The sequence below is a fragment of the Ixodes scapularis genome, unplaced genomic scaffold (assembly GCF_016920785.2).
Source record: "Ixodes scapularis isolate PalLabHiFi unplaced genomic scaffold, ASM1692078v2 PGA_scaffold0__279_contigs__length_252992795, whole genome shotgun sequence".
In the NCBI taxonomy this organism is placed as follows: domain Eukaryota; kingdom Metazoa; phylum Arthropoda; class Arachnida; order Ixodida; family Ixodidae; genus Ixodes; species Ixodes scapularis.
Genome location: NW_024609835.1, coordinates 153,261,834 through 153,550,191, shown reverse-complemented (window position 1 = coordinate 153,550,191; position 288,358 = coordinate 153,261,834). Strand labels below are relative to the sequence as shown.

At 44.3% G+C, this 288,358-nt stretch overlaps 1 protein-coding gene across 1 annotated transcript; it reads left to right on the top strand.

Annotated features, from left to right (window-relative positions):
- The first annotated feature begins 58,485 nt into the window (after positions 1–58,485).
- LOC115333015 (neural cell adhesion molecule 2) lies at positions 58,486–278,554 on the top strand. Its single transcript, XM_040221069.3, has 14 exons — positions 58,486–58,596; positions 151,312–151,656; positions 159,191–159,307; positions 169,349–169,552; positions 182,996–183,271; positions 201,857–202,147; positions 214,060–214,347; positions 249,900–250,205; positions 260,640–260,768; positions 266,658–266,685; positions 268,885–268,967; positions 269,109–269,230; positions 270,805–270,939; positions 275,253–278,554. The coding sequence occupies exons 1-14, from the start codon at positions 58,569–58,571 to the stop codon at positions 275,286–275,288; spliced, it is 2,388 nt and encodes a 795-aa protein (XP_040077003.2). The 5' UTR covers positions 58,486–58,568; the 3' UTR covers positions 275,289–278,554.
- Positions 278,555–288,358: the final 9,804 nt, after the last annotated feature.

Here is a 288,358-nt window from a genome sequence, read left to right as displayed (position 1 = left end):
ACGAATTGTCCTCAAGAACACTATGCAGCGCGGTACGTTTTGGAATGATGCTACGGATATTTGTGAAAAAGACAGATAATGTTTGATTTTTATCGCGCGTTACGGTATGAGGGGAAGATGACAAAGCTTTGTTTTTTTTACGTGTACCTAGTTATTCGAGCTCAACTACAGACTGAGACTCTACGTTAAAGACGAAACGTTTGTTATTGATGTGCAGTCTGTTAAAACGAACTTTAAACGGCACATTTAGACTCTTTCCATACTCATAAAGCTTACTGCGGGCAAAGCGTACGGCCTCAGAAAAATCCTCACGGACGGCAAAATGTGTGTCTTTCAGTTTGAATCCGGCAGCCAAAATGCTCTCTTTGTCTTTAAACCGGGAAAACTTGACGATGATTGGCCTATGTTTATCAGGTTGAAATTTCCCCAGACGGTGCGATCTCTCTAGATTAGAGGGATCCAGTTGTACGCCTAGATTGTTAGCGCAGAAATCGATACTTTTTCTTTCCGATTGGCTCCATGTTTCCGCCTGGTCATCTGGGCAGCCAAAAAATAAAAGATTCGATCTTCGCAGCCTGTTTTCGTTATCGTCACACTGTTTCTGGATGTTGATTAGCTCGACGGACATGTTAAGAACGGGTGAAATCCCAGGTGTGGCGCTCGTCGCAACAAGACTAGTTTCCACAGCAGATAACCTGGTAGATAGTTGCTGGACGGTGGCGTCTGTTGCCTTCAGTCCGCTATCTAAGGACGCAACTTTTGCGAAAATCTCCGACTGTGAGGCCTCAATTCTCTGAACTGTTGCAAGAATGCTTTCTAGTTGCTCACTGACCGTCAGTGGGCCCGGGTTAGATTCCACGTCACCCGACAAAGCTAAGAGTAGTCGGGAGACTAAAGATATGTATGAGTAATGAAAACAGCAGTAACAAAGATACTTCCATGAAGTGCACACATTGTCGTAGGGGCTCGACACTAAAAAAAGGCACAAATCATTACTGCGGAAACATTTGGCATTCCTAAGGTAACTAACCTGAATAAACAAGTGCGGTTTCGTCATGGCGTCAGCAGCGATGTCGAGCCCCAACTGGCCAGACCGTTGAAGCGGCTTTAGTAGACCCTCCCCAGGCTCCGCAGTCGTTGCTCCTCGTTGCCAGCCGAAGTTGGTAAAACTGGCTGAGCATAGCAGAGTGGGCGTGTGCGGCATTTGTACGGTGTCATCCTCCTTGAACAGATGATGTGCGTCGTCGGTGGAACCACGGGTCACGGTCGGGCAATCCACGGCAAGCTTCGATGGGACGATAGCAGACAGGAGCAGCACCTGAATAAACAAGTGCGGTTTCGTCATGGCGTCAGCAGCGATGTCGAGCCCGAGAAATGAAGTTGTAATGTCAAAAACTATTATAGTTTAACGAATATCAATAACCCAATTGTCACTGTGCCAATCATGTTCTGTGTACGTTAAGGATAGCCGAAGCCGTTCGCAATGAAGAAAGAAAACTGTTCCTCCGTGTGTAGATACAAACTAACTTAAAACCAAACATCGTTAATTTGACACAGACTGGTGGTACTTGCTGTATATATTATACAGCATTCTACCTTTGCTTCTCATGGAGCCATTTGGGGCACCAAATATTGTTTATTGTGCAGTATTCTCAACAATTTCTACAGTCTAAAAAATTACAAGCAAATACTAACCCGCAAAAACAAAAATGAATGATAGAGGATTTTGTTACAACATACAGAGAGAGCTCGGCGAATGGCACGACTATAAATAGGTTTTCAACCTAAAGAATAAACCACCTGCAGTGTGACGCTGAGCATGATGTTTCACGTGCTTTCATAATCACCAATCTCGCACCAAAACAAAAAAAAAAAAACTGCGATTTTTGTTTTTTGAAACATATTGTCAACCTCGTCATTCCCCGAGCTCACTTTGTAGTGTGCAGAGATTGGCCCTTTCGAGTGCTTTGCAGGGAAGTAAACGCTCCAGATAAAGTGTAAGGGTTAGAAAGTATAATTTGTTGTGAACTCAGCGTTTCTGTCAACTACGACTGCCAGCAGCGAATGGCTTATGTCTGTGGTAAGCGGATGAATACTTTTAGGTAAACAGAACAACGGCAAGAAGTTTGTGTTAAAAATCCTATAGAAGCTCGTGGATCTATTGTAAATTATATTCATTATAACATGAACGTACTGTAATACCTCTTAAATACATATAATTGGACTTTCGTGCAAATCGGAGGGAGGTATATTTGTTTATAGCATGTTGATATTTGTGTGTTGTTGTTGTTTTTTTGTTGTTTTTTTTCGTTTGGAACTAGAATACTTTTTATGTTCTAACAAGTATTTGATGGAAAAAAAAAATTTTTCTCCGAAGTTCGGTTGTGTCAACATGCGTGAAGGCTTTCTCGGTCTTGTTGTTTTTGCTGTTTTTTTTTTTTTTTGTTTTTTTACAAGGAAAGTGATATTACAAATGACCTTTGACTGCCGTCGGGTGAGGATGTAGGAATAAAATAAACTATTTCTGCGTCAGGTTCGGTTCGAGGTACGAACGCGGTAGTTTCAGGGTCACCGACAGACGGTACAGCAAAACACACAACTATAATTGGACCACCCTCCCGCGCATTCGAGCATTTCGCGAAGGACACCTGAAATATATAAATAGTGCTGTTTTCACAAAATAAAGTTATTTTATTTCGCACCTTATTTGTGTAGACGTATAGGCGTAAAATTAATAGGTAACTAAGCGTATAATACCGTCCCGTCTATAGCGGTTTCCTAAATAAATTGATAATCGGCTTAATTTGTGTAAACCGCGAGATACTCAAAAATTCCCATTTTGAGGCAATTTAACTACACGGGAACGCTCATTGTTATGGTTATGTATTTCCCAGTGGGGCTAATTAGACTGGCGTTGAAACCTTCGTGCACGGTGACAGATTATCGAAGAAATTACGCGATTTCCTGATAATCAGGACATCCCATACTAAGTAACTGCAGTTTGAAATCTTTTTGCATGCAGCAGGACAATATATGTATATAATTAGCAGCTTGGCAAATTAATATGCCGCATTTAAGAGGAAACAATTTGTTGAGAAGGATTTCGCAATCTAATATTTCGAGGGCGCACTAAAATAATACAATGTATATATATTACAAATAGCTCGATTCATCGTATTCTACTGCTTTCTCTTCATTCACAAAAACATCCGGAAAAGCACCGCATAATACAACGGAAGTTACGAGCTATTAACCTGTTTCAAGCCGGGTTTTCCGAGTCGTCGGAAAATAATGATTACGTTCTGCGAACTAGTTGACCGGCAAGGCATAAAATTCTTTCTTTGCAAATGCTTGAGAAACGAAAAAAGTTTCATTTACCATTTTAAAAAAAATGTCTTTGTAAAACGTTGGTTAAGTTTGTTTTGTTTTTATATTTTGCATCACGAGAAATCCAACGTTTTGAATTGTCCTACACCGATGGAATCGATTTGATCAGGTTAATGACACTTGTACGATGTTCTAATTTGACAACTTGGTCAGTTCAATACGGTTGGTAACCAGCGCTCTTTAAAGTGCGCCACATGCTTTTCAACAGGGTTTCAACTTCCGATCTACCGCAAAGTACGCCACGAGCCACCTGAGCCAATCCGTAGAGCTCGAAGCGTGACACATTAGTTGCCTTCACGTTGGGCGGAGGGGCGACGCACCGAGCGTGCAGTCACGTGGTAAGTGTCGAACGCTGGATTAGTTGGACACCAGGCGCGCGATGGTCCCATCAGCGTGATGTTCAGAGCTCATCCGAAGCATGGCGAGGCATTAAAAAAAATATGGTTCGACTAGAAAACACGTTTCCCGCCAGGACGAGAAGAAGGGGAAACATCACATGCATCATTCCCTCACAGACTAGCCGGATCGGTGGCTCGGAGACAAAGCAGCGGCTATACGTATAACAGCACCAACATTATGCCACGCCCGTGCGCTAGAATTTTGACGTCATCGCAGTGAGATGGAGCGAAGACAGAGATTGGAGACGAATGCTGCGTCAGTGCTCGGCTGGGCCTCGTGTTCAATCAACGCGTCGACGGACGCTCGGCCTTGACCTCGGTTCCTGTTGCCGAGATGGCGGCCTCCGAGTGTGATGACGTCGCATGGAGGAAGAGTAAGATGTTCGCGGGTTTTGACTATTCTAGGCGGTGTTGCAACGAACCCGCAGTTGGTGGGGATCGAATCTCGCTTGAGGTGCGCACAATATGACGTAGGCTTATTGCGGACAAGGAGCAGTGTAATCGAAACTCCGGCTGCGGGCCAAAAGATTCCAAGATGGAGGAAATTAATCCTCAGTCCTTAACTGGGGCGTGCAAGAAGCCCTTGGCGGATTTGGCACGTAAAACGGCCAAATTCTACGGCTCCTCACACACTGCACCTTCTAACAAAGCCTCAAGTTCCTAAACACCCTTAGTGTCCTTTGCAAATATTTTTTTTTTCGCGCCGTCTGCGAGACGGCGCAACTTCTAGAAAGCGAGCGGCAGGGCATAGTAGCAGAAATAACTGCGGGACACCACTTTGAGTTCGCGAAAAAGGGCTTCGTCATTATTGGGTGCTGTTTCTCCTTGTAAAATAAAATATCGAGGGACTTTAACCAAACCTCCCTTTTAATCCTGGTCACTAGCTTTCTAGACTGCACGCGTCTGGGATTACACGACCGCACGCTGCAGTATCTTACTCGCCCCTCTGGAAACCGGCACTGCTGGGAATCGGACCTTCCTCATATTTTTTTTTTCATTTTCATTATTGTGGGACTATTTATTCTTCTATGTTTGTGTGTTCTATAATCTTCTTAGCCACGGGTCTCTAAACCCCGGCCCGCGGAGGTCTTCCGACCGGGCCGTGGCTGGCCGCGGTCATTTTAACGAAGCCCGGCTAGCGGCCCGCTTACAGCAAGCCCGGTGATATAAAAAAAAGCACGCATAAAAAAAAGTTACGATTTAAACAAAAATCAAAAAAGGAAGAAGAGAAAAGTGTCTATTGTAAGGCGTGTCCTGTCGTCATAGTATTCATTGGACGTTGTCATCACCATTTTTATTCCCCTGTTTCCTATCTGTGTAACTACGCATGTCAAAATTCCTCGGCGTTCCCATGTTTATTGTGCTTAGAGTCCTTCGTCGTATCTATTGCATATTGTCATAATCAGTCCTATTAATCACACTAGTATTCTGCCCTGTGTGAACATGTCAAAGTTCCTATACACTTTGATGTATGCTTGGTAGGTTTTCCGAGTCCCAATTTTTTGTGTCCTAATTATCTAAATATTGAATTTGAAAAGGGAGATCGGTGGCCGAGTGGCTTAGCGCACACCAACTCGGAGTACGTGCATGGAGCGGAAGCTCGCACTGCAGAACTTACGGATCGCTGGTTCAATTTCCACCTCTGCCAGTTTCGCTCTGGATGAGCATCGTTCCGGCGTGCGGTCGTGTATCACTACCGCGTGATGCACGTCAAATACCCCACGCTAGCAGTCGTACTGCACTGGCTAAATTTCGCATCTACAGTTGAGACACCACATGCCCACTAAGGCTGACCAATTTCCGGATGTATAAACATACACAAGATATTATTATTTAAATAAAAAAAAGTTTATACGTATTCATCCCCCCTTCACTTTTATTTTTTACCGTATTCTCTAACTTCCAGTTTTCTGTTTATACGCTCATCTAGGATCATTCATTTCGTTTTCCATCGTTTATAATTACTTATTTATTCCTCTCGAGGCGGCGACAGATCCCCGATCCGGCCCCTTAACCAAAACAACATTTTTGGACATCCTTGTGAATCTAAGCAAAGGAATCGTTCCACTTGATTCTTCAAGGACCCACGAAAGTATTTTTAACGCAATTATTGCTGTTCTACGCTGCATAAGACAAAGTCTTCTCTCAGTGTGCCGCTTGCGAGCAAAGACGAGTAAATACTCGCCGTTGTGCCCTTCCGAAAGGACAAAAAGCAATAAGAAAAGTCAGTCTCAACTCTTTTTTACTTAAAATTTCGATCGCAGCCGACGCTTCGCTCCGATAGAGCCTATCGGGCGAGCGGCAAAAGGGCATAATCACGGAGCTCTTCACCCTCGTGCCTTTGCTCATTACCGACTAAACGAATCATGTACAGCCAGTGCGCCTAAATCCTGCGCTTTTGATGTGCGTCATTGGTTTAACCAAGGGCTGAAAACTCACGAAAGATAACGAGCACCTTAATGATGCAATTTTGGCTCTGCCGGATTGGCTCCGTCAATTTGTGGCATCGCGCGCGATCGGGCTTAGGATGAAACGGAGTATAATCTCTTTCGACACGCAGAACAGAATAATTTTCAATCAAGCGCTAACAACAATGAAGCAGACTAAACACTTTTCCCGATGCAGCAACGGGATGCTGAATACCGCTGCGTAGCGGTCCGTCTTACACAAATATCGTTCCCGAAACGCCACGCTATTTTTGTTCCGAAATGGGATTGGTAGGAAATGAGGTTACACTCGCAAGCACAAATAATGATATTGTCTCGTTAGAGACTCGTATCTTTCTGTTGTTAACGTTGCGAGAGAAATGCAACGAAACGCCACTGATGCTGCCCCGCATCAAGACTGACGAGACAGAAAAGCCCAAGGCGCGGGGGTTTTACCAACCAGCCATGCGAATGTAAAACTTCCTTCTCGCTTCGTGTTTTTTTTTTTTTTTTAATTTCATATTTTAGTAGCTCGTAATGAGTTTTTACTTGTTTTAGTTCGAATTTGTTTTTTCGTGCTCACGGCTATAAATAGAATACTTGTTTCAGTGCACTGCTTCTCCAATTGGATTCAGGGGCACAGAAATGGAAACGTGCGAAGCATACTATAAATATATATCTAAACGTTCGTCGACACTTATTTCTCCTTTTTGACCGTGAGTTGGTTTTGCTTGCACAATATATAAAGAGACTGCTGCTTCTTGAAAAATACGTGCCAACAAACATCCAGCCCGCGAGAACTATTCTCTACGCGCTAACGGCATTTTTGCTTCCTATCTGCTTTTAGTTTTTTTACCTACAATCCCCGGTACATTGCGGAAGTGGCTACATCCGACGCACGACGCTTATGAATCATTTGGATTGATTTAATGCGCAACGATAATGAGAGTGCGTTCTTTGCGTTCTCAATAAAGAAAAGTAAAAAAAGCACGGATTGTTCAACTCACTCAACTCAAAGTTCTTTGCAGCGTTCGTTCTTATCTGGTTAAATAAACTTAGTACCACATTTCTTTTTACCGCTGGCAAAATATTTGTTACTGTTCGTTCGAGTTGGGTCTTTTCGAATTATATGCTATACTTACTTATGTCAAATGTGACAGCCCTTATGGCACGTTTCGAATAAGAGCCAGCAAATATTCACTGCCAGAAAGCCCTTGTGTTTACAAGATAAGGCTAGAACGATTTACCTCCCTACGTAAATTCTTGAGAGTTGAAATGAGGAGAGCAAAAATAAACGACACACCGCATGCGTATTTGTCTTGGATTGTGACTTGTGCGACAGTTCATTTCTGCCTAGAAGGCGGTACTCTCCCTTCACATAGCTCTTGTTATTGATGAAAAGATACGCTGGCTAACTGAGGTGGAGGAAAAAGCGAGCTTTGTTCTGTGTAATAAACCTGAAGATGGGCGGAATACAGAACGTCCCGTCTGCCATTGGGGGAAAGATGCGAAACTGTCGCATTAAATAGCTGAAAATTCTTCAGTTAGGACAACAAACAGGGAAAGAATCCCAATGGAAATGGACGAACGCTTAAGTTTATATTTTAGTTTTTTGCGTCAGGTCCCTTTGTGTTCCAAACAAAATGATACTGCATTATTCGCACTGTGTTGTATTTTCGAATGCTTCAAAGTATACAAGAACAAAAAAATAATGGCGCCGAAACTCACCAGGTTCCTCTTTAAAGAGGTAAGGCCAATTTGTTTCTCACTGGGATCCCTTGTCTTTCTATTCCAGCTGAAAACCAACAACAAATCCCGCAATCTCTTTGCACCATATAAAGTTGGTAAAATCTAAGTTACGGCATAAACGTCGGGAATACCCCCCCCCCCCTCCTTTTTTAGAAAGAAAAAGTTTTTTTTAAAGCAGATATTTTCACCGCGTGATTTTACTAACCGCATTTATGTTGCATCGACGGCCAGTTGGTACGCCGAGACCCGTCGTACGAGCTACGTCATGGTTTTATTACCACTTCTTATTTGTCCCTATGGGTTAATAGCACATCGCTTCAACATAATTGATAACCCGAGGATGGAGGGAGCAGCCTTAAAATGACGCCGTGAAAAGCTCCATTGTCTCAAAACGCTTCGCCAGAATGAACAAAGATGCGATCTAGGAAAATGGTTATTTAATAAGATGTTTGGATCCACTTCTAAGAGATCAGTTTATTTCTCTTCTTTATTTTTTGTTCTTAACGTGAAATATGATTTACTAGTTGTCTTTTTAATGAGAGCTAATTGTGCCATATTTTTACAAGAAATTGGAGTAGAGCCATTTGATCTATGCCCTAAAGTTTTATTCGTGTTTTTGTTTCACTTTAGCACAAGAGTTAGATACATGTATACTGACAAAAAGACACCTTCTTATAACACAAAACAAAACAAAACAAAATTTGGTGGACAATGCGGTCGCCGAAAATGTAATCACGGCAGGGAGGAGCTTTCGTTGTCCCGCATCCCCCGCTAGCTTCCTACTCTCGGCAATGCTTCGGCACCTCGAGCCCCTCGAGTGTGCGCGCGCAGCGGAAGCACGGCGGAAGACATGGAGTGCCTTCTGGAGGCCGTGTGTTTGAAAGAGACGCCCTCCTGTTCTCATTCTCTCAGCGAGTCACTTGGACGATACGTCTCCGTCTTCTTCCGATTTGAGCGGAGTGCGTAGTTACCACTTAATGTGTTGTTCTTGTTCTAATTATAGATACAACAACCTGCGTTTTCACTCTCCTTTGTATCTACTACATGAACCAGGCTTTGTTTTAATTGGGGAGCCAAACCGCCTCTCGTAAGAACGATCATATGTACTTCAAGCAAACTACCTTGAATCGTGATAGCCTCACTCCAGCTGACGGTATAAATCATCCGTGTCGTAATGCATGCAAGAACTTCATTCCGACACGCGAAATCTGATCATTGTCGCGGAGAGAATATCTATAATTAATTCATGATTGCTAACCCCCCCGATTTTCCAATTGGTGCAGATCCCGGCCACTTTCTAAACAGCCAAATTGATCCCACGATTGAAGCTACGTAAGGAATGACAGCAAAAACCTTCCCAGGCGTCATTTGTTTTTCTCTCTTTTTTCTTTTTTAATGTGCGCGTGCAGTGATGCTGTTTAGGGAGGAATGCCGCCACTAAACTGTTCGAAATTTCATTTCGTCGCAGTAAACGGCCGGGCACGCTCACAGAAACCGCGTGACACGAACACACACACACAAGAAAAAGGAAATGACACGCAAAGAAAGGGGCGTTGTTCGTGAGTCCCAAGTTCCGAACTTTTTCCTAGCGACGCGTGGCCTGACGAGCACGCCAAACTCGAGAGCGTGGCCCTCCTGAATGCGCGCATGCAAACCTCACCCAGTCTTCTAGACAGTCAACGAACCTACAGAAAATAAGGACGTGGAGAGAGGAAACGCTGAATGTGGCCAAAATGAGATATAGCCGCTCGGATCCTCCTCCTCCTCCTCTTGCTGCCTGCTCGCGAGCGCTTCGTCTCAGCGCTCTTCCCTCGAGAAACAGATTTCTGTGAAATGTGATCGATGGGCGCGCAGTTCTTCTTCCTTTCTGTTTTTCTTTCTATCCTCTTTTTTTTTTATTTGCATCGTTTTTTGTTTGTTTTTTTGCGTACAGATTTTTTTTTTTTTGTCTTTTGGACTTAGTTTTTATGTCGGAAACAGGAGTATTCATTTCTGGTTTCTTATCAATTTTGAATATGAGCTACCTAGAAGCTCTCTGGCTTCAATGCGTAAAGCCAGTTAGCCGTGAAAATAAGCAGCGCCAAAAAACCAAGGACAAAGACGGTGTACACACATAGCGCTTTTGTGTGTCTCAAAAAGAAATTAACAGCACTTCGTGTGTATGAGCAAAAAAGAAATACAAAAGGAGCGCTTCGTGCACGCAATATTTCGTCACCGCGCTTCGTGTGTGTACTTTCTCTTCCTGTCCTTCGTTTTTTTGGCGCTGTTTATTTTTACCGTTAACATCTACCCCCAACTCTGCCAACTTTCCACCGTATATTACAATGTCAAACCCAGCCACACTGCGTCTTCTCTTTTCGAACCGCTTATCTATTCCTTACTCGTTGTCGAAGCAATCTTTCTGCTCAGCGGCTTTTTTAATTGTATTTGTACACTGCATGCGATGATACATTATGCAAAATTAGTATATTTTGGTTGCGACGTAGCCCCCTAGGCATCGCCACTCAAAGAGAATATTTTACGAGGTTTAAACCTGAGCTCCTCGCAATCGGAGTTAAACAAAAAGTATATCAGGCAGTTGTGTTTAGACAACGAAAGGGCGGTCTGGTCTTGAGGTGTGGTGATGCTGGTTTACGCCATAGATGAAAAATTTTGTCTGTGCAGAACGACTGCTATCCTGGAGTTTTTAACGTGCATCCCACAGCAGTGAGGCACGGCTGCACGCCGGTACGACCCTCCTGCCCATTCAAATCGAAACGAGCAGGAATGGGGACTGAACCACGTTCTGAGTTTAACAACGTGTCCACCACTCGTGCTTCTTTTTGTTTTTTTTTGTTTTTTTTTAACGTGAGTATTTTAAAAGCCATCGCTAAATTATTTGAAAATGCTTCGCTCTGCTATACGCCAATTTTCCAGTTGATGTACAGTGTACTCCCTTCACGAACCCGACGAAGCCACAAATATTGGCATGCTACGTAATGTAGTACGTTCGGAAAACCACTAAACTTACATTCAACCATAATGTAAAAACTGCAGAGGAGGCCCCACTTCCCCATTCTCGAAAAAGAAAGATAAAGTCACTTTGCAACATCTCCAAGAAATCAAAGAAAGCCGTAGTGCTAGATTTATGACATCGCCTAGAAAAAGTCTAACGAGGGGGCACGGATTGGACAAGAGTGCTGCGTTATCGTTCGGCTGAGACTCGTGTCCAATCAGGAAGAACACGAGCTCAAGCCTAACTATAACGCAACAGTCGCGTTCAATCTGCGCTCGGCTCATTGGTATCCGAGAATCATACCTCGTTTCACTTTAAGTTTGAACGCTGCCGACGCTTAGAACCGACGGGACCAATCGAACCCTAGGGAGTTTTAGGGAACCGTTTTTGCGCATGCAATACGGGACGATGGGCCCTCCGGTGCGAACTGCGCATGCGCTACCGCAGAAGTCTCGCGTATGCGCACTTCGGACCGGAGGGCCCATCGTATCGTATCGGACGTGCAAACACGGTTCCCTAAGACTATCACTGAGCCTTCCCTGTACCTGATTGGTTCTGCGGTAATAGAACACGTAAAGGGCCATGACGATCGCCACGTTGGTGCGCTTCTGACATTGCAAGATTAGTTCTAGCTGCTTGTAGCGTCGGTTGCAGCCATACTTGAGGTAAAACGAAGTATAGTAATATAATATTAATTTAATAGCTTTATTTACTGGTGGAAGTTGAGGAAAAAAGCTGTCTAAGCAGCTTGGCTGGTCCTCGTCCCCTCACAGGTACACAGCGGTTGCAAAAGCATACACAAGAAATTATATAAAGGAAAAAAAACAGTAGAGGCAAAGAGCAAACAGAAAACACCTACGAGGGAATCATAATTACTTTGATAGAAAAATAGCCCCTAATGTCAAAGCAAAGAGCGAGCAAAAAAGAAAAACACCTACGAGGGAGTCAGTGTAATCACATATTTACTTTGATCGAAAATGTCTCCTAATATCACACATGCTACAGGATTCTATATCGAAATTAGACCGGATCATTTTGTTCAAAAACGTTGGATGTGTTTTTTAAATCATCTGTAGACCATAGTCAGTACGAGACGCACCTACTACCCAGAAATCGGAATGGCGAGTGCAATATGTTATAGGCTTTTTTTCGGAGGGATGCTAAGCGTATCAAAAAGCTGTTTATATCTCAATATTCCTTTTTATATTTTACGCACAGTCTAAAATCATAGTATTGAAATACATTCAGAACACCCAGCCCAACAAAAATTTTGTTAGTATGAAAATTATATGGCACGTTGCATATGACCCTTAGCACTCTTTTCTGCAGTAAAAATTGTTTTGGCAGATTACTTTTTGTGGTAGCACCCCATACTAGATGACAGTAGTTCAGGTGAGATAAAAATAATGAGTTATATAAAATCAGCTTAACTCCAATAGGAAGAATATGCGAGGTCTATGTGACACACCAGTTATTCTGGCAAGTTTAGAAATTAAATAGTCCACATGTTCGGTCCATGACATGTGCTTTGAGAAAATTACCCCCAAAATTTTAAACGTGTTTACTATTTCGATTGGACACAAATCTAAGAAAATGTCGATTGTGAGGATGACATTCCATTTCTAGGGCTGAAAAAGGTCGCCTTAGTTTTTTTCTTATTTATGATAAGATTATTCAAATTAGCCCAGGTTTCTAGACTTTTTTATGGTTTTATTAGCAACACAAGAAATGTCATTGCAATTTATAGCTGAAAAAAGAGGCTGGTGTCATAGCGTAAATGATAAACTTTGTTTGCTGCTATGTTAACGATATCATTGGTGCATATATTGAACAGTAGTGGCCCCAGTATACTGCTTTGTGGTACGCCAAATTTGATTGATTTTGTATCGGATAAGTGGCCGCTAATGTTAACGAACTGTTGGCGACTTTCTATGTAGTATTTAATGAGGAGTGCTGCATGCCCTCTGATACCATAAATCTCAAGTTTTCGAATGAGGAGCTTATGGTTAATATAATCAAATGCTTTTGTAAAGTCTATGAAAATGCCTAGGACTAGATTCCCATCTTCTATGTTGCGTAAAATATATTCTTTCTGGACCAGTAAAGCTATTTCTGTAGAAACGTAGAGCCTTTTTGTTTTAATTTTCCGGTCTTCCCTTCCCTGAATAAAAAAAATAACTTATACACTGTCATGTGCACCTATTTAGCTCTGTTTCGCGTATATTCCACAAACTATATACAACCGAAAGGATTGTGCTTTCTCTAATACTCAAACTCAACACGTGAATATTTCACGTATAATAAACGTCTATCCGGCTCATATATGTTTTTGTTTTCTGCCACACAGTAAATTCATTTAAAAACCTGTTGCGAACAGCTGAAATTAGAAAATCAAAAACGGCAAATAGTGGGAGATATTGCAAATTACGGCAGTGTGCACCAGATGTTGATTTTCAAAGCCGGCGCGTGCAGTTACCCGCAGAGCACGCGGAAAGCGAATTACTGCCAAGTGCAGAGCAGAAACGGCTTATCCCGCGACAAAGCGCCAACAACAATCCACCTTCAAGAACGTTCCCTTGTACCTGCATCTGGATGCCCACCTCATCAGTATCTAATGTAAAAGACGCTTTAGAATTGAAAAGTTAGTGGTGCATAGTTGCTTCCTTTTTTTGTTTCTTCCACAGCGACAGCTCGACCTTTTTTCATGCGAATTTCCGTGGATTTGATCGAAATGGCGCTCAGATTAGTTGAGTGTTTGGTAGATTGCGCTAAGCCTGCGGTTCACCCAGACCATGTTAAATTGCGCAAAAGAAGGACCTTGGTATGTCTCAAACTTCGTTGTTCCCGCAGCACTGCAGTGTCCCGTAGTAAACCGAGCTCAGAAGAACAACCTAAACTCGGATACCCCAAACCACCTGAAAGGTAAGGAACGACTTGTGTTTGTAAACACTAAACGGATCAAAAGTAGGGTTAAATTTACCGAATTTTGCCGATTATCCTTAAAGCGTAGCTGTCTACTTACAAGTTTTCAAGTAGTGCCTTTGCTTTCCGCCAATCGATCCTGTTCGACTGCACGGTCCACCTTTGCGGATTTATCGGAGCACCTGGGATCCCCGTAAACACCATAAGCCTCAACAACACCAAGAAAAAAAAAGGAGTCAAAGACGAACTTGAAAAAGAAAAGAAAAGAGAAATGTAAAAATATTAAGTGTCCTTGTTTTTTTTTTCTTGTTTTTTTTCCTGTGTGTGTGTGTGTCTTTTCTAGAGTATACTGATCTGTCTAAATAACCCAACGAAAGCTAAAAAATAAATCGTAAATATCTAGAGAGTGTCGCTCTTAGGTTTTCAAGACGTTAGTTTTATATTTGTCGTTCGCCGCGCGTCCATCCCACCCCTGATCCTAGATCCCTCGGCGTCTTCCTGATCCCTCTTTCGATCTCTACTTGCTGCTCTAGAATCAGGAACTTTCTTTCCTCTTACTTTTTTTTTCTACAAGTTCTTGGGCGGACGGTGAGATGCTCGTTAAAAGTATAGGACGCATGGTCTTTAAACTCGGCAACTTTTAGGTGTACTTCGGAAGAGATGACGGTGAAGTGGTGAGAAATCCTTCTTATGTCTCTGGAGCGCGGTTCGGGATTTCCGTTATTCGAGACGTGACATCGGCTCATCGCAGTGAGGAGTTCTTCATTTTTATTGACGCTTCCTACTCTCCCGATGGCTCACGGTGGGATGGCGCGCGGAAATAAACGACCGAAACCGTTATATCGATTAAGTCCAGTCATGCATCAATCTGTCTTCTCTTTTTCTTTACTTCTTTTTATATTCGGCGGCCGCGCACTCGCGCTAACTCACTCGCTCTCTATCTTTTTCTGAGTTGAGCACGACGGCCACGTTTTGTATGAGTTTTAACCTGCGGCGTTGTTCACGGGCATTATTTGCAATGTATATGGAGGGTTTTCATAAACCTCAAGTAGTAACGACGTAGTTAAGCGTAGCGATGAGCGTGCCTGTTCCATTACGCAACTAAATATTGCTGAAAAGCACTTAACTTAGTTTCTTTATGTCTCTTAGGTAAAACTTACTTGTGAGGTATTCAGAACTGTAGCGCTCACTAGATTTATACGGGTCACACCAACTGTGTCATATGTAATGGGAGCGCAATCCTCGCGGAAACCTAAGAACTACTGTATGATTTAGTTCTCATTGAACAGTTCGATCGCACAAGAGCGTAATCTCGGCTAGGTCGTGGTCAACGCGTCAGTGTTGCTTGCTGAGGGGTACGCACTGTCCCACCCCCCACCCCCACCCTGTTTCCCCGAAGTATACGGTGCATGGGTGACTGCCAAGATCGCGTTATTGAATGGCTTATTTATTAGAAATGCAAATGCCTACCGATCGGGGCATTTAAACACTGACCATTTAATTGTTTACTAGGGGTGCGCGAATAATGGTTTTGAATGGAATAGCGCAGTTTTATTGCTAACTTAGATACTGTAATGAGAGCCGGTATGCATTAGCTCTCCTTTCCACTGCAAGGGTTAGGGATCTTGCAGCGCTATTGTATTCTAACCGCTATTCGCACACCTCTAGCGTTTACCTAGTACGTCCATTCGTGTGGTGAGACGGCGATAAGTGCATACCTTCCGGCGAAATTGCTCCGATGTCCACGGTCCAGCAGCGATTCCGGCCGTGAGCGAGCGACCGCCCTTGCTTGGGCTGTTCCGATGAGTGCTACGTCGCGATACTGCCGTTCGACCCCCCCAAGGATAGTGAAACCACGAGATAAGACACCGTTCGCCTGTTCCATATAAACTACGTGAGCACTTTGCTTTGGCTCCAGAGAAAGCACGGTACGCCGCCTTGCTTCGCCCACGAGAGAAGCAATAGCGCCGTGGGAAACTGCTATTTTTGTTTCCTATTAATGCGCATCATGAGATAGGGATTATAGAAGCGCGAACCGCTACAGCAGTCTAGTAACTGCCAGGGTAAGAACGGCAGGGAGGTCCTTCAGTTGTCCCCATTTCCAGCGCGTGCTTAATAGCTCTGACAACGCCTCGATCTCTCGCCAAGCTCGATCAGGCGCAGCCCAAATACGGCGATGGACAGGGAGCATGTTCCGGAGGCCGGCCGTTCTAAAGAGGTGCCCTGTCCTTCTCACTCCGTTAGTGATTATGGCCTTAATTATGTCGGGATACAACTTCAATTTTGAGACAGCAGCATATGCAACATTTCGCGTACTTCAAGTACCGACGTGATTATTCGTAACCTACACTCGTTATGATAAAGAAAAGTAGTGGCGAAACCACAAAACGATGTCTACTCCCAGAATTGCTCGTACAATTCATTGACAATCTAGTACGCTACGTTCTAGAATTTCGCTTTAGAAGAAGTTTTATAGCATTCCTTGCAAACGCCGTATATTGTGTAAAGTACTAAGGGAAGCGCAGTTTATCAAATATTAATAAACTCCCACTAGTGTCTCATTTACTGCAGCGTTTAACGATGGTTAAGTGCAGGCTGGACGACTCTTATATTTACTTTTTTTTTCGTTATTCGTATTTTAAAGTTGAGCTCCGGGGAATGTCTATACATACGGAAAATTCCTCAACGTCCACCGGACGACACGTAATTTTTCTCCTCTACATGTAGCGCTGTTGCCTTTTCTTTTTTGCCCGTTTAACGAAGCGAGAAATGTCAAGATGGAGGAGGAAGTCAGATTAAAGGATTAAGTGGGATCAATAAACGGCCACCCGAGCGAACAAGTTCACGTCGAGCCCCGTTTCGTTCACTGAATAATTTGCATAGTTTCATACATGAACTCTAGGGATCAGTAAGCTTTAACGTTTTTGTTGTTTTATGTGTAAGCTTTAATTTTTACGAAGTTCGCGCTCCGGGATCGAATGCCGCAGGATTTAAATTTTGGCATGCATTATTATCAGATAATTTTAATAAATGTGAAATGAGCCTACAACAACCTCCGTACATATTTTACTGCGAAGCAAATTTCATTGTAGATTGGAAATAAGATCTTTACTGTAACATTGTTCAGTGACCGCGCTTTTGTTTCTTCGTACAACACGTAAAGTTTCACAGATCTGTTAAGGTTTTTACAGCATCACTTCCAAATTACACAGACCCAGGCTATATAAAAAAATATAGTCTACTGCTCGATAATTTATAAAATTACGCAAAAGAGCCGTGCTTACTTTGAGCCCCCGTCATTACCAATGAACATAATTCCATTGAAGAATTCATTCTTCGATAATACCAAGTCATTTTGTTTTTTTGTTTACACCGTGTGTGTCTCTTGCTGTCCGTGTTGGCCAATGTCTTAGTGTGAATGGAACTTATTTTGTGCTTTCGTGTGAATTGAACATATTTTCTGCTCATGTATAGTGCTGACTTCTTTTTATACCACAACTGGTTCTCGTTACCACACACTATCCAAGTGTGTCAGTATCTCCTGGATACAAATATAAATTTGCCATCCCTTGAATTCGACCCTTTCTAGATTTGATATCACATCAAATTGACAATGGTAAAGTGTCTGCTCAAGAAAACAAGCCATGTAGACTGTGGAGCTGCTAAGAGTATTAAAATGCATCGTTTTGACACCTTCCTTTCGCAACCAAAATGCGATTTAGATATTAGGTGTCATATCTCTTTGGTGTCAGTGTTTGATCTCACGCAACACTGAACTAGAATGTTTGTGTATGTGTGTGCGTGTTTGTGTGTGCGGGGGGGGGGGGAGGATACATTGTCTCTGATTGTTGTGTACGACTACCAGCGATAATGATTTCTGACTTTTTAAGAGACAGTCCAGCAGAGTCTTGAAACGGAGTCAGCGCAAAGAATGAAGCGCGCAAGCAGAAGCTTCTTGTTTTCACAACTCAAATAGCACAGTTCTTGGCTCCACATTTTGCTTTTTGTTCGTGAATGTTGGCCCTTAAAAAGCCCGAACAAGCCAAAGATAGAGCCAAGCTTGACCTTCTTTGGCCAGAGTCTTGGTGTCTTGGCCCTAATTCGCCCAAAGAAGTGCCGAAGTTAGGCTTCACTGTGGGTAGTTTGGATGTCATCTGCAGCATCTGTGGGCCCAAGTGGCCAAACAAGTGCGAGAGTTGGGCTTCACTTCTGGTTCTTCGATTTTCATCTGGCAACTTTGAGCCTAAATGGCCAAACAAGTACAATATTTATATGCTTCATTGCTGGTAGTTTGGCTCTCTTCTGACATTCTTTGTTCCAAGTCTGGCGTTTTGTCAATTAAGTGGCGAGCCAGAGACAGCTCCATAGAAACACCAGAGAAAAGTATTCTGGCACTAACTAGCGTCTTGGAGCAACACCGTATTGTGCCCAAGTTAGGCCCTTGGATCGCTAAGCTTGCGGTAAGTTGGGCGTTTCTCTGGCGTTCTACACCTGGGAAAATGTTCTTTTACAGCGGAGTTGTTAAAGGGGTTATGACATGAAAATTAAACGGATAGATTATTCTTGGAATGGAATGCTCATAGGCTACTTTGTATATCCTCCAAGTTACGCGATTTTTAGAGCTCTGGTAATTGCAATATTTAATTTACGAATTTTTATCATTTTCATCTGGCGACCAGGCAACACTGCCCAAGTTAGTCACACCATGGTGTCTATTAACCAGGTGACCATGAACACTCTCTCATTCTAGGCGCCCCCATGATCGCCCAACCTCTCCTCGTCGCGGTACGCTCAAAACCGCTCACACAACTCGATAACCCTAACGATATTCTCGCTCTCGCCCCTGCCCCTTGACCTTCCACCCTGCATGTGTCTGCGAGATATCCCCGGACAACGGCGACCACGGCGAGTTCGTCCGTAACTCGTCGTCGCTGAAGCTGGTCGCGAGCGGGTCGCAGTCAAAAGGAACAGCTTCCGACATCTCTTGATAGCAATCACTCTCATCGCTGTAGCGATCAATGTTGAACATTTCGACAAGGCGAGCGATGCCGTAGACATAATCGTCAGGCCGCTTGCTCGAAACGTGGAAGGTAAACGAGGAAGCTGAGGCTCGTACGCCAAGAGACTCAGGTCTGTGAGTGCGTGCAAGGAGACACCGCGCTGGAGGCTGGCTACGTAGCCGACCTCCAGCTCCGCCCGGATCTGCCCCTCCGAGGGGCCCGCATAAAAATCGATTTATCCACGAAACTATCGCGCCATTTTCAAAACAAATTTAGCAGGATTATAGGAACGCACAATGGGTCCTAGCGGTATAGTTATCTGATATTTTATTTTTGGCTTGTCATAACCCCTTTTAGGGCTAGTTTCCCCAGGACCGTGTTTGTCAGCAAAAAAATGTCGACACAACACTCCGGACAGCTACCGCCATCTATGAACGACGGCAGCAACCAGACAACCGGCTTGCCGGTTGTCTGGCTACTGACGTCGCTTATAGATGGCGGCAACCTTTCCAGCCTTTTCACTCTGGCTTGCCGACTTGCAGCCGGCCATTACTTCATGCCCACCACAGTCCAGCTTCGCTGGTCTTCCTTCTTCACCAAAACGGAAAAGCTGAAAGTTTTTTTTTTTTTTTTTTTTTTTGAGGATAGAACATGACAACATATTTGCCTAGTAGATTTTGATGTTACCAAGGGTTTTGATTCTTATAGCGGTTTACTCTGTGGGAACCACGTGTTTCCTGCATCCCTATCTAGGCCTAGCTCAGGCAGGCCGCGGTGCGTCGCTAAGTCGGAGCGCGTCCCGGATGCGAGGCGAGGATGTATTCTTTTGTGGACGGTTCTCCCTGGCCCTGTTCGGGTAATTTTCTGAAGGCACACCCTTCGGGATCTTGGTACTTGGACGATTCAGCCCCTCCGGGGAGCCAACCTACTTCCGACCGCCCCGGGCGCGTCCATTCCCGAAGGATATATAAGACGGCCAAATCCAACGGCCAGGGGCCACCCTCGCTGGAGGCGACTCTCTTTAGGGGAGGCTCTTCTCGACGGAGCCTTCCTTTCTTTTACTGACTCTCCCCCTTCCGTGATACTGCATATAGCGGCAGCGCGGACTCCGACTGGTGATGCCGTGAAAGAGACAGCGCCGTTATCTCGGACTTTGTTGGCCCACTGGCAAACATGTGCCGTAATCGTCATAAACACGTCAACATCCGGACCCAATGAACCTTCTTTTTTTTAAGTGGTACACCCAAAGGGGAATCCCACAACTTGCAGAGAACTATCCGCTTCGCGTTACTTGGCCTTGGGCTAGAGAAGTTTTTTTGAATAATAGTCATAATGTGTTTTGAGCACATGGTTGTTGTTTTTTCGTTTGCAAGCTTCGGAGTAACTAATAAACTATAGGCAATTCTACTTACCCCTGATTCTTTGTTGGGCAAAAAGGTTCTGTGATCACTCCTCCACACTTGTCACCATACTTCGTTCCACCCTAAGTCAAGACGCAGCCGACGCTGCGAGCCCATGGGACCAATCAAGCTGCGTCAAAAGCTCAACGTCATGATGAGTGTTAGGTGTCTACACATGTTCTATCATCCCTGAACCAATCATGTACAAAGAAGATTCAATGACTTGCGCTTTTTCCTTGCTGTTTGATTGGTCCCATCAACTCTCAGCGTCGACTTTTTGGACTTAAATTGAAACAAAGTACAGCCACATAAAGGGGGGAACATAGGAGCACTGTGGTAATGAATATTACAAAACCCCCAAATAAAGAGCCCTTCATACTGGTATTGAGGACCCCCTTTGGGATTTAATATAATCAGACGTATTTTTCCAGGTACATTGAAACGCCTCAGGAAATAACGATTATCAGAAGACACTTGGCTTCTCTAGATTCCGGCGTATTCTATGGCACATGGCAACCCTTTTCCGAAAAACACCCCTTCGGGTTCCAAGGGCCGTCATAAAAATACACCTTTTATCATACACGGTTATGTCTGTCCCACTCGTGAAAGTTTGGGTACAACAAATGATATTCAATCATGTCGAAGAATAATGAAAATATTCATAATATGCACGTCTGCGCCACAATCTGCGACGCCCCCCCCCCCTCCCCCAATGCTTTAAAAACAAAACAAAAAAAAAACACAAAAAAAAACGATAACGGATAAATAATCATGGGTACATGAGCAAGAGAGATGGAAAATAATAGAGAGGACGTGCGTCTCCATTTTTAATCGCTTTTCGTTACAGCTGTTCGGTGCCCGCTGTATTTGAAGCAGTTGATTATGTCTCGGGAACGCCCATTCAGTTCGAGCACGTATAAAAAATTTCAAGCATTTTTTTTTTTTTTTTTTTTGCGAACGTATTTTTTTTTATTTTTTTTTTAGGCACTGAGTTTGACGGGAGAAGAGCGAGAACTCCGATATATGACTCGTGAGCCATTGTGAAAAGAAGAACGCAGACGTACAAACAGGGACAGCCCTTCCTTCGCCATTCTGAGCATGCGTGCCTTATGTAAGGCGCATGTATTGTCCCGAACGGAAAGAGGATATGCAAGCATGAGATGTATGCGAAGGAGGGATGCAACGACCCTGTAATACTTTTCTTTTTCTTTTTATCTTCGGTTGTTGTGGCAGTCTCCGTGTTTGTTTGTTGCTTTGGGGCTTGGAGGAACGCCTCAGGCATCTTGCTAATGCGCTTTTGTTTTGCCTGCATTTCCCCCCCCCCCCCCCCCCCCCCTCCTTTTCTTATTGAAGGCAGCCTCCGATCCATGAATCTTCGTCGTTTTGTGTCTGGATTACTTGGCGGTTGTTATGCCGTTTCCAGGCTTATCACGTCGTTGTTTTGAAGTGCACGTCTTCTTCGAAACACGCAGTTGCTATTTTAATAGTTTGATTTACACTTTATCTTTTTTATCGGAACGGTAGACGAAGGAGCTCGGAGTGTGACTCGACTTCTTCCGGGGCGGAGAGCATAAACAGAGATGACGGGCGTCGCGTACTCTGACGACTAAAATTATTGTAAACGCTGTTGTCCGATTTTCGGCTAAACGAATTAGATTGAAATACTAGTTGGGCTCCTCACCTGATTCTTTATTTATTTTTTTACTAAAAACGATTTTTATAATTTCGTTTTTGTATTTGACTGCGCAAGGTTATTTGGAAGTTTAACATCGCATGGCTTTAGGTATTCGAAATCACCTTAGAGCAAGCGCAAATGCACCATGTGCTTTCGCATCAACAACATGAACACGATTTAAATCCAAGTTTCACTGATATAGGTATATACTGCCCGCTCCGGTCTCAAGGTCCGTAAAATTCTAACATAAAAGGCAATCCTGAATGTTTACAGGTATATTTTACCTTTAAGGTACTGGTTGAAAATACGCCAGCATATATAAAGTTTCCTGTCTACGTGTCATTCCGCACTCGGCACAGACAGCTTATGGTTGCAGCCTATAAATTATTCTGTTTCATCGTACATTGGACTGCCTCAGACTCCATGAGCCATCATAACCAATCCAGCGCTGCGAACCTATTACGCAGACTTGAAAAGTAATCTTTTACTTTTTCAAGTAATTTAGAAATTGCCACGTTAATCATTTCCGGTCGCCGTAAGCTACCGATATGGCGGGTGTGGTTGTAGCTTTCGCTGCCTTGGCAGCTTACAGGTGAACGGAGTGCACCTACACTCTTTCTCTCAAATTCAATATCTTATTTCTACAAGGACTACCGTAATGTGGGCGTATCAGAAATTGTAAGTAGTGTTGCAGAACATTTTTGAGAACATCAAAATTATTTCTATTGTATTCTTGATAAGTATACGGGAAAAGTAGCGTGAACATAATTTGTAACGTAACGAGTAAAGTAATCCGTTACTTTTCAGCGAAAGTTATTTGTAACGGTAATTCATTACAATTGAGTCTCGGTAATTTCTAATTGTGATCGATTACATCATTTTAAGTAACGGGCACAAGTCTTCAATCACGTGACTCCGCGTCCCGCGCGTCAATGCGCGCCTTCGGTGGGTCACGTGACACTTGCACAGCATTGGTCTGGTTACGATGACTCGTGGCGTCCACTGCCCACCGCCGTAAGGTAGAAAGTATGCGGAGCGCACGTTTGTCTGCTACTTGCTCAGTGGTTGCAGTGACATTCGGAACACCGAGCTGTCATTGACTCTGATTCGAAAGAGAGTGGGTAGACCTGAAGGATAATCAGCCTCGAGGTCTTCACACTATTCTTCCAATCGGAGCCAATCAGAGCTTGGCGTTCGGACGTCACCGTAACGCCTGCTCAAGAAGCAGACAAACTTGCGCTCCGCATAGTTAGGAAAGCATAGGTTATTGAATGCTGACTCCCATGCTTTACGTGCTCGATACACACGGGTCTAAGGTCGAAATGTGAACTGCTGCCGTTTAGAATTGTAGCCTAAATAACGGTAACTTGCACTCTGTACTGCGAAAAAAGAAGTATATATATACATATATTTATTCGTATTTTAGGAATATGAAACACGAAATAAATCAAGCTGGGGACTAAAATATAAAAGAAGATAGTAGCTCTCAGCATTTTGATTTCAGAAACTCTAATTCCCTTTCCGGGAGTGACATGTTTTTTGCTTGTTAAGATTAACATTCGCATTCTGGTAGTCACCAAATCCTTTAGAAACTGTCGGGCATGTTTGTTTTTTATTTCATTGTAAGTAGTTTTTGTTTTGTTTTTTTTTAGCATAAAGACGCCATCTTTCGATATTTCTCTTATTTTATAAAACGACTTCCAAGATATATATTTTTTTTTTTTTTTAGTTTGGAAATATTTAAGCATTGGTGGATTCTACTTTGCCATTAGGCGGGATCGGAATATAAAACCGAGAATTCAGCAACGTTAATCCTGAAAAGAATCACAGAGTATTTTCCTATGTAATCCCTCATGAAAAGTAGAACACACAGTAGCATGGAGAAATATTGTATTAGTATTCGTTTCTCATGCTCTTATTCTATAGATAAATATAGATAATAAACTGGAGTGTAACCACCTGAGCACGCGCAAAAGGCCCCTGATAACTAGTAAAAACAAACATAAAAATAACGAATGTCTATCTGTATGACGATCAATAATGTGCTTTTTAGCGAATTAAACTGGGTTCTCTTCAGTGTGTCCTACGCAAAACTAGATAAATCAAATGTAGCACTAATTCGTTTGTCTCGTAAGGAATAAAAAGGAAAACAAGAAACACTGAGTAAAACGCGTTATTCGGAAACGCCGGGAAGAGTGGGAACACAGATGGCTAAATTTCGTTTTTACCCTCGTTGTCTGAGTCTGAAGAAAGAGGTATTAAATGAAAGCGACACGCCCCCATCCTTCCGTTTCTCGGTCCTATCGTGTTCGCTTTCGGCAGACACGGGCTGTTGCCTATGGCGGAAACCGCTATAGGCAACGCGATTCCCCGGAGGATCCAGTACGAAGGTGGGCATGGCCGGCGAAGACTTCTTTCGAAGGGCTCGGAGTTGCTTGCTACATGCCTGTATGAAGCACGGGAAGGGCCTTTCGTGTACGCCAGGGAGGCACTGGGAGCTGACCGAGGAAGGCGGCATCGGTCCGAAGTTCCGCTTCCATGTCCTAGTCTGAGGTGGAGAGAACATAAGAGCTACGACCGAGAACCTTGTACCCGTCCAACTATTGTGCGCCGAAACTAGCAGCAGTTAGGGTTAGAAAGAATGGAAAGGACAAGTTGAAACAAATCTATACTGTGATTCATTCCTAAATTCTGTATACATTTATTATGTTCCTATTTTCTTCCTCTGCGTTTCGTATAGCGAAACTTCGGCTGACATTCCTGACTCTACGGCGACCAAATTTTGTATTTTGATTTAGTAAATATTAATGACGTTCTGTCAGCTGAAAAAAAGAAAGGGAAAAAAATTCAATTTTCGTAAAAAAAAAAAAATCAGTTTAGTGGTTACAAATCACTCTTTTTTTAATTGGAGAACGCTTTACGTGTTGCAAAAGCTACTTTGATGCATAATTAGTACAGCTTACATTTATGTCGTCCATTGCATCTTATGCGTACTAACACTGCCTTGAAAATCGAGAGCCAAATATGCGGTACATACGGGTACACGTGCTTAACAATTTAATTGTTCTGTAGCTAATAAGAATAATTTGACAAACTTGGGACGTTCTTGAGGTATAGCAGCTTCGTGGATTTACGCAAGTATTTCTTATATTTTGGTACACAAGTGTACCAAAGGCTCAGCAGCGTACGCAGAATTTGTTTTCGGGAAAACAAGGAATTGGGGGGGACGGGGCGGGACGCCCGTTGCCGTCGTTTGGTCTGTCGCTTGCCAAATCGCTTACATATGGTTCAGAGCCTTTACGGTCGGTGACAGGTTGAGAGTAAATTGGAAGCTCCTCCCACCTCTTTCCACTTTAGCATGGCGAAGGCTTAAGAGGTGATCGCCTCCTCTCCAGCGTTCGCCCTGCTAAAGAGGAAAAAGGCGGGAGAAGCTTGCACTTTACTGTGAACCTGTCACCGACTATTCTAGTAATATTTCTTGTGGATGAAAGTAATAGTTATGACTTACAACGAAAGGATCTATATCTTAATAGAAAATAAGTAGGTATCATTTTCAAAACGCTTTATTCCGACAGGTTTAGAGCTGCAGCATGCTTCTTAATGTACCTTGTTCGATTTTTAGAGACTGCAGTTTAACACTACAGCGGTGTGTGCCTCCTTTCAAACTAAATTTCGGTAACTGGTAATTTTGTATCACCAAGATACTTTTTTTTTATTTTTGAATACTCGCATAATACCGCGTTGCGAGACGCATGATTCATTGCATGGGTTAAACGTCTTGCATATTTTTTTTTTCTTCTGGGTAGCCGTTCTAAATGTGGTTAGAATAAAGAACTCTACTGTAGAAATACGGTGAGACTGATATCTATTGGAGTAGGCTGGATGGCGAATCGGGAGCCCTACGGTGGCACTACCGGCGGTCATTGCTTGACACCAAGCAATACATGCAAGCCTATGGAAGGAACGAATAAAAATGAGCTATTTGGAGATTGTGTAAAATGTCTTATAAGGAAACTTTTATGATATTTCGCAGCAATAGTCAGACTGAGTTTACAGTCGTCAGTAACTGGCGAGAGGTTCTTAAATTGCACAAACAGCGAGCCAAAATCTGTCGTCTGCTATCATCGATGGATTTTAGCGAAGCTCCACTGGCTTCTAGCGATCTTTTCTCAAGATTAATGACCTGAACTAAAAGAAAAAGCGATAGAAACAAAAACAATCACAATTAAGCTGGCATGTTCACCGTGAAAAGTTCTATCTAACCACACAGGCACACAATGTGTTGCTGACGCCGTTCCTCACACTTAAAAACACAGAAGCAAACATTTCTTGCTGCCTGCATAACGGCGTGGCCCCCACTGGCTGCTCGTGGGGCTCGTGGGGCCCGTGGAGGAAGTCAACGGAGGATAGAAAAGTATTTTTCCCCTAAAACTTCAGTGTGGAAGTATTGTCATCACAACACAAACATTTCTCACCATTCCAAAAAACTTCGTCATAATTTGGTCGTCCTAAGTACCATATAAATGAGAGAAATCTCACTTTTTCCATTTTTCCCATAGGGCTCAATGCATTTGCTGGTGTCAAGCAATGGCCACCGGCGGTGCCACTTAGCCCCAGCAAAACAAGAATCGATCCGCGATGCAGCCTACTGCAAAAGACGTCAATGTACGGTGATACGCGTGGCAACGTTCCATCGCAAATTAAACGCAGATAAACGGGAATTTCCGTAGATTGTTTTCCCTCCTCCGCTACGTTCTCCAGAACAAGACCTCACTACTGGGCATGCGCGGCACTAGCCTTCCCTGATCTCGTAGCGGGATCCAGAGAATGTTGCGGGACCAGCGGAAATTATCTACGAAAACTCCAAGATCTACCATGCCGCGCTTGCAACAGAAACAATTCACCAGACATTACCGTTTGCCAAGTATTATCCCCCTTGGAAAGTTCCAATTCCGGCAGATCTGGCTGCACTTTGTTGAGGCTTATTGCGTTATTCGCCTCGAGATCAAACTAAATGTGGCGCTACTGTCGCGCTATCATCATCAGCAATGTGTGGATAGGAAGATGGCTGCCCCGTCGGCTATCTGCGGTCGCGGCCAAGAACCTGCAGAATATCGCGTTTATTGCCTCGTACAGTATCATTGTGAAAGAAATTTTAACAGAAAATGATCCGATACTGTTCACAATTGCCTTAGTGCAATACCATTGCACCGAATTAGGAGTCAGTTTTCACCGAAATACAGCGGTCGGCGCGCTGAAGAGACAGTGGCACTCGAAGTTGAGATCTGATTCACGCGATGGTTTGCTTTAAACATTTCACCGCCGAAGACTTCAAACTATCGATGCATGACAACCGAGGTAAGTGGAATAATAAAACGTTTTACATAAGAGTCAAGAGTGGCCCAAGTTAGAGTGTACGTAAAGCGTGCGCGCTGATACTCGCTCGCTGCTGGGCAGTGTGATCGCCCTTAGTGTGGGTTTTCCCACTGCGGTGTTTTTGGAGAGGATACGAATCCGACTTTTGAAATGTTGTAAAATTGTAACTCCTACAAGCCCCCATACACTATGGCACACTAAAAGAGGCATCCACTGTAGCAAATGTGACTTGCTTAGTGCCCGCGTGTGCGTCGGACTCACCTGATTAATTTTCTTGAAGTTCGGTCGGAAGTACACGGTAAATAGTGCTGATGACAACTGGTCAGTCTATCAGAAGAGCAACAGGGACTATCGAGCCTAATCACTTGCTTGTTTACACTCTATGAATCTGGCTTACCCTCCGCGTGAAGAAGGTTCCGTGCCACTTCACTTGAAAAACGAAGTTTCAACGGCAAAACACGCTACATGAAAACGGCATGATTACACCTAAAGTTAACAGGTCACTAAATGCCATGGCTGCCACGTACGAAGATTGAGCTATTCTTTTTTCGAAGTGACTGCACCGCCTACTGCAAAACCCTTCGCGAGTCACATATTTTTGAGAATTACAAAATTAGCGAAAAATGAAGGCCTCTCTTGTTTCGAGGCCAGAATTCAAGTCTCAAGAATCTGCGAAAGTTAGGGGCCGCGAATAGATTCCTTTGCCTAATTTGCGAATAATTAGGATCGCAAAGATAAAGCGTTTTACGTATGCAGCGTTTAAAACAATCGGGAGGACAAATTGCGCGATTCTCTCAAAGACGATTCCGGTGGTTGGAGTTACAGAAAATAGTTATCCGGAAGGGCAAGTGCACGAAAGTTTATCAATCGTGGCATCGTTCGTGAGTTTCATGTTCACAGTGTGGGTATCCTTGCTGGGGGCCTACGACTGCAGCACGTAACTCCGCACGTGTATGCTCGTGGACGTCTTCGTTGGGGCCACGACGCTGCGCTGAATAATGCGCCCGGCATTCCCAGTTGTTCGCCTTCGACTAAGCACCGTTTTCCGTCGGCAATGTACTACTCAATGATAGTATGCAATGGCACTGAAGCTGAAACTACGAACCGCATCGCAACACAGTCGAGTCTATCATCGCATCACAACATCATTGTCGAAGTCTATCAAGGCCAGGTGTTTTGAATTGGAACAATTTCTTGACGTCATGGGCCACGTGATGTAACAAGGTGTGTCAATATTTCATCGCATGTAACCAGTCTTGAAAAAGGTCTGTCTCTGGCCGAAAAGTCCACTGACTTTACGAATATGTTATAAAATTCGAAACAAGCGTCGAAAGTACGTTTTTTTGCCGTTTATACTCTTCGGCATCCTGCGCTACGGTTCATCTCTCTCTCTCTCTATATATATATATATATATATATATATATATATATATATATACATATATATATATAATTTTTTTTTACGTATTGCGTTTGTGTTTCGTTCATATGTTTGCCGCAACCTCTCTGTCATTTCTTTTCCAAATGCCTCGTTTTGTGGAGCCCAGTCCCAGCTATGCTGGTCTTTTTCCCGTAATGAGAGGTATTATTTACCCACTGTCACTGCCCCTCTTCGCATCTGATCATTACTACAAGTCGTCAAACAACAAGGCCGACCATTAACCTGGTTTGTTACTCAGCTATTATGAGCGCTCGAAATACATGCGACGAATATAGAAAGGAGGTCAATGACATTATATAAGAGTAATTTGTCTAAATGGGCAAAAGTAATTTCAGTATGACAAGAGCCATCTCTGGCATTTCTTGTTTTCCTTTAATTGATTTCTTGCCCGCTGTTAGTGCTCTGATCAGTAGTTTCTCTCACTCGAAAAAAGCGTCGCTAAAACGTTCCGCTTTGTACAATGTTCTTTTTTTGATGAATGGTAGGGGACGCTACGTGCCATTCTATTCAATCGGATGTCGCGTGAGTGCCACATGTCCGTCGGGAGGGGCGCGGCGACAAACGGGGAGTGTAGTCAAGCGATGCGCTCACACTGCTTCATTGGCTGGGATGGCTCGTGCCGTTGGCCGCGATCCCTCGTAAAGTAGAGAGAGGTGTACAGCATATCTTTATTGTGCCCCCAAGCGAGGGAAATAAATGGACGTTCAAAGTCAGTCTTGGTTTTAAATAGACACATTTAATTCGGCGCACTGTTTGCAGTCACCCTTAACAAAAAAAAAGTAGCAGTTTTTTTGTTTTTTTTTTATTTCTGCTTAATTTTACAAAATTTTATAGAGAACAAATTTATTTAGATTTTTCTAATGCTGATATTGTGAAAGGGTAACTGCAAAAAAAAAAAAAAAGGTGTTTTCTTAAACAGCCTAATTGGGACAAGCATGTCACAAAACAAATGTTCCGTGAAAAAATAATTTTTTAGCAATATTTACCCCGCAGGGCCTAATTTAGTCGGAGTCAGAACCTCTCCACATTTGAAACTCCCGCTCTTTCGACCCCCGCGGAGGAGAAGTATGCCCCGCCCCTCACCCTTGGATTTGCTCTTGGGTTGACTTGGCCGTGGAGTTCAATGACGCAGCGTCTCGACTTTTGGTAAGATCTGGCAACAACGCACGTTAAACGTGGCGCCGGTATTGTTTTGGTTTGATGGGACACGAAAAGCTGCGTGGTTTGCGAGCACATAGCGAAGACATGACCTGAGAAGTGCCCCTGTGGTGTTCCCCGACGACGGAAAGAATCATTCGTAACCGTCGTGTGTGCTTTGAAAGCGAAGGGAGTCACAGTGTCCACGAGTGCGAAATCACAAGCCAACGTGCACGACAGCGCTGCGTTGACTTCAGTGATCTCGTTCTGTTTGGTGCAACACGGCGATATGACAAAGAACTGAAACGTTCTTGGTGCCTGTGGTGCGGTGCTTGAAAGTAGACACCCACACTAACACAGAGCGCAAATTGGTTGTTGTGGGGTTGAGCTTCAACGGGTTCAGTCCCGTCGTCGTCAGCTGATCCAGTCAAAATGGCCCTGACTCCGGGAGGACGCAGCGAGCGTTTTTAAAAGTAACGTTTCCTTCGTTACGTTTCAAAATGTCGAAGATTCCCGACGCATACCGTGAACAAAAAGCTGCGGGCGTTTTCAACAAAATTACGTCGTTTTAATTGAACAACGGACTTCGAATTGTCCTAAATCTGCCGTTCTTATGCTTCGCGTTGTTGAACTGCGCTTGCACAGCGACGTGTTGCGTTCATCGTACAGTGTGAATAAATTTGGGCAAGATTTCCTACCGGCCTACAGATGTACGTAGTGAACGTAGTGAACATAGTGTGTTTTTTTTTATTTGGAAGAGGCGTTGAGCATTTATGGCGGTACAATCACTTGAGAGTTCAGAAATTGGGAAGGACGAGCAAGCTTTCCGAACTTTGTCTCTTTGCTCGCTGGCACTGCCCCTAGTTTCAAGTCGTAGTTTCAGTAGATATGCCTACTAGCAGCCAGCAGGTACAAACTGATCTAGAGCAGGTAAAGGACTGTTAAGTGGGGACGGTGCGAAATCCGTGTTTCGCGCTTTTCGCAAGGTGACTGGGGAAGTGCTTTTGCTAGGTACGCGGAATATGCAACCGATTTTGTTATGCCCGTCCTTTGCGTATCTCCACCAAAACGAATAAGCTAATCTACAAAGCCGCAATCGCAAGCCAAGATTTACGACAACAGTACACATTCATTCAAACAACTTTACCCAAGATGGTTCGGAAGCCGAGAAAAATATCTGTCGGCTAACGCAGAATTCGGACGTCCGAAGGCTTCTGCGGACAACTATTACGTTGTGCCAGGTTTTTTACGTAACAGCTGTGTCTAGTCGCGGACGTCTAGTCGACGGCCTCCGGAGTGATATGACGAAAACGTAACTGGACACGCTTGTCGCTACGCGAACTCCCTATTGCCTCCAGCCAAACAGCATTCCTTTAGAGGCGACATAGCTGCTGGAAGGCTCGCTGTCGGGATCACTCATGTGACATCTCCAAAAAGTCAGCATTTGCACGCGCAAGCAAAAAAATAAATAGATAAATAAAGTACGCTAAGCAAGCAAAGAAGAAAACGAACGAACCGCGCTATGAAAGCCAAAACTCCGTGCCGCTTCCTATCAGTAACACCTGCGACAGCTGCTAAAAACGCACTACTTCACTTCAAGAAGTCTCACTTAAGCACTTGGGTCAGCACGAAACACTGATCACTTTGGCGAAACGACTAGTCGAGGTAGGCGAGGAAGGCGGGAGCAGAGACATCGGCGGCCATGAAAGAATGGCGAAGCTTTTGTTTGTTAGGGTATGAATCCAAACGGAAGTGCCCGTTTTGTAAACCTTTTTGACAGAATAATAACTCATCACGTGGGTTATTCTTTAAACGTAAAAATAAGACGGTAAAAAGGAAATTGCAATATATAACAAAGGTTTAACAACCAAGATCTGAGCTGTCAATCAATCTCTTAGCCAATGAGAAGTAAAGCAGCCAATCGGGGCCAAACGTCACAGAACACCAATTTTGTGGCGCGCGATTTAAAACGGACGAAATAGCCGCAAACTAAAATCAGTCTCACGCAATAAATATTGCTGTAATCCTTTTTCCTGGCCGAAAAATTTTTTTTTGTCATGGTTGTCCAAATTAGGCTGTTTAAAAAAAAAACTTTTTTTTTCTTTGCAGTTACCCTTTAACGAAATGATTATGTGTCTGAATAACAAACGCGGGCTGGCCGAATAAATTCACACTCAACTCCACTGCACAGAATTTTTTCCTATGATCTGTTGCGGATGTGTTGATCGATGATTCGGTGTGTGCTGTTTAGGAGTATGTAAGTCCGGGGACAATATTAAAGTTCTTGTGGCATTTTTTTTTATAGTCGATAAAGGGTCCTAATTTTAAGGGAGTGAGAAAAGACATGCACGAAGGACTATGAAGATGAAACCACTGGACCAGAAATGCCATTCGCGTTTTCTTCAGAAATATTTAAGAACAACCCCCATACTGATTTGCGTGAAGGCCTTTTATCTGGCGCTTTTATTAGCACGCAGTATCGATATGCCTTCGTTGTCGGTTCACTCCGTGGCGATGAAAAAAAAACAATATGCAGACATTTACCGTTTTCTGGTCAAGATAATGCAAAAGATAATGCATCTTTCGACGCACATCATTGTAGCTGTGAAGAGTAAGCTCAAGCTCCCCAATTATCAGCTTACCTCAAAGTCGCCTTTCGTAAATTTTGTCATTGGCGGGTATGAGACTTGCACTATAATGTCAACAAGATTTATTGAGAATAACGTTTTCAGGGCGCCAAATATTCACCTGAGCCTGTTGAATATATGCTTCGACGCCTGATTTGCAACTCCCGCTGACAGAACTAAGGTACTCGCTAGACTCGTTAGTTAGCTCAAGGCTCTTGATAAAGTGCAGCGTCCTTTGCAAATAGCGAAAACTAACATGCAAAATCTCCACTTCCTGAAAGAAAATAACATGTTTCGTCTTTTGTTTTTGGTATACCCTGCATTGTTGCTAAAACCGAAACCATTAGACTAGGCCGCATTGTAGAGTATTTCGCTACTCATAGTTATAGAAAGTACATATATCTTTTTTTATGGACTTGATACAAATTTGGCAGATGAGCATTGGGATACTTCCCTACGCATGTATGCATTGAGTGCTTGTGTAATAGTTGTGGTATATAGTGAATTTAGATAAATTTATTGTTTTTAACATAACACTAGCCCGTGAACATCAAAAGTTTTTTTTTATTTTACGAAACTATGCCCCTATATCGCGATTATAGCTAATTTGTACTTGAAGTGTTTGAAGAGTTTTAATTATTAGTTCGACAACTTTGTTGTTTTCATATTTTATTGTCTTGCGATCGGACTGGTTCTTTAGCATGTACTAAAAGGTGTAATGTTTAATTTACTAAATCAAGCAACTATTATGCTTAATTAATTAAAGAAAAACTCATCTTGTTAGTAAGCAACGAGTTCGCTTTCCAAAGTGGCCTTCCTGTATTCGGAGCATCGTGCGGTTTATTTTGATAAAAACAAATCTCTACAAAATTTCCTGTTGAAAGAAGCATGTCAACAAATTTTTCGTCCACGAATGCGTATGTCTGTCAGGAAAAGTGAAACATGTAAAAGTTCGTAAAGATTCTTTGGATGCGTAGAACGCCAAGCGCGTTTGGATTATGGCGCTTTGCGTTTGAAAGCATAAACGGTAGGAACACGTTAAGATTTTGATTTGGTGGTATGAAGTGTTGTCTGGTAGATAATTAGCACCAAATAATTAGCAAAATGAGCGCATACTTGCGATATACTGTGCACTATTTGAGAATATGTCTGAATGTTAGCGCTATACGCAGATGTAAAGCGGTAAGTAAAAACACTTCGATACTTGGCCGTGGCAATGTTTGGTCGCTTTAAAAAAGAAATTCAACCAGCAAACATAACTCATTTTGTCGCCAATGCTTTATTTACTTTCACGTTCTGTTGAATATGGGAGTCAACACCTTATTTTTAATATAAGATTTCCCTTTTTACGTTGCTGTAACCGGGTATGCTAAAATAAATTACTACACAGTGTATCTAAGCTGCCGTCTCATAGACTTTTTGTGAAAAAAAAAATGTGCTTAAGATACGCATATAAATACCTATTACAAAATTCATCTAGATAAAAAATCTCGTCCTATGTTCTTGTTTTTTTTCCATGGGTAGTTTATGTTTAGGTTTAACAAAGAAGCAACAACTGATATGATAAAACGTCTGGGCTGCCAAGTAAAAATTTAAGAGCGAAGAATTAGAAAAATAACCGAGAAATGTTCCTGATATTTACTCTTTTAAGAAATATATTTAGACATGCCTGTACCATATTAAGCTCTTAATTCATGTAGGGAATTAAATACACCTATCTCTATATATGATAAAAAACTCGTAATCTAAAGGAAACTTTTTTCTCAATTGCCTTACTGAGCAGGGCTCAGCCTCTCTGGTGAGTTGGCTCACATCATCCTAAGATGATTTTTATAATAACGCTTTGTTCTAAATATTTTGTAATATGACCACTTAAGTTATTATTGCTTATGTCTCTTAGATGATTGATTAGTTTAGAAAATACCTTGACCGTAGTGTCATGGCGGTGTAGCTACTATTACAGCTACAAGAATGTGGATGCAGCAGAGTAACATGTTCTTGTTACAAGTGATAAAAAAATAACTACGGTATATTTGTAGTTACGAAGAAATACAAATACATGCCAACATTATAAAATTCCATAACAAAACGAAGTTACTTCCGTATTTACTCGAGTAATAGCCGCACTGTTTATGAAGAAAAACTGAGGGTCCGCTTTTCCACGGAGCACGCGGATTGCCCATCACCGCGATCGACAGCATGACTCCAGTGGTTTACAGGACAAAGATAACGTCTTCGCGCCAAGATACCATCTGTGAACATTGCAATTGTATGGGGAACCGCGTTCTCGATCTAATTATTCGCTATGTTATTTATGCGCAACGCGATAATTGGCTGTATATGCGCTTTGTGGGAAAGTAAACATAAGGTCCTTGTTCATAAATAGTGGGGTTATTACTCGAGGAAATACGGGAATATCAAGTAGTTTGTAAGAACGTGTTTTACGACCTGGCCAGTCAGCTAAGCTCAAAATGCCTTAACCAATAATTAATATATATTACCCAAGTTCTCCAAATATTACAAGACTATGGATTCCCGTTCAGAACTCTTGCACAATTCAGGAAGCACGACGTGACTGAAATAATGCAATCAAACATATACCTTCGCCTAGACGTTGCGTTCAACGAACAATTCAAGTTTTTAAGGCAAGCATTGGGTCCCCATGCGGTGTTTCACAACGCAATATTGAAATTATTTTTACAAACATGATATATTCGTGTCTCGCTTAATTTCATCATTTTAACCTTTTAAACTCCTGTTGTGCTATCAGTTTTTTTTTTTCTTCTATTTTTTCATTGTTGAAGCAGCCACCGTTCCAGTACCATCTCAAAAATTCCGGTTGAAAATATACTGCTATGTTATTTTTTTTATACACACTCCCAGTTACTGCTTGTTTCACACGTTTTCTAAATTTCTTCATTTAGTTGTGCATTTCTGCGTCCCCCATTCTTTGTAATAAAAAAGTAAAATTATCTTTTTGGTTTAGTTAATGTTTAACTCATGGCCATCACCTTCTAAATGCCGTTCATTCGCATTTATGGTTTTGAATAAGTACACAAGGAAAGCTACGATCTGAGTGGAATTAAAAACCTGAACTGAAAAACGCACAAAATATTTTAAAGTATCGATTTATGTGTCCTCACGATTGTTTCAATACTATTTTTGTTTCTGTTATGTTTCCATTACATTTCTAAACTTTTTTTTAAATATAGCCTTTCAAACCAAAGTGCTCTCCCGAGCTATTCAGGGAAAATGCGATTCTTCAAGGAGATCGGAAGAGGTCGGTAATGAAGCACTTTGACAGCCATTCAGAAAACTTCGTACGTTGACATTGTTAGTTTGCAAAGAAGAGTGAAATGGAGGATGTTAGAAGTTAACACTATAGTATTTTTCACATGATTTTCACGATGAGCGCCCTGCGAAGCTACAGCCCTCATAATTTAGTCTCACTACATCTCGAGTAGATAATACGAAGTAACATGTAAATACAAAGAAAATTCCTATAATACACTGAACATACATTCACGCAACCGGCCGACTGTTCTCCGTGCTCGCGCGCTCGCCTTATAGTTCACTAGACAAAAATCGTTGAAAGGTAAGTATTCAAAGGCAAAGAGGGAACGAATAGAAACCAAAACATTGCAAGAATATTCACTTATCTATTCTAAACGTTAATATTGAACTGTTTAGTGTAATATTCATTGTATTTTTATATCTTTTCAAAAACAAACACCCTCGCTCTGTTTGGCGATACAATTAAAAGTGAGATAGAAAAAATGAAACATAAAGAAACAAAAAATAATACCTCTATTCTTTTTTCAGTTACGAATCTGTGTTTATATTTGAAGACCCTAATTCAAGCGACTTCAGACCTCGGTGCTGTGGACTACGGGGTCGAAAAGAACTTGTGCATCGACCGGGAAATACCCAGAAAGACGTCAATGTCTGTTTTATGGTTCCCGGTCTCTTATTTTCCTCGTGATTAATTATCTAGCTCTACTCAACATTTGAAAATATTTAGTTCTCGACTGCTTCTTACTCGGGCATGATGGAGCGAAGCGGTGCGCCAAATAAAAAGGTACTCTTTTATGCATCATTATTTTTGCTTTTAAGCTTTACCAGCGGAACTCAATACTTTTGGATTTGACGATGGCTTGTTCTTTTAACTCTTACGTTTAAGAATATAGTTTGAAAACTATGTTATCATTTTTTTATGACACAGGAAGAATACTCGACTGAAAAAGATTTCAACGGTTAACTTTTTAAACATTTCTGGTGCTGCATCGAATGCCATCAAAATACTATATTTCAGTCCTAAGACCTAGACTGATTTGCTAATATATTGTAAAATATTCGGAATCAAAGCATAGAAAGAGGTCTATGCGGAAACTATGCAGACTTAGGCTAAGATTTGGCGCTTGCAGGCTTCAAGACCGCTCCCCCAAAAATAAAGAGCTCGAAAATAGGACAATGCGTTTCCAAAAGAGAAATGTTCGCGCGTTGTCTTGACCGAATACGCCAGGAACAAAAAAAAAAAAAAAATAAGCGATATTAGACAGAATCTTAGATCAACTACCATCCCACAGTGCGCAATAAAAAAATACTGCCTCTACATTGCGCATTAAAATGACGCGTATACAACAGCACTTATCACCACCAAAGCCCAAGAGGTAGCCAGGCACTGTTCACATCTAGACGGATTGTGATGTCTCCCGTGTGGCGGTTAGAACTTCCTCGCTGCGTGGCCGTACTTCAATCTAAGAATCTCCCTCATTGCCTTCCAGCAAACACCGTTAAACAGTCCGTCCGGTAATAGTGGGTGAGGAAGAGCCAATCTCTAGGCGGCATCTAAATGACGAATTCCTGACGGAATAAGGGAGAGGACCGGAATCGACTTTCTTGTCCGCCCATCCTACGCTCGCGGCGAGGAAGCCGCAATGGCGGCAACCCTAGCTGCGTGGCATATGCATATTTGTGCAGGACAATTACTACAAGCATTATAATTAAAACTCTATCAATAGACCAATGTCAGTAAGCGAACTCCGCATGCGCGAGCATTCCAGAAGTGGTGCCGCCGTCATGTACTTGTAATCATCGCTTTAGGCTTCCCGGCTGCATAGTGCTGTTGTGCGAGTACATAATCGTACATCATCGTTGGGGATGCCCCGGTATCAACTTGGGTTCTCCTGCATATCTGCACTTACTACTTAATAAGATTAGGTTGTTTCTGATGCCTTGGCTTGTCAGCAGGCGCAGCAAAGCAGTTCCACTCGTCTTATCGCTATAGAATCGCTTTGTCTCCTGCTTCGTCGACGTCTGCTTCTTCGTTTTCGTGAACGCGTAAACCCACTGCGTTTACGCGGTGATCCCACTGCGGCCGCGGGAAAAACAACGACGCCACTACTCGAGCACTCCGACTGCTCAGGCGTATCAGTGAACTGGGAAACAAGTGTACTACGTCTAGTTAAATGGCAAAAAACACGATCATTCGAGGGACCATCGGCTCGGTGTATTACGGCAAACAGCATGAAAAGCGTAGGTTGATAACTGAGCTTGGTAGTTCTCAGGTTTGTTCATAACGTTTAATAGACAATGAAGTAAAAAGAGCTAAATAAACTTCCTCGGGAAGCGATATAGTTTTCTAAAAGTCGTTTCATTCTGATTTACATCCTGTACGACAGGGCACAGATGAACAGCGGGGAAGGAGAAGCCTGCAAACAAAGAAAAAATCGAAAGAAAGTCCATGCCTGACGCGCCGTAACGACTCACATCTTTCAAAAAGAAGCAACCATGCCAGATACCTGAAACCTTTGAAGTGGAGATGAGTTTTCGTGTAGGGTTTTATTCAGTTTTATTTTGTTTGAGTAAGCTCAAAATGCTTAGAGTCCCCCGACGGTGGGAGCTTTTTTCTGTGGTCTCCCTTGGTGTTAATGTAGAAAGGATCGCCAACAAAATCAAGCTGTGGCATAATAGATCACCACTATGTGGGAGAGGTTCGTTTGATACCTTCATCGTGGTAAGTCTTGCACTTCTAATTTGAATTAAATGGTGTTTTTACGTTTTGTTAGAAAAAAAAAGGAAGGCTGCTTTCGGAAAAGTTTTATTTCAAGTTATACATATCGGGAATCGCTGCTCTTTTTTAGTGATTGTCCTAGTTCCTGGAAACATAGTTGTGCTTGAAACATGTAGCACTAGCAGCTTTAACTAGCAAAATACATCGAGCAAAAAGTGTATTAAAAACGGCCGCCGCAAACCATAACGGAATCCCCGATTGAGATGAACAGACAGATAGACGGCTACGGAGCTAGTGCTCAGGGAGATGCAGTCGTACAGAACACTTCGTTGCGCCCTACTATGTTTCGTGCCCTGCAATCTCTCTTTTAAGTAACGTGTTAACTGTATTAATGAACAAGTCTTCAGCAAGAAAGTCGTAAACGTAGAAAAATGTTTGAACAGCAGTAGAGGCTTTAATACACGACGTTTCGGGAAGAGACTTCCCTTCTTCAAGTGTGCAGAAAATACAGTTGCAAAGCGCTTTTTTGGAGAGACCAAAGGAGAGGAGGAGCATTAGAAAAAGCGAAAGAAAAAAGTCATGTATAATAGTACAAGTAAAAACACTCGAGCATGAAAAAAATACATTCCAGCAAAACACATAAAAAAAAAAAGAGATGTGGTAGTTTTAAGGGTAACATCGTCGCGGCACTCGTTAGCGAAACCAAGAAAATACATGAAAATACATCACAGGCAACGGCCTCCGTCACGTTAGAGTTAGAGCTCCAGATCCAGAAAAATAACAGCATACAGGGGTCAAGTCGAGTGAGCCCAAGCCAGTATAACGCCGAAGAAAACGAAGGTCATAAATAAGCCCGAAGTGTGTGTAAACGGACACCAGAAATGTCACACGCGGGTGGCACCGCTCAACAGAATACCGAGAAATACTCCTTAACACGCCTCCCAACTCAATCTCCCACCTCCTCGCAAAAAAAAAAAAAAAAGAAACAAACGGAAAGAGGAGGGAAGTTAGCGGGCGACGTCCCCACATCCCAATGTTTCTAGCTCTCCCCTCAAAGAGCTTTAGCTCTCCCCCGCTCTCCTCCGCGATGGGGGAGGTGGTTAGCCTGTAGTATACTAAAAACCAAAAACCTACAACAGCCTATATAAGTTTCCTTTTGAAATGTTCATACCAAGCGGGGTTAGTGTTTTAAATTTAGATATATAAAAGGACTCTTTATTTTTGCGTGTAACATCATTTTTGAAACTGCTTTCCACGATGATAATTTTTAGGTGCGCATGAATGTCGTGGTCGTCGGAGTTAAAGTGTTTAGCTAATGGTGTTTGTCCTTTATTTACAATATCAGACTTATGGCCATAAAATCGCTCTTTCATAGAATTTTTAGTTTCTCCTACGTATTGCTTCTTACACAGCGTGCAGTTAATAATATATATCACGTCAGGGGTTTTGCAGTCGATATGCTGTTTAATATTTACGTAGAAATCTGATGCGTAGCTCGAAATTTTATCAGCGGTCGAAACGAACGGGCAAAGTTGGCAAGGAGTGTTGAGGCAAGGACCACAACCACCGCATGAATTGGGTTTTTTTATATACGAGGGACATAACATCCTCCCAAGATTCCGATGCTTACGAAATGTGACAAACGGTGATTCGGGAAATATTTTTTTAAGTTTATCGTCGGCATGTAGGATGTTTAAATGGCGCTTCAATATGGAATTCAGGCTTGATAGGTTCGAATAGTAGTTTATAACCAACGGAACCCTTGTTTCGTTGGAGTGAAGCTGTCGTGTGGATTCAAGGAGTGTGCTACGTTCCAGAGCGGATGCCTTTCTTGTGGCGTCGTCGAGAATAGAAGCAGGATATTTTCTTTTGAATAGTGTATTCTTCAAGGACGTTACGTTTTCCTTAAAGTTCGATTCTTCAGAACAGATTCGACGCAACCGGAGGAATTGGCTGTAAGGTATATTATTTTTTTGACATTTCGGGTGGTAGCTATCATAGCGTAGAACCTGACGTTTGTCTGTGGGCTTTCTGTACAACTCCGTTATCAAATGGCTTCCCATCTTTTTAACGTTAACGTCGAGAAAGTTCATAGAGTCTGATGAGTAATTACAGGTAAATTTAATTGTACGGTGGCAACCGTTGAGGTAACTTAGAAAAGAGAGGAGTGCATCTTCAGTGTCGTTCCAAATGATAAATATATCGTCAATATACCGAAGATATATCGCGGGAATCTTGGCGTAAGTCCACACAAAGGTCTCCTCAAACTTGCCCATAAAAATATTAGCGTAATTTGGGGACATTCTCGACCCCATGGCCGCGCCTTGAATTTGCAAATAATGATCATCATCAAACATAAAGTTATTGCAGTCTAAAATTAATTCCAATAATCGCAGAATACAGCTACTGTCTGCGAGAGACGAAGGGTGGAGGAAAAGGAATTCCTCCACGGCTGCCAGTCCCTCATTATGTGGGATGTTAGTGTACAAAGAGCTCACATCGATAGTGACCAGAATGCTCTCCTGTGATATTAAGCCGGATCCGTTCATATGGTCGATACGATTAAGAAAGTGCGTGGTGTCCTTTACGTAGGATTGTAGGAGGGGGGGTATATGTTTAATAGCGTGGTCTACAAATTCTGAAATTCGTTCGGTCGGTTTGCCTATGCCTGATATAATGGGCCTCCCTGGATTGTTGGGCTTGTGAACCTTGATGAGCATATAGAAGACACCTGGATGAGCGTTTTTTGACTGAAGGTAATTATATTGATCGCCGTTAATTTTATTGGAATTACGCAGATCTTCAAGTGTTTTGTTAATTATAATACTAAACCGCTGGGTAGGATCGTCAGGTAGACGTAGATAAAAATTTGGGTTTTCAAGCTGGGTCAATGCCTCCCGCATGTAGTCGGCCCTGTTCATAATTACAACACCGCCACCCTTATCCGCAGGACGAATAATGACGTCCTCCCTAGACTTCAAATTATTAAGGACCTGTTGCTCACGTCTAGACAAATTACCCCTCTGTGGGGTAGTTTTAGCAAGCGAATCAAAAATATCATTCCGTATAGCTTGTACATAATTATCTATGTACACACTGGTCTTGCTTGAGTCCGGGGTCCAGTGTGACTTCAACTTGAAATTTGGTGTTGTGCTATCAAGACCCCTAGTTTCATTGCATCCCTCTTTTCCATTAAAATACGTTTGAAGGTGTAACCGCCGGGAGAACTGCTGTAGATCATCTAAAAGTTCAAATTCTTTTGCTGCCTGTGGGGTGGGTACGAAACTTAAGCCTCTAGATAAAACTGAACACTCCGTAGAGGTCAGGGGAGTGTCAGATAGGTTAATTACTGCACAGTCGCTTGTTTCATTAGAACTACCAGCCACATCTGACACACTGTTTAGGGAAGGCAATATATTATCGTTGTTAACCTTTGACAGGGAAAGGCCATCACGGTGCGCTTTTTTTGCCTTATCAATTTTCAACTCATCAAGCTTTTTATCTGCAAATACGTTAAGGTCACTAATCTCCTCCTCGGTTAGTTCGGCAACGACAGTTTTTAGTTCAAGATCAAGATGTTTGATCACAGTTAGGCTCTCCTTAATTAGAATCTTTAAAAGTTGCATGGAAGTGGCCTCGAGAGTGTTGTCCCAGTTCTTGGTATTATCTGAATTTCTAAAATTGAACGACGGTTGTATAGAGAGGGCGAGTCCCTTTGGTATCACATTCTGATCAATGCAGTCCCTGTAGAAAGAATAATGCGAAACATACCTTAATTTCTTGTCTATAAGTTTCCGCACACGTAGAAACAAAGGGGTAAAAGTCTGGCCACCATATTGTCATCGTGCGAACTTGTGCGACTTGTTCTGCCGAATTCGGTGAGATCGGCGGGGGCCGTTGTGTCGAGGTGGTGGGTCCCGTGAGGTACTCGGCTTCGGAGGCACAGGGGGAAGGTCAGTGGGCGTTGTGTTGGATTGAAGTAGTGTATCCGGTGCGACGTCTGGCTTTGGAGGCACAGGTGGGTGGTCCGAAGAAACCGTGGCAAGTTGATGCGGAGAATTAGGTGAGGCGGTTGGCTTCGGCGGTACAGGTGGGCGGTCGGTGGGCGCTGCCTTGCGCTGGGGTGGTAGTCCTGCTGATACGCATGGCTTGGGAGGCACAGGAGGCCGGTCAGTGGATCCAGGACGAGTCAGCCCCAGCCACGCCCGATCGTCCACAACGGGCTGGACGGTGTATGCCCCGAGGAGAGATGGCGACGAAGCGTTCATCGCGGTCGTCCGGTAACGCGTCAGGTTTTCCGTTGTCGTCGAATACCGCGCGATGGTGTCCGAATCAGACCCTCCATTATGGCGAGCCGGCACGACCGGAGAAGGAGGCACTTGACCCGCCCCCGTGGTCGGCCCAGGGGCCAGGGTCCCAGCCGAAGCTGGCAAGGAGGCCGCGACCGAGGCGAACGTCTTCACGCGAGTCTGAGCGATAACATGGCGTTCCTGTGGGGTAGCCCCAAGTAGCTGGGGTAACTCTCCGGTCGCCAGAACCCCAAGACGGAAGTAGATAACATGCCTCAGGGTCTCTGCCATCCGCCTGAGTCCAAATCGGCTGGGGTGCAGCCCGTCACTCGCCAGCAACTCCTCGGGCCACCACTCCATCTCACGGTGGGCGACAAATCCCACATCTTTGTTGATAATAGACAAATACCACAAATGGTGGTTCAGCGCGCGGACACGTACGTTAATTTCGCCCAGTGCTTGAGGATCGAAGTATCGTTGGTAAAGGTCTGGAAGTCTTGGGGGAATGCTCAAGAAGACAGCCACGGCACCAGGTCTCGACGAACGCAGATGGCCAAGAAGCAAATGTACTTGCTCGATGCATGCATGAATGCCGACTCCCGCAACACTTTGCGTTCCGATGACGAAGATGAAGATTTTTACGGATGGTGGCACATTGTCCAGAACTTCGAGGTAGTTTTCAAACTTACATTCAGGTGTAGACCGATGGAAGATAAATTCCTCTGGGAGAGAGTTCGGAAGATGCCTCGTGAAGGAGTCTCCAATGATTGCAACCGTAGGTAAGCCCCCACTGCTGTTCATGCTTGATGAAGATAAAAATTATTAACTGTATTAATGAACAAGTCTTCAGCAAGAAAGTCGTAAACGTAGAAAAATGTTTGAACAGCAGTAGAGGCTTTAATACACGACGTTTCGGGAAGAGACTTCCCTTCTTCAAGTGTGCAGAAAATACAGTTGCAAAGCGCTTTTTTGGAGAGACCAAAGGAGAGGAGGAGCATTAGAAAAAGCGAAAGAAAAAAGTCATGTATAATAGTACAAGTAAAAACACTCGAGCATGAAAAAAATACATTCCAACAAAACACATAAAAAAAAAAAGAGATGTGGTAGTTTTAAGGGTAACATCGTCGCGGCACTCGTTAGCGAAACCAAGAAAATACATGAAAATACATCACAGGCAACGGCCTCCGTCACGTTAGAGTTAGAGCTCCAGATCCAGAAAAATAACAGCATACAGGGGTCAAGTCGAGTGAGCCCAAGCCAGTATAACGCCGAAGAAAACGAAGGTCATAAATAAGCCCGAAGTGTGTGTAAACGGACACCAGAAATGTCACACGCGGGTGGCACCGCTCAACAGAATACCGAGAACATTGGGGTGAATATAAATTATGAAGCAAATCGCGAAACAAATCTAAAACGCTCTTTTTTTCTGCCGCTCGATCCACGTCGGTTTACCTTTCTCAGTCACTCCTTTCGGGGGTTGCCTTCTTTCGGCAAGACTTAAACTCCAATGCAGTTTTGCCTGGTGCTATTATAGACCCTTTCCGGAATTCAGTCTGGCCGCTTTGATCCCTATCATCATCTGAAAAAATAATATATGTTCGATACTAATGGCGGCCTTCTGTTTACTGATCAACGAAGACGTTGAAGATGTTCCTAAGCAGATGATTCGAGGCCTAGACATGTTAGCGCGACGTGAATCCGGAATTGGATGCAAGAACTGCGTAAGCGTTCATTTCTAACTCGGGCCCAGTCAATCTGTTAGTAGCAGACACTCGGCTTTAAAGCTCCTTGAGGTATAGAATTTTATCGCTGCGCCTATGTGGGCTCGCGCTTTGTTCTGATTGGTTGCATCTTTTTCGTCATCAACATTGAGATTGAAAAAGAACTGTACAGTGAAGCACGCATTCTCATTTACCGTTGACATGCGAAAGTGACGGTGCCCCATCAAATACTCCAGACCACAGGTTCATTGCCGCCATTGGTATAGTACAAGTTAAACAGCCATTTGAGTCACCAGATGGCACTGAATTCCTTAAAGGGTCTATTGTAGCACCCTGGCACAAAACAGGTAACGCCAATTATTGAAAGACGTCAGTAAACACTAGATTAAAAAGTATCGTGCCAACCCGACAATTTCCAAACGCTGGACGCGTAACGCGCATTGACGCGGCAGGGAAACTGGGGAGAACTACAGGTACCAGAAATCACCGCTGTAGAGGTGGCGTGTCCCAACTCGTGTTGAGGTCGATCTATTGCTTCGCTTCTTCGGTCGACCTTTGGAGTTTGAGAATTGACATCTTTGTTTAGCTGACCTAAAAAAAAAAAAAAAGAGCACCTGTGTATTCCTTTAGAAGAAAGATCAACAGGATTTTTTTTTTTAAATAATGTATAATGTGCCAATTGTAAGTTCGTACATTTATGTTATTTTATGTTAGACTAATGAACAAATAGTTGTCTTCTAATCTAACAACTTTTTTTTTATCGGGACGAAGCAACATTTGTTAATCACCAGAAGGTCATTTTGTTCCTACATTCATTGGAATGAAATTTTTTTTCCGAAAAGGCCTTTCGTACGATGCAGGATCTAGGGCATTGCTTTTTCTTATCTTCTTTTTGTGTGAAAAACGTTGTTAAAGAATATAAAACAGACAAAGAACAATGTTGTGTCTAAAAAAACACGAACGTGTCACGAGCGCTGTTGTAAATTACAATTTATAGCACTCACTTTTAAAGCATGAAAAGCTTTTTAACGCTGCCCCCAATCCCAAAATGTTGTCCCTCCGTTCGTCCATCCTTACATTTCCCGGCAATTTAGCGGAGAAATTGATGTCACGTGACATGACGTCACAATACCTTCAGACCAATTCATTCCCCGCTAAATTTAGATGGAAAATGGACGTCACTTGACATATATACCAATTGAATTTCCCCTCTAAATTTGGCCGAAAAATTTGTCGCGTGACTTCAGGTCACGTGACCTATTCAGCAACTTTGTTTTCCCGCTAAATATGGTGGGAAATTAATGTCACGTGACCTAAGGTCACGTGAAAAATATACCAATTTAGTTTCTTCGTCAAATTTAGCGGTGAAATTGACGTCATGGGACCTAAACACCAATCCAGTTTCCCCGTTAAATTTGGCCAGAAAATCAATGTCAAGTGACCTGACGTCACGTGACCCAGGCACCAATGCAGTTTCCTCGCTCTATTTGCGGGACAATTTATGTCGCGTGACTTGTACACCAATTCACTTTCCTTACTAAATTCGGCGGGGAGATTAATATAGCGGGAAATTACGTCACGTTAATTGTACACTAATATAGCTTTCCCACTAAATTTAGCGGTAAATTGACATAACGTGCACCGAAGTCACCTGACTTATATATACGAGGTATTCCACGTATACAGAGCCAAGGTTTAAAATATTTTGGTGCATTTCAAGAAGCCGAAAACAAACGAATGAGTTTGTTCATTGTTTAGAGCAAATCAGGCTATTTTTTTTTTTTGCATTTCGCCCAATGAATTAATTAATGAAAATTAATTATTTAACTTTTGAAATATTCAGTTTAGAGCAAAAGTTATAATGTAAAGTTGTAGAGCGTCCTCATAAGCATCCAATTCAGTGGTTTTGATTAAAAACACCTGTAACATGGTTCGTTTTTCCGGGCTTAAAAAAAAATGCCCGGATTATAAAAAAAAAGGAAAACAAACGCGAATTTTTCAAAAGCGCTCAGTCAACAGTGCTCTATTCAGCATGCAGGCCTAGTTTATTCAACCTACGGCTAGGAGCGCTGCAATACAAGGTGCAGATGCATAAAATGAAACGTTTTTTGCATAGTTCCCCGAGGCCCATAAAAAGAAAGGTGTTAAGTTTTGTTGATAAAACCCATTCGATTAGATCTTCCTGAGGACGCTCTACAACTTTGTCATTGGAACGTTCGCTCTACATTTAATATTTCAAAAGTTAATTAATTCTTCCTAACTAATTATTTATGGAGAAAAATACAAAAATAGCCTGACTTGCTCCAAACAATGAACAAACTTATTCGTTAAGTTTCGTCTTCCTAAAGTGCACCGAAATATTTTTAAACCTTGGCTCAAAATACTTGTAATACCCTTTATACATATATACTGGGTGTTCCATTTTAATTCAGACAGATTTATTAGAAAACATTCGTAATAGAAGCACGAATACGATTTGTACAGGTGAGTTATACGGTCAGGGGGACATTATAGGGGTGGATAATCTTTGCGGTAAGTCGGATAATTGACTAAACTTCCTTATTTACCATTTTAGTTGGTAAAAATAATTATATTGTTCCAATAAGAAACATGCAGAGCATACCCGAAAACCACTTTATCAGTCAATTTTAGAACCACCTGCAGCTCTTGGGAAACTCGGGGGCGCGCCAAAATTACCCCTCGTGCAGCAGGCGCAAAGCTAGCAGGGGCAAAACGCGGATGACTAGATCATCATCGCGTTCCGCCAGTGCTAGCTTTGCGCCTGCTGCACCAGTAGTAATTTTGGTGCGGCCCCGAGTTTCCCAAGAGCTTCAAGTCGTTCTAAAATTGCCTGATACAGTGGTTTTCGGTTATGCTCAGCATGTTTCTTATTGGAACCATATAATTATTCTTACTAACTGAAAGCGAATTAAGAAAGTTTAGTTAATTATCCGACTTATCACGAAGATTACCCACCGACATAATGTCCCTGGCCGTATAACACACCTGTTCAAACCGTATAGAACTTTTGCTAAATCCCCCAAGCGCCCCGGCCCGCGCGCGAGGAATTGTGGGAACGACTGTCCCTCGCTTGGCCGCTCTGCCTTGGGATCGCATTGCCTTGTCGCTGGCCTCCTCTTAACCCTCTGTTTTTTGATTCCATTACCTATTTTTATCTATTCCAGTGTATTTTTATTGCTTCTAAGTGTTTCTATTCTCCTCTGTGCGCGATATTTCTTGTATTTATATAGTATTTGTGTCTTTATTTCGCCCTTTTCGACGGGAGTGCCGACGGTCAACACGCCGCTTCGCGCGTCGTTCCCCGGATGAGTACTATCGTTGCTACCGATTCTTATCGCGCCGTTAACTGTTCATTTTGGTTCATTTGACCCGCGTGCAATAGAGAGTAGCCGTTTATTAGCACCCTTGCACATGTCATAGGGGTGGGCAGAGCTCTGAATCAACAATTGCGACGCAAGAGCCGAGTGCGCTGTGATTTGGCCGCCCGCGCTCGCTCCGTTGACTCGCACTGTAGCGTGTGCCTTCGAGTTCCGCTTGTTTGACCAAGATACAGCACGCCGTTTTGTCGCCGCGAACAATCTGCCCGAATGTTTGCGAAGCTGAGGCATATGCAACGCTTTGGCGCCTGACAACTGCGCACTGCGGCGCGATCCCTTCACAAACGCCGACGGCTCAATGTCGCGGCTTGAATGCGCCTATGGCATGCCTTCTTAATCTGTCTGCTAAGCTGTTGTCAGTTGCAAACACCCTTTTTCAAGTGCAGAGATGTCCTGTCACCCAGGCAGGCACCTTGAAACTCGTAGTTCCTTCGCTAATTTTATTTCTCGAGTCAAGATGTCAGCTGATACTCGAGTCAAGATGTCAGCAACTGACAACCGCCGAGGAGGTTGATCATGAATGCATGCCAAAGGCGCATACAAGCCGCGACGTTGAACCGCCGGCTCTTGCTAAGGGCTCGCGCCGCTGCGTGCAGTTGTCAGGCGCCGCAGCGTTGGATACGCCGAACGGTGTTACGGTTTCGCAGGCATTCGGACAAATGATTCGCGACGGCAAAGCGGCGTGCTGTATCTTGGTCAAGTTAAGCGGCACTCGAAGGCATACGCTACAATGCGAGTCAATAGAGCGAGCGCGGGTGGCCAAATCATAGCGCATTCGGCTCTTGCGTCGCGATTGTTGATTCAGAGCTCTGCCTACCCCTATGACATGTGCGCGGATGTTCATAAACGGCTCCTCTCAACTGCAAGCGGGTCAAATAAACAAAAATGAACACCTAACGGCGCGATAGGAATCGGTAGCAACGGTAGTACTCACCCGGGGAACGACGCGCGAAGCGGCGTGTTGTCCGTCGGCACTCCCGTCGAAAAAGGCGAAATAATGACACAAATACTATATATATACAAGAAATATCGCGCGCAGAAAACAATAGGAACACTTAGAAGCAATAAAAAATACACTGGAATAGATGAAATAGGTAATGGAATAAAAAACAAACAGAGGATTAAGAGGAGGCAATGCGATCTCAAGGCAGAGCGGCCAGGCGAGGGACAGTCTCTCTCACAATTCCTCGCGCGAGGGCCGGGGCGCTTGGGAAAATTGCAAATCGTGTTGCAAATCGTGTATTAGAGCATCCTTTGGGAATGTTTTGTAATAAATGTGTTCGAATTAAAATGGAACACCCGGTATATGTCGCTGCCACGTGGCCTATATTGTGCAAGACTGCATACAGTCTTCTAAGCAAATTAAAACGATCGCTTCTTAAATACAGCATTTCATGCATTATACAAGTCTGTAGGAAAAAGTCGCTGCCAATATCTATAGCTCTTTTCTCTGTTCTGTTTCAATTCGAAGGACTCAGAAGTGTTGTACACGTTCCTCAGAACGCCAAAGCCCGTTCATGTTTCACTGTCACAATTCAAACGCGTTTCCGGTACACTTCTAAGTCTCGAACGTTTCGTCAGATTCACGTTACATTTGCTATATATATATATATATATATATAACGTCCCGTGCTGCATAATTTCTCGATACAATATAACTGTCAATCAGAAACCTTGGGATCATACACTATTACAAAAAAAAAATTAAATTATTGATGTAAGGATAATAAGTGCCGTGAATGGAGGAGGGCGAAGTTGTATATAGTAGAATGGCCACCAAAAAACAAATATCCGCGTTTTACGTTTATAATGGGTGTAGCTATTAATTCGGACCAACAAAGAATACTATTAAAATGAACCTTCCGCAAAATTCAGTTTAATATTAAAAAAAGTATTGTTACTATTTTACAGTATATTAAGAAGTTCAGAACATCTGAACTACTATTTCTTACAACTCGTAAAATACACGCGGGAAGAAATAATGAGAATAAATGAACGTCATACAAAATAGCATCAAAGATTAGGAGTAAATTTCCGTGTTTTCTATTTAATATTGTCACGTGGCGAAGTCACTTGGACAACTTGAAGGAACATAAACGAAGGTTTTATTGGGCGAACTTGTGCCCTTCGAAAAGAAAGACCGGCGGGAGGCGAGTGTGGGCGGTAGCCGGCGAAGAGAATAATAATAGAAGCGGTCGGCCGGCTGCTATCTTTTTACCCGCTCATCGAACTTTCTAGAATCTTCGGATAACAACGTGCTGTTTCGAGAGCAGCCTCTCGATAAGCGTATGAACGAAAAGCGCGCACTCATGGCGCGCGCGTGAAGGAGGATAGATAACATTACGCAGCTCGCGGCTTGACCCAGCACGACGCGTGGCAATATCTTCTTTCATTTTTTTATTTCTTTAAAACAAAAGAAGCTAAAATCGTAATTTTTTTAGGTTGGCGGGAGGGGGGGTGTTTAACGGTGCAATTTATAGCCGGCTACTGCAAACTGTGTATTTGAAGAAAAAAAGTAAAATTCGTAGGCTTAGGCACAATTCTATCGAAATTGGTGTTTGGGTAACTTTTTCATAAACAACCAATAAACTTCGAAAATCTCATAGTCTTAGAATGAATTTCAACCAACTACACTAGCCTATCAATATACCTATTTGGTAAGTTCTTCGTCAAGAATAGAAATATAAACAGAAGAAGATGCTGCTTGGTACAACACTCCTGATTGTTCATTAGCTTGATACGCCTGAAATCTTAACCAATTATTATTTTATAGTGCCTGGTTTTATCTGGAGTTGCAGTGAATTTTTCTCAATATCAAAATCAATATGCAGATCTTTTTTAAGAACTTGTCGTTTGAAATACGTGGGTAACTGTTGGTAACTGTAGCCCGACGAAACGAAACGTTAATACGTTTGATTGAGAAAGTTGGCAGTTCATGAAGTGTCCTGATGACTGTGGTCTGGATATAATGGATTTCACTGGTTCACTGGTGACGATGTAGCTTGCTTGAGATTCATGACGATATGTATATATATACATATATATATATATATAGAGAGAGAGAGAGAGAGAAAGAGAGAGAGAAGTTTAAGATATAATTTTCTCCATTTTGAACTCCTCTAGGTTTATATTTGCGTCAGCTGTCCCTTGCTTTAGAAGAGCGAGAGGTTCGACAACACCTCTATCTTGAGGCGTCGTCATTTTTTAGTATAGTTTACAAAGTAAGTACAGAAACCGCTAACGTTTGACGATGATATTGATTGTGTGTTATAGCGCACAATATTCCGTATTTTTTGCGATCACCTCAGCACCTGTGCGCAGGTACCTATGGCCGCTTTCGACCAAATGGGCTGTAAAGCCTGAGCACCCTGTCGTGCTACAACGCACCGATACAGAATACAAAGAAAACTTTATGGTTTTGAAACGAACGCAACGACCGACAGGGAGATGGGTTGCCCGTTATGTCAGCCCAAGCGGGTCGTGAGATATGAAAGTAAATATTATCTATCCTTGGTCGCACTTGTAATGGCGGATTCACACGGCGGATTGATCACGTGACGACCGCGCCCGCGGTTCTCCCGTCTTCCAAGCGCATTCACACGAAGGAGACGACGAGCAGACGACAGCGAGGACGAACCGAACCTCTTCGCGACCCCACAGTGCCGCGAAACTCCAACATCGCACGATCGCACAGCGGCACCGTTGTCCAAGAGCGAAATCGCTGTTTGCTACCGCGAAAAAGAATGGTGCGCCACAGTTATGTGCAGAGCAAGACGGAACGTAGTGAAAGGCTTAGCGCAAAGCGCCACTAGCTTTACTAACCCCAGGCACGACTGTGACAAAAGCATGCATCCTGTTCGAAGAGGCTTCGGCGTAGAAGCGACGAAGTCCTGGGCTCGTGAATGGCGTTTGGAGATGCATTTACGCACTCTGCGCTCACGCACAACACTTCAGTACACCACAGCCACAAGAAAGGTCTTGCTGATTGAAAGGTTCATTGGACGTGCCAAAAAGTGAATGGCGCGCTAGGCGAGTTCTGACAGAAGCTCCTTTGCACGAACCCGAAGGAGTACCGGGACCTGCGTAACGTCAGGAGGGCAAAGTTTCTGCAGCTTCTTCCAAGCCTGGAACCAATATTCGCGCTACAATATGAACCAAGCGAAAGTACAAAACACCATAATGCGCCATCAATGTTTTTGGTCATCTAAAAGCAAAAAGAGAAGAAAAACGATGCACCGTTGCCAGACTAAACGTTTTTCAAGCCAATCACTCGCCAAAAGCCGCAAGTGAAAACACGTTCGGCCATTTCACTCCGCGCCTCCGCGGACCACGCGCGGATTGCAGGAATCAGTGATGTGACGGTTACGTGGTACACGGTACGCGGCCGAAAATCGAAATTCAGTCCGTCGTATAAGTCGGCCGCAAGTGGCTGACGTTCGAAAATTTATGTGAGCATCTTGAAACCCCGTTTGCCTTAGGCTCTTCCGCTAGAATCAATGTCATCTGTGCGTGTACCTGTTCGTGGGTACATGCACTAGGTACTCAAAAGAAGAAATCCTAAATCTAACAAGTTCGGTCGAGCGGCCTTTCCCACGAATTTGACCGAGCCCCTTAGACGCTGTTAAACATTTAGTGCTTTCTTCATGGTTTGATATGAGCACCGCGGCAAGGATAACTTCAGATGCATTCGCCCATGAATCGAAATTCATACGCCAACGTTCGATCCAGCTTCAAACGTAAAGCGAGCGAAAACAGGATCGTCTATAAATAAGCGCACCTGTAAACCTTATCGCGAATGCGTTGCGAAAGCCCGCTGCGAGGTGATGGCCACATATCCTCATCGCAGCTGAGATCCGAGTCGACATTTGTTTCCTGGCCGTCCGGGCGAGAGCGAGCACGCCACGGCTGCAGTTGCCATTTATCATCAAATGCCGCTCTCCGTGTCACGCGAGGTAACTATACATCCCTCCTGCATAATGAATCCTGTCGCCGCCTTCCGACAGCCACCCGCCTCGGTAACACTGACGCGTGTTCCCCGTGGAATTCTCCGAGATGGCACAATCATAGGGATTGGGCGCAGCGGTCCTTTCCCCGGAAGGAGTCACGGGGGTTCGGTGAACGCGCGGAAGCGCCGAACTTATATGGTTACTTGGCATAGGGTGGTGTGAAGCTGAAGCGAGAGGCGATGCGTTTCCTTTGGCTGTCAGTCGGGCCATTGCATCTCTATATTTTTTAATTGTTTTCACCTTCGATCGTCGGCCTGCGACTACATCCGAGTGCTGCCTGCACGCGATAGTGACTGACAGCTTAAGAAACCTTAAGGCGTGGCCTATGCGGAGCACAAGTTCGTCTGCTTCTTGTACAGGCGTTACGATGATGTCAGAACTCCAAGCTCATATTGGGTGATTGAACAAATATAGTGGGTAGACCTCGAGGCACCTAGCATTTAGGTCTACCCCCTATCCTTCCAATCAAAGCCAATGAGAGCTCTGCGTCGTTCTCACGTTACCGTATCCGTTGCGCGAGAAGCAGGCGACTTGCTCTCCGCATAGGACAGGGAAACAAGGGCTGTTCTGCTTCGACCACGGTGACCAGGACCAAGGGTTGAGTGAGGGAACAATGTTCGCCTCGATTGTTTTCAGGGGAACATGGCCCTCATGGGAACGTCGAATCAAATTATGTACTCTGCAACAAAGCACCAAAGAACCAGATGTTTCTTTTTTTACATATATTTTGTTTTTGTCTTACTTGCCGAGTTTTCTCCGTTGATTGCAGCAATTGGTATATTTATGCGGGAAAGTAGACGCTCCAAATTTCTTAGAGTGTAGAGTCAAGGAAAAAAATAAATAAGAACAACCGAACGGCGACCGAATGTAACCGAACGATGCCTAGGGTACCTCAAATCGGCTGATGCGTTCAGTGTTTAAAGCAACTGACATACTCATCTTTTTCATTTTTTTTTTCAACGCTGGATTTCTTTATTTTACAGCGAAGCCGTACATGACTCAAAGGTCAGATTCCTGGAATTTTACTTATTGTCGTCGTACTTACGAAAAAAAAAAAAAAAATCTTCCTCGATTGAAGCGAAAAGTGCATGTCACGCATACGACATACACCTCATAATTCGTTTCCATAAAGAAGAAGCACAAAACAAGCATCCCAACCAGGTAATTCATTATAATAAGGCGCTCCTGATAACAATGCGAAGCGCGCTTACCGCGTACGTTTCAAGGGAAAGATTACTGTTGCACAAGCTGCCAAGGCGACGGCAGCTTGCGACGTGGGGAGTTACGTTACTAGCCTTTCATATTGTAAGACGATTTTGCTGTTTACAAACATATAAACTGCCGCTTGCGCCCCAAGCGACTTCCGGCCGTTCCGTCTTTGCAAGCCTGTCGAGCTTGCTTATGTCACCAGTGCTAGAAAGAATACATGCTACACGGACAACAACATGGGAGATTTAGAAAGGGCCTTCGGCTGTACGTACAGTTTAATGCTTTGGAGTATTCAAGTTAATTTACAAGAATATTCGAAAACGTTTAATAGATCTCGCGCTTCTTCCTTCCCTTGGCGTTCACCTGGAGAACTGGTAACGTGTCATCGCGATTTCAAGCAGCGTTGTTGATGTGGGCTTTGTCCATTACTTTTATGAATTTACAGTGCATTTACTTTTCTTTTGTCAATCACTGGTATAGTGCAGTGGGAAATCGTTGCAGGTGATACCACACCTTCGCTAGGAAACCACCTTTACAGCGCGGACTGGCGCCCGGATTTTTTAAATCACGCTGGCAGGGGCACATTCTATACCCCGTTTCACGATAACTTGGCGAACTATGGAGGCCAGGGCCCCACGACCAACAAGAGCGTCGGAGCGAGGCACGTGACCCGACATCACGGGAGCACTTGTGTCACTACGCCAAATGTGATCCGTGAGGTCCGGAGGAACGGCTGTCGTCTGCTAGGCAAGAGTCGTCTGCTCCAAAACCAACCAACTTCGGATGAACGTCCACCGCAGCAACACATCCGTCCGCTAGAATAGCGAGCACATCCGGAATAGTTCATGAGACAACCATACGCTCCATTTAGCCGCGAATCTGTGGCGAGTGCTAATGCCAGGGCACTGTGCGATGTTTTGAGCGGAAACGACCAATTACACAGCTGCGATCGCCGGCGATTGCCAACGGGGGCCCAGCGCTACAAGGCGAAAGAATTTGAGCGGATACGGATGTGGCGTCACTTTTTTTGGTTTAATTATAATTGAAACTCATATATTTGTGATCATTTATTCTTTGTTCATCATATCTTTTGGTAATAAATGGAATCGCGAGAGTTCAAATGCCGTAAAAAGAAAAAGAAGCCTAGAACTACTTTTTGTCGCGGAGGGCTCTGTTGCTCTGGAGACCCTGGAGTGTTATCACGTGCCTTGCTCCGGTGCCTTTATTGGGTCGCGGGGGCCGCAGCTTCCACTGTTCGCCAAGTTATCGTGAAAGGGAGTATAGTCATTGTGGCGACCGAAAGTGGAGCCGGCGGAGCTGCGTATTTTATTGGAAGACTCCGCTGAGTCATTCGATTACAGCCATTTGAATTTTGTTTATAAGAGGCGTCGTTCTTCAAGAATCCAAAGGGGCTGCACTCTAAAAAATGTTTGTGCGTTTACTTTCACGCACAACACTCGAAGAGCCATTCGCCGCAACTTATGGAGGGAGCTCAGCGAATGACACTGCCGAAACATAGGTTTAGACCAAAAAACGCAGTCTGAGTTGTGACATTAAGCAATGCAAAACGTCACGCTTGCATTGCTTAATGTCACAACTCAGACTGCGTTTTTAGAGCGCAGCTCTTAGGGGCCCGTTCCCGGCTTGAGCGGCGTCGCCGTCGGCGTCGGCGTCGCCGTCGCCGTCGCCGTCGCCGTCGGCGTAACCAAGGTCATCCCAAGGTCACGTGACCCCCAAGGTCACGTGACCCCTCCCAAGGTCATCTCAAGGTCACGTGACCCCCTGAAGGTCACGTGACCCCTCGAGGTCACGTGACCCCTTCCAAGGTCATCTCAAGGTCACGTGACCCCAAGATGACCCCACGTGACCCTTTGAAGGTCACGTGACCCCCAAGTCACGTGACCCCTGAGGTCACGTGACCCCCGAGGTCACGTGGTCGCCTCCCCAAGGTCACGTGACCCCCGAGGTCACGTGACCCCCAAGGTCACGTGGCCCCTTCCAAGGTCATCTCAAGGTCACGTGACCCCACGTGACCCCCAGGTCACGTGACCCCTCTGAGGTCACGTGACCCCCCCAGGTGACGTGACCCCAAGGTCACGTGGGGATCACCTTTGGGGTCACGTGGCCTTGAGGTCACCCCCAGGTCACGCCTCCCCGAGGTCACGTGACCCCCTCCCCGAAGTCACGTGACACCCCCCCCCGGAGCATATTAAAGAATGAGGGGAGGAGGAGGAGAAGGGGGAGGGGTCTACCCTCCCCTCAGTACCCTTCACTCCTCCTCCTCAAGAGCTGCGCTCCAATTCGTCGTTACAGGGATTTGTAAACGGCTTTTTTTTTTTGGTCTAAACCTATGTTTCGGCATCGTCATTCGCTGAGCTGCCTCCGTAAGTTGCGGTGATTGGCTCTCCGAGTGTTGTGCGGAAAAGCAGACGCACGGGCTTTTTTTAGAGTGTGTGGCTAATGCGCTATCAATGCGATCAATAAGTTGCAATAAAAGACGTCCTTGGTTGACTGAACCAAAACACTCACAGCGAGATCACTCACCACTACAAAGGACAACGCTGAATTTTGTGTGCTCTTGTTACTAGGCGATCACTGGCGCCACTTTGTTTAGGATGTGCAGCAATTCAAGTGTGCGCCTATCATTAAAACGGCGAGTGCCACGGAACGAGTAGCGTAGCTAAAAATGAAGATAATGCCACGGTGGTAAACACCGAATAAAATCTCGTCGGAGAAGTTCCCCCAAGTTCCGCTGCAAAATTCTGAATGGTCACGACGATACGCGCTCCGCTGTTTGTATCTTCTTATTTTAAAATTGCGGCTTGTCTTTTGGCGAATGACCAATAGAAAGAATTCTTTGAAAGTAACCTAGCTGGGAATGTCTCTTAAACTTATGCAGCTGGTTCAGACCGAAGTTTTAATTAAGCCCCCGGTGTTCAAAAGAACAAGCCACGACGTCGTTGCGTTTTATATTTTACTGGCACCGAAATAACTAATTACAGCATCATTTCCCGAAATCTTGTTATTCTTCTTTTTTTTTAATTTCCGAACTTTGCAATAATTATCAGCTGCGGTCGTGCACCGTTAACTAATTTTACCTCGTTTAATTCTGTGGTCAGTATAGAAATGTGTAAGCCGACTTAATCTGACACTTTAGGAAACCATTAAGAATTAACGAATAAAAAAGTAAAGTATGTTATATTTTAAGGGCAGGGCCTTGTACTCAAGACGACACTGTTTTTAAACCGGGTTCGTTTGCTTTGAGCGTCTTGTTTTTACTTTTATTCGTCAATTTCTACCACCTATAATAAACACCATTTCTGCAGGCCCCCTAATTATTTTTTTTTGATCGAGTGAAGAGATCATTTATTTTAAAAAAAGGTAAACCTATAGGATTGCCTTTAAGAAGCATAGTGTAACCAGGTCACGCTAATAGCAATGAGTCCAATCAAAACGTTCCCCCAATAAGCTTGTAGACCTCCAGTCTACATTGCCCACATTTTCGTAATGTTCTCGCAAACTTGCAGAGGCATAAATATATTCATATTTCAAAGTTTTAAGAAATCCCGGTAGAGAAATTGAGGATATTCATAGCCAATAAGTTACCGCGCAAAAAAAAAAAAATAAGCGTGCGTTTTTAAGAATAAAAAAAAATAGATAACACGGGTAAAGCACCGTGCCATACGAGAAACGTGTAGCATCTACAGTTGTTTACGTCATATTGCACCGAATCTTCCCAGCTCATTACGCCAACGCTGTGAAAGTAGAATGTAGCAACGTACGATTTTTTTAATTCGTCTCCATTCCCTCTTTCTTACAAGGCGTGTGCAACTCTACCTAAGGTAAGAGGGCGTGAGCAGGTAGATCTGGAAATATATATATATTTTTTTAGGAGAGCACTCGACCAAGTACAACAATTTTTGTAAGCACGAGCTCGCTTCTGTGCCATTAACATTATCTACAAAGAACACGCAAAATGATGTGATGGAGTAAAAATAATTAATACTTCAAACAAGGTCAGTAAAAGATGAAACACTCGTGTTTTAATTATAATCGTTTATTGCCACCCGGTCTGCGCACGAGATGACTAATATACATCACCGTAAGCACGAAGTCCTGCCGGGCACTCCATCCGGGCAAACACGTGTAACATGCATCCGAAGGTGTAGTTCATCACGTGCTCAATCTGAGATATGAAAGGATCAGAACTCTCCACATAAAAGTTCGTCCAACTGGCCGAACTGCGCATGCAAAATCCACATTAAGAAAGCGTCGTTCTTATACTAACGTGTTTTTTTTTCTGTGTGTCTTTGCAGGTAAGTTGTCCTCTTTCGGACCAGCTGGGCTGTAGAGCTACCGTGTTCGTCTCCAGTTTGTTTTCCTTTCTCACTTCGAAGTGATGTTTTCCACTTGTCTTCATCCACAAGGTGAGATCCTGTCCTACATTGTCAATTTCTGCGCTGTATACTTCTGACGAAGGACGCAAAGTGTGTCGAAATCCTGTCTCATTAATATCGACACCCCCCTCCCTAAAATAATAAAGATATCAAAATTCGTCTATAGAGTAAGTTTTTCAAATAGGCTTGTATTTAGCCACTTCGCCCCGAAAATTGTGTCCATATAGCCCCGTACGGAAATCTTATATCTGGGCCATATCTGGCCATATCAAACATTATATGATTGTATACGGCCTATATACAGTCTTATCTGGCGTATATACAGACTTATCTGGCGTATATACAGCCTGATATGGTGTATATACAGACTTATATGGCATATTTACAGTCTTATCTGGCATATACACAGCCTGATATGGCGTATATACAGACTTATCTGGTGTATATACAGACTCATCTGGCGGCCGGTTTTCAATATATTAAAAAGTTAAAACAAGTAAAAAAATTCTTTGTTAGAAAACTCTGAATGACTTATTGTTCGCGACCTAAATGTTAGCACAAATAATTCCAAACTTCAGCTTCGACAAGCTTAAGTTTAAGTTTATTTGTGCTACTTTTCGCTAGGATTTCAATGTAGCTTAAATATTTCAAAGTGTTAACATTACGCCCGAATAGACAATTTGCTAAATCCCGTAAGTGCCTCGGCCCGTACTCGAGGAATCATGGGGACGGTGTTTCTTCAGCTGCCTAGTGATCGAAAATTTTGAGCAATTCTATGGTTACACAGATTTGAGTGTAATTTGGAGTCGCCCTGAACATGTGCTGCACAGAACCCAAATACCTGCCATACCACTTTTAAAATGTCCCGCCAGTGTCAGTACTGTGCACTCCGTCCAACCTTCAACCTGGGTGAGCCGCAGACATATCTCTTACATTATTATCATTCTCGTACAACTTCAAAGACGCTGATATTAAGTTAGAAACGCTAAAAATGTCATAAACAGCTCCGCAGAATCCGAGCTAAATCCCGGTTTTGGTTCTTGTGATTTCTCAGCTTTTAAGTAATTCCTGCTAAAACAACAATCACGAGAACGATAATATGGTAAGAGATTTCGGCGGCTCAGCCTGGTTGAAGTTTGGACAGAATGCACAATATCCTGAACGCTGCCATTGACGAAAAACTTAAAAGTGATATGATAGGTACTTGAGCCCTATGGGAGGCTTGTTCACGGTGACTATGAATTACACTCGAGACTGTGTAATCATGGAATTGGTCAAAAGTAGCGACCACTAAGGAGCTGAAGGACCACCGTTTCCATAACTCCTCGAGTGCGGGCCGGGGCACTTGGGAGAATTGTAGACAATAAAAAGATGTAAAGTGCTGATTGCAGGCTTTTGTACTATTGAAATGCCTGGCCAGATCTGGAATCTCCTTACTTAGCCAGATCTGGGATTTCCATATCTGGCCAGGGGTATCAGGCTATATCTGGCAGATATACCATATCAGGTTATATGTGGCCAATTTTTGATATGGCCATATCTGAAATCTTCAGATCTGGCAAGATATAAATTTTCTGTAAGAAGCGGGTTATCTTTAATCATGATGAGCCCCGGCTTCTAGAACATTTTTTATGTATATTATTGGAGTTCATATTAACGAGACATGAATGTAGATATCGTAATCATAATCCCTTGACGTTGTAGCACCTCTTCTGCGCTCACCCGCGTGCGTGCTTTGCTCTCGGCGTGTGAGCTATTTTTAAATACTAATGAGTAATTCACGGATCGATATTGGCTCCATACGCCCGCTTCGCCGTTGGACGCAGGTAAACACATTTCAGGGCACTCTTCTTTTCTTTTTGCTCGACGTTACGCGGTTATTAATGTTACCGCTGCTTTTGCGCACCGTCTGTCCTACGCTAGGCAGAGTCTCTACAGTTCATTAGGCACACGTATACATTTCAGGAATGAATGCCACTCCAGGTGTATAGACTTCGAATGGCATTAAGTATTTGTTATAAATAATAATTTTGCACGAATAAGAGGAACAGTTGTAAACTGCGAGGATTTTTACGTCGTGGGGCTTCTCCAAGTGCACAGCGGGAAGTGTGTGAATGGGTTGAGTTAATACTGAACAGAACGTAAGGGCGCAAGTAAGCTGGCGTATATCAACCATTTTGGTGAAAGAACCCGAGACTGGTGTATTGACAGACGATGACAAGGAAGAGAAGGCGAACGTCTCAAACACAGCTAGATTTTTATTGAGGACAGAACCCTTTATATTGAGTTGAAAAAAGAAGGAAGGAAAGAGAACCCTTCTTCACATCATCTCTCTCAACAAAAAATACGACACCTGACCTCTAACAATGGGGTCAAACCAACAAACCATCTGACGGCACCAAGAATCCACACATCATTCACAAAAAAGAAAAAGAAACAAGGGAAAATTACAAGTTGCGTTGGACCCTTCACTGAGGGTGTGAGCTATAAGACTACACGAAGGGAGCAAAACGGGTTGTAACATAAACTAGGTAAAAAAAGAAAACACCTTTTAAGTTAAAAAATGCCATGCATTAGAGATTTAGAAACTGGTTCGATTCCGCTTCTACAGGCAAAGAAGGCTTGTTCACTGCACTCCCATGCTTGGTTATCGCGATTGATTCTTTCAGCAGGCGCTTGTGGTCGTTTCTTTCTGTTACAATTGTGGTTGTCGAGTTCCACAATGGCACGCAATTCTTACATTCCTGAATGTGCTTGGATACCACGGAATATAGATCTTTGTTTTTGACACATCGTTTATGTTCGCTTAGTCAATCATTAAGACAACGCTTGTTTTGACCTATATAGCACAAACCAGAATCAAAGGGGATATTGTAGACTACACCTGAAACACACGTAACACAAGTTTACCTGTGTTTTTTTAAGCAACCAACCTTTCTGGGCGGAAACGAAAGTAGTCAACTGTTTCAAACTACTATATGTGCTAAACGCATGCGTAAGCCAAACTTATCACCGATTGATTTTAGGTTGTGTGAAATCTTATGGAAGAACGGTATGACTGCAAACTTTTTGTGCTCGAGCATTTTCCTGTTTTATTTTTTTTTTGTCTTTTGCAAAAATGTACGAAAGCTGCTTGAAAATGAATTCTTCAGGATATTTTGCATCATTACGCCGGGAAAACACAACCTGAATTGATGTCATAATGGAGTGCCAACATGACCTTTGAACCGCGTTGTTAATCATGTCATGAGCCAACCCTGCCTTGACATGCTTTGAATGGCACTCCATTATGACGTCCAGTCATGATGCGTTTTCTCTGCTTAATAAATTGCACAACTAACATCAGGAATCCCACAGGGGTCGGTTTTAGGAACTTTATTATTTTTTTAATTTATGTGAATGATATTATGGAGTCCGTCACTTCATGCATCAGAATGTTCGCAGACGATTGCATATTATACAGATATGTAACATGGGATAGTGACCATTTCATCATTCAATAAGATCTAGATACTATAAACAAATTGTGCGAAAAATGGCGGATGTAGTTTATCCTAAATAAAACCGTGTGCATGACTTTTTCTAGAAAACAGACAACCACCAGTTCTTGTTACGATATCAAAAACACTCTTTTAAAAACGTTTTCAGATTACAAGTATTAAGGCATTTACCTTGCATCCTCGTTGAGCTGGCATCGGCATAGAGATCATACCGCAGCAAAAGCATCCAAATCTTTGGGATTCTCGCGCCGGAACACCGTAACTTTCAACAGGTTACGCGGGAACTATTATATAGAACAAACGTGATAGCTTTATTAGAATATGCCTGCAGTGGGTGGGACCCCCAACTAGTCTAGATAAAAATAAATTAGAAAATGTTCAAAACCTAGCGGCTAGGTTTGTTTTAGAAAAATCTGAAAAAGATCGAGAGTTCAGTGCAACGCGCTCATGACAAATGTTGAAATGGAATACACTGGAAAGCCGCAAAGCAAAACTTCGAGTAAAGTTTTTTTTTTTTTTTTTTAACTGTATATTTCACTCTTAGACTGGCATTCCACTTGAAATTTACCGGTCGCTCCCATGTTACCTATTCGCGCCTGTGGATTATATTCACAACGTACGTGAATATAGGTGCTAGACAGCGCTATTTAAGAATTATTTTTTTTTTTCGAAAAACAGTGTGATAGTGGAACAAATTACCCTCTGCTGTCGTTTCAGTTTTATCAAACGATGCCTTTTATACTGCTTTAGGCTCATTTGATTGATATGATTCCGTAAGCGATAAAAAAATCCGAGGCAGAAGTTAACACAGCAGATTATAATTTCTGAGAAGTCTAGGGTTTCGTGTATTGTTTATTTGTTTTCAATGCTTCGAAGTGTGATGGAGTGCGTTAATTGAGTGACGCAAAATCTGAAGGGAGCTTTGGATGTCGCGAGATGTGTCGGAATACTTTTGATATCGTGAGGTTTTAAAATGTTGTTGAAGGTTATTACCTGTTAATGTGTTTTTCTTTTTCTTTTTTTTAGGGGGGGGGGTAAGTATCCCCCCCCTCCCACCTTTGCTATTATACCGAAAGGCGCTGCTGGTACTGAATAATGAATATATGAAATTAAAAATCGTTATTTCTCTTTGCATGCAATGATGGGAGTTGAGAACAAAAAAAGCCGCGCTAGACGGCGGTTTGATGACTTTCAACCCCAGTACATTCTGCAGCAGTTAGGAATAAAAACAGTTATTGAAAGACACAAAATTAATCCCAGCACAGACAGAAGCAAGGCGAACATTAAAATAGTCATTTAGCATCAATTCATGAATAATATATGTACAACAAAATCAAACAATCAAATCTCTGGAGGTAAGTTATACTAAATTGCAAGTAATTCCTTGGAAGCTCATTTGTCAATAAAGATATTCAGATAATACAACAAATTTAGAAGTCTTGAGATTCGGTAGGCAAAAGTTTATTTTCCCGTGTTTAATCGACTTGTCGGTGCATGCCAGTAATCAAGATTGCAGATTTTATGTTATGACTTGGTGCTGTAGGCTGGACAATTCCATCAATTACGAAGTGTAATACCGAAATTATGTTCTAGGTCTTCTCGATAGCCTCTAACTTTAGAGGTTATAAATACTGAGTATGATGTTTTTTTTTTTTTTTTTTTTTTGTGTGTGAATCAGGTGCACTTTCTCTACGTTCTTCGCCGGGGTAGTACCCCAAACCAAGGAACAACACCGCGTAAAACAAAGAGATCGGCGACGGTTTAAAGGGACCGTATAGATAAAAAAGATAAGTATTGCATTATTAACATGTCGCGCTAGGATGAACTACAAAGGTACCCGAAGGTGGTTAAAGCTATCGCTAAAATTGTGGCAAGATTGGCTCACCAGAGTAAATCACGAAAAATCAAAAACTATGTGTTCCCTATACTTTGCATGTACAATTAAAAATATTTGTCAAACACTGGTGCTTACTTTGTCAAAATAAAGTGAAAAATACGTAAGCAAATGATATTTTATCTCCATTGCACCATTTTTGCAGTCGTAGTAAATGCCAGAATAGCCCAGGACAATTTTCTGATCTTGAGAACAGAAAAGCTTAGCGATAAATTGTCTATAAAAAGAGTAAGCTTCTATTTTCTCTTTTTTAACTGCGGAAGTTTCATGTGTTCATACATTCAAATAATGAATGCACCACCTTGGAGCACCTCTGTATTAAATTACAGCGCGATATGTTAAGAAACCCATTTGTACGGTCCCTTCAAACCGCCATCTATCAGTTTTACTCACGCAGTAGTTTAAATGGTAATAAAATAACGATTTTAATAACAAAATTTTAACAGGTTTTAGAAGTATACAGCGAAGGCGACATGCCGTTATTACGGATTTTGACTTTTGTTATTTAAACGTGTAACATGATGTTCCCAAGACACATTATAAGAAAACATCTCCAAGTGTCCTGAAATTGTGAACCAATTCAATATTAACTGAGTTTAAAATGATCCTATTTAAAGAAGGGGCAATTTCCTGTTTAGGTCTAAATTTTATGGCATTAGTTTTGCTTGCATTTATTTTTAATGCGTTCATGTTAGTCCACAAGCATATTTGATCCAACACTAAATTAACTTTTGACACTAGTTCTTCACCATCATAAGCAGCATGCAGGAGTGTTGAATCATGCTCATATATTATAAATTTAGTGTTTTAGTTCACGTTTATTATATCGTTACATTAAAAAGAAAAGGACCGAAAACAGTTCCTTATTCTGGTTAAATATGATGAAATAGAGCCTCAGTAAACATGGACATATAACAAGAAACGAATACGAAAGGACGGCGACGACAGGAATACGACAGGCGGTCGTCGTCTTTTCTTGTTCGTTCTTCGTCCGTGTTTACTGGGGTTGTATTTCATCATGTTTAACTGTTACCAGCTGGTCCAATTTACAACCGTAGCTCCTGGTGGTGTTTAGGGCGGTTATTTAATCTCAGCATCGCCAGTTTTTGAGAAAAAATAATATAATTATTTTTACGACCAACCTATAAAACACCAGCTGCAGAAACAACGGCCTAGATAATCTCATGGTTTAGGCACTGGGTTGATCCGGACTTTTAGTTTTCGCCTGTATGACGTCAAACCTCCTCATTTTATCCTGGCTGTAATTAATTGAGTCTACCCTAGTTGTTGTCCTGAACAAAATCGTTATTTATAAAAGAATCATATTAGCCAAAACTAGTTAATTTTATATTTGATTTCTCTGCCCTCTCCTTAATTTCTGGGAATATTAATGGGCTAGACTTCCTCTGGTTTTTGTTTGTGTTTTTGTTTGTTTTACCTGCAGTTTGATGTATTTTCCGAAATAGGTCGTTTCTGTCACCAAGTAGTGAGGAACTGAAATCTTGACAGCCTGTGTGCAACATCAAACTTTCAGTTGCCGAACAAAAAATTGGTCGAGAATGCCGCTCACTAATAAAAAAGCACCACTGCGGACCAACGTTTTTGCTATAAAAAGGTATGTTTGCACTGGCACTCTGCGTGTGAGAGGTCGTCCCAGTGTCGCAACATACTTCATTTCATCCCTTCACAAAAAAATAATAATATGTTGTGCCAGAAATTATATTTGTTCTACGGTCATCAGATCGCAGGGAATCGAGTTCCATAGAGCCCCGAACAAGATCGACATTTTGTTTCGTACATTACTGATGTAACACTCCGTTCCGACTTGAAAACAAAAACAAAACAGAGTCAAAAATAGAGTCAATTTTGACGAGTACTTCTCAAACCGCCCTCCATATTTTTCTTTTCTTCTGCGTTTCCTACGGACACATATTTCGCTACATCCATTATACAGCGGGTCCCAGAAACTGAGATAGTTTTCGACGAACCAATAAAAAAAGAGAGAAAAAAAAGGAGTCCCAAACGTACAGGGTGCAGGCAGGAAAGGAAAGTGACCAACCGCTTCCTTCTATCTGGCTCAACTCCGGATTCGTTGCCCGGCTCGGTGCTGCAGAAGTTGCAAGCAGCCACGTCGGCGGGCCTCGCGAATCACCCTGGCGTGTCGTTTCCGAAAAGATCTCTCAAACGACGCCGTCCGGACGTAGGCGACCGACCGCCCTAGTCAATGGGCTCTATCCCTCTGATCGCTTCCCCCGGAGCCATCAGGGCCTCCTTGCCGAGCGATGTTCTCGCTCCCGCATTGGGAAACCCGGCCGCTGGTTCCAATTACGCCCTTCCCGACCGCCGCTGATCGGCCAGCGACGCGCCGGCGCGGCGGCCTTTTCGATTGACGCGGACGAATTGGGTGCAGCGGGGGTTGCAGGAGGAGAGAACGAATGTTCCTTTGCCAGTTTCTTGGGAAAGCTTCGCTGGACAATTAAAAAAAGGCTGTCGTAGTAGGAAGAAGAGAGAGCTGTCTGAGCGGCGCCGACTCGCCATGGAGCTAGTGTGGCGAAGGCTCGCTCGAATTTCTGGCAAACGCCGTGAGATCGCGCGACATGATTGGGTCCATATAGCTTCCCATAAAGTACTTTTCGAAGTCAATCGGTGCAATTTACTGAGGAAGTTCGGCAAACTTCCAAACAAAAATTATGCACAAAAAAAAAAATCTGCGTTTAAACGATGGGACATGACGTTTTAGCATGTTCAATGACACGGCGCAAACCATTTTTTTTTTCCTTGTTTTCGTTTTATGTCAGCATATTTTACTCTTGTCATTCGGCTTACTTCTTCCGTAGGTTGCAGCGATTGGCTGTTCGAAGGGCTTTGCTGGAAAGTAGACGATTTAGATTGCTTATAGTGAGTGGCCAGCTTCGGATAACGTCATTTCCTCAAATTGTAGTCCGTCGACGTCTCTGCGCTCGTGGAGCGTCGATCCAAAAAGAAAACACTTCAGAAGAAAACTTAATTGGCACATACGTGGATTGCAATGACTACTCCTCAAGCCGGGTAAAAATGAATGATGCATGGACCTTCATCTACATAATCAGCGATCGCTATATCCGAGCACATACGTAAATAAAAACCACTGTGTTTAAAAAAAAGGCTGCTAGGACAACGTGTCGAAAATGGAGGTGGGGCAGATATGTTTAAACGTGATCTCTCATACTAAGTGCAGAAAACGGCAAACTTAGCGTGACTAAGCCAGTTTTTTTTTCTCCTACTGTTTATTACAATGGGACAACTGCCATAAACGCAATTAGGGTAGTGGAAAATCCCCACTATCCTAATCACTAACCAATAAACCGTCTAAACAAAGTGAGAAAAAAAGCGAAGACGTCCAGTGAGACGGGCTAATGTGCATATGCAAGACGCGAGACTTAAACGACGCAAAGGCTGTATGAATAGTTAACTTTTTTGTACATCCGAAGCCTTTATAATGCCAAAGTCCAAGAAACTGGAGAAAAACGAGGAGGAAAAGGAGGATGATGGAGCACATTGTTAAACTGCAAGCTGGTCATTAGTAAAATCGTGATATATATATGTATATATATATATATATATATATATAAACGACGTTTGTACCTATGTTTCTGCGTGCTGTGTGATTTTTACACTGGGACTTCAGAGAGCAAGAGAGAGAAAGGGAGAGAGGAAATAATTGCGATTTTATGATGCTTCGGAACGTTAATCATCATGGTAGCCTATTTTTGTATATTTTTGCATAGATAACCTAGATTTGAATTACAAGATACTGTTGCGAAGTGAGTCGGCATTGTCACGGCGGCTGCTAGGTAGCTGCGAAAAAGCAGTGGTAAATGGAATTTATTTTTTAGTCCGCAGTCGACTGCTGAGCTTGCACCATCCTCTAAGTGCAATACCTGCAACTTCAACTCCCAACCCTCGGAAGTTACCGTATTGACGCTAATTCACGGCTTTCTCCTTCCTTCCATATTCTTAATAAGCCTGGTCTCTTTTTTGGGCAAAAGAAAAATAGAAGAATAAAAAAACGTTTTTTTCTTGCAAGTTTTTATTGAATACCTTTCTTAAATCCCTTCGTAAGAAAAAGTACTTAAAGCTAAAATCATGGGGCCTTAAATTTCGCTAACCCAGGCAAATTTCCGACATCATCGCGAAGCACGGGAAAATAAAGGGTAACTACTATAGGCTCCGCGTGCTCCGATGAAAAGGCTGCGCACTCGGGCCACTCAAGCCTACGTAAGAGGCGGAGAAGGGGTGACCCTATACGCGCAAGCAAACCTGAAATCAATGTGGCCGCATGGAGGACGAGATTAGGGCCGCGCTGCGGACCCGGAGCAAAGCCGACTAGTACCACCCGAGCTCGCAATGGTAGCGCCGCAGAAGCGCGGCGACTTCCCCACAACCTCCCTTATAGTTTCTTTGTGTGCGTGTGTATGGGTGCGCCGTGCGCGCGCGTGTGTGGGCCGCGCGCGTGTGTGTGCGCGTAGGTGTGTATATGTGTGCGAGCGCGTATGTGTACGCATGTATGTGTGTGTGTGTTTGGGTATGCTCGCGCGTATGTGTGTGCGTGCGTGTGTATCATCGCTATCAGCGCTCTAGGGCCCGGTGATAGCGATCGATGCGCACCGTTCGGAGGCCCCGGCGCTCCTTGGATGGAAGCAGGCCGCCTCCGAAAAAGGCGAGTGCCGAAAGGCTATAAAATGCACCTCGGCTTTCGCCCCACGGCTCTCCGCACCTTCTTTTCGTTTCTTTCCGTCTTTTTAACTGCCTCCTCTCTGTTCGTCGGAGGAGCAAAGCGAGGAAATACACAAAGGGGGGCGGCTCTAAAAGCGCCGTGAGCCCCACGCTTTGCGGAGAAGTGGAGCGGCTGAAGGAACCAAAGGGCGGCTCGACGAGAGGTCGAGAGCGGGCCGTGTGTTCCCGCAAGCGCACGGTCAAACGAGCTCTTCGAAAGAGAAAACGGTTCGAAAGGAATTGGAATCCCGTTGGTGCCGCCGCCGCCACCGTGGCTTGCTCCTATTGCCACTGCCGCCGCCCGTTGCTGCCCGGTGCCGCTTTCGCTTTGCAGAATCAGCGATGGCGCCCCGGCTCTTCACAGTTCTTACACCGGGGGGGTTTCCTCCGCCGCACCGAGTCGCAGGCTTCGCCCGCGATGCTGAATGTCTTCTTTGCAGTCATTTTTGCTTTTATTTTTTTCTCCTTGGTTTCTTTTGTAAACGTGCTTTAACAGGGGGAAAAGGGGGGGGGGGGGGGGGGGGGGGGGGGGGCGTACAGTGTTGGCTATTCGAGGCGCCAAGGCTTCAACTTGTGTTTTATTTGTTTCGTTGTTTCCCTTTTTTATTATTATTAATCATACATTTCTTTATTTCCCACGACGCGTTCGTTTCAAAATCTCTGATTAGATGGCTTCGACAACGAAGGAAATTGCGAACGAGTCGGCAAAAAAAAAAAAAAAAAACAAACCACACACACAGAAAAAAAAAATTAAAAGCGAATTATTGCGCAGTTCTGCCCAGTCTCATTTTTTTTTTCTTTTTTGGCTTGATTTTGCTGATTTTTGGCATGTGCTCGACATTTTGTTTTGTTATGCTTGCTCGAATCACAGTTTCGTTCAAAACGTATTTATTCTGAGAGCTTTTCCATCTAGGTTCTACTCGCCCTATTACTTTTTTTTTTTTTCAGCGACAGCGTTTTTTTGCTTTCCTGTAGCCTTACACACGACTAGAAACCTTTTAGCTTCGTACCAACGACTTTGATTTTACAGGAGATTGAAGGCAGCGATTACAGAAAGCGCTTTCCTTTCTGTCAATTTTTCCCCCGCGTTTTCTCAGATAGATCTTTATTTTACCCCTTCGTTCTTTTCTTCCATTTGTCGTTCTTTCTCTGCGATCTACGAAAAGAAAAAAGACGCGTTTTTGTCAAAGAAGCTCTTTCATCTGGGTCCCGTTCCATTCTCCCGCGAAAAGTATCTATTTTGATCTGGTTGTCTCGGTGTATCCCCCTTTTCTTAGTTCAGCGGACGAAGCATTGAAAACGGGTAGTGATTGATGGCAGCTGGATGAAAGGCTGTCGTATGCCATGATTACAATATATAGGGGCCAAGATATTACAGCTCTCATTTTGACTAAATTATTTATGCATTACGTGACATCACGAAATAATCATTCGCGCGCGAGCGCTCACAATAAGGCTCTGACGTTTCGGATAATTTGGGTTTAATTCCGCCTCTGAACAGTCGGACTTGCTTGTTCACCGAGAATATTGAAAGCCAACGACTCCACTTAGATACTAAAGATGGTCAATAGAAGGGCACGAAAGCCGACCCGGCCCATCTTACTCTCTTAAAACTCTAAGGCATTTATACTTTCCTGCCAACCACTTGAGAGACAGGATTTAAGAAAGAATAGACATCTAAGACAGGGACAACACAACCACATCTTTTAGCTAGCAACGAACATATATACTATAGGAATTCCATACACGAGCATGTTTATTCTTTATTTAATCCTGACCCACACCAACACGCTCCTCCTTCACCAACATTTATATTAGTCAATCACTGCAAACTTCAGAGGGAGCTGGGTGAACCACGAGACTAACAATATGTTAACAAAACAAAAAAAAACAGCATGCGTTGTGACACTGAGAAAGTTGGTTCACCATGCGCAGTATCAGTAAGCAGACTCTTTTTAGTGTCTAAGCATATCATTTTCCTCGTCATGGATCTCGACAGATTGCAGCAATTGGCTCTCCCAATTGCTGTGCGTGAAAGCAGACGCTCCAGATTTCTTAGTCTACTTTGGCAGTAAGAGACTGCGTTTCATCTTCCCCCAAGCTGAATCCACAGATTGTGGGCGCCAATGTTGGGGTGCTTCGCTGAATATCCTTGAAGACATGCTCAAAACCAAGCTTGAAAATTGTCTGCATTATATTCTATGTCGCCCCCCCCCCCCCCCCCAAAAAAAAAAAAGCAACAAAAAAACCGGGTAGGTTGTTTACGACACGGTCCCAAGTTTAGGCGTGAAACCGAGTCTAGTGAAATGAAGCCCATTTCGTTTCATCTATTTTTCTCTCGGGGCCCGATGGCATTGCAGAGAGGAGGAGGCACTGTAACATGAACATAAAAAGAAAAAAAAACAAAACAATAAAAGGCAAAAAATACAAAATTTGTACGAAACACTATTAAACAAATTATAGTAACTGCAATTAAAAATCACCAGTTATTAATTGAAACTATGACTGAGGGAAGGCGATTCCAATCAGTTCAGGTGTGGCGTAACAAGGAGTCATTAATAGTAATATGCTGCAATCGGGAATGCATGGAATGTCACATTTTTCCATGTAACAGGATTCATAAAGTTAAACACACAAGTATAAAATGGAACGCATTTATTTGCTCGTCCACGAATCAATGGACCTTTTCCACATACCGACGGCACCAGGCGGTGGCTGCACGAACTAAAATCAAGGAAGTAATCTACCTGCGCTACCAATCGATAATGGGAGCGACACTACCAGTTTCTTCGCTCTCTGAGCAGCGTCGCGTGCCCAACGCGACTTTAAAGAGGGAAATCCGTAGCGTCCACCCAAACGTCGTGTTTTTCTTTCCGTCCACTTTCTTTTTTTGTGTAACACAATTGTATATATGCTGCAGTTACGTGTTCTACTCGCTGATATACAGCCTCCTTCCGAATTTCCTCGATTTTTCGTTCCGACTTCGTTTCGTTCCTTGGCATCGGGCGCTCGCGCGTGCGCAGAACGCTTCTCGGAAAAGGTCCATTGAACGAAGCAAATATTGAAATGTGAGGTATACTTGTACTACCGAACGTTGCACAAGAAACCGAATTATTCCATCAGAAGTCGCACAGGCAATCGAAACAAGTATAGATCGAAACGCGAGTTTCATTTGGTCTTCGGGGACGAAACGCGATTGATTACAGGACGGCGATAGTTGTAATACGAAATATATCGTAGCGTTCCAGCGGTGATGCGGCCTCGCACCTCCCCGAGCGTCGACTTACAGGTATTGCGCTGCCTCCGGAATCGGCTATACAGTTCACGACTTTGCGACGGAAGGCCGCCTCCCCGGACGCCGACCGTAGAGTTCATATAATAATATAGAGGGAAAGGTCCCATGCATTCGGTTCGCTTCAGAACTGCGGGGAACAGACACGGGCATTGGTGGTCTCAGTTGGTGGTCCCGATGGGCCCATATCATTGGCTATGCCTTACTATGCAGAAAGAACCAGCAAAACATCGCCTGTAGGGTTTGTACCCGGTTCTTTCTTTTGAGTTTATTTCGCGAGAAAACACCGGAATCGCGCGATGTGTAGAAATAAAATTGTAGGCATGTACAAATTCCTAAAAAAAGAGAAGCGAAGTTAAGTTACTCATTATAGACCTCAAAAGTAATTTGGGTGGAGTAGACGCTACTTAAATGGAAAGTAATGGAAAAAAAATACAAATTACTCTGAAAAAACAGCGAATTACATTTGTAGTTACTTTTATGTGTTTTTTATGGTAACAAGAAAGTGCTTAGGTTTTGATCCGTTAGCGAAATTGTGCTAGCCAATTATGAATCTGCTTATTTTTTCACAGAAATGCTTTAATAGCTGGTTCTGCTCCTGCGTGCCTAATTGTTTTGTACTTTTTTTTTTTTTGGTCAATAATCTACTGGGAATGCATCATTCCTTTTTTGAGGTTTAGCGCTGCCTGAGCTTGTTTTTTAGACAGTGGTTGCTTGTTTACAGTGTAGGGTAAAGTACATCTAAGAAGTACTTAAAGTAAAGAACTAAGTAAATTAGAGGTTATGTACTTCAAGTAAGGTAAGGTACAAGTAAGTAAGGTACATCGGGTCGAATGTACTTGAAGTAACATACTATGAATACAATATATTTCAAGGTAAAGTACAAATACTTTTAACACAACCTTTCATGATGGTATTTCATTCCCTATACAGTTCTTTTTTTAACTGGTATGCACTGCACCAGGGAAAATCGGAGGTGCATCAGTTTTTTACGGAAAGGGCAGCAAATATTGTATAATGTCAAGTCGCCACAGAGTAGTGTTTTTACTCTCGTTGGCGAGCTATTTGACACAATCAACTTATAATGCGCTTATTTATAGCCGCCATTACTTTACTCGGAGAAATGACCAGATGATGTCTCGCAAGAGCTCGTTTTCGCAAAACAATACACCATTTTTTTTTTTTTTTTTTTTGTGTTCGAATTCGGGTAATGGATACAATCAAGTTGGAAGCTTTACTTTTCTAGGAAGTTACCAGAAAAAATACTTTAGTAATGTACAAGTACGTGCTCAGAGAATGTGCTTCAACTTAAGTACACGTTTTCTAAACCGTATAGTACTTTAAGTGTCCTAAACTTATACCTCTGTCACACGGGCACTTAAAAGGACCTTTACTCCAAAGGCCTTTAGGATTTTCAAATGACCTTTAAGTTCTGCCGTGCCAGACAGCGCAAGTAAATGTAATTTAGACGATGTTTACAGCGATTGAAGTCTCGTAAATCGTTCAAACGCATAAATCCCGTTCACGCCAGAAAAAATATTATTTTGGCGACATAAATAATTTTTAAAGTGTTTCTTAAGCAAACAAAATATTAGAAAAGACTAAATGATGAGTTCAGTCGAGTAATTACAACAAAGTTCATTTTAAACCCCAAAAAAGTATGTGTTTTTTTTTTTTGTTTTTTTTTTTTTTTTGGGGGGGGGGGGGGGGTGGGGGGGAATTAGCGGCAACCCTGAGCGTTCCCCGCTCATTCAGTTCCATTCCGTTGCTCGGAGCTCCCGCTCCTTTCCGTGCTTCTGCTACGCTTTTGCACTGTACGGTTCGGCATCGTGCTCGCGCTTGAGTTTCATCGCACGCGTCGGAGGTCCTCCAGCCGATCCTCCCGAAGTCGTATCAGCGCTTAGGTCGCCTCAACGCTCTAATGGAAGCGCGGCGACCCCTTCCCCACTCGTGGACGCTCTTCCGCCGTTCGGCATGTCGCACGACGCGAGAGTGAGATACAGAAATATATATGTGCAAAAAACAGTTATCAATGCACTATTACATGATGAAAAAATATGAAGTAGAGAAATAAAAGCTAGATAACTATGGTTGTAAGGATAATCGAGAGGAGGAAAACCGAAGTGCCGGAGCGGACGGTGCGAGCAGGCAAGCTGCGGGACGACGAGGCCTACTAGATAGCTGAGGCGGTGAGTACAAAAAACTATTAGTAGAGCGAGGTCTGTACAGAATATACGTGAAACACGCGTTTTTTAATAATAAACGTAAAAAAAACACATTGATTTTAGGCAGAAGTACGATCTTTCATTTCAAATCGCTTCTCTAATGTAGACCGCTGTTGACGAGAGTACGCCTTTAGCATGCCGTAAAGTAGTTGCGTGAGCTCAGGTTCACGAAAACGACCTTTACCCTAAATGCCATTTGAGTTGCCGTGTGGCACTGCTTAAATGACATTTACACTAAATATCCTTTGGCGTAAAGGTCCTTTCAGGTGCCCGTCTGGCAGAGGAATTAGAGTACTTCCCAACACTGCTTGTTTATTATTTTTTTCATATAAAAACGTTGGGCGAATTACTAAGGTTTCTCGAACGACCTTCGAATTTTCGAAGACCTGCATATTGTAAGTTTTGCAAGGAAAAGCAACGGGAAAAGGTCACCTTTGCGTTGCCCTTTAGCACGCGATTCTTCGAGGACAGCACAAACCATGGGAGCACCAGATGAGCCCCAGAGAGGGCCTCCTTAGCGTGAGGATGCAGTGCGTACACCTCCTGTAGTGTGCGAGAGTTCCTACGTTGGTGAGAAGCGAGGACCAGCTCTTTCTTGAAATGGGTCTAGTCTTCCTGAGCTTCGGGACACAAAGAAATGCCAGTCTTCGGCGCTAATCCCACAGTCATTCGGCCACTCTCGAGTCGTGTTTGCAGTGGGGAACTGGCGAAAATTTTGAGGGGTTTCGGACTCTCCAAACCACTTTCTTCGCCCCCCTACCCTTGCTTCGCCACGTGCTTCCCCATCCTTGCAAATATCAGCTGATCTTCCAGCATCCTATCTTTTTTTGTGCAGGAATGTTTGTTGATAGGCAAAGTGGCCACTAAAAATCGAAAGTTATTTGTAATTTGAGTAGAAGTTACATGAAAAAAGTAATTAAAGTAAACTACTAATTACCTAAATAAAAATGTAATTGAAAGCTACTAAACTACTCAGGAAAGTGGTTAAACCAGAGTAACTTGAGTAGAGTATTTGAACTACGTGCAAGTGTGTAAAACGTTGACAAGCGCTCGAGCAACTTCAACTCTTTGCGGCAAAACAAACACACCCGTCTTTTCGTCGGCTTTTTTTTTTTTTTTTTAATCTGTTTTTTTGTTGCTTTCTTTCTCGTTTTTTCTCGTTCTTTCTCTCGAGACAAACGATGTCAGCGCTAAGAATTTGCGGAGTTCTGCTCCCGTCCTCAGCACCTTGCATCGACCGACAGGTGTTGCACTCCCTCCGGGATCGACAATATACGGCACGCAAGTTCGTCTGCTCTTTGCGCACCTCGTGCGTTTGTTTACCGCCGATGCGCCTATGTGATTTCCCTCCCTCCCTTGGCCTGAGCCAATGATGGTGCGCTCTTCAGTGCTCGTCATCGGCGCATCCCCTTCGTGTTCTTTATGTTGCGACCCGCTTGGTGCGCCCCCTGATTACGTTCCGATGCGCCAAAGAGGCATTTCGGAACACTTGCCCGCCGTGTATTTCACAACTGCGACGGAAGACATTTCACTAAAAAAGAAAAATTATTGAAAATGATAAGATTTTGAGGATCTTTGCAGGTAAAGACTTTCGAGTGGTTCATTGAGTGTAGATACCCAAAGACGCTTACATTGACAAGGATTACATTGCATTGACGCATCATTGTGATGGTGCGTCACCGCGATCTACAGGTGGCTCATTCAGGGGAGGTACGAAATTCCGAGTCGGAAGTGCGTCATGTGGATCGTGCCGCCCTATAGTGAGGTGTATATCTGGTGCATATGTCTTCGTAAATGAATACCTTCGGGTAAGACCCTGTCAGGTAAGAATATTTCCTCTATCTAATTGTTTTAGTTATCAAATTGTTTTAAACAGCACAGTCGCGCTAGCCGCCGAATTACTATAGGGTGATCACCTCAGGAAAATTATCTCGTTAAACGCATGAAACATATTTATATTTTGAATGCGGCGATCCTCTTTAGTATTGCAAGGACGGGGTTTGCATATTCCACGCTAGCGACAATGTTAATCGCCGCCAAAAACAAAACCAGCCCTTCCTTTGATCGGTGATTTTGGCATTCTGACTTCTATAGTGTGATGTGTATGTGTCATTATAGTTTTGGTGACACGCGCGGTTTTTTATATTTTATGTAATCGGGCACTCTTTGGCACCTGTCAAAAAGCGTTCGATATTCCATAAAGGGCCTTTGAACACCGCGGCACTGGAGCCCATTCGCCCTGGCTGCGCGCAGTTTCGGATAATCGAGGTTTTTAAGGTTTTATGTTAATACTGCCAAAAAGTGAGATACTTATAAAAGAAAATTCTGACGAAATGTTAAAATGCTGGAAAGAGCCTCCATGCTGTCTCGCTCTAGGGTAGAGCAGTTTGTAAGTGGAACTCTCAGGATGTAAAGCATTCACCGCTTGTCTTCGGATATTGATCGGCACAAAGCAGCTGTCGTGTTAACGTTCTGGTTGTTTTTCTTTCTGATGTTAATGTTTTTTGCAGTTCTTTCTAGAAATCCTACCAAAATCCTAGGGTTTTTTTTTTTTTCTAAAAGCCCTAAAATTGCATACGCTGAATGCAAAATTTTTGAGGACCATCGATTATCGAATCCCCTCGGGCGGGTACTGAACGCAAAATTCAATCCTTGTCCGAGGCAACATCCTGTCACTTTAGGTTTGGACACTTCTGTCGATTCTCTTCAAAATAGCGTTCGCGCAGCAAGCACGAAATACCCTTTCTCTCTTTCACTCTACCCACTTTCATTCTCCATTTTACCCACCCGTGTTTTCTACGATTTGCTGCTCAACGCCCACGTGAAAAAAAAAAAAAAAGGAGTAGTAGAGGAAGGCGTTGGGGATGGAGAGCGTGATCACTGGTGAGTCGTTGGAAAATAAAGATATCTGTTTTCTACCTTCCAAAGATACCTAATCTTAGAGGAGTGCTCAATCTTTCAAATAGTGTTTTCCATCACTTTGTGACGACTTGGTGCTTTTATTATTTTATTTTTTATAAAAAAAAGCAGGGTATCACATCTATGTGATACACCGCTTGGAAACTTAGTTCCTCGTGTTACACCGCTATTCATCAGTCAAACTTAAGCTCACGTTTTTTTTTGTTGTTTTTTTCTCTAATCGAATTGATTTGCCCATGGAACGACGACGTTATTCGCGCGTATAATTGATCAAGCAAATACATCAATGGCATTAAATATCGCATTTATTTGGTGTTCAAACTTTATGTATTAGGCGTAAAGAACCCTTCCTTACAAAAATAAAGGATTATTGTCTTCTAAAACATAGTTAGAAAACTCCTTTGTACTATAAATAAACGGTTGAGATATACAGTAATATTTCAAATCATTTACATATAAACCGCTTAAGCGTGAGTTAAGCGTTTCGAGACATTTTCTATAAACGCACCGTGGCGTACGTGCTTCCAACTCTTCAACGCGTACGTGTATGCACCTTTCGGTTTAAATGAAATGTGAAGAGTGACGGAACTGCGAGCCCTCTAGCGGTGCCGCTTCCAACCTTGGGTTGTGCTAGGCGAGGTTCAGAGACATCAGAGTAGGGCGCTGCGAAGTTGTCCGTTCTACTCCGATATGTTTGAAGCTCGTCAAGCACAACCCAAGCTTGGAAGCTGCGCCGGTACTGAGCTCTAAGTTCCCTCACTGTTCGCATTTCATTTGAACCCAATGGTACATGCGCAGCTATTCTTTAATTTCCATTTTTCATTTCTAGATGAGATGGATAAAAAAACAGCCTCATACCGACAAACAGGAGGCAAACAAACTACGAAACCGTTTATTTGTTAAAAGCTAACATAAATTTTCAGTAAATTTACGTGTCATCTAAATTTTGGCATCGTGTTCGTTTTGGAAGGTGTGCATGTAGCACCTTCTTACCTGCGTTGTTTCCAGATTTTGTTCACGCTTAAGGAATGTCTACATTTGCACTACGGCCGTGCTAATTTTTCCTCTACAAAAAGAAATGATGGTAGAAGACAGATTAATAAATTCTCTGGGGACCGTTTCTTTGGCTGTGAAAAATGCATTTTTGACTTAACCCCCATATTGGTCATATTCGTCGAAGGAGAATGGTGTATTTTTCCCCTACATAAATTATTCTTGTTGCGAGGTGTTTTATATCCTATACAATTGACATGGTTTCTTGCATATCCTTCTAAATTATTTTTGTTCGTAATTACCAAGACAGACCTGAATAACAATTTTCAATATGGTCGGCAGTTGCATCCAATTAAGCTTACATTAAAAGCACGGCTGATGTTCCAAGACAACTAGGCTCAAGTAAGTATTGTTCTCAAATAACATACCCATTCGCAGGGCCACAGATTCAGTAAAGTTTTTCATTTCTGTTTTGTGTCTAATTTTTGAAGTGATTAGCCGGCCTTCTCAATGTACTGTGCAATTCGCTTCTAATGGGTATCCCGGGATTGCTGCATTCAAGAACCAGTTCTACGAGGAAATGTTTCACTTTTAAAAACATTAAGTAATATATTCGACCCAAGTGCTATCAACAAGATTGATGCGTACAACCCAGTGGATCATATGAGCGACGGCGATTATCGCCCAGGAAGCAACGAAGGATTATTTATAAAATTGACCGCACTCGCTTAGGAACATTATTTTCTAAAAACATGGAAATAATTGCTTTTCCGTAATTACAAATAAATATTTATAATATGAAATTGCATTATCGCCTTGTTGATTCTCAACTCAGTACCCTCATTGATTTCTCTTCATGATGTGGAATACAACATCGTTAAGAAATCACGAGCTTAGTAAGACTGACAATAAAATGACGTACATAAAGGGTAACCTCGCTTTGACATTTATCCTTCTAATTTCGTTTTTACCACCTAATTTTAAGCGTTCCCATTCACTTTTAGACAATCACAATAAGTATGACGACAATATATCACCCTAATCTAATTCACACGAAGACTTCGAAACAACTGCCATAGCCCTGAAGATATTTCTGGAGACGCTTTAATTCATCACGCGATTCTAAATTGTGTTTTTAACATATAATGTGTTATATACGGCTGGCACCTAGCCATACCCCGTTAGGTGCCACCAACGGAAGTCGACTTGCCGACTGCCAGCCGAACGATGACGCAGAGCTCGTCTTTTCACTGATTGGACCAGTGCCAGCCGAACCTCTTCCTCAAGTGCCTTCGTGTTTCTCTCGGCGGGAGTAAATCACCTGGTGTGCAGACATACAGCGGCACTCTGCTTCGTGAAACGAGTGCGCTCCGGGCTTTTCCAAAGAAAGGGCGAGAAAAAAAGGACAAAAAGGCAGAGAGGAAAGAAAGCAATCTTTTGGAGCAAAAGATTTGAGCTGTACCGAATGTATGATTTTCTATTGCCAAGAGCTGGTGCCACGGGCTCTGCTCGGCGCTGACGCGTTCCAATTGTTCCGTTTACCGCACGCTTCGTCTACTGTGTCTCACACTCCAACAGGCTCCGAGAAATACGCGTTTAAGGCCCCTACGCACAGTAGTAGCCTTTAAAATCGTTTGAGTGCGTTTGACTGCTTTGCGGGTAGCCAGGACATCCCTGCATCTTATGTCGCGTGACAAGCTGATTCCTTAAATTGGATTCTACGCTATATAGAAAGCACAGATGTGCCGGTGACTCGCCTTCGTTTCTCGACGCGACGCGGTCAAACGCACTGAAACACTCTCAAACACAACCCTGCGTAGGGTCTTTACACAATACACACGGAGGGGATGGCACCCACAAGTAAGACTTCCACGGGGCGCTGACGCGCTTGCTATGCACGGCCACGGGGCTGCTTCGCGCTATCCTGTCTCCACATATGGGCACAGTTTCTCCAGACTAGCATATCACATATTGTGTTATTACTCCCTATGCCACGCTAGTACGGCAAAGAGGCGTCTTTTTTTTCTTTTTTATTTTTTTGTTTTGTCATTTTGTTTTTGGTGGCGTTCACTTCTCGGGGGGTAAGTTTGGTCTTCAGCCTAGAACAGTGTTTGGTTTTTTTTTTCAACCGCGCTGCTCTTGATCAAATTGTTCTGCCAGAACCACGTGCCTGCGAGACCGCGCACTCTTCTTTGAGGAACACTTGTCAGCATTCGAGAAGCTGCATCGCACTCACGCACTAGAAGATGAGTGGGCAGGGTCGGAGGTTTTCCCCGTGTCCAAAAGCCCCATCTGGCCATCTCGTTACCGCTGCGACGACGGGTCTGCACACTGATGCTGCTTTGTTGTCGATTTTTATTTATCTGCGTTCGTTTCTTTCTAAATAGCGAGACACGCCTAGGCCGCGTTTCCATCTCGTTGGTGACAAAGCTTTTTTGGAATGTTCTTTTATAAAATGTAATATTTGGTACATGAACTTTGGCATCCATGATTTGATTGTGTAAACATCGGGCTCCGGGAAAGTTTCACGTGATATTTCCAATATTACTTTTTTAAGACTATACGCTTTAATAGTCCTTATTTATTTTAAGTGAGACCAAGTAGAGTTTCCAATACTCTGCTCTTAAAATAATGCAATGTATTCCTTATATTGAAGTCTAAAAACCGTGCAGACATGTACACTGAATTTTTCAACTCGGTCATTCGTATAATCATGGTTGAGATTCTCTCGTTAACGCGAAACGCATTTGCTCGTTCGGCTTATGTCGCAAGTGAAACATCGTTACCTTCTGCAGGCAGCATACATGGGTAAATAGCTTCCAAAATGTAATTTAATTACAATTATACTTACTTCGCTTCAAAAGTAGTTTAACATCAATTACAATTACTATTACATGAAAAGTAATTAATTATAACTACAAATTACTTTTAAAAAGTAATGCAATTAATATACAATTACTTATTTCTGAGAGCGACCCGACTTGGTCCATATAATTTTAAACGAGTTGTATAGAATGCAACATATTTATTTGTTCATTCATTGCACCATTGTTTGAGGAAACTAAGCATCGCGGCATAAATGTCACGTATTGTACTTTCTTTTTATGAATTTTGTTAAATTCACGATAGGGCTTGACAGTTTGGAGCAATAAAGTACCTCATTCTTATATTTTTATTAAATAATAATCAATTAGTTCATATGCTTGAAAACGCCAGATTGCTGCAGAATAAATTGGGTTGACAGACTTTTGTTAGCCAGGCAAATAAAAATGCGACACAGAGTCATATAGGAATATTTTACAAGTGTTAATGTAAAAGGAAAATCCACACGCGCTGTTACGACCACATTCGCATACAAACATCACGGTATTGTAAATTATTAACATTCGAGTTGAAATTAAAATGACTCAGATATATATAAGTACCGAATCTGGGCTCCCGAATCAGGTGACAATATTTACAGGAGCAAGGTCCACCTCCAAAATGCTTATGCAAATAATATCCGAAGTAAAGCCAAGAGGAGGAAATTAACTTGAAAATAATACAAAGATACCCAAATGCGACAGTACTGGAAGAGGGACGTAAAAAAACTGGCAAAATAGAAAAATAACTTCATAGACAATTAAAATTCCCAACCTTAGCTGAAAGCTGAAGCTCAATGTTTTTTTTTTTTTCTTTTTTTCAATATTTTGGCATGCTTAGGTTATTGTCTTTTTCTAGCACCGCAGATGGCGCTACACGGAGCCGTTGAGGTCGGCTTCAAAGAGGATTTTCTCTTAGTCCTCAGTGTAAGCAACACAGCAACGAACAATGCGACGCTATTTGTGTTGTGCATGAGTGCAAGTGTGTGTCTGTGTGTGAGTGTTTCACCGAGAGCTAGGCCGCTTGTGCGAGCGCTGAGGCTTTCAAAGAGGTTTCGTCGGCACCTCAAAGGTTTGCAAAAGTAATTGTAATTGTGCCAGAAATTTTGCAATTAATGATGCTAGAAAGCAATTAAGTTACAATTACAATTCCTATTAGCCGAAAGTAATTAATTATAATTACAAATCACCACGGAACTAATTCAATTACAGTAGAGTAATTCAACAACTGTAATTGAATTTCTACTCAAGTATAACAGGCGGTGCCATCAAGTATTTGGGAAATTTTCCTCCAGATAAAAGTATAGCGCTAGTGCAAGTTTGAAAATAAGGGTCCTACCCTGCTTATAAACGATTGATTGCCTGCAGTAGTGCATAGTCGTCGCGATTAAAAAGATTTTTTCTCCATTGTGCAAATGAAGCGAAAACCAAAAATTGTGCTATATCATCTCTCCTCGCAAGAAACGCAGACTCATTGTTGTTGGGGGCCCAGAAATCAAATTAACCAGACCGTCGCTTTCATCGAACTCGGTTTGCTAAACATAATCAAACTCTTAATTGACAAAAGCGGTGACTCTGCTCTTTAAATGTACCGCGATGTGAGGCGCAGGTTACGCGTTTGCACTGAGGGGGACCTGCCGCCGGTCTTGTATCAGCTCGTGTGGGTTAGTATACGTGCAGTTGTAAGATTGCTAAAGCTACACATGCACGCGCACGATGCACATGCTTGCACGCATGGGACACCAATCAGTCGCCATAAAGTGCTCCATCATGCGTCTTTGCCGCATTGGAGCGCAAGGCGAGTCAAGCCAATCAAAGAGCGGCGTAGAGAACACACGGGGACGATTCAGCCAAGCGCGCGCGGTCATTGGCTGGCTTTGGCGGGGGAGGGGGGGGGGGGGGGGGGACAGAATCACGTGGGCGCAATTCTAGCGTAACCAAAACACGAGGTACGCAGAAAGGTTTCCGCCTCTCTAGAGAAAAAAAAAAAAAAACGTACGGTAATGTGCCACGTAAGATTGGGGAATTGTAGTAGACCGTTTCCACAGCCCGCTAAGCACCCGGAGAGCGCTCCGTAATCCGCAACAAGACCTTGAACTCTGCAGACAAGGCTGGCGGCGCGCATGCGCAGCTGCGGCGCTTTCTTCCCGGATACCGTAGCGGAGGAGAAAAATGGTCACTACAATTCCCTATTCTCACAGCGGCTACGTCTCACCGCAGCGATTTCTGTAGACGCTTTGCGCACGCGCCAGATTACAGCCGCCATTTCTGAGCTTTCGTTGTCTCACCTAGATGCCGAACAAGCGAGGAGGACGTTGACGAGCTTCCACAAATGTCTATGCTGGGGAGAAGGACACGGTAGAATCTAAAATGGCAATAACGTGTCCTGGGTCGCTAAACTCGTGAAACTCAAAGTTGGGACCGAAGTTCACGGAGCGCACCGATTGGCCTATCACGATGATGACTGCGCGCTTTTTTCGCCGACGTCCAATCAGCGCGCTCCGCGAACTTTCGGCTCAAACTTTGTGTTTAACAAGTTTAGGGCCCCAGCTGAGGTAATGAGGAAGTAAAGTGAACGAAAGAAAAGGAAACAAAAACTGAAGGTCCGTTACATGGTGGCGCCCATGCACAGCTATTGTGCAACGCGCCCATATCCCGTTGAAGCGTTTACCAAACTACAGACCAGTGCGCGCATGTTCATTGCTTTGAAAAGCGAGCAAAGCACGCGTCATACGATGCTGAAGATGGCACGGGTTAGGAGCCTTTTCTGGAACGGTCTATTAGCGTCGAGAAGTTTTGGTGGCGCCCTCGTGTGGTTCCCTCTTGTGACGTCATTACCTTGCCAACAAAAGCTTAGATGGTGTTTATAATGAGCACGGTGGAAGCTTGGAATCATAGCGTTCTGAAACCAGCACTGCCAACACCATCAAAATTGAAGTTCTTACATTCCTCTTATTTCCATCGATGAAAAATCCTTTGCAGACGTCATAGCCAGCGTTCGGCGAATCGTGGAAGGCCGACCACAGCGACGCTATTGATCGCGCACGTCGCTAATATATTCCGTTTAAATCCGACCAAGCAAGCGACGCTATGGACGATCCTGCGTGTAGTCAATCAAGCAGCGTCAAGAGTGCACCACGCTAGCTGACCCTGTGGGTTAGCCGTCAACCTCTAAGCCCATCACGCACCGAAAACAAAAGATTGCGGCGCATTCACTGGGTGAGATTGGTTTGCTCACTGAGAGGCACAAAAGCGACGAGCACCATGACGATGCACTTTTGTCGCGGCTCGATTGGCGCCGCAGGATCGTAGCGTTGGCTGCGCTAGGACTAAAGGTGTGACGGAGTAGATACTATCGTTGATTAAAAATGCTAACTAACTTCTCTAAAAAAAATTGAGTTATCGCGCAAATTATGCGTAATTGCTAAGGCCACGGAACGATGATCTTTCATTAGATTTTTGACTTCGTGATGACGCGATGTTGGGGGCGGGGGGGGGGGGGGGGGGGGGGCACCGCTTTACAGTATAACTAAATCAAGGTGGGGGGCCGTATATAGAGAGAGTTAGCCGAAAATATTCCCCCAGAGGTGGTAGCGAGAAATAATTATAATAAGTGCGTGAGGATTAAATGGAGTAACTCTTCATGGCTGAAACTATATATAGTGCACGTGATGATTCGATGTTATCATACAAAAAAGATGTAAGAATCGAATGTGCCGCTCGAACTCTCCTTTGCTCGGTCGGAGTCTGACGGCGCTATAGGAAGGCGTTTTCCCGGCCCTCGGCGCCTGGTGTACGGATCACGTCGATCGTTCTCCTATAATATGAATTTGCATGACCGTGATCGAAATATCGCGTGCACCAAACTTTCAGTCACCAAGAGTTACTCCGACGCACATAATAATTTTGTTTCTCGCTACCACCGCCTGGGCATTATTCGTGGCTTCTGGCTGGCCGCATTCGAACCTGTGGAGACGCCCTAGAACACGCCCAGCACGCTCTTGGCCAATGGCGCCTCCTTTTTCGCCTCCTAAACTTCCCAATCAATGGCCAAACTCTCACAATATGCGGCTCTGCGAAGGTATAGCGGCAAGAAAGACTTTCATGGTCATAACGGCGAAATTAGATTGCCCATTAAGGCAACAAAATACCAGCGTTGAAGTAAAAAACGCGTCATTTGGATGTAACAGGTCGTAATCATTGACAAGTGCTGATTGTTGGGCAAGTTGGTATGGTACGTTAGAAAACATGATTGCGCTTTGAAGACGGGGACGTAGTAAGGACAGACACCTCAGCTCTGTGGTGTCTGTCCTTCCTATGTCCCCGTTTTCAAAGCGCAATCATGTTTTCTAACGTAATCATTATTCATATCAAGACAATTTTCTTTTTTTTTATGAATTACGTAGTTTTTTACGTTTTTTTTTAGGACATGTGGCACTCTTTGGGGGAATATTTTGCTCGTTATTGACCCATCTTAGAAATATTACAGCTCGTGTGAGTTAGACCTGAGACGGTAATAAGGCCCGTGTTGTGTGAAAGTGCGTTACGGTTAAACGCATGCACAAAAAATATCTGCAAAAGCACAATAATTAACACATTTACGCCCTATAAAATTTTAAAAGTTCATGGAGAATAAATCTTAAGGTTTAAAAAAAGCTTAATGTTAAGTGGACTTTTGTTTTTATTTTATTTACTGAATCGCTTTTTTCCGTTAGCTTATTTTCATACATTAGGAAATAAGCCGCGAGTGCCTATGTCTTAAGACCTCGAAATAAAAATCCCCCCCCCCCCCCTCGCGTTCAATCTTAATTCATAGTCACTCGACCCAACTTACACTAAATTATTCCTGGGAGTTCATTGTCCACAATCGTTCTTTACGTCTTTAACCGACAAGTAAAAAGAACCGAATGCACCTAAAGCTACTATGTCGTTGTTAGGTTTTAGTCGTGTTATTTATTCTTAGTGAACTCATTACGAAAGGGCATGATGCAGCAGTCCCAACATTTGCGCTCTCTGTGATCCCTCTCACTCTTCCTCTGGGACGTGTTACGAAATTAAGTTGAAACACACGTAGAAATCTCGAACACCTAAATATCAATACTGTCCTAACTGGAAAGAAGCTTACGTGAGCATGCAGCGAGTTTTTTATATTTAATTTGTTTCATAGTTTCTTTGCATATAGCTTTTGGCTTCCTCGCTTCTTACATCTTTTCAGCTAGGTTGTGCGTTTCCGACTTTTCTTGCGATGGATTAAAAATAGAGAACCACTTTCAAGGGAATGGCCTTGCGAAGCAATTGTTAACAATTCATGGTGGTTGCGTCAGAGAGAATTGAAGTTTACAAGACCCCAGTGCTACCACCGCGAATGAAGATGGAGGCACTTTTCGCCGTATTGCACAAGGGGTTGCATCAATACAAGTGGTGTAAGTTGAGATTCCAGCTACGAAATAGAGCTCTGGTATAGACCTTTTCCACAAGGGCGACGCCATCTTGAATTGCTGTGACCTCCAGTATGGGCGAAAACCAGGCACGTAGCCAGGATTTTGTTTCAGGGGGGGGGGGGGGGGGGCGCCCATGACAAAATGCTGTATGAAGTGGAAGGGTGAGAGGAGGTCCCAACATAATAGAAGATTTCGGGGGGGGGGGGGGGGGGGCGTAGGGGGCGGCCCCATGCGCCCCCTCGCCCCCCCCCCCCCCCCTGGCTACGTGCCTGGCGATAACATTGTCTTGCCGTCGCCACGCCGATAGAATACATTTTAGGATGTCAGCGTAACCGTCCCCCATTCTCGTTTCAGCTTCCCTCTATTTTTTTTTTTTTTTTACTCGCAGGTTGAAATGCTTTGTTCTCATTTTTTCGTCAGCCATACAGGATAGCCTTCCAGGTGGCGAGAGTAAACGAACAATGCCGATAGACACATGGAGTTGTTACAATAAACGCTAGAGGCTCATGGTAGCGCTAGTGTGCTGTTGCATTTTGAAGCAGACAGCAGTCAACTAAATTTGACTTCTGGTAACGCATTCTTATGGGAAAACTCAAACGAATTCTCTCTTCGAGCTTGATTATAAGAGCAAATATTGGTTAGTGTTGTGGCAGAATAAAAAGCTTGGAAGGTTTTATAATCGCATGTACAAAAATATGTATCAGTTAGAGCGTTTTTCTTCAGAATTCACGGCTTCGAACACTGCGCTAAAATAGAGCAATACACATGTATAATACGTGTTGACGTTGCCGACTGCTTTTTAGGGCACCTATTTACGCATAGGAAGTACAAAGAGCAAGTCAGCTTGACAAAACACCAAACTGGACCAGTACATGTTATACTACAGATTGAATGGTATTACAGATTGAATAAACCCTAAGCAATTTTTCTAGCTTGAATCGATAGCTCGTATTGACATATTATGCTGTACAACATAGGCCTGGGCCTCAATTTTTGCTCAATTGAACATCGCTCAGTAATAAAAAAAAAATTCATTAACTAAATAACTTACACTTTTATAATGTGAATACATCTACATAGTACCCGTTACGAGTAAAGAAACTACACTGATTTCTATCATTACAAGACGAAGAGAGAAATATCACGTACGTTTTCCCAATGAAATACGCAGGAATACTGGAAAAGTAGACTGTTTGCTGTCTGCTTCAATTCGCAACCTGAAGTCCCGTAGACACTAGCACTAGCTGAGTCTCTAGCGTTTATTGTAGTAACTTTGCGCGTAGGCATTTACAATAGTCGCCCTCTGCGCGCTGCCATCTTCGCCTAGACCTCTGCAAATTCGCCTTCGGCGCGCTGCTATCTTCGTCAGCTGAGTCCATTGTCCAGTTACTCAGCATTTTTCGCCTAGGTGAGTACGCACTGGAAAGGTATATACTCCCTGTCACCTGCCACTTCAAGCCCGACCACAGCGCCGAAAGCTCATCGTCACGACGCTGGATGTTCTTGTCACAGGCTAAACCGACTGCGCGCACAAGAAAAAAGCGCACGATTTCTGTGCACTCACTGGGCGTGATTGATTGAGTCCATGATAGCAAACCCGTAAAGAAAAAGAGCACCGTGACGATGCACTTCCGGCGCTGCTTGATTGGTCCCGCCGGGTCGTAGCGTCTTGTGCGGTCGGTCTTGAAGTGAAACGGAGTATAACTGTAAGCACAAGAAATCGAGAGATCTCATGACCCCACAAACTTTCCCAAGCGACGTTGGGTGACCGTGGTACTGCTGTCCGTGATGCTTGCACGAGTTATTTCATATAACTTCTGGGAATCCCCTCGCTGCTGCCCGCCTCGGAGAATGACACAACGCACTGGTTCAACAACCCGTAAACATTTAATGCCCGTTATTGGCCGCGCCGTGAACCCAAGAGATCCCGCGCATGCGCTGTGGCAGTCTTTCATCAGTGGCGTAGTGCCGCTCCCGTCACCAATTGCACTTGGCACCCCTCGCGGTGGGAATGCCTATGGACGATTTGGCATGCGGGCCACCCAGTCCAACGCTTTGGATCCCCAGGTTGCCCACACACTCAAAGATCTGAGTGCCGATTTTAGTATCGCCGAGAACTAGGGACAGTTTTGAAGAAGAGTAACTTTAACGCAAGCGGGATCGAGACGTTCAGCAGTAAAAGCAGGCCAGTATGTACTCCAAATCGGTCATAAAAATAAGAGTATCAAGTGTTGCACTTATGCGATTCATACGTTAGGCACAGACAGGCACGTAGACAGCCTCCTCCCCTCCCCCCCCCCCCCCCATCGCCCTCGAAATTACATTCAGTGGGTCCCCCCCCCCCCCCCTTTCACCCCCACTAAAAGGTGCCGAAAGAAAGCGTCCGAAGGAGTACTGCGTGCACTCTATGAGGTTGCACAAGAGATACAAGGCAAAAGTTACCAAATCTCATCCTCTTCAAACAAGCTATGTATTAGTTATACGGTCCCCCATAGGTCTTGTTTGTAAATGGTGCCGCGCGGTCCTCTCTGTGGGCGAAGGTGTGCATGTGTGTTTGAATGTCGCGAACGGGATCTTTCACGACCTTCAAGACGAGTCGAGTCGTTAATCCTCTATGTCCTTCTTCCCCAAAGTCTCTCCTATTCATTTTATAAACTTAATGTAGGTAAAAAAAAATTTGCAAATGAGTGGTGCGACAATCTTGGTTAGGGGGCCTACACTTGGATACGGTATGTTCCGCGACGTAAAGTAGGTCGTTGCGTCAAGAAGGCCGAGAACGAAGACAGAGACACATACGACTTGAGACCCCGCAAGCGACAAGGATCAACACTAAAGTTGACATGCTTCTTCTCTAAGGTGCCAAAGTTACGGGTTGAATAATCGGCGCTTGTTTTTTTGTTTTGATTTGATACACGGTTTGTCTAATGTCGAGTGTAGAAACTGAGAACTCGTGAGAAAAAACACGCAACTTGTTTTACAGTTAGCACGTGCACTTGTAGAAAAGGCAATTACAATTAAGCATACTGAATGATCCCACAAGGTATCATAAATTTTACGAAAACACTTCATTGATAAGAACTGAACCTAAATATGTCAGAATAAACAATGAATAGTTTACATTGGGCTGGCAAAGAGCCCCTGCAATGCGATAAATTATTTTTCACCCCCCCCCCCCCACCGCCCTTCCCCTCGAAAATAAATCCTGGCTACGTGCCTGGGAATGGTACTATTTGATATGTAACTAAGGAGCAATTAAATTAACGCTTTTCTGCAATGTGTTAATAGTGACTTTCAATTGTGTGTCTTTCAACCGTTTTGAGACTCCATTGCCTTTTTTTTTTTTGTATTTTGAAATTTTTTGAAACGTTGCGCACTGAATTACATTCATGTTTATATTCTAGCATAAAAAAAAGCAATACACCTATACGTTTTTGCGATATAGAGAATGCATATTCCGCACAGTCAGGTCAATACGAGAAGGCACGTGCCATAATTAGCTAGATCGGATTTGTACAGTAGGGACATTTACTGATATGGCCGGCACGGCGCCGGCCAAATATTGGCTCTTAACGGGATTCAAGTTTGCTTCATACGCATATCCTGACTAACCATGATGAGCGGCACCGGAATATTTAATCTAAATTCTATAATCTAATATATTAGTGTTTTGGAAAACTGGATCTTTCAACAACTTAAAGGCCATAGTATAGAAAAGTATTTTATTCCGATTTAAAACACCAAATCTACCCAAGGAGTCCGCAGGACCTCAGTAGTCGACACCCTTTTACGACCACTGCCAAAAAATTGGATGAAAAAGTTTTCGGTCTCCTGAAAGCATAGCTTGACGTTTTAGCAACGAGTCGCTAACTGAATCGGGTTAAAAATTACTTTGCACTACCACGCCTTAGGTAATATATGTTGTTTTTATTTTCTTGCACCTAGTGCCTCATATGGTTCAGATTGGTTGGATAGGAGATTCTGACTTGAAAACCGGTCGAGATTTTTGCTGAAGTCAGCCGTGTTTCTGCTTTTTGGCAGAACACTGGGGAGCATCGTTTAGCATCATATGTGCTTCGTTTAAATATACAACGGACAGCCGTCAAAGCTAAGGTTTAGGTACCAAGTTTAGTCACGAGCCAATCAGACACCACAGTGTACATTTACCCGAAGTGCGTATCATTCTAGCAATAGGCCATCGTGTGTAACCAACTCGTGATTGGATCGAGTGGCCCGTAGTGTTGGTTGAACTTCATTGTAGAGTTAGACGAAAGAAAGAAAAGAATAAGACGACCATTTGCAAGTTTCAGCGATGGTGGTTCCGCAGTATCAGAATCGCGATCCCTAGCTCCTGGATGATGACATTGAGAACGAAGGTGCTTGCTCACACCTACCTGACTTGGAAGTATGAGGTAAGGCTCTTATATCGCTCGTATTTCACAAAATTAGAACGAATTACGCGTCGCAGATACAACCTCGTATGCTGCTCTACGACGATCAACGAGATGTGAACCATTTTGTTAGCAACCAGTGCGCCCTCTATAGGCCGTGAAATTTGCGAATAGAGTTTCAATTAAAGAAAAACTGCTTCCTACGATGATACCAAAAAATGACGCTTTCAAATGTGGTGCAGATGGCTGGCTTTTCTGCGGTCAAATATTTTCTTGTCATTAACATTTCGTACACTTCCGTTTGGTTGCGTTTACGGCCTCTGTGTTTTTATTATTCTTTTCTGAGGACACTATACCCCTGGGGGGGTCTCTTCTAAAAAAAAACTTTATCTTTTACTGAACAAATACGGCATTGGCTTGTGAAGGAGCTATAAGCGCAGTAGTATTAGCAGTGATAGCTTGAAACGCTAGCCTGCGGGAGCTTATTGTTTTAATGCGTTTGAATTGTTCCGCTTGATTAAACTCGCAGGAACTTTATAACGAAGTATAGTAGGACGAAAGCTTCTGAATATAATAAAACTTTAACGTATGGGGTGGGGTATAAACACACTGCTAAACTATATTATTCAACTTAAAAAAAAATTACTACGTGCTTTCTAGCTCTTTACCCCTAACCCATTACACATTTAAAACTTAAAGACTTTGTTTTTCTTCTCGTGAGCTAAGAGATTTTCTACGGTAATATGTTCAATTACATTTTTTTTCTATCGCAGCAGGTTATTGCCAACTTTTTGGGACATTCCGTAGAATACAATGATTTCAAGGAAATAGAAAAAATTAAATAATTCTTATTTTTATAACCGAGGCAATTGCAGCCCTCGGCAACATTACGATATTTTGTCGAGAAAACCATAAATGGATAATTTTGTGAATGTGGCCTATATGATTCAATGCAAAGAAACTGTAGAGCTGAGGAATGAAGACTATGCGTGTACAAAAGTTTAATTACTGCTTGGTGACGTTTTATGACCTACATCTGAAACATAAACATGACGATGTTTGTTGCTGTTTAGTTTTTGTTGGACATCCGCAACGCGTTGAGGTCCTAGAAAGGTAGGGATGTTTCTGTAATTCTAGGCTTCTTCTTACAAAAAAAAAAAAAAAAGACGAAAGCAATTGAGACTAAGCGACACACGCATAAAACTACACACGCATGAAAATATTCTTGATGTCATTGGGCACCGTTCGGGAAAATCAAGCAAATACAATATTCCTTCCTGGCGCTGTTTGCCGAGAAATCCTTCAACAATGGCGTGCATACCCACTTAGCGTTGTGTCCAGATCGGTAGAATTTCCTGCTCCGCAAGTACCGAAAGATATTTGATCAAACGCTAACGCAACCCCTAGCTGAAACACTTTCACGTCGGAGAGCGGCTGTGGGCTTTTACCTCTCCGGCTTCGATATCTCCGTCTCAACGTTGATGGCATCCACTTTGACTCTGACTGCATACCACCTCAGCCAGCTCCCGCATGATATAGGCAACGCTCAACGTTCAGAATCACTCAGAAATGACTGTTACGCAAATACATTTAGAAAATGTGTCTGAGATCATGCATAAAGAAGCTCGCCAAATAAGTAGATTTTGCATACGGAGATGCGAATCGGCAGGTAAAAGGTATTTCCTGCATTCCCATGGAGAAGAGCGTATTTATGTGAGAAGAATTTGACATGAACGCGCGAAGGCTCGGATCAGTCGATAAGTATATAGGCGATCATTGTATCTGTCATTCGGTGGAAGCTGCAGCGTATGTCACCTCTTTTCTTTTGGGGTGTTTTTACGATATTGCGAAAGGATTCCCTGCTTTTTGTATATTAGGAATCGCTCGTCCGAGTGACATCTGTAACCCCTTGTTTCTGTTTTATACTATATTCTTCTCTGCTTGAGAGGTTTCGATCAACTCCGATTGACGAATATTTTTCTTTGCTGTGAAAGTTAAAACATAAAGCGAGATTTACACTATCCCACGGTAGAAATCTTTCGCTAGTCAGGAATTTCTGTCGAGACAGGTTAATGTACCGATTCAAACCGTCTGCGTGAGAGCCGTTAACATAAATATTTCTATGAAACTAGGCAGTAATAAACAGTAATAAGCATGAAAGAATGTCGGTAGTGTTAAAGCACGTTGTGCTATCGCTTTCTTTTTGAAAGGCACAGACGTACTTCAAGCTGCCTGGACGTAAACATATGCACGTTTGTTTCTGCCGTTAACTATTACACGAAGGCGGGATGGAACTTTTTTTTTTTCGCGTGTTACGACTTGAACGTTTTCTCATTGTTACTTCCTGGTAGTGAATACATTTCACCCATATAAAACGCACGGACATATAAATTCTGTCTGTCTTTTTTTTTTTTTTCAAGTCTGCTCAGGCAAGGGGTTAGTTAGTGCACAAAAAGTAAACGGGTAAATTACTTTTTTAATGAAATATTTATGGCCAGACTTGGGAAATAATTGTTTACAAGTAACGGATTACTTCTTATCTATTACTTTTTCAAGTAGGTTTGTAATTGCCACATTACATTTTTGAGGCAGGAATTTAATCGTAACGTAATGCAATTACAAAATTGAAGTACGCATTACATTATGATTACTCGTTACTCTGATAAAAAAAATCTATGCTATAACTGAAATTTGATTGCGCAGTAATCTTCGTCTTATTCTGCTTTTTTTTTTTTTTTGGCTGTGTGATTGTTTTTTTTTTAGCGGAAAAAATGGGGGGGGGGGGGAGGGGCGGGAGGGGGGCGAGCATGCGGTCGCCGACTTACATTTTCCACTGCACGCAAACTTCGCAAAGGAAGGCTAGCTCGCATATTGTTCTCTTACTTGCTCATCTTGTAGCTTAAAGGCATGGTAAACCAAGATTTGAATTAAAGAAAAAAAAAACAAGGCAGGAGATGTAGGCGGGACGCTACAATCCCTACAGCACTATTTGTAAGGCGATATCTCGAATGAACGACCGTATTTTTGGAAAAAAAGAGGTCGAGATTAAACGAGGCCGACGAGGCGCGTGACGTCAAGACATCTCGTTTCTTCCTCTCTTCGCTTCGCCCCCTCAAGGCGGCGAGGCGGAGAGGACGCGTGGCCGTTCCCTCTCCTTCTCGGAGAAACAAGACGTAAACATATCTGTCAAATGCACCTCCTTTTTTTTTAAAGAAATACAGTCATCCGTTTGTCATATCGCTGTATGAGTGATGTTTTGGTGTTTGTAGCATCTCGTTGAAGGCTTTTGCCACCGTCTTTTGTGGAATCCAGATTTCGGTTCAGCATCCCTTTAAACCAACGCGGCCGACGGTTTGTGGTTTGTCGTGGGTGGCAGGCTGCGTGTAATCCGTTTCCCCTTACGATGACTCACAGCGGTTGTTGTGCGAGCCATCGGAACCAGTCCTAATGCCGCGTGTGTTTCACGTGAACTTCGGGAGGGAAGCAGCTTCACGCTGGTGCGTAGCCACGTGGTACATACGTCCACAGCGCGTGGAGAAACAACGTCCGGTCAGTTAAGCTGGGAGGAAGGGCATAACGTACCGCCGGACGTTAGTACGCGGGGTAGAAGCAGGACCGAAGCGTTGCTTCACGTCTGCGGTTGTGTGAGCGCATAGGCTACTGTCATTCAGCCACCAAAAGAACGCTGAAGCAAGGGCTTCTACCTTTTCAACCGGCAGTGCAAGAGCCGTGCTTTCTTCACCACCATCCGGATACAGATTTTATTTATTTATTTATTTATTTATTTATTCGAATACCTACATCGCCCATCTGGGCATTATTGTAGGGGGTAAGGCAATACAAAACAATAGCAAACGATACATATAGAGATACACAAGAACTATTGTGATGCAGAAATAGTGGATATGACAGGAGAAAAATACAACATATAACACTTTGTACAATATATGAAAACAAAGTATAGTGAATGGCACTATTAGAAGGGCAAAGTGAAAAATTATTCTAACAGCAAGTTTTTTAGGGCAGTAGGAAAGGATGAAGGAGCCGCAGAGATAACCTCAGTTGGTAAATTGTTCCATTCGTGTATTGTTCGTGGAAAAAACGAGTGCTTAAAAACGTTAATTCTGCATCTATATTCTCGTACTTTTAAGTGATGATCTGAACGTGGCGACACATAACTGGGCTCCTTAATATAACGTTCTTTCTCGATGCCGGTCCTACCGTTTACTATGTTAAAAAATAAAGTGAGCCTCAGGAACCTTCGTCTGTCTTCCAACAGAGGCCATCCCAGGTTGCGGCGTATTTCAGATGATCTTATAGAGAAATCATAATTGCCGGAGGCAAACCGAGCTGCCCGTTTCTGAATACGTTCGAGTTGTTCAATGGTGTGACGGGTATGCTTTGTTTGTTTCACTGCGTTTTTTTTTTAAATATAATTCGTGTCAATTTGTTTTCATGGTTAGAGTGTTTTTACGCCACCAAAGAGTAGCGGACTTTTTAAAATTATTTGTGTGTGTGTGTGTATTTTTAGTGTTTGTAAAAACAACAAAAGCAATGTAAAGTGAAGTGTTGTTTTGTCCTTTTTTCCCCCCAGTCTGGGGGCTTTGTCTAAAATTACGTAATTGCAGCACAATTTGCGCCTAACTGCGCCAAATGGTTTACCCTACAGCATCTTACTATATTTATCTCAAATATGAGGAATTTGCACACAGATTGCGCCAAACCCTGATTACACTTTATTAATACTGATAATATAATGGCTCAGGACCCGCCACATGTCCGGATCGTTATGGCAGGTTTGTGCGAATTTTCAGAATTTTCGAGCACAGCCTCAATTTACGCACACTCCTATTTGATCTCTGGCAATGTCAAACACCGACAATACTTGGAATTCTAGCAATATCATCTATGTTCGCAGTCTGCTCTAGCGGATAAATTAGCTTTGTTGCTTAGTTCCATTTGTTGAGTGCGCTTCTCCCTGCGTTGCGGTGAAGCAACAACCGCGAAGTAAGCATCGAGATTTTGTTGATTTTGCTTCGTGAATGTTAATGTAACAGCTCTTAGTTGCGGTAAAAATATCTTAACAAATCTGCGGCTATTATTTATTATAGACTGCGGTATTCTGCCGATATCTTTTTCAAATTCGAGATTTAGCGAGGGTACTCGCTATAGAGAACTGTACTACAGTTTTATTTTTATTTCAACTACCTTGTTTAGTTGTCACCTTTATATATATATTGTCCGTTCGATGTACAGTGTATACAGCAAATTAAAACTGAATTAGGTGAAACAGTGGGAGGAAGTTTGGAAATAATCCTAACTACTTCGGCTGAATTGTTTCAAGAAGGCATGCTTACCGTTCACATGCGGATCTTTGTTATCACGAAGTTATACATACAAAATGTAATTGATGTTCGTAGTTCATTGACAAATGTCTTCTCTAATCTTAATTAAAATTTAAGTTTTATTCCAACCTTCATAACTTCAATGAGGGATCCTTTATGTGTCAAAAGTTTCCGAACGTTATTTTAGCGGAATATATTTTTTGGTTTTAATTTTATTTCGTACCTAAAATAACGATTCACATCAGTCCATTTTATCCTTCATCGATGGACATCATTGTTTTGCCATTCGTAGTGCTTCCATGTGCAACTAAACAGCTGTGTTTGAGTGAATCAATCCTGCAGTTGCACAGAAGTGAGAAGGCGAAGTAGTCAAGTTTTTCGGTTGGATAGGCCAACACACAAATTTTATCATATAATATTCGCGGTGGTATGAATACAAATTAAGAGTCTGCTTGTGCTTCAAAATTAATTTTTGCTGCTCCATAGCAGACTTTTGTCTGCTCCGAAAGGTGCTACAAAGTTAGTTGGGCTAATCACATCACTGAGAGTGATAGAGTCCCTGCAATCTAGAAGTATTTTCGTTGTATTTGTTGACTGTGCTATAGTGCCCGCTCGCGATCACCCCGCGCTTCGGTCTTCGCCGCCCGAAAAAAAAAATTACAAAAGAGACTTTACGTAGACCGTATTCTAGAGCTACGCCTTGCGAGCGGGAGCTCATGTCGTCGCATCGAAGCGTGAAGTGAGCACGTGCCCGCTAGGGGTCTCTATCATTTCGTCGAAACTCGTTTCGTGCAATTACGCTTCGTGGACAACTTTTCAGGGAGACACGTTTCATGGACACACGTTTCGTCGACACGATCGTTTCATCGATACTCGTTCCGCGAATTGCACGCTGTAGGGCATTTCGTCACGCATGTATCAGCGGTGCTCACGTTAGCCCACCCTTCCGCCTGCGTTCACGCCACTGCGCGACGACGGTCTGCGGCTGCTCATTAAAAAAATGTTAACCCACCTGACCGGCCCGTACACACCGCTTCGCGGCGACAGTCTCATGCAGGTTATCACACAAAAAAAAAAGCTAATCTGAGCTGTCGATGAAACATTGCGTGCCGATGAAACAATCTGTCGTTGAAACGTCGTTCGATGAACTGATTGCCACCGCGTCAGAACCGCTGTGGGTTCGACAAGCTAGGATATTATTTAGGATGCCGGTTTCCGAGGCGATGTGCACAGACGGAAGCTATCGACGAAGTGTCGTAAGATATGCCGATAAAACAAACGTGGACAATTCTACGAAATTAAATGCAGATGATACGTCGCAGTGTCGGCGAAGCGATCTGACGATGAAACGCTGTGGGACGAACTCATTGACACTGGTCGGGAATGTAATAAGCACGAAGGAATAACATTCAGAAATGCTTTGATGCACTTTAGCACCAGCGCCACCAGAGCTCTGTCAAAACCTGCGTTCTCAGGTTTCTAACTTTGATAACATTTTTGAGTCTCACGAGCGCACAACCGAAGCACGACAAAAGGCAACATGTGTTGTCTGGAGGCAGAGCTTAAATTGCTCCCATTCTTTGTTACTGAGAACAGTCACAATAATGTGGCAGTGCGACATATTGAACAGTGTTGCGGAATGGGCACCCCCATTCCATTCCCATTCCATTCCGGGGAATTAGAGTTTTCGATAATTCCATTCCTTTCAACTCCTAGGAATGGGAACACTGGGCCCATTCCCACTCCTGGAATGGCTGAATCGTTCCATTCCATTCCTCTAATTCCTAAACGTAAAAACTGGCACTTGACAGCTACATTGTGTTGCCGACATGAGCAGCGTACTGCTGGCATTATCAAACGCATAAACAATTAAAAAAAACACAAAAAAAACGTAATTACCTTAAAAGCGCTGGTGGCACAAAGTGTTTGTTTACATTATACTGCGAACATCGAAAAAGCCCCTTGATATGTCGATGCTTGTTTAAAGCGCCGCTCACACATATGCAACTGAGTAAGACCGTGAGGGGAGGCACTCACTTGATCGAATGACGTTTTAGCGAACGCCCACGTTTCATCGAACGACACTTTAGCGAATAGTCGGACGCCGCGAAGCGGCGTTTTCGGGTGGGCCAAGTCAGTTCATATTTTTGTAATGAGTTGCCGTAGACTGTCGCCGCGAAGCGGCGTAAAGCGCAGCGCGACGGATGGGTTAACGCGCGCCCCCGTTATTCGCTAAAACGACCATTCGCTCAAATGTCGCCGTTCGCTAAAATGTCATTCGCTCTTGTGATATGGACCCCTCTCGGTCGTACTCGGTCGCAAGAGTGTGAACGGACCTTTAGACATCGGTCTCGCGACCAATTGGCTCGCAACAAACAGCAATACTTAAATCCACTATTCTTCTTTTTTTTTTTTTTTTTTTGCATTTGATTTTTAGGATATGTCTGGCGAGCGTGTTTGTTTGATAAGACCATACAAATATCCAGTTCGTGCGTAGCGCCAAAAATAAGCTATATTACTCTATTCTTCAAATACGTGCACAGCAACACGGCTAGTACGCTGCTGGAAGCGACTCCATGCACAGCGGCAAGATCACATCCTCTGACAAAGTGCATCCTCTATGGCGCAGCACGAAAGACCGTATTGGCCATGTCACGCAACCTGTTTTAAAACACACAAGTTCACGCTTGCTTTACGAATCTCGATATTTCTTATCATATTCTATTCAATTCTTTAACTGTTTTTCAGGCATTCAATATAAATGTGTGCTGGACTCAAATATATGTTTGTTCATTGTGGTTCGTTCATTATATGGACGTTATTGGTTTATTGGTTGTCATTTGTTGATCATCTTGATCATTATTCGGACATGAGCTAACACACTTTTCTGCGTACGCGTCCGAGGTATTGCAAGGTCATTCAAGGTGCATTCCGCGAGCTCTCAGTTGCCGGTGTTTCGCGGTGACCGAAGTACCTAGCTTTAACGCGAATGGGGTTGTATGTACCGGGTGATGTCGTAAGGACCATTTGGTACGCCTTGCAAAATTCGAATTCCAATAGAACATACCTCAAACTGGGCGCGCGAACGCAGTTTCACAAAATGCTTTATTTTTTTTTTAAAGGGACACTGACACCCCCCAAAATTTTTTTTTAATTTTTTGCCAGGCGCTTCATTATGGTGTCGGAGGACTACCCAATTAATATTTTGCAACAGAGTAGCGTATTTTTTTAATAAAGCCAAAAGACGCAACGGCTCGAAACCGAAACCGAAACTCGACGGAGGTCGGAGAAGTGGAGAGGAGAGTGAGTGGCGGAAGTCACGTGGCTACACCCGACCGTGTGTTCTTTTTTTTTTTTTTTTTCCTTCTTCCCGTAGCAGACGACATGCGGCGTACGGGAACTGTTCGCCGTGGGATTCTTTTGCAGTTATGTATGTTCCGCTCGTTGTTCTGTACTCCAAAATGAGTCTTTTTGTACATTGAGGAGTTGGAGATGAGTAGTGAGTGCCCGTGGTGAATTTTGATCGGCTCCGAGAAGAATACACCCAAGATGTTGCGTGAAGAGCTGGCTCACATGTCCTGCGTCCGAAACAGAAGTGGCATTGTGCGACAGAGTTTCCGATAGATCAACGGGATCGGGACCAATGGCTGGCTGCAATTCCTGTAGAACATATACGGGCACCTCGGAAAGCGGACGCTACCTGATTTATATGCTCCTTGCATTTTGTGGAAAGTGATTACATTGAGTTCGCAGGTGTCAAAAAGGATATCCCATACCATCTAATTCAGCGACGTGTCGTCCACAACATTTGTTTCTTGGTTTTTTTCTTTGTTTCTTCAGTAATAATTGTAAAAAAAAAAAAAGAAATGTAGATATCAAAAAATATTTAGAAAAAAAAAAAAAAGCTTCACGGGGGATCGAACCCGGCTCTACCGGGTGTGAAGGGGACGTCTTTCCCACTGAGCTACTGGGGCATTTTTTTTTTTTTTTTTTTTTTTCTTTATATCCTTTAATTTCAGTTTGAGCAGTTACAATAAAGTCATTCATTCTACTCATTGGTTACAGGCATTTCACTTTTACACAAAAGACACCCGCACTTTTTGTATGCATGAAACATGCTACCATTGTCACCGGTATTGATATTTCCGCATACGCAAGTCGCTAGCTAGCAGATAAAAACATCGGGAACGTTTCAAATAGAGTTCTATATTGTTTTTCCTAATCCTGGTAAACAGTAGTTGTAAATCGATAAAGCATAAACAGCTGTTACAATGGCTTCATCTGGATGATGCTATCCAGGATTGGCGCCCACTCTGGGGCCCGCTCTGCGGGAGCATAAATGCCCTTAATCTGGGTGATAATTTCACTGAAATAAACATTTACAGGCTGAGGGTTAATGTCCGCATGTCTCACTGCCATGCGTGATTTCCAAATACTAAAAAGCCCGATGACCATAAAAAGGTCGTATGGAATCAAATCTCGTTTGTCGACAGGAAGGAAACGAATGGAGTGTGGTGTGATAGGCAAATCTTTTTTCAAAGTCCGCTTTAAGATATCCCAAAACAAAATGGCATCCCAACAATTAATGAAAACATGTTCTATACTCTCTGGTTGTTTACACAGCAAGCAGTCGACTGACCACGGAACAAACATTCCTTTTTGTTGCATCCATACCTTCACGGGCAACGTATTAGTGTGTAGCTTAAAAAAGAAAGTTTTCACTGCAGGTGGAATATACATCTTTTTAACTCGACATAGCACATCTTGACCCGGACCAGCACTAAAGAGTGCCCTATAGAGCGGGACAGGGAATAGTGTGTCCAAAAGTGCTCTTGTAAGTTCCTTTCTGGTTACACCGGAGAGGTATTCTCGTGAAAACCGTACGGATAAAAAATTAAACGATTCGATTACTTCTTTTAGAAAACCTACGGTTGCCATAGGTTTCAAATTAACAGATGAGACCAGAAATGAAGGAAAGTGACATGCTAATTTTGTTTGTATCATTGTACGCACAAATGGTTGTTCCTGATCCCGTAGAAAGAAAAACCGTGACACAAGTTGTCTAACAAAGAGGTGTGGTAAGCCGATGCCACCAAGTGAAATGCGTCGAAAAAGGTTATCTCGTCTCATCGGCTCTGACCCGGACTTCCAAATAAACAAAGCACATAACCTGTGAATTTTTTGAACATTCATGCGGGCACAATGTAGTACTTGCAGCACATACATAATCTTCGCAATCAGAAAAATGTTACAAGCCGTTGCTCTTGCAAAAATGGACATATCACGAGACGGCCATTGGGACACACGCTTTTTTAAATCTCTAGTAACATCAGACCAGTAAGACGAGCTGTTGCGAAATTGATGAAGTGGTACACCGAGATATTTACAAGGATCCTCACTCCACTCGATGCCTTCATATTCTGTGGGCTTCGTCGCCCATGGACCATGCCAACACCCAGTGCATTTTCTCCAGTTCACTGCAGCTCCAGTTTCTTTGCAAAAGTGTTTCGTTAAAGCAACTGCTTCAGTTACACTTTTTTTGTCAGAACAAAATATAGCAATGTCATCAGCGTACGCTAGGACTTTAATTTCTACAGAGTTTAACTTGTAACCTCGGATGTTCCCACTTTTAATGATGCTCAAACAAAAAGGTTCCAGATAGAGGGCAAATAATAATGGTGAGAGTGGGCATCCTTGTCGGACAGAAGACAACATTGGGATACGTGTAGTGAGTTTATGGTTTACAATAAGCTTCGTTGAGCATCCTCTATAGGCCATTCTGACTCCATCGAAAATAACTTTTCCCACTCCGACGTGTGTCAACACCTGCCAAAGAAAGTCGTGATTAACTCTATCAAATGCTTTTTCGAGATCTATCTGTAGCATGGCAACCTGTTCCATTTCATCTAAGCAGCATTCCAAAACACTTCTTGCAACATGAATATTTGACTGAATTGTTCTTCCTTTTATGCCACACGTTTGGTGTTCCCCGACAATTTGGCAAATTACATGTTGAAGCCTCCTCGTTAGAATTTTCGTGAATATCTTATAATCCGTATTACATAATGTGATTGGCCGATAGTTAGTAACACAGCGTAGTTTTACAGAGTCTTCTGACTTGGGAATCAGAATGGTGTGTGTTCTTAAAAAGGACGGAGGAAGCTCTTTCACGGCGTATGCCTCGCGTAATACGTCAAGGAGTACAGTGCAACTACGGGTTTTGAATGTTTTGTAGAATTCCGACGTAATTCCATCAGGTCCTGGCGCCTTGTGACTGGGTAGTTCGTCAACAGCTTTTTGTATTTCTCCTAGCGTGATTGGTTCTTCAAGCCATTCCGTTACATCGTTTTGCAATTGGGGCACATGCATCAACAAATTAATCACACCCATCGAGCCCGTATGTGGTGTCTTTTTACCAAAAAGCTCGGTATAGTAATGAACAAAGGCCTTTTCGATGCTGCTGGAATCAGTCTTGATCTGATTGTTAAATTCAATTTCATAAATATCCTTTGCTAGTGCATACTTTTTTTCGGAAGCCAAAGATCGTTTGGTAGGTTGCTCCCCAAAAAGAAATTTGTTATTTCGAGAACGTACAACCGCACCTTCGTAGCGTTCTTTGTGCAAATGTTCTATCTCCGACTTCACGAACTGAATGTCCTTTAACCCATGGCCGGGGTTCTCACATTCCGTCTCGTGAAGTATGCGTAAGTCTCGATTCAGTTGCCTCTCTCTAGCAGTTGCTTTAAGTTTTATACTGCTTGATCTTTCAATTGCCACTTGCTTAAGTTCCTCCTTAAAGTACTCCCATCTTGTCTGTAAAGAGAGGTCATTTGCTTCAGTATATTTTTCAAATAGTGCATTTACGCTGGAAACAAACTGCTCATCTTTTAGAAGCTTGGCATTGAGCTTCCAGAGTTCCCAAGTAAAATTATTTGTTTTACGGGCTCTGCTCCCAAATGTTGCAGTAACCAAGCAATGGTCGGTGAAATGAAGAGTCTTCACTTCGTACTTTTGAAAATTACTTATTAAATCAAATGACACGTAAATTCTATCAAGACGCGAATGTGTGGATGCCTGGAAATGCGTGTACTGTAGCTGTCCTCTCTGTGCATTGATTCCCGCTGCGTCTATCATATCGTACTCATCTATTATCTCGCTTAACAGGTTCGCGCTACTGTCATTGACATTTCTTTGCGTTGACCTATCTGAAGCGTTGCAGACACAATTGAAATCTCCAAAGAAGACAACCATGCGGTCACATTCTAAGTATGGGCGAAGATAATTAAAGCAAAGTTCTCGTTCTTTCACCTTGTTCGGAGCGTAGATACAAATAACTCGCCAAGACAGTTCTGACATAGTAAAATCACAAATAATAAAACGACCCTGATCATGAGAAATTACTGACAAATTAGAAATGTTTAAGGTCTTTTTTAGAAAGAGAAAGCACCCTGCTGACACACCAACGGCTTGGCTGACACAAACCTCGTACCTCAAAAGAAATGGCCGCAATGCTCGTTCAACCTGTTCGTCTTCGGACATTTTTGTCTCTTGAACTGCCAAAATATCCAGTTGTTCTTTAGCTAGCAACCGCTGTAACTGGTACTGCTTTCGGCTGGAATTCAATCCCCGGACATTCAAAGACGCGAATCGACAAGGTTCGGGCATCTCAAACATTTCTAAGAGGAAAGGTTGCACATAGGTGGGATACCCAAGATACTAATAGTTCTTTCCTTTCCCCAATTATACTTGCCTAAGTTGATAGTTGCAGAGTGCCATCTGTAGATGAATCCAGTCTTTCACTTTGCATCATTACTGCGAGTTCTGTCGGGTACGAAGCGCGTTATAACGACCTTTTTTTGTAGTAAACGTTTTCCACGGCACCTCCTTTTCGCTGACTTCATTCTCGGTTTCCGGGATCTCGGATGATCTTTCCAGGGATCGCTTGCTAGCCTGACTCGCGTCAGGCATTTCGACGACTACCGGGGCCTCCTCTGTTGTTGAATGCTGCTCCAAATTGCTGTTTTCTTCAATTTGAGGCTCTGGTGAGCTTGAGACTTTCTTCTCGTCTGTTGCGACAGATGTCTTCTCCTCTTCACCAGGCTTTCGGTCTTGTTCTTCAAGGCGAGAGTCGCGGTCGTTGCATACAGGGCTCAGGACTGCAGGAGCAGTGCTGGCTGCTGTGCTCTCCGCCTCGTCAGCGTCCATGATCATTTCATTTACCGGATCAGTTTCTTGACGTCCGACAGCTGAAGCGTAGGTCCTCACGCAGTCTTCCGCCTCATGTCCGAAGCGATGACACTCTGAACAACGCGGCACACGGCAGTCTCGTCGTATGTGTCCAGTACGCTTACAGCGCAAGCATAACGGTGCGCGTCCAGGGACCACAATCAAACAGTTCGCTCCAAAGAGCCGTAACTGGTGCGGTAGGCTGTCGATCGTTGTCCCCTCCTGGAGGGTGATCCGCACAAGCCTTGTCGCAGACTCGATGCCCTGGAAACCTTCGGCCATCCAGGTGTCCCGGGTTACTTCTGTAACTTTACCGAAAGGCTCCAACGCCTTGCGTACTGCGTCGTTCGACACGTGAAATGGTATCCAATGGATCTTGACTCTAACTTCAGCGTTGCTCGGATCAATGACTAGGCATCGCCGGTCCTTGATTTTAAGCTCCTTTGCAGCGACTAACCTGAGCGTGGCAGCTGATGATCTCAGAGTGACGATCCAGACGTGATTCATCTGGTATGCTCCTATTGAAGCCACTTCTCGGAGGACGTTCAGGCGTTCCAGCTCACGTTTGAAGTCTTCAATCCTGTACGGGCGGCCCTTGACATCACAGTGCAGAAGTACAGTGTTCAGTGCTAGTGCACCACGCGGTAGTGGTGGCAGCACAACCTGGTACTCATCAGTAGATGCAGAATCAGAAAATCCGCGGCCAGCAAGGGCCGTTGTAGACGCTCCTACGGAGCTCATGTTTCGAACGTCTTGCACGCTCCGCACGTGCGCTCGAACTCCGAGCTACTGGGGCATATCGAAAGTGCGGTATCTTTTTCCTTAGTAATAATTCAGCCCATAAACTGTAAGTTGGAAAGTTTGCTGCCGATTTTCCTCTAGCAAAAGCACTCCCGGATCGAAGTCGGGATGCACCACGCATTGGCGACATTCTCACCTAGTAAAGAAATCGTACGCGTGCATATTCCACTCGAAGTAGACACGTCGCGCTTGACGTTTGCGCGAGCGATGTCTTCAGCCACAATAAGGGAGCGACGGCTCGGCGACGTCTTCGTGCAAATCGGCTTAGTGGTCGGGCGTGTCGTACGGGATGAATACCAATTCTTTTGACCAGTCCCAAATTTCTCTTTTAAAGGCAGACAAAATTCGCCGGTACCGCGAACGACAGTTCTGAAATAGAGGTCCCACGCCCGTCGTTCGCTGCCATTGCCGTCCCTGCGAGTCCCACGATACGCGAAACGACGCACGCACAGAATGCTTCCGGTTGTCTGTGGAACTTTTTTTTCAATCAACGTATTTGCAGCTTTTTAGAAGCCACAAAAAATGGGTTTAATATATTTTTCTATTTTTAATATTGAGTGTGTGCCTTCAGTGACCCACGACTTTGATTAAATTTGGTGGTCGCATCGATACCTTAGAAAACGGCCCGTGACCGCGGAAAAGAGAGTGAGCGAGACTCGAACCGGCCAGTTCTTGATCGGCGGTTTTCGGGCGGAAAGAAACCGAATTTCGAGCCGCAAATTCTGTTCTGGGTAGTTGAGCTCTCATATGTCACGAACAACTAAAAACCTCGGCGAGCATAAATACCCTGTCAGTGAGAGAGAGAGAGAGCTTATAGGTGGTGAAGTGGTTAAAAACAGGGCAAAAACGGCGGCCTTGCATTTTCTTTGCCCTCTACTGGATCTTCGTCGTTTGCACACTGCTTCGCGAGCTTGCTTTCAGGTGGCCATCGTTTATATATTTCGTCAAATTATTACGTTCCGCGGCTTTTTGCTCCTTGCAACCTCTACTTAAAGGGGCGGTGCAACGATTTTCGGACTTCGGTCAAAGATTTCTGGAAGTTGCCCCCTGACACTTCTGAAGTAAAGAACAGAAAACCGATTTCGCCTGCGTGTCCTAGTTTTTGCGTAAAAAAAAGATAAAGATTGGTATCTCGGGCACCCCTCAACTCACTCCCAGCCTTCAGGGTCACACCTGGTCGCACTCCCAGTGACGTCATTCGGAGTGCCGTGTAGCTTCCCGTGTGCTATCTCGGAGGACGCTTCCCCTCCCTCTCTCTGCGTACATTAGCGGGCGCTATGCTGCAGCTTAGAGCCGAGCGAGGTCACGTAATCTTTCCGCCGTAGTTCCTTCGGCTGCCACTTGGGGTTACAGGTGGGGGAAAAAGCTAGACTTTTGCTTTGCGATTATGCAGCGGAATCGCGACAATTTTAATGAAGGAAGTGTTTATCGTGTCCTCTGGGACACGATAAACAACGTAAATATGACGAGATGCAAATTCTTTTAATCATAAAATCGTTGCACCGCCCCTTTAAAGGGTAACTGCAAAGAAAAAAAAGTTTTTTTTTAAACAGCCTAATTGGGACAAGCATGTCACAAAACAAATGTTCCGCGAAAAAAATGATTTTTTTTATCAATATTTACGCCACAGGACGTAATTTAGTAGAGTCAGAACCTCTCCACATTTGAAACTCCCGCTCTTTCGTCCCCCGCGGAAGAGGAGTACGCCCCGCCCCTCACTCTCCTTTACTTGCGTTGCGGAGTTGAACCGGCGCAGAGTCTCGACTTCCGGCAAGATCTGGCAACTACGCCAGGCCGCGGTATTGTTTTGGTTGTTATGGTTTGACGCGGTTTGCGAGCACATGTAGCGAAGTCGTGACCGGAGAAGTGCCCCTGTGATGTTCCCGGATGACGGAAAGTATCGTTCGTAATCGTCGTGAGCGCTTTGAAAGCGAAGGGAGTCACAGAACCCACGAGTGCGCAACCACAAGCCAAGGTTCACGACAGCGCTGCGTTGGTTTCGGCGATCTCGTTCTGTTTGGTGCAACACGGCGATGCGACAGAGCTGAAACGTTCGTGGTGTGTGTAATGCGGTGCTAACACGGAGCGCAAATTGGTTGTTGTGGGGTTGACGCTCAACCAGATAAGTCCCGTCGTCGTCAGCTGATCCAGTCAAACTGGTCTGGGAGGACGCTGGGAGCGTTTTTAAAAGTAAATCTGCCTCGTTCTGTTTCAAGATGTGGAAGTTTCCCGACGGATACCGTGAGTAAAAAGCTGCGGGCATTTTCAACAAAATTACGTCGTTTTAATTGAACCATGGACTCCGAATTGTTGTCCTAAATCTGCCGTTTTTATGCTTCGTGTTGGACTGCGTTTGCACAGCGACGTGTTGCATCGTGCGGTGTGAATAAATTTGGGCACGATTTCGTACCTGCCTACAGATGCATGAACTGAGACCATTTTTACGTAGTAGACATAGTGCTTTTTATTTTCTGTCTAGTCGCGGACGTTAGGTGCACACGGGGCGAATATCGACGGCCTCCAGAGCGATATGACGAGAACGTAACTAGACACGTTGGTCGCTACGCGAACGCCCGATTGCCTCCAGCCAAATAGCATTCCTTTCGGGGCGACATGGCTGCTGGAAGGCTCACTGTCGAGATCACGCATCTGACATCTCCGAAAAGTCAGCATTTGCACGCGCAAACAAGCAAAACAAACAAAAACAAAAAACAGAAAACAAGGCTAAGCAAGCAAAGGAAGACGAAAGAACCGCGCTATGAAAGCCAAAACCCCGCGTCGCTTCCTATCAATAACACCTGCGACAGCTGCTAAACACACACTACTTCACTTCAAGAAGTACCTGGGTCAGTACGATACGACGAAACGCTGATCACTTTGGCGAAACGATTAGTCGAGGTAGGCGAGACTAGAGCACTATATAGCTCCTTCGGAGCAGAGTAGCGCAATCTAGAACGCCGCCTCTCGGCGACTAGCGGCGAACGCCAGGAGGTTCCAACTGCGGTCAGAAATGCATGGAGAACGTGAGAAAATCGTTGTTTCTTCAGTGTTGTGGGAACGTACGGCATCGCAATCATTTTTGACATAATAATGGAACACTCTAGAATAATTTGCGCTAAGTTTTGTGCCCCGCAAGGACCTGACTTTTTTTGAAAAATTGCCTGAGCGGCATCATGCAGCAGACGACACGGCGACGTCACACCATTCACGTGACCCGCTCCGGCCAACCCGAAAAGCCCATCTCCGCTGCGAGCAAAAATCGTCTGCTTCAAACGCCATTGCCTTGGAAATTGCCTTCTCAAAATTTGCACACGTATCCGATATTGTTAAAACTTTGATAAAGTGTTTAGTGCTTTACTAACTTCACGACAGATTAGTTTTGAAAAGTGTGAACTCGCCGTTCATTTTTTAATCAGCCGTGTTGTGTCGATCTCCATGTATTCTCCCATAGGGCGGGCCGCCTCCTGGAACCCTGAGTACCACGTGACTCGCGCCGAGCCGCTCTGTCGGCCATGTTGTCGGCAAAACACGGAGTTCAAAGGATTGCGCTACTCTGCTCCGTAGTGCTCTAGGCGAGACAGGCGGGAGCAGAGACTTCGGCGGCCATGAAAGAATGGCGAAGCTTCTGTTTGTATGAATCCAAACGGAAGTGCCCGTCTTGTAAACCTTTTGTAAAGAATAATAACTCTCATCACATGGGTTATTCTTTAAACATAAAAATATGCCGCTCAAAAGGAAATTGCAACATATAACAAAGGTTTAACAACCAAGATCTAAGCTGTCAATCAAACTCTTAGCCAATGAGAACCTTTTGGGATTGACGTCACATAATCACAACTTCGTGGCGCGCGATTTAAAACGGACGAAATAGCCGCAAACTAAAATGAGTCTCACGCAATAAATATTGGTGTAAAAAATGTTTTTTCTCGCGGAAAAATTGTTTTTTGACATGCTTGTCCCGATTAGGTTATTTAAAAAAAAACTTTTTTTTCTTTGCAGTTACCCTTTAAAGGGTAACTGCAAAGAAAAAAGTTTTTTTTTTTTTAAATAGCCTAATTGGGACAAGCATGTCAAAAAACAATTTTTCCGCGAGAAAAAACATTTTTTACAGCAATATTTATTGCGTGAGACTCATTTTAGTTTGCGGCTATTTCGTCCGTTTTAAATCGCGCGCCACGAAGTTGTGATTATGTGACGTCAATCCCAAAAGGTTCTCATTGGCTAAGAGTTTGATTGACAGCTTAGAACTTGGTTGTTAAACCTTTGTTATATGTTGCAATTTCCTTTTGAGCGGCATATTTTTACGTTTAAAGAATAACCCATGTGATGAGAGCTATTATTCTTTACAAAAGGTTTATAAGACGGGCACTTCCGTTTGGATTCATACAAACAAAAGCTTCGCCATTCTTTCATGGCCGCCGAAGTCTCCGCTCCCGCCTGTCTCGCCTACCTCGACAAATCGTTTCGCCGAAGTGATCAGTGTTTCGTCGTTTCGTGCTGACCCAGGTGCTTGAGTGAGACTTCTTGAAGTGAAGTAGCGTGTGTTTAGCAGCTGTCGCAGGTGTTAGTGATAGGAAGCGACGCGGGGTTTTGGCTTTCATAGCGCGGTTCGTTCGTTTTCCTCTTTGCTTGCTTAGCGTGCTTCTTTTGTTTGTTTTTTTTTTGTTTTGCGTGTTTGCGCGTGCAAATGCTGACTTTTCGGAGATGTCGGATGCGTGATCCCGACAGTGAGCCTTCCAGCAGCCATGTCGCCCCGAAAGGAATGTTATTTGGCTGGAGGCAATCGGGCGTTCGCGTAGCGACAAACGTGTCCGGTTAAGTATCTCGTCATATCGCTCTGGAGGCCGTCGAGATTCGCCCCGTGTGTACCTAACCACCTAACGTCCGCGACTAGACAGAAAATAAAAAAGCACTATGTCCACTACGTAAAAATGGTCTCAGTTCATGCATCTGTAGGCAGGTACGAAATCGTGCCCAAATTTATTCACACCGCACGATGCAACACGTCGCTGTGCAAACGCAGTCCAACACGAAGCATAAAAACGGCAGATTTAGGACAACAATTCGGAGTCCATTGTTCAATTAAAACGACGTAATTTTGTTGAAAACGCCCGCAGCTTTTTACTCACGGTATGCGTCGGGAAACTTCCACATTTTGAAACAGAACGAGGCAGATTTACTTTTAAAAACGCTCCCAGCGTCCTCCCGGACCAGTTTGACTGGATCAGCTGACGACGACGGGACTTAACTGGTTGAACGTCAACCCCACAACAACCAATTTGCGCTCCGTGTTAGCACCGCATTACACACACCACGAACGTTTCAGCTCTGTCGCATCGCCGTGTTGCACCAAACAGAACGAGATCGCCGAAACCAACGCAGCGCTGTCGTGAACCTTGGCTTGTGGTTGCGCACTCGTGGATTCTGTGACTCCCTTCGCTTTCAAAGCGCGCACGACGATTACGAACGATACTTTCCATCTTCCGGGAACATCACAGGGGCACTTCTCCGGTCACGTCTTCGCTACATGTGCTCGCAAACCGCGTCAAACCAAAACAATACCGCGGCCTGGCGTAGTTGCCAGATCTTGCCGGAAGTCGAGACGCTGCGTCGTTCAACTCCGCAACGCAAGGAGAGCGAGGGGCGGGGCGTACTCCTCTTCCTCGGGGGTCGAAAGAGCGGGAGTTTCAAATGTGGAGAGGTTCTGACTCTACTAAATTATGTCCTGTGGCGTAAATATTGATAAAAAAAAATAATTTTTTTCGCGGAACATTTGTTTTGTGACATGCTTGTCCCAATTAGGCTGTTTAAAAAAAAAAACTTTTTTTTCTTTGCAGTTACCCTTTAAGCGTTCTTAGCGCTTTTGCGTTGAGCAAGTTACCCGGAAGCGAGCCTGCAAACCAGTGGGGAATCAATAAAGAGGCTGATACAGGACATAGAAAATACACGGCCGCCGTATTTGCTTCTTTTTTTTTATATATATATATATATATTTCACCATCTCCGTGTTGAGCTCTAAAAAGATTTGGCGTAAAACTTCTTGCGAAACGGCCTTCGCGTGGCCAGTTTTAGGTACGTACTTACGTTTGGAATTCGAATTTTGCAAGGCGTGCCAAATGTGCCGATCCTTACGGCTTCACCGCAGCAGAACACTGCAACACTAATAGATCGAGCTCATTAAGCGTCCCTCGCATCCGATGCACTGCTTTGAGCTTACTCCAGAGAAGGCAGGGGACAGTGCACAAGTTACGCCCTGTCCTGCTCTGCCATCACAGACCAGCAGCAGGGTTGTCGTCGTACATACAGAAAGACTGAACTTTCTTGATGCATCACGGCAGTGGTGCCGTAGCAAAACTGGCTGGTGAGATCAGTCTATTGAAGCGAGCGCTGTGCAAGGTTTATGATGACGGCATTCCTCACAACGCATGGCGTGACAAAACCCTTATATGAGTGCAGACCCGTTAAAACAAATAAATAAATAAAGCCAAACAGTCTTCTTGCACGAACGAGGAAACTATGCGTAAGTAGCTTAGAGGCAGCTGAACAAAATCTGCCAAGAGAACTTTATTCTGTTCTCCTTCACAATTAAACGATAAACGAACTTCAAAAGCTGCTAGCCGATTCGTTATAAAACACCAAGTCTACGATTCACGCCGTGTAATCCCTACCGAACTATACGTTCCTCTTCATAAACATCAGTTGTTCGAACGAGGTACTAGACAGCCGGTTTCGCGTCGCTGTCATTATGAGCGACGCCGTCGAAAATACGCGTTCTACGTCAGCTGACGTAGCATTCACTGAAAACACTGCTCTTGCAACCCGTGCGAGCAGGGGAAAACGGGCAGCGTTGGCTTTCCAAAACTTAAGAGGTGTAATCGCGTCTCCACAAGTGCCTTCTGCAAGGTAGAGCGAAACCTCTCCTCCAATAGACCCGGGCTGATTCGCTTCGTGGGTATTTTCACTTTGCCTGATGCTCTTGAACATCAGTTTGCCTGGACGCACCTCGGGGTCTGCAGTCGGGACGCTGCTAGTGCTGCCATGACCTAGCAAAAGGGGCCCCCTTCCAAGCACAGCAGAACGCATCTCCTCAGCGGTTGCGGCTGGGCACCAAGACGACTTGAATCTTGGGTCTAGGAGTGTAGCCATTAAAAAAATCGAGTCACTCCACGCGCCGGCGAAGCGCTTCTGAATGCTTGCTTTTAAGCCATTAGCCATATCTCTACAAAGAAATGTGGCTTTGCTGAGGATTCCAGCGATGGAAACGTCAATGTTTCTCAATGCTGGAAGCAGCAGTCCGGCCGTTTCATGCCTCTTCTGGAGGAGTTCAGATGCCTCCTCTACTGGTGAAAGCAGCTCTATCAAGTCCGTGATGAGCCTGAGTTCGTACGTTGAGAGTTTTGTTTTCTTGCACGCGTGCAACGTGTCGGCAAGTTCTGGGTGATCGGCAAAAGTGCTAGCGAGCTTTCTCATCATTCGCAGCTGCGAGTTCCACCTCGTTGTGTTGTGGGCTTCTAGGTGCACGCCGGCCACATTCATCACAGTTTCTGTGTCGGCAGTACTCTTACGTATTGAAGCTACGATGGTGCCGCATTTTTGTATTATTTCCTCAGCTTTTGAATCCTAAAATCAAGGGAAAAAAAGATTGAGAAAAAAATGACAAAGAGCAACACGCAATGCCTTACGTTCATGGTTTCAAGAAAGCAATTTAAGATTATATATAACGATCGATAGTTTAGTGATCGACTTTACACTAAGTGTAGTTCAAAGGCGGACAACTAATTTCGATAGAGCCGGTCACAAAAAGCGTAACCACAAAAGATAATGTACAACCTACGTAAAAATAAATAAAGTCAGAGCGATAGAATATAACATACCTGCCGGATAGAGTCCTTTACGGCAAGCTGCAGATTGTGGGCGGCGCAACCAAATCGGAATTGCTCCAGCTTATGAAATTCGCTTAAAAGCTCCTTGGCTAAGCTCTCCGGGCACTCGCCGAGGATGTCAGCGTCTTCGTCTGCTTCCGTTCCCCAACCAGGAAAAGCAAAGGCCTTTATCATTGATGATGCACTATCTGTTACCACACGAAGCACCTGAAAATTCAAATTGGTATTGTTAGTCGAGACAAAATTGTAACAAAGATTTCATGTTTTACCTTGTCTGATATGTTCCACTGGACAAGCGCTGCGTCATACTCAGAACGAATGCGAGCAGCTGTGTGGCTGCCCGTCAGTCGAGTGAAGGTAAGGAGGAATGTGTGAGCCGTAAAGTCATTGTCGACGAACGTGGCTTCGACTCCTAGGTAGCCTTCCATAGTCAGAGACGTCCACACGTCGAGAGAAATGCACACGTGCTCTGCTCCCGACAAAGAGGCCGATATTTTGCTTTGAAGAGCAGACACCTTCGAGGGTAGCAACTTCTCTCGCAGGTCGTCACGAGACGGCAACTTGTAGCCCGGAACAGCGACCTGAATTTGAACAAACACAAATCAATTACTCTCATGCAAGGTTACGAAGAACTATATGTAAAACTCACCGATACAAATTGCTTGAACCCTTCTCGTTCTACAATACGAAATGGCTCCATGTCAATGCATATCATATTGAATAGGGCTTCATCAAGCGCAGCTTTTCGGTGAGCCGGTACAGAGCTGCACCCAGCGCTGAAGGCGGAAGTTATTTTTGGCTGGTTCGCCTGCCCTTTTCCAACTTTCGCGTACTCGTTGTCGTGCTTCCTCTTCAGATGGCGAATAAAGTTCGATGATACGCCGACTGCACCGTGTATAGTTTCGCTGCACACCTTGCAGCGTGCAGCTTGTTTGTTTCCTTCCCGACTAATATCGAAAAATGTCTTCCACGATGCCATGACTCGATCTATTTTTTTCTTGTAATCTTCCTCTTCGCGCTGATCGAGCGGCGGGTTCACGCAGGAGACGGTACCAACCGAATCATTCTTTGGCCTCGGTGTCAGGTTGTTCGCGTTCTGGCGACGGGTGCAGAGCCGGCGTCGATGGAAGCCAAAGCCTCAGTGGCAGCTAGCATCCAGCTCTCCTTTTCAGTGGCCCTCGCAACAACGGTCGCGCCTCGTCTTTCTTTCTGCAGGTCTAGTCAGTTCGGTCAAGCAAAAAGAGCGCTGTCGATAGTCTACTTCGCCTTATGATGGACCACAAAAGATAGCACGAGTGCCATCGAAACCAGTCCAGTGCCTTCTGAGTGTCACGTGACCCTAGGGCGCAGCAACGCGCCGTGCGTGTACTCCCGCTCACGGTGCTGGATGGCCTGGGGTGACTTGTAGCGTCCGCAGCGGTCCATCGCAAGGTGAAAGGAAGTATGCAGAGACTAAAGTCAAAGGAAATTAGCGGGCATCCGCTAGCTTGCTTGTAACCCTAACCCACTTGAATGCAAAACATATAACAAAGAAAACAAGCATCGGAACAAGGACCAAATAAAAGGCGGACTTGCACGTAAAATCACAGTACAAAAAAAAAAAAACAAGCGTCGGAGCCAAGCGCAAGAGGAGAAGGGAGAAGTGAACTTCGCTTGCTTTGTTTTAATGCCGAAGCAAACACACATTTCGCATTTCAAAGGAGTGCGCGCGAATGAACGTGGAAGGCGGCAGGGTTGGCCGCCGTTCGGCGGCGCGCGAGTCAACGAGTTAAGGGCTGTTTATACTCCGACGTCGACGAACGTGACGTGCGCCGGCGTTCGTCGTCAACAACGACACGACGCGCTGCGCTGAAAGGGTTGCGGTCAACGGCATTTATACTCCATCGCGGTCCAGCGCGCTCCGACGCGCACTTCGCGTTGCGCCTGCGCGTCGCCATGACAACCGCGACATAAGCTGATGGTTTATTTCCGTTTCCGTTTGCATTCTGTCCTGACTTGTTCAGACGGGAGGAACCATGGAGAGCCGATTCGCGATGTATTTAGATCAGCAAAAAAAGAAAAAAAATTGCAGCGGTGCTTTTATGGCGCCGAATACGGCGCCAGAGAACACGCACGATGTACGTACGAGACATATTTGATAAGCGCACAGTGTTTGGAGAATTTTACCATCTAGTACAGGAGCTGCGCGAGTCCGACCCAGAATACCACTTCCAATATTTCAGGTAAGGCGACGGTCGATAGTCATGTCGCTTATCATAGTGAATCAATTCTGTCGTTTCCTTTTCTGCAGGATGACGAAGGCTTCATTCGACGAGCTGCTCGGACTCGTCCACGACCGTCTTGTACACTCGCCCACACATCGCTCTCCCATCTCGCCCGCTGAGCGGCTGGCCATCACACTGAGGTATGTACTACTAGGGTGCCTTCATGTGCACTTTGCTTGGGGTGATGAGATTTTACCATTTTGTTTCGAACGCTTATTTTTTTTTTTTTTTTTTGTTCTGAAAGCGTGAAAGAGCGTGTCCCTGCACGCGCTGCTGGCGTGACTATGCTAAGGCAACATTTTGTTTCTTGCGATTTCTTTGTATTTTCCCTGTGAGCGCGTGCTGTCGGCATCGGGTACTACAAACGGTGGCATCCCCCAAAACAGAAGTACATTGAGGCACTCTATGTACTACATATTTGATATACACTTCATTTTCGAGGATGCTTGACTGATTAGGTTATGCTTCTAGGCGGTGTACTACCGCCGTACACACGCCCAACTCGTATTAAAATACCTCAAACCGGGAACTTATGCGCTCTCATCTACTCCGATATTTTATTTGAGAGGCCCAATCTTGACAGTGCGTTTCAAAATAAAGTTTGGGCTCTTAAATCGCCAGCAAAAATCAGGGACGCGACGTTTCAAGTAGAAACTTACCTCAAATGCTTCCTTCACTGGTTGGATGTACAGCACGCATTCATATTTTAAGTCTGAACTCCTAGAACGAAAAAAAAAGCCTAAAATGGGAAAGTTTTCTTTTTAAGTTTTTCGTACTTTAAATAGAGACTTGAATTTGTAATATGTAAAGGGGACAAGTGGGGTATGTATTCGAGGTAAGTTTCAACTTGATAGGTTCAGTTGCTGATGTTCGACGGGCCATTAGTACTACCTTGTAACTTTATTTTGAGACACTCATAAATAAGCGGATCAACGTATCATTGTAACACTTACTACATCAAACACATATTTTACTAAATAGAAAGGCTGACCCACTTGACAACATCGTCATTCATTTTTTTTTTGCACTTTAAATTGAGACTGAAATTTTTAATGAGGAAATCAGCACAGTAAAACTCATATTCGAGATCAATTTCCACTTCATGCGCCAATCCCTTGATTTTTGCGGGCGGTTTTAGAGTAGAAACTATTTCAAAACACCGTAGAGCGTCAGTCAAACACATTTAGTACATATTTACATATTGCGTGTATAGCAATATAAGTCTGACGGAGCACTCTCGTAGGTTGTTCTTAGTCACAAACAGTGCAAATGACTGACTAAACAGTTGCTCTGAGTTAGGTACTAAGTCTCAAAATTTTGTTTTTCACATTTCTAGGTTCCTTGCATCACCAGGATCCCTGGGCCATGTGGCCATAAGTTACCGGATGCATAAAGCAACATTATCGGGGATCCTCCAGGAAACGCTGCCAGCCATCTGGGACTGCCTCTCCCCGTTAGTGCTGCAGCCACCCACATCACAACAGTGGGAAGAGATCCGGAGGGAGTTCTGCGTCAAGTGAAACTTTCCTAACGCCATTGGATCAATAGATGGCAAGCACTTTGCGATCAGGTGCCCACCAAACACTGTCTCCATATTTCACAACTACAAGAAATTCTACTCGATGGTGCTGCTCGCTGTTGTTGATGCCCACTACAGGTTTCGACTGGTGGACATTGGGGCTGCCGGACACCAGTCCGATGGCGGTGTGTTGAGAGAGTCTAACCTCGGAAAGGCGTTAGCTGCCAACAGCCTCCAGATCCCAGTAATCGCAGAGCCTGCACCACCTCTGTGCCTCCTGGGGGATGAAGCCTTCCCGTTGAAAACGTACCTCATGCGCCCTTTCCCCGGAAGAGGCTTGGACTACCGAAAAAAGGTCTTCAACTACAGGCTCTCCCGGGGCAGGCGTACAGTAGAAAACGCCTTCGGAATACTTGTGTCTCGCTGGCGGGCGTTTCTGGCTCCCATGCATGGCACTGTTGAGCACTGTGAAAACATGATAAAGAGCGGGAGTCTGCCTCCACAACTTCCTGACACGGGATGAAGCCTACTGCCCTCCTGAATATGCTGACAGTGAAAGGAGGGGTGCCCGTGTGGATGGTCAGTGGCGAGCTGACATTCTGAATGTTGGTGTCAACAGGAGCCTAGGTGGCAACAGCAGCCCAGCAGCAATCAGCATCAGGGACCAGCTGGCAGACCACTCCATCTCCCCTAGGGAAGCCATCCCGTGGCAACACGACATAGTGACGAGGGAGTAGACGACGACACAAGGTTGTTATCAATGCTGTTCAATTTTTTTCTTTCCTTGCAAATAAATTGTATATATTTTCTCTGCTCTGCTTGCTTAACAGGGTTGACCGGCAAAATATATTTCGCAATCCCTCGTTGTTTTCACCTTCAAAGAGCTTACCTGCCTACCTTGGTGAATTTCGTTGTACAGGGGAGAGCGAGGTAATTGGCACAAGCGAGGAATATTGGCCATCCATGTTTTTCGCTTGCCACTGAGATACAGGCACGCATACCAAATGATTGGCTTCTTATTAAGTGAACCTCAGGAATGTAGTAGTGGCTCACTTGGAAAATAGGACAGCTTGCGTATTAATTACAAAAGTCGGGTTTAATATTTTCATTTACACAACAAAGGAGTAAAATAACATTCTAGATGTACTTTCGATAAGCCTGCTTTTCTACTTGCATTTTTCTCGGAAATATAAACAGGTTTCGAGCAATGCGTGCCATCCACGAAGCGAATGTAATGGGTAGAAAGCATGTTTGATTAACGGTATTAGCGCAGGCTGTGTGTCTGAGTAGCAGATGATGTTATTATGTGCACTAGACATTTTGCTAATTTACACAAGCACCAAAGATCATGCCGGGTTTGCAGGTACACTCGCTGTGCAAGGTATCGTCCACACTCGTGTGTACCTACATTCCAAGCCACTCCTTGACGCTTGGGGTAAATTTGAAAAATGTCTGTAGGTGTTCTTTCAAGCTATTTTATGTGATAGGCATCCCTGCAGCTTGCCTCCAAGAACAAATTCTGAAGTATTGATCTAGAGAGTTAATAATATTCAGATAATATAAGATTATGTTTTTTTTTTACTCCACTTTTGTAACCCCCAATCCTGCTTGGGCCGCAATTGGCCTGCAGTATTCCTAAATAAAAAATAAATAATTAACGTAGACGGCTTCACAGATTATGTTTTTTTTTTCTAACGATGTAGTAGAATTGCATAAGCAGAGATTGCTCTTCGAAAATGTAGTTCATATTAACAGAATGTGTATATTATCAAAACATGAGTGGACACGTGTGCCTTCAGATGCACAAAGGTCGGGGGCGTTTTATTTCTGCTGAAATTTACATTCATACTCATACACAATCTGTATAACGCAAGCCCTGAATTGGGCACTGGTGACCTCGTCCCAACGATCTAGAGATTGTGCTACAGAGTAGGCAAACGCCTCGTTCTGTGTCATTTTAGTCCTTAAATGATTTAGAAGTTCTCTCTCCATTGTGTCAACCTCCCTTCTACGTGCAGAATGGGGGGGTCCTGGGCACCTTTATGACTGGCCTGATGACCTCCTCGAGGTGCTTGATGTTGATACAACCGAGGTGGACGGCGTGGCTGGGACAGGAGCCTCGGGGCTGCACTGCAGCTCTTCTTGGGCAGGCTCGAAGTCAGTGGGAATGGTCGAGTCGTCAGGAGAAGATTCCACCATTTCCATTAATAGACACTGTGCTGTGTCGCCCACAGGTGGTGCCTTTACGTTGGTGGTTGCCCTGCAAGTGGGATTAACATATGGGAGAGAAATTTAGTTAGACAGCAAATAAGGACTCATGTTTTGTTTACATACTTCCTGGGTCGGATATGTTTATCGTAAAACGACATCATTTCCAGGAAGGCCCATTGTTTTTTCCGGACAAAGCCACTGCCACTCCTTGTGGCAGCTTCAATGGCGCGGACCTCCCGAACATACCTGTCGCGTACACGCTTCCACGCTTTTTGTGCGTCCTCACCTGAAATAAATATGTCGTATTCAGTTCTGACAAATGCAGACGTGATACAAAAATAAAATGCTGAACAAGTTGCCATGTCAGGTAAGCCGCTTGGACTGCTTTTCTGTTTGAAGTCCTACATAACTAGAGCGCCTCAATGTCTTTCTGTTTGGATGATGCCATCGTTTGTAGTACCCGATGGCGACAGCACGCGCTCACAGGGAAAATACAAAGAAATCGCAGGAAGCAAAATGTCGCCGTAGCTACACCGTGGCCGTAGCACAGTCAGCGCCACGCGCGCGTGCAGGGACACGCTCTTTTACGCGCTTCAACACACACACACACACAAGAAAAAAAGCGTTCGAAACAAAATGGCCAGATGTCGTCACGCCAAGCAAAGCGGACATGAAATCACCCTAGTCAACTTACCGGACTTCATGCCGCAGGCAATGCGCACGGACTCCCAGGCATTCTTTTTTCGCTTGGAATCCCTGTACTCTAGAGAACCGACGTCATAAAGACACTCGCGCTCTCTCACCGCTTCAATGAGCCGCTCAACCTCGTCCGTCGTCACATCGCTCGGTTCGCACTCCGCGGCACCTCCGTTCGCCATTTTTCTTTCCAACTGACGCTCGCGCGAGGAATTCTGGGTGACGACCGTCGTCGGCCGACGCCGATATTCGAGCAGCGCCTATCTCGACGTGAGCTTCGCCGGCGCGCGCCGAGGCGCGTTACGTTGCGAGGCGGTCCACTTGTGTTCGGAGTATAAACTCTCCTTTCGCAGCTACGTCACGCAACGCGCTCGGGAGCGCGCGGCCGTCGACGTTACGTTGGAGTATAAACAGCCCGCCTCGACGTGAGCTTCGCTGGCGCGCGCCGGGGCGCGTTACGTTGCGAGGCGTTCCACCTGTCGTCAGAGTATAAACTGTCCTTTCGTAGCAACGTCAGGCAACGCGGTTGGGCGCGCGCGCCCGTCGACGTTACGTTGGAGTATAAACAGCCCTTTAAAAGAGCTCTGCGAGTTATAAGTCGCCCCCGCTTTCACATCTCAGTCTGTGCGCGCGTGCCTTCTTCATGCCGTTGAAACAAAAAAAAAAAAAAAAAGTTACACAAGAAGGACGATGAGGAGCCATGGAGCCGCCGTGCCTGGCGGTTTCTTGCTTGGTCGCTCCTTCGTTTCTTTTGCTTGTTGCTTGGTTTCTTGTTTCACTCTCGTGTAACGCCAGTGAAGCCCGTCTACGCCTCCGTGAAAGGCGCCACCGCCCCCCCCCCCCCCCCCCCCCTGCTCTTTGCTTTGACGCTTGTGTTGTGTACTGCATTTTTTTTCTATTTTTTTTTTTTTTTTTGCGTATAAGTGTTTGGTAGGGCTCCACGCGGGCTAACAATTTCCCGCTGATTTTATTAAAAAAAAAAAAAAAAAAAAAAAACTAGGCCCATTCCATTCCCATTCCATTCCGGGCAAAAGGCATCTAATTCCATTCCCATTCCATTCCCCTCAACGTTCCCGCCATTCCATTCCCATTCCATTCCGGGGTCGTGAAAATGCGGAATGATTCCGGAATCATTCCAACTCCGGAGTGGCAACTCCGCAACACTGATATTGAATGCGGCATTACAATACGAATTTATGGGAACATTGCATTTTCGTTTATTTATATCTTGAGAAGTATCCGAGAAAAGTAACATGAAAGTAACTTGTAAGGTAACGACTAAAGTAATCCTCTACGGAAGTAATTAGTAACCGTAATTCATTGCATTTAGGGCTCAGAAATTTGTAATTGTAATTCATTACATTTTTCAAGTAACTGGCACAAGTATATACTCATGAGGTACTTAGTATGCACACCAAGTTTTACGAGCTTTAGAGCTCCAGTAATTGTAATATTCAATTTACGAATGTTAATCATTTTCGTGTAGCGATCAGGCCACACCGTCCAAGTTAGTCACACCATGGTGCCCATAAACCGGGGTACCCTGATATTTAGTTGAACGCTCTCTCATTCTAGCCGCCCCCATGCTCGCCCAAGCCCGCCTCGCCACGGTACGATCGCACACCCTCAGGCTACTCGTGCTACTCCAACGCTACCCTCGCTCTCGCCCCCTCGCCCTTCCACCCTGCATGGTCATGCGAGATCGTCGCGGACGAAGGCGAGTTTGCTGCTATCAGTGTCAAAGACTTCGACAAAGCGAGCGATGCCGTATACGTCATCGTCTCGAAACCGCGTGCTCAAGACGCAGAAGGTAACCGAGGAGCTGGAAGCGTGAGACGCCGAGAGAACGAAGTGTGCTAGTGCGTGAAAGGGGATGCCGCGCGTTGGGCGAGTGACGTCACCGACCCAACAAACATGGCGGCCTTCCCGAATGGGTGAAATCGAGGGTCCCGTATATAAATCGATTTGGCCACAAAACTATAGCGCCATTTTTAAAACAAGTTTAGTCAAAGATATAGGAACATAGAATGGGTCCCAGCAGTATAGTTATCTCGTACTTTCATTTGTGGCGTGTCCTCACCACTCGCGCACTGGTCCTAAATCTGCCAGTATTAAAGTTGTGGCTCACATGAGGCCAATAGAGTAGATCATTTCTAATCTGTCCACTATAAAAATATGTTTTCTAAGCTTGGTCAAGCGAGTCAGACTTCACCCAAGTCCATATCATATCTTAGTCGAAATTATATTTCAGTGCAGGAAATTATTCTTCTGCGTAGCCAGACAGTCGCCCGGAACGAGTTTTAACAGTTTGACATAAAATTCAACAGAAAACAGTAAACGAAAACCAATCAAACACAATGTAAAGTGCTTGATCGTTTGTGCAAGACAAACGTTCATGCAAGTAATTAAACCAGCCTAAACATAAAGCGTGTTGTGTTTTTCAAAGCCGTCGGGACACCTACTTCTGCAGTTTTGTATGGAGTGCACGCCAGTTTGCTATTTAAGCAACTTTGTAGCCTTAGAACGACAGCGCCCTTGACGCAAGCTGGAAATACTGTGGACATGATGTTTATTTCTGCTTATAGGAAGAATTTCGGGGTTGTTAGTTCCGCCGTAATGTGAGTATAGAAACACACAAGTAGCGATTGTGAACTTGCGTGCAGTGCTGTATGCGTTACCGAGAAAAGTAAGTATATAGGTTACTTGCTACTTGTAAATAAGAGGGACGGGTTGCCAACCTACGTTACCTCAGAATAAAAGAAACATGTTACGTCACCGTTAGCGTTAAAAAGTACCGCACGTTAATTTTGAGTTCCTTTCTATTTAGGAATTAAAACGTTTTATTGGCTTGACGTTTCAAGTAACCTTAAGCTCCATATTTAAAAAAAAAACAAAAAAAAACATTATGTTTATGCAAAAACTGGACATCGTATTTCGTTTAGGGTTCCACCTCAATACTCACGAGAAAACAACACGAAGAGGAACACAAGAAATCATGAACTGGCGCCTAAAAACACGAAAAAATTAAATTGTGCTTTCTTGAAGTCATGGAAGATGTAACGAGTAACGCAACTCCGTTACCCGTTACTCGAAATAAGCAACGTAACTACGTTACCTGTAACTGTTTTGAAGAGAAAAAAGTAACGAGTATGTGATACTTAAAAATAACGCGTTACTGGTAACACCGTTACTTGCGACGCGTGTCCCGCAACACTGGTCGCATGCACTTCTCTGCGGCAGCATAAGCGTGATTCACATTTGTTAGTAGTGCATAACAATACAAATAATGCTCCCTGTAAGTGTTTCTCACATCTGCGGCCTGTCGAACAAGCACAGGCTACAAGCGCATTTAAGAAATTAGTGGATGAACTTGTGATTAATTTTCATATTGTGAAGACCTTAGTTTTGAGTTGAGAAGAAACAGACGCCGTAACGTTTAGTTTAATAACAGTTTATTAAACCACACCACCCGAGTCCCGCTTTTTCAAGCTGTATCCTTGGTGCTGCGCATGCCTTGGGTCAGTTGGGTCTGTTGGTGATGCTAAAGTCCCTTGATGCTTCTTTTAACAAGTAACGACAACTAATACGAATAGCGAAGCACATTCCATTGGAACGAAATGGCGTCATTCAGTTCCCTCTCCTGCTTTTTGCTGCCATTCGCTTCCTAAAATCAGCATCGTCACGCTGTCGGTGTTTCCAAAGATATTGCTACTTGTAAGAATCTCTTATTTATGATATTTAGGTGATGCCACTAACTTTTTCACAATATTATCGTTTTATGCTATAACCAAAGCCCGGGGCACAATTCTGGCTAAGCACTTTCTTTCCATAGATGCTACGCTGTCAGCCTCAAACCAACAGATGTCTGTTTCGATAATTATATGCAGATATGATAAGACTTGCACGTGCCTTACAGTCCCATGTCATCAATCGTTAGTGCAAGAATTATGGTACAAGACCGATGCTGACATACGGTTATCACTTGATTCATACCGATATAAAAAAGCGTACACTTTGAATCATCCGCTGCGTCTTTCTACAGGAAACCCGTCTCTGGGTATTCTGTAAATGCAATTCGCACTTTTAGGTACTGCGCATGAGCTCAGCTGTCGACCTTACATGGGTCAGACCAACGTGCAGCGGCAGGAGCAGTAGAATGATCTAGCCGCTACTAAATTTGAAATCTAGCTTTTACAAAGCCTCCATTGCTAACGTATGATAAACTGGCCGTGTTTATCGTTAACTAGCTTGTTCAACGTAGCTGAATGATGCCAAACTCTTAATAAAATTATATTCTAAACATTAAGTTCAGTTCCCTATATTAAGTGGGAATACTCAAAATAAGCTAAAGCCTAACGTCATAAATTATCTCCGTCGACTTTGGAAAAGCACGGTGTCCCTCACAAATGATGCTATATTCTAATACGCAAGCGCGTTTTACAGTATGAGCGAAACCATCATCAAGGAAAATCATATGATTATTACGAATTTTCGTCACAAAGGGAAAGTAAAAAACAGAAAGCAGGAAATAGAGAGCAACATATTATTTGGAGCTTAAAAGTTAAAACTCGTATGTTCTAGTGCCTCATACTACAGATGTTGAGGGACGTTTTCAGATATATGTTTTTATTATAAGTAATCGCTCTTGCTTGGGAAGGTGTCCTAGGTATTTGGTAATAGATAGTATTTTAAATAACACAAATTAAAAAAAAACTTCGTTTTTTAGAGACTTTTTAGCTTTTCCGGTGCCGATTTGTGTTTGAATGCAAAATAGTTTTATCAGATTATCACAGGTAACTTATAATAGGTAAACTTATCATAGGTAAAAATGGCTATTCCCTGTACTCTAATATAAAGCTTGGGTTTCGTAAAACAAAAAAACCCTGAAGTTCACGGCGGAAAGCACAGATTGTGCTTGTGTTGTTGATTGACGTCTGAGAGGAGAGAGAAGCTGCAGAATCAAAATTACCACCGCAATATTTTGGTAGATTTCTTAGTGGTAGTTCGCATTTCATGTATGTGTTTTGGTGATACAAACGCACATCTAGGTCCATCAATTAATTTTAATGAGCGAGTTTTTTTGCTAACGTCGCTGGTGAATCGCGACCGTTCCTCGCCGGCAATTAGCCGAGGATGCTAATCGGGTGCTAAGCGAACATTTGCTTTTCAAATGCATAATTTTGCATACGCTAAAATCGGCATGCATGGCGGAAATTACTATGTTTCCCTCCGCCATGGACGTAAGATCCAGAACATTTTTGAACTGCTGCCGAGATCCCTGTAATTTTAAGTTTATAAGCCTTTACGAGGAGTCATATCATTCGCAGTCACGCCAAAGGACGCTGAAAACCTGTTTATTTTCGCTGAATCGTGTACCTAATTAATATTTACTTTGTACCATTTATATTCGATAATAACCAGATATTAATTTTCCGCGTGACGTGTTTTAATAGTAATAATAATAAATAATAAAAATAAAATCTATTATACATATTTTTGTTTCTTTTAGATATCCGCGACCGCAAAATCGCGATTCTTTACAATTTTTTTTTTTACATAGCAGAAAAGAAGACTTTTGTGGAGATATCTTTGGTGTATTTAGGCTTCTTTTCAAATCACGAATCAATAGCCACAAGATGGCAAAATGGAGATTAAAATTGTGAAGAAGAAATATGTTTACACTTTGGGCCATGGCGCATAAAATAAACCTATAAATACAGTGCACCCCCCCCCCCCCAAAAAAAAAAAAAAATGTTAAGTTCTACAATATATGCTTTTATTTTATTTTCACGTTTATATTTGCGTATACTATTCAGATAACCCCGACCCTTTTTACAATAGAATGGTGGAATTTGTGAGCATGCGGGTATCAAACATTGATATTCACAGTAATGAACAGACGGCTGAGTAGGAAAAGGTAATGTTAAAGCACAAGGAAGCAAGCTGCACAGGGACATCTAACCTAAATTATACATGTTCTCATTCCTAGCTCAGCATTGTTTAGGTAACGACCATAAGGCTGCTGTTTCTGCCGGTGAATTGGCGTCCTTCTCTAAATTAAGTCGATTAGTTTATGCGTTCTACTCAGGAAAGTAGATGTGAGGATCACATCCATAAAACTAGACAGTTTTTTTATAGCGTTGCTGGATCTTACGTACGCAATACGCAATAGTATAGCGTACGCTAAGAATGACCTGCTCGGACCGAATTTAGTTGTGCGTTACGTTTTCGAGTGAACACCGCGCATGATCTTGGTTAAATTTGCTAGAGCCGTAGAATTCCGCGTGCTTATAGCGCAACCATGCTCCTGGAAAGAAATATTGAAAAAGATAAAGTGTCCAATCATTTAATTTCAGATTAAACCAAGCCACAGCTGCCTCGTCAAGCGCGCTTTTCTGCGGGGTGCAGAGGCTACGAGTACGAGTGCGTAGCCAAATTCGATCACGGAGCCTCCGTCAGTCGTCACGTGGAAACGGCACCTTTTATCAATGGTATCGCGGAATGAAAATCATGACCCTGATGTCCAGTACATAGCGAGAACTTCGGCGATTTCTTTTAGAGTCGTTCGTCCGTCGGCGATGAACTGTGCGAATAGGCTTAGCGTTGAGCAGATCGCAGCGTCGACGCACACTGCGAGCGGCGAACATTTCCACTGTGCACTCCTTCAACTGCAGGGCGATCTGATTCGACCGCGGTAGGTCCCAGAAAGAATCGCGGAGCTGAACACCACGCAATTTCACGTAACACAGAACTTCGAAAACACCACGTCGCCCTAGCTGCGCCAGTTGAGGCAACCGCCATCTTGAAACCGGCGCTCTCGTTGGGTCCGAGATCTCTCGAGAGTGTCCCGCAAGGCCCGCCAGCCAGCAACGCAAAATCCCCAGCGTTGCGTGCGTACGCAATACGCTAGCCCTTCTATTGCGTCCTGCGCATGCGCACTCACGACCCGCAGTCTCCTTGCGTACGCAAAGCTATAGCGTACGGTCCACTAAAACTGTCTAGTGTGTGGGCTATACGCCATGAAATATGTTAAGGCAGTTAGCTTGAATACGTATTATTCTTATTATGTCCCTTCCAGATTATTAAAAAAAGTTCGTGCATTTACCTATTGCCGACCGAGAAAATTCACTACGTAATATGAATTCATCTTTACCTTCTAAATATCACATCCTGCAGCATTTATGCTGTTCATTTAAATATACATACGATTAAAATAGAAAGAGAACCTTTGTAGTTTTTTACTTTTACATTTGCCAAAGGAGACAACAAACGTATCGCTGGTTGCTGTCATATTTACTTATTTATTTATTTATTTATTTTACAGTACTGCAGGCCAGTTCTCTGGCCCAAGCAGGAGGGGCAAAAAATGCAACATATGGGTGCACATGAAAAAATGACAAAAAACAATAATACAAAAGAAGACAAGACCACTGCTGCGGTATGCATTATCGAATTAGGTACCGTTCTAATTCCTGAATGAAATTGGCTGACTGAATAATGGTTTCTGGTAGCAAGTTCCAGTCCGAAATAGTGCGCGGAAAAAAAACTGTGCTTAAAGGCATTTGTTTTTGCGAAGATGGGCTGTAGTGCGTGATCCCTAGTGTGTCGTGTTTTTCTTGAAGTTAGTTGATTGAGATATGGGATTGTATTTAGGCTTACTCCGGATGTCAGGATGTTGTAAAGAAATAAAATACGAGTCATTTTCCGACGTGTATCGAGAGGTGGTATTTGATTATCCCTCATAAGCTCCGTGGGCGAGTCCAATCTATTGTATTTACTGAATATAAACCTAACTGCCTTTCTTTGTACAAGTTCAAGCTGGTGGATATCTTTTTTATTGTGAGGATCCCAAATGACTGATGCATATTCGAGTTTTGACCTGATGAACGTATTGTATGCGAGGAGCTTAACACTACTGGGAACGTGTTTGAGCTTTCGCCTTAGAAAACACAGTTTAGCGAAAGCTTTAGAGCAAATATTTGAGATGTGTGTAGACCAAATTAAACGATTAGTAATGGTAACACCTAGATATTTATAGCTAGTGACCTCAGGAATGGCAATGTTGTGAAGCTGATACTCAAATGAGCTTATATGTTTTTTTCGTGTAATTTTTAGAAGCACAGTTTTTTCAATATTCAAATCCATATCCCAAGCTTCACACCAGTGCTCTATCTCGATAATAGATTCTTGAAGCGCAAGATGGTCGTCAGCAGTGTTGATGTCTTTAAAAACAATACAGTCATCCGCAAACAATCTCATGGAAACAGACGAAGAAACCACTTCGGTTAGATCATTTATATAAATAAGAAATAGTAACGGTCCCAACACACTTCCTTGGGGCACGCCGGAAGTGACAGATAGAACGTTTGAAACATGCCCGTTAACATCAACGAATTGGGATCGATTTCTTAAGTAGGCACTTATCCAAAGAATAATGTAAGAGGGAAGTCCTATGCGTTCGAGTTTATAAAGCAGTTTTGCATGCGGCACCTTATCGAACGCCTTACAGAAGTCTAAAAAAAGAACATCGCATTGCCCTGAATCATCGAGTATCGCGAGAAATTCATGAACAGACGTAACGAGTTGCGTGACGGTGGACATTCCCTTCCTGAATCCATGCTGCTTTGGCGATAAGATACCCTTTTCAGATAAGAAGCTTTTAATATAACCGGCCACGACGTGTTCCAATAACTTGCAGCAACTACAAGTAATTGAAATCGGCCTATAATTAGACACCAATAACTTATCCCCTTTCTTGTGAATCGGTACAACCCGAGCTCTATTCCAGTCATCTGGCACTACTCCGGTAAGTAAGGAAACTTGAAAAATCTTGGTCAAAAATTCAGCTAATTGCAGTGCATAACGTTTTAAAAAGGCATTGGGTAGACCGTCTGGACCAGAACTCTTTTTTACTTTCAGTTTACGCAACATTGACAAGACACCTTCGACTGAAATTACAGGAACCTCGAGATAATTTATAGGAGGGGCTGGTGTCCCGTTGTCATCTTTTGGAATAAATACACTTTGAAAATATTGGTTAAAAATTGTCGCCATTTCCTTACCCTCGGTCACAAGGTTCCCATCCACTTTAATTTTTGTTAACACTTGTTTATTTGATCCCAGATAACGCCAAAATTTCTGTGGGTCGCTTTTAATGAACTCAGGAAGCGTAATACTAAAATAACGTGTTTTTGCTAAATTTACCATAGCCACGAGTTGTTTTTTAAGTTCCTCAAAGTACTCTGATGCAGTGTTATGTTGTCTTCTACGACGCTTTAATTTACGCTTAATCTGAATAATTTCTCGGCTAATCCAGGGGTTTTGACGTTTATTTCGTACTTTCCTCGAAGGGACAAAGTGTTCGACGGAAAACTTTATAGCTTCCTTAAAATCTTTCCACAAGCCCGAAACGCTTTGCTCGGAGTTAATATTTAACTTATCATCAAGGTAATCGATTATGTCGATATCGTTAGCTCGTTCATAGTCTTTAACATTCACAACAGAACGATTCCGCGTACTTCCCACGTGTCTAGCAGTCCAACAAAAAGACAACAAACGATGATCAGAGATACCAGGTTCAACACTAAGCACTCCAGTGAGAAACATTTGACTAACAAAAAAAAGATCGAAAAGAGCATTTTCACGAGTGTGCTCACAAACAATTTGATCAAGGTTTAAAGCCAGCATAATGTCTAAGATTCTATCACTGCAATTGGACATTCCATAGGCCAGTTGATTCCAATCAATAGTGGACAAATTAAAATCGCCTGTTACAATAACATTCTGTGCATGCTGGGCTAGAAGATGATCGTATAAGTTATCAAGGAACAAGTCGGTCGCATTTGGGGGCCTATAAACAGCACAAAGTAAAACAGTGAAACCCCACAGTGATATATTCAAAAACAAACTTTCATGGTCGTCAATCTGATCAAGTAAGGTTACATTGATATGGGACTTTGCGATAACTGCTACGCCTCCACCGCGCGAACCACGATCACGCCTAAGTAGTTGATAACCCGGTGGAATTATTTCATCGTCACGGATTCCCTCGTGGAGCCAAGTTTCTGTTAAAACAACTAAATGGGGGTCATATGAAAGAAGCAACAGTTCAAGACTATCAGTTTTATTTACAATGCTTCTGGCATTCAATGAAAGCACACGTAACTGATGCGACGAGGACTGTAACTGCTAGGTGGTAGACTGTGTGCTACTCCCCGCCTGCACTGGGATGTGTTCATTAAAAGCCTCGTCCATGCTCATCACTTCTACTGAGTTGTCTTTATTATGAGTGTCATTCCCACTCGCCGCCTGTACTGGAATACGTGTGTTAGAAGCGTCGTCCCATACGTAGTACGTATCGTTAATGCGAAGTTTATCGTTTACCAGAGAAACCTTCATACCGTGATTTTTATCGGTTTTAGCGGTCCGCCAAAGTTCTTTTCGTTTTCGGAGTGTTTCTGGAGAATAGTCGTTCTGAATAAAGATACGCGTTCCCTTCAGTTTTCCACTATTCCGCAGAACTGCCTGTTTTTCATGATAGTCTTGGAAATAAAGTATGACCGGCCGATCTTTAGCAGGCCTCCCCAGCCGATGAATTCTTGCCACGGAAGAACAACTTACACCCAGTTTATCCAGGAACACTTCTTTGATCACATTATGACGCAGCACCGCCTCCGTTTCCTCAGGAGAGTCTTTAATTCCAAAAACAACCAAATTAGCTCTCCTGCCACGGTCCTCCAGCGCGACTAACTTTAGGTTCTGCAATCTCATGGCCTCCTGCATCGTCATGACGCATTGATTTAAGTTGTCTACGGTCTCAGTTTTCTCGAACATTTCTTTAACATTGCTCTCCAGCTGATTTATCCGCACACCAATATTGCTCACAGTTGACTCTGTCACTTCTAGCCTTTTCTTAACTTCGGCCAAATCATTCCGTATGGCCTTTTGACCTTCTAAAAGTGATTCAAACATTTCTTCAACTGTTGGGCCCGGGTTTTCTTCCACGTCCCCGCATAGTAATAATTTGCACACATGGATACAATCGGATGCAATGACTAGCAAAGTACGTGGGCAAGGCACAACAACAAGGCATTTATCATCACTTCTACACGAGCATGCGTAACTAACCTGTAATAGTTCGAGAGGACACATCATGAGCGCTCTGTTCCCTGCGCTTTCGCCTTGCCCACTGAAGATGGTCGTGTGAGGCGATGGTCTTATAGGGGTCCAGGCAGATGACGTCCCACCTCCGCTGATCACGTGGTAGTCCAGGAAGGATTTGATGAAATGGCTGTTTTCAGCATGACTGCAGCAGCTCGATGACGTTAGGTGACATGCAGGGTCAGCAAACTGTGGTGGCGAAGCCAATGCAATATCGTTGCAACTGTAGCGCATCAAATCAAGATTTAACGATTATGACTCAGTTAAAAAAAATGAGCGAGTGGCATTGATTGGGTGCGCGTGATTGATCCCCTTTTTCTGCGATGCGCTTCGGTAGCGTCCAAGTCAACTCAACCTTTGTGTAAATTGCAGTTTTCTTGTCGTTATATTTGGCAGCATTCCCACTTCTCCTTTTAAGCTAATCCGAATTAAAATAGGAAGGTAATAATTCCATTTGCTCTTCTACATTTTTCGCCGAGATAAATCATGTATTTCTGTGCGATATGCGAGAATTTGTTTTTTTCAAGTCGTCCGACACGGCAGCATTTGGCAACCTAAACATTGGGCAAGCACTCGCTTTAGCGACGAAGCTTCAGCTACCGTCGCTTCAGCCACGAGCACTTCAGTCACAGGCGTTTCGTGAACATGATTCCTCGACCTTTAGTGTTGTTAGGTCTATCAAGCTACTGCTTTAAAACGCCTTCTAACACTGGCTGGTCTACACAGCAGACTAGTGGGAACAGCAATGACAGCAAGTACGTGGGGTATGTAGTGCAGTGGTACTAATGGCGAATTCTAGCGGTTGCCTCTATCCTCTGTCCTTGATTCAACAAAGCGCACCCTTCCGACACCTTGTAGAAGCTAAGGCCATAGCGCTCTTCTCGTGACGTCGCAAAGGAAGGCCGCCGGGGGGGCGCGCGTCGAAACGCCGAAGCGAAAGCAACGCGCGTGCGTCGACCGTCGTAACAAAGCGCTTTTAGTAACATTAGCTTTGTCTTATTAGGTAGATTGACAGACAACTGGGCTAGAAAACATTTTATTAGGTGGGTAAAATATTGCACCGCTAAATAATCGGTATGAAATGGCAGGAGGGTCAGAAAAATTGGATTGAGTCGAATATATTGAGCCACGCCATTATTGCTGTAGGCATGCATATTTTATACGAAAATAATTCTTCAAAATGGCGACACAAGGAGATTGGACACGGCAATACGGATCACAGTAAAGGCAGTGACTGTTTTGATGTCCATCATCTAAATATCTCAAAAATTATTTCGACGTTTTACGGAAGTGACTTCCGTAAAACGTCAAAATAGTGGCGTTACTATTTCGATGTCCCCCTTAAATGCAGCCGTCGCAGGGGTAGTAATGCTAGCCGTTTCGCAGTTTCACCTGTTTCATTTCTGATGGTTCTGTCGGTGTTGTGTAGGTGTTTTGACGGATTCATATGTTGCGTGCCTAAGAAGCTTCGTCCTAGTAGGCAGTGGAAATGTCTTAATCAGCGTGCGTGTAGGACTGGCTCAGCAGTTGATCTTTTCGGACGTAACACGCCCGGTGGCGATGTTCTGGGTGTTCTCAGCCCGCATGTCTTTTCGGCAGGGGTCTCACTTAAAATTTTGAATCTACAACAAAGGTGAGCTGGACACTCCTTTCTTTGCCTTGCCTGCACGTAACAAATGTAAGTGCGTACACCACGGAACACTGGGAAATTCGGCACGCTTTTTGTGCCTCCATATCGTGCGAGCACATCTTCGTAGTGTGGTCGTATGGTTGCAGTCTCGCCTTGCATCTGACTCCCGCCCGGCTTTTAACCGGGTTTCGCGAGTGTCGGCCTTTAAGCCCCGACTACCAGGTAACCCCGGTAGCCGGGGTTTAAAGGCGGACACACACCTCGCGCTTTTCCACTTTTCGCCCACCTTCTCCTTTCCTATGTCCTCTCCGCTTTTTACCTTGCCCCATGCCAACCCCAACTGCCCCCAAATTGGCCAACACCTCCTAGATATAAGGCCATAGCGCTCTTCTCGGGGGCGCGCGTCAAAGCGAAGGCAACGCGCGTGGATCGACCGTCGTAACGCGCTTTCAGTCACATACGCGTGTCATATTAGCTAAAATGAATCCTGCACCTAGCAACGTGTCTAGAAAACATTTTATTACACGGGCAAAACATTACACCGCTAAATAATCGGTACGAAAGGGCACGAGGTATGCGTATAAGACGTCTATTGAAAAATGTGGTTGTTTTAAGTCGAAAACATTGAGTCGCAATTATTGCTGTAGGAATGCATGTTTTATACAGAAATACTTTGGCAAAATGGCGAGACACGCACTGATTGAACACAGCAAAACAGATCACAGTTAATAATCAAGTATACGTAGTCAACGCGGACACAGCTAGAGAAGTGTCAGTTACAATCATGTAAGCGATGTTAACGCAGGCAGTCACTGAATACTTGCATTGTACCCCGTCTACACGTTAAAATTAATCAAATTTATATAAAAAAAAAAAAAATGGTGCGCTGGGCAAACCAGCACGCGACGCTCACTCGAGATCGGGAGCTGATTTAATCCCATCATTTAATAAAAATATATTAACTTTTTTGTGTGGCAGGGGTACTTAACTTACATACTATTTACAATCAACTAATCCACTTCCCTCTGTGTGCTCGAGCTGCCGTGGAACAAAATATAATTTACTTTGTATTCAATATTAGACTTACCTTAATGCAGCAAAGACCTTCACTATGCCACCTTGATTCGCGGTAAAGGCAATAGAAAACATTAGTATAGATAAACACAAAAGCACGAACCGCACACTTTCAATAATCGTAAATTAGCTTGTCATTCCCCTTCCAGTCAAAACTTAAATGTTACCACGTATATTTGCAAATGTCTACGCTATTGCACATAAATTACGACGAAGAACGGGAGTAAATTCTTTCACGAGATTAAAGTAACTGACTGCAGCACCCTACTCGCGTCGTACATGACCAACAAACCCCGTATGTAATTAAGTTATTTTCCACCTGGTTGATCGTATTCATACGTCCCGCAATATCCGTCACGTAAAATTTGGACGCAAACTCGACTACTCGCTCCCTGTAGTGTAAGAGATGTCTATCGATAATCAAGTAGTGTCATCCTTGACTAGTTGCCCCCCTGTCACTCACACCGTAACAGGACTTGTTCCACGAATCCACGTAAATACCGTAGTATCAAGAGAAGACAAAAGAACCACACAAGAGCAGCGCCAGAAGCGTAGGACGAAAGGCTTAACATCGTCGAGTCATCTTGCTCGTGTGTGCTCTGTGCGGCAGTGACTGAATTTTTTTTTTTTCGTTTCCCTTATGTTCTGAAATGTCCCGGCGTTCCATTTCGGACAGTCAGCAGCTCAAACACAGCGTAAATTTACCAAATTCAGAGCCCAATGAGGGAAGAAAATGCCGCAGCTGGAGTCGGTTCATTCGAAAAGTGTGGGGAACTGTGGGACCGCACTGTGGTCCCGCGGTTACGGGATAATCATAAATATATGTATATATAATGTATATATATGTATATATATATATATATATGTATGTATATATGTATGTATAATAATAAATATATAAATATATAATAAACCGCATTTTTCTCACGGCGCGATATCGTATGTGGAAGAATAGAATATATTCCAAGTTTGATTCTGATTCATCTGTGACCTATAGTTTCTCTCTTTCGCAAGCAGGGTGACTGTATAGCCAACGTATACGTATTCCTTTGGTAAAATGGGCAACACCACTCCCACACGTCTTGGAAGCTCCCTTACGTGGCTTATTATTCTGCTGCGTATCCTGTAAAGTTCCCGCGCTGCCTCTTAATTATCTCTATGAGCAAATAGGTAACAACTTGATCGGGCGTTATATTGAAAGTGTACGGCGTCCATGGAAACTGATGACAAGAAACCGGTCAAAATTTGGTTTCGATTCGTTGTTTTCGCGATCGTTGCTCCCACACAGTCCGACCACATAATTGAAACAAGAAACTGATTCACAAACGACAAATTAAATATTAATTACCTCCGCGCATGTATACGTCGTGAAAGTTCGTCTGCTCCTTGCGCACCTTGTGTACGCCGCCCCCCCCCCCCCCCCCCCCAAATGCGCCCTCGTGCATCTGTTTTCCCATGACCTCATCCAATGACGGCGCAAGCCCGGTTGCTTCGTCATCGCGTGTTCTCTACGCGTTCTCTATGTTGTCCTGTGATTGGCGTGCCCCACTTCGCGTTTCAATGCGCCAAAGACGCACAATACAACACTTGCTCGCTGTATGCGGAGAGCAAGTCATCTGTTTCTTGCGCGAAGGTTGTGGTGACGTCAGAAAGACGCCGAGCTCCGATTGGTTCTTATTGAAGGATAAAGGGTAGACCTCAAAGCAAGCTGCCCTGAGGTCTACCCACTATCCTTCATTCAGAACCAATCAGAGCTCGGCGTTCTGACGTCACAACCCCTGCAAAAAAGCAGATGAACCTCCACTCCGCATAGCTTTATAGGGTAAACCAGACTCAGGAGCCGCGTACGCACGAAATGAGTAAAAAAGTAAATCCGTAAACGTCAAAAAAAAAAAAAATCAACGGTTATTATGAATTTCAGTCACCGGCGTGGAAGCCGAGTGCGCTGCTGACTGAGCTACGGACCTTGCACGTAGGAACGAGAGAAGCCGAAACAGGCTGTGCGAGGAGCGGAAACAGGTGGTGTGGAAAGAGCGCACTGAACGAGGAATATAAAGAACAGGAAAGTGGGCTTCCCCTCTCTTTGTGAGCCAGAAAATTGAGCGCCAAGGCTTTGTATCCCGGTGGTGCTGAATAAGAGCATGCGCAGCATTACAAAGAGAGAATGATGTGTATTCTGTTTCCCTGCAAAACCCTGCCCTAGGCACCACCTAAACTAAGAGCACCACCTATCCTATAAAGCTACCGCATTTAAACGCGTTTTAAGCCAATTTTTTAGCCTGTCCAGTGAGTATTGTTCCGGTTTGTCACTATACGAACATTTAGTTTCTGCTGGGGTCTGCGAAAAAGTAAGTTAGTTAGTATCCGCTGAACATTTGTCCTGTGAGCTTCTTACACGCCCCTTTTTGTCTGGTCACCAGAAAACACACATACTTGAACGCATAAATAGGGGTGCATATCAAATCAGGATACTTGACTCAAACTTTCCAGTTTTTCTCAGATACGTTTTTTCGTCGCATGATTCCCTCGAAAACGGCCGATAACGCGGGCCTCTAAACATGTGAAAAAAAGAAAAGAAGCTTTCAGAGTCACCGTGACACAGAAGCGCGTCTATCGGTCCCGAGCAGCTTTGCCAGAGGACGATAATGCGCTCTAATTAAACCGCAAATGAAAGATGACGTCCGATAAGCGTGTTGGCAGTGCCGCCAGCCGAGCCGTGTAAGAAGAGCGGCAGGCAGGGGCTGGCTGCTGCGCGTTGCCGCAGTGGCAGGGGTTATCGAGTGCGCGGGCCTTATACGAAATTAACCAGATTCGGGGATAACGAGCACAACTGGCGGCCGCTGGAACGGGAAGCGGCGCGTGTGAGTGCTCTTGCTTTGTGCTCCTCGACCGGCTGTGTGTGTCGGCGTGCGTGTCAGCGTCGCTTTTTCTCAAAGAGATAAAAATAGAGAATAAAGTAGCAGCGTGAAAAGATCTGCTTATCGCAGTACGCAAAAGCTCGCATGTCGCTGGACGGAACCCGGCGAATGGTTTAACCTCGTTACCCCGTTCTTTTTTTTTCCGTCTTTTTTGTTTTGAATGCGACGGAATGAGGAGGTGGAGTGAGGGACTACGAAGTTTGTATAACCGTGTGTCGTCAACTCGTAAACGAATGACTGGATTTGTTTGTGGAACTAGTTTTTTCTTTGCTACGGCCTAATTCTATTCAAGCGTTTCTTACTTTAGTACTTTCTCCGGTCATATCTGAGTCATGAAAAAAAAAGAGAATAGGGAATTCGTTGTCAGGTATGCCTTTAAAACAATTAGAAAAAGGAGGCCCATAGGGGACGACGCAGAGAGGAGACACCAACCACCAGCACGCTGGAATATTAAAACTTCGGTTTTTTTTTTTTTATTTTGATTCACTTGACGAAGACACTTCAGTTTATTTTTGCCACTTCCCTTTCTTTCTCTCGCGCTCTCGCTCTATCTGTCTATCGATACTTCTGTTCCTTTATTTCCTTTTTTTTTTATTTCTGAGACTGATGATACTGAAATCCATCAGTGAAAATTATCTTTCTTTTTTTTTCTTTGTCGCTTACGACTTTTAAGTATTTCGCCTAGCACTCTTTGCATTAACCAACACCGATATTGGGAGATATACGAAAGGCTTGGAGAGGGCAAGGCGGGACTGGTTAGGGGACTACTGTCGATTTTATTTTCTTTCTACAGTTTGTTGAAATTAATTAACCTTGTGGAGAATGACTGGCCTTTTTCCTTCGTCTGGAAGACGTTACGTATACCCGAAAGATCAGATAGCCAAGTAAGAACTGTCTTGCTCTTGTCGCTTGAAGTTTCGAGCTTTTCGTACTTTGCTCCGAGCTCCGCATTGGGTACCGCGCAAACAGAAGCCCCGGAGGTAGGTAGCAGGCCACGAGCAACCGTCCCGCCTCTACACATTCGAACGGGCAAACACAGCCGCCGTACCCATACCTGCGGACCACCCGCAGTCGGCGGTAAGACTTCCAAGTGCTCCCCGACAGAGGGACATCCTCTCTTCCTTCTCCACGCAATCTTGACTGCGCGAGCTCTTCTTCGTCAAAGTCCATCCAGCAAACGGAGAAGAACATGACGTCGGGAATAAAAAACTCTAAAAGCTCAAGTCGTTCTTTTGTCTTCCTTTCTTAATATTATTTAATGAGCCATGGGTACGTATTACATACAGATCTGCGAGTCGGCAAAGAGTCGGATCACTCTACGTCGGTACGAGTTGAGGCCGGGGCTCTTGACCCCTTGCCCGAAGGACGTTCATTAGGCAGTCGTTCCCCCAGAGGACCCGGGGACTGCCTGCCGCGTTCCTCCCTCTGCGAGAGGCTTTGTTCCACGTCTCCCTGAACCGTTTGCTCACTTCCCGGAAACAGACGAAATACCGTAGCAAAACACAGCTTCTTTTCTCTCGAGGATTTAGATGAAAGACACGAAAAGAAAAATGAATGAAACGAAAGAACGGAATGCTCGCGAAGTATAGCGCGCGCAGAGCCACCTGTTCCTGTTCCCACGTGCTGGCGAGCCCGGAGAGCAAACATTCGGGTCCTGTCTAATGAAGTAAGATGGTTCGAGACGCGGGCAGGCGGTGGATAAGTTCGCGTAGTGCGGTAACCGAGGCGCCGTGTAACTAAATTAGGGTTGCGTCACGACATGAGTTGAATGTGAGGTTGAGGTTGCGCAAGCGGCTTGTTTGTTTAATGTGTGTGTGTGTGCGTAGCTGAAAGAGAGTCAAAGGAGGACAGAACGAACGCTGGTGACAGATGCGGGGATCACGTAAGGACGGGTCTTAAATAGACCCGTTAGTCATTTGAAGTCCAAATTTGTAGAATATGGTAGGCCACGTGATTAAGTTGGAACTCTATTCTTTTTGCCGTGGCTTCAGCTTAACAGCATGGACAATATAGCCTTGTGATAAACTGTATCTTATATATAGTTAAATTATTGTTGCACGGCAGAAGTAAATTGCCACGTGAAATAAAGACTCCATTTATTTTTTATCTGGGAATCTTAATAGATATTACGATTCTATATTTATATTCCGTTCTGGTTTGCGACCAAATTGTCGCGAACCTCTTATATGGCTCATTTCTTATTTCAAACATCAGTCGCCATCTCAAAACAAGTTACGTGTCAATTTTCAATTCTAAGTGCGCCCTAAGTTGTCTTACTTTCTATGGCTTGGTTCGCGCTTTATTTTTTCCCCTCCTAATTTAAAACGATGTACGAACTACCTTGATTATTCATCTCTTCTTAGCTTTTAAAGTTATACTTCCATGAAGTATAAATGCTTTTCTTGAAAATTAGCAACAGAACTTAGCTATGTCAACTCGAAAGACAAGACGGTAAGGAGAGTGATTAGAGCCCCAAGCTCATGTACAAGGAGCAATTTGTTTGCCGGCTTGATGTGTATTTTAATTTCTTGTTCTCTAACTTATTTCTTCAGAACTATAGTTGCTGACAGGTTAAGAATTCAGAGGAAGCTCCTCCTACCTCTTTACATTTTAGCAAAGGGAACGCTGGAGAGTAGGTTGCCTTCTCTCCAGTGTTCGCTCTGCTGAAGTGTAAAGACGTATGAGGAGCTTCGCCTGAAATGTTAACCTCTCATCGATTGAACATCGTCTTCTTGTTTTAAACCTTAAGAGTAGTTGCACTAGTAAGGTGTCAAGTAGCACTTAATAATTGCGATTTTACGGGCCTTATTTTGATGACCCCCTAAATGCCCATGTTAAGATTTATATATAAACTAGACAATTAAGTAGGAGACGTATAATGAGTTAAAAGGACAGGTGGTAAAACCAGCCAGTGCTTTGGTAGCCTCAAACTAACGTTGGAGAAATAATAGATTAAAACTGCGCACAAAATCAATAAGCAAATTTTATAAATTCTACTTTCTGAAACATTATAAGCAGGTTCAATATGTAAACTACAGCTGATATATAGGTAATACATTACTTGGAAATGAGTAATGTTCTTAAAAAACTTTCATGCGTATGAGAGTCATATCACAATATATATAAATATATATATATATATATATATATATATATATATTGTTAGGGTGATGCTGTCGGCAGCAGAAACGACAGGACAGTACACGATGATAGAACATACAAACGATTTATGGAGACCGAGCCGCCATTACAGTGTACTAGAATACGGGGTAGTGTTGGGACCGAAGCGGCTTGCGGGAGGCGTTAGGTGTAGATCGCGACAGGTGTCGACATCGGCGCATCGGCAGTAGAGTCAGTATGGTGCGTGCACCACCACGTGCACGCGCACGTGCGGTGGCACGTGCGGACTGCAACGACTTTCTGCTGCCCTGTCGACAGCAGCACCGCAATTGTTGTCTGCACGCACAGCCTTACAAGTTTCCATCGTGGAGTCGCGCGCCTGCGCGCCAGTGCCCCGTCGTCGTCTTCACCTTTCACAGTATACTTCCTCCAAAGAAAACGACCGATCCGGCCGGTGAGTATATGAGCCCATGAAGCACACTTACGAAGCCACACACACAGAAGAACAAAGGACAGCTGCCCAGGACCCAGGATCCCCAGAACCCAGGATCCCTGAGTTCTGCAGCGCGAGCTTTGACTCCACGTGCTCCGAGCTGGTGTGCGCAAGCCCATTCGGCCACCGGTCGTGCACACCACTGACCCGTCGTCGTCTTCACCTTTCTAACATTATGCAGGGTGTTTTTTTAATATTTTATATTAAGAATAACATATTAGGGGCGAAGCTCCTTAAGATCTAGCTTTGTCCGTCCGGCGTCCGTGCTCACATCGATCTTGCTGGTGCTCGTGCTCGTGCTCGTGCTCGTGCTCATGCTCGAGCTTGAGATCGTGATCGTGCTGGTGGGCTCACGTGCTCGTGTAGAGCAAAAAAAAAAGATTAAAAAAAAAAGAAAATATGTTTGCGCGGTCGACAGGATTCGAACCTGTGCGGGGAGACCCCAATGGATTTCTAGTCCATCGCCTTAACTACTCTGAGATGTGGTAGTAACTCAAGAGCTGGGGATGTCATGGATGGAACGTTGCATGTAGCCACTCAACGTCTATACAGGAGAGGGCGCTGCGGTCAAATGCGTATGCAATCGCGTAAAACTTTGCATGCATTGGCTCAACGTTTATAGACGAGAGGGCGCTGCGGTCAAATGCTCAAATCTGTATATAACCACGTTTCATACCACACATTTTTTTTCTGACATGGATGAAAACGAACGGAAGGCTCGGCATGCTGCGCTCAGCGTCTACGCAGACAAGCACCACCAAAGCTTCGCCCCAATCAACATCATTCAACACGTCGAGATGCGGTCATTTTTGCTTTAAAAAATTCTTGAAAGCTGCACCTATGCAGTTTTTGTAGGTCAGTTATATCGTAAGGGGGACATAGTATAGGCAGCTAATCGAAATGCACTCTTAGAAAAAAGGGTATCGATAGTCCTCCCTAAGGGGAGGAACGGTCTTGTAATCTATGTTCTTTTAGAAAGAGAGGAACCTTCGTCCCTGAAGCAGGGGAGCAAATAGTTCCTCCGTCGTCTGCAGCTCATTATGGCGGCCCTGAATCGAGCAAATTGAGCTCAATGAGGCTTTACGAGGACGCTACGTCTCTTGTACGGGACGAGAGGAGCAGCAAATAAAAGCGTAACACGAGCTTTCCACGAACTGTGTTTATTTCCGAAGCCAGATACCCCCGCAGGTACAGAAACTTGCGTTTCGAAAGAAGTTACTCAGTCTTCTCGTCGTCAGCACTGCGATGTTAAACGGAGACAACCGATACCCGGTTACTTCGCGCACTTTACGTCTTACCATTGCTGGAACAGCAAAGGTAAGACGTAAAGTCACAGTGCCTTTTCGAGTCACAATTCGTCAACCGCACATCACGGAGGAATGGCAAACACATCCGCGAAACCAAAAGCCGCTTTCAAAAGAACAAACTCGAAGCCCCTGTTTATTGCGTAGCGTAAAAGAAGGTTCGCTTGCCACCAGATGGCAGGGTCAAGCAGAGTAATTGCAACTAGCTAGGCTAGGCGGCGCTAGGTACCACCCCATTCATGTTCTACAAAAAAAAATATTTGTATATCCGCAGGCCATCTCGCGCTTCGCTATCTTCGGGAACCTGTACTGTACACACATGTGCACACACATATGCATACTACAAGCATGCATGGCACTTACAAACATCAATACAACGGCACACTAACCCGAACGCTTCACCCGTGCTCTGCGTTTCCGTCTTTTATACTGGTCGTTTTGAACGTACGGAATGTTTCCGTGACTGCGTAAGCAATAAAAAAATATTCCCGGCGTGTTGATCTTTTTTTTTTTAGAAATGTCGTATTTGTGAGAGAATTTTGAATGGCTCAGGGGATGAATCTCTTGTTAAAAGTAAACACTCAATCATGCCGTAATTATTTGAAAGCCAATAAATCAAGCCGCTGCGTTGCGGTTCGAAGCCATGAGTTTGCTTCCATTTCCCCGCACGGCACGTCGTAGCCTGCATTTCTATTGTAGTGCTTGTTTTTCTATTTGTGCTGTTCGTGCACCGCCGCAATTGCCGTCTTGAATTAATATCTGTAGGGCGGATATTCAACCAGCCGCAAATGATGCTTCACGGGCAGAGAAATCGCTTTTCGATCACCTTGAATGCAGTCAAAGCCGCGACTTGCGGCAGGTGTTAAGTGTACGGAGCTACGCCGTGGCGAGCTGGAAAACTTCTAGCGCTCATCCCAGCGCGCCACTTGGAGGGCAGTTTCTCCAGGAACCGTAGTATATTTAAACAGCAAAATAAAGCGTAGCATTTTTTTTAATTTCATACTACTTTTTTTTTTATTGCTAACATTCCACATTGTAAATGCACGTACTTTCCGTTATAATTTCGTACTGTTCAGTCCTTTCCCCAGAGCGCAATCGAATCTCGGGGAGGAGACAACCGACAGTCACACTGGCTAATGTACGATAGGAGCTTACTATTCAGACCAGCGTTCGAACATGACTCTCCGCACGTCGATCAATTGCTCCTAATCCCTCAAGTGGTCTTAAACTTTGTAATGTAAAGCAGAATGTCAACCTGCGACACCCCGCCCCATCCGATCACGGCCCGACCAGCGGCATCAACGCCCGGCAGGTCTACGTCATCTGATCTTGTTGTTACATTACTGATACGCGAACACACAATCACATCGGCGATAATTCCAATCCTTTGTTCACAACGCACAACACTGCCATCACGATGTTGCTGCTATGTTGCTGACACCAACGTTATTAGATTAGCTCAGTTACAGAACTGCTCATAGACGCCGCCATGCACGAACAGTACCTCCCCTCACTCACCACGACTCGCCCAGCGTCGCTCGACGCGCGGCCAGACGGCTGCTTTGGTAACTGAATCAGGATACGTACGTTTCAACGTTACAAGAAACGTAAAAACCAACGGAAAAAAAAAACTCTTTTTGTAGTAACTTTTATTGGAGTTTAGTACAAAATGGGGGGCGCGTGATGTTTTCTAGAATCTTTAGTTTGCCAGGTTTTGCAGCAAAATAATATATTTTTCATACAACCATGCCTCAGCGGTAATTTCAGGTAGCGCGTCCCGACCTAGGCTCATCTTAACTTTGGGGCCGATTCGCGGCGCGTCCACTGGGGAGACGGGGGTGGCATCCCTTTCCACTGTATCTGTTTCGGCTCCGATATGGCCGATTGAAGCCAAAATAGATGTTAGGTGCAGTTCCTCGAGTGACCGCTGCAGGGTAAATGGCGGCGTTGTGATCGCCATTTGGCGCTTCAGCTGGGCGCTTTGGAACGCATAGTTATGAAACGAAAATATAGATGGCGCTTCGACGCTTGGCGGATTGAAGTGAGAGAGGGGGGTACCCCCCTCCGCGGGAGTTCCACAACTGAGGTAATCTAATAACGTTGATAATGTAGTGATTGCGCAGGCGAGCTGGTGGATGTTAACCATTTTGTTCTTAGCCCGAGACTGAGGCAGGAAAATAGAAAAGTTTCAAAGTAGAAGAAAAATGAACAGTCGAGGACACGTCTCTATTAGACGTGTCCTTAGAGACGTGTCCTCGACTGTTCATTTTTCTTCTACTTTGAAACTTTCCTCTTTTCCTGCCTCAGTCTCAGGCTATGAACAAAATGGCTAATAACGTTGGCTGACACGCAGAAATAGAGAGCCACTTTGATGGCGGGTTGGCACTCGGCATCGGAAAACAGAACCGAACTCAGCACGGAAGGCAGCCGGCAGCAAAACCTGCCTGTCTTGGACGCAGCTCCTGCGATTTCCATAACGTCGAAAACGTCGACACAGCTCCGCGTGGTTCCGCTACTGTAGTTCCGCGTGGGTCCCGCAATCCGGAGACTGCCATCTTACCCAGTGTACGTAGCGCTGCTGGCACTGCTCCGGAACTTCGTTGTTTCTAGCGGCTTCGTTTACTCGTTTCATAAAATTAGTGATAAAAACGTCAATGCAACCAAAATGTTCTGCACGTTTGGACTAGAAGACGGAATTACAGGCGGCCTTCGCTGCCGCTGAAGCTCAATCAACTCAACAACATTTATTAAACAATGTGCGCGGCGTGCTCGAAAAACGAAACCGAAAGAAGATGAGTCGGGAGGGCGAAAGCTTTCTTCCTCCTGCCTGGTGAAGGAGAAAAACGTCTCGTTCTCCCTTCTTCTCGTGTCCGCTTGGGGGCGCGTCAGTAGAAGGGAGGCAGACGAGCCGTTGCTACCTTTTTTCTCCATTTTTTTTTCTTAGAGTGCGGTCAGTTGGCTAACTAAGTAAAATTTATTAATTAACTTTTTTTAACAGTGAAAATAGGCATATGGTTCCAAATAGGATACTTGCTGTGCGTGGTCGCAAATCACTAAATCAATTACTTTTAGAAAGATATAACGCAAGGGTATCATTTTACGGCGTTCCGTAAAAAGGCTCCGTTTAGACGTGTTTCTAGGTTTCGGTTTCTTATCGGAGCTCACTCTGAGCCCGCGGTCCTGCTCCCCAGTGGCTGAGACGCGCAGCGCAGGTGCGCACTACTTCCCTCCATCTACGAGGAAGTCGAGGCGTTGGCTTCGCGCCGCGACCGCCGGGGAGCAGGACCGCGGGCACAAAAACGCGCTCCAATCAAAAAAAAACAAAAAAAAAAACACGAAACCTAGAAGCGCGTTCAAAGCGAGTATTTTTGCAGAACGCCGTAAAATGCTGCACCTTTCTTAAATACCTCTAAAAAGAGTTGATTTAGTGGTTTCCGATGATGCTTATCAAGTTTTGTATTTGAACCATAGGATGAGTAGCAGACCTTGTGATAATCATACTTTTCTGTGTGCTTATGAGATCCATAGCAAAAATAAATAAATAATTTAATAAATAAATAAAGTCTGAAGATTGGGCTTAGCGCAACTCGGCCCGAGACTGAAGGTAAGCAAAGGACCACAGATAAACAAATAGTCTCACGAATCTTCTTTAGAGAAATAGAAGAAATGTCGCTTATTGTGCAGTCGTCATGTTCCTGTATAACACCCAATATCCAGGGAAGGAGGTCCGACCATACATTTTCGTGACGACAACTAACAAATGCATAAAAACACGAAGGTACAAGAAACCCCTACGAACAAAGTTGAGCAGTCATGTGTTAATCCATAGGACAGTCACGCCAATAGCTGCGACAAGTCACGACAAGGTCGTTGGTCATCGGCGTCGCGTTCACGCAGCGTGAGATGTAAGAACAAAAGCGTTCGGAAAAAAATAACCATTTAGTTCCGAACGCTTTTGTTTCTTTTTTGTTCCTGAGTGCGTGAAGGCGCGTCTTCAGGCACGAGCTTTCGGCACTGACGGTGCTACAACGGCATTTTGTTATCGGGAATTTGTTTTCACAGTACGCGTGCAGTGGGCATTGGGTACTACAAAAACCCCAAGTAAAGAGAGCGGGTTATAAACGCTGCGGCATAGCTCGGATCTTTTTCAAGGATTTGGCAACATCTACGATGGACGCCCCACATCGACAACATCTACAACAACATCATGAACGGACGTCATTTACAGTAGTGGGAAGAGCTCATAACAGCTATCACTGTTAAACACGAAGTCAACAAGTGTCAGGAAACCAGCCTCGCTCCACAGGGAGGCGCGTACTAACAGTAGAAAGTGGTGCCCGAAAAATATGTATATCTTCACTAACTCTTACACCTGCGTTAAAAGTGTATTAGGTAAACAAATATATGATGACTGCTTCCATGTTATTTATAAAATATAGGCACGTATAGCAAGCAGTACAATTGCCTATTTGATCATTGTTAATATCGTATTTTTGCTATTAGTTGCAAGTTGGGGTGATTTCGTTCGTCTCGCATGGCTGCTCCGTTAGTCAGCAGCAGAATACATTCAACATGCACAAGCTCTCTACAGGAGACATAAATGTTGAAAATAAATCGGCAATTCGCTGGCATGAAGCGTTATTAAACACGAGGGTAAGAATTCCGGCTGATGTCCAGCGAACATCCATTTATGTATTTTCTTTCGTGACAGCATTGCTAGTATTATCTCATAAACAGTCAAATAGGACCGTACGTAAAAAGAACAAAATCTAAGGCAGTAAAAGCGCAACAATAAATCGAGTTCTACTTCTAATGGAGCTCACCTCGCGCCCTCTAGGCACCTTGTGGCCGGTAAAAAAAGCTGATAAACAATTTCCGGAACAGGTGGTTTCTTTGGCGCGAGTTGCGTTTCATTTTAGGCGGAAGTCAATTTGTTCTTACGTAAATCTTGTCAACCTTGGAGAGTTTCACTAAATCGTTGTATCTTAGTCAGGAACAAAAAACAAAGACAACGCGAAAAAAGCAATTGAAGCCAAAGCTAGTGAGTGCAAAATAAGGCCTCCAAGCAGTGACGTCAACTACGACAAACACAAATAAAAATAAAAAAATAACAACTTGATAACCAAGCAGCGAGGAGAAAAAAACACATTTTCTTTATTATTTTTAGTCTGCGTAATACGCACCAGAACGGTACGATGTTACACTTTCGCAGCCTGAACGATCAAATAGGAAGGACGCTACCCCTGTCGCAAACCCCTCTCTTTACACAACTCAACGCCAGCTAAAAAAAAAAAAGAAGATGTAAGAAAGTTGCGCCTTCTACATGTTTCTGGAGATCCCCATATAGACACAACTTTTGCCAACCCACTGAAGAATATAACGACAAAACAGAACAAAATAAAATCCACGCGCTGCTGCGCTTCATCAGCATGCAGCGCCGGACGCGCTCGTCTCTCGACCGATGGACAACATACACGGGTCCGCTGTCCACTGCTCCAACGACCGGGTTCCCCGTCGTTCCGTGGACACTCGTATGGCACCGGATACGCGATCGTCACCCGCCCGTCGCTTCCTATCAAACAACATGCTCAAAGAGCAACACGGCGCACATAGAACACCGGTACACACGGCTGCGCTGGAGGCAGCGAGCGTCTACGCCCCATTGTGTTAGTTCACGTGCCGCGGCGCTGCGACGATCGGCCCCGTCCGTCGCCCTTACTCAAAGGCGCGGTTAATTCAACAGCACGACGTGAGCGGACTTTCCGAGGCCGCCCGTTCCTTCCTATACCCCGTTGCACCTTACCATAGACCCCAAAGGAAGACTGCGAGCCGTCCCAGGCAATGCAGCGCTGTACCACATGACTGCGCACGCTGTATGTCGCTGCGCCCTTCTCGAAGTTCACGTGACACCCACGCAGCATTGAATTGGCTGCGATGTCTAGTAGAGTCCTCGTACAGTTCATCCTAAGAAGAAACGAAGCATGGACGTTGACTCGCATCTCAGATGGACCGCTGCGAACGTTATAGCGACATGTTTAGACCTGGGGACATACGGGACGTCGCTGAGAACGCGCCGCAAACGTCATCGCTGCTTCCATACTACATGAGTCCAATCAACTCTTCCGGCAGTGCGAGATGTTCGTCGCAATCTCTAACTTTCCGAACTAACTATCGTTATTTTCTTTCTTCTTTATTCATCGAACGAGACAGGATGAAATACGAGTTGGTCAGCGCTCTAGTGCACGCTTTTCCAACGCTCCACGTTGCCCTCCAATGGTCGGCGTAGTCGGCGTCGCATCTGTGGCGCGACGAAGGTTGCTCGGGGGAGCGCAAGTCACGCGGACCGCTTCCGGTGAGCGTGCACTGTTTCTTGAATACCGTTCTTGTGCGGTCGATGGAGGCAAACAAGATCCGAGCTAGGATAAATCCGCCCCTCGCACGAGTGACCAATTAACGCCTGTCTCCGACGTGACTCATACGAAGCCTTCATTTCCCCTTCCATCCTTCCCGTGAACCTGCTTCCTGACTTTTAGCTTTTTCTTTTCATCCTTTCTCAAGCTCAGCGTCGCTCAATTTCTTCTATTTTTGGATGGCGGGCTTGAGTGTGCTTCAAATTTTAAGTGGCTAAAGAGGGCAGAGTCTTTTGGTCGCTTTTACTTCACATAATGAGTGCAAAGTGTGGCCAAGTCAGGGTGTTTGTTTAAGCATCAGGGCGAAGACGGGTCGTGCTTTGAATACTTGCACTCCAACTCCTTCCGTGATGTGTTACGTACCAACGAAATTTGTCTGGGCCAGAGGCCAAGACATTTTTCAGATACATTTTCCAGGAACTGCTGCAAGTGTCAAGCTAGGGTGATAATCTTGTGTGCCCTTCAAGCGTATCATGAGGCCTGCCTTAGATTCATATGGTCGAGAAATCAAACCGGGTAGTGGCAAAAGAAGATTTGAAACACGAGACATAGCTAACGACCAATGAACGGCGGACAGATTCAGAAATGCCCTTGTGTGTGTCTTTCGATCGTACTTACTTTGTCTCTCTCACATTTTTTAATGCGTCAGCGTCACTGCCCTGGTACATGCGCTGGGCTTGGATTGGTTAGAAAACACATATTCAGCGTTCGCAACGTCGCCACAGGATGGCGCCACAGGCCCACGTAACACCTAGCAAACGCGCCGGCGACGTCCCCCCTCGCCAATCGGCCTTTCTCAGAGATCGCTGGGCGCATGCCCCAACTCTGAGAGAGGGGAGTGCTGGGAAAGGCGCCATTTTGGGGGGGGGGGGGGGGGCTTTCTCGTTCGCTAAGTCGCTCAGACAGTGCTAGTTCGGCTTGACTCCCTCCGCTATTCTTGCGGCTTGGCTTCACCACTGTGCAGCTGTAGGTTCAACAAATGGCAGCAAAAATGGTTCAAATGAAATACTTTATAGAGTTCCAGCAGCCTTCTGCGGGTGGTGCACGAAAGCACCTGATGTCAAACACACCACCCTTTTTGACCCGCTCTTAAAAGCCCCCGTTTAAAAAGCCTATTAAGCGAATCCCCAGTGTCAGGAGGGCAGGTCGTCAACGTGACGGCGGGACATTCTGCTTTTAACTAAAATACGGTAACTGTGCACGCGAAGTTGCGTAACGTAATCCTGCCGTACCCGGTACTCAATTAAAAAATAACTGGATAAAGCTTTTCGTTCTATAGTCGTGCGCAATACATTCACGTCTTGCAACGTTTAAAAGTAAAAAAAAAATAATAATATCAGTTTTGGCAATACATTTAAAGCGTGCGAAAGGGATTCAAGCCCTTGGGTGACCGAACACTGAGGGAACGCCTCGGCAACCAACCGTAAATTCCACTCTTTGCAGGGCCTACTTCGTCGTAGGTTAGTAAAGGTGCTGAATTCAAAGAGAGACTGCTTCTAATACCGTTCCTTACATTTTGAAGGTGCAGACGAGCCTTCGCAATACCAAGACCGCTCGGATTTCACCCCGTCCGAGTTTGTTTCACCGTCCCGGGTACGGCGATGCCCCGTGCGCTTACGCGGTACACAGGATGACGAAGTGTGTGAACGGGTCCTTCCCGTTCACACATTTGCGACTTCTTAAAACCTAGTGCCTTGAAACCTCTTAAAATCTCTTACGACGAGAGGACACACTGGCACCACCTATCGGGTAGCAGTAGAACATTGGGTGGTCCCGTATATTTTAAGCTTTTTTCGTCCATCATTCTTCTTTGCTTGGCCTGAAAAATGTTTGCCAGTGTTGGCGAATGAGCATTTCTGATAAGTAGTACGTACATTTGACCTCGCACATACCGCCAAACCTTCGCTCTAGTGAAATGCAGCTCCAGGGTCACCGCATAGATGGCGCCACCATGTCAGTGTTTTCTCCGTCGAAAGAGATTTTAATAGGTTTTAAGGCGCTCGGTTCTAAGGAGTCGCAAGTGTGTGAACGAGCCTTAACCTCAAGGAGACAAAACGCATGTGTGTATTATAGTGGCGGTTGGATCTCCGGAAGGGGGGGGGGGGGGGGGGGGGGGCGCACCTTATTTTTAACCCGTTGCCAATGAGCCTGTGGTATTCGCCCATAAGAACGTCGAAGAAAGAGCGACAAAGCCAGGAGCGTGAACATGAGAATCCACGCTCTGAGTTTGTTTAGGGGACCATGAAGGCAATTTAATTTTTTTTTAAAAAGAAGGTGTTTTAGGAAGCGTTTGGGTCCTGGCATGCCACACAATTTTTTCTAGAACGTTGTGACTCTTATTTCTGTTGCTGCAAATAAATTTGCAAAACCGAAACAAACATTCAAATTTCTTCCCTTTTTCGCCTCTGGAAAGAGAAGTGACGTCAGGGAGCACTGTCGGCATCGGTAGGATTTAGTGCACACTCAGTGTGGTTCCCGTGGTTCGCTCTAAAGCACGGCGGTCTGTGAAGAAAACCTGGAAGAAATGGACGACAACGCCGCGCTCGCAAACGAGTTCGAGCTCCCGTTCAGCGACCTCACGCCGACTGAACGGGAGATGCTGCTAAGGACGCAGAACTCTGGATTGGCGACCGATGCAGCAATGCTGCGCATTGCTGCATCGGTCGGCAGTTTATGCAAACTAACGTCGCCCGATCGACCACACGTCTTTAGCCGACCTATCGCGCAACCTACTACTGCACATAAACGCGGCATGATTGGTGAGACACCAGTTCGCAAAGCGAACACGAGACAACGCACGAAACCAAAACCAAAAATCCGCCGCCCCCGGCGCTCGTTTTTTTTTTTTTTTTTTGTCCATGGTTGCTCGATGCTTGTTACGCGCCAGAGGTAGCAGTGCGGGATGCGTTCAACCAGTAACAAACGGAGGGATCGCTTCAGATCATGCTTTTATACACCGTATGAAACCTATTAATTGCCAACTACAACTTCAAAATATTATCCAACGTTCAAATAAACTTTTTTCATCATATCTCACCACCGAAATCGAAACCAAGAGCGCGTCTATCGTTTGAACCAATCGCCAGACGAGGAGCCCGTTGTCGTCACGCTTCGACGGTGCACTTTAGTTCACCTTTCTGCCGCCGCCTCGGTGGGGTCTCAGGCATCGTTCCCGGCGCTATTATTACCGCGCCTGTTTGCTCGATTGGTGCGGCACCCAAACTTCTGTTCGGGGTAGAACTTGGTCAACAGTATCTGAGACGTGCCTGACATCCATTTCAATCGTCGAATAAAACTTAGAAACTGCCTTCATGGTCCCTTTAAGGTGTCATTGACTATAGTACTGATCGTACAGTGTTGCACTATAAAGGGCCGATTGCGCACTCGAGTGCCTTTTCTGACCTTAATCCCTGTTCATCGCAGAGGAGCCCCGCGTGCACGTTGTCGGCGTGCTGGGCGAGAAGGCCGGTCTCCCGTGCGACATGACCCCCAACACGACGGACGACGAGGTGTCCCTGGTGCTGTGGTACAAGGACGACTCGACGACGCCCATCTACTCGTGCGACGCCCGCAAGAGCCGCCTGGCGCTCGCCCACCACGCCCCGGCCGACTGGCTCGGACACCGGGCCTACCTCAGGGTCGACGCCGGACAGCCTTCGCTGCTCGAGCTGTACCCGGTGCTCGAAGAGGACGAGGGCCTCTACCGCTGCCGCGTGGACTTTAAGAAAGCGCGCACCCGCAACTACGAAGTCCTCCTTAAAGTCATCCGTGAGTACCCGCTGGAATAAGCCTCTAGCATGCCGCGTAGTCACGGAATTTTCTATTGACCTCGATCGCAACAGCCAATACAGCATTCTATCGCTTATCGTCCGAACAAAAAATGCCGAGACACGGCCTATGATCGCATGCGCTTCGCCTGATATTAAGCAGGACTGTTGTGCACGCTCAGTGTGCGTTCCACAGGCAAGCAGGCAAAGGTGGCAGCGCGCCGAAGGCAAATACTGAAATTGTCTTTAGGCATCTTTCTCTCGGAAAAGGGGCGCGGGCGGATTTGTAAGACGCGACCATGTAAGGCTTGCATCGAGCATAAATCGGAACTGCAGCGTTCGATTATGCACGAGCCACGGTCGTTTACAAGCGTGTGTCAACGTTAGCTTACGCGAAGAAACAAAGCGTTTCAAAGAATCAATAGAAGTTAAGACAAACGGAAAATGCAGCTCACACTATTCTGTGTCCTCAAAACGATGAGAATTCTTTTCTTGAAGCTTTTCCGTCTTGTTGTGTTCTTTCACAAATTTACATCTACCAACAAAATTCACCCAGATTAGCGTCCGCGAGTAATGTCAAAAAATCGTAATGACGCGCAACCGAAACTCGACCGACAAATATTTAGTACTGCTTGCTAGAGGCGCTTTGCAAACTTGAGAGCTACTAAACTATAGTATAGACCCTGCTTTTCAGTTCGTAGTTTTATCTTACTGGCCGTAGGCGTGCTGTGTTGAGCAGCGAGAATATATTCTGTTTTGGATTTACTCGAACCGCGGGGACTGTTTAGCATGTGAAAACCATTCAAGATGCAGTCTCACGCCGAGGAAACCATGGATAAACGAAAGTGCCAGTGAGGTTGATTCGTCCCCCCTCCACCGGCTTTGCACGCAAAGCAGGCTGCGATAGCGCCGACCCACGTGTCCGCATTGCAGGTGGACTGCCCCTTTCTGCCCCGTAGCGCCCACTACAAATGTTTTAATCCATATATCATGGCACGGCTACACTGTATTGAGATCGAGCGTCCATTTTAGATATTGCCATAGCGAGGTCAAATATACAACACACAAAACAGAAATGTCTGTCTTTTTTTGTATGTGTGTGTCCACTTCTCATTTTCTTTTATTTGTTATTTTCTTGGCACTCAAGTCTGCATTGTTATCGTAGGTCGCTTCCCGGCCCCACTGTGCCAATCTTTACTGTCATAAAACCACCCCTTTTGTTTGAAAAGTTTTGGGGGAAATCTCTGGTACAAAAGGCGCCTTTGGGAAGGCGAGGGAAAAACCTTAATTGTGCGAACTTTGGGCTGAAATATGAGTCACAATCGGCAAAAAAGATATATTTTCACGAGCTCAATCAAAGTCACCGTAGCTAATCAGAACTAGCAACAGGATTTCGTTGTCCGAAAAAATGTTCACGTTCCCTGGTGCCACGCCCACGCCATTTCTTACCAAAAAACTCAGAAAATGGCGGAATGTCAAAAATGTATCTGACATAATGACTACAAGATTCTCAGAAATGTAATTAAAATAGCGTATCAAATACTCTCGATCAAAAGTATTTGGAAGATACCAAGATACTTAAAAAGGTATTTGAAATACAGTATCTTGAGTAGAGTGTTTAAGACAGGCACAAGTCTGGGTGAAGCCTGGTGTTTCTAAACAGTAAAAGTGTTGTTATCCTTGGTCCCTATCCCGACCGAGGTCGCTAGTCTAGCCAGTTCGACGACTGACAGATTACCGAGTGGCCGGAAATGGCGCAGCATTTTTTTGAGGCTGTTGTGCATTACATTTGATGGAATTACGGAACATGCCGCTGCCATGGCAGGCATTTGTATGTTTCTGCCTCAGCCCTGCTTCGAATAAGAAAAAAGAGTCGGTTTGCTGATATTAACCCTACTATTTCCTGCCTGTATCGAGAGCAGTAAAGATTCCACAATAAAGAGGGGCTGAATTTTATTAAGCCGCAAAACTTCCCTGACCTTCAGGATGACCCCTGATTAGTATAAGACATATTTTTAGCTCATAAAGCCATGTGAAGAAATGTGATGAGAGTGTGTATTATGCATATTATTCTCTTGACGTTCTGTTTTTCGTCGCGTTCTGCTATTGCTTCTTTTTATACTATTCCCAAAGTGTCCTAGGACTCCGGTCCAATTACTTAAAAACATTGACATAGTTGCTTGTTTTACTCTGGCCGTTTGAAACATGCGGCTACATTGTCATTAAAATATGGGACTTCATAAAATAAAAAAATATATACTGAAGGATGTTTTTAATATACGTTTGAACATTAAGAAATACGAAACCACGAAATTTTAAAGTGGTTTTCATATTTGCATTTAGAGTGTGTAGTCCTTAACAAGTCCCCTTGCGCAACATTGCATGCATAAGAAGGCTGCACTGGAAGGGACCAACCTTCGACGCTGTTTTGTGCCCGAATTGATTTACATTTTTTACCCATGGAATGAAGCAGTACTGAATAATGAGCATCAAATATCAATGTGCTTCTAGACTATAACTCAAAAGTTGACTAGCGTATTGCCTCAGTCGTTGAGAGCTTGCAACGATTTGTGGAGTTATATCATCGACTTTTTAAATATTTTACTTTTCAAATTACTGCAGAGAGGTTGACCTGCTTCGAATTCAAGAAGTCTTCATTTGATTGCAGTTAAGGTGAATTATCCAGATTATCGTCGTATATTTCAAAACTAAAAGCTAATATTGAGGAGAAAAAAGTTCCATGTAAACATTGCTTGCCATAAAATACTTTCTGCGTGGTTCCACAGTTAGGAAACACTTTAGCTGATTGCTGTGTGGAATCACACATTCTCTCTTATTATTAAGAGAGAATGTTTTTATTAAGACGAGCTACGACCAAACGAACTTGTGTGCAACAAAAGTACGGGTACGTATGCAACAAACGTAATTAAAATATGCGTAACATATTTAAGGAGTAGGAGCCATGTCATGAAAATTCTCAATATTAACGTTTCCTAAAACGTACGGCGTCATTTTTTAAAAGCTTATCACTGCAATGTTTTTAACGTATAGGATCTGCTATAGTCCGCAAATTAAGCTAGCATGGAAAGATCAACACTCTACACCAGGAGTGACACCAGCGAACTTAAAAGAGGGAAATAATACATTATAAGCGCTGTGTTTAATTAAAGTTGGTTGTTTATTACATTCCATAATTGCGCGATAGAACTTCAGTATTTCGACCTCCCACTCCTGTGGTTGTAATACGATATTGCTCATTTTCCCTCTGCCTCACTCTTGAGGACACCTGCAAAAAATATTCACATCTCCAAGAGCCAAACAGTTGAACTCCAGCCGTTCGAAATAAAGTAGATGATATGAAAAATTAGCTGAATGGTTAGCAAAGTGCATTTCGCAACCATGTTTTCTACGAAATATTTGCTAACACAAATGCTTGCCGCGCCAACTTTTTTATATATATTTGCGTTGCGTCGCATAATTTTTAATTGAACTGCGTGGCCAGCAGCTTAAACCCACGTATCCCCCTACCCCCCCCCCCCCTCCCCCCTTGAAGAAACAATATTAACAGGTACGTAATTTGAAACGAGTCAGTGTCGATTAAGAAATATAACACGATAGCTTGAGTAACAACGAAGTATGGCAAAATATTATATATCATTAAGATGAGACAGGCAGAGTAAGAAAAATAAAGTGCTTCAGTCTGCTCCCGCGTTACGAAAGATACCATAATCAATATATGCACTATTGGGAAGCATGCGCAACTAGATGCACAGGTAAGCATTCTTAAAACAACTTTACGTCGTTCAAAAGCGGGGTATAACGTGTTCTCGTGTACTTAGCCTTAATCGCTATTGGCCGAGTAGGTTCCCTAAATTAAAACATCGTGCTTCGCTCGTGGCGAAGGCGTTGGGCAACACAATTGTAGGTAAGCTTCAAGCGCGGACAACCATCGAAGGTTGAGACTCAAATCAAACATTAGACGCCATGATCTGGGCTTGCGTAGTTCTTTTTGAAAAGTCATGTTCGAAGGGAAAACTAAGGTGCCCACTTTTTATCGTTAAATGTGAATTCATAGTCAGTAACAACAATGCGGAGCTCAAGTTTGTCTGCTTCTTTTGCATGGGTGACGTCAGAAAGACGCCGAGCTTTGATCGGCTCCGGTTGAAGGATAGGGGGCGTAAAACTTGAAGCAAAGCTGACTTGAGGCCTACCCAGTATTCTTCAGTCAGAGCCAATCAAAGATCGCCGTTCTGGCGTCACCACAACCCCCTGCAAAACAAGCAGGCGAACTTGGGCTCCGCATAGTCAATCACCGCCAACGTTACTAGAACTCTCAGTTGGGAAACTCACCGTTAAAACCAGGGCCGCCGGCGTTCACCGAGACCGAGCTAAATACGAGAACAGCGCCACCCTTAATCTTTTTTCTTCACTGTGGTCACCTTGAGCTTTCAGAAAGCATGTTTTTGCGACGAAACAAAAAGAAAAAACACTTTTTTGTAAGAACTTTTATTGGAGATTAGTACAAAATCAGGCGCGTGCGTGATGTTTTCTAAAATATTTAGTTTACGAGGTTTTGCGGCACAATTAATATTGTTTCTATACGACGATGTATTACCGGTGATTTCAGGTAGCGCGTCCCAACCTGGGCGAGTCCTAATTTTGGAAGTAATTCGCGGCGCGTCCGCTTGAGAGACGGAGGGTGGCATCCCTGAAGCCCCTTCAAACGCATATGTTTTGCCGCCAAAATGGCCCATTAAAGCCAAAACAGAACAGTCACTGCGGACGCTATTGAGTGCGATACTCTCGAACCAATACAAGCTGGCGTGCAGTTCCCCGAGTGGCCGCTGCGGGGAAAATGGCGGCGTTGCGATCGCCATTAGCTCGGTTCTCGAGTACAGATCGGTGCCACTCTTTCAGAGTGGGCTCTATGGTAGTTTCCCAACTGAGAGGTTCTAGTAACGTTGCTCACTGCTTAAAACACTCGGGGTGCGGCCTATCGTTGTTACGCTTCTTGCTTCGGAATTCGTTCTTTGGAATTTTTATATTTGTTAATACCGCTATCTCATTAGCTGCGGAGCGATAATTAGATGTTGGGACTCGCCACTTCCAGTGTTTTCTTAAGCTCCCAGTAACCACAGGACAAGCGCTTTTATCTAGGCGCATAATTTATTTATTATGACAGCCCTAAACGGAAGTTATAAATATTTCTCATATTTCTTTTAGAAGTACGAAGCCTTAACAGTTTGGCGAGAGTGACCTTCTGATAGCTCGTCAACCAATTATGGAAATAAAAATTAATAGGGATTCGTTTTTTAACTACTCAGTCACTAAAAAAATTGAGGCAGCGAGCCGAATCACCAAAGTAACACAATGACAACTGCAAAAGAGCAACAGAACCTTCTCTCGGTTTTAACGGGTTAGTCCGGCGATTTTTTTAGATACGTTTTTCTGAATCCTTGGCGTTTGCTATTTTTGATATGCTAATGATTATCGCGAAATTCAGAGCAGTTATTGTGAAAGCGGCAAATGAAAAGGTTGCAAAACTCAAAAATAAAATATACCCGCACTTTTCATTACCAGTGGAAGGCCGGCTTGCCAGTCGAGCAAGCAGTATAGAAAAAAGATTATGCCAAGCATTTGGTCCATGCTGGTGCGCGGGTACTGGAGCGAGCTTTGAAAGCATTCACTTGGGAGTATAAAATTACTTGTAATCAGTTTTAAAAAAAAACCAAAGAAAACATACAGTTTAAAAAGTTGAACCCATGCCTTTCACTTTGAGCACGTTTCTGTTGTTGCCAGTAGAGACTTTCAGTTTGAAAAACACGGTGGGGACCAAAATTGTAAATTCAATAACCTCGCGAAAAAACAGTCGGAAATAAACAGCGCGCATGAATCAGCTCACCTACATCTCGACTATTATTCGAAAAACAAAATTACCTAATACATAAATGCTACTTCAGCGATGTTCGTTGGTGTGTTCACAACATTTTCAAGCAAATCGGAACCATGAAAAAAATGGCAGGGTACACCTTCAAGGAGAAAATCACAGCCTGTATTGGAACTCGAATCATCATTGTTCAGCGCAAACGCGATAATCTTAGAGAATTTATTTTTATTTAATAAAAGAGGCCAGCGTAACTCTGGTTGCTTAATGTTTTTGGCATTAACAATTTATTCGAGTAAGGCGGAGTTTGTGCTGCTTCAAAATAACGTTAGTTCGCGGGTGACGAGTACAAATACCTATAGAACGCGCCTAACTAATCTCAGGAAATCTCAGTTATGGCTTCCTTTTCGACAATACTACCGTCCTCTTCCGCAGAGCTTATTTTTCTTAGAACTTTTCCAGCACTGTCCCCAAACGACTTTTATCGGGCCTCGCCGTTGGGCGTTCCAAGCGAGGGCTGTCATTACGTTATTCCCAACGACGTAATTACGGAAAACGGCACATTTTGAGGCAGTTATCGCCTAACGAGGAGACGCTGTGCCCAAGGTGCGCCATCAGTGTTCTAGAAAGTCCGGAGGTTTGCTCTATCTAGCGAGCGAATACTTGGAAGGAAAGCTAAAAACAGATATAACATCATCAAACCTGCTTTTTAATGGACTTCTGTTATGACTCGTGCGTCTTACTAAAAAAAAAAACTCGGTATTTTATTGGGCCCAGTGTTGCTGCCAAATACTCACCTGACTCCGGAATAAAACTGCTTTATGCAGTGTCGTCTACATACCATGCAATATCGTAACACAAAACTGAACAAAAAGAGAGGCAACATTGTGGTATCATTTTTCTTGCTCCATAAACAAATGTAAATATTTATACCGCTCATTTTTGAACACAGTTTCGCCATTTTCTTGCTCTGAAAACGCATGGTCGAAATATCATATTCAATAACTAAGTCCATTTTGTTTTATTTATAATATATCCCATAATTTTGTTAGTTATAGTACCTATTTAGAATGTTAAGCGGCGATGAACTATCTACTAGTCAATTATATATGATAGTATATGTGTATAAGCAGGACCTTCGCGTAACTACCGCAACGAAAACGCTCACAGAAACTTCAGGGCTCGTGCTCGCAGGAAACATTGCGCGCATTTTTATTCAACCATAATTCCTAATACATCTGTCGAGACCAGATATAATGAAGTCAACAGGAATCGAAAATCACTTCGCCATATCCGCTATTTCGTTATAACCGACTTCGTTATAACCGGTCTCGATAGTATTTGTATTTCCTCACTTCTGTACCTCTGACCATTCTCCTTCCTAAATATATAGAATAAAATGACTGCGCAATGCCAGCTAAGACAAAATCGTAGGTGTGCACAAAACATTGGTTTGGCGTTTAATGTTCCTCCGAGAGCTTTTAGCAAACACGAGAAATTCATGATAGTGATGCACTATAGTTTTTATTTTGTTTACGTACACCAGAACCACAAAATAACAACGCTCTTGGAACTGGTAATAATTTAGCTATGTGACAAAAGGTGTGCCATTTTGGTTTAACTGAATATGATGGCTTCGTTGTTCTTCCAGTTCCCCCAAATGAACCTATTATCACGGACCAAAACGGCGAGATTCTTCCCAGCAAAAGCATCATCGGGCCGTACAACGAAGGAGACCGCTTGCTGCTCGTCTGCCAAGTTGAAGGAGGTAAGTGGACCCCCTGCCCGAAGACGACTCTTTGAGGTCAACTATTGAAATTGGCGAGTTAGGAAACTGGAAACTTCGACAAAAGATATAGAGACGAACAGAGACTTCTGATCAGGCATAGTATTTTTGCTGCAATTTAGGATTAAATAACTATTCGTGACTTTGGGTGGTTACTTAGGTTCCTTTTCCTCAGTTTAGATTAGATAACTCTCTTTTTGGTCAGAAACACCAGATTATTTCTCAATCGGTCTCAAAACCCTCTAGCGTCTTCTATCCATCCTGAAGCAAAAACAAAGAAGACACGACAGGTGTTGTTAATCGAAAGACTACCAAATTGCGTGGAATAATGTGCGGTGGCTGAATTTGGCGTCAGAAATATAGAGGTCAAATCGCTAACTCTGGCCAAATAGAACACTTTGCTTAAGAATCTGGCGAAACAGCGCTTGTGTGTCCTGCATCTTCCTTTTCTCTGTCCCTGTCTTTGTGTGTGCTGTTCTGTTCTTCATGTCATCATACCAACTCGCCCAACTTACCGCACTTCTGAAGCAAATTCGCCCTTTTCACGCGCTATCAGTGCAAAGGCAGCGGAAACATCTAATGTAAGTATTTTGCCTCTCAGGGAGTTAACACAGATGAACTTTGTATGCATTTTATGCCTCGGCGGCACCAACTCGGTACTTCGCAACGTTTCGGCAAGAAAGCCTGTACCTGCCCCACGAGTGGTAACTTTAAAGGGGCACTGACACATCAAAATCATATTTTTTTTTATTATCCGAAACGATTGAAAACGATGCCGGGACATTCCCCTCAAAATTTGAGATTTGGGAATTCAGTATTCGTGAAGTAAAAAAACAATTTCCAAATGCCGAATTCGAAGTTCCCGCGCGATCGGCGCCGGTGCCTTGACGTCAAAAATTGTGGAGACCTGAGAGTCAACTTTCCTGTCACCACTCCCTGCTGTTGCCAGGGCGACCCAAAGCGAGGAGGATAGGAGCGAGCGCCGGCTAGCGCCGGCGTTGCGGCGGACCGGTTTTGAGCGGTGTCGCCTGTTTTCCGTTGGAGGATACAAATCCAGGAGACGGCACCACAACGAACTCCCGATTTTTGGTATTTCAAAAAGAAGGGCCGTAGTGCGTTCGCAATTGCGTTAAAAAACATGTTTTAAGATTGCCGTAATTAAATGTTATAGAGATGTCGCCTACAAAGCTTCTAAATTTCCTGATTTTTGACGTCACCGATCAAAAGAAGCGAGGAGGCGAGAGGCGGGAAAATCAAACGCCAAAAATAAAAAGGCGCGCGCGCGCGCGGGAAAATTTTTTTTCGCGATGCGGTTTTTTTTGCGTGGGTATGACTACAACTTGCATCGTTTTAGACAATAAAAATAAATACGACCTTTGGGGTGTCAGTGCCCCTTTAACGCGCTAATACGATTTTGACGCGCCGAAATTCTTTCTGAAAGTCGCTGATTTAGTGGATTTCGATGACGCTCAGCAAGTTTCTAATTGCAACCACATGTCTTTTTTAACTAATAAATAAGTTAAATAATCATTTCTAATCAATTAGCGAACGAATTAGTAAGTATCCCGCACCTTCTAACGTCCGCCACCACGAGTAATGCGGTCCCGAGAAACCAACTAAATCGTCTTCATTTGAAAAACACGAATAACGAAACTATTTTTTTTTTAATTTGGTGCACGGAGGCTGCAGAAAAAAGTAACTTTGAAAGTGCCGTCGAAGCCCCTCCTTCCCGGAACCTGAAGTCATATACAGAGTTTTCGGAATCTCCGCTCTCGCGCATCTTCAGCGCCGATCAAAGCTATGCACGTGTACTCTTGCTATTTTCAGAAAGGTCAGAAAAAGACGTCACGACAGGTGTCAGTGCGGGGGAATACATCTTGCTTTTGCGCGCGTTGTCCACATGAGCGACAATCGCTTGGCTGCCGAGAGGTCTGCGTATGGCGCCACTACTGGTCGGAGGGTTTTCGTGTTTTCTCGCGTTTAGTGTACATCTTCGGTAAAAACGAACGTGAGATTCAGACTCATGGGATACAAATACTCTAGCATTCACCTTTAAGTTTTATTTATTTTATTTTTCAAGAACCTCTTTGGCTTCTTTTTAATTCAGTTTACCATCAGGCAAATTCAAAGAGAAATCCTAAACAGCCAAACCTAGATTTTAAAAAAAATAGCGTTTAGCACTGAGCCTGTCTCGTAAATTTACTGCTTAGTTTACTAGATGTGATCAAAAAGTTCCGAGACTAATTTTGTAGCGTAAAAAGAGAGGGCAGTACGGTGATGAGCGCGCCAAAGCCGAAAAAAGGCACTTTCGTGTCTCCTGACGTCAAAGGGCGCCGCCCTGTATACATTTGTAGGTGCGCTATACGCGTTTGTGTGGCTGCGTGCACGGGCACAATGGCGATTTCACCGCAGATTGCAAATCAGAACGAGAGCGAACATCGATTCTGCGTCAAACTCGACAAATAATAAAAGAGAGACAGTTGAGATTATTTGGCATGGCTTATGTCAAAAAGCGGTGGATTGTGCGAAGTGTTTAAAGGAAAGCTGAAGAAAAGAAAAACGTTAGAACTGAGTTTTAGACTATCTCTATCCCGTGAATTTGAATATCACGTTCGTTTACCTCGAAGGTGTGACTGAACGCGAGAAAACGCGAAAACCCTCCGACCAGTCGTGACGTCATACTAGGATCTCTGGGCCGCCAAGCGCGTGTCGCTCGTGTGGGCAGCGCGTGCAGTTGCGAGCTTGCCAGGTATATTCCCCTGCACTGACACCAGCGGTGACTAGGGCTGGGCTTCGATTAAAACTTTGAACCTAGTGAATTGCCAACATTTAATCGATTAGTTAATTGATTCATCGACCTCCATTTCCACGCATAATATCTATTTATTTATTTACTTGAAGTCAATTTTACTTTTTTATATATAACAAACGGCGCAATATATAATTTCCAACAGTTCAAAGACACAGATTCTCCGGCAAGAGCGACCTCCTTTGATTGTCCACAATGGTCTCTGCCGAACAAAACGGACACTCGCACGTCATTGAAGTGGCAGGGAAACCTGTAATCTTCTGCACTTGTCTGGTGTCACAAATCTCGCCCCTAAAGTTGACTTTAGGTTCAAATATTACCTAAAGTTTGCGCTTCATACACGTGTACTCGCTCATGTCTGCGTGGTGAAATTGAAAAAATAATTCCGATATTCGTTGTCCTGGAGGCCAAATGAAGAATTGTATTTACTTGCATGCAGAACGGCTGCAGTCACCCTTAAATGACATACGCGCTTCAAGAATGGCAGAACATATCCGAAAGACAAAGAGAGGTAGGGCGACCTCCTCCGATGCTGGCCTCTCTGACTTCAGTGACGTACCTCCATTCTTAAAGTGCGATTATCGCTCAAAACACCTCGCACGCCTCACAACTTTTTGACAAGCCTTCTGAACAATTTCAAAGGACCTGTTTTATATCTGCCGAGTTTGACGCAAAATTGATGTTCACTTTCGCTTTGGTTTTGCAGTCTATGGTGAAATCTCCATTATACTCGTGCACGTGGTCGAACAAACTCGCCTAGCACGACACCGAATGTTCAAAGAGAGCGACGCCCTTTGCCGTTATGACACAGGAATGTTTCTGCCTTCGTCAGAGGCGCGGGCATCACTGTGCTGCCCTTTCTTTTTACGCTATAATATGAGTCTCGGAACGTTTTGATCGCACCTGGTATGTTGTTGCCGAACGAGACTGACAATCTGCTAGCCGTTGAATTTCCTCTTTTCCTCTGTTCGTCGATCCTTTTCCGCAATGTTCCATGAGATGCCTGTCTTGATGACGCTTTCCTTAATCCATACTCACTTTCACGGAACGGAATTTAGCAATCAAGCTCTTAACGACCTGGTGTCGTCCTTCTTCATTAGTTTCCAGGCAAGTGAGGATCCGTTAGTATTTATGTAACAACCATGAATCTGGTATTCCACTTTGCATATCCGACACAAGCGACGGTGACCAGGCAACAATAATAAAATCGGAAAGAAAAATAACTGGTTGGGCAGTATTTCCTGTTTTACATATTTTTTTCTTTTGCCTTTCTCGGTTAAAGACCTACGGGAACGACGCTACCGACGCGGTCGGATGCTCCCCCGAATTGCAATCCCACGAACTAAATGAGCTGTAGCCTGCGAGTGAGACTCCTTTGGTCCGATTGTTCCATAGTTAAATGTAATTTATCTAGGAACAAATGAAAACTAACAATTTCAAGGGTACTACTACTTCCCTGAAGTGCCTTAATGCTTACCATTTTCTGTCTCATTTTGCAAGAGCAATCCCGAAAATCCGACAGCACGATAATGACCCGGAAATTTCCATGCAGCGGCATTATTGCATGGGTATTCTACACATGCGCCGGTCGTTCCAAGTTGGAAGATCTGAGCCTATGATTGGACAATCAAAGTATAGGAAAAAGAAATTAATATTGTCAAGGATTTTTTTTTTTTTTCAGTTGAGTCAATGAAAGCAGATAAGTTAGATTTCTTCTCCTTGAAATTTATTTTAAAGGGGACCTGTTTGTCACGATAATTGGAATTTTGAGATCGCTTCAATGCTAGTTTGTTGAACTTTTGTATAAATGTGAGTTGCTTCTGCAACCATTTAAAGCAATCTAAACGTTGGAGGAGTGCCAATAAAAAAAATGTTTATCTTAAAATTTTAGTTAAAAGAAGCCTGCCTTTTTCAATCGCTTAAATTCCTTACTTGATGAAAGACTACGTCCCCATATTTTTAGTGAAGCTCCGGTTTATTGATGCAGCCAAAGATGTTTTCTACTTGATCTAAACTAAGGGTACCGAATAATTTCCGGAGTCTCACGGTACTTTGCTTTAATGTTTTATGGGAGATAAGCTTCTGACCTACTGAAGAAAAAAAAACAAGCATAAATAAGATTTCAGAAATAACCACTATGTGAGATCTACCAAAAACAGATCACCGCCAGCTTGAGCATGCGGCTTTCGCCAGAACTTACGTAGAGAACACCTGTCGTATATCTGTCAAATCCGAGGTGTCAATTCAAAGGTGTGTGTTGCCAAATGATAACTTTCTGCAATTCAAAAACCATCAACTACTATATGCAATCCACAATTTTCGCTTCATTCTTTGTGCAAATATCATGGAGGCGTGACTGTTCGGACGTCTTCTCTATATAGAGCATCTCGCAGGAGACATTAAAAGTAAACATGAACGCAGGAACAACGGTCGTTTTTGGGCGAAATACGAGACCTAAAAATACAGGACGAACTGAAGGGGCGTACAACGGTAGAAACGAAGGGTTTGCGCGGTTTAGAGTTCAAAACGAGAAAAAATAAAATAAAGAAAACCGAAGTCGGCTTTTCAAAGACACGAACAAGCAGCGTGGAGTTCTTTGTGGCTCATGTTCTTTGAGAGCGGGGCGGAACATGGCCCCGCGCCGAAGCTCAGCTGTTGTGTGGTGCACAGCCGCTGTTTTTGATAGAAAACAGTGGAAGATCGATTCCGCTTTGTGTTGGGACCCGTATATATATAAAAATAGAAAGAAAGGGGGAAGGCAACACGGGACTCGAGTTACCAGTCCCCAGAATCCAGTTCGTTGGTGTTCTGAGCTTTATTTTTGTGTCTGCTCTTTTTGAACTCCTGCACAAAACACGCTTTTCCGTGTTGATGGTCGGCCGACGATATTAGATAAACGTCTTGCTGTCCCCCTCTCTTTGAGAATTATATTTCTGCAGTGAGAAGGTTTTGAAACCAAATCTAAGGAATCGCATCAGGCCTCGGCACAAGCTCCCGTTCACGGACAAATATCTCCACTGGTGAGAGTCTCAACTTCCCCTTGTTCGTCCACGAGATTCGTGAAATGATATTGCGACTTAAAGAGTTCCGTTTCAGAACTGTGTAGCCTTGTCACAAATGAAGTGCACTCTACGGAAATTAAATAACAGCTGAGCTGCAAATTGATTCCGAAGTGACGCTTTAACGTCGAAAAGCACTTGCAAGTATTCTGTACTCTTAGGAAACAAAATATTTTACAGCTACTTCAGGATGAGTGTATGAAAGGTCACTGCAGCTACAAAACTTCTTTTGAGACTGCTAAAACAAATTTGGACATCCAACTGCTTTAACGTTTTAAGCAGGAAAACTAAGCTTGCGTCAAAAATTATGAAGAAATCGCAACTCATTGTAAAGTAAAATAAGGTGGCATCTGTACCACCACGAAAAAGTCCCCACCAACAAAAAAGGGTGTCTAGTTCAAAACAAAACACAGTAAAAACTAATTGTTTTGAAGATTGAAGAACTCCGTCACATGAAGGCCAATTCTGACGAAAGTATATCATTTTGGTTGAGACACGAGATAATTAAAACTCTGTGGTCCCAGCGCAGATTGCGTTGATTATCTGAAACGTTAGCTACAGTATTTGAAACATTAAGAAGCGCGGGAACGGGATCATTGCGTTCGCTCTTCTTGCTCCGTGATTCGGTCCTCGGTGCTATTATCGCCTGACGTGGCAGTCTTATCGGCTGCGAGTTATACTAAAAATGCCCGTACCGGGCATTTTATTAACGCTCTGACTTTTTAACCGTTCCAGGCTATGTGTCACCACGCCTTATGATTCTGAGCCTGCCAGAGACTGTAGACTAGATAAGTGTATAGTATCGATTCTATCCATACACTCTAAAAAAAAATCTGGTCGTATAAGAACACTTAGAGGTTCTTAGGCTTGTATATGTTTTGCACCCCGAAAAGTTACTTTAAGCTCCCCCAAAGAGGGTTCTTCGTGGAAAAACTATAAGGTGTTCTTTTAAGCTCCTTTTTTGATGCGAAAGAGTTCTTCATAGGCCGGTTGCCTTTCTAGTGCTCCAGAGGGCGATAGTGCTTGGGACAATACAGTTCTTCACGAGTTGAGAGTGTTCTTGGGGCACCGAAGAACCGAAATACTCCCCTAGGGACACACAGGACACTCTCCTCATTAGCATTAGAGAGAACGACGGCCGCGCCATCAACCACCCCTGGTGGAGTGATTTATTTAGCGACGCCTCTCTCCCCGACCCTCCCCTCGCCGCGACATTACATGAAGGCGGCGCCTCGGAGTGCGGTGGGGTTGACGGCGTCGCGGATAGTAGTGATAGTAATAATAAGTTAATTTCCAACAAAAAGTACAATGTTGGTGATGGCTTAGGAAAAAAGGTGCTGAAACATCTTGACTTGTCCCAAGCATACCTCGGCAATCTTCGCTCACGGGGCCCTCACTCAACAGTCATCTTCGCAGGTGAAGTAAGGGTGAGTAAGCTTCTGAACCAAGCACATTCATGAGTGTGAGGTAGAGTGAGGAACGTGAGGTCGTAAGGGGTATGAGGACCGTAAGGGCTGTGAGGGCTGTGAGGACCGTGAATGCATCAGGGCCGTGAGGCGGTGAGTGCATGAGGGGCGTGAGGACTGTGAGGTTCAGTGAGGGTGAGCGAAGGGCTGAAGGGGAGTGTGACTGTGAAGATTAGTGTGAGAGAGGGGCTGAGGGTGAGTGTAGCTATGAGGGTGAGGGTGAATGAGGGCGACCTGAAATACCGACCTCTGGTCCCAAGTCCCGATAACATCAGCAACAACAAGCGGAGTGCATGGGACATAGAAATACATTGAGAACGCTAAACAGAAATAAAGAGACTTATACAGTCGACAAGGGGATATGTATACAAAGCACTGGCTAAATAATAAAGATCATAATTGAGTTTGCGACAAAAAAGAGCACTGCCCTATAGTCAATAAAAGAAAAACCAAAAGGAAATAATGTACAGTATACAAAACACTCGCATATACGCATACATATTTAAAAAGGAAAAAAAATACCGACGAAAGGCACCGTTCAATCGTGGCCGATCTGCTCAAAAATTATCATATCCCGCAAATTTCTCACCGTTAGCGTGTCTAGTTCTACGTTTTGCATATGAAGGTGGTAGGGTGTGCGCCGTAGTTTGATGACCGTAATTTCTTCGAAAACGAGGCACTACCCTGGGTTGCAGAATGCGCGCTTGGTACGAATGTATACTTTTTCTGTCAGATTCGCTAAATCTTTAGGACGATGTACCACATGCGAAGACGGTATCGCTGCCGCCTTCACGCGTGTTTCCGCAGATCTTCGCTGTCGACTTTATTTTTTTTTTTTTTAGTATTCTTGGGGAGCGTTTTGTAAGACCGGATTTTTTTTTTATAGTGTAGGGATAGAGAATGCGTTTGGGGCAACAAGCGTTCAGTAGAACGAAATGTACTCGCTGACCGCTTGACAAATGCCATGCGTAACGAGTCTGGTGCATGTTGTTATTACTCCGCAGTCATTGATCGATTTATTAGGCTATGAATTGGTTAGTCAACAGATTGAATAGGTCATGAAAATTCCGAAAATAGTATCACAAAGCAACGAACGCGTGTATAACAAGCCATGCCCTGTGTGAGTAGCCAGCAACGCGAACTACAGACATCCTTTCACCTTGCGATGGACCGCAGTGGACGCTACCGGCCATCGAAGCCCATCCAGTGTCCCGTGAGCGTCACGTGACCTTCAGGGAGGGGGGGGGGGGGGGGCGCAGCGACGTGCGAGACGCGTATTCACGTGATGCATTGACATCGCTGGATTGGCTGAGACGGCTCGTATCATCCGCTGTGGTTCATCGTAGGGTGCAACAGAGATGTTGTCAGTTAGGTTTCAGAGAGGAATCAGTCCTCTTTTGCCAATATGAAAGTTCACACTTTCAATGGATGCTCTGGTGAAAATGTGCGACTTTAAAACGCAATCTCCGCTTGGTCAGTGAGGAAGCGAAAAGTCGTACAAGTGGGTCCTTTTCTGGGATTAAATAATGAATGGTTCGAGCTGAAACCTGTTTGGGGGTCCACTATTCGATAGTTAAAACTGCACAAAAAAAAATCGCAAAAAAGGAAAAAAAAAGACAGGACAGGGGACGACAAGGGGCGCATAAAACGATGTGCTCGATTCGTCTACAGTCTTGCTTGTTTCTTCCTTCTACGCATCCAGACAGTCACCAAGGAGTTTTTCAATTCCTTTTATTATTCTCGGTGCGCGCTTCGAGGATCGCAGTGGTTTTGCCACCGCACGCTATGCTGTAGAGAAGACGCGAAGTCACGTTTTTAGAGAACATCACAGCATGTGTAAGCGATTCTTAGTGTTAACCTGAACCACAACTTTCGCTTGTCCTTTCAACTCAATTCGTAATATGACTGAATATATTTACAAATAAATTTGACGCGGGGAAAACACCTAGCCGCAAACCACGCTTCACACAGGGTCACTTTTTTTCTCTTTTCTTTAACTACTACAGTCGAATATAAGTTAAGGCTGCTCCTAATGAACAGCACAACATAGCAGGGCACCGCCTCGAATCGCTCCGCGAATCCACCAGGAACCGCTTTAACCGTGACGGGTCATGTGACATCAGGGCGACGTGCACCTTTTAACGAACCATTTGCGCGTCGCGGAAGAACAGTGGCTCTCGGTAATGAAACTGCCAAGGGGCTTCTGTCTCATGCTTCACTGGCATCTGATCTGACTATAGTTCAATTGTTCAATGGTCTAAGAGCCTCACATACCACAATGCATAGACGACAATTGATTAGACAGGGCTGGCCTAGGAAGTGTGTGTCAATCACTGCTCTGCGAAACGTTCCACATGAATATACACCCTAAAAAAAGTCTGGTTTCACCTTACTGCAGGCCACAGATACATCAAATCATGGCAAGTGAGACGTCGTGCTCATAGTCCGTCCTTACATCGCATTTTTCAGGTCTAATAGTATTCTGAGCATCGTCATAGGTTGGGGCCCTCCTATTGTCCGCCGTGATTTGCTCTCTCCTTGTTCTGCAAGAAACAGCAGTCACAGGTTTTGAGTTCTCGGGGGGGGGGGGGGGGGGGGGTAGGGTAGGGGAGGAAAGGGGGCGATGAGGGGGAGTACCGTGGTTCAAAGAGCGACACCGAGACGGTGTGGTGTTATGCGGCCCCCGCAGGCAGTCCCCCGCCAGTGGTCACATGGTGGAGGGAGTCCTTCCTGCTGGACGACCAGTACAACGTGACCACTCAGGGGATTTCGAGGAACGAGCTGGAGATCCCGTCGCTGGGCCGAAACGACCTCATGGCCACCTTCACCTGCCTCGCCACCAACAACAACATCTCTTTCCCGGTGTCCGCCAGCGTCACCGTAGACCTCAACTGTGAGTATTCTCCCTGGCGCAAGTCGTACTCTAATCCTTATCGTCGAGCATTTGTTTCAAGGAAGGTTTCTTTGTTTGATCATCATGGGTGAGTAGTTTAAAAAAAAAACGCATTGTTTTATATTTTTTAGAAGTTCTGTCACTCTACATGAGTCACTCACTTAATTATAATTTTAAACGCAAGCCTAAGTGAAACAAACATATTCGATATTTTATTTTCAGTTATAACAATAACGAGGGAATAAGAAGCTAATTTAAATACTGTAAACGACTTATTTTTAGCGGGCTCAAAATTTTGAGATTTAGGTCAAAGCTGAAATTTTGGAATAATTCGAGGGTCCTAGTTTTCCCGACGCTGTGGGATCTCACTATAAATTCCAATCTGTTTACATTTACCTAAATTGTTCGCGGGGTCTATTTTTCGCGAATCGTAGGCGATTCGCGCAATTCGGAAAAAATTAGGTTTCCGCGAAAATTAAGTCATTAAACTAATTTAAGAAAACGTAGAGAAGCATCATATTAGCGGCCGACGTTTCGCAAAAGCCTTTTAATCTTTTCTTTCAGTCTGAGGCTTCTATGCGATTTATATTCGCTGTCTAATATTTTAACTGGTTGCACAAGTCAGTTGCGATTTACTCAGAAAATGCCAGATGTAACGCTCTTTGAGTTCAGTCTACATTCAGCGCCTAGCTACTGATTAGTCATTATCTTTTTGTGGCTCAGCTGTTGCCTTAGAGGCTACAAGATAATGATGAAATCGGCACAACTGGTCATGATGAGCGGTACTTCAGGTACCGATGAGTGCATTACGATTGACTCGCGTGCCTAATCCACTGAACTGGTCGTCTCTGCTTTCTAGGCCCCCGACATGCTGGTTTTTAGACGGAATCGCTACGTTAGGGAGTTGTGTGTCTTCCTTTCGGAAGTAATCATTTCAGTTTATCTCCGGCTGATCGGTATAGTTCTTCTTTTGATCAAGACCTAAACTTGCAGGTCGTTATATCGTCGAAAGAAGATATAATGAAGCTTTAGTTTGATACAGAAACACCATGTGGCACTGTAAAATTGACCAAGGTCGAAAATAATTTATTCATTGTTAAGCTAGCCTAATCCACATGCTCCACCGACACTCAAGTAGGAGTCGTTAATATCGAGGCAACAACACATATCCTGTCAGAGGGGCAATAATCGTCTTTCGACGAGAACGTGAATTTCTCGCCCAATAGCCGTTGTCACGTTCATGTTCATCCCTTCTACGATAGTCTCTGTGAGCGTGGTTTCGTGAAGTCATCTAAAGTAAACCGAGATAAGTTTTAGCCTAACCGAGTAACACACACACAAAAATACTAGCTTTTCTCAGCCATAACGATGCCCAACTCCCTCTGAAATTTATCTTGCATACTCCAGCTAAGTGACGTCGGATACCGCCTCCTTCTTCAGGGCATTGCTCTTTTTCTATCTATTTCTTCACAGTCTTTTGCTCTGGCCTGTCCAATGGCGACACGCCTTTTCCAGGTTCTGAAACTCTTCTGTAGTCTCGCTACGCTTGGAGAGTCTTGGCTTTTCCACAGGCTTCTCGATATTGGGTCGTGAGCAAGTAGATTTTAACTCTTTCTTCCCTCATCTCGAAAACCCATACTTAAACAAATCTGAAAAAAAGAAAAAAAAAAAAAACACTTGACAATGACTGTATTTTTTTCCCCTAATACCGCAGTGAGAAGCACGTCCGGACAAGAAAGCCGCTATAATTCGGGGTATGGCACTCCTTAGCCATGAAAAATAAATCAAAGTGGTGATCCTCGATTATTTGCTTTAATTATCTGGACATTAAGTTCGGAGATAGGACGCGTTTCAAATTTGGTGCTGCTTTTTTTTTTTTTTTTTTTTCGGAATTAGGGATTGTTTTTTTCTTTTCTTTTTCTTTTTTCGTTCAGTCGTATTCGGGGGGGGGGGGGGGGGGGGGGGGGGGCGGAGCGTTGCTACATTTTTTTTGTTTTTCGTGCCCTCTTATTCTTTATTCCCTTCCTAAGTACTGCGCACAAATTCCTCACTTTCCCAAATTTCTTTTAACTTGTATTTTTTTGTCGTTTTATTTTAATGACAGTGTTTTGAAACGAGGGCCTCCTCGGTTTCCCCCGACAGAAAGCCAGCGGTGGCAGCAGCTATCAGCGTTGAAATGGGAGACCAAAGTGCGTTGGAGATTTTAGTTTACTTTTTTTTTGTACCTTGCGTTTTTCTTTTTGACTCGCATGTTCTTAAGCGGCAAACAATGTTCCTTCACTCTCGGCGGCATTTTACAACTGATCGCAATTTGCATCGCTAATGGCGCACACCCGATCTTGGTTCCCAATTCCTATACGCATGCTTTTTTTTCCCTCTCTTTTTTTTTCGGAAAGGAAAAAGGATTAAGAAATACGTTCCGAGCGGGGAACTTTCAAGCTGCCATTCCCACTTCTAACCTCGTCTTTCTATTTATTTCATGTTTATTTTTTACCAGTTAGATGCACCTCCCCGATACCGTTCCCTTGTCTCCCCCCCTCTTCCACCCTCCCCCCAACACACACACACACTGTTTTAGCCTAACGGATGCGTTGTGTCACAATAAACAAACAAAACAGGAACACCTCATCTCAAGCGTCTAAATAAATACGGCCCACTGATAGAGTTTTATGCGGGTACCCAAAACAGAACCAAACTAAAACGGGAAGAGAAAAAGAAAAAAAAGGAGTAATTACGTGCAACAAAACAAACAAAACTTCAGCAGTGATTTTTTCTTTTTGGCCGTTTATGTAACAGTTTAGTTTCTATTAAGCTGATATTGAAATCCGTGGAAGAATCATGGCCGTGTGTAGCTCGTTAAGATTCCTATTTAAACCGTTATTAAGCCATTCATCTGAAACAAATTAAACATAAATACGCTTCTTCACATCTTTTTTCTGTAGTAAGCTTTACTTGTTTAGCAAATTCATGTAAAATAAGGAACATTCCTCAATCGCCAATGTGATTGCGTAACCGGCGTTTAAAATTTTTAAATCAAGTACCGCTCAGCATTTTCTACTCTCCGAATCCCGGCTGAATTGCAAAACAAAAATAGGCCTAATGGCAATATTAGTACACGACTTATAAGACCTATCTCTGTCTTTTATGAGAATCTCCAGTAGCACCAATACATATCTGTTATGTACCGGCGTCTCTACAGAAACCAGCTTGGCGCTGACGCCGATCCTCATTTAAGCGCAGTTGAATACTGAACCAACGTTTCTCTACTTTGTTAAAAAATAAATACGCAACAGCAAAGGTCTGAGACTCGAGAAGCCTTTACCACGCCCGTTACGAGAGACGCGCCATAAAAATGTGTCCTCAAGAACCGCATCGAAATGTCACGGAATGCATTAGGCACGTTTTCGATACCATCGGACTGAATCTATCAAGCTTTTTCCGTCGGGTGGCCGTCACTCTAGCCATCTGGCAACTATTGCGCGTCAGCCGAGTAGCCTGATTGAGTGAGCAGAGAGGCTGGCGTGACCGACGGCACGTCGCCGCTGAGCGCGGAGAAAACAATGGAACCGCTGGGATTAACCGCAAATCGACCAACACCCTGTTTTTTTTTTTTTTTTTTTTTTTTTTTATTTTATTGTGGGCGCGTAGGCCAAAGGCTTAAACGAATAGCTTTGCTTATCGGCTTTTAGGAACGAACGGATTTGCGGTCGAGCCGCCATCGTAATTAAGGCATTTTGGCGTCTGGCTGTGCCAACAACCTCGGCGCTTATCGTGGTTTGTTTGGTGTACAAATAAAGCGGAATGCACGGAGTGAAATAGGCCGAAAATCAATCTGGAATCCGGAAAAAATCGGCAGTCTTATAGACCGTTTTCGTGTGACAGTACCCACGTTAAAATACGACATTGTTAGGTTGAGTGACAGAAAGCGAACTAAATTGTGTAAGCATCAGTACAGTTATATATATATATATATATATATATATATATATAAAAGTAGAAGCCACCGAGGGTCAAACAAACTTGGAAGGTTTAATTCAACATGTGTAAGTCATACAGAAACCGCGACGTTTCGAAAAGGGACCCTTCTGTGTGTATATATATATATATATACATACTGTATACACACAACCGGACAAAATATTACTAGTGGCACAATCCCTCCGGATTCTAACGCCTTCATATCGGCAAATAAAGTGATTTCGTATTTTCCTCGACCTAACCATGTTAAACATAGAGGGCTAAAACAAAATATAACGTAAATCGAAATATAAATGCATAGTGACATGTTTATAAACGTAAACAACAAATCTATATACCTTGTTTTATATTAAGTTCGGCCACAGCCGGGGCCACGATTCGATGAAGCCAATCAAGAAGCACAAAAAGTGCATTGTCACGGGGCTTGGGGCTTGTTTCCTTTGTGGGCTGGATGTTACCGGCTAAACCAGCCACGCAGTGGCGTGCCAATTTGTTTTTGAGTGGGGGAGCAAACCAGACCCTACCCCCCCCCCCCCCCCCCCCCCACGGCCGGGGGGCGTTTCTTTGGTATCCCTTGGGCGCCGCCGGCCATTGTTTGCCCTGCCCAATGGTGGCTGTTTCAGGGGTGTGGGACAAAACACATGCCCTGCCCCCCCCTTTCTGGGAACTGGGGGGGGGGGGGGGCAAGCACCCCCCTTGTCCACCGGTTGGTACTCCCATGCAGTCACGCACAAAGAAAAAAAAAGCGATGAAGGGCGGCCCACTTGCTGAGCACGATTGGTTCTGGTCGATGCAGAGAAACACAAAGACGATAAACGCATGAACGCCATGACCGTTTAGCACAGCATGATTGGTTCCATTGGATCGTTTGGATTGCAGCTTTGGCTATGGGCATAAAAAACAAAGCTTTACCTCTTTTTTTTTTCTTTAACAGAGCGCGTTTTTCGGATATGTAGCCACATGCCTGCGCAGTGTCGGCTATTTTGCCTTCCAAGTGGAACACATTTCCTATTGTACCGTCTCTACCTTCTAGTCCCGTTTTCCTGTCGGTTTTGCCGCGGATGAGGCTTAGGTGCATATGCGGAGAGCAAGTCGCCTACTTCTTGCGCAGGAGTGCGGTGACTTCGGAACGCCGCCGAGCTCTGATTAGCTTTGACTGAAAGGATAGTGGGTAGACCTCAATGCTAGATGCCTCGAGGTCTATACCTATTTGTTTCTTTCAATCAGCCAATAATAATTCGGCGCTCTGACTTCATCGCAACCCCTGCGCAAGAAGCAGACGACTCGCTCTCCGCATTGAGTAAGAGTAAGCAGTTCCTTGGTCGTTTTCTGAGGAAGTCTCTCACGGAGGACTCGCGCGTACAAACAAGTATAAGGGTGACCTGCCCCTAACAAAAGAAACATTGATTGGTTTTCTAACGTGAATGTATCGATCAATAATTTTATTAACGCCACCCTCCCGCTTGCCTGCGGAGGAGGGGGCTGTTATACCCCTGGGGAACCTGGCTCGTTGCAGTCTGATCAGACCGGGATGCTTAAACAATATGCGTACATGTTTAAGTTCAACGAACATTGTTTACGAAAGTGTTTGTGTTATGGAACGACGATTGCGTGTCGCATGCTGACTTCCTAAGCTGTGGTTACGCAAGTCGAAGGTGTTTGTTTTTAATCATGATTCCCGGCTTTTAGAAGATTTTGGCATTTAAGCTGTGGTACCTGACAGGATTAGAACGGCAGGGAGGAGCTTCGGTTGTCCCGCCTCCAGCGCGAGATTCCTGCCTTCGATAATGCTTCGGTGTCTCTCGAGCCTCGAGCGTGCACGCGCAGCGAAAGCACGAGCAGCAAAGCGTCAGAAAGAGAGACGCACTGCTGCTCTGATCCTGTCAGTGTCTATAGTAGCATCCTGCTGGATTCAAAACAAATATATAGCCGCCGAGATATGTTATACCATACATAATGGAAATCTTACTCGTATCAAGGTGTCGGCAACAATTTTTATCTTACCAACCGCACTGATGCCACGAAGAAAAGATAAATAACCCAATGCTAAAGTATTTCTCTTAGCGTGCAGCACTGTGGATTATGGACTCTGTCGATTCGAGTTTAAATTCGTAAATCTACCGACATAATACGCGGAGTAATTCTGGACGTTGTGTAACTAAAATACCTTCGGCAAAAAAAAAAATAAAAAACGTGATTAATAATGGTACTAAAAATTCTTCTCAAATCCTTTACGCTTACTGCTAGAATGAGAGGAAATTTGCATTCATAATGAAACAGCGCGAATTATACAAGGAGAGAGGAAGGAACTGGACAGGACGAGCGCTGACTAACAACTGAAAGGTTTATTATCAGGGAACCACAAAGAAAACGTACAATAACACGACTCTCTAATCACGATGGAAATGCACATACGCCTCATAACATTGGGTGCTATCTGTTGAGGCGCATGCGCATTTCCACTGTTGTATGTTTTCTTTGTGGTTTCCTGATAATAAACTTTTCAGTTGTTAGTCAGCGCTCGTCCTGTCCAGTTCCTTCCTCTGTCCTCGTATCATTCGCGCTGTTCCAATATGGTGAATACATACCAACTCGCCCAGTTATTTTGTTTACTAAAATTTACATATGGGTGTAGCCTGTAAATTTATGCTTCCAACAATTTTATGAGCTTCTTTTTGAAGGAAACAGCAATTCCGGTATAAGATGTCTTCTTATTCTGACTTGTAAATTTAAAAACACGCGGGAGATTTCAGTAGAAATAATCATGTTCACTCTGCACTCTGACCAAGGAAGGAGTATAAAGACCGTATGTAAAATACTTTTAACCCTACATGAACACAAATTACGAAGACAAGACAAACATTATTACGTGCCAAAAATATGCATTGAGTTACCCGAAGAGATGATTGTGATAGAATTTTTAAGACCCTCAAAATTTCGATAAGCAATTGAGAATAAAAATAAAAAGCGAAATGAAAAATAAAGTTTAGGGAAAAGTTACCTTAAGAATACGCTTCAAAATTGTATTGTTTACTGGATCAAAGAGAGTGTCGATAAAAATCGACGGAGTTCCATCAAATCTTTATTATGCGCATGTACAGATTACACTTGTTTCCATGCTTTGGTCGCTGCGAATATAAAATAGTACTAAAATATGCTTTCTTTTGCTTTGTCCTGTTTCTTTTATTGAACATCGAAAATGTGTTCTCGTTACTTTTTCACCTGTACCGCTACTGGAGTGCCCGACGCACAAGCCGTAATAAATTGTATTGTATTTTATTGTATTGTATCTTTAATTTTGGGACCTTCGATATCCAAAATATTCCGCATGAGCCACACTGTACGTGACCAAATCTTCCAAACAGGTCAATTTTTTTTATAACAGTTATACCTATTTGTATAATTATTTTATATAGAAGCGTGCTGGCTCTCAAGCTACTTTGATTTCGTGTGCCAGACCGCTTCTATTTACATATTGAATTGACATTAAGTCTTAATAATTATAATATGCTATTTACCTTTTTAACTTTCCCGAGCACGAGGATTTACGAGGATGAAGGAAAGCTCCGGTGTCTTCTCACTTAACAAGAGCTGTACTCTGAGTAATGTATCAAAATGGCACGCTCAGCTTCTGGATTTGAAGGTGAGGTTAAAGAACCACACCATACCCGACATTACGTTTTCAGGAGCACGAACGGTTAGAATAGTTCTTGTTTCTTTTGGACTCCTCCCGCGGATAATTGTGACTAAAAAACCTGCATTAGAGACAATAGAAGATATATCGGCAGAAGTTTATTTTTTAGATACCATGCATCATACCACAAGTGCAGACCAACGTATTTGCACTTGTGGAGAAAAACACTTCATTTACAAAAAATTACGTCAAAGACATGATGCCATCAGTAACAAAAATTTTAAGGCACGCGAACATGGGCATCACCAGCAAATTACAACAGCTGTCTTTACGATATTGGCCGAAATATACTTGCACATTGCTTAGCACAGAACAATATTAACAATTCTTTGCAAGTTACGGCGTAAGTGGCTGGCCCGCGCCGGTTCGATTTGAACATTGCAAGAGCCTATAGTTACATATGTATCCCTACGACTGTGAGCAGGAATATTCAAAATTTAAACAGAGCATCTTTCATCCAACAAGGCTGCTTGGTCCAACATGACCATGCTGATGTATAGCCTTGGAAGCCCTTGTATTTAAAAGCTACGGAGCTTCGTGTTCAACTATAACAATTGTGTTTACAAGTGTGGTTTTTACGGTTCAACACTTATTGATAAGATAAACATTGCTTTCATAAAAACTTTTTTTTTTTTGTAAACTCGGTGTCTCGGAAATTTACTCTCGCTTAGTGCAGCACAATTTTCTCTAATAAAACATAAAATAAATTAGGTCAGTGTTAAAGATTTATTAGTTCGGGCTCAAAGAAGTGATTTCTTTTTTTTATGCGTTTGAAATATTTATACACATTTTTCAGCAGCTTTGTGTAATGATCCTTATAAATTCCTTCGAGTAAGTAACCAAACCAAAAGTTCTACATACTTCGCTGAATAGACTCTTTCAATAGGATTATGTATTGAGTCCATATTAGTAAAGCGAGAGTTCTCATTGCTTTGACTCGCATGTCCTCAAGGACTCAGGAAATAAAATACAAAAATATATTCGAACATCCACGGATCTGCCCGAAAAGAGAATTTTATCCCAGCTGGAGTGTTTTCAAAGTGTTCATTGCTCCCAAGAGCGCTGAGGCGACTGAACAAGCGCTTCCTGCGCGATAGACTGCTTAAATAACTCAGAAAGACTGTTTCAAGATTCAGATTAATAAAAAAGCCATTTAATCTTGTTCGTTTTTTTTTTTTTTTTGCTCCCAAGAGCAATGAGGCGACTGAACATGCGCTTCCTGTGCGATAGACTGCTTAAAACTCTGAAAGACTGTTTCGAGATTCAAATTAATAAAAGAGCCATTGGATCTTGTTAGTTCTTTTCTTTTATAGTTCGTTCCTCTAAATGAAACGATGGCTATATTCTGGTCTTAAAGGATTACAAGCAAGTGCGAAGCCACCGAGATCCTATGGTATCCTCACTTATCTTGCAGATGCCTCAACGAAGTGCGAAATATCGCAGTGCGACCGTTTGTTTTTCTAGTCTCAGATATCACCAGCCATCATCAGTACAAGTCTGACGTATAGTGGGGAAATATAATGGCAGCAGAGCGATACAGAAGCCACGATCTTGTAATGAACAACGTCCATGTAGATATACCTTTCGCAAACGACATGTCAAACAATTAATCGTCGAAGTGAATCTATATCAGACACCCACGCAAAATCCCCTTGTATAGACGTTTTCAGGCAGCTGTGCATGGGCGCCGCCATAACCGACCTTCCGTTTTTGTTTCCTCTTATGCCGTTCGCTTTACTTCATCATCGCCACAGCAGGACAGGTTATTGCCATTTTAGGTGTTACTGCGTCCTTCTCCCCAGCATGGGCCTTTGTGGAAACTCGTCAACTCCCGCTTCAGTGGCTCGGCACCTTAGTAAGACAATAGAAAGTCGGCAATACCGGCTCAATCTGGCGTGTTTAAAGCGTCTGTACGATTGACCCAGGGGCGGGTCGGTGCCCGAGTGTGTTAAGGTATTGCAGCTCGGGAGCGCATGCAGCGCAAGCTGGCGCTGCAGAACCCAGGGTCCTAGGTTCAGTCGCCATCCCTGACCGCTTCCATAACTGGATGAGCATTTTACCGGCGTGCGGTCCTGTATCACTGCTGCATGATGAACGTTAAAGATTGTGCAGTAGCGGCTGCACTGCACTGCATGGCTACCTTTTTATCTACAACTGAGAGCTACCGGACGCCCATTGAGGCTGACTAACTTCCGGATGTTTAATGAATTAAAATTATGACCGATCCCCGCAAATTGCGTCCGTGCACACTTCTGCGCCCCAGGGTAGGGGAATAAACACAACTCTCCGAAGTACCACTTTATATGCATCTGTGACTCCGAGTTCCAAAGTCAATTGACAAAGTGCTTGACCAAAAGCGTGCCTGAGGCGACGGTTTTGGTTAGCCCGAATCGTTTTGCTAAAAAGGGTAATGGCTGTGTTCTTGTAACAAAACGTTTAATGTAATGCGTATATTGTAATAATGACGAAACAAAATATATAAAAAAACAGAACGAATGTAAGACGCAACTACAAAATGAATAATTTTCCCCCAAAATTAAGAATGTTTTGTTTTGTTGTTGCAACAGCAGGAACTTGAACTCTTCTTTAACGCGATCGGTTGAAGCACCCTTTTTTTTACAAAATTATCAACCGTCAACTGCGCCGTTGGAATGCAGCTTGCTTGTATCTCGCATCCTAAACACAGTTCCTTTTTCCCCCACTCACCTCACGTTGACTTTTAAGCTCGGCAGTGGGAAGCAGAGGTAATGCGCTTCCGTTAAAGCGATTGATTCCCCCGGTGTTGAACCCATCTCTCAAGCATGCCACGCGGTCAATCTGGGTGGCACAACTGACTTTTAATCAAAACCCCTTAAATAAAAAAGTTAAAAAAAAACATTGCCAAAATTACTGCCTAGATTGTGGCTGAAACGCGAGAGAATTTTGCACCGTCTTGTACCGCCTAAACGTTTCACTAATAAATTACTTAGCTGTGGAATAGCTGTGGAAATTTAGGAATATTTTTTGGTGAGGTCTATTATGATTTCAATCACATTTCGAACTAACTCATAATCTTTTAATCTATTTAATTCCAGCAGACGGGCCTCTCGCGAGTAATCAACGACGTTTGTTGTAGCATGACTGTAATTCAAGAAGGTTTCTTTCTTACTGAAAAGATAAGTTATGCAAAAAATTAATAAAAAAAACTGTGCAATCTTTTTTTTATAACTGCATGCTATCTAGCTGGTGCACGTTGTGTAGAAATGTATTTGCGTGAGATGTTTATTGCCCCATACCTGTATGGATATTCCACGTATACCCTTAATCACACTTGGCTATAACAGGCGGGTTGTGGTTTTTCCGTACTTTCAATGCACCCGTAGCACGTGCGCTATGACACCGCGCAGTCTGACAAGTCAGTTGAGCTGCGTATGCGTGGTGCTTGCATGCACACCTGGGGCCCTAAACTCATCAAACACAAAGTTGGAGCCGAAAATTCGCGGAGCGTGCCGATTGGATGTTGGCGACAAAAGTGCCAAGTCATCGCCGTGATTGTCCAATCGGTGAGCTCCCTCAACTTCCGCCCCAACTTTGTGTTTGACGAGTTTAGGGCCCCTGCTATGTGGGCGCTGGGAGGACGAAGAAACCAGGACCCGCATGTTATAGCTGAGCGTGGTTAAAAAGTACCTACAGTATAAGTAACTAGGTAAACGAAACAAAATATTACAAATCATATTATCTATAGAAACGCAATACCCTTTGTTGCTGCATTAGTCGTGAAGAAACTAATATATCCTATTTGATTCGTTGGGAGCATTGCTCACCGTACGTACCATTGAAGTAAGTATATAACAGACGCGTGGGACCTGCCTTGTTGGTTACAAAGAGACCCCTGGACGCAAAACTGCGTAGAGTTCGCTACAAAAATCTATCGCATAAAAAAATAACGACAAGTTTTGAACGGTTTCCTTAGAGCCACCGAAGAAGTTACGCTTTACACAAACGACGCTTCAGCTATTGTCATGCTTGGAATCATTGTTTTCAGTTATCCGAAACTTTCTGTGAAATCGAAGGAAAAGAGTTTTTGACATCCAGAAATCTCCCCTCAGAGCAAAACACTATCGCCCGAGATCTCTGACATCGCGTACGCCAACGTTCTGTATACAAACAAGCCCCCGCTTGCCCACACCAACGGTGCGCACCGCGAGTGCGCAGAAATCGAATTCGCGTGAGAGAAAGCGTCAGCGCATGCGCAGTACCGACAGCACCGCAGTGGCGTGACGTCGAAGCCGTACTTTCAAATCGTAAGCCCGCCAGTTGCGCCGCCCGCTCTGCACAGAGACCAAGATGGCGACGCCCACGAGAACATCGGATAATGGTCCGCCGGTACTGTTGAAGTCTGCAGTCACACTGCCAATACATTGCACAAAAGACAGACTACAAACACAATCTGAGGCGTTTTCTTTTTTTCTCGTATGAGGGTATTGTCACATTTGTCACACAAAAGCTGTCTGGAGACATGTTCCAAGTGTATACGTATGCACGAACACAACATGCTTCGAAGATGCTTGAAGCTTATCCGCAGATAATTTTGTCACCAAGTGGGCAGGGAACACCGTGTTTTTTTGTTTTTTTTTTATTGTTTGCTATGTACGAGCAGTGTAACTGCGGCTTGAAAGGGCGGTGCAGCGATATTAATTTCTAATTTTTTTTTTCATTTTGAAGGAGCTTATTGTCACTAGTAGAACTCAAGTACACTCGCACACAACGACACTAACCCAGAACATTCTTTCATTAACTGCCCCATGCAGCGAAGCCGGCGTTATCGTTGTCTGTAGCCGCGAAAATAGGCACCTAAGTTTCCATTGGCTGAGCGTAACGGCACCGAAATTCCGATTGGCTGAGCGAAAGCGAACCTAAATTCCCGTGCTTAATAAATCACAAAGAAATGCACAGCAACGCAGATGCTTCGTCACGGAAGTCGGCGTAAAGCTGGCGCGCTTCGCAGCGCCTGAGCAGTGAGGAAACGTGATGTAACCGCCGGATCGCCGTGTGCAAAACGAAGATGTGGCGTGCTGCTTGTATGAATGCGCTGCGTGTACGAATGCTTTCGCATTCCTATACGTACACAGTTTTAAGTGTCTGTGCCGAATTTTATTGCGGTGTAATTTCCGTGATAAATGTGAACATTTTCTTTCTATTTCTTCTTCACAAAACTTGATAACGTAGCTCGGAGGTCGGAGTGTTGGCATAATTATGCATAATCCCCGAGTGACGCTACTTGAATGAGGCTCATAGAAGGAACTCGAGCATTACGTGAGCACCCGATCTGAGCTCGCGATTATCGATTGCTGCAGTGGACAAGAATTCGTGTAGTGGCTCGTCTGTACTCGCTTCAATGGCGACGATAGACGAACTCTCACAATGTCTGGAACTCAGCGCGTGTCCCGTGCTTTGCCAACCCACAGCACGTGGTTACGATAAACATTAGGGGCATAAAATCGGGTCCAAATCACGTGGTCGCTCGTTCTAACTGAAAGTTGAGGAAATAAACTTTTGTTGTTTTTCTCCAATTTTTTTTTTCCTGACTACCACCGCGTGGGGAAAAACACTAACGCGTGCTTTATAGGTTGAAACCTCCAGGGATTCATCTTGAGCGGTATTTGCGCAAAGCACAAAAATTGTTCCGCCGCCTAAGCTTAGTGTGCGGCTCTGGGTGTGTGGTGTCAAGACCCGGTGACTCTGGGTCTTCGTGGCTCGTAACCAGGTGTCCCCCGGGGTGTTCCTCGCAGTCCGTCCCCTGTCGGTGTGGATCGAGGGCGAGCCGCGCCCCCTGTCGGCGGGCAAGGCGGTGACGCTCACCTGTCGCGCCACGGGGTCCCGTCCCCCTGCGGCCATGGAGTGGTGGAAGGCCGGCAGCCGCATGAACGCCACCCAGCTGAACGGCACCAGTGCGCTCAGCTTCGTGCCCGTCAGCGAGGACTCCGGCAAGCACCTGTCCTGTCGCGCCGAGAACCCGCTGATCGCCGGAAGCGCCATCGAAGACGGCTGGAAGCTCGAAGTGCACTGTGAGTGGCGACATACCGACGGTGTACCCTTTAATGTGTATGTTGTGGTCGAATGTGTCTTCAATGGGTGAGTAGGCGACGACACGGTTCCTGACGTCAAATCTTCTCCGGAAAAAAAGAAATGTGTTGGGGGGGCGCAACACTGTTAAAGTAAAAAAAAGAGAAATGATGACCGTTTTCTTTTATTCTTTCTTTTTCAGATTTTTTTTTTTTTTTTTTAGAATCGAAAGGCTGTCGAAAAGCTAGGAGTGTTTTGGGACGTACTAATTTCAAGGGATACACTACTCGGTAGTGTTTTGTGCTCGCAAATACCGTCTAGAGAGAAAAATATGAAAAAGCGCCGATGTCGTGTTCGCGCTCACATTGTCGCACAGTGTCCGCATGATGAGTACGCCACATAATAATAATAATAGTAATAGTAGTAGCAATAGTAATAATAAGAATAATATTATTAATAATAGTTTGTCTGCACGAAATCAATCTCGTACATTTTCTTCTGCGTCACATATGCACTTGCGTGCTTGTGTGTGCGAACACGCAGTAAATGTGAACAAAAACGCTTCGCACACACACACAAATACAAAAAACACAAAAAACGTGAATATGTCGACCAGTCTCTTTTCATGCAAAACTGTTTTCTTTTTTTTACCTTCTGTAATGATTGCGAAATTTCTTTTGTAATAATAAAAAAACACGCTGAAAAAACAGAAGTAATGAAATGCCCTTAACTATTAGACATATATAACTTGCATTTTTATAGCCAAAATTTCCTTCTGTCATATTACCCAACTCTTTTAAGATAAAAACGGATATAATGGAATATCCTTCAGTATTACCCACATAGAAAACATACATTTCTATGGCATTTAGGCTAACTTTTCCACATACTGCAGAACTACATCGCCAACAAAAATGAAAAAAAAAAGTATAAAACAGTAAAACTTTGGCGCAAAGAACACTTTTAAATGCAGTCCAAGAAAAGCCATGCGAAGAAACCATTGCAAGCAAGAAGACAGTAGTAACGCCATTCATATATAATTATATGGACTCCGAAATTAGGTAGGAGACGTTCGGCTAAAAACAATGCATCGTGCCTATTTTTCTTTCTAGCAGCGTTGACGATAACGCGCTTCAATTAACGGCGTTACCGGCAGCGCGTTATTATTTCAATAAAGTGGTAACCTAATCGTTACTTTTTCAAAACAGTAAAGTGTAACGTACTTACGTTATTTATTTCCAGCAACGTGTAACCATATATACCTTACTCATTACTTCTTTTTCCCAAGACTTAAAAAATTACACTTCAACTTTTTCGTGCTTCTAAGCGCCAAGCTATATGAATTTTTGAGTTATTTTAGGTTTTATTTGCGTGTTATTTTTTTTTTTGTGAGTATTTAGGTGCAAAAAAAATGTTTTGTGTATGTTTATACAGCCGGAAGCTAGTCTGCCTTAGTGGGCGTCAGGTGAAACTGTAAAGGTGAAATTTATTATTTATGAGGTGAAATTGGAAAGAAAGATAAAGTAATTATGTTCAGTCTCTGCATTATCATAATGTTCCTTGAAATATGGCGTCTATGCATACATTTTGCCTGAAAAACAGTGAAACGTACTAATTCACAATGAAAAAGCAATAAAAGTAACGCGCGTTATTTTTTATCGCTAACGCGTTCTTTTTATTTTAAGGTAACGTAGGACGGTGACGCGTTCGTTTATTTGCATGTAAAGAGTAACGGATTTCGTTACTTTTTTTTTGCCTTTTACCGATGATGTGGACGAGATCTGGCAAATCAACAGGAAGCTCGTTCAAATAGCTCGGTGCACGATATTTTCTCAGCCTCTTCCCATAATTCGTACATGTTCTTGGAATGTAAATTTTTTCCGTGGAGCCTCAGTTGTTTTTGTGTGGTTCATTTTGTTTTCAAATGATACAAAAAGTAACACCTCGTTAAAACCACGAAGCTGCGGAGGTCACCAACCTTACACAGATTGAGTTCCGTGAGCTGTTCTTCGAATGTAAGGTGTTCAAGTTGACTGCCGTAGGTTAAATTTCTTATCATCTTTTTTATTGACCTTTTAATTTTTTTGTTTTTTGTAATTTCAGCATAATGCGTAAATTGCAATTCCTTATCTTAGTTTTGACTCGCCTAACATATGGTAGATCACTCGCCTTAGACCGATGTTTGCGCAGCTTCGTAATCTATAAAGATAGGAAATTATTCCCGGATGCTTGAGTAAGTAATCCACATGTAGGTTCCAGGATAGATACTCGTCAAAGTACATACCTAAACACTTTGTTTTTGAGGCGTGTGGCAGCGGGAAGTAACGACACTCCCTGCATTCCTTGGAATGCAAGAAAATAGGCTAGTTAAGATTAAGATGGTTTTGGTGGGTCCAGAAGCACATCGACACGTACCGCAGCTGCCCCTTCTCTCTTTCTGTATAAAACTTTTTCCTTCGCTCATCAATACATACTTTTAACCATGTGAACTTGCAAATTCTTTGCGCTCCAAAATAAAAATTGCTGAAGCTTGGTTAGACTTTTGTTGACAAAAATATGATGCGCCTTCGGTGTGATACGGTCGTTGACCGGCGGTCTTTTTCTTGCTTGTCATTGAAGCGCACGATGATCAGAGGGGGCCTTCCCTCGTTTTAATTTTCTGCATAGATTCAATCTTATCAGGCAGAGGCAGAGGAAGGTTTAGCTTGGTTTCTAGATCCTTCACGTCCGCTGACAAGTCCTCCCGATCTTCCTGAGCGATTCCACAAATTTTAATTTTCTTCATTCAAACATATTGCTCTGCGTTTTGTAACCCATTCTAGATATATTTTTTAATTCTTGCACTCTTATTTTTTCAGTGCTTTTATCTCGCTTGTTTTCTTTTTTAACTCGTTCGTGACAGATATCAACGAGTCCGTCCTTTTCAGCAAATAATTGTATTGCTTCGAAAGCATATCTGCTGTGTGCTCTATGGCTCTGGTGATTTTTTCTTGCATATCTAGTTTCTCACTGATTGTGTCATACTTGATCGATTGCAGATTCAGTTTCTTTCGATCTTGTCCATTCTTCTCAAAACTTCTATCAACGTTTGGCTTGTCTCTAGTAGTCGCGACAGCATAGCTGTTTATCGTTGCTCTTCGGTTTCGCAGGCTGATCTTACTGTCGTCTAAGGGTGATTGCTGTTGGTCATCTACTGTACAGGCTGTACACTACCACGACAATCTATCCTCAATATTATATTTTTTCTCAGTTTTGTTAACTTTTGCACTTTCGTACATGATAGAAATGCTTACACTTTGAGCGTTCCAGAGATTGGTTCCTTGGTGCTAGTCCTTTCCAGCACGCTAAACAATCATTTTGTTCTTCTTGCAAAGGCATGGTTTACAACAATAGGAATAGAAAGTGCAGTGGAGAGTCAGGTACAAACAAAATGTCAAGCGAGGACCTACACCAGTCTGAGGGTCAAAAACAGGAACGTCATGACCGCTGCGGGCACTCCGCTGTAGACTGGGCTGCTTCCACATTTCGAATACGCTAATATTCGATGCTTTGGTGTCTCTCGGATGCTGCTCCGTGGCTTCGTCATTGATTGACCGCGGCCCATTCACTGCGTAGCTACGGCTGCGATGAAAGTGCCGCCGGCTATCGTGGATACAGCTTGTGGTTGGCCCTGAGGGGTCCTTGGCTCCGATGCGTGTGACAATCAAAAACAGGAACGTTATAACCGCTGCTGGCACTCCGCTTGACTGCCCGCCGCGGAGTGCCGGCAGCGGGCAGTGATAAGTGGTTACGAATCTCAACGGCCCAAACAAAGTTGAGAAGCGACTCCAAGACAATTTTCGAGTGTTGAGAGGATCCTTGAGGGTGCTTGTTGGTGCGCGAGGAGGTGAAAGTGTTTGCGCTACTGCGAGTGGTGCACCTCGGCGTGTTTGCATGCGTATGGGCTGTGTAACTGTGGTTATAAATTAATGAATGACGAGGGTGTTCTAAAAAGCATTACTTGAAAGCTTGGTACCGCTACTGGCGGGAATTTCAAAGCATGCTTCGAGGTTACAACGCGAGCTTCTGATATCTATATTATCCTACGAAAAGTCTAGTTGTTACGACTTCCCCACGGGGATAGAATATACAGCATATGCGGGCAACGATCAAAATTAATGAAGCAGCGAAACTGGGCGGGCTACACCGTCTCGACCTCTCATTATGTGCACCTGTAATAATTATGTCCCCGAATATGTTAGGTACGAACGGCATCACATATATCGGATATAGCTGGTTTTTCCGATTTTCATGCACAAAGCTGTCGACTGTAGACACTGCTTGCTCCTACACTTCGTACTGAGCGTGTCAGGTGCCCATTTCTGCGCTCTAGAACTTAGTTTCATGGAGGCGATGAGCTTATCACTGCTATCTACGGAACGCCTTTAAAAAAATAGCGAACACAAAATTTTGAGTATCCAAAGAAATAGCACGAACCTAAGATCGGCGCATGCGCTGTGGCGAGGACGCAATTTTTTTACGTACTCAAAGCTTTGGCATAAGCTATTCTAAAACTAAATATAACGTTCCCACAAAAAAAAAAAAAAAAAAATCTCATCGATAACGCAACATGCACAGTTGTAACGCATGACGTTTCGCATGTTCATTGTACCTGCACAGATCTTGCTCCCACGTATAGCTCTGTCTCTGAGCATCATAATTCTCTAGTCGCTCTTTGTTGACCGCCGAAGTAGGTACACCATGTGCTTTGTCACAATATGGACTCACACTCAATTCCAAGAGTGTACTTTCAAGAAAATAAAAACACCAAATGACGATACAAAAAAAAAAGAAAAACATTAACACAGAAACGTAATCTGAGCTGATCACTGACCAGTATGTTCCACAGGACCCTAGGGTCAGTCAAAGTCCGGATTTATCTTCGAGGTGCGGTCGCTAGCAGCTACCGCCTGATTAATTAGCAACCAAGATAATGCACGTCAGTTCTATGTAATCCTATGTTTAGAGTTCTCGAAAGATAAGACAATTATGTAAATGACGTGCAAATGATGACCTTACAGTTAATCATACATAAAACAGCATCTAAAGTACTCATAAACCCGAGTGCTTCCGTAAGCGAGTGCTTCCGTGAGCTTTAATAAATGCAAGCGCGCCTAGGAAAAGAATCTCTCCGATCGACGGAGGGAACTCATCATATAACATGTGCCGACACACAATGCGGATCAAAGGTTGGACCCGGCAAAGAAAAAAAATAATTGTAAAATACTCCATGTCCTTCACGTCGGCTGTCCAAACGTTAGACTCGGGCTGAGTTGTCTCTCAGGCCACTAAGGCCACTTACGTTTGAAAGAGCGGCGTATGTCTGGTCATAGGCTCCTATATACTGACAAAGCCTGGCCGACCGCCACGAGATGCGGCCGCCGAAATGGAAAAGGTGGAGCGGCAGACAATGGGAAAGAGGACAGCCACGTGACTGGCGCCCCGCTGCGGCGAGACGCCGAAACAGATTTTTCCCGAGCAAACAAGTGTGTTTCGGGTCCTCGCACTGCAAAAGCTGCGCGCTGACGTCCAGGGTCCTCGAGAAATGGCTCTTTGATGCTCTGTGCTACCAGATCCTCGCGCTCCAAATCTTCGACCGGGCGCTCTGTGGCTCCGTCGTCGGACTGCCAGGCTTAGCGAGTATAGAGGAGGCTATAGTCCGGTGCTTTATCATGCGTCTTGGTGGCGCATTCCATCTTCCTCCTGTTATTTGCTTTGTCTTGGTGGCGCATTCCATCTTCCTCTTGTTATTTGCTTTGTAAGGTGGTACCATCGCTCGCTTGCATGTTATAAACTAAAGTGAAAACAAACGCCACTTTGGAACATCTATGATGTCACCTTGAGCAGGAGCCGCATTTTTTCAAATCTTTTGACAGAACTAAAAAGCATAGCTTCGATTAAAACATGATTTTGGTGGCATTTCAGATGGTGCCAATGATTATCGCCGTGGTGTAAATTAATCTCGTCTTCTGTTTTGACGTTTCAGGTGCCCTTCGTTGGTTTAACACTTAAACTCTCTTTACTGATATTTATTTTAATACAATTACTGATACAACCTTTACTCTATAATGCAATTGCACTCTTATGTTATGTCAGGTGCCATGTTATCAAAGATCCTTGTCACCCAAAAATTACTTCGACTTGAACTTCAAAGAAGCAGCTTGGTTACTTTGCGTAACCAACAAGGGTAAAAAAGTGGGCGCAGACACAAAAATGGCACTAAAGAAAACGAAAACAAGAAAAATGTATACGAAGAGCTTCGCACAAGCTTCGGCTCTGACCTAACAGAATCCTTCAGACTCGGAGGGCTTGGCGCAAAGCGCAGCTTTTTAGAGGAGAGACATCCGAGGAATTCGAATTGAAACAAAGGCGATCCCTGTGACGTACTGAAGAAAGAAAGAAAAGCAGAAAAAATAGAAGAAAAGACAAATTCTGCAGAAGGGTTTCGCAATCTCTCCCGGATCTTCCTCCGTTAGTGCGGTATGCGATCAGTCGAGCAGCCCTAAAAAGAGTTCCAATAAATAAAAAAAGATTTGTACAATACTTCATGTCCCCCACGTCGGCTGTCCAGATGTTGGACTCGGGCTGAATTGTCTCTAAGGCCACTGAGGCCACTTACGTTTGAAAGAGTGGCGTATGTTTGGTGTTTTATTGTGCTTCTTGCTGGCGAAGGTGGCGCATTCCATCTTCCTCCTGTTATTTGCTTCGTAAGGCAGCACCATCGCTTGGTATTGGAAGCGCCAGTGGTCCGCTGACTACAGTAGCCGTGATTTGTTTGGAACGCTGTCCTCGAAGATGCAGAACCGTCCCACAGAGAAAAAATGCAGCCATCCAACGGTCACGAGCTCAGCTTAAAGAGCTTAGGAATATTCAATGCACCATGATACGATCCTGGCTTTCGGACTTACTAACGGCATATGGCCTATAATTGTCACAGGAAAACAAACAAATATTCTGATGGGAAATTTCGAAAATAAGACAGGACTTAAAACTTGTTGTTGGCCTAGTTGGTTCATGATGCAGTATAGAGGCTTTTTGCGCGACACAGGGGACAATTACAAGCGAGTAGACACGGTTTTCTTTGCTTTTGTTTTCTTTGTTCGAAGAAGCTTGCTTTGTGTGATCCATCCGCTTTCAAATGGTGCCGCTTCGAGATGACCACATCCGCTGGTAAAGTTAGCTGTGGTTTAACTCGTGGTGAAACAACATATAGAATATTTCAATATTCACCTTTTGCGCGCCTGCCGTCCTCGGTCACTGGGTCGTGGTACCTGTTCTCAGAATACGCAGTCGATATTTCTATAAAATATCATACGCTACACGTCTGTCTACACCCACGTGACTCAATATGCTTTGACTAGATGCTAAGCGCAGGAAAGGAAGATAGCCAACGCTCTACGTTCTTCCCTTGTCGAACATTAAGAGAGAAAGAAGTTCCACTTTTAACGATAATATTTTTTTTCTCCTCCCGGATGTTGAACAGTTAAACTTCAAGTGGCCGCCGCCCTCCACAAAAACATAACTCTCTACCTGGTCAAAAAAAAAAACAAAAAAAAAACTGAAGCGCTAACATCGAGGAGCTTGTGACGAGTTCGCCGTATGTTGTTTCTTTTTGTGCATCTTCCATTTTTGTTACTTGAGGGTCGCAGTTCGAGGCATCAGAAACTTTCGGATGGCTACAAAGACCAAACGACTTCTCATTCGGGCGAGATAAAGGGAAGCGCAGCCCCGAGGGAGCTCCGAAGCCCTGCAGGCAACAATGAAAAACGGTTCCGGAGACGTTGGCCGACACGTCGTTGCGCCGAGCTGCAAGACGTTCGTCGACGAGGCCTCTATCTTGCTTTCGCAGGACGCCCAGGCGACGAGGACGAAGACGGCGCTGACGGCGGCGGGGCTCTCATAAATTTTCGCTTCTTCCCGGCGCCTCTTAAGTATAGGGATGCCCCGGTTCAAAATAATATCCTTCTGCCATGGCTCTTCTCCTTCCTCCGTTCTTTAATTATTCATGGATGCTGCTGGTACAACGCGAGCCCCACCCGGAGCATTTACACTCCTCGCAATCAATAATGGAACGACTCTCAATGATACGCCCGCTTTTGTAGTTCTTTCCAGCCGCTGGCGATTGCTAATCCACCGCCGTTTTGTTATATCCTTGTTTTTTTTCTTCCGTTAGAGATTGTTGTATTTGCTTTTGATGAGTGCAGTTAAAGAGGTTATTTTCAAACCAGCCCTACGGGTGGGATTTGTGAAGGCTTCAGGCCTCTTTTTAATCAGTTCTGAAATTGTGAAGCCGAAGAATACGAAGCCTCTTGGTGAAAAAAAAGTTTGTTGCTTTGCGTTATTTAGTATCGATATGCTTAAGTTGGCTAGTAAGTTTCATCCACTTATTTCACGGAGGCGATTACGGTCTCGAGCCCGCTGTTTCGCTTTATGGCAGTTTTACTTAGATTCTTTAATGACCTTTTCAAACTGGAACATTTAGTACATATTTCAGCAAATTCAATCAATCTCCAGTTCATCAAATGTCGCCTTTGAGTCCCTGGTGCTGCCGTTGGTACTATATAGCAAACATAAATGGCAATGCCACGACGGGCAACATTATAGCGTAAAAAGAAGTTAAGTATATGCGTTTGAAACACGTTGCGAGACGTGGTTGGCTTATTAACCTGCTCTCTGTTAATTTGATGACCTTAATCAGCAATCACAAACTAATAGAAAAGATCTAAAATCCAGGCGACAGGTAACACTATGAAGGAAACTGGGAGTCTATGGAGCAAAAGGTCATTTTATTTCCTAACTAAGGTCCTAAGAGTCCATTAATGTGCTTGAATAATTTACGCAAGGTATACAAGATTACGTTTCAATAGTCACCACTTTTGTTCCGATAGGTTAAGTATTTGTTTAAAGCGAAGAATGGTAAATTTCGCCATCTTGAACTTTGCCGCTTGTTTGGCGACCCTGCTTTCTCCTCTCGACGTTTGCAATTCCCGGAGCGAGAAGAAAGGGAGGAAGGCTACGCCAAGGCATTCGTTGCTGGCAATGGGAAGCGAGAGGAAAAGCGCATGGAGCAACAAAGTTGCAACAGAGCGGGAATCTGCTCTCGTGCAGGCAACATTGGCGCATATCCTTTCCCAATCCTCTCCCTTAGTTGCCGCCATTAAATTGCAAACGCTCTCGAGGTTTTCAGTTGTGCTCACCCTCATTAGAGCCTCCCTAGTCACAGGCGAGACGTCCAGCCTCTCCCTGCTGTCATCAGAGAGAGCTAGACGACGAGAGACGGCGATAAATGACTCGTAGGGCCTGAGTGTCCCGGAGCCAAGCGAGGGCGCCTGAGGGTTTTCCAGATATTTTATGAGTGAGTGTGATGCCGCGAGGAACCGACCGGGATCGGGTGAAGAAGAGGGTTGAGCCCCTCGGCGATAGGGGAGGAGGCAGGTGAAAGAGTGGAAAGCGCGTGACAGCAGACTGCCAAGTAGAGCGGAAAACCCCATAAATGGTGTCCAATGGTAGCGGGTGTGCGACAATGGGTTCACTCAGGGCTCAGTTGAATTTGAGGGTAAGTCTTCTTGAGGAGGACAACAGATAGGAGGACTCCCGACCGTGCTTGGTACAGGGGGCAGGTCTGGAAACGAGCCGGGGGAAGGTGAGAGAGAGAGGGAAAGTTCAGGGGGTTCGCCGACTTGTCAGATATTAGCGGCATTGGCCGGTTTGTACCTGCTTGGTTTCTTGAGCTTCCTGAAAGGAACCGGTTGTAAGCTCTGGTGGCATGGGCGATGTTGTGGCCCCCGCTTGCGAGGAGAGAAGTTTAGCGCGCGCAAGTCTGTGAGCCCTTTCATTACCGTGAAAGCCGCAGTGAGCGGGTACCCAGTCGACTAGGAGAAATTGACCAGCCGTCCAGATAGAGAGGGCGGTCCGATTAATTAAAAAAAAACGATTGTCGATGACTGGAATGAGTGTCGGAGAGTGCGGAGGACTTCCTGAGAATCCGTGTACATTTTAATGCTAAATGACAGTTCCAGACTGGCAATGTCGATGGAACTCAGCCAGTGACACAAAGTTCAGCGTAAACCGAGAAGCAGGAAGACGAACAAAATTGGGTGCCGTGGTGGTTGCCGTCGACTTCTTACCATGCAGTGCTAAAGATAGGCGTGGAGCTGTCAGAGTTGATGGTGGCGTCAGTGTAGAAAGTGTGGTACGCCGATGAGGAGCGAAGTTGAAGACAGTGGAGGTGTCATCGAACAAACTCGTTACAACGGGCAGGCTCCGCTTCGCCCATTTTTCGAAGGAGAGGGCGGGATGGCGTGATAGGATGGAGCTGAAAGGGCGGGAATATAGTGGGTAGAGGCAGCAGGTGACAGGTATCATAACCGGGCTTGCGTAAAGTATAGCGCCCTGCCATATTGTCTCGGAGGCTGTTCTCTTGAGCTTCGATGTGGCTAGAAGCCAGGTCGTCAAGGCTGTTCATCTGACTGCAGCTTGTAATCGTTTAAAGGTGTGTGTATCGCGGGAGGCCGGTGACAATTCGTTGAAGCTCACGATTATCTCTTTCAAGCTGGAGTTGTTGGAGGCGGGCGAGGTGGTAGTACGGGTAGGCGTACAAGATGCGGGAGTTTCCAAATGCCTTAACTAAAATGCGTAGATCGTGTTCGTGCACCCCGTAAGAGGGATAAGCTACCCGGTACAACAGGTGGTTAGGCTGTTTCGACGTGCGGATGGTACGCTGAAACCAGGTGTTCGAGCGGCTGTCTTGGTTGAGCTGCTGAAAACCGATGATTCTGATGCCCGTGCGGTGAAAGATGGAGTGCTTGCGAGCGTCACCTTGACGCACTGCTTCACAGCTTTTTCCGCTGGTGAACGGGGACCGCCATGAATAGCGACAAACTCCGTCTTATCCGGGGCGGGAGAAAGGCCGCCAGAACGGACAGAGTCGTGTATGTCGAGTACGGCTTTAATGGCTGTCTTATTGAAGACCGGGAGAGCCAGAGTGGGTCCACAACAGAATATTGTCGGCGTAGACCGAGTGTTCATGCTTGGGTACATTGATAAGGCGAGATGGAAGGCCGGTCAGGACAATGTTGAAAAGTAATGGCGATAGAACGGATTTTTCTGGAACGCGCGCCCCGTTGTGATGGGTGAGGTTGTGAGCAGTGTCAACAAAAATGGTAAAAGTGCGATCTTCAGGAAATGCAGCAATGAAGTTGCACGGCCAACTCTATATGCCGAGATGTTGTGCCATGGAAAGGTCTGAAAAACGCAGGACGCTGTCGAACGCTCTACGGAAGTCGACCCCGGCCACGGTGCGTAGATGCAGTTATGTGAAGAGCACATCGTGTTGGAGGCTGGAGAGAACGTCCTGAGGGAAGGGGACTGAGAATTTGGTGCGGTTCAAGCCACCACTGCAGGCGGGCGTTGGGCATACTCGACCATTTTGCACAGACATGATGTGAGAAATATTGGGCGTAGGATCGTGAGGAATATGGGGTTTTGGGATGGGACGAACCGTCGAGTGCCGCCACTCAGGAGGTGTACATCTGGAGTTCCACACCTGGTTAATCTCAGCGAGTAAGGTCTCCTTGTAGGCTGCGGGGGAGGTTGCAAAGCTGCCCGACAGCTTCTGAATCAGTGGCGGTCTGTGCGACTATAGTTAGGTCAGACTAGGACCAATACGCCTCTGCAAAGTCATGAACATTCGAACCCGACATCATTTCATGACACCTCTAAGGTCTATGTGCACTCACTGAAAGTAGCGTTAAATAAAGGATTGTGCTTTCTACAGTGATATATCCAAGTTGTGACCCGAAGTTTTGGCTTTGAAGAATCACATTGGTAGCGACCTCTTGAAATCGGCACTAACATGGCGTAAATTATTTATCAGCCATTGAAAGCTATATCTTGACAAATTATACGCATATACCCTTGTGCATAATCTAAGACAACTTAGTCACAGGCTAAGGTGAACAATATAAGCTGTAAACTTTGTTTTATCTTTTACAACGCTGAAAACAATGCGTTGCCTCCACTGAACGGGGACTCTCGCTTTGAAGTCTTTGGAGTGAATGACTGTTGTTTCTTGTATCTTCTTCTTTTTCATGTAGGAAGAAGCTATACTTCGTTTCAGCTTCAGTCCGAGCGCGGTCGATGTTATGAGCCAAAGGGTCAATCAAACAGCGCAAAAAGCGCAACGTCATGGCGTGCTTTCTGCGCTTGATAGGACTAGCCGGCAAAGGAGCACACACAGAGAGACGGCGGATACCGGCTGGTCCTATCAACTGCAGAGAGCACGCCATGACATTGTGCTTTTTTGGCAGTTTGATTGGCCCTTCGGCTCATAACATCGGCCGCGCTCGGACCCAAGCTGAAACGAAGTATAATCTTCTCGTTCCTCATTCAGACCAGCACTTGAAGCAACTCGCATGCCCTCGCCACTAACACAAACACTGCGCTGCCTACTAAACGTGTTCGAAACCACTTGTATTCGGAAGGCCAAAACCGACAGAGCATATTTTCAAGTTGACCCGACCATAAACCAAGATCACTTCCCTTAAACATGGTGCGGCTTTACGCGAACTCAACACTTGAGTCGGCCAAATGTTGCGCCGGTGAAACTTTTACGAAGTCTATACTAGCGTTCAAGATGTGATTTCCAAAGGGGATGATCTGTATGTCTGAGATAATAGTGATTGGGCGTGGGGCGGTTCTAGCACATCACCAGATGCTCTATCAGTTTTCAACTCAAAATTTAATTTTTATCAAGGAAAAATGTTTTTTTTTTGCTTTTTGTTTTGCTGTTTTGCATTTTGTTTTTTTGTTACCCTGTGTTCTTTCATATGGCGGAATAATTCTCCGCCAAAAAATGCTGGCACAATGAAGCGATTTGCATTCCCGTGTTACTTGGGGAGTAAAAAAATTTAACTGAAATTGATATTGTACAATCATAGAGGCATCTGTCTTCCATTCCTGTCATCGACTCCCCTGGCACGAAAGAATGAAACACGATTATCCGCGAAAAGATTGCTTTTTTAGTGTTGTGTAAACCTCCGGTATACCTATAACTTACACAGACACGGACATACGAATGTAGAAAGGTGCGTGTGACGCAATATTAAGAAGGAAACAGTAAACGCCTCGTCCGTAGGCTCTTTTCTCCAGGTCTTTGGAAGTGCGGGTCCCACGGTACACCATTTATCTTCGGACAGAGCCCTTAAGTTCTCCGAATATCTGTCATCGTTACTGAAAGAGAAGGAAGAAACTCCTTTCGTTTCAGAGAAAGCCGTGATAAGTTGCGCATGGTTTCTTTCCAAAACTACCGCGCGGCGGGCTTACCGAATAGCCTGTTCTGTACCAGGTCGTCCTTCACTCCAAATTACGTTTCCTACCTGCAGTATAAAATATTTCGCAATTGTGCTCGAAATAAAAAGCAAATGCTTGAAGTTTATTTCTATTAAAAAACTGCAGGCATGCATTACCTCGGCATATTATAAGTTGGTCGTTGGATGAGTTCTCTCACTTTCCAATGTTTACGTATCAAAACTTGAGGTGAGCTGCGAAAATTAGTAAACACTGCTAGTCTCTTTCATACTGTCAAACAGAAAGCTCAACTTTAGAAATTTATCAAAAGTTCACAACATTATATTTGCTCTCGCCATAACTCTGTTCAAATTATAGCATTGTTTAAACATATGCTTCTTGTGAAGTATCTACTGCTCAGAGATTTCGTAACTAAGGAAGGAGGAGGTAGATGACTAAACTCAGAAACAGATGATGGTATATTAAAATACTTGCCGCCCTTGGATCTCTTATTAGAGTTCAAATTCTATAAACGTTACTATTCGAACTCCGTCTTCCCGTTCATGTTTACGTCAACCGATAACTCACGCGCAGTCGTAACCGCAACCGAGTACGACCGTCTGAGACAAGACCGGTTTTTAGGCCTCTTGCGACGGCGTAGTGTGAATGAGCCTTTACGTTTTTCATAGGAAAGTACGGGAGGGGGCGAAGAGCCGGGAACTGGAAAGCAGAGGAAGAATGGATCTCTTGAACATTTTGCTTCGCCACACTTGTGGGCGTACTCAAGGCGTTCGACCAGGTTGCCCGTAGTGTTAAATTATATTTTGGTAATCAGATGGCCAGAAATGATTTGACATTTATCTCCGGCCATCAGAAGGAAAGAGATGATTTAACATTATTCGAGCAGCCTGATCGAACACTTTGTGCCACCGAGCTGCCCGCATGTTATCCTTTCTTGTCGTGTGCTGAAATTTCAGCGTTTTTCAATGCTCGATCGGGGGGAAATACGAGGAATATGAGCTGCAAGGAAATGACGAAAGTGTTGATCGTCTGGAAGCGTCCCCGCCTCTTTATCCGCTTTCCTCTTCGCCACGCGACAACGCTGCGGATGAGCATTTTCGATCACTTCAATAATAATGATCATATTGTGCTAGCAGGCGACTATAACATGACATCCAGGGCCACAACAAAAATGGAGAAACGGAATATCTTGACATATCGTTCATTTAAGGGTTAAATAATTTAATTAATAATCACAAAAGAGGAGTATCCTAGTGACAGTTTTACAAGAACGTGTATTGACCAGAAATTTGAAGTTTATAGCTGGAATTATAAAGCAAAAGATCATTACTTCGTTGCACTTAGAACAATGTATCGGAATCGTAAGTTTAATCAAACAAATCGTCTATATAAAGAAATTATAGACAGCAATAAGATAGGCTATACTATTAAGAGACATCCCCGTAACCCTTTGCTGCACCTCGATCATGTCAGCTTCCATGAAGCGGTGGTTCAGAAATTCAAACTCATTACGAGCATTCCACAAGGATGATAAAGCTAAAACAAAGAAAGCTTGGATTCAACTAGATTGACAAAAAAGAAATAGTGACCCGATTTAACAAAAAAACGTGGAACAGGTCCAAGAAAAATCCACAGGATGCAACATTAAGAGCGAAAATTCGACAAATACGAAGCATAGTAGCTTCAAAAATTAGACTGGCAAAAAAGAAGTTTTATAAGAAGTATCTGAAGCAGTGCGTAAAAAACCTGCGAAAAACGTGGAATACTGTGAACCAAACAATTGGAAAACATCCAAAAGACACTGTCGATGAGATTATAAAGAAAGCGTTCGGTCTAACTAGTTTTAATACGATCAATAACGCTTTCGTTAAAAAAGGTAGAATATTTGCGGAATCAAATAAGCAAAGCCGAAGAGAAAGGAAAACTTTTAGGGCACTTTTCGCACTCAACGTATTTAGCGCAAAGGACAGTTTCTGATCTACAACGTGTGGTTAGCCATATGTCTGCCGCAAAGCTAGCAGTATACGATAAAATACAGCTCAGAAACTTGCAAATTAATTTGAGCAACTTGGCGCACGTTCTACTGGCGATAATAAACGGCATTCTGGCTACAGGAAATATACCTAACAAATTGAAAGTTTCAGTAGTCGGGCTGATTTATAAAAAAGGAAACAAAAAAAGGTTAAACAATTACAGACCCATCGCAATACTGCCAACCATTGCTCGAGAAATAGAGAACTCTGTTATAAGAATAATGACCTCGTTTCGTGACAAGTGCTCGCTAATAAGCAGCGTCTGTATGGTTTTTGACTAAAATGAAGCACGACACTTTTATTCGAATATGCGGCTCATTTCATGAATAATAAAATAGACATCAACTTCCTTCTAGATTTGTTAGTGAGCGCGTTGGTAATGATGTAGGTTTAGAAAGAGTTATATACGTAAAGACACTTGTCCCGTCCCCTGTCTTTACGTATATAACCTCATTCTATTTTTATAGATTACGAAGCTGCGCAGACATTGGCCTAAGGCGAATGATTTACCACATGTTAGGTAAGTCAAATCCAAGATATAGAAGTATGATTTACGCCGTATGCTAAAATTGCAAAGAATAAAAAATAACTATCCGAATAAAATGATGATAAGAAAATATACCCAACGGCACTCAGCTTGAACACCTCACAGAACTCAATCTGTTGAAGGTTGGTGGCTTCCGCAAGTCGTGGTCTTAACGAGGTATTACTTTCTGTTCATTTCAGAAACAAAAGCAAACACAAAAATTACTGAGACACGCACCACAAATTTTACATTCCAAGAATATACACGACCTAGGGGGAAGAGGTCGAGAAAATATTGAGGAAACATCGGGAAGCTACTTTAACGAGGTTCCCGTTGATCTGCTAAATTCCACATCAACATCATCGCCAAAAGTAAAAATACGCCGGTAGTGCAGACAGAGGCACGAGTAATACATTGCGTTTAACCTGAACCTCTCCTGCCTAAATTCAAAGGTGCTATAATTATATACTGAATGGCGTTATAACTGTCTTCTTGCTTGCAATGTTTTCTTCGTACGGGTTTTCTTATACTGTATTTAAGAATGTTTTTGTGCAAAATGTTTACTGTTGTATACCTTTTTTAAGATTTTCATTAGTGGTGTAGTTCTACAGTACGTGGCAAAGTTAGCCTAGGTACTATGGAAGTGTATGTTCTACGTGCTAATAGTTAAGAACACTCCATTACTTCTGTTGTTGTTTTTTGTTGTTATTTTAGAAGTGCTTTGCATTATTACAAGAGAAAGCTTTTAGCCATGCGGAGAGCAAGTCGCCTACTTCTTGCGCAGGAATTGCGGTGACGTCAGAACGGCGCCGAGCTCTGATTGGCTTTCATTGAAAAGGTAGGGGGTAGACCTCATTGCTAGATGCCTTGAGGCCTCCCCACTATTTTTTTTTTTTCATTCAGCCAATCAGTGTTTGGCGTTCTGGCATCATCACAACTCCTGTGCAAGAACTATGGCTAATAGTTAAAGGGAAGCTGAAGAGGTTATTGAAGAAAAAAAAGAGTTAGAGGTGAATCTTAGAGTATTTCTATCTCGTGAATCCGAATATTACGTTCGCTTTCCCCGAAGATGGAACTAAATGCGAGGAAACACGAAAAACCTCCGACCCGTCGTTGCGTCATACTAGGGTCTTTCGGCCAACAAAGACGTGTCGCTCGTGTGGGCGGCGCGATCAGGCGTAAGCTTGCCAGATATATTCCCGTACACTGACTCCTGTGACTACGTCTTTTTCTGGCCTTTTTTTTTTTCAAATCAGAAAGAGTGCGCGTGCCTCGCTTTGATAGGCGCTGAAGATGCTCGAGAGCGGAGATTCCGAAAACTCCTAATATGACGTCACGCTCCCAAAGGAGGGGCTTCAGCGGTACTTGCAAAATTATTCTCTGCTGCCTCCGTGCACCACATTGAAAACTAATCTCGACATTTGTGATTCTGGAGGTCAAATGAAGATTATTTAAGTTTTTTTTTTTTTTTTTTTTTTTTTTTTTCAATACAGAACTTTGTCAGATTCTCTTTAGTGACATTTTATTGCTTCTGTTCTCTTTCTTTTTTTTTCTGTTTTTAGAAGTGTCGTGTATTGTTACAAAAGGAAGTTCGCGATCATGTAAAAAAAATGCATCTGCATGCAGAGAGACTGATCGACATATTTGCGTTTGTATGCTTCCCTTATGTGTATGATAAGCACTTTTTCGAATTCACTGCGCGTTCTCGCGCACAAGCACGCACGTGCTTATGTGAGGTAGAATAAAATGTATAGGATTGATTTAGTGCCAATAAACTATATTTATTCGTAGTAGTAGTAATGTCGAGACCGGTTAGAACGAACTCAACGAGAAGCGGAAATCACTTCGCTATACCCGCAATTACGTTATAACCGACTTCAACTAACGAAGTGCAAAAGGGAGTGGGAAATCGTGATTGCTTGGCTGCAGCCGCTATTTCGTTATAACCGACTTCGTTATAACCGGTCTCGACAGTAGTAGTAGTAGTGGTAGCAGTAGCAGTCATAGTAGTAGCAGTAGTATTAAGCGCACTTATATATCAATCCCCGCACGATGCGTCCGCCATGAAATGGCAAACGCTCTCTGTGATTTAAGTTGCTCATTGTCTTAAAGGGAAGCTAAAGAGGTTCATGAAAAAAAGCGAGTTAGAGGCAAACTCTAAAGTATTTTTATTCCGTGAATCTGAGTACCACGTTCGTTTTCCCCGAAGATGTAACTAAACGCGAGAAAACGCGAAAAACCTCCGACCAGTCGTTACGTCATACCCAGACCTTTCGGCAGCCAAGCGCGTGTCGCTCGTGTGGTTAGCGCTTGCAATTGCAAGCTTGCCAGGTATATTCCCCGCACTGACACTAGTCGTGATGTCTTTTTCTGATCTTTTTTTGAAAATAGCAAGAGTGCGCGTGCTTAGCTTCGATAGGCGATGCGCGAGAGCGGAGCTAGAACTCCTAATAGGACGCCATACTCTGAGAAGGAGGGGCTTCAGCGCTACTTCGAAAATGAATTTCTGCAGCCTATGTCGACCATATTGAAAACTAATCTCGGGTAATTGAAATCCTGGAGGCCGAAAGAGGATGATTTAGAAGTTTTTTTTTCATACAGAGCCGCTTCGATTTTTCTTTAGGGTTAGGCTCCCTAGTTTCTTGAACTCAAGCTCCTGACCTTCTTCTTTGCCGGGGCAGATATACCGCAGCTAAACCTGCGTCTGGGCAGCAAGCTGCGCCACCAACACATCCAGGAGGGCAACGACGTGTTTCTGGAGTGCGACATCCGGGCCAGTCCCTGGGTGAGCGACATCGGCTGGCGCTTCGACGGCCGGGACCTGTCCACCAACACTTCAGCAGGCGTCATCGTGAGCAACCAGTCCTTGGTGCTCCAGAAGGTCGACAGGCGCTCCAGGGGGCGCTACACGTGCACGGCCACCAACTCCGAAGGCCAGGGGGAGAGCAACCCGGTCAACCTCAGGGTCAGATGTGAGTGATGTATTCTGGGCTTTGATTACGCGCCAGACTGAATCCCGAAACGTACGCCAGAGGCTTGGATGTAAAAACCTCTTCATGGCTAATGTCATTGACAGGGATATTAGCTTACAGTTTAGAAAAAAAGTATCGTGTAGGTTGGGCTTAGTGTCCACCCGGGTCCGAACTTCGTACCAGTGAGGTTGCTTGCAGCTACTAAATGATGCCGACGAAGGAACACACCGATATCAGGTCTTGGATAATAATGCGTGATGCATACTTGCAGGCTCAGACTGGGGCGGGCTCACTGCAATTGTGTGAATTAGCTCTCCCGCAGCAGTTCTGGAACAAACTTCTATCTTAATAATTATATAATTATAACATTTTTTTACTATGGCCTTCTTTTTGTTTCTTTACGTTTAATTGTATTGATAATAGAGTAAGTACTTGGAGATGAAACGGCATCCACCCAGCTGTATATCACCTACCGCTCCAGTGTGCGAAGTTCGGTTGACTGCAGTGGTTAGCTTACCTAACAGGTGCTTAGGTGAATCGTGTTTGAAACCAGGCTCCGTAAGATATGTATTGAATTTACGCGGTTTTCCACCTTGTATTCCCATCAGATCAACGCGGAGATCGTCCGCTTCTTGAGCAGGAGTCGCGGTGACGTCAAAACGAAGCTGAGCCCCGATTCGCTTTGAGTGAAACATAGTGGGTAGGCCTCAATGCTAGACGCCTGGAAGTCTACCCACTATTTGTTTTTCAATCAGCCAATAAGTGTTCGACGTTCTGACATCATCGCAACCCCTGTGCAAGAAGCAGACCAACCCTTGCTCGGTATCATTTCATATTCACATTCGGATTGTGTAAGTGATGCCCGCCATCTCTATCTGCGCTGTAAATCTAAAAGGACCGAGAAGAATGGATATTCACTGACAGTTCTGCTTTTAAAAATGAGGGGCCAGAAGAGGCGATTTAATTCAGTCAGTGCACCTTGTTGCGTGAAGCTGTGAATAACTTTGACTAGTTTATAACGAGGTGAAATTGCGTACTGTTGCGACCTACAGAGGGAATGCAGCGCATAATGAGACTCGGCGATTGCTTTTACTCTCTACAACCTTCATTTATACTCTCTCTATTTCTCTCTTTTTTTCTTTTTTTGTTTTGCTTTTTGGAAGTATAAAATTCCGCGAGCGGCACTTGTTTGTTAACTGTCATTTACAGAGTTTATTCCTTCCTTAGACTCCTCATTATTGTGGAAGATAATCGCTTCCCACCTTTGCACTAAACTAGAAGTGCCGGCTTTGTTATACAAAATATTAAAAAAAAAGACGCTGTGGGCCATCTTCGAGAAAATTCCGTTTTTACGTGTCACCGGCCCCAATGAAAACGATCGAGAAGTATTAATATTCACTCACCGAGGTACAATTTTTTTTTTTATCAGTCGAGTGTAATCGTCCCGACTACGCTAATTGGCATCTTGGAGAGTCAACTATCTATATACTGTCGGTTCCGTCATAATTAAAAAAGCGGGATCCCGCAATATTGCTTTTATATATTTACCTTACCACGCCGGCTGATCAAAACATTTTTTATAAGTCGTGGTAATATATACATATTCACGTGAGATAATTCCACGAATAGCATAAAACACGAAGTCATACAGGGGTTATAATCGTACCGATCTACACAGATTTACCCCGATATAAACTGCAAGACACGAAAACACTTCAATTTGAGATGGTTGTCTCGACACAAGATTTGAATCTCTCAAAGCGACCTTTCTTTTATGGTTGCTACGAGGTTCCGACGTCTGAATACTTAAAACCAACCGTTTCGCGCAAAGCATTAGTAATGAGGATTGTGCGGTCTTGTCAAAGGTTCTCATCTGCGCGCCGTTCTCTGCGCGGACGCCTAATTGAGATTCACATTCTTCTCGTTTGGGCGAGCCTAATTGAGCGCCTGCCCCACGCGACAGTAATTAGAACGCTTCTGAATGGTCCGAGCTCCATTCAGAACTATTCAAAGCTGAATCAGCTTTGAAGAAACATGCGAGCCCGTAGCGCACCGCTGGCCGCGGAGTCTTTCATGAACGCGGCGGCGTAAAGCCCGCGAGGGCCGTGGCTTCTGCCTTTGTATCGACGAGATTGAAACCAAGGCCGATGAAAACATTCACCTCTAAAATTTTTGTCCGAGTACCATAGTTAAGTCTGGACGCGCTGCCGACAGAATTGACGGTGGATGGATCTACGCTGTTGTGGAATTTTGGGCGGACGTACGTGTTTTCCGACGGATGCTCCGTAGATTTGAGTTGAGTTCTAGCCCAACTTTGTACCAATATATATATATATATATATAATGAATAGCTCCTCAATGTACCCATGACATCTTGCACGTGCTGGGATGTGTTTCACTTTACACGAGCTTACTGACACTGACCAAGAAATCTTTGTTGCGGTGTAATTGTAAGAACAAAGGTGAGCGTTCGCTTTCAATCTCTCGAGACTTCGCGCCACTTGGACACACAGTTTGGAGGTTGCAGTGTTGGCATAGTCCAACGTCAATAGACCAGCTAAGTTACAGAACTACCCATAGACGCTGTTTCCACGAACAGTGCCCCCTCTCCTTCCACGGCGCGCCTCACGCGTGGTTCGACGCGCCACCGTTTTGGGGACGGCTGCAATTGAAACTGCAGTGTCTGCTATGGAATACGTACGTTTCAAAGCGCAGCGTCTAGATGGCGTTTCATCGTGCTCTATGGAGCACACAGTTATGAAACGAAAATATAGATGACGCTTCAAACGACGGGAGGTGGAGTGAAGGATCTGGGGGTGGTACTGGCATAGTCCCCCAGTGACGATATTTGAATGCGACTCATAGATTTGACTTGTGCATGGAGTGAGCACTCGATTTTGGGTCGCGATAATCACTAGCTCGATATGCATTTGAGTAGCGGCTCGTATCCAACCGCTGCAATGATGACAATAGCCGAACCCTACAATTTCTGGAGCTCACCGCGTGTCCTGCGCTATGCCAATCGCAGCGCGTTTCTATGATAAACATTGGCGATATATAATCGACTTCACATTGCTTGGACGATTGTTTTGGCTGTGAGTTAAGGAGAAAAACGCTGCTCGTTTTAGAGCGAAGCTGTATATGAGTGATTGGTCTGGTTTCTTCGTGTCCATCGAGAGAAGACCCACGGGCGCGCCTTATCACCGATCGCGCACGCCTTATCTCTACTCATGTGATTTTGATACTTGTTTCAATAAGAAGACCCCAAGACACGCGTCAAAACCACGTGATAGATGATAAGCAAGTAGCGCGTCCCGCATGAGTTTCCCGATAAAGACTGAGGTTGCATAAGCTGACGCGGCAAGGGCAACATACGAAGCCTGTCATGTATATAAAGAAACGTTTTTGTATAGTGTATTTACTTTTCTTCCACAAATGATTTGGTATAGACCTTTTGCTGTTTACAAACATGAACTGCCGCTTGCGTCCCAAAAACTTCCGGTCGCACCGTCTTTGCAAGCCTCTTGAGCTTGCTTATGTCAGTAGTGGTAGAAGGCAGAAATGCTACACGGACAACAAAGTGGAACATTGAACGAGGGCTTTTGGCTGTACGAAATTCCATCTTGGAGGAGGCAAGCTGGTTTACAAGAATACTCGAAACATTATGACATATTTCGCACTTCTTCCTTCTTTCGGCGTTCACTTGGAGAATTGGTAGTTAAGCGTTTCATCTACATATCGAGCAGCGGTGTTTAGGTGGCCTCGTTGCTATGGACAGTCGTCATTAATTATTTTTATAAACCGGACGTGCTCTTGGACGCCAAAGACTGGAGCACCACCTGGTGGCGTTTGCCATAAAAAGGGTCTATAATGGAGTGGGCACTGGGCAGTCGTAGCAGGGGACACCACAGCTTCGCTATCCAATCGCCTTCACAACGTGGATTGGAGCCTTAATTTTTTTCTTTTATTAACTCCCAGCAATTTCTTGTAAATTGAAGTGTAACCAAAATATATTATTCTACAAGTAAAATAGATGACAGAGAGAGAAATAGTTTAGGTAAGTGCGTTTACAGAGCTTGATTTTATTTTTTTTTATTTTCAAATTTTTTTGTTATGAAAAACACGTCTTTGTCAAATATGTAATTACGTAATAAGCAATGAATTGGGCGAACAACATTTTCTTATATTATAAAAAAAATTATTCTCCTTGTTTGTTTATTCCCAGGGGTATCAATTTTAGCCCACAAAGATATCAATTTTCGTAAATGCGAAAACCCGAGAGTTCCGAACCTTTCTGCGGGTTTAGAAGTTTTACTCGCCCCTCAACCTCGGACTGGCCGATTAGGTCGTCTATGTATTTATATCACTACTTTTGTAATCTAAAAACACTTAGAAAGAGAACTATTGTTTTTTTTAAGATAACAGTGTCGGTTATTGCGCAACATAGGATACTATTGTAATGCGGTTGTGGTGGTAACGGACCGATTGGCTGAAACTCGCTAGTGAACTCTACAAACATTAGTTTTTGCGTGTACCGCCGTAGTAAAGATTTGTTACCCACCTCCAAAATGTAACAGCAGTTGTTACGTTCAGCAAAAAAATCTAAAGGTAGTGTGGAATTCGGGATGCCGTAGCACGCGATACCAAACTTTGGGTATTGGGCAAACGGACGTCATTTGTTCCAAGCACCGCGTAAGACCTTATCACTTCCAGTTTTCAAGATGAACAAATGGCATATTCATCACTCTACGTAACCCCTGCGGCAAAGGCGAAGAGGATCCCAGTTCGCGTGCCTCGCGACCATCAGTCGGTACATCTCGCCGTTCACCAATGGAAATCGATCAGCGAGAGCCCGCAATTCAACTCAGAGCCATAGCGGACGGAATAGAATGGTGGAAGCGCGGATTTTTTTTCCCCCGAACACTCGAGTTATTTGTTTAGTTTATTCGACGTTTCTTTTTTAGCTTAGTTTCTTATCTCTCCATATAATTACGGACGAGTTCAGGCTTCAGCATGAGAATTCACTAAAACGAGGATCGCGATTGTTCCTGCCGCGGGCTGCCCTCAGCCACCCATCTTTCTCGGTTGGCTTTTTTTTTTCTTTGTCTTTCTTATTTTAGTACCGGTGAGGCGTTCACGCCCTGAGCACTTCTTTGTCGCTACAACGAGTCGGACTAATGAAGACAGATAACATCTACGATTCTGGCAACGCAAGCACCCACTTTAAGGTGATCAAATATAGAGGAATCCGGAGTGCAGGTGGATCAAAGCAAGTAGATGTAGGTGTCCTTGTTTTTTAATCTCGAAGTTTGTCCAAATTTTATGCATGTAACTGTCATTAACACGAGGATTACGCATAGTTTGGTTCTGATCCGGATAGCGCGATGGCCGCCGCTGGCATCATAAAAGCAAACAAAGTATAAGGTTCCTTCTGCAATGTTTCTCAAGAAGGTAACGCCTAGGGGCCCACCCAGATGTGGCCAGAGCTGTCGGCACTTGACCAGAAGACGATCTCTTCTTGCCGTTGATTACACGCCACGGCGAATGTTAACTGCCAACCTCCACGCGCGGGAAAGACGCACTGCTTCGCGTAATTACGCAAATCTCAAATGACTTTTCGGCTGGCTTATTATGCGTTCAGCTGAGACAACACGAAGAAAAAATCCGTTAATCGTTTTTTGTTTTGTTTTTTTCTGGCGGCGCGACCGTTTATTACGTAATGATAGACGCACAAAGTAAGGCGTGACCGACACACCACGGTCCGTCCGCCATTCGTTTCCTGTAGGGAGAGAAATCTAACAAGCACCCAAAGCTCCTGAGACTACTCGTGACGTCTTGTGTGTGTGGCAGGTGACGAGCTAGGTTGAGCAGTGACAGCGCCCTCTGTTTATTTATCGCTTTCTTGATTTTATTTTTACATCTAGAGTTGGTCTCTTTGTAATGTGGAACTCTAATGCGGGAAGTCCGGGCGAAGCTTGCGGGTCAATCCGGTAATTAAGGCGTGTTCTCTGGAAAAGAAACAGTTGGAGCGTGACGTTTGAATTCCGCTTTTGCGTGAGAATAAATTATAGCCGCTGTGTCGCCTGCCGATTTTGCCTTGAAATCTCGCACTGTTCCCTTCTGTATATCGTTGATGGGAGTCGGGATCATTAGCTATAATGATGGGTAATTTAACCTCCGCCTTAAGTGTCGGGCGTCGCTGGACCCACAGGTTCTCGCACCATATATCATTAACTGTTTCTGATGAAATGTTGCATTTTTCAGCAGTAGCTAAGCCTGTTGACAATGAATTTAAACTTATGTCAAGGACGAGTTTATTCGACTGTAATAAAGGCTATTAGAGAGTGGCTGGATAAAACGCGGAGGGTGCCACGATTGTCTTTGTTTGCCAGGTGAGACGTGTGCAAACACCCTTTGTTCGGAAAAAGAGGAACAAGTGGCAGGGCTGAAGTGTCCTGGTTTCGCAGCAGGGTTTGGGTTTGAGCTGAGTGAATGGGTTGACTTTTTGTTTAAAAAGGGTGACCACCTTGAGGGTAGTATGTATACGAGAAAGGTGTAGCTAAATGAAATTTTAGATGGAATTGAGACTTTGTCCTTTCGTCACGTTTTACTGCGAAGCCGTATATGACTCGTTGGTCGGGTTCTTTCGTGTCCGTGGAGAAATAAAGTGGTCGACAGAAAACCCACGCGCGCGCCTTATCAACATTCATACACGCCTTCATCTGTTATCATGCGGTTTTGACACTTGTTCCAATAAGAAAACCACAAAACAAGTGTCAAAACCACGTGATAGAGAAAAGCATGTAGCGCTTCCTGCATGCATTTTCACAGTAAAATATGCGGTTGCGAAAGCTGCCACGGCAACGGCGGAGTACAAAGTGAGGATGGACGTCACTAGCCACGCTAACAATGCGAAGCACGTAGCGCTCCCCGCATTCGTTTCCCGGTAAAGATTGCGGCTGCATAAGCTATCGCGGTAACGGCAGCGAACGAAGTTTTTCCTACATGAAAACGTTTCGGTACAGTGCACTTACTTTTCTTCCGTCGATCATTCGGTACAGACCCTTTTGCTGCTTACAAACATGAACTGCCGTTTGCGTCCCAAGCGCCTTCATGTCGCAGTATGGTCGCACCATCTTTGCAAGGCTGTTGAGCTTGCGTATGTCACCTGTGCTAGAAAGCAGAAATACTACACAGACAACAAAGCTGGAGATTTAACGAGGGCCTTCGGCGGTACAATATTACATCCTGGGGGAGGCAGGTTGGTTTATAGTACTCCAAACATTTTAACAGATCTCGCACTCCTTTGTCCTTTTGGCGTTAACCTGCAGAATTGTTGGTTGAACTTTTAATCTACATTTCAAGCGCGGTGGTAAGGTGGGCTCGTTGCTATGGTAACTCTTCGTTCATACCCTTTATAAACCGAAAGTTCTCTGGGACGTCGAAGACTGGAGCACCATCTGGTGGCGCTTGCCATAAAAGGGTTCTATAGTGCAGTGGGCAATCCTTGTATGTGATACCACAGTTTCGTTGTCCAACCAGCTTTATACCGTGGATTAGAGCCTTAATTGTTTTTTTTTTTTCTTTTGCAAGCTCGATGCTTCTATGGTTCTCGCCCTTGTCTCGTGTAATTCATCGAAATTGCACATTATCTTAGTAATTTCCTCCCAACCCCTTTTTGTATCATGAGAGGAGGGTATTGATTGTACAAGCCTAGCAGTTAAACAACAGCATGTTAAATGTAAAGCTAACGATCTCCTGAATATAAATACTAGATTTTCAATAAGAAAAGACAGGCAAATGAAGTGCAAACAACACCTCCTTAGATTAAGATAATAAACTACTTTTACTGAGTGCGAAATAAAAAAAATTGTCAAGTGTAAACGCACTTCTTATGGTGGATTGAGGTGATAGCGCAATCTGAATTTACAATTTGCCGGAGGAGATGATTCAATCCGTCTACTGTTTTAGAAAAAAGTGACAAGCAAAATACATTAGATTTTTTAGAGCGCCGCTCTTAGGCGCCGGTTTCCGGGTTGAGCGGCGTCAGCGTAACCACTGGCGCTGCATTGTGGGACGTGACAGTTTCTCGGCTAAATTTAGCGGGGAAACTGAATTGTTGTCAAGGTCACGTGACGTCAATTTCCCCGCTAAGTTTAGCGGTTTAAGTTTCCTCCTCTAAATTGAGCGGTGAAATTGACGTCACGTGACCTCAACACCAATTCAGTTTTCCCGTTAAATTGAGAAGGTTAAGTTTCCCCGCTAAATTTAGAGGGAAAATTTTCGCTAAATTTCTCCGCTAAATTTGCAGGAAAATTTCCCCATTAATTTTGGCGGGAAAATTTTCGCTAAATTTACCACTAAATTTAGGGGAAAAATTTTAGCTGCATTTTCCCCTAAATTTTTTTATGTACAAGTTCAGTAGGTTTTCATATACGAATTGTACTCAATCTTGGAGTTGTCAGAATGACAGAGCTTGGAAATGCGCTTGAGCAAAGCATATTCCGTTACATCTAGCGGCAAGTATCGCAGTACGGAATCGTTTTAACATGTAACTATATTTAGGGGCCATCTTCTTTGGCAGTGCAGTCGAAGGTACCGGCAAGCGGGCGCTCTACTATTTGGGCGCTGAATTAAGTCGTACGCAATTTTTTGTGAAATCTCTAAAAAAATGGTTTAAATACCCTCGATATTTTTTTAACAGGATATCAGTGGTTCTCCATGTGGTGTCCCCAACTAAAATTATTCGCCATTGTTTCCTTAAAGTATTTACAAGTATCCACCGCATTTAATATGAACTAGGAAAATCAACATTGCCCTAGGAGATCGATGATTGATAACATTAAAGGCTTCTCAAATAATGAAAGCTGAGATGTGTTTTAAAATATCCCCTGATTATGAGTATCAGTCTTGCTCATACGGTAAACGCAGATGCAATACAAACCATTTTGACCACAAAATACCTGCAACCAGCCCGCAGACATGAATATCGCGTTTTAAATACATAAATGGAGTCCATGAGTCATTCATGTCATTTAGTATAAGGTTCTCGCGTTGTTAACGTCGATATTTTGCTTCACTTATATAAAAAACGTGGGTTTCTTTTCCGTAATTTTGTTGAAGAGTTCGCAAATATATATATATATATATATATATATATATATATATATATATATATATATATATATATATATATATATATATATATATCTTTTAACAGCTGTCTTTGTTTAATTTTAAAAAGACTTTCAGGCCTGACCAAGAGTACCTCTAGGAACGTTCGACTTCATGATAATTACCATGCTTCGCTAAGTTAATAACATAACATTGCCTACATCCATTTATTTTTAACACTGAAGAGAATATACCAAGTTGACACATAACGTCAGGCTATGATTGAAAGTAATGTGCGATTCACACACTTGCGTTGAGTTCGACCGAATGCAAGGGTCGCCATGGGAACAGCTGCGTCGGCTCCAGCAAAACGGGATAAAAAACGGGTTTGTTGTAGCCGACGCAGCTGTTGTCATAGCAACCCTCGCACTCGGTCGAACTCAACGAAAGTGTGTGAATCACCCTTAAGCTTCAATAAGTTTGACTTCGGCGGGTCATTGGGGCTACGGCATCGCTGTCCTCAATACAACGGTGAATGGAATCCTTTTAATCAGAAGAATAAGATCAGACGACGATGAAGTAGAGATTAACCAAGGCAGCATGCCTCGATTGATCTGATGAAAGGCTAGCCAACCCTTTAATCAGGTCAAATAATAAAAGTGATTTATGTCTTGCTCTAAAGTCATTCACAGCACTAAAAACGATACAGGGCGGGACATTTATTTCCACGCCTTGTTTCTTAAACTGTCGGTGACCATATAAAAGTGCAGAATTGTATGGTCTCTTTTTCGCTATCTATCGGTGACGTATTTTTTTTTAACTTTCAACTTTAGTTGTCTCTTTTTTTGCCCTTGTTAACAAAAGCGGGAATCCGCTTTTTTCTAGCATAACAAGCGAGATTAGGGGCCAAGAAGCAAACAACAAAAATGTGGCCGTATCTTAAAGCTCTCGAAAGCGAAGCACTTGACAGAGTCTACGCTTTTAAAAGTATATAAAGCATAATCAATGTCAAATAATCGACTTCATAACTCCACCGCTTCGGCTCGAACAGGGTCAAAAATTCCAGGGATTGGGATGGAATCAAGCAGCCTTCTTCTTACTTCTAAATCCTAGCAGCATCGTCGTCTCAGCTGTTCTGCGAAGAAGACGGCCAATGAGTATGCGACTCTAAGCCAATAGAAACTAAACTATGCTTCGGATTTAAGTCTTAAAACAAGGATTTTTATTGTTAAAGAATATAGCTTGTCGCAAAAGCGTACTATGTTCTGTTCACGAATCTGTTCGCAGTGTCGTGAACAAACTGATTAGACATGAAACACAACTATGACATCAACAGCGAACTGCCCTAGGATGGATTCACAGAAAGGCAGTCAGGTAGAAATTGAACGCAGCGAAGGCGAATTTTAGCTTTAAAAAAATGACTGATATTTGGTGCAGCCACAGAAGCTTTAAACTTCGTTTCTCCTCAAAATCTGACGCAGCCGACACTACGAGCTTGTGGGACCAATGTGGCATGTCTGAAAAAGACATATCACTATCCGCGATAGCGCTGTCAATAGAAGCAGTGCTTAAGCCAGGGTAGTCCCAGAGAACTCACTAAAAAGAAATCAAACTTTCAAGTCAACACACCACCTAAAGATAGCTTGTCCACAAGTTCACAGCAAGAAATGCTTGTGCGTCTACCTTAACACAGAGACCTCAACGATACAATGCTTGATTTACCACTGTCTTTACTTGTTTATCCCTAATTTGGACGCCCTACCAGCGCGTTCGTGTGCATGAGGTCACTCTACTTCTGCTCGTTATGTTATTCACTGCAATCTTCAGAAAGTGCTCGGTAAATGACGAGGTCATAAAAACAGTTTCAACCGATTATTAAGTCGTTCGTATGACAAAGTACATGTCCTCGTGCTCATGGTTACATCGCTTTTCACGAAACACGTTGCCTGAACGTTTTCTCTTCATATTTTTTGCCACGTCATTCTCCCAATTTTTCCTGTAGATTGCAGTGATTGACTAACCGAGTTTTTCTGCAGGCATGTCAAAGTCAAATTTGGGGGTTTTACGTGCCAAACCTACGACGGGCATCTGGCACGCCCCAGCGGAGGACTGAGGATTAATTTCGACCACCTGGGGATCTTTTGACGTGCAACCGAAAGCTCGGTTACACGGCGCCTTCTCCGCAATAAGCCTCCGTCATATTGCGGGCAGCTCGGTCGGGATTCGAACCCGCCACCTGGGGATCCGTAGGCCGGCGCTTCTGCGGGCATGTAGACGTTTGGGTATTGTCCAAACATGTAATGACCAATGCTATAGCTGAAAACGTTTTTTTTTTTTTTTTTTTACAGGTACGGACAATAAATATTTTATTACGCAATCAACCCCCCCCCCCCTCCCCCAATTGTTTTTGTCCTGGGCAAGACACCCGCCGAAAACCCAATTTGAAGATATGCCCTTTGACCCCTCCCCCCCCCCCCCCCCCCCCCCACTCCCAACTTTTGATACTCTTGCTCACAACTTGTGAGGAAGATTTAAACCACTTTTAGATGGACGCATTAAAGGTCTTCAGGGCGGACTCCTTTAAAGAAACGGCGAATCTACTTGCTATTTCGCGCCTCTTGGCGCGCGATGGTTCACCGCAAGTGGCGCACGCCACTTGCGGCATGAACTGGTTCACCGATTCTTCGGAGGGTGTTGGTATACGTACTTTCGGTATACGCGCGTCTGGCACAAGGGTACCAGACAGTTGAATTCCGCGTAATTATACGCTCGTTCACCTGTTTGCATTGTCAACACAGACGCCCCCACCTGCAAGCCCGGCCAGAAGACGGTATACGGCGCGGCTCGACAGGAGGCCGTGCGCGTGAGCTGCGAGCTGGAAGCAGATCCTCCTGACGTGACGTTCCGCTGGCGGTTTAACTCGTCCAAGGAACTGTTGGGCTCGAGCAACGTCATCAGCGAGTCGACCCGCAGTTGGGCCACCGTGGTGCCGCTGGCCGAGGACGACTACGGCACGCTGCTCTGCTGGGGAAAGAACGGCATCGGCATCCAGCGGGAACCGTGCATCTTCACGCTCATCCCCGCAGGTAGGCGGAGTATGAATACTCAGTAACACCAATAAGAGACTGCACACAGCGCGTCTCAAGCGCAACTATCCTGTTTAAGACATGCTGTGTCTTGTAGATGGTTGAGCGTGTTGGTTATTAATTTACGATAAGGAAAGAGGAACATTTAAGACAAACAGACAAGACAAGCTTTCGACTTTCAACAAAACGTTTACTGGCTCGACTTCGCCTCCTGAAGCCCGACGGGGGGCGTCGGGGAGTTAGAGAGGGAGGATGGTGGGTGAGAGAAGCGCGAGCCAGCTCGCAGCTAAGCGTGCATGCCGGAAGGGGGGTCCCGGGTCTGCTGTGTGTCAATCGACACGTCGCCGTTACACGCAGCCCCGAGTGCGGGCGGTGCCCTCTTGGGGAAAGAAGGGAGGAGGGGGACAGGGCGCGGAGAAGAGGAGGAGGAGAAGATGTGCCGGCGATGCTCTCTTGGGGAAGGAAGGGAAGGGGGGGGGGGGCGCTGAGAAGAGGAGGAGACGAAGATAAGCGAATTCAGACTTTTTATGTTTTTGGAGGAACCCTCTCGGCCCCGCAGGAAGCGAATCTCTCGGTCGGAAAGAGAAAGGGATGGGCTCGACAGGTTCGAGACTGAAGACTTGATATGTAGGGACTCAAGGATTTCCCTGCCGAATCAAGATTTGTGCCCGCCGAGAATTTTGGGTTTCGAGAACTCGGGGGTGCACGAGGGGCAGTCTTTTTTGGCGTGAACCACGACTGGATGGAAGGAGTCCGGAGAGGGAGACGAGATCTCCTTGGCGTGCTCCCAGAGACGGTCATTCACGCACCGACCCGTCTGGCCGATGTATGCGGCCCCGCACACAAGAGGAATACTATACACCTTTCGATAAACCTTTAAGTCCGGAATCGTCTAGTCTCTCCTTTCTTCAACTTGCAAAAAGTCCTGCGATCATAAGATCAGAGGGAGCCTGTCATTACAGGCAACAAGGCTCCGGAGGGCGGGCTACCCGGTGGACCTTTTAGATAACGTCAGCAAGAAACTCATCCTACAGTCGAGGAGCCAACCAAGGGAGGCCCCCTCCGGGACCCGGTCTGCCCGCCCTGCGTGCATCCCGTGCACCCACAACACGGCACACCGACTCCGCGCGCTTGCACGTCGATTCGGCACCAGAGTTCTTTTCACATGCAGATTTAAATTCGGAGGCATGTGCAAGCGAGTTACCAACCCAGAACCCCCACCCGCATGCACAAAAAAAAAAACACGCGCAGTGCTTCCGGCCCTGCACAAGGGAAAAGGTGTATAGTATTCCTCTTGTGTGCGGGGCCGAATACATCGGCCAGACGGGGCGGTGCCTGAATGACCGTCTACGGGAGCACGCCAAGGAGATGTCGTCTTCCTCTCCGGACTCCTTCCATCCAGTCGTGGTTCACGCCAAAAAAGACTGCCCCTCGTGCACCCCCGAGTTCTCGAAAACCAAAATTCTCGGCGGGCACAAATCTCGATTCCGCAAGGAAATCCTTGAATCCCTACATATCAAATCTTCAGTCTCAAACCTGTCGAGCCCATCCCTTTCTCTTACGGACCGAGAGATTCGCTTCCTGCGGGGCGAGAGGGTTCCTCCAAAAACATTAAAAGTCTAAATTTGCGTATCTTCGTCTCCTTCTCTTCTCAGTGCCTCCCCCCCCCCTCTTCCCTTCCTTCCCCAAGAGAGAATCGCCGGCACATCTTCTCCTCCTCCTCTTCTCCGCGCCCTGTCCCCCTCCTCCCTTCTTTCCCCAAGAGGGCACTGCCCGCACTCGGGGCTGCGTGTAACGGCGACGTGTCGATTGACACACAGCAGACCCGGGACCCCCCTTCCGGCATGCACGCTTAGCTGCGAGCTGGCTCTCGCTTCTCTCACCCACCATCCTCCCTCTCTAACTCCCCGACGCCCCCCGTCGAGCTTCAGGAGGCGAAGTCGAGCCAGTAAACGTTTCGTTGAAAGTCGAAAGCCTGTCTTGTCTGTTTGTCTTAAATGTCCCTCTTTCCTTATCGTAAATGTTGTCTTGTTCCTTATTTTTTAGAGCACAGCTCTTAGGCGCCCGTTCCCGGCTTGAGTGGCGTCGCCGTCGGCGTAACGGCGAGTAACCCTCGTAACCCTCACGAGGCTTACCCTCACGAGGATCACGAGAGCTACGAGGGTTACTAACCCTCGTAATCCTCACGAGGGTTACGAGGGTTAGTTACCTTCAAAAGGGTTACCCTCGCGAGGGTCACAAGGGTTATGAGTTACCCTCACGAGGGTTATGAGAGTTACCCTCACGAGGGTGACGAGAGTTACCCTCACGAGGGTCACGAGAGTTACCCCCACGAGGGTCACGAGAGTTACCCTCACAAGGGTTACTAGGGTTACCCTCACGAGGGTCACGATAGTTACCCAGGTCACGTGACCCCCCGGAATCATGTGACCTCCTCAAGGTCACGTGACTCCTAAGGTCACGTGACCCCCGTTGACGTCATTGCCGCTGATGACGTCATCAGTGACGTCACTGATGACGTCCCCGGCATCCGCATCGTCATCATCACTGATGACGTCATCAGTGACGTCACTGATGACGTCACCGGCATCCGCATCGTCATCGTCATCATCACTGATGACGTCATCAGTTACGTCGCTGATGACGTCATCGGCATCGTCACGGGACCCCAGGTCACTTGACACCCTACGGTCACGTGACCCCCCAAGGTCACGTGACCCCCCCTGCCACCTGAGGTCACTTGACCCCCCCCCCCTAGTGCCATTTCCTCCTCCTCCTCCTCAAAAGCTGCGCTCTAATTCGGCGTTACAGGGAGTCGTAAACGGCTTTCATTTTTTTTCGTTCGCCTTCTCCGGTTTCAGATGTGTCAGGCTACATTGTCCGCATAAAACAACGAGCGGGCTGGGACTCATCTCGGAGCTTGAACCTTTATAACGGGGTGAAAGGTAACACGCTTGAGGAAAAGCCCTAGTTACGCGGACACGATATGCCGTCTTACCTCTTAAATAGAAGCTGAAGCGCTTTTACAAAAATCTAAGTTGGAAGCGGATTTTCATAGCGTTTTCTCCCGTGAATTCAGTTATCGCAATGATATTAGACAAAAGCAAAAGTAAACCGCTTTTTTTTTCCAACTATCTGCAGCGATTGCCTCCGGATATGCGGCGATTGTTTCTGCCGCCTGCTATTCGTCTAGAGCGTCTTGACGTCGTTGACTGCATCCCCAAGCCAGCTTAGGGGCGAGCAAGGGTCAAATGACCCCGCTGATGATGTCACTTTTGCTAGTTTTTCTCTCCGCTTTTGCGCTTTGCTACCGTCGGCGCGTCGCAACGGGCAAGTCTATGTCGAAATTTTAATTGGCTATCTCGACGCTCCTACCATTAAAATAGAAATAAAACTTTAGACACAACATTTATTTTGAAAGTGTTTACATTAGGAAGTTTACGGTTTGTTTAAATTCAATTACCTTTTCAGTTTCGCTTTAATGCCGCAAATATAACTTATCACGCCTACTTCAAACCTCGAACGAAAAAAGATAGTAGAAGTCTCGACTGCGTTTATGTCTCAGGTGCCCATATTCCTATGGGTGCCTGATTTATGTTTGTTAATAACGATGCCCTACAATTTTTTTTTTCTCCTCACGACCAACTATTGCGTCCGCGCTCGTGTACGTGAGTCGAAAAGCATACCGGTAGTTCACGTTTTTCAGTGAGTGCGAACTAAACTTAAACGAAGAAACAATTTGTGAAACTAAGGCGACCGGTTCGACATTAAAGCGGGATTGCGGACGTAGTACCTCGCCGTGTAAAACATTTTAAACTCAAATGTTGGGTTGTTCATGCGACTATCAAATGCTTTCCCATTGTTTCTTTCTGACTAACAGAACAAAAATGCCATCCTTTCATACTGAGATCTCGTTTATACAAAGTAAACTTGTGCTAAATATGAGTTAATATAAGCAGAAACCTAATAAAAAACGAGTGTTCGAGTTCAGTTCATTCTGCTACGTAAATGGATCGAATGTACATGGTACGGCCTTAAGGACATTTGGCACGCCTTGCAAAATTCGAATCCCAAACGTACATACCTAAAATGGATCACGCCAATGTAGTTTTCCCAGACGTTGTACGTCTATTTGTTTTAAAGCTCAATTTTGAGGTAGGGAAACATTAAAAATAAAGAGAAATCGGAGGCTGGGGAATCCTCATGTTCTTTACTAGCCTGTTTGTCGTCTGCACCTTTGCTTACGAACTCGCTCCCGGGTGCTCAACGCAAGAACGCCGAAGACCAATTGCAGATGCTGGCGATGAGCAAGATAATCCCGATAATGAATATTTTAACAAAATATATGAACATTTATCATATCGGAGCAAACCCACAAACCAGAGTGCAGAGGACGAACATATAGGGCATAAAAAGGCACGACCACCGTTTTTGCTTCATTCATAATATTTTACCAGCTCTGACTTTAGCTCTGAAAAGAAAAAGAAAAACGGAAATCTTCTTGCGAAACTACGTTCACTGGCCCAATATCAGTTAGGCATGTTTGGAATTCTAAATTTGCAAGGCGTGCGAAATATGTTAGTCTTAGGGCTGCACATGGTATCATACTCAACACCGCGCTGTCTTACAAATTTTAAATTTCACTTTCATATATCTTTAGCTTGGCACCGCGTTTATTATCTAATCCACATTTTGCAAATATTCCAAAATGCCGCGTGACACCGAAAAGAGCGAAAAGGTTGAGCACGCGAACGTTGCTCGCTCGCCTGCTTTCGCCCGCTTGCCGTCGCCTCCAAGGTCGCTTTTGCAGTCTGCTTCAACCGGTTGTACCTTGAGTTCCCGGCTTTCCTTTTGGCGCCGCGGACGGCGCTGCACGCTTCGCAAAAGGACTTTTCCATCGCACATGTACGGACATTCCATTAGGTTTGTAATAATGTAGCATTTTAGCCAGCGAGAAAATATAATAAACGGACATTCAATGAATGTAACTAATCGTAACTGGGCCACCAAGTTATGTTACGCTGTGCCTGAAAACACCGCTCCTCGGTGACGTGCGCCCGAAGCTGCTTCCTATATGATACGTGCAGCGAGAATGTCATGGATTCGATTTAATAGATATTAAATATACAAAACACACTTGAACGTGGGCAAAACGGGGACATTCGATAGTATGCCCTCAGTGTAGTTTCGTCGTTTTTGTGGTTTTATTAAGCCGCGCCTGCAGACGCAATATCCAATTTTTTCTAAAAATTATTTTTCGTAGTCGTGGTTGGAAAGATCGTTGCATATTTTTCGTTGTTGTCGGGTGCCTAAAGGGCGACGTAAAATTTCGGTTTTCTGCAGGGGACATAATTTCCTTAGCGCTCCACTTTTCTAAGCTGCGAGGGGAGTCACGTTGAGGCAAGGTAAAGAGTGAAGAGGCTATAGACCGTTCCATTAGGGTCATAGCAGAGAGGGTAAAAGAGAAAAAAAATGCACTCCCCCTCTCCCCCGCAAGCCGTCCGCTCCGCCGAGTGAGCTGTAGCTAGCGTCCGGCTGGCGTGCAAACTCTGTTTAAAATCGCGTCATTTTAGAACTTTCAAGCGCAGATGCGTAGATTTTGGTATGCCAGTTATCGTGTAATACTATGCTAGATAAAAAGACTCACAGGGTTCAATTGCACTGTTACCTGCGTGCAAATAAAAGAAAAAAATAGGGAAAACTGTGTCAGATTGGCCGGTCTCTTTGGCGAAAAGAAAATCCGGTTGCTGTACCTTTTTTACTATACAAAAGTTCGTACTGGTGTAGGCCTTTAGCGACCATGAGTGGAAGTCTGAAATAATAAATAAAAACGTGCTCTCCTGCCGCAATACAGGCAGTAGTTTAGGGTACTACTACCGGCTGACTCAACTGCTATTTAAGTAACGGAAAAAAGATATGCTAGTTTATCATTTAGCAAAATAGAACAACAGAGAGCTATAGGCTGATTTTGGAGTAGCCACAACTATTCTAAGAACGCGAACCACTTCACAACGGCAGCCACGAGCGAGAGTTCGGTGTTCGGTAGAGCCCGCCGATACAGCCCAAAGATGGAGAACGGCAACCTCCCGGTTTGTCGTCTGCTAGCGGAGTCGGCGGCGTGCCCTCTCTCTCGTTTTACCCCGCCGAACCCGCTGAACTTCCCGGATGTGTGGAGAGGGCGCTGCGGTCGAACAAAATGGTGCCGCCCAGAGAGCGCTAAATGGAATGGTCTATAGGAAAGGAGGACGCAGGCAAAAGTGGAAAGCAGGAATTGTACGTCGGCCTTTAAGAGTGATGCACACACTTGCGACCGCTTACGACCGTGTGCCTTAAATCTTCTTAAAGTCTTTTACGGCCAAAGAATACACTGGCGCCATCTATCGGGAAACCGTGAACACTTTTAGCTTCCATACATTTCCTCTCTTTTTTCGCGCATCATACTTTCTTTGCTACCTGAAATAGACTTGTCCACAATCCCATAAACGACCATTTCTCGTAGATGAACGTACCTTTTATCTCGCAAATACCGCAGAACCTTCGCATTAGTGAAATGCAGTTCCAAGGTCACCTTATAGATGGCGCCAGCGTGTCAGTGTGTTCTCTCGTCGCAAGGGAACGCAAGAGAGCGAAAACAAACGCAGGTGTGTGAACGGGCCTCTACACTTCTGCTCCCCGCGAAGCGAAGCCGCACGACCGATATCTACTCCTGCCTTTACTTCGTTTCAGCTTACGTCCAGGCAATGCCGAGGCTACGAGGTGATGGGGCCAATGAGACAGCGTCAAAGGCGCTCTCTTATGGAGTTCATCGTCTCCCTATACGAGTTCTATCGTCGCTGAACCAATCATAAACAGAAGAGGCCTAGTGACTTGCGCTTTTGAAGCCGCTTGATTGGTTCATTACTTCGTAGCGTCTGTACTTTAACTGGGACCAAATATAGCCCAATCGCACGAACACTTGGCGTACTTTCGACGTTCGCCGCGGCAAAAGTCTAACTTTTGCCGCGGCGAAAGCACGGGCAAAAGTGTAACTTTTGCAATGTGCTTTGATGCTCTCGATGGTCATTTGCTGACTGTTCATATAATGAGCGCTGAACCGCGTGCTTTCGTTGTTGTTTCATTTTGTGTGTTTTTTTGTTTTTTTTTTTGTGTGTGTTTTTTTTTCTTTTCACGGTTCACAGACATGCCGTCTCTCGATTTCCTCGCCTTCATTCCATCTTCTCTTCCAGAAGAATACCGCTTTTTTTTCCTATTAAGGAGAAAGCTTAATATGTCTTATCGTTCAGTTGACCTTTAGAAAACACGTCGGCGATACGAAAAGTACCAATGAAACGGCGCCAAAAGTGCGTCGTCAGAGAGCGCGCTGTCTTCGGAGGTTTGCTATCACCGAGGCCACAGATGACGCTACGCCGAGTGAGCCAATGAAACGGCGCCAAAAGTGCGTCATCAGAGAGCGCGCTGTCTTCGGAGGTTTGCTATCACCGAGACCGCAGCCGACGCTACGCCGAGTGAGCCAATGAAACGGCGCCAAAAGTGCGTCGTCAGAGAGCGCGCTGTCTTCGGAGGTTTGCTATCACCGAGGCCACAGCCGACGCTACGCTGAGTGATCCAATGAAACGGCGCCAAAAGTGCGTCGTCAGAGAGCGCGCTGTCTTCGGAGGTTTGCTATCACCGAGGCCACAGCCGACGCTACGCCGAGTGAGCCAATGAAACGGCGCCAAAAGCGCTTCGTCAGAGAGCGCGCTGTCTTCGGAGGTTGGCTATCACCGAGACCTCAGCCGACGCTACGCCGAGTGAGCCAATGAAACGGCGCCAAAAGTGCGTCGTCAGAGAGCGCGCTGTCTTCGGAGGTTTGCTATCACCGAGGCCACAGCAGACGCTACGCCGAGTGAGCCAATGAAACGGCGCCAAAAGTGCGTCGTCAGAAAGCGCGCTGTCTTCGGAGGTTTGCTATCACCGAGGCCACAGCCGACGCTACGCCGAGTGAGCCAATGAAACGGCGCCAAAAGTGCGTTGTCAGAGAGCGCGCTGTCTTCGGAGATTTGCTATCACCGAGGCCACAGCCGACGCTACGCCGAGTGAGCCAATGAAACGGCGCCAAAAGTGCGTCGTCAGAGAGCGCGCTGACTTCGGAGGTTTGCTATCACCGAGGCCACAGCCGACGCTACGCCAAGTGAGCCAATGGAACGGCGCCAAAAGTGCGTCGTCAGAGAGCGCGCTGTCTTCGGAGGTTCGCTATCACCGAGGCCACGGCCGACGCTAGTCCGAGTGAGCCAATGAAACGGCGCCAAAAGTGCGTCGTCAGAGAGCGCGCTGTCTTCGGAGGTTTGCTATCACCGAGACCGCAGCCGACGCTACGCCGAGTGAGCCAATGAAACGGCGCCAAAAGTGCGTCGTCAGAGAGCGCGCCGTCTTCGGAGGTTTGCTATCACCGAGACCGCAGCCGACGCTACGCCGAGTGAGCCAATGAAACGGCGCCAAAAGTGCGTCGTCAGAGAGCGCGCTGTCTTCGGAGGTTTGCTATCACCGAGGCCACAGCCGACGCTACGCCGAGTGAGCCAATGAAACGGCGCCAAAAGCGCTTCGTCAGAGAGCGCGCTGTCTTCGGAGGTTTGCTATCACCGAGGCCACAGCCGACGCTACGCCGAGTGAGCCAATGAAACGGCGCCAAAAGTGCGTCGTCAGAGAGCGCGCTGTCTTCGGAGGTTTGCTATCACCGAGGCCACAGCAGACGCTACGCCGAGTGAGCCAATGAAACGGCGCCAAAAGTGCGTCCTCAGAAAGCGCGCTGTCTTCGGAGGTTTGCTATCACCGAGGCCACAGCCGACGCTACGCCGAGTGAGCCAATGAAACGGCGCCAAAAGTGCGTTGTCAGAGAGCGCGCTGTCTTCGGAGATTTGCTATCACCGAGGCCACAGCCGACGCTACGCCGAGTGAGCCAATGAAACGGCGCCAAAAGTGCGTCGTCAGAGAGCGCGCTGACTTCGGAGGTTTGCTATCACCGAGGCCACAGCCGACGCTACGCCAAGTGAGCCAATGAAACGGCGCCAAAAGTGCGTCGTCAGAGAGCGCGCTGTCTTCGGAGGTTTGTTATCACCGAGGCCACAGCCGACGCCACGAACCGAGTCAGCGAATGGAACGGCGCCAAAAGTGCGTCGTCAGAAAGCGTGCTGTCTTCGGAGGTTTGCTATCACCGAGGCCACAGCCGACGCTACGCCGAGTGAGCCAATGAAACGGCGCCAAAAGTGCGTTGTCAGAGAGCGCGCTGTCTTCGGAGGTTTGCTATCACCGGGCCACAGCCGACGCTACGCCGAGTGAGCCAATGAAACGGCGCCAAAAGTGCGTCTTCAGAGAGCGCGCTGTCTTCGGAGGTTTGCTATCACCGAGACCGCAGCCGACGCTACGCCGAGTGAGCCAATGAAACGGCGCCAAAAGCGCTTCGTCAGAGAGCGCGCTGTCTTCGGAGGTTCGCTATCACCGAGGCCACAGCCGACGCTACGCCGAGTGAGCCAATGAAACGGCGCCAAAAGTGCGTCGTCAGAGAGCGCGCTGTCTTCGGAGGTTTGCTATCACCGAGACCGCAGCCGACGCTACGCCGAGTGAGCTAATGAAACGGCGCCAAAAGTGCGTCGTCAGAGAGCGCGCCGTCTTCGGAGGTTTGCTATCACCGAGACCGCAGCCGACGCTACGCCGAGTGAGCCAATGAAACGGCGCCAAAAGTGCGTCGTCAGAGAGCGCGCTGTCCTCGGAGGTTTGCTATCACCGAGGCCACAGCCGACGCTACGCCGAGTGAGCCAATGAAACGGCGCCAAAAGCGCTTCGTCAGAGAGCGCGCTGTCTTCGGAGGTTTGCTATCACCGAGGCCACAGCCGACGCTACGCCGAGTGAGCCAATGAAACGGCGCCAAAAGTGCGTCGTCAGAGAGCGCGCTGTCTTCGGAGGTTTGTTATCACCGAGGCCACAGCCGACGCCACGAACCGAGTGAGCGAATGGAACGGCGCCAAAAGTGCGCCGTCAGAGAGCGCGCTGTCTTCGGAGGTTTGTTATCACCGAGGCCACAGCCGACGCTACGCCGAGTGAGCCAATGAAACGGCGCCAAAAGTGCGTTCTCAGAGAGCGCGCTGTCTTCGGAGGTTTGCTATCACCGGGCCACAGCCGACGCTACGCCGAGTGAGCCAATGAAACGGCGCCAAAAGTGCGTCGTCAGAGAGCGCGCTGTCTTCGGAGGTTTGCTATCACCGAGACCGCAGCCGACGCTACGCCGAGTGAGCCAATGAAACGGCGCCAAAGCGCTTCGTCAGAGAGCGCGCTGTCTTCGGAGGTTCGCTATCACCGAGGCCACAGCCGACGCTACGCCGAGTGAGCCAATGAAACGGCGCCAAAAGTGCGTCGTCAGAGAGCGCGCTGTCTTCGGAGGTTTGCTATCACCGAGGCCACAGCCGACGCTACGCCGAGTGAGCCAATGAAACGGCGCCAAAAGTGCATCGTCAGAGAGCGCGCCGTCTTCGGAGGTTTGCTATCACCGAGGCCACAGCCGACGCTACGCCGAGTGAGCCAATGAAACGGCGCCAAAAGTGCGTCGTCAGAGAGCGCGCTGTCTTCGGAGGTTTGCTATCACCGAGGCCACAGCCGACGCTACGCCGAGTGAGCCAATGAAACGGCGCCAAAAGTGCGTTGTCAGAGAGCGCGCTGTCTTCGGAGGTTTGCTATCACCGGACCACAACCGACGCTACGCCGAGTGAGCCAATGAAACGGCGCCAAAAGTGCGTCGTCAGAGAGCGCGCTGTCTTCGGAGGTTTGCTATCACCGAGGCCACAGCCGACGCTACGCCGAGTGAGCCAATGAAACGGCGCCAAAAGTGCGTCGTCAGAGAGCGCGCTGTCTTCGGAGGTTCGCTATCACCGAGGCCACAGCCGACGCTACGCCGAGTGAGCCAATGAAACGGCGCCAAAAGCGCTTCGTCAGAGAGCGCGCTGTCTTCGGAGGTTCGCTATCACCGAGGCCACAGCCGACGCTACGCCGAGTGAGCCAGTGAAACGGCGCCAAAAGTGCGTCGTCAGAGAGCGCGCTGTCTTCGAAGGTTTGTTATCACCGAGGCCACAGCCGACGCCACGCCGAGTGAGCCAATGAAACGGCGCCAAAAGCGCTTCGTCAGAGAGCGCGCTGTCTTCGGAGGTTCGCTTTCACCGAGGCCACAGCCGACGCTACGCCGAGTGAGCCAATGAAACGGCGCCAAAAGTACGTCGTCAGAGAGCGCGCTGTCTTCGGAGGTTCGCTTTCACCGAGGCCACAGCCGACGCTACGCCGAGTGAGCCAATGAAACGGCGCCAAAAGTGCGTCGTCAGAAAGCGTGATGTCTTCGGAGGTTCGTTATCACCGGGACCATAGCCGACGCCACGAACCGAGTGAGCGAATGAAACGGCGCCAAAAGTGCGTCGTCAGAGAGCACGCTGTCTTCGGAGGTTCGCTATCATGTTTGCGTGACCACTCAGGCGAATTAGAGGCAATGAAATTAAGGAGGATGACAAAGCGAATTAAGAGGAATTAGTAAATTAAAGGGAAGATGGGTACTTCTACATTTGAGAAAAAACGCTTGAATTGCGTTCATTTGACCTTCAAAATAACAGATATCACAATTATATTTCAATGCGACGCGCCGGAGAGCCGTAAGAGCAATTTGAAAATAGGGCTGAAGCCCCGCCTCCCTAGCCTTGGCAAGCCAAAAGATCCGTCGATGACGTCACGGACAGCGACTGTCTTTCGCGTTTTTCTCGCGTTTAACAACACTTGCGCGGCAAATGGTTTTGGTATTCGGGTTCACGAGGTAAGAATACACTAGAATTCACTTCTAACTCATTTTTTTCAAGAAGCTCCGTAGCTTCCCTTTAAGTAAAGCATGTGTCTGTGTGTCTGTCTTTAGTGCATCGGTGCTTGGGCTTTCGCCTTCAAGTCGTCTTAGGGATAACATAAGAGACCCCGTGAATTTTATTCTCCTCAGTTTCGTTTAGGATTTCATTTTTCACGCTCGATTGGGTTATTTTTGCTCGTGTCCGTGGGTCAGCAATCAACAGACCTAATAGTTCACCGGATTATTTTCATTCCATCTTCTGTCTTAAATACCAGCTGAAGCGCCTGAATGGAGTTTTAATAAAAGAAGGTGCTAAGCTCCATACGCTAGTTCGCCACTCATAACGCAGTGCTAAAGTTGAATCAGAAGACAAGTTTCTCGGGCACGTTTTCGAACTTGATTTATGTGCGTAGAAAAGACCGCAGAATGATAAAGCGCAATGTGCGTCTATACGGCTGTGCTTACATAAAAGATGCTTCACTTTTGGTGTTCTGGGTCTATTCAATTAACGATTGCACAGTTTCATGCATCTCACTTATCAAGGCGAAAGCCTCATATGTCTTAACGTTCAGCCGACCTTCAAACTCCTTGAGCGAACACGCATCGGCGACAAGAAATTAAGGTACCAAAACGTTTACGTGGCCACTCATTGGATGAAGAAGCTGGTTAAGATGGCTCAGCACATTCAGAAAGATGACTCAGCACGCTGAGAAGTATGACTCAGCACATTAGGAGAGATGACTCAGCCAGTAAATTATGTGTATGTGTCTGTCTTTAATGCATCGGCGCTTGGGATTTCTCCTTCAAGTCGTCTTAGAGACAATATAAAATACCCTGTGATTTTTTTTTTTCTGATTAATTTTGCAATTACTTATTGTGAGCATTGGAATATCTTATACTAACAGCTGCATAAGTACCTTTAGCCAATCAATATATGTACCGAAATAAATACGAAACGTGTTCAAGTGATGTCAAATGTTTGTGCTACGGGCTGAAATCGGCGTTCATTCGAAAATTATTACTTTCTTCTTTAAGAGAATCTGCGGAATAAGAAATAGAAAAAGAAAAACAAAAAACAACAAGCAATGGCAGCAGTTTTTTCTCAGGATAAAATTATCCCTGACGGCTTCTTCATAGATCTGCGCAACACATCAAACAAATGCCATCAAGAGTAATGTAACAAATACCACCAGACTCTTTAATTGGCGCCTCGCGTATAGTTCGGCGACACAAACGATGTATTCTGCCTCCTTCCCAGCATGTATAGAACGCTATATTTTGTCTGGTTGTCGTAAGTCTCAGGTGGTCCTCAATACCAACAAACATGCCGCCATGGACGCACAATAAGGTATACTGCACGTGTGCCCTACGCAAGCGCCACCGCCGTGTTTCAGGGCTGACTGCTACGCTTGCCATTTTTCCTCTGTGGACGCTTCTATACTTCGTTTCGCCTAACAATAAATTGCAGCAGACGCTACAAGCCGTTCCAGCCAATACAACGGTCTTAAATGTATCCCGTGTCCACGTGCACCGTGTGCCGCTATGTCTCCCCTACAGGTCACGTGGCACTCACACGGTATCGGATTGGCCGGTATGGCTCGCAGCGTACCCGGTGGTTCATCGTAAGGTGAAACGGAGTGTAGTCCTTCTTGCCCCCTCTCTTCCGGCGACGCAAGTCAGACATGAAGAAAAAAGGTTTCAAAGCCAATTAGAGAGTCTTCTTTCGCTTTGTGTACGGCGCGCGTCTTAATCTAATGAGTGTGCCGGAAGCAGGACAGCGGCAGAACAGTCCAGAAGCGACTCGTATCCCACAGACACCAGGACTGCCGGCGGTACAGCAGGGACGTCCGCGTTTTTACGTCTGGACCCTCGGAAGCAACGGTCGGGCGTAGAGAAGACGAGCCGGCGAGAACGCGCAATACCACTGCAGCGTCGCCGTCGTTCCCCAATTTCGGCGGCCTCGGACACCTTCAAAATGAGAATTGATGGATGCCTCGCGGATACTGCGACCGTGGCCAAGAAGAAGAGAACCCCGTTCATCGTTGCCTCTTCGCACTAACGCCTCTGGTTGGCGCTGGTGCGTGCTAAAAAGGGAATGATGAGAAAATATTCTGCATAACGAATTACCACGGAGGGAATCCGATGGGACGGGACAAGAAGGGGTTTGAAAAGAAAGAAACGAAAATAATTACTTCCTGCGGCACGCCTTTGGAACAGTTCCTCCCCCCCCCCCTCTCCCCCTTTCCCTTTCATTTTTGAAGTGAGTGTCGTTTCTCTTCATTCTCGGGACTCGTTATTGAAGCAAATGGCTAGATGGAGTTTCCATAAACGGTCCGAGAGCATTGCCCTCGAGCGCCGTTCTATTCCCTCCTCGTCCTCTTAAGAATCGCCTCGGTCCTTGCTGTAACGCAACTGCTGGAAAGCAAGAGTGCGCTCAACAAATAGCAACGCTTCTCGCTTTTTTTTTTAATACGATTTTTTTTTTGTTTACACTTTTAGCACCTCGCGTTTTGTTTCTTACAGGGAAAAGCAAAACAATACTTGCATCGCACGTGCAGAACGATTCGCAGATCAAACGTCTTCCCTCAGGAAAAAAAAATTAAAAAAAAAACGGCGTACAGCCTCCGGACACAGAGCGCTCCGGGTAAACATGCTCAAGAGGGTCGGTTGGTAGCGACTCCAAACAAAAATTGGCTAATTGCCAGACCTGGAGGTAACATTAGTGCCGAAAGCCAGGTGAGGGCGTTCTGTTGTTTTTATGAAATCTCTTTGTACGCTTCAATAAACAAACGGGCACATAATCACGTACAAAAAAAAAACTTTCTATGAAGGCGTTTACAATTTATCGGTTGACTGGAGAGTCCTGTGAAATGTACTCAGACGCCTGAAAAATAAAGAAAACATAGAAATAGTGAGAAGAACCGAATACAGAGCCAACATTGCATGTCGCATCCTAACCGTCCGATGTTAGTATATTTATGTCGCTCAAGTCAAACGTCACCAGCTTTACCTTATTGTTTGTGTTTGGGAGAGCTCCGCTGTGGCCCAAGCTGTGTGCTTGGTTGCCACATCGGGTGGAGAACGTCATTTCTTTCGAACAGACATTTCCCAATTCTATACGTATATATATATATATCAGGAATGGGCAGTATTTCAAATACAAGTATTTGAAATACGTACTTCAAATACTTTGTGGATTTTGCATTTGTATTTAATTACAAATTGGGTAATGTATTTGACGTGTGTATTTAAATACTAAAACATGGGTATTTCAAATACAATTGTATTTAAATACAATTTTGTGGGCGAAAATACATCCCTCAAATTTATTGTCACGACTCATTTTGCTCATCCGAAGAGGTGTCCAAAGCTGCTCTTTCTTCATCTCAACGCCAACGGCAACGACAAACCAAGAATCTTTTCACCACTTCATACACCAGTCCTGCGGCAGTTCGCGTCTCGCTCATCGCGGGCGCCCGAGCACGCCGGGCGCCCGCGGCACTTGCCTCTACTACGTTAAATAAATATTATTACCAAAGTTACAATTCTCGCTAAAGTTGAAGCCTGGGCGAGTTGGTATGAAATACTTAAAAGGTTAAAATAGCGCAAAAATCGACGGACAGGGTAAAGAAAAACACAGACACAGCAATTGTGCGTACATATTGCACCGTTGGGTCCAATAAAAATTTAGTTGCGAGTCAGCGCTCTGTCTGTGTCCTTCCTTACCCTGTCCGTCGTTTTTTTTGCGCTGTTTTAACCTTTTAATTACAATTCTTGTTTCTATGCATGTGGTTGTAAGATATAGTGTCTATCCTTAATTCGGCCATGAAGCTTTTTTCTTTTCTTTTTCCTCCGGCTTTATTTTAAAGGCACTGTCCAGAGCAGGAAGAAAACTACTTTCTGCACCGAATGCAGTGTCTCTCAATCAAGCACAAGCGTTTAGTGACTTTGTGATTACGGTGCTAGTCCAGGGCAAGAATAGTGGTGAAATCGACGTTCACACGCAGACTGGCCAAATAAGTGCTTGTGACAACTTGGGATGCTTTCCAGCCTGATTCCTATCCATATTTTTGCCTGGAACATTCTAAATGCGCGGGTCATCCAGATTTTTGTAACTGGTGCGAGTTGCAACAATGAAAAATTCTCCAGCTAGTGCTGCGCGTCTTGGTCGTCTCGGTTCTTCGTTGGTCTATACCAAAATGTAGTGGACAAAAAAAGCAGCTTGAAGCTTTGTACTTTTTTCACCTATTGCGTCCAAGCTAATTACAGTTTTTTTTTTTTTTTTGTGATTATATTTCTATTACGTTACTGGAGTCTCGCACACTAACCCCCGAGTGTGCGATGCAAAATTAAAATGAGATACCCAGAAACCCGTTGCAGGTGCCCTGAAATCGCTGATGCAAATTCTGAGGAATGTATTTGGAAAAATATTTGAAGGAGACCAAATACAGTTGGTTGTATTTGTATCTTGTACTTAGATGCTTTTCTGGAAATGTATTTAGATTTGTAATTAAATACATTTTTGACCAAGTATTTTGTATTTGTATTTCGATACATATTTGCATGTATTTTGCCCATCCCTGATTTATATATATATTTATATTTTATATATAACGGGAATGGTGGCGGGGGCCCGAAGGCGTGGGCATAACTGAAAAGAAAAGAAAACCCTTGGTGAAAACAGCAAAAACGGACGGTGTATTCTTTGACGTTTCGGCCGGAGTCTGGCCTTCGTCAGGAAGGCTGCACTCCGGCCGAAACGTCGAAGAATAAACAGTCCGTTGGTGCTGTTTCACCGAGGGTTTTCTTTTCTTTTCAGTTTACACACATATATATATATATATATATATATATATATATATATATATATATATATATATATATATATATATATATATATACAGGTTTTTTTTTTTTTATTCTTACACATTTGTTTAAAAAAAACCGTGAAAGCTACACTAATGCGGTTTGTGCAGCTGGGTTATAGGGCCAGGCGGACATTATGTGGGTGGCTAATCTTTGCAATAAGTCGGCTAATTAATTAAAATTCGTTAATTAACTTTTTAATTACTTGAAATAAACATATGGTTTTAATTAGAAAATTGCTGAGCATCATCGAAAACCCCTAAATCAACTATTTTTAGCAGGATATAACGCCAGGGCAGCATTTTACGGCGTTCTGTAAAAACGCTCCATTTGGACGCATTTCCAGATTTCGGTTTCTTATCGGAGCGCATCTACGCGCCCGCGGTACTGCTCCCCAGTGGTCGCGACGCGAAGCCACCTCCTCGCCTCCCTCGTAGAATGGAGGGAAGCACGGCGCACGTGTGTTGCGCGTCTCAGCCACTGGGGAGCAGGACCGCGGGCGCGGGGATGCGCTCCGATAAGAAACCGAAATCTAGAAACGCGTCTAAATGGAGCGTTTTTACAGAACGCTGTAAAATGCTTACCCGGCGTTATATCTTTCCAAAAATAGTTGATATAGTGGTTTTCGATGATGCTCTACAAGTTTCTAATTGAAATCATATGTCTATTTCCACTAAATAAAAAAGTTAATTAACAAATTTTAATTAATTAGCCGACTTATTGCAAAGATTTGCCACCCACATAATGTCCGCCTGGCCATATAACCCACCTGCCCAAACCGCATTAGTGTAGCTTTCACGGTTTCTTTTAAACAAATGTGTAAGAATAAAAAAAAACACCCTATATATATATATATATATATATATATATATATATATATATATATATATCATATCCTCCTCGGAGACCACGTACGATGGTGTGAAGTGCCCGTGTTGTATACTCAATAACGTGGCTCTTGATTCTCGCAGATGATGATGATACCGTGTCTCTAAAGCTCATAAACAAAGAATACTACATGTACACGGGGCCAGACAAACAGTGGGAGGATTTCTGGAGCACAAACGAGCACGTACCACGTGACACTAAGCGTCGTACCGCGTTTCACGCGGCGGCGTGTGTTTCCATAACACCTCCGATTGGATACATTTCGTTTCTTGTGCATTAATAAGACAGGTAGGAAACGCCAGAAAGCCAAGGTGGAGTGGTGTAGTGGTTAGCACACCCGACCGGACGTTGGGAGGCCCAGAGTTCAAATCTTGGCTCCGCCAATTTTTGGCTTTCGGCGGGTTCCTGGAAACTTTCATTCTTTGATTCATTGGATTAAGTACGTTTCATTCATCTGCACATATTCGTTCATATATATGTATATATTTACACTTGTATTGTATATCATATTGTGCCTTACGTCGAGAATCTTTCTCGTTTCAAAAGTAGGACGTCACGAGGTCAAGCAATGATTCATATACCGTTTAATTAGTTTTCGCTTGAACTGCCCTAACGTTCTCACTTCGTCTTCATCACTCTCTTCGTCTTTCTCTTTCTTGATTTTCTACATCCTCCCGAGAGGAAAAAGCGCGATAAATCTCAAGAATATACAGTTTTTGAATTGTTCTCAGATTGACACTACAATTGGTTTCACTTGCACTAATCTCCAAAGATATGAGTGTCCCTGTCCGTGACGATGTCGCCGTCTTCGCCGTCGTTTTTAAAGTCGACTTGTTTCCTTACCTGAAGCTCTTTGCTCAGCTTGCGTACCGCCTCGCTCCCCATGAGCTTGCGCGTTCGATGAATTATACCAACGATGTCGTCGTCCTCCTGTTGTTCCTCGTAGATTAGGATCTTAATGGCTCTTCGGTTGTTTACCCAGAACGTTGGGTTTGTCTTGCCTCCTCTGTGTCGGGGAGCAAAGCACAATTTGCTTATTAGATGACCTCGCAAAGAAGCCGTCTCCGTAGTCGTCCCTGTGGTTCGATCTAAATCCTTATGAAGCCACAGCAGCTGGAGAGTCGTCTGAATATTAATTTCCGATTCTAACTTAACGTTTAAGTTTTGTAAGGCCTGAAGATAGCTTCTTAAGGTATTTTCCAATGAATGAAGCAAGCTCCATCTCATTTGAGGTCGTTGCGTTGTCCGACAGTGAACTGACTTGTTGCTTGAGCGTGCCGGGTTTATGACCGCACTGGGAACTCCTTCCTTGGCTGGTCCTTGCTGCTGGCCGTTGGTCGCTCCGTGTTTCTGAGGGAGGCAAGCCGCATTGCCCCAGTGTTCCCGGAAGTATCCTCCCTGTCCCTGTTTACCGAGGCGCAGGCTCTGTGACCCTTGTTTGCAGCTCGCGCTTCGTAATATTTCCTTCAATTATACCAGTACGGGTCACTGTCAGTCTTGTCTTCTCCGGAGTCCTCGAATGTTCTGGGCGCCTTTGGGGCGTTCTTGTACGCCACGTTCGAGGAGTCTTCGTACTCGTCACGCAAGATTCCCGAAAAGCACAGGGTTTGAACTTGCATTTCGGCGTCTTCTTCGCAGCGTGTGCCGTGCCAATGTGAGACACATTGGCAATGCACTGCTCGTAGTCGCTAATAAATTTGCCTTTCGAAAGGTTGCTCCCCACGGTATACGGATCGATTTCGTCGAAGAGATTGCTTAAGCTGAGCCCGCCCAACATCAAAGTCGATTGTAATGGCAGTATATCATCCTTTTCGATCGAGGGTCCTTGAAGCGTCCACCCCATGTAGTGCTTATGGCCACTAAGCCATTGTTTTCCTTAAATCTAAGGATCTCTCCTCTGACATGTTTCTATATTTCATCTTCTCTGATGAGTAGACTCATTCCAGGTGAGCTTTGTATGCCAGAAAACACCATTTCATCGGTCAGACTTTTCTTTTGATCACGAAAAAAGCGCGCCAAGGTGTCATCTGCGATCCAGGCAGCTATGTTCTGGCAAATTACCGGTATGGTGATTGCCTCGATTGTGCACTCACTGTCGTCATATTGACTTTTAAGCCGAACCTCAGTGACACTGCTATAGTGTAATATATTGATTGATGGGCTAGCGAGCGTATTAAGTGCTAGCTTTGTCCTTCTTAAGATTCTGCAATTTAGGCGCCGTGAAACATATGTGATGAATGATCGTTGGCAGCCTCCATCAAGGATGCCTCTCATGTAGCTACTGCCCTCTTCACTAACGGCCCACGCACGGAATGTTTGTAGGTGGATTGGATTGCCCTCGTCTTGCGCAGCCGAAGACTTGTGCTTCGCTTCAGAAGAAACGCAGACGACTGAGTCCACCTTTGTCCCTTTTTTTCTTGTCTGGGCGAATAACGGATCACACATTGTTATTGCGTGTCGTCCTTTAAACTTTGGGCACCCCGACCGCCTTTTGCAGTCCCTTACAGGATGTCCTTGGGTGATTCAACGGAAATATCTCGTGTCCTTCCCCAGTAACTTCTTTTTCTCCACTAGTGTCTTCTCAGGGTCGCAATAATTTGTGGTGTTTCTTTTAGAGTGGCAGACATAGCACTCGCCTCTTGTTCGAAGAGTCGAACTGTGAAGTTCAGAAGCAGATGGAGCCGGCTGGGCTAGGTACCCGGTCTCGCCTGCTCGCTCCCAATCGCTTCGACCTCCGGCGCGCGGCAGATTCGCTCTCTGCTTTCTACTTTGATGCAGAGGAACTGCAAAATCTCGTTGAGTTCCGACGCGCAGTAGATGCTGCGGATGCGGAGCCTTCGCCTTGCATCAATTCTAGCGTCCTCGGGATCTTGTAGCTCACGTGTCGATGATATTCTACGACGATGCCAAAAGGCATAGATTTCTTCAATGTCGTCGCTGAGCATTGCCGGTAAACTCGAAGTTGGAATATTCAGAGAATTGAGGCAACGGGTGTTCAGCTGTGTTGAATCAAAAAGCTTGCGAATACCTCGATTGTTGACCGAGGATCAAATCTGAGGAAGATTCGGAAGGGCTGGTAGATGCTCCTGCTTAATCTTTTTTTGGATCTCCCAAGCGCTGTTTCGGGAGTACTATAGCATCCACCTAGCACCACTCAGTCGTCGGCAATCTGGCAACTGCTGATGCTGCGTCACCGGCGAGGTAGAGTCGTAAGTAATGGAACTTGTAAGTTGTGGACAAAATTCGATTTGAGTGAATTGTTTTTTCGAATTGCTCCCAAAAAGCCCTTCAGTGACTGATGTCGCCTTTAAAAATAGTTATGCCCAGTTTTGGCGATCCTGGCCACTAACACCGGCGGCTTTCTCGGGAGAGCTGTTTTTTGGTGCTGTGATAGCAGGAACAGTATGCCGTCTGCCGACCTCCAACTCTTCAATTTTGCGCCGGAGCTCCGCAAGAACACTGATGGCCTGGTCTTCTTATTCGGCCACCGCAGTGCACTCGTTTACGAGGTCTGCAGTTGGCAATAGTGACTCCAGCTCCTCGTGGATATTGTCTAGCTCGGTGTTGCTGGCAGTCAGTCAATGCTTGACCGCGATCAGGCAAGCTAGGTTCGTCTGAGGATCGTTCAAGCTATAAAGTCGGCGTCGTTAATCACCCTGGTGTTCTTGGCCCCTATGATGCGCTTTTTGGACTCCCATGGCGACTAGGGAGAGGGAAGTGACGTCAACAACGTAGCAAACGCAGATTGGATGTTGATTGGTGAGAGTCGCTGATGACGAATTTCCGCTAAAAAAACGAAGCTCACTTTCTGTGTTTGGTGCGTTGTGGACGTCACTTCACTCTCCCTAGTTGCCCTGGGAATGCAAAAAGCGTCACATAGGGACCCTGGGCTCGTCGGGCTGCCCGCTTGGCTTTCAACCGCTCCATGGCTGTGCATTAAAGTCGATTGAATATTGTTTGGCTGCGGAATTCTTCTTCAAAGACCTTCACGCTACGTTCTCGGTGGTTTTCCACCGTCGTTAAAGTCTCCGAGTTCTGCAATCAAGGTTAGCCACAAGGTCCCAAGTACCTGGGCATTTCGCAGCATCGTCTTTTCTAAGAGATGATGTCGTGAAGGAGCTTCCCGGGTTTCGGCACCAATATTTTGAGGATATTTCTCGTTTCAGTAGTGGAACGTCAAGAGGCCAAGCAATGCTTCTCATACCGTTTAATTAGCCTTGCTCGAATTGCCATAACCTTTCTACTTCGTCTTCATCACTCTCTTCATCTTTCTCCTGCGTGATTTTAGGGCAATTCATGCGCGCTAGACTTCACTATAGTGTCTCAGGTCACCGCAGACGGTGGAAAGGCGATACCGTCCCCACCAGGTAAAAATCTTGCCAGGTAAAAATCAGTAAAGTCCACTAATATGTTAAAAACGGCATTAGGCGCGCTAATGCTTAAGGTGCATCCTAGTGCAACCCTTGGGAAGATCATGGCACGAGAGGGCGCAAGGGACCACGTAATGCGCTGCGGTAGTCTAGCGCGTTTCCACAAGGGATGGCGGTACGGTTTATTTATAAAGCTGACTTAGAAATTACAGTTCGCCGGTATTCCTCAGCGTATGTCTTGGTCTACTACGCTCTCCCTCGATTCTTGATGTTGTATTCGGTGTAGCACAAATGACTAGACTATTGGGCATTGCCTGTACCAAGCTAGTCATATTTATATTCTTTCTAGATATTTTCGTACGCTTGACTTGGTCTATACCCTGCATTTTTCGATTTTCTTGTGTTTCTAGCTTCTCGTGATTTATTATAATAAGTTTTATTATTTCTTTTACTTCATTAGACTTACTCGCTTCACGAGGGTTATTCTGTCTGTTTCCGTGACTTCCAATCGTCCAGCTTCTAGCCATTGACCAAGGAAGAACGTTGACTCTGTAGGAGGATATCCTCTGCAGTGGAGTGTTTTGTATAACGAACAAAAATCACATAACGAAAGGTTTCTTGATATTTAGCTCTCCCGGCAGCCAGCAAAGCTCACGTCACAAGCCATGAGCGATCACAGCTCGACCGGCCAAGTTCGCCTACCATCCCGTCACTGGTGAAATCAACCTTAAGACAGAATGACTGGAGGCGCGAGATGTTCAGCCCGAAATAAAGCCAGACGTTATTTTTGCGAAACTCTGCGATCTTGATTCTTTGCGCGCGCAGTGTTACGCTTTTCTTTTAATTTTAACGTTTGCCTAATAGAATACCCACCGCGCATTTGTGGCCATAGTGTGTACTCAGCCTGAACCTGCTGCTTCGTGCAGTCGTGGTCGATATGAAAAGACCAGGCGAGCGCGTGGCTTCGAAGACCTCCAGTGCTATCTAACGGAAAAAGCTCAGCTTGTTAAGATGGAAGCTTGTGCGAGTTGATTAAAGTTCATATTAGTAGCAACAACGCGTAGTGAACACGGACAAAGGGAGAGGACATATAGCAAAAGAAACCGAGCGCTGACTAACACTCAAGATATCGCATACGAAAAAAATATAGCAAAACGGATTAACCGAGACGTTATTTTTTCAGCACCAAACAAGCTGATTAATTTATGTAAAAAAGTGAACAACGCAGTTCCTCTAGAACAGAGCTGCACAAAAAGCAAAAAAAACAACAAAAAAACTCACTTTGTTCAGTGTAAAGGAGCGATATATTTTATACCGCTTTCATGTGGCAGAGAATACGTCGGACAAACGGGCAGAAGTCGGCCCGTTTGTCCGACAGCTGGCTGAGTGAACACCAAACAACGCAAAAAAGGCTATCTCTGACTTATTCGAAATTCACTGCAGAGGTTGTGGTTGTAATCCCCAGTTCACAAGCTGTACTGTGTTGGAGCAGAATGGCGACCTACCAAATATAGAAATTATTAAAGCCAAGAAGATCGCGCGACTCAACGACAATTGTGTCGGCGCCCCTTACGTTTTGTTATTTGCTAAAGAGCTATACTACTAGACGAAGTTGTCAGTGTAATGAACGAAGCTTTTCAGTTTTTATTGTGTGTTTTAATTATACCATGGTCGTGCTTCATACACAGAAGAAAAAGAAAAAAAAAGTGAGTTGCTGATCAGGGCTCTCTTTGTCCTTCTATGTGTCTTTTGTTTTTGGTCTTTGTTTATTACGTTTTGGTGCTACTAACATGAAAGTTGAACTATCATAGAGGCTCTTATGTGCAGGAGTGGCGTTTCAGTGGCTGTTCGATCTTTGTCGTTACTCCCCGTTTGGTCGGCAGACGATTGCTGAGTCAACAGCCTTTTCGGTGCTGTTTCTGGATCAGTTTGCGGTGTTTTAATACACAAAGTGAGAGTAAGGGTTCGTGCAGTTGAAAGTGCAATGTCTGTGTGTTGCTTAATAAGGTCTTCGGATGAAAAGCGATAAATATTTTTGCGTTTTTTTTTCAGTTAATTTTACAGAGCACTACTAATCTTCTTTTATGCGAAAAACTCATTATAAAACGCTCGAAAACTGATCGCTCAACTTGCCGATTCGGTAGTTTCGACCGATCTTGATTTCGCATTTTGTCGGGGAACGCCTCTATAATCGGCGCTGATATCAGCATTAAATAAGCGACAGCCAGTCGAGCGGCGAGTGACAAAAAAATTAAACAGCCGCTGAAGCCTCTATAATGCATCGAGTTTTCATCTGATAGATAGCGCTGCAGGCCTTCTAAGCCAGGCGCTCGCTTGGTCTTTTCTACCTCGTCCGCGACTGCAGTACGAACTCCTCAAAAAGTTATGGAACTGCTCTCGCTGCTCTTTTGTTGCTTCCCAGAATAAAAAAAAAACGAAAAGAAATAATTTTGTCGTTTGCAAAAACAGAACTCTATGCCGGGAATTCTTCCGCCTGTTCACCTAGGAGAATAGCCCGAGGCACCGGTTTGACAAAACGTACTCGCCAATGTGCTGTCATTGTCGAGGGCTTCCGGCAAACGCCCTGCCATGTACTTTCCAAAGCGTTTTATTATTAGAGGAGCCCTTTCGTGTGGTTGATCGCACTTCGCCACCTCAAGAGAGAGATTGCCCACGACGATTAATGTAGGCCAACGCAAAGAGTCACTATACACCCACTTCGAATGTGTTCTTTCTTGTTCTCAAGGGCTCAGGAAAGTTTAAGGATATGAACGAGTATTCCGTGCGGGAGGATTACCAATGGGTAACAAACTGCATGTCAGCTGCGTAGCTCAGAAAATAAGCTAGGAATCTGAACGAGTTACATTAGGGATGCTGAAGTTAAACCTTGCACAACTGTACACAGCGGGATACGGAGCAAACGAGAAATAGCCGCTTTTTTATTCTAAGCTTGGCATGCTGTCATGAAAAATACAAGTGCTGTGGAGAGTCCTTGTCCGAGGCTATAAATTAAGCGCTTAATTCGGCGGTCTGGAGTACCCTGTTTTAGGTCAAAGTGAAAAAAAGGCAGCGATGGCGTGTTAACGCTGTGTCGCCAAGTCTACGTGCGACTTGGCTGTCAGTTCTGTGTAACGAGGGTGCCCACGCATAATACTAACGACTTCAATTCTCACGCATCACGTGGTAGTTTCTCCCCTTCTCACTTCTCTTCACACACTTCCCCGAATGCAGGAACGGCGACAGTGCACCTCAAGTATGCTTCGTGTGCGGCGACGGTGCACCTCAAGTATGCTTCGTGTACGGCGACGGTGCACCTCAAGTATGCTTCGTGTACGGCGACGGTGCACCTCAAGTATGCTTCGCGAACGTATTCGCCCGATAAATTTAGCGAAAAAATGAATACCCGCTAAATTTAACGTGGAGTCACAGTGTCGTGGCACGGTGACGTCACAGTGCCAATTAGCGGACAAATGTCTCCGCTACTTTTGCCGTGAAAATATCTCCTGAATTTAGGGGTAATTTAGTGTCACGTGACGTCACAGTGTTACACGGTGACATGACGTTACGTGACGTCGTACTGTCTGATGAGTGTCGTTCGCCAAAGTTAGCCTAAAATGAGTTCACTAAATTTAAACACGGCAGTGGAACTGTCTGCAGTGGTGTGCAGCTTCTCGGCTGCCGCTGCAGTTCGTTTGCACGACACGGCAGGGAACCGAGAATGTTTGTTTGATAGAGGTCGCCCACGCGGATGGTCTCCAGGTAATACTCTCGTCGACAGCCCGCGACAGTGGAATCGAACAAGGCCAATTTACGCTTCCGACGTCCGGACGCGGATGTAGCCATTTGCCCCGAAATCCTCCGGGTAAACATGGCCGGCGCACTCGGCCCCCAAACTGCGACTGCCGGAGGAACGGGACACCGGCTGCATTGGCTCTATCGATCGAATAATTCGGTAGTCCGAAGTCCGTGTGTACGACGCGTATAATGCGCCGGGATTACGGCAGACGCGTATGGCGATGGTTGGCAGCCAACAAGGGGACGCGGATGGCGAGCTCCGACGAAGGCTCCCGTCAGAGTTGGCACAGGAAGCTTTATGGCTTCGTAGCAAACCATTTGTTCGGCGGATGGGCATGGACTTTCTTTCTTCTTAAACAAAACTGGGTAAAGCGCGTTCGTTTCGCGCGGATCTACAAGGAGACAAACGCTATAGTATATCGTAATTCTAGGCATGTTTGCACTGTTTGCAGGATACAGTGTAGACGGCAACAATATAGCTTCATCTTCATTCACCATGTGCACCAGAAACACCATAATAATTTCACCGTAGCGTGGTACGTCAAGCAACGTGTATTTGTCAGTCCATCGAAGTACGTGATACGCTTATTCTAAAAGAATATAAACATATTAAAGACCGTATCGAAATGAAGCACGTGATGAAGATTGTTCTAAACGCTTTTAAATATTATAGCCGATATAAACTATGTTTATATATGTTTTGGGGAAGTGTGCCACTTCAGATATGCCCAGTTAAAGAACCCAATCATAATTTCAGTGTGATTCGTCGAATAGTACGTCTTTAACACTCAATCTTTCACATGGAATCGGACACTCAATCATTCAATTTGACAGTTGAAAGATATCTAAAATTTGTATTTTCGTGTCGTTATGAAGCATCTGGTAAGGAATAGTTTATACGCCATAAGTATTATTGCTCATATTAACTACCCTTGGGGAAATCTCCAGCTTCAAATTCAGTCAGTAAGAAACAGGATCGGGACAGTGAGGTAGGTCCCCTAGCCAGTAGACATCGATCAATCATTTTTTAAGTTGAGGAACAATCGACAAACTTCGAAAATACGTTTAGTTGACCGCCTGTTCAAACCGCAAAAGAGGATATCTCTGTTCAGCGGGTATACCACACTCTAAGCGATAAATTGAACATTACGAATGCGTCGGCGATATGTTTCCTCTGATTCCTCTCAGCAAGGCAACACCATGTGTGAGTTTGAACTTCAATGATAATTCGGGAGGTCTTCCTGAAGTACAATAATTTTCTTTCATTTTTGCACATTGTTTACTGCCGACGAGACACAAGTACATGACCATACCCCTCTCTGATGAGTATCGTGATAAAAGTGGACTGCGATGGCGCTGACCTCGACAGCGCAATGATCACAAGGAAGACGACGACGAAGCCGGTGGTGGCTCGAGATGGAACCAGTGGTGTCACTAGGGTAAGCGGCACCCGGGGCGGTGGCCCGCGACGCCCCCGCCCCCCCCCCCCCCCCCCCCCCCCCCCGGAGCGCTGCGCCCGGGACGGTCCGCCCCCCCCCCCCCCCCCCCTTCTCCCCGCACCCCCCTTGTGACGCCACTGGATGGAACGCGAAGGAGAAGTAGAAAAAGAAGAGGCCAATTTGAACTGAGACGACCTGCAGTTATACGCAAGGTCTTCCACCCACCCAGGCCAAGAAATCATCGCCGGCCACTTCGAGATTCGTGCCAGAAATTGAAAGAATTCACACGGCAGCGCAACCCACCAAGCCGACTCCACCCAACACTAGACTGCCCAGAGTTTCCTCCAAAGGACTGTACGATGAATATTTCATATCACGTGTTGAATCGTCTTTCACTTAAAAGTCACCGTCACCTTTGTTTTTTTCCTTACAGTACTTTCATTTGTAACACATAATACATGTTTATCCTTTTTTTTCTGTCTAACCAAAAAGCTCTATTGTATTTCATTCTCCTCTGTGACACACACCTGCGGATGTGACACACTGTCACTACAGCCTCACACAGCAGAACGGTCGAAACAATAAAACCGTGTGACCCTCTATTAAGAGTAAATTTGGTTTCGGTAGGCTTCAAATGAATTATCTTTATTGTATAACAAAACGGCCATACCATAACGGCAAAAAAGAACTGAAAACATTTGAAGCAGATAAAGACAGAAACCGCAGATAAAAACCATAAATAAAAATTAAATTTTATGATTTTCCAACATATTAACGTGACGCCGAATATTCTCCTTGGCCCGTCACTCAAAAAACTAACGAACTTAATTTTCAACTAGGTTCCCGATTTAGCCCCACAGTGATTTCAAACTCATTGCCGATCCCAAAACATTCTTAATAGGGATAACATTTTGCTCGAACGAAGAAGTCGTCGCCTAAGAAAGAGCTACTATTGTACAAAGGAGTTTAGATTCTTTAAAAGGAAATCATTTTAAAAATAAAAACCGTTTGACTAAATCTGGTGGTGGTGGTGGTGGTGTTTGGCTGACGTGAGGGTTTTCTCATTGGCTCTGGAAAAGTTTCACGGGCGCCTAAATGTGCTTTATTTCAAACCTGATTATAAGGATGTTCGAGCAATCCTTCTATAATATAATTGAAGCTTAAGCGTGTTTTCACTTTGAACAAAGACGCCACGAAAACTTTCTTTTTTTTATGGCTAAAACACAGGGCTTTAGTGTTTAATATCGTCTCGGCAAAAGTCATTTAGTGAAAACAACACATAGACACGCAGTTTTTAGAGACGCCTGTGTTTATGCAAAATTTGTTCACACATCCACCATTTCAGAGGTGGCCGAAATCGCCTTTAGTTTCACTTACGTCGCCGTATTCTATGAGCTTATAAACATCACGGTGAACTAATTATGCCGCGCTATTATGTCCCCACATCTGCGTCAAATATTAAACGGAACAGACGCCATCCTTTATGCGATGGTCTTCATGACTGAGAGCTGATTCTGACAAGATTGGCTTGGGATTGTTATGTAAGCTCATCTTCACTAGGCCCCCAGCGTTAAATCTACAAGTTCAGGCAAAGCATTGCATATGCGAATATAAAAAAGAAAAAATATGCATACATGCAAGATAGAAGAGCACAAAACGAAGTTTAAACAAACTCACACAAACCTGGGGGCGTGAGTATATTCAAATAACCCATTGATTAACTGGTTAATACGACTGACTTAAAAAAGTACGTTTTCAAGTTCGCTATTTTGTATTTAAATCAAAATATTTATTTAAAATAATACCTCATCTCACATTGCTCACTTTCGTAAAGGTGTTACATCTGTCAATTTGCCAGTAGCTGGCAGATTGACGGCAGTACAAAGGTTATGCATTTCCTTCTCTCCTCTCCACCACTCCTGCCTTTAGTGCATGGCATTTGAATGGATGCCGAAGAAATTGATAAGTGCAACGAAATAGATTCATTGAAACTTGCTATTCTCACTTTCTTAAGGCCCTACCATCCCAGAAATTTTATATCCCAAATGTATAATAGGATATTGCAGCGCGCAGGGCCGAGCAGGCAGCGCCCGGTTATGGTATTCTAGAAGATTCGCGTTTATTCTTACTCGGGGCGTAAATTTAATCATTTCGCCCTAGTTTTTAGTTCTCGAAAGTGCCTGTTCATTCTCACCCCAAACGCTCGATGTTTGGACCGTCTGGGTAGAATCGTCGCGATGCCGGCGCACACTAGTTAAGAAACTCCCCGCGACCTTGTCGAGTTAGTCTCGCTCTCGCTTGCTGTTACGTCGCCAAATCGAAGCACGCTTTTCCGCTGTCTCGAATCTTGTTTTTTTTATTTTGTTTGGCACAAGTTCTCCGATTAAATCTTTATTTTTTGTTAATTATTTATTGTGTCTTCGCCTTACTCCGTGACAATATGTATATTTTGTGAGTATATTAACAATTTTTCCCGCTTTCATATTAAATAAATCACCCGATTAATTAGTTGACAAAGACTCGCCAATTATGAATTCCAAAATCACCCCAAACTCTAGAAATATATCTACAGTTCAAGGTCACTAAAAATGTAAAAACAAGTTCCTTCGCGTGAATAAAAAAAAATGCTGTGTTACAAATCTTAACTGAAAGGTATCAGGATAGCTAACTTTCTTAACCGGAAGAAAGAGTAGGCATGACTTGTCTGGTCCCGTTCCCGAGATAAAGTGACGAATACCGTTTAATTGTTAACGCGGAAGCAAATCGTGCAAACTCCGTTAGGAGTTTTCGTGGCGCTACAAGTATTGCTAAACAACTGCAGCAATGTGAGAAAAATCATTCGTGGAATTATATTGATGGCATCTGTATGTTGATTTGTAACGCCCAGACCTGAGTTGTGTAAGTAACGAAAGAATATGTTTAAGCAAATAATTAAGCTGTGCGACGCAAGCACGAGTGTTTGCGTCAGGGGGCTCACCCACATGTTTCCGTGACCGCCGGTTTTTATGAAAGGTTTCGTTTACAACCTTACAAAATGTACACATGCTCACTATCAACCTGGCCGAGCAGTTTAAAAGGAGCATGGAAATTGATGCCGCGTTGTTTCAAAGACCAACTCACTTCAATCGAAAAGTTTACACAGGCTGAGAGGAATAACGAGCGGTCATCAATTCCATCCGTTTTCCCGACATCCCCACGCCTTCTGTGGCAAACTTCGCCGCTTTTCGTGGAAGGAGCACTGGTTCGTTAGCTTCGCCAGAGGGCCCCAGCCTAAGCCTGACGAACCGTACCACCTAAACCACTTAGTGTAACATATTTCTCTTGGACCGTAAGGCACACCCCTGAGACTGTAACGGCCCTGCAGTCAGCCCAGCAGTGGCCGGTATAGATTGGACCGTAGCCCCTCCCCAAGTAGGAGAGGGGCTACGGTCCACTACAGCGAGTGTCCGTATAGTTCCGCACTAGCGGAACGCGCAGAGCGGCACTTGTAACTCATAGGAGTAATTGCAGCCACAATAAATGAAATTAAATAGTCTCGACAGCGCGTCGTTAATTTCTCGAGAGCCGGCGAAAGTCGAGTGGGAGAAAACGGGGCGAGGGAGAGAACGCGTCTTTCTGAATCGTTTAATTAACGCCGATGGTTTTGGGGGCCGAGAGTGCCTATGGCGGCGGCGATTTCTGCTGGCTCACGCTCGACCCGAACTTCGGATGCAGGTTTTGGAGGGGAGCATTCGCTCTGGAGGCAGAAAAAGCGAGCACGTTAAAAGCGCAAAGCTATAAAAAAAAATAAAAAAACACCTTTATATTAGTTAGTTTGGGCGTCCTTGTCTACCCTTGAAACGGTCAGTTTACAACTAATATTAATACATGGGAAATAGGAGTTGGACTCGAGTTCCTAGATAATTGCACAGTATACCTGGACCAATTAGAGATGTTCGTGCTCCTGAAGTTTGAGGTAATTTCAAAGACGGCAGCCGTCTTTGATTGGTTGCCGATAATTAAAAAAAAAAGAAACCCTTGACGGTGATTTGTGTGGTTAAGCATAAGCTATAATGTAAAAAAAAAAAAAAACAACGTAGCCCGAGAGAAAAACAAATGAAGTGCAGAAATCATAAAGTACAATATATTTTTCACAACTACGTAATTTACCGTCATGTTTACTTTGTCCGTGAAACAGGACACTGCACAGCACTGCTGGGATAAAGAGCTAATTGTGCCAATCCCCTCCTGTGCCCTTTTACCGGTCTCAAGTTTCTCATCATTATGTATTCGGCGTTCTGAATTGTCTGTAATGTCCTCTTTATGTGTAGGACTCCGAAATTTGGTGTGACATCACGTAAACTTCTTTAAGTTGTATCAGTTAAGTACACGGGTGAGAGACCACTATAATCTGTAACTATCGTGATTATTTTTTTTTTTAAATAATAAATTAGAAATGTGGGTTAGGTGTCAAACCAAGTAGCAGATGGAACACGGGAAGACGTTTAGCAGAATTAATAAAATATAGAATGGTATTTTGCCGATGACTGCGTAATTTACGGATCTGTATCTAACCTGAACAATAACGTAACCCTACAAGCTGACCTTAGCCTAATAGCCGACTGGTGTAACCAGAGGAAAATGACAATCAACTTTTTTAAAACAAATCTCGTTTTCTTCACGCGGGCTCATAGTCGTCTCTCTTTTACTTACACCATGTGCAGCCATCTTACAAATATCTTGGCGTTCACATATCTGACGATCTCTCATGGAACACGCACATAACACACGTGCTGTCTAATGCTAACCGCTCTCTTGGCTATCTTCGACGGAATCTAAAACTAGCACCATCATCAGTGAAACAACTAGCCTACACTACACTCGTAGGATCCCAACTTGAATACGCGTCATCCATCTGGTTCCCTTCGCAACATTCATTGATAACAAACATAGAGGCACTTCAAAATCATTCAATCAGATTAATTGTTTTCAGACTACTCACGAAACACCAGCATCACTTCTTTACAAATGAAAGCTAACCTTGATCTGCTCTCATCTAGAAGAAAATTATCAGGCCTGTCCCTTTTTCACAAGATTTACTATCATAACTATGACTAAAGAACTTCACTATTATTCCGAGCCACTCGCATATTTCCTCGCATTGATAACATCTGTAAAGTTCCTCCAATTTTCGCCTCGTCACTTTCTTTTCTTAACACCACCTTGCCATCAACAATAACAGACTGGAATAACCTGCCTAACAGCATCGCTACCCCGAGACAGATCATAACACATTCATATCCCAACTGGCCATCCATCTGCAGTTGCACTAATAGCAAAGTCATTCCGCGTTCATAGAAATGTTTTATTTGTGTATTCTTCTGTTTAATCAGCTGTTTTTCCTTAAAGATGCTTTCAGTGTTTATTTTTTTCCTGTTTTTGTTGCTTTATATAACAATGTTCTCCAGCATGTAATTCACTTTTTGTTTGTTCCTTTATATAATTTTTTTTTCAGCGAGTACCCGCCGCCTTGCGTAATGCCTGTAAGGCCCTTCAAGGTTTAATAAATGATGATGATGATCGTAAAAATATTTCTCCTTGTCCTTGTTCGCGTAGAAATTGTCAAGAAACAATTTCTACGCTATATACGTCTAAAACATTTTTTTTTTTTTTTACGAGGGCATGGACAACTGTTTTTAGTTTTGAACTGTGTGTACTCGTACAAGCCCCATGAATATGTAGAGCGCAAGTTCATCTGCTTCTTTTGCGGGGATTGTGTTGACGTTAGAAGGACGCCCAGCTCTTTTTGACTCTCATTGAAGGATAGAGGGTAGACCTCAAAGCAACCTGTCTTGAGGTCTACCCACTATCCTTCAATCAGGCAATCGGAGCTCGGCGTTCTGAATTCAACACAACCCCTGCAAAAGAAGCAGACAACGTTACTAAAACACTCAGTTGGGAAACTCACCCTTAAAACCTAGGCCGGTGGCGTCCACCGAGACCGAGCTATATACGATAACAGCGCCACCGTTTAGGTACAAGTTGAAACATGAGAGCTGCTTTATATGGCTACTGCCAGAGTTACTGATTGATTCCCAGAGTACCGAAACTTCCAGGCTCGAGGTGCCAAGAGTGTGGCTCAATATAGATTTTTGAAAACATCACGCTCCTGTCTTTTTTCACTAATCTCAAATAAAAGTTCCTACAAAAATAGCTTTTTCCGTTTGTTTTTACGCAAAAATATGCTTTCTAAAAACTAATGACGACCACAATAAAATATATATATATATTTTATCGTGGTCGTCATTAGTTTTTAGAAAGCATATTTTTGCGTAAAAACAAACGGAAAAAGCTATTTTTGTAGGAACTTTTATTTGAGATTAGTGAAAAAAGACAGGAGCGTGATGTTTTCAAAAATCTTTAGTTTCCAAAGTTTTGCGGCACAATTAATATTATTTTTATACAACCATGCCTCACCGGTGGTTTCAGGTAGCGCGTCCCGATGTAGGTGCGTCCTAATTTCGGAACTGACTCGCGGTGCGTCCACTTGGGACGGGAGACGGGGCTGGCTTTCCCGAAACCCCTTCCACCGTGTATGTTTCGGCGCCTAAATGGCCGGTTAAAGCCAAAATAGCACAGTCACAGCGGACGCTATCGAATGCGATACTCCCGAACCAATACAAGCAGCCGTACAGTTCCCCAGATGACCGCTGCGGGAGAAATGGCGGCGTTGCGATCGCCATTAGCTTAACACTCGAGTACGTATCGGATCCACTTTTTCAGGGCAGGCTCTATGGCAGTTTTCTAAGTTGTTCTAATAACGTTGGAACATACGAACTTGCGCTCCGTGTAATCCCGTTCGGTTTCTGACCTTCACAGTCCTACACGCGCTCCACGCGAGCCTGCGTCACACTCCGTTTCACTCCAAGTCTGGCCGCGACCGACGCTACGACGCGATGGAGTTAACCAAGCAGCGCCAAAAGGGAATCGTCACGGCGTTCGTCATCTTTCTGCGTTTTCACATCATCGGCTGAACCAATCACGCACAGGGGGAAAAAAAGGAGGCAGGATCATGGACGATTCGCTGTGCGTGATTGGTTTAGTCGATGGTATGAAACGCGCAAAAGCGACGAGCGCCGTGATGATGCACGTTTATACGAATCGTTATAAATCGTTGTGTCGACCGCTGTCAAAGTTAAACAAATAACCGAGTTCATAGCATCGTGGTAGAGTACCGTCCTTACGGACATAGGTTTCGCGAGAGAGCTACAGCTCTCAGACACTGACCGGTACAATATCCTGCTTTCTGCGTCAGTTGCGAGTATAGAGCAAGAAAATCGATATACCGTGTAACCTCCACTTTCTTAAAAAGTGAAACTATCTTAAAGGGAAGCACCGCAAAATCCTGAGATTAACAGCGGATGCTTTCCTAAGAGACAGCTATTTAATAACATCTGGGAAAGAACTCGGAGCTACCATTTCCTGGGATGCAAGCAGCCTGGTCCTCCGGAAGCTGCTCTATCATCGTAAATTGCGCTTAAAACTTTCTTTTTTCAAGAGGACCATAAGCGATTGTAAGTGAAACGTAAATTTGTACTTTTCCTTTAGACACAGGAGCTCTCATATTACATTTCTGGTGTTTTGCGTTCAAAAAGGTGAAGGCAGACAGACAGTACTCTTGGCGTTCCAGGAACCTAATGAATATGGATGTCTTGAGATCAAAGGCTCTGGTGGGAAGGCACCAGTGCGTTGCAGTCTGCTATTCATAATTAAATTGTTTTGGACTGATCTACGTCATGTACACGCGCAGTATGGTGATTACTGTTTGATCCTTACAATTCGCTCAATGCTCGAAGATTCAAACGCCTCACTAACTCCAATACATATCGTCAATAATAAAAAAAAGCTATTTAACTTTTGAGGCGAAACAGAAGTTAATTCTACAACATCTCCGTTCGGCGACTGTCTATTGAATACCCCGTCAAACGAGCAACTCCCTTATGTATTGAGAGCTCCACGCCCTACCTTCGTTTTGTTTTGGGAAGTGCATTCATGTTCCACTTCCCAAAACTAAAACCGTTAGGACTCCACTAACTGAACAACAAAAAATGAGCACTGCTCTCAGATGTTCCATCTGCTCCTTCTTATCAACACCTCTGCGCTCGAATCACCCACCGTTGACGAATAATGGTGTCCCTGAAAACCCGAAACGAGTAAAGATTGCTCATGTCGTCGAAAGCAGTACCTTTTTTTTTTAATTCGGCGAGCTGCATTAATTTCTGGACCACGTTGTTTGGCGGTAAACATAAACATCAAGCTCAGATTGTTTACGTACATAGAACATTCTCAGTTTCCTTTCTCTTCCTGCAGGACCGCCGGACATGGTCCAGAACTGTTCTATGACGAACCAGACGGAAGACACCGTGGCCGTGACCTGCGTCGAAGGTTACGACGGCGGCCTGCCACAGAGCTTTCGCCTGGAGCTGCACGACACGGCGCACCGGTTGCTTCGCAACAACGTCACGTCGGACTCTGGGGCGACGTTCGTGGCCCGCGGTCTGCCGCCAGGCACCAGCTTCGTGGCCGCGGTGTACGCCTTCAACTCGAGGGGGCGCTCCCAGCCCAAGGTGATCATCGTGAGCACACTACCGGCGCCGGTCAGCCTCACGAGGAGAGGTGAGACGCATTCAGATATTACTTCGGTGAATGCGCAAGTCACGTTGCTCGTACTTCATACTACGCTGATGGCGTCGTACGAGGAAGGTACGCGCCCCAGACGGCATCTGCACACTACCTTTTGCTTCATGTACTACTACTATACTTCGTCTCAACTTACGTCTGGACCCAGCCGAAGCTGCGAGCTGATCGAACAAATTGAAAAGTGACGAAACATCAAGTCACTGGGTTTTATCTGTACATGATTCGTTCAGCGATTATAGAACACACGCAAAAACATGACGAACGCCATGATGGTGTGTTATTTGCGTTACATGATTGGCCGCACCAGGTCGGAATGCGACAGCTGATTTACGGTGCACACATGCGGTGCGTGCACCGTAATGTTGCGTTCCTGTTCGGTGCAAGAGAATACAGGTCAGTTTGATCTCGGAAGTTTAGCCCATACTGCTTTTCATCTTAAGTTTGAGCGGGACCAAAAGCTATTTGCAACACAAGCACAAACACACTCTCTAAAACACAATGTTACGATGCTTTCTTCGCGCTTGATTAGAAGAGTTGATAGTAAAAAAAACTCATATGAACATTAAAAATGCCGTGATCAATCGCTTTCCGAGAAGTTTGATTGGCCCCATTGGTTCATAGCGTTGGCAACGCTCGCACCCAAGATGAAAGGGAGCATAGTTGACACGCATTGCGGAGCCATTGTAGTCTATGCCGATCAGTCTATAACTTAATGAGCGTGCTCTTACTCTTGAATTTGAAGCAAAAGTTTCTGTCTGGGTTTTGGAGGCGTCCGCTAGTTTTCGTGTGTAGTATTTGTCGAAAAATGATCGTCCAATGTTAAAAAAAGAACTTATCTGATTTGTATGTGTAGGAAAAAACGCATATACCGATCTGTACATTATTAAATTCCCGTCGAGGCTTTTCCAGGGGATGTTACAAAGCGTATACCCAAATAGAATGCCCGGCGAACGCCTAATTTGCTAGAAGCTTGGCGATTCCAGGGGCCTAACTTAGGCCTAATACGGTTTTGCTCCAAAACGTTAGTTGGCACTAAAGTACGTTAGTTTGGTGCTTCGATGGCTTTTTTCTGGTTTACCACGCAATTGCTAAAGTGACAGACTTGAGCCAAAAAGGCCAAATATGAACCAAAGAACCAGCAGTAAAGCCTGCGCATGTTTGGGAATCTAGAACCACAATTGCCAGATGAAAACCGAGTAGCCAAAAGTGAAACCTAACTCTTGCGCTACTTGGTTGGGAATGTTTGGCCTCAAGGTGCCAGATGACAGTTAACCAAGCCGCAGTAATGCCTAACTTTGACATTTTGTTTTGCGAATTAGGTTCAAGATACCCACACTCTGGCAAAAGAAGGTCAAGTTCGGCATGCTTTGGCCTCTTCGGTCTTTTTAAGAACCTAGATTGCCAGACAAAGAAATCTTTTGGCCCAAACATTGTGACACCCGGGTAAAGCGTCCTGATAATAAGGATCATCTCAGAGTCTTATATTAAAGGGTGCGTTTTTTTCTACGCAAAAGGAGGATTCATATTGAATGAGATAATAGACTGCGATGCACTCCTGAGGATTTCAGCATAAAAAATGTCTTAGATCAGTCTGTGTACAGAGGGAGTTACGCGACCGCAATCCAATCTGGCTTGACAAAATTAGCACTGGGACACGCTATACACTCTTAAGCAAGTTTAAACAACAGGATGGTCCAGGCTGGCACCGCATTGCATTATTTACTCTGTGTAAGAGTTCGACCAATCACAGTGCTTCGGATGCCCATAGTGTATCTCGGCGGCTTTCACGCTGCCTCTGTCGCGTCTGTAACAGAAGGAAACAAATAGCGTTACGTCTATTGATAATAAAGAGTAGACGTTTTTACTTATGATTAAACGACGGTTCCTTCGATTTTTTTTTTTTTTTTTTTTTTGTTTCTAGAACGATGACGTAAAGCAAATATTGCCTGTGTTTTTGCAGCCAAGCAATGGCGAACATAAAAAGTTTCATGTTCTCTTTCGGGGTGGACACGTAAGTTAGCTGTAATAAAAAAAAATATGTTGCATAAGCGCCCATACTCTTTTTCAGCGTGCAATAATTATGTATAGCAATTATTCAGACTACCAAGAGTTTCTGAGTTTCATCTGCCACCAAAAGCTTTTTGTGTTTTTTTTTTCTAATTCTTCCTTTTATTTCAGCTAAACATTTAGATAAAGCTTATAAAAAAACAAAAAAAACGTCGACGTTAATTGTGTGCTATACCTTTTGTCTTTTAAAAGAGTCTACACCTGTAGCTCCTTAGAATCTTTGTGGCTCGACTCAATGAACGACCGAATTAAAATAATGTGCCACATCTTCTTCAAAGCAAATTCTAAATCGCAACAAATAAAAAGAAACCTATTTAATGCGTCCTTTGCTCGTCCATTGGCCCCAAATTAGATGCGTGACGCTCGTCTCGCAGTTTCGCAGCAGGAGCGGTGACGCTTTGGACCCTCGCCTTCGTGGAGACGGCGCGCTCATCATCTTTATTCATTAAAGCCGTCGGGGGGTCTTTCTTACTTGTGCCCTAATAGATGGGCCCTCCCCGGGGCACACACTCCTTCGGTACTCTGCTCGGGACGCCTCGCGCAACCCGTCGCGAGGAGTTTTATTCTATTTTTTTGTTGTTGTCTAATCTTTCGAAAGGGGCACTTTGAGTGAAGAGGAGGCTTCTGTGAGTTGAAACGCAGTAGCACGTCCTTGGTACGAAGCCTTGCTGCACTTTATATTCTCTGCCGGATCAGCCACGGGTTGTGGTTACAGAAAGTAGTTCGCAGTAGAGAAAGGCTGACTGAAATGAGCGTTAGTCTTGTTAGAATTGTCTAAATTGACTAAAATAAGGAGACAGCTACTTCAAGAACTATGAATAAATTCCTGTTCAAGAGCGGCACATGGCCGTCTAACTCAAACAGTGCGCAGAAAAAAAAAAAGACAAAACTTTTTGGGCAGCTGGCGAAATTTATTATGGTAAAGATGGTTTTGAGGCATGTTGTTTCTGTTGTTTTCTATTAAAATCACCTTGAAAGTACATTCGTTAGTCATGTATTTAGCAAAAATTAATCCTTGTTGGAAATGGGTTGTAAATATTAGTAATGTTAATGACCGACCATCTTCCAATTACCAACCTGATTTAGTTATTCAGGCATATTCTGATCGTGAAATTTAAACGTATATATACTAAGCACGGTATCGCAGCAATTACACTGGCTACCACTCTGATGCTTGATACCTATTTCACACGCCGTATACATTACTGAATTTGTGCCTTCCCTGCAGCTTTTGTTTTCACATATCTCGTGTTCGTTTGTTGTTACACTGGCGTAAGTGTAAGTGTTCCACAACAGTTTACTTTTTTGTAATATCTTTCAAAAATCATGCACGAGAAATAAGACTGGCTGCTTACAAATTAACTTGACGTTCCGCATGCTACCGGCTTTCGCGCTGAGGGCTCAGTCGAGCAACGCCGAATTGGCGCGTCGTCTACCCTTTGAGACGATCAGCTGATTGTACTCAGCGACGCTCAGTGTGAAAATCACGCGTAGACTTCTTCGGGAGTTTTTATAGATATCAAGAACATCAAAATCAATTAATGTGCGCATCTTTGTTTCTATATACAAAGCGTGACTAAAGCTTCACACGACGTGCATAACAGCGCTTAATTACGACCCGCAAAAAATGCCAAATTAAAATCAGTCTTTTTGTATGGCGCCGTTAGGGTGATTATGATGAGCAAAGACTAGATTATATTAAAATGGCGAAATGGGTGAGTTGGTTCATGACTTATAAAATTTAAAAGCATTAACAAGACGAGGACAAAAAGGAAGGCGAACAGGACGGGCGCTTATTATATCAGGCGAATATAGATTATATCAGGCAAATATGTTTTAGAAAATCTGCAAACTTTACGCGGCAACGTTCGCTCTTTGAGATTTCGTTATAGCAATAACTTTTGCGCCACTCTTAAAGTGAACGTGCCGCTGGGGCAAGTTCTGTCGTTCACCGCGTATTCGCTCCATAGAGTCTAGCCCAACGTAACTGTGCTCAGTAATTTATAGACCACCTCCTCCAACTTCGTCCCTCCCCTCTAACACACTCCAAACCGAAAACCCAGAATTCCCCCCCCCCCTCCCCCCCATTTTACAATCGTCGATGAACCCCTGCCTGCGCTACTTTTCATGCAAGCGACCAAGGCATATACGGTTGACCAAATTTTAAAGGTGAAAACCACGGAGTTATACTTGAAAGATGGAACGGCAGCCATCCGAGCGTGTTTTCTCTGCCCCTGTAAGCAAGCGGTGCTTGGTGATGGAAGTCCACTCCAGAATCAGACGGGGCGCGCTCGGAGCGCCGATGCCCGTTTTTCCAAACGTGTCGTGTGTTTTCAACGACCACTTTACACGCCACTGTGTCCCACACGAGACAGCGAGATCATTAACGTGGGCGAAAGCGGATCGCGTGACGATCTCGCTTTTCTATATCCCGTGACGCCCGGCACGTTGTGGGTAAAAATACCCTGCTGGAAATCCCCGCCGTCCGGTTTTCGTTCGGCTTTGCTGTTTCCTCTTTTTTTTTTTTTTTTCTCTAGGGGAGAAAGACAGAGAGGAGGGGTGTATTCTTGTTGTCCTGCTTTTGGGCGCCTTATGTGCCCCTTTAATTAACATGGCTAAGGTTGAAGCTTGGGTTAGTTAGTGTGACATCTTTAAAACGTTAAAAGAGCGCAAACGACGAGCGACGAGAAGCGAAAGGACACATACACAGCGCTGTGTATGCGTCCTTCCGATTCTCGTCCCTCGTCGTTTGTGCTGTTTTAACCCTTTTATTACATTAATTAATTTATTACATAACGTATCGCGAACCCATTAATCTGACTATTAATTTCAAAGAACAGTAAAATATTTCCACGTCCTCGTTTGAAATGGGCTTCCTTTTTGTTTCCGGACAGAAGCGTTTTCTGCATCATAATATGAACTACAGCAAAAAAAAAAAAAAAAACGATTTTTTTTAATATTACGTGCTACGGCAATCATTTGTCTAAGTAATAAAGCGCATAATTGATATACGGAGGCAACGTTGCAACCAATAAGGGTCATCAACTGACGCTGCTGGAGTAAGCATCTGTGCAGGTACTGTCAGTGCATGCACGACGACCTTGTTGAATTATTTTCTTTTCTCAGACACAGAGATTTATGATTTATATCAGACACATCGATTTATACATTTTTTTATCGATAGCAGGGATTGCATGGCTCCCTACCTACTAAACAGTAAAAAGGCAGACGGGTGTTGCCGTTTTTTTAGACGCACCAAGGTTTTGCGTGTCGGTTTAGCGCGCGGGAAAACTACCATTGGCAATGGCATATTTTTAAATTAACGAGCTGAATTAGTTTTTAATTAGGATATATTGCCTGTGGAGTTGTGCGAAGCTCTGGGCACCTGATGCATTATGTCCCTAGACAGATTGTAGCTGAAAGTCAATATTTTGTCAGCACCTTTTAACAGGTTGCAAAGCTTGTCGATCCCTCGTCATTTTTTGCGAGCAACTTCTTTGGGGAGCGACAATATATTCTTACCAGGTAATGTGTCCTGAATCCATTCCATCAGTTTCATCTTCTGCAGGTATGGTGAATGAATGGTTCAGAATGTTGAATTAAAGTAGGCGCCAGTATCTGTAAGAATCAAATATGGGGACAGAGTTATGGGCCTACGTTCTTAATCCATGCACTCTTGAGCAGTCGAAGCGAAATATTATACACGGTCAATATTTTAAATATATAACCTGCGCAGTAATTATTAGAGCTTGGCGTAATCTCGTATCAAGTGCTGTTTCATATTAATCGTAACAATATAATGCCAAAAGAGGGCTCAACCTTTTTTTCTTTCGTTCAATGTTTACTTGAAAGTGCAAGATGCATGCTGTGACACAGTCACGTCGACATTGGCTATATTTTACTTTACCACCATACGGATAGATTTTAAGCGAAGCCGCAGACATTACCACACAAACAAAAAGGCGAAGAGACCTGCGCGTCTCGACCTACCGCGTCATCACGGTTTCCCGTAGCATCTTCTATAGTCACTAAAAAAAAAAAAGAATGAGAACGGCGAGGCGTCTTTTTTTTATGCTGGGCCACCAGTCCGCTCTTGTTGTTTTTCGCCGCTCTTTGAATGCTCGCGCAGGCTCGAGGCTCACGTGACGCGGAAGCGTTTTCAAAACTAGGAAGCTCTCACTGGAGGCGACATAATTGAAGCCCTCCGGGCCGTGTCATTCCGTCCGTGGCTATACGGAGTGCAAGTTCTTCTGCTTCTTGCTCGGTGGTTGCGGTGACGTCAGAACACCGAGCTCTGATTGGCTCTGACTGACTCTGACTGGAAGGATAGTAGGTCTCCACTGCACTTGTCGAACGCGTTCGACGAGTGCAGTGTAGACAAGGGCAGCTAGCTTTAAATCTACCCACTAATCGTTCCAACCAAAGCTCCGCGTTCTGACGTGCCCGCGCTCTCTTGTCTCCTCCTCTCCCTCGGTTTCTCTGCGCATAGGTCGCACTTCCGTCTTGACGAGGGCATTTCTCCCCCCGGTTGATGGCGTCTCACAATGAGCGCAGATTCAGGCAAGCTGCAACCTTAAGAAGCCGGCGTCTGTTCCGTACCATCCTTGACTTGCATCCGGGCTGCCACTTGGTGGCACTAGGGAATCCACTGACTTCAACAGAATCTGCAGGCTTCGTTTTTTTATAAGACACTTCTAGACAAAACTCGAAGAAAACTATACCTTGTAGAAGAGTAGTAAGCTGGGCGAGTTGGTAAACGTCGAACATGGTTAAAAATCGTGCACAAAGAGACGAGGACAAACGAGGAAGGAACACAGAACACAGACATGCACGCACTCACAACTCTGGTATATTAAGTGGAGAAAAGGAAGATGAAGCACATTTTTTTACAGGGGACAACGGCACCAGGGGGTAAACAGATCAGTCGCAATCAAATGATCGCAAGAATGCAACTTCTTTTTCGCTCATAGCTACCGACGGCTGACTAACGCAGCGATCGGCCAGGCTCAAGATGGTGCACGCCTCGGGCATCTCGCGCGTTTGTTTTTCTTTAAAGCGGCCAATGATTGATGTTTTTTCTAAAGATGGTGTGCACGTACAGGTCTTACAGTGCACCGAAAGGTGACCTCCTACAGTGGATGTTAAAGAAAGTTTGTGCTCTCGTAGCCGGTCATTCAGACACCGTCCCGTCTGTCCAACATAGCATCTTCCACATGAAAGAGGAATGCTATATACAACGCCCGATGAACAGGGAACAAACGGCCGCACATGTTTTTTCTGGCACGTGTTTTTTGATAATTTGTCCGCCTTTTCACGAACCTTGGAACAAATTTGTCGCATTTTTTCAGGGGCTGATAGTACCACGGGCACACCATACCTACTGGCCACTTGTTTTAGATTATGTGATATTTTGTGTAGGTATGGCATAACCAACATCCGGGTTTTTTTCAACAGGGCGCCTAGTTTTTCACCCCCTTTCACATTCTCTACCAGCGTTCCTATCACTTCAATTAATACCTGATTCGGGAACCCTGAAGATTTTAGTCTATCGATTTGGCCCAAGAAACTCCGATGAATGGCATGAAAACACTACTTCTTTAGGGCTGAGGTGAGGCAAGAGATAGCCATGCCTCTCTTCACTACCTTGGAGTACCAGGATGTGTAGTGAATAATACCTTTTTGGAACGTGGTGAGAATGACCGGCACAAGTGATCGGCGTGCAATGAGAGGAAAAGGTCTAAGAATTGCAACGCCCCTTCTTTAGGCTTCTCAAAAGTAAAAGTGAGCCCAAAACCGCACGTATGAAAAATGTCCATAATCGTAGTAACTAATTCTTGATCCGCAGTCTTTTTGTACAGTAAAAGATAATCGTCTACATATCTGAACACGTTGGTAACAGGCGTGGATTTAATAGCTAAAGCAACAGCACGGTTGATTCTCGCAAGAAAAATATCACTTAAGACTGGCGCGACACAAGACCCAAACACTTCTGCAGAAACACCTTTCCACTCTGCGGATTTAGGATGCCTTCTTGGTTAAGAATTCTGAAACTGTTGTTTAAACCTTAAAAACAAATGCATTTTCCAATCACAGTGCATTTACCGTAGATGTACAAGACCTTTTCTATTCCCTTCCTCATGACCCTTTACTTAGCCCAGTCAGGGCCTGCTTTGAATCCCAAGAAGAAATTGCTTTCCGGAACTGAAGAGGGGTGACTACAGACAGTTTTCTTGAACTACTGCAATTTGATTTAAATTCCACATTCGTCGAATGGCAAGAGGGGGTATTTTTACAAAAATCGGGGGTGTGTTTTGGGTCTTGTGTCGCGCCAGTCTTAAGTGATATTTTACTTGCGAGAATCGACCGTGCTGTTGCTTTAGCTTTTAAGTCCACGCCTGTTACCAACGTGTTCAGATATGTAGATGATTATCTTTTACTGTACAAAAAGACTGCGGATCAAGATTTAGTTACCACGATTATGGACATTTTTCATACGTGCGGCTTTGGGCTCACTTTTACTTTTGAGAAGCCTAAAGAAGGGGCGTTGCAATTCTTAGACCTTTTCCTCTCATTGCACGCCGATCACTTGTGCTGGTCATTCTCGCCACGTTCCAAAAAAGGTATTCTTCACTACACATCCTCGCACTCCAAGGTTGTGAAGAGAGGCATTGCTATCTCTTGCCTCACCTCAGCCCTAAAGAAGTCATGTTTCCATGCCATTCATCGGAGTTTCTTGAGCCAAATCGATTGAGTAAAATCTTCAGGGTTCCCGAATAAGGTCTTAATTGAAGTGATAGGAACACTGGTAAAGAATGTAAAGGGGGGTGAAAAAACTAGGCGCCTTGTTGAAAAAGCTTGGGTGGTGGTTATGCCATACCTACACAAAATATCACATAATCTAGAACAAGTGGCCTGTAGGTATGGTGTGCCCGTGATACTATCAGCCCCTAAAAAATGCGACAAATTTGTTCGAAGGTTCGTGAAAAGGCGGAAAAATCATCAAAAAATACGTGCCACAAAAAGCATGTGCGGCCTTTTGTTCCCTGTTCATCGGGCGTTGTATATAGCATTCCTCTTTCATGTGGAAGATGCTATGCTGGACAGACGGGACGGTGTCTAAATGACCGGCTACGAGAGCACAAACTTTCTTTAACATCCACTGTAGGAGGTCACCTTTCGGTGCACTGTAAGACCTGTACGTGCACACCATCTTTAGAAAAAAACATCAATCATTGGACGCTTTAAAGAAAAACAAACACGCGAGGTGCTCGAAGCGTTCACCATCTTCAGCCTGGCCGATCGCTGCGTTAGTCAGCCGTCGGTAGCTTTGAGCGAAAAAGAAGTTGCCTTCTTTCGATCATTTGACTGCGACTGATCTGTTTACCCCCTGGTAACGTTGTCCCCTGTAAACAATTGTGCTTCATCTTTCTTTTCTTCACTAAATATACTAAAGTTGTGAGTGCGCGCCTGTCTGTGTTCCGTGTTCCTTCCTCGTTTGTCATTGTCTCTTTGTGCGCGATTTTTAACCATGTTCAATGTATACCTTGTTTCTAAAAAAAACTGTTGGGAAAACGTCGGCTCTTATATTAAATGTCCGAAATGCCACCTTTTTGACGTCGTTCCAAAAAGGCTCACTGGCCATTACCTTGGCTGTTTTTGAAATCGGGCTACAACATGACATTAAAGAGAGTACCTACCACTTTTCGGAATGTGATATGATTGATGATAATATTTTCTTTAAGCGCTGCAAACTATGTTGGAGACACCCCACCACCGAAGGCAAACCACTCTTTGATTGTATCTATAAAGAAACTGTAGCAAGTGAGGAAGACCCTCTGAGGAAGTGATGAAGTCCTTGTGCAAGAAGCTCTCCGCAGGTTGTGCACGTTGTGTCTCTTATCAAGTTTCAGAATATCTCGTCTTTTTTACGTATTTTGCTGGTTTCTTTCTACAAAATGCAAAATAATGAACAACATATTCTATGCAAACAAAACTTTGGTGATTTTTCCGAATTTACCTCGAAATAGTATTATCGGAAATTAAATTTTATCGCATAGATTAGTGACTCGGATGAGCACTTTTAATTACACTAGTAGTTTATAACCACCCTACGATTTTAAAAGAAAGAATAAGAACATGTCTAATGATCGTTCGCGTAGCGGTGTCACGCTTTGTGTATACCTCACAATACAATAACACGTGTGAGCATTTGTAGGAAGTCATAAGTACTTGACAATCTCGGTGAGTGTGGATGAATGTACTCTTCTTAATTTTGCTCTACCTCAAAATAAATAAAACGTTGCCTAAACATGCCGCTTTTTTTTTTCTTTCCTTTTTTTTCAGAAGGTTTGTGGCAGCTAAACTTCAGTCCTCTACTTGCCGCGTTGATCGCCGTTGTCGGGGGACTTGTCGTCATTGCCATTGCCATCATCATCGTGATGAAATTCAAAGGTCGGCAACATGGTGACAAAGGTAAGCAGAGAAAAAAAATTCCCATTTGAATGCTTCATCTTCCACTCTTCTTTCGGTTTCTTTCGTTTCCATATTTTATTTCACCGCACACCGCTATGTAGGGCTTGTCCCAGAAGTGACTGGAGGTTTACAAGTTCCAACCTACTCAAGAAGCTGAGTCGAAGCTGCTCTACTTTAGATCAGAAAACCCCCACAACCCAGCAGAGACATAAGCCCAAAAGCGTAGCTTTGCAAGATGTATTTCCTGTACGAAAACTTGCACAAGGAAGCTATTTCTAAAGATCTCAAAACAAACCACTCAGCTCTTCAGATGGTTTTGCTGGTTGCTGGTGCGTGGCCTGTCACAGGTGATTTTAGGGAGTCTGAGAACATCTGGTTTCAGTAAAATCACTTTGCTTACGGGGGCACTGAACGTGCACGCAAGCACGCGTAATGATTGTTCAAATTAAGCCATAAAATTATTCAGCTTGCATAAAACTATTTCTCTAATACAGCCTGGCGCCTCATGGTGCAGTAAACATGCCCAGCTAACTTCAAATCACTATGAGAACAACTTCCGGTCATGTTCAGTTTCACCTGAAGTTGTTGGGTGAAGCATAGCATTCACCTAAAAAACAAAGTTGTTAGATAAACATTAACAATTGTACGATTAAACGTGAGGACCTTTGAAATTAATTTTTTATATCAAGGTTAAGAGTTGGGATAGGGTGAGCAAAAATGATAAATAAGAACAAACCTAGTATTTATAAAGACACACATAGATATACAGGGAGTTCCCAAGAAGAGAGAACCGTGTTTTTCGACTCTGGTAAATAAACGTGCATTGCAGCAAATTCAACCGCCGTGAGAATGTGGCGTTTTCAATTGGGCTAGAACGCGGAAGTTTTAGAATATGACGTAACCTTGATCACAAAGTCACTGAGAAAAACGAGATGGTTCTATGAGCCGACGTCCACCTAAGCCTAATAGCGTCGAAGCAAAAAAATTACATTGTGAGCGCCTGTAACATTTATTTCAGTAAACGAAACTCGTCATTACGAAAGAAAACAAATCCCCGTTCTTGCAGATACGTGTTTTTCACTAATAGAAATCCCTCAATCGTACACAATCTCAGTTCTTGCTTTGATGATATTAGGCTTGTGCGGACGCCGGCACATATAACAATTATTTTTCTCAATCATCTTTTGATGCAGGCAACGTAATGTTCTCAAACTTTCGCGTTCTATCCCAACCGCTGGCGTCACGATCTCACGCAGTTTGAGCTTTCTGCGATGTATAGTTTAATTACCTGGGCCAAAAAACAGGGTTCTCTTTTCTCGTGAACTACCTGTAGAGACATCTTTTTGAACAAATAAGCAATGAGGCGCTTTGACTGGGGTGACTTAGCTTCTTTTTTTTTATACTAAAGTTTAATGGGCCCGATCGGTAAAGGTAACCTAGGTTATTAAACACAATAAAACTTGATTACTTTCCAGCGTCATTGGTCTCGCCTGTTTCAAATGTTCGTAACTATTCGCTGGCATGTCAATACGCTTTTAAACGCAGCAAAGCAAAAAAGGAAACTTTAGGTCCTTTCAATCAAAATCTAAAAATAGCTTTACTTAAATATCATACACCGGAAGTTTTGAACTATAATGCATTGAATGCACACATTGATAGCTGTTATTTTTTATAATGCAGGCATATTTTTTGCATTAAATTATGAAAATTATTCAACATAAACAATTTAATCTCTATGATAGGAGATAAAATATGTGCAGTTTAAACAAAATCAATTTTGCTGCCTTTTCGACGTTGTCATATGATTTCAGATAAAAATATCCATAAAATTTTAGAGATTCTTTACAGAATCAAGACATTTAAAATATATACTAAATATAAATAATTGGAGATTTAGATCGTTTACACTGATCGGAAAAAAAGCAAAGGTTTCCGAAAAGTCAGGAGTATAACACACGTCAGCATGTGTCGCAATAAAATAACTTCCCTAAACCACACTTGCAACGCTCCCCGCGCCATATGTTTTCTTAAAGCTGATATAGTTCATAAACGGAGAAACTCACTTGAAACCCCTTTTGGTATGTGGGACCGACTACCTCATTCCACGCGTTTCAATCTAGGTTACGAAAGTTACGGTCCAATTTTCGTCTCTCTGCAACATAGCTCGGCGTGCTAGAAAACATAGTATTTTTTAGAGCAAAGTATATTGGGAGGACTTCTATGTCTCATCAACCCTCGCTAACAGGGCCTTTCTGCACGCCGCTACCCAGATGCGGCACGCGAACCACGAATGACGCGCTCGTGTTCTCTGCACTTTTCTTGATCCACGACCGTAAATACGGGTTCAGCAAGCATCAGTACGCCCTCCATTCTTTCGTCTCAAACAAGCCATATAGAATACAAAAATAGAACACAACTCAATTTAAAATTATAGGTGGACCTCATCAATATTGCCCGCAGTTCCGAGCGGCAACGGGCCGCTTACCGTACTCCAAACTTGGCGACCCAACAACGTCGATGCGCCGAGGAAGCCCATTGCGCTTGCTTTCAGTAGCAGCCAATCTCTCGACGCGTTGGCCATTCACGGGCAGACGGCACTAGCTCCCCAGTGCATTCTGCAGCCGTTGTTCCCTCTTTTCCATTATTGGGTATACCGTTGTACGGATCCTTGTTTTGAATTAGTAAACAGTGGAGGTCGCTCGTTTCCATCAACGTGAGGATTCCCTGGGCGGCGGCTGCGGTTCCCCCCTGTCCGAGGGCCGTTGATTGCCCTGCCGGTTCTGTATTCGCCGGAGTTTGTACCGTTCGTCGGTACACGAAAGCCGTCGATTGCCACAGAGCGTCCCTTATGCACCGGATGCGGCAGATGGTATTTCTGGATCGCCGCTTCGATTCGATGGGGGCGTTGCACGAATACGTGATGATTACCGTCGTTGTTCGCTTATTGGTGATGCGCCGCGCGAGACTGACTTTTGGCTGTGTGGTACAGTCTTCCAAGATCGTTTCGTTGAAATTGCACAGCGGGCTATCGTGTTTCGCAATGCTAGAACAAGAAAAATTGTGTAATAATACTCATATGGGGTTGTTAGCACGAGCTGTTGTGAAACAGCTGGAGCTAATGACTACACATGAATATTGGTCTTGGTTCTCTGTAGGACGTTTTATCAAATAAATATATAAAACTTGATGCTCCGCGAAAGACAGTCAATTCAAAATTAATGTTATCCAAGGTTGTCTCCAGCGTATACACTCAACTTTCACGTTCATCGCTGTCAAGTTCACTTGCATTGAGACACTGGCAGCGAAACCGGATTTGAACTTCAACCATTACAGGATTTCACTTGAGCACAACCAGTGCCACAGTCAAATTCCGTGCTAAAGCATTTGGACGTCATCACAGTGTGATCAAACGTATGTACAGATTAGTCACCAGTGGGCGTGAGCGTTAGTCTGGGCCTCGTGTCCAGTTTAGCTTGACAAAAGAAACTTGACCCCGGGCACAATTGCCGAGTTAGCACCATCCGAATGTGATTAGGTTACGTGGAGGTAGAATAAGCTAATCACAGCATTTATTCTAGGTAGTGTTGGTACAACCCGACCTATACCGTGTCTTTATGTTTAACACTTCAGCCGCATTTGTTTCTAAGAGCAGACATCTTCCACGTTCTCATTAATAATTTGTTCCTTTTGTTTCGTTATGTATCGTCTACATCAGGGGTGGCCAGGCTGATCCGGCCTATGAGCCGCAAACAAAACTACGAAACTTCCAAGAGCCGTGAAGGGGAGGGGGGGGGGAGGGGGGGGGGGGGCAAACTTTTGTCCAGAACAATGACCGAAACTCGAACTACTTTCAATTTATTCGAGTCAAAAAAGTCCAACTGTACGTAAGGTAGCAGTAGCACAAGACTACCAATACGCAACCTGTCTTTCGATTTTAAACGCGTTCCATTTCTCTTTTTGGGGAAGTGCTCGTGTGACCGGGAGGGAGGCGGGAAAGGGGTAGGGGAGAGAGCCGCGAGTCGCACTTTTACACGCGACCGCAGCTTGGCCACCCCTGGTCTACATACTTCTGCCTAAGCGAATTTCAACATGACTTCCCTGCCATTGATTGTATTGATGTGCTCGTGCACCCGAAGGCTCTTTGGCTTTCTGTGGGCTCCCCGGAATTTTCATAAAAATAAGCAAAACAAAGCCTTTCGAGAGGTACAAATGCTTCCGTTGATATATAGGGTGCGAAGACACAGCAGCCGTAGGATGATAAAAATAAAAAAAAAATCAAATTTAATGGCGAAAAAAGTTACACAAGAACAAAGAGTGAAGTGCGGAAAAGAAGTTGTGATAGTTTGCAAGAATAATCAAAGCTAGGCACAGGAACGCTAGTTACGCGGAGACAAAAAAAAAACTGAAAAAGGACGTAATAAAAGTCAAAGTTAAACACAAGAACCTAAAAAAATAGGTTGTTAAAAATAAAATTATAATAAAAGATTAAAAATAATAAAAAATAAGAAAGGGGCCTGACGTCCGTCGACGTTTCGTCAGTGGCGCTGTCTTCTTCAGGATGAAAGCCGACATGGCGCAGTATGTTAGTTTTATACAAGATCTAGGCCAGGGTGCTTGTTGACGCGAAAGTTCGAAGGTGCTCGTAGGGAAAAAGAAGCGCGGGCTGGTAGGGAAAAGGGAACCTTTGTCGCGATGAGGGATCATTGTTGTAGGTTCTGTTCGCAGGTGCATTGTCGCGCGTACATTGTGTTTAACTTTGACTTTTATTCAAGTTTTCTTTTTTCCCTCGTGACAAGCGTTTTTGTGCCTGGCTTTGATTATTCTTGTAAACTAATTCAACTTTTTTCCGGCACTTCACTCTTTGTTTGTGTGTGTGTGACTTTTTTCGCTATGAAATTAGATTTTTATTTAATCATCCTACGGCTGCATGGTCTGCGCACCCTATTTTGTGATATATATATATATATATATATATATATATATATATATTTATTTATTTATTTATTTATTTATTTATTGGTGAGGTAGAGTAGTTTGAGAACAATGGACCATGAAAATTAATAAGTCAAAGATCCGTACTTTCGGAGTTGCTATGTTAGGAAGTTTAGTGTATGTATTATATATATATATATATATATATATATATATATATATATATATATGTATATACACCGCTAACCTATACTGCTAACCTACACCTCAGGTGTAGGTTAGCAGTTCTACTGCCTGTGCCGTAGGGATGCTAACCTGGACTTTTAAACATACATCATGCTGTAATAATTACTTGACCAGGAAAGAGCACAATGTACCTATGAAACCTGGCAAGCAGGGGAGAGGTGAGAAGGAAAAGGAGGTGGAGGTTGTAAATTCCAGAATTCCAGGCTTTTGCGGTGACAGCGTACGCCCCAGATGCTTGGATTTATGGCACGCGTGTGTGACCATAAGCATCGCTGTGCTCGGCCTTTCACGACTGGTCAATAAGAAAAATGTCAGAACCTCAACTATGACGGCATAGAGGCGATGACTATAAACTTCCATTGTGCTCTTTAGACACATAATCAGATTTGTCGTTCGCTACTAATCATAGCGAGCAGGATGATTCTGATCGACACCGGTAGGAACCACAGGAGCGCCGCCAAAACATGTTGCCGTCAGTTCTCGGGTAAATCTTGCTGGGGTGTTTCGTAATTAGAGAGTGCGCCGGCATGACTTTTATCGATTGCCACGTTTCGCGAGCGTACGGCCTCTCATTCCTTCGACTGCATAGCCGTTGAAAATTTGTCGATGCCTAAACGAATTCCGCTATTTTAATCAAATTGGCTTCGGAAAAGGTCAGTAGTGTGCTGGTGATGGTTGTTTATTTTTTTTTTTTTATTTTCTTTAACGCAGGTCAAAGTCGGATCAAAAAGGACGACAAGTAAGTTTATACGATTGATTGCCTTCCTACTCTGTTTCTTTTTTTACCATATTGCGGCGCTCTTGACAGTTGCAATGCTTAAGAAATGATCAATGGGCAACTGTACAACATAACAACGAAGGGCTACTATTGTCTAATATATCCGTGCCTTGATTTAGACACACTGAAGAACCTCGTGCAATTTTGAAATTTTGTTCACGTTTCCCAAGGTTCCGTAGTGGGCCAATGAAAATATCAACTTCAAATATCCTGAAAGATGAGAACTTCTATAATCCGACGTTCATATCATTGCCTGCCAGACGCCGTGGCACTAGAGGCTCCTATCAAGTGGTGTTTTTCGCTTACGGAGTGAAAAGGGGGGGGATAGCTTTCAGCAGGCAGGGAGACCAGAAAAGTGAGCGCAAGCTAAAAATGAATTTACTGTATATCTAGGTGTCACGTGATATGTGCATAGATATGGTATTTGTATTAGAAATATAGCAAGTTCATTTTTGTATTAACTTTGTCGTCGTAATATTTCGAAAGCGACAAATATATATACAGTCTTTTTCAAAAGCTGCCCACCGCGCGCGTGGCCGGAGCGGGCCAACACCACCTAGATAAGCAGAAGGCCTCCGCACCGTCGTCACAGTCAGATCGATCGAGGCCTGAGATTGGCCACGAGTGTTGCGTCAGTGTTCGTCCGGGGCTCTTGCTCAAACAGCGCGTTGAAGGTCGGACTCGAGCCCAATAGCCGAGTTGGTGCGATCCGCTTCTGATGACGTTTCATGAAGGGAGAGGAGGCGATGCGGAGGCTTTGATTATTCTGGTGTTGGCGCGGGCTCGCTTCCGTGCAGCGACGCCCTTATCGTCGGCGCTCGCTGTCTGCGAGATTTTTTAGAGCGAGTGGGAACTTCCCTTTTACGTCGCGTTCGCCTTGATAACAAAGTCACGCAAAATAGCGGGTGCGCCGCGCAGTGAGAAGGCGCTGCCGTTGAAAGTGATGGTGCGCTGCTTGTGCGCTTTAGAAACGAAGCACCGCCAGCCGTCACAGGAAAATTATGTGCTTGTCTTCCCTCTCCTAACATTAAACTTTTTTTTTATGTCCTGCAGTGAATAAACACGTTTCGTAGAGTTTTCAGGGTTGATATCATGCACAATATTGTAGTATTTATTGCACTTCTGCCACGCTGCTGGCTTGGGCGTGTGTTACTGACAGGTGTACTTGCGAAGAAAGCAGTATTTTCCCCAGATCGGCATTGTTGTCTACAAAGCAGGAAGCTGGGCGACTTGATATTGCTTTATATTGCAGTAAAAACCGCGCCCAAGCCAGCAGCGCGGCAGAGGTGCACTAAATACACCAATATTGTGCATGATGTCAACCGTGAACGCGCGACGAAACGTGTTTATCCCGCAGAACATAATAATGTGTTTAATGCAAGGAGAGGGAAGACAAACGCGTATTTTCACTGTGGCGGCTGGCGGTGCATTATTTATGAAACGCAGGCGTAGCGCACCATCAGTTGCTACGGCAGCGCCTCCGCACTGCAGTATCACGCAACGAGCGAAGGCAAGACGCACGGCGCACCCGCTATTTTGCGCCACTTTGGTATCAAGGCGAGCGCGACGCAAGAGGACAGCGAGCGCCGACGATAAGAGCGCCGCTGCACGGTAAGGCCCGCTCCGGCCACGCGCGTGGTTGGCTCGAAACATTTGAAAAAGACTGTACATTGTTGGTGTAAATTTTCATTTTTTATTCTTTAGTGGGTCTTCGGTGTTTGTTCTTTTCCATCAATGTTTTTGTTTCTTTTTCTTTATAATGTGCATGTGACTGTAGTCATTTTTCGCTCAAAATGAAACCAACTTTCCTCACATGTGCTCTCATGGGCCTCTTGTCATATGTAGAGAATTAAGATGATGTCACGAAACAGGAGGATGTTCCGAAATTATGTAGTATAAAAGAAAGAATGGAACAAAATAGTAACAGTCAACTAGGCTTTTGTCACCATCGAATATTTACCGCGTGCCAATAACGTTCATTTTGGGAAGCTGATAATGTTAGGCTAGCGTACGTGTGAACTCGTAGCGTCATTATTTAAATTCTACGTTAAAAATCTAGTAATGTCAATAGTAATTATACCAGTATTTGTACATTTTAAGAATACAGATTAGAGTTTTTTTGTTGTCGTTTTTTAGTGTATGCGTTTTATTTATTTACAGATCGCACATGCCTCTGCAAAAGGATACCGACGACAGCAACGACATATTTCATGATGAAGAAAAATGCCCAGACATCATCCCAGGTACGAAGTTCTACTTTTTATATAATTTGCGAACCTAAAGCAAAAAAAAAAAAAGAAAAGCTGTTCTTTATACAAACGCAGTGCATGAAACGTGTTTCTGAACGATACCATATTCTTTTCCACTTGCACTTAATTTTGTAGATGTCCGAATGGGAGATACAATAGCTGGACCCGTCATCGAAAGCAACTTCGGCGGCACTGCTAAATCTTGGGAAACACAGCACTTCGGTCCCATCAACCGAGTGGCTTATCACAAGGCTCCTGTAAGTACCAAGTAAAATTTTGTTCTGTAGACCATAAAACGTCGACAGCTTCAAAAATTACAACGTATATAAACCTCACCCTCCGCGTTTTCGACACTTCAGCAGCATCAATTGACGACTCCCTCCATCACCATATTTAGTGCGATTGCCACAGTTTATGTACAGCCACTATGCAGAAACCTCCGCGCCCTTCACTGGGTGGTTTTTATACACTGTGAATTGCAATTCTGTGACAGCTTGAAGCGGAGCTAATTGGTTCATTGCTATATACAATGCCAGCTGCATAAAAAGGAAGAATTAGAGAGAGATAGCCGCTGGTATCTTCATAATATATATGACAACCACGTTCGGTTAGACAGCTGAGCGAGTTCTGCTTTTCTTTATCGAAATAACGTGACAAGGCGAGCTTTCATCCACTTATAAATAACCACGAAAGAATGTTGAATAAAAACTACTCATTATCCAAATTGAATACTAGTTTGATAAATTTAAAAATAATTATGACATGACCAAAAAGGGTGGAATGAAAAAGAAATGGTATATTTTGGGGGCGATTTGGCGGTGCATTCAGTTACTTATGTAATTGCATAAACGAGCTTTTTTTAAAACTGCGCTTGAACTAAGCTCGCCAAATATGTTTGCCCCTGTGTCCTAAAACCGCTTCTTTAAGGCTATAAATTGTTTTTCCTCGTCCGAACTCCATATGTGAAAAGCCTTCAACAGCCCTTTCACAGGGTCGTGGCACTTAAAGAAGCACCCTCACCCGCGCTCCAGCCGCAAAAAATAAACTGTAGTAAAATAGATAAATGGGCTAGTTGGTACATCATTGAATGGAAAGCGCTTTCCATTCAAATTCAGCATTAAATAAATAAAATAAAATTGTCTAACTATCATTTTCAAAACATTCCTTACTTGCAAATGAAAAAAACAACAACAAAAATCCTGGCACTTACAACCCTAAGCACTTTCAGCTTTTTTCGCAAAAACTCTATTTTTGATTTTTTTTAAATATTTTAGCGGAACTTCATATTTAATGAGTAATCGTTTGTTTAGATTCTTAACCAAGAGTATTCCTGCATTTGCTTAGATAAATAATAGTTCGATGGTTCTCTAACTATTTTCTAACTACACGAGTTTAACAGAATTCTACACAAATATTTTACGTTTCTCGCGAGCGTACACCCGCGGGCAAAATGAAGGTAAACACCTTACCTTGTTTCTTGCCTGTTTTACGACTCCCTAAAGCTATATTAACTCTCAACGTCTGAAATGGTGCGTGTCTTGGGGGTATAAACTTTGCGTTCTAGCCCTCTTCTGGAAAAAGGCTTGTTCCAAAACTTGCAGGAGCATCAAAAACAAGAAGAGGGCTGTTCACCTTCATATCGCTCGCGGGTGTACGTCCAGTATAATCTCATGCCACTTGAAACGAAACTCCTCAACGTTTCGTGAGTCATCCATATACACCCACCAAGAAAAAAGACTCTACCTGTTGAAAGTTTTCCTACCGCGTGTGCTGTCGAATATCTATCTGTTCAAAAAAAAAGAACATCGTATTTACCGATTCTCTAACGCAGGAATGGAGTTCGCCCAGAACAGCTCGGGACAAAGACACAATACTGCTGACGCCCCTGCAGGAGTACTCTGCGTACTCTGAGAACAGCAAAGAGTTCGACAAGGCACTTTCAGAGCAGCCAGCAGGCCAGTTAACTGTGAGTACTGTACTCATATTGGGTAGCCGTCTTTTTCCGATGTTCTTGACGGGTTTCTCTTGTTGCGTCTTTTTTGTATGTTTCTGAATTTGTTTAATTTCACATCTCAGTTCGCATGTCCTGCCTGGTTTACAAGAAACTTGGTTTAGTAGTTATATTTATTTTATAAATAGCGGTCGTTGGGATAATGCTAGAAGAGAAACAGCCCGAAACCTCATGTCATGCAAATGAACAATTAGTGGGGGGAAAAAGAAATAAATTCCAAGAGATAGACTAAGGCGTTTTAGGTTGCGCATTCTGAAACTGATTTGATTGCATGAGTTTCATAGCACAAAACGCAAACCACGCCTTACGTCTTAGTGTAAAGAAGTGTTTAGCTGTACCGCCGTGAACAGCACGCAAGTTTCTCAAAATGCTCCATCGTCAAGCTACTAAATGAGTGTCGCAATTCGCTAGACGCATCCCGTGGGCTCCAATGGCTCGGTTTCTGCATGATTCAACACGCTGACAATGTTTAGAGCCGCTTTGATGTATAGAATATAAGGATAAAACAAAGACGACACGCCGGACGGAAAAGAAAAATAATTATGTTTACGCGGCATTCGAGTGGGAAGTAGAAATCTAAAGAATGGGGGTGCAAAAACTTCGCAGGTAAATTTTTTTTTCGCCTCGGTGAAAAATTATATGGGTGTTTTCATTTCAAATCGTTCAGGCTAAAAGGGTCTAATTTAGAATTTTCACAAAAAAAAATATATGTTTTGGGGGTATTTCTCAAATGAAGGAGGGCGCAAGCCGCATGTTCTCCCAATTTTTGTTTTCGAGTTACGAGCCGTTGAAGCCGCAGTGGCAGAAACTAGTGTTTTTGCCTGCCGTCGCAGGTCGCGTGTTTGACACCCTCTGCTGACGCTATGGTTTTCTCTACACCCTTTTAACTTTTCCGATTCATTGAATAGGTATTATAAAGATACCTTGATGTATTCAAATATTTTAGGAATTTGATTGTTTTCTAAAACACGTGTCAAACTCGTCACTCTGGTCGCTTTTCGGTCAAATTTCACAGGTCATTACTTTGTCTGTACTTAAGCTAAATTTTCTTTCTTTGGTTCTACAGAAATTCCAAAGCAATCCCATTATGGGTATAATAATATCATTATGATCTGTCGACTAGCCGCTCCGCTATCTTCACGTAAACGTTGTAAGAAATAACAAATGTTGAAAATTTGAGGTCGATTTTCTCAAAAACTCTATTTTTGTACATTTTTATTTTTTAAATTATTTTAGACATATTAGTCGACTACAAGAAAAAACAGCCTAGAAATGTAATATTTTGGTTGTATGTCCTCTGTTTGAGCCGCAATCGCGTGAAATGTGTGAACATTTGTTAATTTTCACAACGTTTACGTGAAGGTAGCGGAGTGGCTACTTGGCAGATAATAATGATATTAATATATCTATAATGGGCTTGCTTTGGGCTTTCTGTAGAGCCAAAGAAAGAAAATCTACCTTAAGGACAGACAAAGTAATGACCTGTCAAAGTTGACCAAACATCGACCTGAGTGACGAGTTTGTCATTTTGTTTAGAAAATAATCAAACTATTAGAGATATTTGAATACGTGAAGTTATTTTTATAGTACCTATTAAACGAGGAGGAAAAGGTAAAGTCGTGTAGAAAAAACACTAGCGCCAGCAGAGGGTGTCACACACGCGACCTGCGACGGCAGGCAAAAACACTAGTTTCTGCCACTGCGGCTTCTACGCTTCGTAACTCGAGAACAAAAAAATCTGGGGAACATGCGGTTTGCGCTTTCATTCATTTGAGAAATGCCCCTAAAACAATTTTTTTTTCGTGAAAATTAAAAGCTGGACTCTTTCAGACTGCCTGATATGGCAAATTTCATCTCAAATCGGGCAGACTAAAAAAGTTTGATATTTAATTTTCGCGAAAAAAATATATGTTTTGGGGGCATTTATCAAATGAAGTATGGCGCAAACCGCATGTTCTCCAGATTTTTTGTTCTTCAGTTACGAAGCGTAGAAGCCGCAGTGGCAGAAACTAGTGTTTTTGCCTGCCGTCGGAGGTCGCGTGTTTGACACCCTCTGCTGGCGGTATTGTTTTCTCTGCACCCTTTTAACTTTTCCTCCTCATTTACTTGGTATTTTAAAGATACCTTGATTTATTCAAATAGTTTTATGAATTTGATTGTTTTGTAAAAAACATGTCAAACTCGTCACTCCGGTCGCTTTTCGGTCAAATTTGACAGGTCATTTCTTTGTCTGTACTTAAGGTAAATTTTCTTTCTTTGGCTCTACAGAAAGCCCAAAGCAAGCCCATTATAGATATAATAATATCATTATTATCTGCCGAGTAGCCGCTCCGCTACCTTCACGTAAACGTTGTTAAAGATAACAAATCTTCACACATTTCACGCGATTGCGGCTCAAACAGAGGACATACAACCAAAAAATTACATTTCTAGACTGGTTTTTCTTGTAGTCGACTAATATGTCTAAAAGAATTTAAAAAATAAAAATTTACAAAAATGGAGTTTTTGAGAAAATCGACCTCACACTTTCAACATTTGTTATTACTTATGACGTTTACGTGAAGATAGCGGAGCGGCTACACTTCGTCTCACCCTACGATGGACTAAAGGCAGAAGGTACATACCGCCAGATCCAATCACGAGCCACTTACAAGATGCGTGGTATTTCGCTTCGATGCGCGTATCGGCACCCGCGCCTCGAATCAATAATGGGGAGGGGCGGCCGGTAGTTTGGATTCAATAGCACTGAGTGACTCAACAATTTTACATTGCAAAGAAAGCTATGTCATACAGGCTCTTTGCAGTGTCGAAGCTATAAAAAAGATGCAGCGCTTTTGGACTGGGAGGATCATTCGTCCACCACTAACCAATGCTAAGCGTGTCATATTTTAGCTTGCAACGTGACTGGACCTTGCGGCCCGTGGCTTTGGCCTTTAGTCCATCGTAGGATGGGACGAAGTATAGTCGACAGATCATAATGATATTAATATATCTATAATGGGCTTGCTTTGGGATTTCTGTAGAGCCAAAGAAAGAAAATTTACTTTAAGTACAGACAAAGTAATGACCTGTCAAAATTGACCGAAAAACGACCGGAGTGACGAGTTTGACATGTGTTTTCGAAAACAATCAAATTCCTAAAAATATTTAAATACGTCAAGGCATCTTCATAATAGCTATTAAATAAGGGGGAAAAGTTAAAAGGGTGTAGAGAAAACAATAGCGTCAGCAGAGGGTGTCAAACACGCGACCTGCGTCGGCAGGCAAAAACACTAGTTTCTGCCACTGCGGCTTCTACGGCTCGTAACTCGAGAACAAAAAATCGGGAGAACATGCGGTTTGCGCCCTCCTTCATTCGAGAAATACCCCCAAAACATATATTTTTTACGTGAAAATTAAAATTTAGACCCTTTTCGCCTGCTCGATTTAGGATGAAAACACCCATATACATGTTGTTTTGCTTACATAGACAACGGTGAGTGGAGTGCTTTTCTGACTAGTGTGCTTAGCGTCCTATTCCGTTCATGCATCATCGTTTTTATAAACCGGCAGCAAACGATGCTTCCAGAGCCTCCGATGTACGCTACAAATTCTGGCGATGCCTGTGTTTGGTTATAGGCGTGGCATATATGGCAAATAAACGAATGTTTGCTTGCAAAGCTGTCACATTTTTTTTTTTTTTTTTTTTTATGTTGGCGCGCACAGCCACGCGCCCCAACTCGTGGTTGCCTGTTTTCTTTTTGTTAGCTTACCGAATGTAGTACGAAGTACAGCAAAACAAACATCTGCCGCATTCACTTCCGCTTTCCTGCCACCGTCAGGATCGCGACGAACCTGAGCGGTCGGTGTTTGTCACTTCTCAAGTGAAAATTGGGTGAAAAAAAAAATAATATTAAGGACGTGGTAAGCAACCTGTCAAGGACAGGTTCCAGGCACCACATGTTGTTGTAGCCCTTATGAAAAATAAAAGGAGCATATCTTGGCGTGCAAGGTCTTTCTAAGCGTCAATGTTTCAGAAGAACGTCGAGGCGCAGCAACAACGTGGTAGGGATTGTATTTTCTGCGGTTGCCTTCATTACATTTTTTCCAACTTCGAATAACTTTTATAATGCTAGTAGACGAGCCAGGGAATGCGCAAGACGCGCGCGTGGCATGTTTTCGGGGATTCTTATTGTCACTTGCGGGAAAGGTGCTCAAGGTGTAAATTACCTAGAGGGTCCTTGGTTGCGCTAGCACTCACCCCGACCCCCTACTTCTTCTGTCTTCAGAGTTTCAAGCCCCTACCCAACGGCAGCGGTAATTGACTCGGAAACGCCGCGAGGACGACAGAGAGCAAGTGAGAAGAAAATTGCCTTGAGCATATGGCGAAGGCAGATCGAGCGTCAGTGGTGACCGGCCGTCCACAGCGGCGGTGTCATCGATGCGACGAGCAAGCCGGAGCACGTGTAACGAGTGTAACAGATCGAGGCAGGACACGTCGGTGTGCGGGCCCCGAGTCACACCACTCATCGACGCCTCGAGGTTCAGCGACCTGTGTACATAAATCTCCAAGGATTTGAACGCGTGTGAAACCGCAGAATCGTGCGCGGAGGAGGGTGTCCGTGGTCAGACGCAAAATGGTTGCGCCGAGAACATAGCGGGCCGAAGTACGACGTCCCGCATGGGCGAAATCGACCATTGACTTGCGAGTGAAACGCTGGAGTAGGTTCGTTATACCAGTATCTCTTTTTCTTGTTTTGTTCTGCCTAATCGGACATAATATACGTGTTTACAAAATGATTGTTTTGCGTTCATGTGCCCGCGTAAGCTTGTTGGTTTGGAATGACTTAAGCGGTTTTGTTTTTATGCGTATGCGGGTAGACAGTACCAGGATAATAAAAAAAAGACAAGCTGCGCTTATAAGCGATATAGGCCTGACCAAAATACTCAAATGTAAAATTTCTACGGGTAACACAATGTGAAGGCATTATTTTAAAAATTAGTGACGGATTAGACGAGTCACGCAAAGACAAGCGTACTTATTTTAAACACGAATATACAAGTCAGTAAAACAAAACAGTACCCCTGGGCATTTGTGTTGGAGAATTTGTGGCTGCTTATTGTTATCGGGGTAAGTAGCTTATGACGTATAAAATAATAACAAAAGTGTTGTCAAAAGTGACGTTAACGCTTTCGCGCAGTTACTCATTTTGATTGCCAATAGAGTGTTAATATCACATATATTGGTACGCCATGACAACGAAGGCCTGATCCTACAGAGTTCGACGAGAAATGCATCGGTCAGAAAGAACTAGTCCTCCTGTGCTCCAGTTAGGATAACTTTCCGCTGAGGCATTGCCCTCCATGTTTCAGCGACCACGAGGCACCCTCCTCGAAAACAGTTTTTCGTACATCTGTATATAGACACTCACGACACCGTTGCTCACGCCTGCATCAGGCGCCCAAGAGTGCAGCCCTTCTGGACTTAGCGGAGGACTCACGTGGCTCCAGAACGACCAGAGGAACCGGCCACAGCGAGCCCCCTGTGTCTTCATCTTCAGCCCTTTGTTTTGCACGTCCTCGTTCTCATTCTATTGTTTAAGAGCGCCCATAAGCCACCATGGCCCTCGTCACAGAAATTTTTACTTATCCCGATGACGTGATGACAAAACTGCAGCGCCTGTGTCTGTTGTCGCCGGTGAATGCCGATTCTATGGTCATCCTGAACGTCATGCGGAATAGGAGGATGTCTTTTGCCTCAGGCCGGAGACGTGGTGGAGGGATCGACTTTAGTCACTGATAGAATGAGAACGGAAAAACTATAGGGCGTCATTTTCCAATGCCCTTTCTCCAGCGAACACCCACTCATTCCACCGCGCTGTGGCTGCGCGTGCACACTCGACGCTCCCGAGAGGCCGAAGCATTATCTGTGGGAGGACGCTCTCGCTGGGTGCGGAGCAAATGTGGAACCTCCCTGCCGTCGTCGTCCTGTCAGTGATTATAACACATTGGGCAAGACTGTAGCTCCGATTGACTGTAATCTTCGGGATATTTTGTTGCAATAGTCTCCGCTGTTTCCGGGCTAGTGTGACAGGCATCCTCCTTTTTTGTATGATATTCCCGGTGACTAATCTACTCCTCCCATGGGTAGCCTAAAAGTGTACCCACAATACGGGTTCCTCGTAAATCCGCGATAATGCCTGCGATCTTGAATCGCGAGTAAAGGGCGCGTGCAAAATATATCGGGTGAGTTTGGCAATCCAGGAGCCACCTATATTAGAGGTATTTTCAGGCTGCCCATTGGAACCGGCTCTTACGTTTCTCCCGGTTGAAATGGATGCGCGCCTTTTACAACCTCAGAATATGTGCATGGTATGAACTCTTTAGTCACTGATAATCAGGACGGCTGAGCTGTTCTCGATTCATTAGATAGGCGCTGGGTTTAACGTTGGGTAGTTATATATTCCTTCGTTTAAGTTTTTCAAGGACGGAAGGTTATGTTCCATTTCATTTTGGTTCTGTGTCACAGCCTCACATATTTTATTATTGCTGCATTCATTATTGCCGTGTGCAACCATCTGTCATTGCAGACTATCGTTTGTTCGTGTATGGTTACAAAAAGTTTTGAATGAAGGTACGTAACACCTTCATTGCGACGTCGAAGCATGACGTGGGCATTAATGGGTGTGGAAGAGACTGTTTCCGGGGATAAATCATTTGAACGTTTGCTGCAGAATCGAGTCTCTGAAGCGTTGTTCATTGTAAAGGTCATTCCATTGCTTCAGGAGAAATGAACAACGCTTTGATGAGTCCTGGTCGGTCAAATCCTTATGTTTCTAAAGAAGATTGCTACAATGTTTATTCGTGCAAGTGATTGATTTCTGTGACCGCGTAAGATGTGTGGCTATTGATCTTCACTATATTTTCTTGTCTCCACTAATCGGCCCCCAACGTTATAGATTCTGAGGTCAAGTATTTATCACCTCCGTATTAGGATCTAGTCGAGCATTTCAGTTTAATTTAACTCTATCAAGCCTGCTATCATTACGCCGTTTGAAGAAACTGAAAAAATGTCGGAATTCTATATTTCCATGCCATGGTAAACAAGCTACAAAAGAGTGAAAAACCGGTATTTTCGACGAATTCAGACAGTTCAAAGTGCCATAAAAGTAACAAAAATGCGTAGACTGAATTGTGTTTCTTCAAGAGTGATTGCGAATGTTTTCAAGGGTTGATAAATGTCAATACCTTCTGTTATGGCACGTTTTTAATGTCGGTCACACAATGGTTTTACAGAAGCGCTTTCAATTTGGTTTAAGTCAAAAGGTAACGTTTCGGATAGACTGTGTTGTATTTTGTTTTTTTTCGTGGGATGTTAAAACGTGTTTGTGATTTCACACGAAAGCTGTGTTTACACACTTCGTAGATGGCGCGACATGTTTCCATCATATTTTATGGATTAAAGCCATCGTTTGTAGGAAATACCAGAAGCCCACAACGGGTACAGACTGAAGCCGTTGCTCAGCCGACGGAACATGAGCCTGATCCTGTGAAAGTCTCAAATAAACAAAAGAAAATGCTTTGCTTGAAATTTCACCTTACTGTTTCATTTTCACCCTCATTACGAACTGTTTCTCGTTTAAAGAATGGAACACGATCAGAAGTTGGGACAGGTGGAATATTTGCTCCGACGTTAGCAGCCAACTGTGCACGGGCTGCTGAAGTTATTTCACCGAATTACAATCTAAGTAAAACCAGTCGAACTGCTACAACCAGCTTTTTCGTAGTAAAAGGGTCATTAATTCTTTTTTTTTACAAAAAATTAGAGTGGAGGCGAGTAAAAAAACCGGTTCGTAGGAAGTCTAATAGCAAAAGAGGATTGAATGTGCACGAGTGCGCTAGCAGAAATTTGATTCAACATCGCTTTTTTTTGCGCACTACATTGCAAGGCCTGTCATCTGTCCTTTGTATTTACTGAAAAGTGTTTGGTTCAATTGTTAAATGATTTTCTCGAAATTTTAGCATTCTTCACTGCTATAGTCACGGACAGGTTAAGAATCATCGGGCGTGGCTTATTGCGTTAATGCTTCGTGCACCGCTATTCGGTCCTCGGCATGCTTATCGGCCAATGTTGCAATCTTATAAGATGCTCGAGATTCGTCAAGCCCTCGTGCCTGAAAGGCACATTGAAAACAAATAAATAAATAAATAAATAAATAAAAAGGCCTACATGGGAAACAGTTTTTTTTTTCCCCACGAAGAAGTTTCTTGGAATATTTACGCCATCAGATATCACTGGGGGGGGGGGGGGGGGGGGGGGGGGGAGCGGGAAGGGGGGAGCTCTGCTCTAGGCCCGGCCCATAACGGAAGCTGCTTAGCTAGCGAAGCACCGTTTCTTGGCTCTCATTGGTTGGAGAGATTATTGACGCGTATTATGTCCGTTGTAAAATCGTTTCTCCGTGCTGTAATAATACTTTTTCAACAATACCATGTATCTCTTTTTTTAAATGAAAAGAACATAATCTAGATATAGCTGTTATTGTTGTCTAAAAGCTTTCAGCCTTTCCACCCTGGTGAAAAAGGAAGAGCAGCGGAGTTGTACTATCTGTCGCCATCTATAAACGACGGTGCCAACCAGAAAACCAGAAAACCGGTTGTCTGGTTGCCGCCGTCGTTCATAGATGGCGGTAGCTATCCTGAGGGCTCTGTCGAAATTTATTTGTCTACGGGCACGGAACTGGCGAAGCTAGCTCTTAACAGCTCCGCTGTAAAAATGAATATTTGACAAAAGCTCACCGGACAAAAGCTCACGCATTTTTTCACAGACCTGGCAAAACCTAACCAGGAGAAAATTTCGTGTTGGTCTTCACACGAGTGCGGACAACTTAGATGCATGCGTGCAACACTAAAATGCAACGATAACTCAAATATGACAAGCGCAAGGTTTGTTGATTAGAGTAGAAACAAGTTTATTCATCGGTTCGTTAAAAGCCAACGCAGTACCCTCTTAGATACAACAGTCTCGGTAGATCTCAGTGTACCTGGAACCCCTCGCAAACATTTTTAGACGATTCTGTCGGTGCAGAGCGGTTTTTCGCACCCGCTTCACTGGGGGCTCACCTCTCCGGGCTTGTTTCAATGCCGTGGCAACGAGCGCCTGATTTTGCTGTAGGCATTCAATCAGCCTCCAGACGCTTGGATGGGCGTGGCCGACAAGCTTCTGGAACCCTGCATTCCATCCTTCGTAGGTGTTGTTCGTCAGGTCTTTATTTTGAAGAGTGGCGTCGTACATATTCAACCGAGTCGTATATATTCCACCACTTCGGGGGAAACTCCGGTCGTTGTCGGCGCACAGTCAGTCAAAGAGAAGAATTCGCTATGAGTGCCACAGCAGAAGGAGCAGAATCGTAACGGAAGGGGCCGCTGGCATACGTGTAATCAAAGTAGTCCAGCAGGTCGCCAATGTCACCGGTAGACTTTTCCCTGATGTAGGTTAGTCCTTCGGGCACATGTTGTGCTGGGGGGAACGCCAGTCTATTCAAATCCTACAGAGCTTCCTAAATTGGTCATCTGTCTTGTACTTGTCCAAAAGGCCCAACTCCCGTTCTTTCAAAATATTTTAAAAAGTCGCAACTCAATGGGTTGTATATTACAGTTTTGCTTCAGTTTCCCTTTCACATCGCCCAAAGATAATCCTTGATTTCAGATACATTTACGACGCACAATGACGGGAATAATTTAATTTTCGTAGCCATTTACTTCAAATATTACCCTGAGCTCCAAGAAAACCCATGCATTGGTAATGAAGAGACATTGCGACTAACCTTCATGTGGACGTTTAGCGTGTCATAAGCACAACGACAAAGCGAGGTCACCGAAGGGTGACTTTGCTTTTTCAATCACTCTTTCGGTTCAGAAACTTCGGTTCGCGAAGTTTCTTGGGCGTGGAACAAGAGTCCTCCGGTATGCACGCTTGATCTTATCAGCTCCACTCAGTTTCGGTGACCTAAATTTTGGTCCCAAATCAGTGCTTCTCTGCCTGTTATGGCTTATCTGTCGACACGTTTGCATTGGATGGGGTACGAGTTCTAAAAATGGAGCAATGTCCATCGCGTCCCCACTTTATCCCAGCCCGTGTTTCGCTCGGTTAGCAAAAAAAAAAAAAAAAATAGGGTGAGCTTCTGTTCGGTGAGCTTTTGTCCGGTGAGCTTTTGTCCGGTTCCCGTAAAAAATATTCAGTGATTGCCTTTTTTGCTTTGAGTATCAAGGATAGCAAACACTGCTGCCGGCATTTGCAAAGTGCCCAACGAACGCAGCTTGTTGAGCTCGTTCATTTCTATGAGTTCAAGTCGTTTTGCGTTTTCCAAAGTTCTTAGAGGAGGATCCCCTCATCCGACCTAGTTTTCAGCAAACAACTGTCGCATGTACGCGCCTCCGGAAGCGATGTCTGGGTGCTTGTTTTCGTAGCGGAACTGGCCTATACCTAACGCTCTACGTCAACGACGGTATGTGAACTAATGCTTTTAATGCATTTTAGGCGGCCCGCAAAAATCGGTTTCACGACGTATCGCGCTGCGATTTACTAACACGTGCAAGCTTGTCGTGGAAGTTTACTATAAAAACATTAAACAAATCAACTGACCCCCCCCCCCCCCCCCCAAAAAAAAAAAAAAAAAAAAAGCCTGTTGTGGTGATTTCCGACGCCACTTTGTAGAACATGCACGCCTGGAGGGAAGCGCTGCCGACAGATGGCACACGTCAAGTTAAGGGAGCGCCGGCCGATTCGGGTTCTTTTGAGGGGTCGTCTACTATCACCCCAATCAACCGGCTCTCCCTCGACGCGGCGTACGCCGCGATCCGTCGGCAGCACTTCTCTCTACGCTTGCATCGTCTTCAAAGTGGTAGCATAGACCGCCTAGAATAAGTTTCTGTTGTGTGTGTGTATGTGTGTGTGTGTTTAACGAGATAAGCTTGTTAGGGCGAAAGCCTTACTTGCCCCATTACGCTAAAGGCCGGCGACGTTGTGCCCCAAGATAAAAAAAAACAAAAAAAACGTCATCAAGCACGTCATCAAGCACCCATCACAAGAAATAAAACACAAAGAAAAGCGCAGCAACACAGATGCACCGCCACGGTAGCCGCGGGGCGCTCAAGGTCAAGGCGGACGCGCCAAAGAATAAAACACAAAGAAAAGCACAGTAGCGCGAATGCTTCGTCATGGAAGCCGTGGAGCCGGCAAGGGCGTCTCGTCTGCGCACTGGGGGAGCATGACGTCACCGCCTGACGACAGCTCAAGCAAAAGGGAGACACACGCACACACATCGAATACAATATCGGCAGAGACAACTTTAATACGTGTAGAAACATTACACAAAAACATTTCACCGGCGCGACTACTGGCCCTTTTCGAAAGCCACGTGCCGATTATTAGAAGGTCCGAATCAATGCATGATGGCGAAACAACCGGCATCGTTGAACTTGTAACTCATTCCATGAGAAAGCGAAAGTCGGAGCGCGGCCTAGGCTAGGAGCCGACGAACCTTTTTTCTGTGTGAGTGTGTGTGTCTGTGCACGCGCGCGCGCTTGTATGCGTGTGTATGTGTGTATATGTGTGCGTTCTAATACAACTAAAAGCATAAATTGTGCTGTGACATTCCAACTTTAGTCCACCATTGTGCTGGGATTCCACAGCTGCCAACAGAGGGAAGCCTTTCGAAAGAGGTCTATAATGCTTTCATATTCCTACACGTAAGCACTCTTAAAGGGGCCCTGGAGAGACTTTTTTACTGTTTTTTTTTTTTTTTTTAATTTGTGCCGAACCTGAGTGCACTGAACGTAGTAACTTAACGAAACGTTTCTCGAATTTCGCTTTATATTAAAAGTTATAGGCAAATTAAAATTACAAAAACAAGCAAAAAATAACCTCCTTCATGACGTCCTTGGTCCCTTGAGTGGCCGTGAACTAGAGTAGGGGTAGTGAGCTCAGTGAGCGCTCACGGCTGCCGCACTCCGTGTCGACGGCTCGAAAGGGCGTCACTAAAGCATGTTCTGGATAGGCTGTATGAAGCGGGCAGCCAGGGCGGCTCGCATTGCATTTGCTGCCCGATTAAACACTAATTCGGCATGACACTTCATTGGCCACAAGCGACAGCAAACACGGGGTAAAAGTCAGTTCAGAACGGGAGCCGCTTCGCACTGCCATACCGACACATGGCCAAACCGCAAGCCAAACCTGCTCATCGAAGGCCTTCGGAACGCCCGGAACCGGTCGGATCCTCGAGCCTGTATACGACAGCACTGCCGTCCCGTACATCCGGGACTTTTTTACGCTCGCCGCTCGTCGGTGCCTGATCCCACTACGCCTTACTAGTATGCGCCGCCTTTTCCACCGCTTGGTGGTGGGTATGTCGATGGGTCATTTCTTGTTTTCGTACTTTATAAACTGCATTTCTTTCTTTTCTTATCTAAAATACTGAACAAATAAATGAAAGCCGTTTACAACTCCCTGCAACACCGAATTAGAGCGCAGCTCTTGAGGAGGAGGAGGGAAGGGTACTGGGGGGGGGGGGGGGGCTGGGGGGGTCACGTGACGATGCCGATGATGTCATCAGTGACGATGACGATGCGGACTCCGATGACGTCATCAGCGAAAATGACGATGACGATGCGGACTCCGATGACGTCATCAGCGAAAATGACGATGACGATGCGGATGTCGGTGACGTCATCAGTGACGTCACTGATGACGTCATCAGTGATGATGACGATGACGATGCGGATGCCGGTGAGGTCATCAGTGACGTCACTGATGACGTCATCAGTGATGATGACGATGACGATGCGGATGCCGGTGACGTCATCAGTGACGATGACGTCATCGGAGAGGTCACGTGACCTCGGCGGGGGGTCACGTGACCCTGGGGGTGGTCACGTGACTTCAGGGGGGTCACGTGACCTCGGGGGGGTCACATGACCACGGAGGGTCACGTGACCCTGGGGGAGGAGTCACGTGACCTCTGGGGGTCACGTGACCTTGGGGTTACCCTGGGGGTCACGTGACCTTGGGATGACCTTGGTTACGCCGACGCCGACGGCGACGCCTACGCCGCTCAAGCCGGGAACGGGCCCCTAAGAGCTGCGCTCTAAAACTACTTTCATAAATAACTGAAACGGTTCGCGCCACTTATATTTTGTATTTTGACTAAAAAGAAGCGTTTAGCGGCTTTGACCAGTAGTAAGTCTGCAGGACCAAAGACTTCACACATCGCGCGCTTTCGGCACCGCGGGTCGCTCCCGTAGGTGGAGGAGGTTTCCGCGTCTTCCAGTTAAAATATGACGCACTGATATTCAGTTACTCTCTCAGTGCCGCTGGCTTGCCCGAACCCTATGAGATGTCGAAACCTCAAAAAAGGTAGACGCTCAAATATGATTGCAGGGCCCTTTTAAGCGCGTTCGGTGAATTTTACTTGATTTTTTCCCTGTAAATTTTATCCACCTGCTTGCACTCGGTAGTAAATCGCAGCACCATACGTTAAGAAATCGATTTCTAGCGTTCCGTCTAATGTGCCTTAAAAGCGTTAGTCTACAAGCTTTACTTTGCTTGATGTGGTTTAATTTGTTCGTTTGAGCGTGTTGAGGCTAAATAAAGATGTTGTTTCCCGTAAAGGCAGCCGTGCTGTTCTGTGAATTGTGCAGCCTTCGTGATTGCTACCATAGTTCTAATACTGAGAAGCTATCTACATAGGTAAGAAGTTGAGAGCCATCTGGCTGGAAGCAATCGGGCGTTCCCCTCGCATCAAGTTTGTCCAGGTATGTTCCCATCATTTCGCTTCGAAAGGAAAGTAGCTGTCAAGTTTTTCAGCGCACCTGGCCTGCTAAAGCTAATATTTTGAAGTTTCGTTTCAATTATGCGCCATGACACTCACCCACCTTGCTCTCCAATGCCATGCGAGAAAAAAAAACAAAAAAACTGAAGGGCTGCATATTTATTTTGTTAATTTGTTCTAGCCCTCTTGGTCGCTCTTTACCGCACATCGCAGACGCTGACAGACGCTTGCACTGGACCGTGACTCATGCATGATGGAACGCTAGAACGCCGCTTTCATGGTCACGTCTTGCGAGCGTTGCAGACATTTTCAGACGCGGGAGCGGAAGAGCGGTCATACGCAGGCGATAACGGACGCCGACGCGCAACTTCCATGGCCGCGTCTTACGGGCGTTGCAGACGACGATAGACGGCAGTGGAAATAGCAGACGATGCCGGAGGCTGCCGCGCGTTTTGCTCGTACGACTAGCAGACTGTCAAACGCCGGACTAGACGGCAGTGAGACACATAGACTTGCGAGCGTTTTCGGCCTAGCAGCCAAGCCAATCCAGTCTTAATGGGCGGGGCCACTAATCTATGGGAAGGGGTTTAGAGTGGTCCGTGACCTCCACCTAAATTGCGTCTAACGGCGCAAATATTGCGCAAAAATAAATCTATTTCGAGAAAACATTACAAAAATAAACAAACAAACACCTGTCCCACATAAGCCCGTTCATTTTATTTTTTTTTATTTCAGTGTTTTCAAGTTGCTAGCGACTATTGATGCCACCACCCATAGCCTAATTTATACTGACAATGTTTGCCCAATCACTGATTTCCCCATGCTTCGTGCCGTTGCGCCTGCTCCACATAATCACCGCCAGGGCCGCCACCTCCCCATACCATATAGACGATGCCTGTCCGCTGCACACTGCTACTACCGCAACCTGTTGATTCCAGTACTTTCAGAATGCATATTTCATAGCGCAGGATTGGCAACATATGCAGTTTTAAATAGTGAATAAATGGGGTGGATGTAGTTGATGGTAGGTATGACCGAACACGAATCACAACCCAGACGGCCGAGCTGGTAAACTTTCACAATGTTGAAACAGCGAATATTGAAAGTTTTTATTGTTGAGGTAAAGGACCGAACGAAGAACAGAAGGTGAATTGCAACGACCAGGATCCTCTGGGATTACAACCGCTACGAAGTCCCCTGAGAGGCGTGGAAGGTGTTAGCTGCGCCAGGGCTCACGTCTCGTAATGTCGTCGGTGCCTGCTGTCAGTCGTCCGTCTCTCTCTTCCCAGCTCCCTTTCGCGCACCTCGCGGTGCGCGAAAGAGAGCTGGGAAGGTCAGCGAGTCAAGCTGCACCGAAAGAGGCCGTGGAAGGGTACATGGGCTTATCCAGCTTGGACACAGGGGGAGCCCAAACCAAGCTGCGATTCTAGTGAAGTATCAGCAGGATGCTGAGGCTTCACTCAAACAAACGTCAAGGAATGCATCTCTAGATAGGCATTCCTTAATGTCAGTCGCAACATGGTATTCACTGCATACTTTTGATAGCAGGAGGTAGAATTTGGGGCGCAGTCTCTCCTTAAAATGATCTTCGTCACTTCTAATATTCCAAGGGGTTGCTTGGAGTATCGGGATATTACAGCTTTGGCATCTTCGTTTCCGATTCTGCCTAAAACGCGGCAAAAGTTGTGGTTTAAATAAAAATAAAATAATTGCCTAGGTGCGACCCACAGCTACCACGCCAAATGCCAAAAATGGCACCAAAAATGCAAGAGTCCATTAGAGAGACTTTATCACTTCTTTCCTGTCATTCACGTTTTCTGCCTTGTATGGGGAAACGGCGCACCCTTGTGTTGATAGCTGGCAACGGGCGATTGAGAAGGCCTTATGAGCATACAAAAGGCTATGCACCACTGAAGGCATCGTTCTAGCGCCCTAGTGGTGCCGACAGGCACACTTGTCAGTTCAATTCCGTTCTATCTGCAGCCGCTTGCAGGTTTCAAGTTCTCTTTTAATTTAAACATTTCAATGTCCGGAAGATATTCAAATGCGCTTTATTCGAGAACATTATAAAAATTACGTAACAATTTATTTTCACAAGCGTCACGCTTCTATCTGTAGTGCTTTTTGTGCTATATTTTTGTGTCAGATTGTTAAACCCCGGAAACCAAGTTGCCCCGCCGTGACGCTCATTCTCTTATAAATGTCCCTTGCCCGCGCTTCTACGTCTTTATATTTTCGTCTCAGAAACTGAATACTCGACCCAAGCAGACCATCTTCGTACGACCTCAAGCAGCATCAGCGTGCCAAAATTAATTTTGCCCTTTAATTAAACGATACCCTGCTCAGGCCGCCTTTACGTTTAGATTTAGAGTTTACTTCTTGCAGTTTACGATTGGATTGAAGATCACTCATTTCAATAATATTAACGCCGACGTTACCCAAGCTACGCTACAAAACGTTCTTTTTTTTCTTGTTTTTGGTTTTTAGGTTTTTTTGTTTTTTGTTGAAACGCAATTTTGAACAGAACTGGCGCCATGAAACCATTATGGAGATTTTCGCTCAGGTTATAAATGAACGCTAAATCCCGCATGTGCTTTTGTATTCTGGAGAGCTACCCAGGTACGAGTACCCCCATCACGTTGCCGTAAGGAAAAGTTTGGAATTACGAAAGAAAGTTTTGGAGATGTGGTGAAAAAAATTGTTTTAACTCGAGAGGATCGGGAGATCTTATATAGGTACAATTTATTGAACACGCATCGTGGATGTTTTGATTCTACGTTGATATGTATTTTTCTTTGGTCAGCTCCCGGAGGTGCGTGTTTTTAATAACCGGGCCCTTCCTTCCTCCGGTGAACGATGCAAGCGTATTAAAGCACCACCTTTCTTCGACGCTGGGGCTGTATGCTCTAACGTTGTGCCCTGGAAAGGCACCACAGCGTTTTCCACTAGTGTAACTGCGAGACGCTAATGGCGAATATTGATGAGGGAGCCTGGTTCATCCAATAACGTCAGTGTCACTCAAGGACAAGCTATAGCATCAATGGTGGAAAATTTTTTGAGCCATATAGAAGCGTGTCTGGTTTATTGTGAAAATGTATAAGGCCCAGTAGGAGGATCATGAAATCTTCACTTCAATCTGGCATCTAAACATGAAAAATTATCAGTTCACTGCTTAAAGTTAAGTTCCATATGATAACGACGTAATAAAAAAGATATTAAAAATAATTTTGTTAATAAGCTTGAATAATCATAAGAGTGTTACCGCATGTTGGTAAAATGTACCAGAAATTGCAAGATCTAAAATTAATCAAGATGCACATACGGCAGTCAGTGCTAAACGGGCGAGTGGAAGCAAAAATTGTGATATCCGCATGATTTATTAAGCTATGAACGGACAAGTGGGTCAAGAACTGCAATATTTTTGGCACTTTATCCAATTTTATTCGTAGTTTAAGGTAAACGTTCACGTTCTGCTTTTGACGATCCGCTTGAAGGGCCATTGACAACCTCAAGATCTATATTTGTTTACCGTCTCAAACATTTCGAAAGCGCATGGCGAAACACCAAAA

What these genes read in the sequence shown, in the direction of transcription:
- LOC115333015 (XM_040221069.3), top strand. Translation starts at nt 58,569, where the DNA reads ATGTTTTCCACTTGTCTTCATCCACAAG. An exon ending in AGTCCTCCTTAAAGTCATCC is followed by an intron (nt 151,657 to 159,190) that starts GTGAGTACCCGC and finishes TTGTTCTTCCAG; the next exon opens with TTCCCCCAAATGAACCTATT. An exon ending in ATGCCCAGACATCATCCCAG is followed by an intron (nt 268,968 to 269,108) that starts GTACGAAGTTCT and finishes TTAATTTTGTAG; the next exon opens with ATGTCCGAATGGGAGATACA.